Here is a 267452-nt window from a genome sequence, read left to right on the forward strand (position 1 = left end):
TTGAGCAAAAAGAACGCCCAATGATGGAATATGTTACTGTTCACTTTTGGCATTCGTATTATTCCATATCCTTGAAATATAAGAAATGAAATAAAATATTGTAATTATTTTTCTACTTTTCAGAATCCTTGTCACAAGCATATTTGTATTGATGAAGTTATATTTCTAACAAATAAATACATAACTAAAAATCATTATTACATAAATTAAAACTTTAATGTATTTTATAACATTATATCAGTAGGTATATGAATATTATCATTTCAACTTGAATTAAAATTAATCATAATTGCATAATACTCAATCTGATTAAGAACTGACTAATTATTATGTTTTTAATAATGCACCAAATATAATAGGATCGCAGGTACCTTACTGTAGTATAGTGTCTATTCTATTATTCAAATAGTTAGCACAATATTATACTTTCTTGTAAGATTGTTGATATCACTTCGTATTTTCACACCGAGATATTCATCACTATTTTATGTACCTACCTATATTATTTAAATTATTATTACGGCATAATTTGCTCTGTCTTATACTAAAAAGATGAAAACGTATTATCGTATTGTTGACATAGATGACGTTTAAGTTTCACCCCCCTAACCCCTAATAAACAGTTTAAGTTTTTTTCTTTATTCGAAATAAATAAACTTTACCTTAGGGCCGCAATAGCTAGGTTTACGTGGTTATATATAGTGTAGAATATATATAAATTAATTTTATTAAACAATTCAACTTAATCTAAATATTTTGAAAATTGTACTCAGTATAGAAAATTACAGTGACCGTCTATAGCCAAAAACAATAGTGAGAAACTGGGTTTTTATAGTCTATATTATGATTAATATTTTTTGAAAAAAAAAACAACTAAATAATAAAGTTAGAGTAAAATTTGTTATTTTTGATTTAAATATCAAATTAGGACTTGAAACTGAAACATTTTACATTATTACAAAAAAAAAGTTGCAATTATTCGTATGTCAATATTCTTAAATAGTTGAACAACTTATAATAAGAACTGTGTTACTTTTATTAATATTTTATTTTATTCTTGGGAGATACATTACTCGTGTAATGGAGTAAAAAAAAAAAGTTTTTTTGCGCAGAAAAAAAAAATTTATAGATACTAAACTAAAGTAGAAAGGGTAATAGTTATTTACGGTTCTGTTATTGATCAAACTGCATGTGAACCAAATCAAATGAACGCAAACAAGCAGTCTTTTTTTTATTCAAATTAAGGATAACCACTGAGACTGAGTATAGGTTATGTTAATATGAATAAAATTTAATAAATAAATAATAATTATGCCAAGTAAACGTGAGAAATCATTGATTCCTACCGAAGAATTAACAAAAAATATAAATGAGCTTAAAAAGAAGATTCAACTTTCTGGTAAGTAAAATATATCATTCAATTAATAACAATTATTATTAATAATAATTGTTATCTAGATGCCTAACAACTTTTATATCATTATTTCTTAATGAATTTATGAATTAATGAATTATTTGTATTCTTTTGGAAACATTTGGAATAATTACAATAATTGTTATCAGCAATAAATAAATTAAATATAAAAAAAACTAACCCAATATCTAACAATATCTATAATAACATGAACAACTTACAACATATACCTAATGTATGTATAAAAATATATAAAACTGTGAAATATAAATATAAATAATTTTTAAATAAAAACCAAAACCATTACATAGAACAACAAATCCACAGTTACAGTTATCGTTATGTGTGGTTAACCACTATCTGTGCAATCTTGTTTTCAAAATATAAAATAAATTGAAAAACGCACTATATATGTTCGATATACAATTTTATCATCAAATGAACTACATAGGCAGTTAACTGCATGTTATTAACTACTGATAAACCACGAATATATCAATAAAATAAATTAACTTTCATTATGAAAAAACTAATAATAATAATGTACTATAAGGAGATGTTTTATATTAAAATTTAAAATGGCATCATTTACATTTTAGAGGGACAAAAAAAAGCGCAGTACGAAGAATGCGAGGAAGAAAAGAAAAAAAACAACGAGAAGATTCAAATATTGAAACGTGACATCAAAGAAATGTACCAAATCAAAAGACAAGAATCCACGGTAAGTATTAAACTCATCCTAATTCAAAACTGCAATGCTGTAATTCCCTGAAAAGCCTTGAAATAGGAATGCGACTTTGCATAAAATATAAATTTAAAAAATATATATTCATATATATTATAATAAGACCAGGTTTAAGTATACATATACAGAAAAAAACGGACTCTAACCTATTAGTTATTTCACAACGCACTTTTATTATTTATTGTGCGTAGTAGAACTAATGTGATAACGGTTTAAACATTTTAAGCGTTTTAATTATATATATATCAATTAAATCAATACAAACATTTTATTGTCAGATAATATTCACCGTAGTAAACCTAGGTATACCTAATCTATATTAGACTAATAATATTAGTCCTATAAAGGTCAAAGTGTGGGCATCGTAGTACAATTTAGTGACGACGCTATAATTCATCGATAATACTTTATTTGCTGATCTTCGATATCTTTATTAATTGACACTATTTAACACAAATAATGTATGAATTTCAAAACTTAACATGTAAGTTAGGTATGTAAATGTAATCATCATACAAAATGTATATATATGTAAAAATAATTTAAAAAGAGTAAGTACCTTAATACCTATATGAAAAAAAATGCAAACATACTTGTTTACCTATATTTTACCTATATAAGCGTCTAGCTATATAGCTAGACGCTAGTAGTTCCCTACTGGGAATATTTTAAAACTATTGTTAATTTAATGCCACGCATATTAAAGACATTGTTAAAAAGCAAAAAACAAAAAATTATTGAAGACGTTTTACAATCATTTTGTTACAACCAAGATGCATACGACTTTAATTTGATAATTAATATAAATTTTGTAACATCTATGCATTAACATGTATTTAAAATATATTAATAATGTATTGTAAACCTACACATATAAGGGACTTATGTGATGACATATAATGTTGATTTTTTTTTCTATTTAAGTTATGCTATTTTAGAATGAAGACACTAAAAATATATTAAAATTTAAAATAATCTTTTTGATTTGGTTTTAGAATTTTGATCTTGCCCGGGTGGGATTTTATCCTTCGGGCGTGCTTGATTATGATACACATCTACTATAGTCTATATAAGTTATAATGATCTTAGTGATATTAAAACTATATCTCTACTCATAAGTCATATCTCTTATAATTTATGATAATATATTATGTATAGTTTTGGTATAAAATAAAAAATCATGTAGGTATTCTAAAATACTAAATATAGTTTCAATATTGCTTTAAATAATTTTTATAAATAAATATATATTTACAGTGTGTAGACGCGTTACCGGATGCAAAACCACACGAAAAGATCATTGTTTTGAAGAGAAAAAAATATCACGAAGCAATAGATATTTTGGATATGAAATTGATAGACATGAAGAAAAAAACAGATCTAATTAGACATGATATCAAACAGGTAGGCAGAGCATAATAACCAGTTGTAACCCAGATCTGTTTTATGAGTTTCTTGACTGTGGTGTTATAGAAAAGGATCAAGTTGAACGACTTGTTCGGGAGATGGAGTGACGTGCGGTCAAAGGTTGTGTCTACTGTAGATCAGGATTCAAATACAACCAAGGTATTGCAAAATATTCTTAATTTTCATATCTAAATTAGTCGTGTTGAATTACTGCTTAGACGCTGTCAGCGCTTGAAAATCGATCACATCAAATCGAGATGAGCCGAATGGAAGCGTCACACGTGACACGCAAATATAGATCCATTAGAAATCGACTTTTGGAAGACTCTGTAGTATTCGATTCCACGTTGAACAAATTAGAAAAAACAATAAAGACACAACAACGCGAAATTCAGCGACTAGAAGTAATGATTATGCATTTTATTTGCAGTCAATAATATTATGTACATATTTTAAAATTTATTTTGTTAAGAAAATCTACGAAGAAGCCATTAAATCAAGGGACAAGACCAAATTAGTACTGCAGAAAAAAGAAACTAATGCAGCTAATATTGCGAAATTTCGCATGAAACAAGTTGAACAAATCAGGTGAGTTGAAAATGTTGAAATCTATAGGTAATGATTAAGCTCAACCGAGGATTATTTAATGCATACATGTCTATAATATCTATAATATAATACAGAGCTCAAGTAGAAGAACGAAAAACGGAGCTAGAAAAATTGGAACGAAAAATATTTCCACCGGGACAGAGAGCCACACACCAGGATTCAATTCCTAGTTCTTCGGAAGAACAGCGGTTGGGAGATAATGGATCATCTGATAGTCAAGAAATTACTGACATGCCATATTTCAAACTGAAACAAGTCACTGGTAATGATTGTGTGAATAAGACTGTCAGAAAAAAGTGGTATGAACAACGGAGTTGGGTGGACGACCGGGGCGTGTGTCTTTCATTTTGAAAGCAATGATAAATCGTTTCATTGAAAAATGTATTCCTAGTTGGGATTGGTAACCAAAAAAAGATGATCAAAGTATTCGTAAAATAAAAGTTTTTAATATTTACTTTTGTTTAAAAAAAATTAAGACAAACATCTTAAAGTACTAATATGTTTGTAATACTGATGAAGTACACATCAATATTAAATTTTAAATTAGAATAGTCTTTATTTTGTTCGAACTATAAAAATTATGTTCAATAATAGTTGTATAAGCTATCTATTATGTATTTTTACAAACAATTGATTTTACTTAACGCCTTATAGGCTCGATTGATAGCGAAGACGTACGTAGAAAGTTTGTATCACAAAAAGAAACTAAAGATAGATTAACTACTTTGAAAACTAACACTGAGAGTCAAAAAAAAGACCTCCAAATCAAATGCCAGCAGCTTAATGAAGAATTTGAACAATGTCGATTTTCCGATGCTCAAGACAAAGAACAGTAAAAATATCAAAAATATTGATTTTTATTTTTATTCACTTTTTAAACCATATACCTATAATTATTTAGTGTAAAATTATGACAAAATGGGCTGCGAAATTAAAATTACTTATATTTATTTTGGTTTCCAATCACACAAATACTAATTAAATATTTATTTTGAAAATGTAACTGTAGGTACTTAGAGACATTTCTATATACGATTTTTTTTTTAACTCAGTAATTAGGTCATAATTTTATTCGATTTCTATAGCGTTTAGAAATAAATTATGATATTCTAATGCATTTTTTTTAACAAGTTGACTGAATAAATGCACTACGCACAATAGTTTTTGGATACACGCAGCATTATATAGATATATAAGCGTTGTTTAGGGTCATAATAATATTATTATGAACCACCTTAGTTCAAAATATACCTTAACATAGTTGACTTAAAATTAAATTTTTCCATTGAATATGAATTATTGTTTATACAGAAATGATGAAGAAACCGAAAATCTTAAGTTTAAAATTATTGAAGAGACGGATAGACTCGAGCGTCTACAAAAAGACAGGTCCGAATTGTCAAATCAAATTGACTCGACGCTTTTTAGACTGTACGGCATGTGCTTGACATTAAAAGAAGCAGACAGCTCACCTGTGCCAGACAAATGTCCAAGTATTGATAAAGCCGACTGGTTAATATGCCTATTACAAACAAAATATGAAAATGTAATAAGAAGTTGTGTAACTACAGATAAAGACCAACGCAATGTCAACGGAGGGATTAAAAACAACGTACGTACATTTTGAATTAGAGCTATAAAAATCAAGAGTAAGGTAGGTACTGTAATAATATTAAAAAAATATTATTCTGTTTGGCATTAGGACGTAGCAGTACTGTGGTCGTTGGACGACAATGTGGTGGAATCGGCGAACAAGGAAGAAGAAGAAAAACCTGTTCCCAATAGATATCTAATCAAGAAACAAGCACAGATCATGGTTGACTCTAAGAGTAAAAAAAAGGGGGTTAAAACACCAAAAGGAGCAACACAAAAGACTTGACCAACTACCTGCTCGATTTTTGAATAGGTATATATAGAAACAATAATATATTTAACGGATTTATTGACTTTAAGCATTTACGCGTATTTACAGCTAATTACATATTATAAACTGTGTTGCAGCATTTGTTGATCACGAAAATTATCAATAAATTATTGAAATAAGTGTAATGGGTACTAATAAAGTAATAAAAGTCACTGACAGCATTTTCGTCAATATCATTCAATACAATTCATTATAAAAGTAATAATTTCATAGCAATAACTTGCAAAATAAAATTCACCTTTATATGTACGCACAGAAAGCAATATGGATATAATGATTTATTATCCGATAATTAATATAATACGTCCTTAATCATTGATTAAATTATAGCATTATTATACGATATAAGTCCATTCTTAATATACATTGTACGTCATCTATACGATTATCACCGTTGAGGAATAAGGGTTAGAAAAATTGTGTCACTATGGATTTTCTAGAATTTGACAGGGTTATGAAAAAATGTCTAGAAAAAGAAATAAAACATCATATTAAGACATATTTAATTAGATGTCAATAAAAAATTAAAAACATTCCTAAATAATGGTATTAAGTAATAATAATATGTATTTGCATTGAATATATTTAAGATAATATTAAACATTCGACATACAATGTAGCTGGCACTCGACGCCATAAGCCTAACATTTTTAATGATAATTAAATTTAAAAGACAATTAGTGTATAATATTCATGTATAGTAACTCCAAGGCGTGGATTTAAATGCGAATGTATTTTTATTTTTTAACTCTAAAAAAATGTTTTCCAAATACAAAATTCGTCACATCAATCATGATCATACAATTATCGGTCAAATATTTTTCTTAAGCATTATCAGAAGAAAACTGTTTTGCGAGTTTTCAAATTGTTCTATAATCGCGATAAAATGTTGAAATAATTAACTGGACACTTTAATCATTACATTTTAACGTTAATAATATGTGCGTGTCATCGAAGATTGTAGATAATATTTAAAGCGAATGGATAGGTATAATATGTGTCATCGAAGATTGTAGATAATATTTAAAGCGAATGGATAGGTATAATATGTATATCATAGATTACTATACGTAATATGCATGTATTTATTCTAAATAAAATTTTAAAGTCATACATTTATTTTTGAAGACTATTTTAAAGGCATTAAATCTGCGCTTTAGTATTATTAACAAGTGATGGAAGTATGTATTAAAATTTATAAAATTATAAATGTAAATTGCATTTATTGTTTTACATTATTAACATAGATAATCTTTTCATATATGATTTTTGATTATTAATAAATAATTTTCGTATACTCGGCGTACATTTTCTTCTTCTATTTTAGCATGATAATATTATGAATATTGAACACGAATTATTATCTACTAATATAATATGTTTTAAGTGAATCCACTGGGATACAAATTAAATGTCTAAATGAATACGTTAAAATGTATACAAAACAATGATTTGCTTAATGATCCGTAACTATCCGTAAAGATACTCATCAAATAAATATTAATACCGGAAATGCCACTGTTGATACTGATAGCTGTTATATCTACTACAATCAGTTGATTATTAAAATGTTTAACAGATGGATAGTTATAAGTTATGAATACCTACAACTTAAAATTATAACATCGGTAGACAATTAAATTTGAATTAATGCCTTCGTTGTATTCAGTGGAAATATTTTAATTCTAATGCAAATTCAAATAACCATATTACACATATATAATGTTATTATATAATACCTATTTAATGGAAAGTAATATACATGTAAATTGGAGGAAACTGGTGAAGATAATGTAAGCATACACTATACAGTAAAAGCTTGCCAAATATCAAATTCAGAAAAATTAAACGGCTTCAAGTGTTTTGGAAAAAAAACAGGTGTATAATTATAGGTGTCTACTGATTTATATCGCCTTAATATTTTTTTATGTTTTTTTTTTGTCTATATAATATCATAATATTTATGGTTATGAAAATTTGAATTTATTGTATGACGTGTTTAAATTTGACTTTACTCACTCGCCCTGCCACATATTTCTACGGGGACCCTTTTAGTGTACCTCAGGCTCTTTACAATACAGCTCTATTGGTTGATATGATCATAACATAGATAAAACGTCAAATTATTTCCTTTTACATTCGAAGTATGATCGAACATAATTAGGTTACAGTTATAAAATAGTAGAATTTTATCAAAAAATCTAAGTAACAGTCGAAAAAATAATAAACGATTTATGTAATCAGTATAATGCACAATGTTTAGTTTACCTATTTATTTTTTATCCGTGAGAAAAATAAACTAAAGAGTAAAGCTATAAATTTTTTTATTTATTTATTTTTTTTTTGTTTTGAGATTTGAATATTAATGATAGAACAAATATATCCTGTTTCTCTTGATACAAAACCTTGGATGTTTTTAAATGCTAATGAATAAATTATGCCTATTATACACAGCATTTCTATGGCCTAATAATATCTGGCCTAAGTCCAATCGGATGGACAAATAGCGTTTTATTGTAATAACCAATAGGTAACATTTATTTCACATTGCAGTTGAAGTTAACATCGTTTTCGATTTGGCGAAAATCGTATGATTTTGATTTTTCTCTCCGCAATATTGTGTTATGCACTTTTAAAAACGTAACAATCCATAATCTAAAAATATTTTATAGATCTTAAGCTTAACCCGATTTGACGTTAAGGCGCACATATATATATATACGTCGGAACTTATAGTATGCATGAAATATTTTGCACGCCTGTAAACGTAAAATATATTATAAGATTTTCAACTATGCGTATATCCAACGACCTGCAACGGTGCATTAAATATACGAACCTATATGGATACAAAGTCGTATAAGTATTGAATATTTGAACGTGTGAGCGATTAGGTGATTCACGGCCGTAGACATTCCAATGGCGGGGAGTTCCGACTTTCCGAAACCCCTAAATTATCTTAGTAATTATTTTTGTTCTATTGGTATGATTTTTTTCCCATTTAACATCTTTCCGACCGCTCCACACACGCTCACACCGGTAAAAATTAGGCTCCAGGACACGGCCATGAAGTAATTAGTCTTTGGGAATATCAAAAATTACCATTAACTGGCTAAAACCAGAAAATTACTTTAATTCGCATTCAACCGTGCAACACGACGTCGCGCGTATAACATATTCGATATTCATAATAAAAAAAAAGACATAATACATCGCGTGATGACTACACACAGGTAAAAATATATGTTACGTATATTATTATTATTATTACGATAAAAAATATGTGATATATAGAAAAATCGGAAATAATACAACAACTTACAAACAGTGACGTGGCGAATAGTGTTTTCTGCAGAGGCAATTTTTAGATTTTTGCAGAGGGGATTTTTAAAAATTTTTAGGAAGTGAGTAGTGAGTATTAAGAATTGTGCGTAGGTATTTACATGCGAATATACATGGGGTGGGTCCTCTACATGGGGCTTGCCTCGGGAATATTTCCTGTTCGCCTGCCACTATAGCTGTTTCCAAAGTTCCAAAACAAACTCACTATAAAAGTTACTTTCATCGATGCTGAAAACGTGAAAAAATCAGCACACTGGCCGGACTGCAGGCCATCGAAAAGCTAACGTCCACTTTCATTATTATACAATTTAATCTACACGTCGTAGGAGCATTTTTTGTTCTTTTTTCATCCGTAAAAAGTTCTTATAGAGATTTATTGTATGATATAGATAAAGTCCCTCATGTGTGATATAGTTACAAAATTACAATCGACCAAGCACTCGGGAAAGTTCTGTATGAAAATAAATTTTTGACCGAATTTGAAGAAAATTATTTGGGTCAAAACGTCCCCGAGGAGACATTTTTACAACGGTAAAAGTTTTTTACAATAAAACAATATAAGATAAAAAAAGGAGCTAAGTAGGTACCTATATTAAATAACGTGTTCTCCGTGGATCTACTTGACTCAGTGTCGGTCTGGTACTTAAAGGGCCCCGGATGCATTTCTTCAGAAGGGCTCCCAAACAAGTTATTAAATAAAAATGATAAAAAACGCTTATAAGTAGTGAAATATTATATTTTTAGTAATATCGGGGCCCCTCGACACAAATACGGCCGGGGGCCCCGAATGCGTTCGCGACCTAGCGGCCATGGCCAGGCCGACACTGACTTGACTAGTTAAAAAAAAACTTGAACACAGATTAGGTACAAGCTACCTATAACCTCACCTGTGAATAATTGAATTAAGATGAACAATGGTTATGAGTTTATGACTATACTAGTAAATGGAACAGAAAGAAAACCCGAACCGAATATACTGCAGGCAGTCCTTAAATTATTTTGCATTAGTTTAATTAAAGGAACCTATATCTAATAATTAATTATAGAATCAAATTACAAAATACAAAAAACTGATATGTACCTAATTAATAATAATATTATATTATATCGTTAAACTTAAAAATTAGATTCATCGGTGTACTAATAATTAATTTGTTGTGAGAAGAATTTTTCTCAAGACGAATATTTAGTGAGTATAGGTATTTATCTACTTACCTATAAAATAGGTCATTATTAGGAAGTTATCTATACCTTTGTTCAAATCAAATACTTACGTTTTTACCTTTTATGCTTCAATTGTAAACAATACATAGGTATAGCAATTAATTTATATATGTATTAAGATAATTTTCTTAATTCATATTTAAAATTACATTGAATAATATTAAAATAATATAAATATTATTGTATTGAAATTTACTCGGACGGCAGTCTGTTTATAGGTTAGATATAATTGACCATAACGATATTTTTTAGGAGAGTTCGAATTTAATCCAGCCCTATGTTATATTTTTATACTATATATTATACAAATATATATAAAGCTATAAATCAAGTCTTAACGCTTCGCAATCATCATAATAATGTACTCGGAAAGTATAGCAACATCTTATGTAATTACCATGCGCCCAACGTTGAAAATTTAGGATAATATATTAATATATTATAAAAATGTGCAATCGCAACTACCAACGGAATTTCAAACATTTCAATTATTATTATTATTATTATTGTTATAAACTTGATAATTATTAAAGCTTCGACAAATGATTTCAGCCTATACGTTAACTTAACAACTACAACTACAACAACAAGAAATAATTATTAATTCCGCCAAGCTATATACATTATATCCTTATTATATAAAAATATGATTACATTTATATTTGGAATGATTTACAATAATTTATTGAATGAAACAATTCAGAACAGATCGCTTCACTGATGTTCTCTTCATTGAGAGCTTGTTGTGACGTAGTAGCCAATGGCGTATAGAAAGACTCGTTAGCGCCCCTGTCAAACCTAGGAAAATGCGCCTTTTTAGTGATTAAAAAATTGACGAAAATACGGAATGATATTTTTTAACATTTATTTTTTATACATATACAGGGTGCAGCAGAAAGACCAAAAAAAAAAAAAAAATTATGCCAATTCATTGTATGACAATTTTTTTAATTATTATATGATGAATAAATAATTTGAGAAATATACTCATGTCAGAAAATTCTCAAAAATCATATTTTTTAAAAAGTTATTGCGTTCCAAATTAATTTAACCAAAAAATATTGAGTTTTAAAAAAATTCTAAAAAATCAACTACTTGATTTAGATAAATCTTTTTACCATCAAAATTGTTCTTATAATCAGATTCATAAATAGGCTATTTTGAATTAACAAACATTTTTTTTATTAAATTAATTTTTTTTATTTTCCGTACTAAAAAATAAAACATAAAAAAATGTATTATACATGTAGTTCTAGGTTCAATTAATGAACAAAAATAATAATGTGAAAAAAAGTTAGTCCAAATGTCAGTTCTATCAATTACACCTTGTATATAATTAAAGGTAATACAACATTATTTAATTATAAGTTATTATTACAATGTAAATTTCGAACTTTAAAAATGTTCTTTTCTTGCTTTAAGGCTAGAGAATTCATCGATGATCTCGTCATATGAAATTTGTCTAGCAAATTCATGTTCTATATGGATAAAATTGCCATGCTTGTTGGTCTCTCTTGTACAATAGTTTATCTTGAGTAATTTTTTATTAGTTTAAATTTACTAAAACTTCTTTCACAACTAGCAGTTGTTACTGCAGGAATACCGTGAGAAATATAATTCTTAACGCTATTTCTGTGTTAGGATAAATATCTTGTAAGTTTTGTTTATGAATAAATTTTAATAAATCAATCGGTGCAGCCATCTTGACATTGGCCATCAATGCAGAAGCCTGGTGTTTAAAACATTCAATTGCAGCGCAAAGCTCGAATCCATTGAGGTACTTGTCGTATTTGATTACTACTATATAGTCACTAGTAGCTATTATTATTGTTATGTAGGGTTGTAAAGGATTTTGCGTACTTCGGCTTATACAGAGCAGTTGATCACTAGATGAATGCTCTAATATATAGCTGTGAGAAATTCGTCGCAAATATTACATACAGGTGTCGGGTCTTAGACCGACGAGGAAGGAGGAGTGGGTTAAATGGGAGTGGCCTATTCCTGCTCGAGTGATGATTAGTTAGTTCCCTATATACTCTTTTGATGTCGAGGAGAGGGGGGTATTTCGATTGTTTTATGTTCTTTTTTAAATCTACCGAGTTTGTTTGAGTCATTCAAGTCCAACCAGCAGCTTTATTCTACCGTCATTTGTATCGGAAGTTTCAAATGAAATGGTCACTATTAATTTTTTTACAAAATCATTTTATAGCTTTAGACCAACAACAGGTGTAGTATCCTACACCGGGATCACCGAATTACGGGTACAATAAAGAGGAGCACAACATACGCAATATCTCGTATAATACACACCGTAGCACATTATTTCGAATTAATTTTTAATATACGATTTTCGATACTCATATCAAAGCTCCTCGCTCAGCACAGATGTCAACTGCGACACATTGTATAACTGTGCAGTAGAATAACTATAGACATTACGTATTAATACTTCACTGCATATATATATATATATACCTACGGCTATGGCACGCATTAAGAATAGGTACACTCGATCTGAAAACGCGTAGATAGAACATTTGCAATATTACATCTGTACGATTTTATGGTATTATATTGTATTACTTAAATGTAGTACGTACCTACAAAGGTTTACTCACACGATCAGACATAAAATTAAACTTTATTCGCAAATCACATTTCTGGACTTCTCCATCTATATATGTCTCATTTATAGGTGTATCACATTAGGCAGCTGTATCGAATGATGATGAGCTGGTGGCTATTACCACCACCGTCGCCGCCGTACTATCGGATCCACGTGAGACGAGAAGTGCATCACTGTATCTAATATTAATAGATTAACCTACCTGTAACAAAATGATGACTGGCAAACGGGTACCTATATATAGGTAGGTAGGCACCGTGTAGGAAGCACAAATGTAAGATATAAATTCGCAGAAGGTGCACACACGCTACACGCATAATAATAATAATATATTAATCGTATATTGCACTGGACAAGTCTACAAACTACATATATAGACACATATTAAAATATGTACCAGGTAGGTACCAGGTACCTAGGTATATACTAAGATAAAGAGTTCTCAATTAAATTTAAGGCACGGATTCACTTTGGTATTTATTCGAAACCGAGCCATATTCCCAGCCAAAATAATAATGTATCGATAATAATATAATTAAATGTATTATTATCGTAAGCCAAAGTGTAGGTAGGTCGTCCGTATAGGAACATTTATAATACAAATTGACATTTTCTGATTTTCATGTCAGCTATTGTAATTTATCTGAAAAAGTTTGAGGAATGAATTTGATTTTTTATCAATTTTTGGATTGAGTCAGTAAAATAGCCAAAACGATTTCTTAAACTAATATAAGAAACTCAAAAACACAGAGCTAATCATAATACTTATTCTTATTAGTATATTGTTTACAGTAATGATTATTATTGCACTATTACTACAGGGTTTTAATTTTTTTTTTTTATCCATATTTATATGACTTAGTTACTTTTTTAAATGAAATTCAGACATTTTAACATCGATCACTTGCTTGTTAAATTCTATTTTCTAAAGTATGCACTACGCAATATCCAGTAATATGCGTTTGATGATGTTAAACCAGTGGTGCAATTTACCGGAAATGTTGTGAGGGTAATTCACTGCAGAGGCCCTCGAGATATTATCATACATTATAACAGTCTGTAATATAATATACAGGTTATATATTTTTGGTTTTAACTTTCAATTCGTGTACAATATTGTTGTACATAATACGTACCTAACAATTATCTAACTGGATGAACATGATTTTCAATGAGGTTGATGGAGTTTTCTTGATGACATAGAGACGTCATCATTATTTTTTATTTTAGAAAACGATCTTAGCACTAACATATACAGTGATGTATTAAGTGCATGTCTAATTTATTGACCTTACTTCGGTAACAGTTACTTTGGCTGAGAAATCTTCTTCAAAATTAAAACTTGACCGTCAAGCTCGATTGGAAAAGTTCACGTTTCCGCCAAAATCAGTCTATAGAATATTAAAAATCAAAAGATAATTGGATATAGACAAAATTATTTACGATTATTCTACCATGAAAATGAAACAAGTTTAAAGTCTAAATTCAAGTAGATATAGAGGGTGATTTTTTTATCATGAACCACTCATTATTTCAAAAAGTATCAATGTTTTTGAAAATATTTTTTTACAAAGTTTCATGTTGTTAAAAAACAACGTTTTAATTAAAAAATTATGCTTTTTAATAATTTATATCCTTATATTTTTTTTTAAGTTTTTTACTTTTTTGAATGACAATCTAGAGTTTTAATCTCATATTCCAAAGCAGAATATTTTTCTAAGTATTTTAAAATAAAAAACGAATTTGGGGCTATATAGTAGTTTATTAGTTATAAGTATTTAAAGTTTAGATTGGCAGAGTACGGGGTTACCCCACAAAATGTTTTTTCACTACTCCACTTCTCTAAACTTTAAATACTTATAACTCATAAACTACTCGTCCAAAATTCGATTTTTACGTGTCAAAATACTTAGAAAAATATTCTGCTTTGGAATATGAAATTAAAACTCTAGGTTGTCATTCAAAAAGGTAAAAACTTAAAAAAAATAAGGATAAGAAATATTAAAAAAACATAATTTTTTAATAAAAACGTTTTTTTTTTTAACAATATGAAACTTTGTACAAAAATATTTTCAAAAACATTGATACTTTTTGAAATAATGAGTGGACGAGTGGTTCATGATAAAAAAATCCCCTGTATTGTTAAACGAAATGTGTTCGACTAACAATTTAGGATAGCTTTCAATTATTTTGCTCAGCAATCGCGACAATTCTACCGAATCCTTCTGCCGAAACCGCATAGTTTTGAATGCGTTTATCTAGTTATCGTAAGTCCGATTGGATAAACATTTTACAAGATCAGTATTTCGCTGATCCAATAGAGAGATCGCCGAAACGCGGATGTCGTCCTAACGATTTGGAGGTAATCCTTCAAATTATTATTGCCTAAAAGCCATAAAGTGTAGTCGGCCGAGAAAATAATATGTCACCATAACGCCGAAAGGTGCTGCACGATACATTTTCCAACCGATCGACTATAACGTAGTGGCGTAGGTATGCAATTATTGTATAGCTATTCTTGCAGCAAACCTATTAATCTCGTCTGCGCGTGTATAGATAATCCCGTCGTTTCCACATTTACAGCACTCAGAATATTATCGTAATTATCGTCCTTACGATTTTGCTTAGTTAAAAAAGTAGTAACGGACACATCACAGTCATCACTTTTTTTTTTTTATTACATTAAGGTACCCCTAGCTTACGCTATCTATACCTATAGAGATGTAGGAAAGGTAATACATTTTTGGCGTGTTAAGTGCGATAATTGAATTTTACAATTTTAAGTTGGGTGTTCAAAAGTTAAAGTTCTAATGCTTAAGCTTAAGTCTCTATATTAGCTTAAATACTCTAAAGCTTAAGTTATAAATTTATAATGTTTCTTGAGGAATTATAGGTCATGCAGCCGTCCACGTTTGAGGCGGTCTGATGTTGATGTGGTAGTGCATTGAACCTGTCGATTTGTGGATGGATTCGAAGAAGCTCACAGTCAAGAGTTTGATTTGTTCTTGAAGAGTTGGAATTTTGAGGTCTTTGTGTATATTTGAGTTCTTTACAAACCATGGAACGTTTGTTATCGTTCTTAAAATTTTGTAGTCATCATTATTGATAATATCGAATAAAAGTCTTTAGCCTACAAGTTTTCGGTGAAAAATTCACGTGGCTATGTATTTGGATTGTAGATAAAAGAAAAAAAATCATTTTATAATAATATCAAAAATCAGTCACAGCAGTGACCACAATATAAGCGACACAATGAAAATCACTAATCTATAGGTCGCATAAAATACCGGAAACGGCGGCCGATAAAATGTATTTTACGGAAGATTGGTATACCTACATGACCGCATATTGGAAGACATTGCCAAACAAATAAAAACTTAATATAAATTAATTAGGCGACAAAAAAATTATTGTTGACCTGATCATATGTAATAGAAATTTCCAAAGTCGTGACATTAAAATTTTAAATAATTCCAAACGACAAGATTCATCCACAAATGTTCTTTATTTATGCATAATAAATCTAAAAATAAAAAACATAAGATAATTAAAATTCAGATGTAGATCTGTAAAGCCATTTACTTAAATAATAGATTTCCATTTACAAACTTAAATTATAATAATAAAAAGGAAGGCATGTGATTGAAATATTATTCAAAGGTTTTATTCTTAAACTAATTAGTTATTGATATGTCAATGCCATCTTTAAGACTTGTTTTGTACATCACACTTATATAAATATTCAATTTCTGTCTCGATCGTATGTTAATAAAATATAATACACACACATTCATATGTAAGTACTATGGAAATATATTATAATACACATTATATTCATTAAGAAGATGTCAACGCAAGTTATGTTTCTCTCTCTGCCCCACGCGTTACATAGCAAAACGCATTTACGCAAATATTTTATTTATGTTTTTGAATAATCTTAGAGTAAAATCGCTCATCACAATATTAGGAACTAAATATTTTTTAGGGAATGACAAATCGGTTTGTCAAAATATCGTCTCAAAACAATTTAAACTTTATCTAAATTTACAAATTTTATTTCTTATTTTGAAAGTCAAATAAAACATAAAACCGCTGTCATACCTACAAAAATATTGTCCTTCATATATAATTTTTGTAATAAGTGATTTTATTCAAATTCATAAAAAACGATTTTAAGTTAAAGACGTTTTATGTATGTGACGCGTTGAATCTAAGAAAAAACAAATATTGTGCTGACATCTTCTAAAGTGTAATCACAAAATATATTATTTAACAAGTATTTGAAAGTGGTGCAATTCTCAAATTCAAAATATAAATCTCACTATTATCAATCAATGAGATACCTAAAAGTATGTACGATATCCGTTTTCCATATTTCTAGTTCTTAAAAAAAGGTCTTATTTGACAGAAATGATACTATTTTATTACTTATACAGAATAAATTGAATTAAATTACTATGAGACTAAACAAAATTGTATTTTTCATGTAGAAAATATTTTTTCACATCGCAAAATCACCTTGATTAACACATATTGCAGAAACATATATAAAAATACAAAACGTATGTATATTATTTTAGTTTGTATAATTCATTAGGTATAAATTAAAAAACTTGTATTTCTATTTCTCAAATGCCTTTCCTTAAATTCTATTAAAAATACATAGGTACAATCACATAATAATACACATATGTATGTAAATATATATACATACAATGTTCCTTTATAATTATAGGTCATAATTCCTTTGAAACAAAATTCTTAAAATATATTGACAAGAATTACTTTTATTAAAATAAATAATCATAAATCATCACACATTAAGATTTATTGGGTTCTGAAAAGGTATCTCTCATCTATAAAAAGGCAAAATTACTATGCATAACATTATAATTAATATAATATTAATATGGAGCAAAAAAAAAAATTATAATTTGTTCTAAAGTATAAAAGTGATATTGCAAACATTAAACATACACTATTATAAATAAATAATAAATGCACAATTTAAGATAATATTGAGTTTGGATTACTTCATACCACATATGATTTGGAAATATAAATCAATATATTTTTATCGAAAAATAATAATTATAGGAACATGCATCATATTTATGTCAAAGAAAATAAAAAAAAAATGTTTACAATTATAATTTCAGGTAGCCAAACCAAAACGTAAAGCCTAAATAATATAATTAACAGTCATCTTAATGGCAGTGATAATTTACATAATTAATCATTGATTATTTTACATAAGAGAACATTGATAATTTTACGTAAGTTAACATTGATTATTTGAATATATGATATTTCAAAAAGTTACTGTATTTGTACTTAAAAAACCTGTCATATAAAAAATATTTCTTCATAGAAAAAAAAAATATATATATATATTTATTATAAATACTAATAGAACGAGCTTAATAAGTATGGCAAAAATTGTACTTGAATGTAGTTATATTTTTTAAAGAAAAATATCATCACAAATTGAAATATACTTCTTAAGAATAATTATTAAAAATGGACGAGAGTATATCTTTAAGACATTTCCCAAGATGTTAAAAATATTAATGTTATGGGAAATAAAATTTAAAACAATAAAAAACGCATTAAAAAAAAATTTCGAGATCTACAACACAATTTCAAACCCATAGAATACATGAACAAAACACTAGAACATTTTATAACTACCCATAAAAAAATGTCACTTATTTAAAAGTTCTTAAATGCCATGACCTTAAAACCACTACCAGAAATAATCGTTTTCACGTTTTGGACACATGTTTCAGTCTTAACGCATACAATTCTTCACATTAATTAAAATTAAAAATGTTTTTATAGGTAAAAATTACACTAAATTTATCTACATGATACTAGATAACCCATCAGTATAGGTATAAACAATTGAATTACACCCTTAAATCATAAACATTTTTCTATATAAATTTATATTAAATAAATGTACCATTAATGAAATTATGTACTTTCATTAACCAATTGAATAATTAAATAGTAGTTATTCAATTACGTAAAATTTCAAAATAAAAATTAGAAAATTTTATAACTTTGGGATGGGTTGAGGACCAGTAAAATGTGATGTGGTAATTTCACCCAAAAATTACCATAGCTATTGCGCCAATATCACTAAACTATAAATATGAACACAATTTATGTTAAAAAATATATAATAATAAATACAACTTGTTCTTTTTTTACTTGCTTGATTTTTTTAATATTTACTTAAAACCATGTACGACTGTACACATTCACAAGCTTATGAAAGTAATTAATAAGTAGTAGGAAATTATCATAGGCATACAATTTGAGCCAAACAATTGATATAAGGTCATAAATTTTAAAAACAGTATCCAAAACACAAAATATTCAGAATAAACTAAATTGTGATTGGATAAACTATAATGGTATAAAACTGAGCCAAGTCTGATGTATTTTTATTAATACACGATAGTATATAGGAATCATTTTTGTATCAACTTATTATTGCCAACATTCCATCAAAAATATAATATTGATTATAACAATATACATTTAATAAAACTCTCATCATAATAGTTATGAATAGGAAATTAAGAATCAAATCAGGAACGTTGATAATAACAGTCAAATACCAAGTTTGGTAATAGTAACAGAATATAAATGCATAACAGCTCACACAATCATTAAAATCATGTTTTATTTTCCTTCTATGGGAATTTGAAAAGTATGTTAAGTGAATAATATTGTTATGTTTAAGATTATATAGAATAATATACTAATCCCATCTAATTAAAAATTCTTCAGACCCATCTGGGTTAGTTCTTTTGCATAGTATAGTATATTCTTCACCATTAGCAATTCTATTACTAGCACCGAAATATGAATGTACTAGAGTTTTAAGATCAGCTGTAGAGTCTACAGCATTTTCAGGTGAACAAGGTCTATTTACAGAGTGACTATGATTTGCGAAAAAATCTGAATAAGATTTATACAATGGACGACCATTACAGTTGGTCTTAGACTGGCGTTTAGTTGGACTCGAACTGCTATTCTGTAAACCATTTCGACGTAACCTCTTACGTTTAACTAAATATTGTCCATTTCGATCAACACGCAAATCTTTTTCACTTAAACGTCGTTTGGTAGTACGAACTTGTGGTTGAGTAATTACAGGTGCTAAAGAAAGAGGTAAGGTAATTGATGAAGCAGAACGAGTTTCACGGGGAAGCGATGATCTAGCCATTGGCCGTCCATTTAATAAACGGTTGACACTAACTCTAAGTCTCTGACTACGTCGACTTTGAAGGTCCGTTGTACGCAACGAATCAATATCATCTTCGTCATCAAGGTCTTCATCATCATCTGGTTCATCTTCACTAGTTAGTTCTTCTTCAGATGCCGATATATATTTTTCTGGAGTACTCTCAGTTGAACTGAGATCAAACGGTGATCGACTTTCAGGAACTTTTTCTTTTTTTATTGATTTCTAAAATGTATATAAAATAAAATCTAGCCAAACAAAAACTAAAATAAATATTACTTTAACTTTATTAGTGACCACACTCGAACTTCGAGAACTTCGTTTATTTGTTTCTATTTGTTGTTGTCTAATCCGTCTTTCAATTACAGATCTTGGAACAGGTACAATTGGACTGGCACTTTTAATACATACCTAAAACATTTAATTAATATAAGAATTTAAAAAAATCAAATCAAGCCTTTATAGTAGATATCTAAAACTATGTCTATTAACATTTAATAAAGGTATAATTATTATTATTAACAAAAAAGTGATATATTAACGTTATGTTAACCGCCACATATTATCAAAAATGAGAGAGTTATTAAATTTTGTACTGTAACATAAATAAGATAAGCATCAAAAATACATAGTCAACAATTGTGTTTATAAGTGTTTGAAAGTCAAATTTTTATGAATTTGGATATTTACAAAAATAACAATTTTAGTTATCCTTATCATGTTGCAATTTAAAAAAAAATATTAATCATAAAAACTTTTAAGTACACTATTATTTGTTATGGACAATGACATTATAAAAATGTTTTGAATAATCTTAAGCAATTTTATACTATGAACCTATTTTCATACAACATGTATTATAATATTCACTAAGAAGTTAAAAACAAATTTTTAAAAAGGTGTGTAAATAGGTATCATAATGCTATACCGTAGTTGTTGAGTAGTATACTAGTATGTCATTGTAATGGATGTGATAAATTTGAATTCAACGGTAAATCATTGTATAAAAAAATGATTATGAGCAGAGATAGTGTGTTATCCTAACATACATCTATATAGTATAAATAAACAAATTTAATCATTAAAAACTGCTGAATATCAAATTTTGTAAAAAAATTCAAAATTAAATGCTTGTAAAAATATTAATGAATCAATCCAGTGAATTTAAAAAAAAAATAAAGGTGGACAAAAGTGTAAGGGATCTTCTATTCAAATTTCTAATATTTAGTTTAAAATTAAAATCTTTTATTAGTTTCTAAATGAAAAATAATTTGAACATTTTTGGGATTTGAATGAATTTTTTCAAAAATGGAAAAAAAATAAAACCTGATAAATTAATTAATAAGTAATCAATATAAATTTAATTTATATTCATTGGGATGATAACTCAATTTTAAAGATTATATTCTTTTAATCTATAGCATACATTTTAATAGATAATGAACCGTTAGCTGAAATAAAGGCGTTGATATTGGGAACGTGAGATAGAAGACATTTCTACTTTTCCAAAATGTTTACTATCAATGATCATTACAATTTTACAGTTGTTGGTACACTAGATGATATGGAATATTCTATGTCAAATGAAAGATCAACAAAAGCAAGTTGGCTTATATCATTATTTTGCATAAAAATAAAATATTCAATACTCACATTATGTCCAATTGATGGAAGGCCTTTTGGTAACATAACAACATGTGAATCTTGATGTAAAAATTTCAATCCTTCCACTGAATACATTGACTCGGTAAGTCGTTCATTTATTACAAGATCAGTCCTAAAATAATTTAAATTAAAAATTGTATTATTTTAAGTTAAGCCAATATTTCACAACAAATTAAAACTTTTAAATTCAATTTTTCAATAGTATAGAACATTAATAAAAAAATCTATGATTTATATGTAATTAATCTATAAAACTAAATTTTTAACTAGGTAAATAAAAGACAAGCAAAAGATAAGACAACAGTATTCCTAAAATTTTAATTTAGAAAACAAAGCTATTGTATCAGGTTTTTTACCTGGATTTAAATAGAATTTGATATTAAAAAGTTTAAATATTATATCGCATATTCGTGCCCAAGGGTAGACTGTATATTTCTTGTTAAAAATAAAAAATAAAAAATAAATATTAAAAAGTTCTAGAAAATGTATTGTTTATGTAGAAATTTGGAAAAAAATTAGTTAGACTGGTTAAAAGTAATGTAGGATACAAAACTTTATCAATATAAAAATACTTACTTTTTTGGAGGTGGTAATATACTGAGGTTAAGTTTATTGCGCAATTGGTGATGCAAAAGATTCTCATTAATTGGAACTTCCGCGGGTAACGTAAAACGTGGGGGCTTAGGTGGCAACTTCAGTCGGAGTCCCCACATGTTAGTGGGTTTTTTACCCTGGAATTCAAACCTACTATAAAGTGAAAAAAATATACATAATATAATTTTAGTTTTTATTGTAATCTTTGAAAACTAAAAAATACTATGGCATAGTATGTTAATTGATAATTCAAATTATATACTAACTGATTGGTATCTTTGAGCAGGGAATTGACAACATAAACTTTCCTGTCATCAACAGGAACATTAAGAATCTGTAAACAAAATACAAAATTAGCATATTTTTCAAAAGTATTTTAACGCAACTATAAAATCACTAGCGCCAATCACGTCTATCACTATAAAATATCAGTTAGATGGGAAGGGGAGGTTATGTTGAACACATCAAATGATTAAGGATGCTTCATCCATTATAAATTATCAAAGTATTGAATAATATTATAACATATTTGAAAATAATTATCAAGAACAATTTGCATATGCAGACCCTCATATGAGTAATCTAAAGAGGGTAGTGTTCCCCCCCCCCCCATAAGTAAAAATTTAATTTATGTTTTAAGGACACATTTACTATGAAAAATAAAACATACTTTAGGAGGTAGATACATTGAAGTCCAATGATTATCTAAATATGGAAGTATATTTATATCCACATCATAATATTTTTGTGGTTTATAAGCAGTCATATTAAAAAGGGCAAGATGAACTAAATCAGACCATTCCATTTCAATACGACGTACAAATTCTGTACCTTCATTGCACACCGAACACAAAAAGACATAGAACCTGGAACAAAAATATTTAAAGTGAATTACAAACGTCAAACATATAATGAGATGGTATGAATTGTTTAGATAAAAACATGTAATTAATATAATAGTTTAAATAAACCTTAAAATGAGATAACCAACTTATACTTAGTAAATAAAAATGAAGGTAACTAAAATTTAAAATATTTAACTATTGTCTATTTATGACTATAAATAATATTTTTATTAAAAAAAAAATTAATATTAACTATCTAATGGGACTTAACACATTACTTAAAGAAAGTTTATTCAAGTATACAATTTGTATTTTATTAGCAACTAGTTAAGTAACAAAACATTAATTAAATATAAAAGTAATTATTAGTTTTTAAATTTCAAATTTTCTATAAGTATACTTAAGCGTATTTCTAAATAATAAATAATTTCATTCTAATAGATAATTTTAGCTTACCTATCGCCGAGATACAGAGGATACACCAATGAAGAGACACATTTTTCATGAAACCATTGTAAACATTTACCACATTGTAGCATATTGATGAACCAGTCACCAGGTCCTCCACAATAACAATAGGTTCCTAAATTGTTAATTCGATGATGTATATCCCATTGTAAAGCATTCAACTAAAAACAATAATTAATTTAAATAAAACATAAAATTGATTCTAAGACTTGTATGTACAGTTTTTAATACATGATACTATCTTTTTCCTGCTATAAATGTGCTTCAAGTATTTTAATATTTTCAATAGCAATTTTCATCAATGTATAGTAAATGTAGTTCAGAAAATAAGGCTTATGATTAAAACATATAATATATTATAAATATATATTCTTTTAATTTCATACTATAACAATATGTCAACATCAGGTCATCTGGTTTAAACTTAATAATAAAATAAAGCTCCAATTAATTGGCTGATCATATACACATAAATATTAAGAGGACGCTACACTTGCATGTGTTGTCTCCGTCTTACATGCGTACTACATAGCAATTTCTTGTTCGCTAGATTCAATAGTGTGCTGTTAGTTTTGATATTAGAGTGAATTGATCTATTATCAAACTTTTGGGTAGGAACATTATCTGTGTTCTCATGTTGATTTTTTACGATATTTTAATTTTTAAATGAGTTATGAGCATGCTAAGTGTGAATATTTGAAAATTCACATAACTCATTTAAAAATTAAAATATCGTAAAAAACCAACATGAGAACACAGATAATGTTCCAACCAAAAAGTTTGATAATGGGTCAATTCACTCTAATATCAAAACTAACAGCACAATATTTAATCTAGGGAAAGAAAATTTGCTATGTAGTACGCGTGTAAGACGGAGACGACATATGCGAGTGTAGCGTCCTCTTAACAAAAATATTAATGCCATATAGAATGTACTATGTTAATATAACTAGGTTGCGTTTTTAGCTTAGTATTGAGTATTTTGAGATAAATATTTCATTATTATGCAATAATTTTGTAACAGTGATACGTGCAACCAATTGTTGGATACCTTAAGTTGTTGATCATGTTGTTTCAGGAGTTTTAACATTTTGTTTTGTGTATACATAGAATAGATAGTAAATTAAATTGCCTAAAGTAAAAATCCCATGTAATGATTACGAGGAAATGTGAGGGAATATGTTAATGACATCTTTTTCACTTATTTATTTTTATACTTATAGTTTCAATAAAATTACGTGTTAAACAAAAATTTTAATATTTATTTATTTATTTATTTCATCAATAAATAATTTTTGTTATTTGAAAATGAAAAATAAAATTATAGGTTAGATATTCCAAAGTATATTTTGTTTGGGTATTTTTGGAGTTTATGTAAATGTATATTCTTTAAGGAAATTTAAATCTAAACACCACTGATTATTGATAAAAATTAAGAATCCTAATAATACATAAAACATACATCATAAGGTAGTTTAACAACTTTTGGAACAATTGAGCTTGATACAGAATTTGTAACTTGCAGTCTATTAATCTGTTGTTTTTCTTTGCATTGGAAACATATCCACACAGTAATATCTGTAATTTCAACTTCCGGCTGAAAAAAACAGAACCATTATTAATCAAACTTTAGATAGATATGAAGAAGTGTATTAATTTAATATAAATCAAAAATGGAGCAATAGCCAATTTACATTATCAATATTATTGAAAACAAGTAATAAGAATTGATGTCACTCTGACAAAGAGCAATAAATTACAATATAATATAATACATACTGTGTTATTATTTCATGTTATTAGATACATTATAGGGGATTTAATTTTTATTTAATAAAAGCATGATATAGGATTTTAGTCGTGATCATTTCCCAGAACTATCAATTGATCTAATGAAACGATAAGAATTCTAAAAATTATTTGAATTTATCCTCAAGAATACTTGAAATTTAATTTTCCCACATTTTTGAATTTTTGATTTTAACTTTTACATAAATTGAAATATGACACTATGTTGATTACTATTTTTCAATTTAACGTTTTTAGGAACTAGGGAATAATATCAAAAATGAGGTAAAGTCAATTTCAAATAAACTTGATGACAAAACCAAATGTTTTCAGGATTCTTATTATCTTACTTCATCAATCAGATAGTTTGGGTAAAAACACATCTAAAATCCTGTCGCTCTTGTGTTCATATCACCGGATGGAATCCCTTAAACTGTATAGTATTGGAGATTCAATATAGTATAATATTAGTAAAATATATGTTGATCAAAAATATTGAAGATGTAGTAAGGTTACTTCTAGACCACTGAACAAAGTCAATGGTTCAGTTTTTTTTAAGTTTATAATACAAAAATGCTTACTTTATATTTACTGTTTAAATGGTTCTAAAAAAAAATATTTATCTATTTTAATAGTAGATAATAAAAATTATATTTACCTTGTGACATTTACGATGGTATACATTAGCACATTTATCACATACACAAATATCATTTGGCATAGCCTCGATATTGCACACATTGCAAAATTGGGTAATCGTACTCGTACATGTCATCCGAGTAACATTTTTTAAGAACACCCATTTTACTGTATTATCACCAAACTTAACTAAACATTTAGATTCTTTATACCTCAACTAAAAATTTTAAAAAAAATGTTAGTTAACGACAAGTTTATACTTAGTTGAAAAATGTTTACTTTTGCTATAAATCCTAAATAAAATCGTTCATCATTAAGATGAACCAATACTTCTTCTCCACAAATATAACTCTTGTTTTCAACAGTTGTACTATCAGGAGCAGGGGCCTCAGGGCTCTCCCTTTTTATCTAAAAAATATACAATATCAGTGGTAAAACTAAAATCAATTCCACTCAACAATAAATCCTTTTATAAATAGTGAATTTAAAAAAAGATACTTATGTGCTTATATCTAAGTATGGTTCAGAGTTAAGGAACATAACTACTCAAACAAATTGTATTGAATCAATCATGTTAAAATGTATGTATATTTACTAGTTAGGTACCTATATATATATTTAAATATATTGTATCAGTATCAGTAGAAATCTGACTTCATAAATTATCTATTGAAAAATGAAAATATATTTAAGGTTTTGTTTGATTTAGATTAGTCCAATAACTACAATTCATTCAATAGGTAACTAATAATATATATAATATCAAAAATCTATTGTATATCAGCCAAGTGGCAAGTTGTATTATCAATTTAATATGAACTAAAAATTATCATAGATGTAAGAAAATGTCGTGGGTATTGAATAATACCAACATACTAAATTTACCAATAATAAGATCTTTCATAATTTAGATTCGTTTTTAGAATACATTTTAAAAATAACTTAAACATGTTAAGATAAATCAATGAAGATTTTTAATAATTTAGTATGCTCAAGAAATATACACAATAGTTCATAGTTATAATTGATTAATTGATTACATTTATATTATTCTCAAAGACAAAAGAAAAAGAATAATTCTATATTTTAATTAAATTATATAAAATTTCTCACGGATTCCTTTTTGGTCTGCAACATTTTGTCAGCTATTCATTGTAGAATAATCCTGCAAATAATAAAATATCGTTTAAACACCATCAAACTGTATTAAAATATTAATAACCTATCAATGACAAGTTCTATCTAACTAGTCGATCGAGCAGTCTATTAGCCAGCTACAATAGATGTACAGAATATTCATACAACACGTTCTGTTCTAGACAAACCAAGTGCTAACATTTCTGTAGAGACTGTCAGACTGATTACGAATAAAACGTAAAACACAAGACCAGTGATCTTAATAGACATGGTTGTTGTGACTCACGAGCATTTCAAATACGGAAACAAGTGTCTGTAAACACAGTCTCGATCTCTCCGGTCGTGGAATACCTACGACCACATTTTGGCTGATAGTCACACCATAGACATAATATGGTTCTATATAATATTTAGAAACATCTATATTACGTCTATGACTCGCACCCACTACCACATATACAAACACTATCACATACACACATGTAGCTTATACACATCCGATTGTTACACACACACGCATACACACATTTCCTGTCGCACACAAAACAGTTGACTAGCCGTCGTTCGTCACCGGGTGAACGATAGGGAAGACCCGTCACATATCTCCATCGCCAGCCTCTTCGGCGTTACCCTTGCGACCCGAAAGCACGGACACCGGACAAAGGCGTCCGGGCAGAGACACACGCTACACCTCGGACCAAGTCCAGGACGAGCCGCGGCGCCCAACTCACCATAAACGCAGAAGACGATGACGACGACGACAACGGCAGCAGCGATCCAATTTCTCGACTTCTCGTCAGTCTTTTGATTACATCTTCAATTGGACCGCGGCTGGGCTGGACGTCTGCGGTTGTGTTCATGGCCCCCGTCGGATCACTGAACTGCGGCCGCCCCGGGTGGCACCACTGCGCCGCCGCCGCCGCCGCCGCCACCGCCACCTGCCGACCAGTGTTATCAGTCAGCCTTGGTCGGGTGGGCCGCCTCTGAAATTTTTTCTCCTTCGCCGAATTCCCATCAGAGAATCAGAATATTCAGAATCCACGCGATTTACGATGTTTTTGCTTCTTTCCCGGTGTTTACGACACGCTAATTAATTATAACGTCTTCGCCTACCCAGTACCCACAGGCACCTACGTGGCTTGTGGCTACGTGTATTTCTGCGCGTTGTGTACTTTATGATTGTCACGATGTGTTTTGATGTTGACAAAGATTGCACACGACTGTAATTGTAGAACCATTAGATCCTATTTCAATAATAACAATACTCAATATAGATAAAACATGATAATATACTTAATTAAACATTGTTATCAACGTTGATTAAAACAAGTAGCGGCCAATAATCGAGAGTCGAGCGATAATAACAGGACTAATTAGATCCGAATAAATATTATAATAATTATTTTTACGTTAAAACCCTGAACACATGTGATTATTAAACTTATCTAAGCCTTGAAATAAAATTGTTGGTACCCAACAACACCTGTACCAGCGAAAAAAATAATTTTTTTTAAACTTACATTCCATACAGTATAGGAACAGCTGCGATAGGTAGATAGGTACCGAAGTAGCATGATCGGCAGCACAGTAAAAATTGTATAAAGAAGTCATTCCGATTCGTAAACCTCCGATCTTTCAGGACTAATTTTTTTATCATATTATACTTTTTGAATGAAAATAAATTATCTTTTTCTACTTAAATTATTATACACCATAGCCATTTATAGGGATTCGGATGTGTTTCATTTCCTAATTTCCAATGTAAATACCTGCCTACCAATTATAATCGAATGATATAAATTCTGAAAACAATTTGAATTTGTCGTAAACACTTAACTTTACTATTGAGATCAAACTTTTCATATTTATTTTTTATATATATATGTTACGGGCAATGTATAGAATGCCCAATGTAGACGGTCAATGTAAAAATCACCACACTTCGCCCGAGCATTCTATAACCTTAATCTAACAAGCAAACAAGCAATATGAAATATGCAATATTTTGTGTTTTATTTAAAGATAACTAAAAACTAGAAAAACAAAATCATTATATAAATAAAAAATATAATTATTGATTAAACATTTTAAAAAAAGAAAGATTTTATATTTTATCATTATTTGTGCCCCGTCGTCAACTTTAATGAAAGACTACTTTTGTACATATTGTAAATTAGTTGCAGCTATATAAATTGAGAAGGCGGCCTTCTGATGTTCCGATTTCATACATTTTATTTTTGACTATTGAAATAAATTCATAACAAATTAATTTTTAAAACAAGCATACTCAAATAATAATAGATGTAAGAAATACCTGATAATATAACGAAAATCACTACGTGCTTTATCGACATCTGGGATTTTAATTGCCACTCTCACCATGACTCTCAATCATTACCTTGACTAAAACGATTTTCCGAAGCCTGTTTCATTTTTGAAGCTTGAATTTCCAAGTTTTCAACGGATTTGTCTCTTTTGTATTTAATACTTTGTATTCTTGAAGATATGCCTAAAAAAATTCCAAAAATAAAATCTAATATTTTAAATGTTGTATAATCAAGCAATCAACTTAATTAAATAATATAAATTATTTTTTTATAATATTATTAATATAAAACAATAATTTAATAATTTTGTATTTTACCTTTTTCATTTTCTATTTCATTGTCACTGCAGTCATCTGAACTTTTCGATGAACACGAAGTGGCAATAGAATTAAGAGCTGTTTCGAAGTCTCCTTCACTTTTTAAACTGCAAATTATATTATCCGGTAAAATTGTACTTTTTAGTCCAATTTTAGCTGACATACCAAACATGGCTTCATAAGGTGAACATTTTATTCCCTGGTGTAATCCACGGTTCTTTATAAACTGTACAAACATTATTCCTTCCTTCCATTTTTTGGTACGGTTATATCCTGTACTCCTGTAGCCATTCTATATTTGTTATTTTAGTAAACACAAAATATGGCAATATTTTTTTAAGTTCATATATTATGCCCTTCATAAATTTGACATTCTGTATAATGCCCGAACAATATGGAAAATTCTTAAATAGTTTTCAAATTGTCCGAAAATGCGAGTCATTCCATACATGCAATAACCGGGAAATGTATATAATGCCCCGATCTACATTGACCGTAACATATATATTAGGTAAGCATAAGAATAATTATGATTTTAATTTTAATTTAGCAGCCCGTTATAATTGAAATTGTATATTTATACACTTATTATACGTTATAAACTTATAAGTTATTATAATTATAACTTACTGTGTTTTACAAAAACTGATGAATATACTATTGACAGTGCTACAAAATTGCATCTAAACCAGACTTGAACGAGGTTCGTATTTGATATATCATCAGCTCGACCTGCCTGACAAGAGCTCACATAGTCACATGGCTGATAGTGTATCAGTTTTCCGAGGATAACACCCATACATCATAATATACCTAGCTAGTATCATACTCAATTATAGTGTCATCAATAAAATTCACAGGTGTCAGGTTTTTTGTAGAAATAGCCACTATTGCGTTCACAGTTATTTAGAACTTATTTATTTATTATTTACAGACTATACATATGTACATTGAATGTGTTGAAAAAAATCTAAATACTTAAAAACCTTTTAAAAATGTAAAATATAGTAACGAGTGACGAGTCGTACACAGCTTATTATTTATTAATATTATTACTGCATATTCATCGCTTCGAATTACACATTTTTTAATAGGTTAGGAGAGGGGCAATCGCCTCTTCAGATATTTAAACGAGTAGGCAATATTGTATTTTTAACTTATGCATTTTAAACTGCACATTCGTAATTTTCAAATAAAATTAATTTTTATAAATTTATGGAATGATAGAGTCGAGTGCAATAGAAATTAGGAATAAATATTACTTTTTTTGAACACTATAGTGCAATTTGATCATTTTTCTACAGTTTAGGTAAGGAGTGCAGTTCGACAAACCTCTATTTTATACTATTTTCAGCCTGAAATATGACGATAATGTCAACATTGAACAGTAAACATGTTATTGAAGCATGAAATGTTGTTCTATGTCGCATCAACAACAATAAATAATAATAATCGTTATTGCCGTATCGAATACCTATTTTTATCAATGATATCATCGTAGCTGCTGTTCAAAATTAATTAATTAAACTAGAACATACGAGTATATAATGACTAAATAAGTATACACTAAGTATGTGTCTATATATATGTATTTTAATATATTATATATAAATACATAATTATTTTACAGAAATTGTATCGAAAAAAATGTACCTAATGGTTTAATTTCGATAGTTGATAATTTTTGTATCATAATTTAAAGTCAATAGGTACCTAGTAAAATCATCAAAATGTTAGGAACCAAATATTTAGGGTGGGGGTTAAGGTATAACACCAGCCCATGATAAAGGCAATATTTTCGGCAGAAATTAATTCAACCTATCAGTTTACATCAGTTTATTAACTTTTTATTTTACCAGTATAAATATAGGCGCAAATAGGGATGAGCTTAGGGGAATTAGCACCCCTCCCCGATTTTAAAATTAGCACTCTCAAATGATGTTCGTGTTTATGTATCAAAAACTTATAAAAAAAATTTAAAAAATGAGAAAATGCATATCTTAAGCACCCTAAGGTTTTTATTTATACAATTTACGCCTGAGAGAAGATATAAATAATATAATAACAGGATAATATACTTAGTATGGTACCAAATAGAGGCTAACAGACCATGTCCAGTCAGAATTGTTTTATACAACGATTTATCATTCAACTCAAATTTAATAAATCCATTGCGGCTAAAAAAAAGATGTACAATCGACACAGAACTACAACAGTTAACTACTTGCCACATTCTATTATTATTGTTGTTGTTGTTATTTTTTTTTTAATAATCATAATAATTATTATAAGACACTGGATGATTTTATTTTAAAAACATGTTTATATTATATATCATAGAAGAATTAATACTTTATTTATGTCGTGATACCAAATATTTTGCAAAACAAATGATAAAACGTAGGTAGCAACGCTACTTGATATTTTTCCTCTGTTAGGAAAATGTATAAATCATAAATATATTTTCGGAGAGAAGGAGGGTTACCATAGTAACAAATATACCAATGATTAATGTTATAAATGTTACGAAAATCGGTCAAAAAAAAAGTTGTAGCCAACCCAAAATCATATTTATATTTATATGTTACTACCTGACAACAATACTTATAATAACCCACGAGTACCTAATGAGAAAAAGTGACCCGCCAATAAGTCAATCATGTGGCACAATAATCACAATCAAACACATTTTTGAAGAATGCAGAACATCAAACAAAGAGAGGATCTCAACATAAGCCATCAAATTGGAACAAGCCTAGGCCCAAATCCTGACAATGAAACCAACACCATTGAAAATTCTTCAAAACAACCAAGTTACTCAAACTACTTTAGCCAACCTTTCAATGTATAAAATACCAAACAAATTAATTCTAACTATTTCTCTTGTATTTTTTTCATTTTTTTGTTTTTTCTCTTATTTCTTTGCTCTGTTCTTTATTATAAGTATAATTAATGTATGTTTATAGTGATTTGCTAATGACCTAGTAGTCGAAGCAGAAATTGTATAAATTTCAAGACCAATAAAAAAAAAATAAAAAAATACTTATAATAAAAGTTTTTTAAATATATTATGTAATTTTTTTGTGCTAGATACAACTTTTATTTCTGGCTGATTTTGAGTGGTCTATTTCGGGTTATAGATTTACAGTACCTAGGTTTCGTCTAGTAAATGATAATTAATATTACGTAACTATAGCAACCTTTTTGATATATTTTTAAAACGTAATTTTAAAAACGTTTATGTGATATTTTAATGTTTTTTTGTGCAGCAGTGTGTATATCATGCTACCAACTCTATTAAGTAAACACTTATAATAACTTAGTTTTTTCCAATGTACCTATACAAATTAGGTATATCTATAGTATGTATAATAAATAGTTATTATATATTTTATAGTTTCATGAAGAAATATTATGGGAATGAATATCTTCATGCATAGTTTTTCAAACCAAAACCGATAAAATCACGAATAACTCGATTTAAAAAAAAAATTTTTTTCAGTAAAGGACGTTACGTGGTTGAATGTACACGAATGGATACTGTTGCTAGAACCTATAATATATGTAAGCGATACTTCAATGTCACGTGGGACGATAAGGATTCCCCTTGAGATTGCGCTGATGATATTAAAAAATAATATAAGCTGACCCCATCGAATATCACAATATTCACAATACCTATATAAGTACCCTAGATACGTCATATTTTACAGAAAAATACTTTTTGGGTACGATCTAACAGCAAAAGCCAAAAATACATAACCATTATCAGGGTAACGTACATATAACAACTAATTATTCGCAATAAATAAAACATAATATTATAATATAATATGTTGCGATTTTTAGTATTTATACGATCCTATTGACACATTTACACATATTTTATTATAGTTTATACATTATGCTACAATTTTCTCCTGTCCTTTTTTGGAATCAACAAGTACCTAACTACATATTTATTCTATATTGTTAGGTATATCACTTGGCACTTATAAAATATATAGTTTATACACTTATATATCAAAGTACGTGACGATAGATCTTAATATTCCAAAGTATTATTCTAGGTATAACGTATCAACTCGCCGTTAAACTTAACGTGATCTGCAGTACTTCGTCGATCTATTGCCTATTAAGGATTTTTGATTGGACGACATCGATATGAATTTAGTCGACAGTAGCCCAAGGTTAAATCAATCCAGTCGCGTAGTCAAGGGGGGGGGGGGCACAGGGGCCATGTCCCCGCATGGACCGTATCATATAATTTCATATAATATATAAAAAATAATCGTAAATTTATTAATATTGGCTATGTATAGGTTGGGAGTGAAAATTAAAAAAAATTTAATGTTTATTGTTTTATCAAAACACCGTAGATCGATAAACGTGTCATTATCATCAATATTTGAAAAATTAAAAACACTTTTATTTGAATGTTATTTATTTAATTCCCCCCCCCCCTGTAGAAATCCTGGCTACGCCACTGATACGATCTGAATGTTTACCGATATACATTTTGAATGTTTTTCCCTTACAAATTAGTTTATTTTATTTTCTAAAAAAATCTGTTTTTAATAGAAACAACTATTCAGTATTTTGGCACTATATTGTGATTTAGTATGCTTAAATATTAAATAAGTAATAGATCATGCTAGGTACTTTAATCATCGTTTAATGTTGGTCAATTTAATGTAAATACTAAATTGTAAATAATCGTAGACAACGCAACGTAGATATTTATTGTATTATTTTACGACGTTAATAAATACATAAGTAGGTACGTTGCATGTGCATAAAAACTACGAATAATAGATTATTGGATGAATAATACTTTACATTTTATGTAAAATATGAAGTGAAATCCGTGCAATTAAAAATGTATTGAAATTTGCGAATTATATTTAATTTTGTTAATGTAAAAACAAAAATAAATGTATTCATAGATTATATAAATAAACACAAAATGAGTGAAGGCACTCCCTACGTGTACATTTGTTGATAAAAACCTTATTATTATTTATTATTGTCATTTCTAAAAGATTTGATTTTAATAAAAAAACAATGTGACAGGATTTTCAATCAGTTACTAACCCATTGTAAAAATAGTAAATTGGGAATAAAGATAAAATAATAAATAACAATTATAAAATAAATATATGCGATGTCTTAGAAAATGACTTAGCTAAATCAATATTTTAGAATCATTTTATCATTATTCAGGAGTGTTGCACTTTTCCAGTTGTTGACTTCTTCACCATAATATCTTCCTGAAGTAATCTTACTTACGTGTGTTTTTTTTTACTAAAACTATGTATTTTTATTCCACCGTATTGATCGTATTGGTCGATGTAGTAATGCGATAATACTTTTTATAACTGATTTGAATTCGTTATAATGTCTACTTGAGATCGGTTAGTTCACATTTTATGATTTCTGATTTATATTCCGAATAATCTACGTTTGAAAATGCCGAAATTTCAAAATATTCAAACCAAATTTTTAGTTGTGAGGGGGGTGAAATTGGGGAAAATAAACTGACCGATCTCAAATAGACATAATAACAAATTCAAATCAGTTTAAAACAGTATTATCGCATTACTACATCGATCAGTATGATGGAATAAAAATTGGATGTTTTGGCTAAAATAACTGTCCGCCACCGATCCCCTTAAGCTTATTGTACAAAATATGTAATTATTGTAATTATACAACTGGAATAAAATCTATAATACTTCCTATATTGAAACAGTGTATATTGAAAATAATACAATTATAAAAATGTATTGTAATATACACATCAATTAAACGATTGTAATGTTATAATAATTGTAAATTTTTATATTTTAAAGTTTTGATTTATTGAAAGTGTTAAATGTTTAAATTAATAGTTGAGATTTGAGGTTTTTTAAAAATTATTAATACAGTATTTATTCCACGATGTTTGTACTTTTTTTTATTAATAAACACAAGACGTCTAGAATACTTTTTACAAAGTATTAAATAATTATACCTTAAAACTAAGTTTAAAAAAAATAATAATAAAATTGCAATACACCTATCATATATATATATAGTAATCGAAAAATTAAAATTCAACGATAATCTGTATAAGTACCACTTTTATTCAATATCATGCATTTTTCATTTATTAGGTACCTAAATAACTCACAATATTATTATTTATTATATTCACTAACTCGCGCAGATGATCCAAATAATGCACCTCCTCGTATATCGAACTAAATGGCTTTAGACATTATTCAAAAATCAAAATGGATTCTAATTTTAACTAATTGTTCAGATATATTAAATTTTAAAACCTAAAAACTGGTCGAATTTATTAAAAGTGGTTATTATCTAGTTCATAAAAAGTTAGTATGCACCAAAAATGTCGAAACTACCTAGTAAGTAATACAATTAATTACATTAATAAGTGATTAGAAAGAATATAAGCATGTAACATTTTTATATCTGTCTGTAAACTTGAAGCGTAGTTTATTCGATGACCTTTAGTTAAAAGATTAGATGGTGTATCAATTCTACATACCAGCTGGCAGTTGTAATCCGAAAAATATTACAACATTCAATAATTCCCTTGATTCTCGACTCTCGTAGTCATTATAGAAACTAAAATTATCAACAATAAAATGGTTATTAAATTATATATGTAATACATATTAAAACTATAGTATAGATTCAGTAATGGGTCTAGAGATATAACCTCTGCATGTTTTATGCATAGTTCAGAGTTAGGATAAATCAAAATTTATCTAGCTCGGTACAGTAAGTTGTACTTGTACACAAAGTGTTATAACTTATAAAGATACACGTTTTGCACATAACTGTTGTTTGCGATTCGTAAAAATTGGTAAATAATGTAGAGGTGTCATTCGCTATTCACCATTCGTTATTCAAGGGCTAAAATGATTCGTGGTCTATCGCTAAGGTTAACCGTAAAATTAAAATATCAGCGGATAGTTGAATTCGTACTCATTCCTCATTCGTCAGGTTTTTGTGAAAATATTATAGTAGGTACTTAACTTATCAAGATTTTATCACATTTTTTTTACCATTCCAGTTATTTTACTACAAAATTTCACAAAATTTAAGCTGAAGTAAATTAATCATTACGATTGTAACTAAATTAATTTAATTAGGTAAATACCATCAGTGAACTATGGCAGCAGAGGAGTAGTATTATGCAAACAGATCCTCCTCTGCTGTCGGTTCTAACCAGGAAAAAAAAAGAAAAAAAGGTATATGATGACATATCACATGTTTAAGAAAAATTTTTTGCACTTATTCTTAATGTTTGTGTAAAAAAATACTTATAGAAATTCATTAACCGTTGAAGACTCAATAAATAATTATTAATTAATGCATATTATGTTAATATACGAAGTATACAGTTGAGTAGGTATAATAAATCGTTTGAGATATAAATTTAGGTTACACACTAATTAAAACTGATTTACATTTTATGGTTTAGTCTTAACAATTGAATAATTACAATTTATACATGCCTTAAGAGATAAGTAAAAAATATGTATTGTACGTAGATACTTTATATACGTAAATAGAAAATGATAAACATTTCTCTATTTACTTATAACTGTACCAACGTCTGGTTTACATCAATAGTAGTTTTTAACAGATTCCAAATAAGGAACTATTTTTGTACGGCCTTTAAATCTATCAATAATATGAGCTAGAGCAATAAAAGCGGCATCAACATTAACATTCAGATAAGCAGATGTTTCAACAATTGGTATAGCTTTCTTAAATTCGTTACGAGATACAAGTTTTTGAACTTCTTGAACATATGCTTCATTTAATTTATCATTTTTTGTAGTTACTAATACCACAGGTTTTGTAGTACTCTTTACATTTTTTAATATATTAGTAACAGTTTCTAATTGTTTTTCTATACTCCGACCGGGTACTACACTGACATCAAACACGCATAAAAAACCGTCAACATTGAATTTACCGGCAGGTAACACTTTTTGTTCAAATTTTTCTTCAACACCTGCAATTAATGGAATAATATGATGTTAATGTAACATTGTAAAAATACCTTTTTAAAGAAATTCGAGGATTCATAAATAAATATTATAAATATATATTATTTTGGTACCTAAAAAATAAAGTAAGATATAATAATTTAACTGTTTAAATAATATTTGTATTCAGTTCTTAAGAGTTTTGAACGTACCTAGTTGGCTTCTACTAATATACATTAATTTTTCAGCTGATTCAATTTTAGTGGCCACGCAGCGTTTGACGTATGGATCCATTTTAACTCCTTAAACAATTAGGTATATATATATAAATAAAATAATTTAAAAATACACAACTTCAAAATTTTTCTCTTCACTAAAATGTATGATGATATCAAATAAATTTAATGATAGTAATTCTGACACCTAATAATAATATTGATAGTATAACATAAAAAAATATGGCCTACAATTCTAATTAATAACAGATCAATTCAATATTTTAAAAATCTTTGAGTTATTAAAAAAGAAAAATCAAAACCCGTCGTGAAAAACCTTTTAATTATATAACATACAAAAGAGCATGAAGTGCTAACCCTATACTCTCTATTCGAATCTACTTATATACGTAAATATACACAATAGTCAATATGTGTACTACGTATATAAATATCACATATAGTACAACATATTAGTATCTATAATAGGTATAATCTATATTAGCTTACCTCATGATCAGACTTCTTGAACAATGATTTTAAACAAACTTTGAACCCCAAAGAGACATACATGTATTTAGTTTAGACTTGACATTATTATATTAATAAAAAAATGCTTCAGACTCACAGGTAGCAGGGTGGAGCGGACCACCACTGTTTATACATACAAAATATTGTATATAAATATTTAAACAAAATGGATTATTTACCATTAAATGGTTGAAATGTTGAATCATCTATAAATTCAGTTTGTTCAATTACACGAAATATGTATTCAGTACCTTCTTCAGATGTTTTCATGACTTCTCCCCAGTATAAAAAATTATCATTATTAACAACTCGGCCACTAAAATCAGACTAAGTATAAAAACAGAATTATAACTATGTTTAATATTAAATTAATAAATTATTTATTTTGTAATTCATAGGACATAGATATTATATATATAAACTATTACATTGCTTATTAAAGAATTATGATCATCTTCGAAGTCATCAGATGATGATCTCATAAATCTATTACAAAGGCATGATTTACCAATTCCCACTGCTCCTTTTTCTTTCTCTGCACCAGAAAGTCCCACAACAACAACATTAATACAACGCGGTGTATCAGTTCTCTTTACATTTTGCTTTTCCAAACGACTATAATATAAACAGGAATACGACCTTTGAATAAATTAGAATATTATAGGTTCATATTTCATAATTTTAATTATTTAATTATGTATATTATTTTAAAATAGGTAGAAAACTAAATTGCCAACTACAAACATATGTATACTTAGATATACCGTATGTGATATATAAAAGATACCTAACTATACAAAAATGGATCATAGATGTAAATATTAGGTATAACTTAATATACAGCAATTTTCTTTTTATAGATTATAGATATTAAAGTAGAAAGTAAAAAAAAATATTTTAAATGTGTTTATACTTTTAATATATTATAGGCACCATTATTGGTACCAAGTACATATATTTTGAGATACTTAAATATTATTATATTTTATAATTAAGCTATTACTTTAATAAATAAATTTATGGAATGACCCAACATATCTCGAACATTTTTTAAAGTTATATGCTAGATAAAAAGACTTTATGTCCGCATTAAGTTGCAAAGATAGTAAAATGTACAAAACAAATTTGCATTCAGAAGAAACCATTTAGTGTTGCTGGTTTGGGTTTTACAGTAAATTAACTTAGTAAAAACTGTTAAGGTAAGAATATCTAATATCTATGTTCTCCTATCAGATTTTTTAATCATTTAATTTTAAAGCAAGTTAAAAACCTGATTCACAGCCATGCATACGGTATACAAGGCTGTAAACTTGACCTTAAAAGTTTGTAAAATATTAAAATCATAAAACGTTCATAACTCTGTTTAAAATTAAAATAAATAATGAAAAATAAAACGCGATTATAGAACATAGATAATATTCTTACCTTTAAATTTGATAACAGATCAGTTTACTATGATTTTAGTATCAACTAAAAGTAACAATACAAATGGATTCTGCTAAATGTAAATTTGCTATTTTGTATGTTTGCAAGACAAGCACAATGCACAACACATGCGGACATCACGCCCTCTTGGTGTAAGACTTGATGTAATACTGCAGATGTATCATTGTAGCATACCAAAATGTGTTGTCCTTAAAACGTTGATAACTCATAACAATTTTGTTCTATACAATCAATTCGTGAAATTTAACCAAACTATATTATAATATACTATATATTTAAAAAACCAATTATATTTTATATTTTTATGTTACATCTAGTTAAATATATGCACTTTAACGTTTTAATAATTAAATTACAAAAATTATAAACAATAATTATAATTATAAACGATAGTCAAATAAATCTAAGAAAAGTTAACAAAAATGTATTGCAACTATTACACATAATATGTTTATAATGTTAAAAATTGTGTAGTACGCATAGAACTTGGTGATAAAATGAATGATAATCGAATAAGTATAAATGTGTATTCACAATATTTATCGATTACACTGTGTACCTACCACAGATTATGAATCATAATTCATAAGTCATAGCTCATCATGACGCATCATTTTAAACATTATCATACAGTTTAAATTAGTTTTAACTTTGCATATAGGTAAATATATAAAGTTAAATATTATTATTTTTTTTTTTTTCAAGGTTTTTTGACCATCATTTGACATAATGATGCCATGCACGCAAAAATGATAAAAAAAAATAATATTTATGTATATACCTATATAATAATGCAACTCTATATTTTTATACTTAGAAATTAGTGGCTTATTTTTATATTTTACCATAGAAACATGGATCCATCAATTTAATTCATATTTAATTATAATTTAAAAATATTATAATTATAATTATTTCATTTTTGTTTCTTATTTCGAGATCTAAACGTCATAAACCGATGGGTGACACAAAAGTAGTCAAATTATTTTGTCATGGGGGGGAGGCTGATTTTTTTTTTAGCATGAACTTTGATCATTTAAAACATCTTTTATAAGAGTACGTAACAGTGGTATTTGTTGTCTCCGTCTTACCAGTGCGTAATATAGCAAATTTACGCTCAGCAGAACACTTGATGGTAAGAACATTATCTGTGTTTATACGTTGGTTTTTTACGATAATTCAATTTTTAAGTGAGTTATGAACATTTTTAATGTACTGTATATTATATGCTCATAACTCACTTAAAAATTGAATTATCGTAAAAAAACCAACGTATAAATACAGATAATGTTCTTACCATCAAGTTTCATAATAGGTCGGTCGATTCACTGTAATTTTTAAGCTAAAGGAGCTACAAGTGTTCTTCTGAGCGTAAATTTGGTATATTACGCACTGGTAAGACGGATGAGACAACAAATACCACTGTTACGTACTCTTAAGATCTTAGTCTTTTAATATTTAAAAATGTGAAAATCAGATTTATGATTATAAAAAAGAATCATTATAAATATTGAAAAAATCTACCATTAAATAGTTGATATCGAAATTGATAGACGATATAGTTAATGATTATTTGTATCATTGTAAACAAATATGGAATAATAAATATTATAATTATAAACTATTATATTTTAATGTTCAAACTTCAAACAAATATTATATTGTAATAATAAGTTGAATATCTGCATGTGATTTATTATACTTCACACTAAGACACACAATATCATAATCAGCTTTTCCACTCAAACGCTTATATGTTTTAACTTTAATTTTATAAGTAATCTAAAAACTTAAGTAATATGTAGGAAATCGTAAAAAATTCAAAATATAAATCATTCATGATATTAATTTTAAATTTTAAATTTATCTTTTATTTAAGAACTATCATATTAAACAATAAAATTATGCTTGTCTAAGTTATTGCAGATTTATCTTGACACATATCTAATGAGTATTTGGTATTTAAAAATATACAACATGTCCTGAATAAAATGTTTGTGTTTAATTTTTCTATAATAAGTCATTTAAAATTAACCACACATATACGTTAAATTAAAATAATATTATTGTACTATGAAATGTTAATTTTAGTATCAGATCCTTGCTTTATTATTTTTTTGAAAGCTAAACATATACGATATCCGTGTAATATATAATTTTGATCATCGCTACCTAACTACTTTGTAAAAAAATGTGTAGGCCCTAGGCACTTCAATGCCTATTCAGAGTAGTAGAGTGTACGACATTATACGTATAATATAATACTATATCTAATATTATAGAGTATAATATCTCGGTCCAAGAAGAGGTCACGTTCTACTTTTGTACAATTAAAATAAATCCAATTTTTATTCTTTTGTACTAAAATATTATACCTGGTATAAAACTATAAAATAATTTTATTTTTCAGTATATTATATATACCTATACACTATACACGTTGTATTTTGAATAGGTAACCAATCCGTAGTACCTATATACCTATTGTTTTTAATATATTTTACTTTTGATCAATAAATAGTTAATTGATATTATTAATGACAATAATATACGTATAGATTATTAATGAATAATTAATCGTAAAACGTCAACACGATTCTACCACTATATTTAAAGGAATTTTATGGACGTCGTTGTGAGCCAAACCGAGACAAAATTATGATTACCGAAGTCGTTTGCGGCCGGTTCCTATACTCATGCAGAGACGATAAAATTGTGAGAAAAAAAGAAAATAAGTGCAGGGTGAAACTCTGCTGTACAGTATGTTACAAGTGGGTCACTGTAATGGATGATGTTAAATTTGAATTCAATGATCGATATCGATATTATTGAATATGAAAAACGATTCTGAGCGAAGACGGTTTGTTGGGCTAGGATATTTTATATTATATTTATACAGTTATTATTACTAATGTGGCCAGTAGATCAAACAATATTATATAATAAATAATAATTCATATTTGTATACAATAATATACATTTAAAAGATTCAATTACTAACGAATAATATTTTTAAATTACAAAAATATAGTTAAAATCATTATTCTTGGTTATTTAATATGTAATTTTGTACATATTTGAACTTAAAATACCTATACTAAAATCTGTGTTTATATAAATTTTAAAACTTTTGGTTGCAAAATAAACTATTCACGTGGAACCCCGTTTTAGATTTTCAACCCTTAGCTATAAAATTTTTATATTTTATACATTTTTAACTACTAAATAGTTTGTATATTTTCTGAAAATTTTAAAATATAAATTATAAAAAAATAATCATGTCTATGTATATTTAATATTTTTCAACTGTTTTCGTAACAATATACCAGGAACCTTGATTATCAGGTAACCTTTCAAGCTTTTTAAAACAATGAAACAATTGTATTGACATTTACAAAAAATAAAAAATTATAAAATTTAAAACTGAAAATGTCACTAAACAGCTCAATACAAGGGTCAAAATATTTTGAAATTTTATTCAAGTATAGTAAACGATAAAGTAAACATTGATTGTGGATTTCAAAAATTTACAATTAATCGCTTTTGAATTACAACATAATAAAAAAATCATCCATGACAAATCGAGTCCACTGTCTTAAAAATTTGAATTTCAAATGCTCATAAAAATTTAAATTGACATTTCGGTACATATTTTATTAATAAAATTTAAAAATAGACAAAATTATTAGTGATCGGTTGTTAAATTTCAAATCTTAGATTATAAAAAAAAAAAAAAACATTTTTATGAATTTCTAACTTAAAATAATTTGCAAGTTTTAGTGATTCTTACGTAAATCATCAAAATTCAAATTTTATCAAACGCTCATAAAAAGTTATTGTAGATTTACGCTCAACTATTTTTTTTAACTTCTACTAACAATAACTTACGAGGAATCTTGGATTATATTTTCAAGTTTTTATCAGAGCAAAAATATTTTTTATTGATATTAATTTTAAAAAAAAACTTATACTAATTGAAAATTTCATAGCTCTACATGAGTCATGTTATGTTGACAATTTTCTAGGTTATAGAAAACTATAATATAAATATTCAGTGAAAACTTCACGCATTCTCGGTCATTAATTGTTTAAGACTTTTAGAATTACATCATAAACGGCATAAACTAAAATCGATTTTGTTAAAATCTGCGTAAGAATTCCCATTTTTCCTTAATTTTTTTTGTTTTTCCCGGCGCTTTTGAAAAGCACTAGAAATTTTAAAATTTGACTTAGATTCATTTTACCACTGGAAACATACTGAAATTGAAAATCGAAGTATTATTTCGACTACCTATATCGTGTACGCTGTAGACGCAATTCTTTAATTTTTTTTTGTTTTTGCCAGCGCTTTTGAAAGCTACTGGGAATTTTAAAATTTGACTTCTCGAACAAAACAATTAGATTTACTTTACCACCGGAAAGATACTGAAATAGAAAATCGAAGCATTGTTTTTGACTACCTATCGTGTACGACGCATTCAGACGCAATATCGATACAATGTATTACATATACTTAAATTTTAATAATATAGTATTGCGACAACGAATAAATAAAATTATCCGTTACCACCGCTGATAGTTGATAAAACAATATGGTAGTCACTTAGGATTGAAGTATTGGAATTTTTTCATACACTTAATATTACAGTCTACAACGTTTCAAAAGACTATTTATCTATTATATTTTTGACACATCTCAACAAGTGGATGTGTCCGTGGGAACTCTAGATAAAAATATATCTCTAATTTAAATTAAAAACAGTTTTAATTTTTTATCTTTTATTTACGCCAATAATAGTACTTATTTCTGAGCGTTTCGTTTTTTATTCGGTCGCAGTCGACGAATTCATAAACAAAATCTTTTGTCCCAGTTGCCATGGTCAGCCAGTCAATTGATATTTGTATTAAAGACCATCAAATTAATTTCTGGTGACATCCGCGTGTATACATATATATATACCGACAATTATTCTTTGATGTCGCATTTTTAAGAAAATTGTTTACTTTTTGTCTTTTCCATTTGTGTTTGATGAATTACGGGGTTTGATACATAAATTAAGTGAATTTTACATTTCTTGAATAGAAATCAGTGGTGTGATATGATAAAAAAGTGATAAGTCAGCAACAACATGTTCTAGTTATACATTCCCGGAAAACTATTCGTAACACAAAAGACAGTAGACAGAGACACAAAGTAAATCCGAAGAAACTCGGAGAAGTCGGAGATATACAAAGTATAGCAAAATTACCTAACAAATTAAATTACTTTTGTTCTAATAACATTTTTTTTTAAATAGTTGAACACACCGATTGTAGATATCATATTGAATATAAGATATTCATCATTCAAAAAAATATTAATGTTTAAGAAAAAAAAATGTTTTACATGATTTCAAGTTACGAATATGTTTTACCCGTATAATTTTTTTAATAATAAGTTTGATGATCAGAATATATTTTATTAAAAAACATTTATAATTTTTGAAATAATAAATGTTTAATAATAAAATAATATCATCCGATATAATCATTTATTGTGCTACTTGTACAATATACAATTTTTAATTTAAATTTTTTAATACTGAAAATACAATTTTTTTTAATTTTTATTATAACAACAATAATATATAAAGCAAAATTGATAAAACGAACAACATATTAATATATTTTGGTGGAAATATTATTGTTCAAACGTCAAATTTTCATTTTATGTTTCTAAGTGTGGATCTACCAACTACCAACTTAAAAATACTGAACTGCAGCTGCTTTTATATATTGTACATCAGCTGTTATTTGTTATCATCGTTTTTCAATTGTGTAGGTAATAATAACTACAAGTCTACAACTGTTGTAGATATTTCATCTTTTAGAATAATTAGTTCGTTAATTAATATTTTATCCGTTTGACATATCAATAGATACAACATTTTTAATATTACAGAAAAAAAAACTAATAATAAAGCCGTCGAGTACGGAGTAGGGAATCGCTCTGCTGCATGATGTAGTGGGACGTGTCAAGCGTGTACGTCGTTATTGAGTAGGCACTGTAATAGATGTGTTCAATTTCCATTCAATGATAAATAATATTGTAATAATAATACGATACTACCATAAAAACTGGTAGCGAAAACAGTCTAACTTTTTGATAATAAAGGTTACCAAACAATTATTGATATTATTACAGTTTAACAAATACACGTACTTTAATTTTTCTTGCAATTATTTTTAAATTACCGAGAATCATCAATTTTTATCTCCCAAAAGTTCCAACTACAGTTGTTATTGTTGTGTGTTACTGTAGTTGTTATTATTTAGGGAGACAGGTACAGCTAATTAAAGGTCCTGTAAGATAATTTGAAAAATATTATCTGATGTCGTACAGTATAATATAAAAATGTAGGTAGGTAGGTAATGCTTATTTTTGTTCAAACATTTTTTTATATAAGTTTTATTACAATTTAAAACGAATAATTAATTGTATGATATCAATTACGATGAAATATATTTTAATATAAGCAACCTATGTCATATATATCTGTGATTCATAATTATTATTTTTGGGTTGTTTAACATAGTAAATTCACATAGATACAAGATTAAATATTGTTTTCAATTTCATAAGAATATTATAATATCATCGATTACGGTGATTGGTAGGTATAGGTACTAGGTACAGAGTACATGGCGATATTGCATCAGAATAATATATATTAAAATGTATATATTTTTTTTAATCCCATAACATAGTAATAATAATTCAGTACCAGATTGCCTAATAATTTATACTATTTAAAGTTACATAATATTAATAGTTTAACTTGTTATAAATTTAATATAGTCAGATTTAAAACGTACGTAGATATAAGTCTGTCCGTCTGGGTGATAATTTTTAAATAATTTTATCCGCTGGACTATAGCAACAATACCTATCATTTATAGTACAACTTGTCAAGCTCAATAAAGATAACCAGTCAAAAAAGACTATTTAGTCGAGCGTAGACTAAACGTAGTACGTAGTGTATAATATTTAATAGGATATACAATTATAAACACATAAATATCTGTAATTATGTCATAAAAAATTGTGATTACTTGTAAATAATTAACATAAATTTAATTATTAATTTTAATCTTATTTCGTATATGATATACTGTCCGTCAATTCGTAAATAGTTATGACACATTGACATGTAGGTATATAATATATTACAAACTAAAATCTATAATATTATACGTATTTATGAAAAATATTAAGTCTTATGATATCTTGTAAAAAAAAGGTATTCGACAAAATATTGGTAGGGGGCCTACGATTTTTAAAAATCTTAACTCCGCTGGTTTACATTATGAGATAGAATTATTATCATATTAGAACGTAGTATTATTAAGTAAAATATTCAATCATTCAAATATTTTAGCTTAGGTAAAGCAATAATTCAGCTATTAGGAACTAACATGTGTTATCAGAACTATTTTGTGCATAACTATATAGCTAAAAAGACACGTTCGTGTGTACAAATTAGACAGAATATGATTAAAAAAACTATAAAGACATAAAACATAAAAAATAGTCAGTGATCGAAAGTAGCGTGCTAATTGTAGCATACAATGCACACAAATACACAAAAAAAAACATAGCACGCTATTCGATATTTTTACTCTACAAGGAAAATCTATGAAGTACAAAATATGTTTTTGTTAATAAGTAGATAACCACGACAACGAACATCTTACGATAAATCGGTCAGAAACAAAATAAGTGTATCCGGTCCAAAAACATAATATATAGTATATACCCATATTAATATTGTTATGATAATACTGTAATGAGCTAGACATTTAAGGATAGCGTAGAGAAATATATTCATTTGTCGTTACCTACCTATTTGATTGCAATATTATAATATTTAAAATAATTATGTTACTTAAACGCCCATTGCTTGGTCAATGCAAAATAATACAACGCATAATAACTGATATATGTATAACGATAATGCACTATTGATATTATGGGGAGTATAGTTAATGGTTACTGATTGGTGTAATCAATGGTTATCGACTATACGAGAAAAATTAAAAAATACACTCATCATAAGCACAGTTTATAAATAAGAGAATATGACAATTTAATATTTTATTAACTCTATTTTTGTTTAAAAAAAGGCGTATCTTTTAGGTTTTTCGAATTTTTATTTTTTAATGTACTTATAAGTATGTTCTCCTTTAAATAAAAGAACAGAAGCGTCAAAAACAAAATAAAAATAAAAAATGTAGCAAAATAGTTATACGAGCTACATTTAAAACAATAGTTTTAGCGATACTACAAAAAAACAATTGCGTCCTGAGCTTCATATAAGCAACCATTTTAATAATAGGTATATACTATATACGTATAATTAAATGTTAATACCACATTACCATATAGCCTAGTAATATGTGATTTACTTCAAGTACCTACCTAATGGCTAATACTATCAAATTATATATAGCTTGTATTACGGTAAGCTATAACTTCTTTATATTTGATTTTAATATTTAAAATATTTTAATTTTTAACTCTAAAAACACTTAGAACTATTAATGATAGATTTATTATACATATTATACGTAAATTGTACATAAATGTATTCCACATGATTTTCAACAATATTTTCTAGTTTTATAGATTATACTTTATATAGGTACCTATACCTTATCTGTTTATTTTCCTGGTATTTATTTCCTAGCTGTTTAGCATTAAAGACTCGTGCAGTATAGTAAAAAATAATTGATAACAAATAGGCAGTTCATAAAGACAAATAAAGAAAGAATAATATGTATAATTATAATATGTACGTCATTTGTATTTTTTTTCAGTGTTTAAACTATACTATCTCTTTTCTATTTTTCTAATTCGTAAAGATATACAATTATTTTAAAACGAAAATAAAAACTTTAGTTTGTCAACTACGTACGAGTATAAACTTAATTTACAAAATTTAGTTTCCCAGAATGATATAGTGGACAATTAATTGTAAGTTAAGACAATCAACAACAATGACTGACACCATATGAACAGATTTCATATCTACATATATTATGTGCTGCGATATTAATAACGCAGCAATTAGTCACATTCGATCATTTTAAATTGATTCCATTCTAAAAATCATATATTAATGCGTTGTAAAAAAATTATGTATGTTTGTCCTATGAAAAAACATAATGTATATCATGAAACATATTTGCAAGAATAATTATTGTTTTTAAATATAACTTATAAATACTTCATACACTTTATATTGTAATTAATTTTTAACAATATGTATCAGGACATCAGGTACTTGGTACCTACATATTAATTATGGTCACCAACTAATATTTTTGAAGGGCCACTTTAGGAATCTTGAAATTATACTATTACATCACACCATTACATATTATATGATATACAAACATTTTTCACAACAATACCGATCTGGTTCAACATAAGCTGTAAAATTCTACAAACTTGTTGTGTGCCTTGTAAGATATATTCTATTTAGATTCGAAACATTTATTGATCGTAAAATAAAAATATCTTATGAGTATAAGGGGGGAATATTAGGAAAATATTTCCCTAATATAAAGTAAATATATTGACTGCGTAACTGCATTTATTCGATATTTCATAAAATAATATAAATCTGTTATGATAGTGATTCAATTACGTGATTCCAATTATACAGTAAGGATATTTAGTATTTTACCTGTTTATTAAAATTATTTGCAGACCAGAATTCACGTAAATTGTAATACTATTAACTATTTATATTTTTGTTGTTGGTAATATACTATATATTATAATCTACGTAAAAATCATTGAATAAGTCACATATGTTTTTGAAAATAATTTGGCAGTGTTACAGATATTTTATAATCTGTTGCTTCACATTTGATGTATTATGGATATAACATAGATATATTTTGATCATAAATTAATTTTTCTTAAGTACAAAAATACTTACAGGCTTCAGCACAAATTAAATGTCTAGCATTGAGTGTGGCAGTAATTTTTGCGTGATAGTGTACAGGCAATTAGCATGTTATTATGTTATTATATTATTAGAATATTTAATATTGCAAGTACGCTGTACGTATGTATATATATTAAAATATTAAACCTAGATAGTACCACATCACTACATCAGACAACTAGTATAGTAGTTTAGATACATATAGATATTAAATCACTATATTATTAGAGTAAACATTCTACTTACAAACTACTTATAATCATTTTTGTTACATTGCGTTAATAACTCAATAATATATTAAATAATATTAATTTTATTATTTGTTATGTGTTAATAAGTGGTAAGTATAAGAGTGTATAATAATTGTATATATTTTATCAAGAAACAATTTTATAGCTATACTTGTATAGTAAACCTGCCCGTCTAGATACTTCCACTAGGTAGCAGGTGTTTCATATTTATGTTTAAAGGTATACTGTGCTATTGTATACACTACACAGGATATTATTTTTCTTTCTCTAGTATATACATACAGGTATATAATATGTTCGCACACCCCTACTGCCAACAAATATGTGTACCAAAACGTCCGTAAATAAAAATTGGGGACAAACAAGATGATAAATATGAGATTTCAAAGGTTGTTATTGTATATGATCAAGTAACAGCTGTAGACCTGTAGTATTTCAAACTGGCTACCAATAGTATGAAGTTTGCTGTGCGTGTTTTATTATCGTTCCATTTATAAAAACGTTTATCACTACAAATATTTTTAAAATAATGAAACAATTTAGGTATGTTTTAACTATATTAAGACACTTAAAAGTATTAAGAATTTTAATGAGACTAATATGTTACATTGTATTGCGTGGTTTGTCTCATTTCCAAGTATTTTTTTGTCTTTTGATAATCTCATGAGGTATTAATAAACACTAATAAGACTTAGTAGTTAGTAATAACTAATAAATAATATGACTATTCAAATCACTTCCACGAGAAAATTAAACGTAAGTTCCTTCGGTTTCTGGTTTTCTATTTGCAAAGTCGTTTCTAGATCATCACTATTCAAACGTTTCTTACTAGTAGCTAGAAGCAGCCACTTAAGATTAACATCTTCGACCAATAATACAATATCCTATAAAATATATAATAAATGGATTACTGACCACTGACCAGTACCTAATGCTAGAGGTGAGAATTCCATAGATAATGATAATATGGTTAGATACAAATTTTAACTATAATATAATTAGATAATAATAACAGATCAAATTAATTGATTAAATTAAAAAACAAAATTACTAAAATAAAGTGTTTATAAAGTTTTTATAAGTTTTTAAAATTACTTTTATTTAAATCACGATTAAAACAAAATTCTATAAATTAGTATTTAGGACATTACCGTCCAAAAACTGTTCTCATTTTAGGAACAATGATATTAACCTTAGATTTAAGTCGAATAGAATAATTATGATTCGGAACAATAAGCAATGTCAACTCTAATATTGTTCATTAATTAACAAATATTTTTAAGCTACAAATATTTTAGATTTAATATATATTTAATTTTCTATATAATTTATAAGTTTGATATATGTGAGGCATATCAAAAATAAATTTGAGTAGTGAACTCAGTGTTACTTTAAGGTTGTATAGTAAACAATAACATAAAACAAAAATTAAATTATTTATAGTCACATATTAGTTGTATCTATTATTATTTTATATTATGGTGATTAAAAGTGGGTATAGGTACTGAAATATAATATGTTGTGCATCAGGCCATCAGGGTTTATAAATGTTCACCACGCCACTGCAGCAGTAAGCTGTACCTCAGTGTCTGTACTAGTTTTTATTTCATTAGTAAATGTGCCCAACGTTATTATTATAGGTACCTACCTAATAATAATAATAATAATAATAATAATAATAATAAATACCTACCGTAGTAGTATCATACGGATAACCTACATTTTTTACTCGTATTTTATTGGCCTTGCCACATTATCCACATGGAACACCATGCACGTCAATATTTAGTACATTGTATATTTTTACAATTCATTTTCAGGATTCAGAAATAAATAATATTACATATACGTATATATAATATACTTATATACCTTAACTTCTGATTAACAGATCGTATGTAATTTCTGATCGAGATGTTAAGTCGTATATGTGTTGGTATAAATAAACGCATGGTGGTAAAAAAAATAAAGCTTAATCTAACATATATCTAGCATCTAACTCTTATATACACACAGAGACCATTTTCTATAATATAAAAATTTATAATCAATGATGATATTATTATATACTATAGTTGTACATATATTATAATCTAAGATGCGCTACGATACATAGTGCACCACAAACTGAGACGTTCAGTGATAAAATACAACATCATCGATTGGCTTTTGTTTTTAACACCTTTTAAAAACGACCGTTAAAATTTTTAGAAAACGTGGCCAACGGCGAAAAAAAACTTCACCGCGCCAAGCAATAACTTGTAGCATCGATGTATATGTATATATAGTGTATAGTGTATACATGTAATAAAATAACTGCTACGATTACGAATGTATGACGATGAATATATTTAGACCAATCTGACCGAACAGTGTAAGGGGGAGGGGGGGGGGGGGGTACAACCCTATCGCCTCGTCGGCAATCGATGACAATTGGACCGGATCCAACTGTGGCGTTGGCGGAACAATAATCGCGCCGAGCCTATACGTCGTCAGCAACAACTGTTTTTGGTTTCCAGAACGTCGTGTCATCATGTCACAGTGACTTGGCGCGAAACTCGGGGCCGTGGCATGACGTACGCGATAAATGAGAGGTCCCTCTTACAAAGAATAAATAATTATGATTAAAACTAATTCATTTATTTTATTTTTTATTAATGGTGCGGTTTTCGTTTCACTATTCTACCGTTTTTTGATTTTTGTTACCTACCTTTATATTGTGTTATATTATCAATATTGGTATACCATATCTGTCGTATACCAGTGATGATATCTACCCTAAAATGTATGTAGTACAATAAGACCAGTATAGCATACCTACTATACATTTTACGACGCTCTGTGAACAGTGTAAACATTATTTTATATATTTAGGCATTAGCCAACGATTTTCGATTAGTATTGACTTACTGTTCCACATGAAATCGTGTACACTGCGTCACTGCGCATGCAACATGTAAGTTCTCCGAATTTTATTAGCTTATCCTGTAAACCTAAGTACAATATAATGTTTTAGAACGCATCTCTTGGTAGATAAATTAATAACATAAATGCATACTACATAATATCCTCAATTAGTTGTATTTTAAATTGTAATCATCCAAAACAAAGTAAAGTCAGAATATGCATACAGTGACTAACAGAGCATAGTTTGAGACCCTTAAGTGCCTAATCACGTTTACGTAGATATATTCATATTTAATATTATTTAATGCATTCGCTGTTAAGTAAAATATGATGGTGTTCGGAAAATGTAATTAACATTTGTATATTTGACAATAATTTTCATAGAAATATAATGATTGAGACAAATGTATTATAAGCCATACAAATATTATGTAATATTAAATAAGAAACTTATACATAAATTAAAATAGCAAACATATTTACCTATAAGTAAACCGTAATTGATTTAGCTTTCAAGGTTTCCCAGCTTGAGGTAATTTGATTTTTACTAGGTAGGTATAGGTATGACAAAAAAAAAAACTAATATAATATATTACATATTAAACCGGTACCTACTCATTTCAGATTTTTTAGTTGTACAATGATGCACATCATTCGTCCTGATACAGATATATTTTACGCAGTCACCAAATAAATTGTTTGATTCACTTTAAACAGTTTTCAATCTTGGAGGGAGGGAACCCCGACTAACCTCACAACTCGCATATACGCACGTACAACTATACGAACAGCGACGAGACATTTCGTTCGAGAACGAAATCATATTGAAAATAGAAGTATAGTTATGAGACGAAATAAATATTATCAATTGTTGGTTTCCGGTTAAAAACAAAATTCGCAGCCTTCACTACCGGTCGAGTTAACCACGAGACAAACGCGCACTCCTCCATCTCGCCAACGCCCGTCTAACCAAAAACCGTACTCATCCAACACCTGCGACGACGGCGGCACACAAGTGCAATAATTAATGCACAGCAATAAATACCATTAATATCTCAATACACATAATAATAAATGATAAGACTACCGCCAGGTGCCAGTGCCCAAATAGAAGATCGTGTAAGCACGTCGCACGAGTCGGTGTACGGTAGGGGCAGGGGCGGACGGACGTACGCGATAGCAATATTTGAAGAAAACCCGTGGCCGTCGCTTCTTTTCGCTTTTAACGGACGACGCGACAGGCGTGTGCGGCGGGCGGGAGCGGGTGCGGCGCGCATAATATAACAATAATAAAAAAATAAATAAATAAACGGACGGCGTGACGACAAAGCGTGTGTGTGTGCACAAGGTGCGCCTCCCACCCCCCTCCGACGGTAATCGTCCACCGCGGCGGACGCGCGCGCCCGGTGGCCTTCCGTTTTTCAGCGTCTCCAGCGTCGTTGTCGTCGTCATCGCCGCCGGCTTGGCACGCCAACGGCGGCCACCGAGGCACGGACGGACCGCGGACGGCAGTGCAGTCAGTTCACGCGTTGCCGGCGCACCAGTAGAGTCACGCGTTGCCATAGTTCAGTACGTCCGTGCCGTTCGCCCGACGACGATAGTTCCGAACGTGCGCACGAAATCGACATCCGTTTTCGAACGTTCCGTTTTGTTTCGAGTGTCTCTGTGTGTTGCCAATGCCGGTTCGGTGCTAAATCGCGCGCGAAAAATGAACAATAGTGCGACCGCTTCCGCGGGCCCCGTCAAGCCCTTCGCGAGCCGGAGGACTCGCTGCACCAACAAGCTCGTGTACCCATGCCGGGTCGAAGGATGGTTAAATGTTTGCGGTGAGATATCATTTTTTTGATAAGAGCCATATCACTAACGTCGCTATAATCATAAATCGTTGCACGACAAGATTACACTATCTAATATTATTGCTGCTAATTGCTAAATATATATAATAATTTAATAATATATAATGTAACAACGGTAACTGACAGATAATAATAATATGTGTGAAGTCATTACATAGCTGCGAATTCTACTTATTAATACACTATTGGGGCAATAACAAATTATTGTTAAGAGGACGCTACACTCGCGTCTTCATCTTATATAAGTGCATAATATGGCAAATTTTACGCTCAGCAGATCACGTTTAGCTCCGTTGGTTTAAAATTTTGAGTGAATTGACCTGCTATAAAAATTAAAGGTAAAATTTATTATCGAGGGCTTCTTGTAGGTTTTTTTATTAAATTTTAATTTTAAAGCGAGTTATAAGCATTTTAAGATATACAAACAATTTACAATTTTAAAATACTCGTAACTCGCTTAAAAATAAAAATAAAATAAAAAGCCTATAAGAAGCCCTCGACAATAATGTTACCTTTAATTTTTATAAGAGGTCAATTCACTCTAAATTTTAAACTAACAGAGTTAAACGTGATCTGCTGAGCGTAAAATTTGCCATGTTACGCTCTTGTACAAGACGGAGACAACATTGCGGGTATAGCGTCCTCTTAACGTTATTGTTATTAGGAAATATTAATTATCAGACCTAAAATTATTGAATAGCTATAATATTAACTGCAAAGTCGACGAAAAACACTTCTACTCTAACTTAGGTACGTTTTTTCTCGTCGTCGCAATAACGCTGTGAAATCAAACAACGCACATATACTGTATATACCTACCTAACTATAATAAACCATACCTACGTATTATTTGTACACAGTGCGATGTTTTTCATGCGCGTCTCCACCTCACCGCATGAGATTTGATTCTCCTGGAGACGTGCTCCGAGTCGGATTTTCGGGTTACCGTAAACCATATTTTACTGTGCACTCGCTGCAGGTAAACCGACTCCGTATATTGTTGGTAGGGTATACGAACGTGTTAACGTCGGTACGATACGACTTATTGTGTGTTATCTGTTTTATTACGGTCCGATGTTCCCAAAGCCCCGAGGGAGTACCGAATTCGGCAAGACGATGACCCGCAGCGGTCGCTTTTGCCACGCTGACCCAATGACCGCGCGCGGTAGGTGTAGCTAATATAAATATGTATAGTCGGGCACATACGCGTATGGTATGCGTTAAAAGAGTCCGAAAATAATAATTTAATATATTATTACCTGTGAACATACCTCTACTACAGTTATGCGTTTCGTACCGGGCGCACGATGTGTATATTATATGCGAGCAGTTTGTATACGTGCTCCGTCTTCCCCCCCCCTCCGCCGCCGCATTATACCCGGTCCCCTCCGACCATCACCGGACCGAAACCGAACGGTACATATTATACCGGACATAATATAGTATAGTATTATTATTAGTAGGTATAAAATAATATGTTGGCATATTATATACTATAGGTATAGTCGTCATATCGTAGGCATATGTATAGGTATATATATATATATATATGAACACACACATGTCCGGTGTCCGGTGTACATATGTTTGTGTATAAGTGCGGTCTATTGCAAACTGAATCGTTATATTATAATTTGTATATATTTTATCGTCGTCGCGTGTAATTATTATTAATTTATTACATTATTATTATTATTGTTATCAGCGTTGTGTTTACGATATACTCTCGATAATATTATACGAGTTACGTCAAATCTCGAAGCAAAAATGATTACAGCATACGTATTGGATAGGATTTGGTCTGTAACCTTTCGAGTAGGTACCTAAGTCGCAAAATATTTCGACTCGACAAATATTCAACATTTTGATTTGGTCAGTACTTTTTAGGAGGTATCAAACCTCGAACGTTCGACGAGCGATGTCATTTCTACGAACGGTTTTTTTCTATAAAATTTCGATTCCATTTCCGTCATGAGTAATCGCGGTATAGCACCCAAACAATCTTTGTTTGTAAAGGTTAATATTTTATATCCGTATTGACTTCGTCTCAGGATTATTAATCGCGGAAATAAATTAAATAATTATGAAAAATGAGTTAAGTGCTGACGTTTAATGGTTTGGCGCCAAGCGCTTGTATAGAGTTCAATTCGATCCGTAAATTATATACATAAGTACCTAAACTATCTAAATATCTAATATATAATAGTACAATGTATCTGATAATATAATTATACCTATATTATGTTATTATTTAAATAAATTGATAGGCGGGTTTACAAATCTCATTATATACCTACTTGTAGTAGTTAGTACATGTGGAAGCGGAATATACTGCTTATAATAACCATTTGTTTTGATGATAATTATATTATGCTGATTAGTAATTTTATAAGCATATAAGTGTTAGGTCAGAAATTAACTTTAATTAATGCGTTCTTATGCAAAAATATACGTATAAACATGATGTACTTATTTAATTTGATTTATTTAGGTATTTAGATCATAGATACTTATTGATATTTCGTTGGTATAAATGAATTTATAAATATTCAATACGTTTTTTATAGTTTCATCCTAACAGTGTGTTCGAACAATACGCTGATTACTACAGACACTTAAATTTAAATTTATATAATATATACATGCAGTTTTCCTTTTTGTAAATATTTATGCATTTTACCAATTCCCAAAATAGGAAAGAAATGTTTACTTTAGTTTACAATACTAAAAGATAACAGAAACATCTCTGATTTAAGATATTTCTATTATTTCTGGTTCGTTCGATACTACTAATATATTACATTATAATATTACTAAATTTTATCGATGAATCGGCGGATGGGTAGTAATATTTCGTATTGTAAAATATTGCAACGATCAACAGATGTTTAAAAAAAAGAAATGTTAGTATTTAGTAGTAACTAGTAATTTAATGATGATTCTATTAACTAATTTTTATTCCACTATCTAAATATACTTAATTTATTTAAATAATCTTATATGATTTTAGATTTAATGTGATCGAATTCCAATAGAAAATATTATTATTTATTTTTATTGTATAGGCATCACAATATTATATATGACACATTTTAACACGAATAATTGACTAAATATTATTTATAAAAATCAATAAATTTCAATTGATATTTGTTATAACAACATTATCGACGAATTACTGATTACCTAACTCATTATTTATTTATTTATTACATAAGATTAAAGTTTTTTGTTTAAAAGATTTTTCTCAGCATATTTTCTTGTGATATGGTTTTTAAATACTTATTGATACAGTATTATTAATTAACTCATTCAAATAAAAATGCTTGAATATATATTAGTATTAATATATTATGGTACTAATACATTTTAGTAACGAAAGTTATTACAAATTTTAAATTAAATATATATTTAAATAGTTATGATATTTTTAATCTGTACTACATACATTATCAAGTAGAAACAATAAATATATTGATACTGTTAACAAACACAATGCAATTTTACGATTAGTATTATAACAAAATAAGAGTTTTATTATAACTTTGCTCATAACTTTAAAAAAATATATTTATAATAATAGGTTTACTTATTTAAAATAGATGATACTTACCAATAAGTGCCTTCATCTCTTCAAAAGATTTATTTCTCTATTTTACATATATCTTATAGAGAAAAAAATGCATACAATATAATATATAAGTTACGATTGTTATAAATTATTTTTTAGTCAATTTGACATAAGTTTTTTATGAAAATTTGAGTTGTATAACCAAAAGGCATGTATTCTATAAGTAGAAAATAGAGAATTCACTGAAATTAATAATTGTAATGCTATTTCTAATTTTATTTAAGACTATCGTAGTATTGTTCATGAATATCATTTTCAATAAAATATAAGAATTAATTACCATTTCAAAAATGCACAGCAGTTAGTACCTATATTTACACAAGTTCGTTTTATAAATAATTAACGTATATATACCTACGTCATACACATGCCTATATTGAGTAAACTAGCGCATATGTTATAAGATTAAATTTTATTTTAAAATTTGGTAAATCAATTGAAGACACAATTACATTATGATCATGAATACAGTTTTTAAATAATATTTTAAAATCTTAAAGATTTTTGAAGTTTGAATAGTTAATTATGAATTTTAAATGGTAAAATTAAGTGACCATAAGACGATTTGCAGAATTTAATAAAAACTATTACATTAATAATTGCCAATAAGTAAATAATAAAATTTAATATGACGAATGTGTGGATACATCCATTTGTTTTGTTTGACAAACATACAATTATTTCATTCTTTAGTTAATTGAATATTCACTAATTTTTGAGTTGAATGTGTAGTGATCTGTTGTTGACGTAGAAACCCACTTAACTTACCTACATAAATTAAACATAATAGTATACCTAATGGTGTAAGTGACTATACTGACTAACGTACAACATAATATGTGATTTCTTTTACTTTCAATAGTTTGTATAGACAAGTAATTGGTATAAGATAGTTTTGATAAAGCTTTCTCTCTGATTTCTATACATTTAATGAACACGAAAGTGTATCATAAAATATTTGTATACTAAATAATGAATTGGCAATGTTTTTTTTTTTTGTGTGTTTTTCTTGATTAAAATTAATTACTTTTATATGTACCTATTATGTGATTTTTTTCATAAAGTTTGATACTTAAAAACTTATATTTTTATTTAAATAACGTATTTTTGTATTTATGTATTATTAATCTGTACTAGTAAGCACAATAAGAATATATAAGTGATGCTATCAATATAAAACTAAAATAAATCTTGAACAAATTGATGGAAGAAACCATTAATGACGCTTCAATTTACGTATTTTAAAACTTATATTTATATAAATATAATCTTCTATAAAGTTATAGAACAAAATATTTATTTATTTATACATTAACAATATATTTTTAATTTAATACATAATGTTATTATCATCATGACATCATGTAGGTATATTATAATCAAGTCGTATGTTCATTTTAATTTGAAATTATTTTTAAAGTTTGTTATGTCATCCTTAATGGTTTATTGAAAATTATGAAATACATTTCGATTTTACCTTGGTATTGTTTCCATACAATATACAAGGACAAACATTACTTTATCGAAAAAGGGGACTCCCTTTTATACTAATATAATTCTTATATAATATTAATATTTTAATTAGGTTTGGAGTATAATATAAAATGTAAATAATGTTGCTGTTGAACAAATAATTATAACATGTGAATTAGAAAAATAATAAGTTAATAAACTACAGATTTTAAAATTACTTAATTATTGCAATTACTAAAATTGTATGCCAGATTAACATATGTATAATACCTATTAAAATATTATTCTCTATACATATTAAAAATCAATTGGTTATTCAATAACAACTGGAATGCTCCTCATAGTTTTTGTTTTTTGAGTATTTTTATTTTAAGCTTAAATATTAAATCTTAAATTTTAAATTTAAATATACTGGCGTAAGTATACTATTGTCACTATAATGAAGACATTTTTTGATTGTTAAAAATAATGATAATATTATTATTAATTTATAGTTATGTATAATTTGTAAATTGTTGAAAAAAATATGGATAAATTTTAATTTTATAAATGAACAAAATAGTTTTGGCAATCATGTCTGGCATATACTTATAACTCATTTGACCTATTTGGACCCTCAACAGCCTTTGCGCATGATAAATATAAATATAAAATGTCATTGGTTATTCGGAGATTACAAAGGAACATTAGTTTTAATAGTTAATCGTTAATAATACTATACTAACATATTTTAAGATTAATATCCAATTAAAAATTTAATTTTCTAAGAGTATGAAATAGCTGCAATTATCGAAAATAATTGTTACTTGTAACTTGTAACTTGTTAGTACCTTCATATTGTTTAGTAAATAATTAATTTTTTGCCGTGTATTCTAGAAATTTTTACAATGGTTTGTTGAAAAGTATTATTGGCCCTATTTACATTTTTAAATTTAAATATTGGTTGGTTACATATTCCTTTAAATTTTATAAACGCGTGGATGGATCCTATACTTAGTTATTAAGTTTATAAAAAAGATACTATCATAACCCATATCGTAACTCACGGCGAAGTGCCGTTACTCACTAGCTGGTTCTTCCCCCTTGATAATAATGCTCTGTTATGATAAATGTCACCAATGACTCAAAGCCCTCAGTTGTTTTTTTTATCCATCCATTGTTGTACCTAAGATTTTGGATTTGTAGTGGACTGAGTACCTAATGATTCAATAGTAATGGATGATAGTTTATGAACAGTAACTAGTAATTACACCATTATATAGGATTAGAAAAATTCCTCATATTTTTAACGGTTTATTTATTTGTTGTTGTTATATATTTATATTTATTTTCATGTGATATTATTTATTATTGATCCATCAACCTATCACTAATACCTGTTGAAACGTAATTTCATATTTTACTGCTTAAAATTAAAATGTTGATATTTTTTAAATAATATGTATGTTTATACTTATCCAGGTATACAATTATTTCTTTATTTTAATATACTCAGGAGGAATTGAGAGAATTATTTTCCTTCGGTCTCTTATATTATTTATTCTGCTGATCCAAGATAAAAAAAACAACCTATTTCTAGTGAAAATAAATTATTATATTTGCGTGATACAAAGGTTAATAACACGAAAAAAAAATTGAGCCCTCTGAAGGAACAATGTGGCATAGACTTTATGTTTGCCTAGCTGACATTGAATATCCCCTTATATAATTGTATATTAACTGTGTATCCCTACAATGAACTACACGTGTAAGTATTGAAAATGGGTAGATATACTATATTGCATAAATTTTTAGGTAAATAAAAAGCAAAAACTAATGACAAATTACTAGGCAAAGCTGATAACAAATATCCATAATTGTTTCTAAAAACTGTCACCTATAATTTGTAATTATAATGTTTGAAATTAAAAATTGTTGTATCAGCAATTGTTTGTGTTCGTCATATTTTGTTTATGGAACCGTAAATATGAGTGTTATCGGGCCATTGTGCAATGAGCTGATATTGTTTGCCATTTAAACGCTATGTATAGAAAATAAAAGTTTATTAAAGGTCATACTACTCATAATGTCAGACAATTTTGTACAAAAGGTCAAGTAATTTGATTAGGTACCATACTATTTTCATTAATTTTTTTGTATAGGGTAGTTTTTCAACCATGTAGTCATAAAACTGTCTTTATGTAATGTTGTAGTTTGAAAAATATGTGAATATTTGACATTAACAGACTATAATAATATATTTATATATATATATATATATATATATATATATATATATACAATTTTAGGTTAATCACGTTTATAATAAGTAGGTAAATATAATTGTTTACAATAAATAAAATATAAAGTATTCAAATCTATAATTAAATGAAAGAAATGTTATGTTGTAATATCGTCAAATTTAAAATAAATACCTATAGAGATAAACGAAACATTTTTGAAGAATATTTGGTGTTGGTTGACAACCAATTATTAATTAATTATCTGTGTGCTTAATTTTTAAATCCAAGCACAAAGTTAATTTTACAGATCAAGGAATTTGAAAATATAACTTTTAGTTTTACAAAAGAATGGACACAATTTGTTACAAATTTAGTTACAGTTCATTCTAAAAGAATAAAATAAAATATTATTTATTTTGCCTCGTCGTACTTCTATTTTTCTTTGTTATTAAGCTTTTACCGATACAATTTTGTATTTTTTTGTAAAACAGTTACTTAAAAATTGTTATCAAGCAACAATTTGTATTTTTAAATAAGTGTCTACATATGAAATTAATAAGTAAATATGTCTTAAACATACAGACATACAGTCTTTTTTAATAAATTAAAATAAAATATGTTGTGTTTAGAAACTACAGTAATTGATTAATTAATAACTTAAATATTTTATTAAATAATAATTTTGGAACTAATGCAGCAATTGGAGTACCTACATTATTTATTTAAAATTAAATAATTATGTAAATATTCTTATGATTTATAATATTTTTGACTTAACAACTTAATTCATAATACTTATTCATAACAAACACAATATATGATATATTTAACAAGCATTAAAATATTTGTATAATTTAGCAAATGTATTCCTCAAACCGACGAAAATACATTTTTGGAAAAGAACTATGCTTCTTGTGTAGGTTATTAAAGTATATATTTGTTAGTATAAAACCCCAGGACTAAACAAAGCTAAACACATTTTCAATAAGATTTTTGGGCTTAGCAGTCTGTAATCTTTGTTTAAGGGAGAAATATATGCGGTACAAAAACTATACAATTTTATATGATACATACATAGATATAAATTCAAAAGGATTATAAAAACATCCTTACTTATAAAACTGAAGGGTAAAATGTTAGAAGGAAAAACGGGTTTAGTCTAGTTAGATTACGTTAATTTTGATTTATTAAGACAAGTAATCAAGATGTTTTTATGTAAATTTTAAATACTAAATAAGTATCTACAGTAAGTACACACATATTTATATTATTCCGAGATATATTATTTACGAATTTCGTGGAATATTTCTACTAAAAACTTAAAGACTGCAGTATTATTAGAATTTAAACTAATACCTATTCATGAAATTATATGCGTCGGATATTTGTCAACTTTTATAGGTTAAACGATAATAATTCTCAATGCCCAAAATAATAAATAATATTGCGTACTATTTTTGTTTATTTTTGCTAATATAAATATTATAACTTTTAATAATTAATTGATTTTCAGAATATTTCCTTAGACATTGTTTTAAGTCGTATATAAAATAAGTTAGGTTTTTTTAAGTTATAGAACATGCCATAAAAAAAAATTATCTATCAATTAAGTTATTAAAGTAATACCCATAAAAATATTTTTATAGATGTAGATTCGAGTGATACGACTATATATTAAAGAACATTGTAGAAAATGCTACATATATACAACTATCCAGAAATATGCAATTAATATGCATTTTCAGTCAAGTATGCAAATATATGCAAAAAAATAACCATTGACTCAACATATTACGAAACGACAATATTTTTAATCAAAAATATTCTGAATCAATTGTAGAATATTATGCATTTTCGCATATTAATTCAAACCTTACTTATTATAGTTATGGCTGTTTTGGTGTTGTCAGTAGTGTAGAATTATAGAAGTATATACATTGGACTTACATAATAAATAATTTAATTTTATGCATAAAATCTCTAAAAATTTAAGTTTATATAAATAATAATTTAATAAATAAATAAATCAAAACACGAATTGAAATTGTCAATAAATAGACGGATAGTAAATATCAACGAAATTGCATTTACAATTAAATATTGTTGTTCATCATTAATTTTTTGATAATTCAAGATATAAATGTTATTTTATATTCTCTAGCAAGCAGTAAGTAGACTTTCTGCAGCACTTAGATAATTCATTTTAAGTCCACATATCTTTACATTTAACTTGTATTATTTATTTTTTGAACATATTTCCCTACAACGCTCATATCAAGTATATATTTTCAATATTATTAAACATAAAAAATGTTAGTAATCAGTATTAGTTTTATTTTCCATTGTCTAGACATCACAATTAAGACTGTGATATTTGGTTGAAATATATATCACTTCAGCAACGGTTAGGCTAGGTTAGTATTAAACTAATACTCGTATACCCTATAAATAAATTTTACAGTGACTTACAATTATTCAGAATCGTAGAATATGTACATATAACGCAACAAATAACAATGATTTTTTTTTTCGTAAAAAAATATTTATCCATTTGTATAGAAATATAATTTAATATGTTCAGTGTGTAGGTACCTACATAGTTTAATGGTTAACAGATTTTAGAACCTTCCATGAAGTTAGTAGGTAATGTATTTTAATATTGATTGTTAATATGTTTAAAAAAAAACACATTTTTTATAAGTTGTTACATTTTTTCACGAACGCAAGTGAAAAATCTTAAAGGATAATGCACGGACTTTTCTATATTTTGATGGTTCGCTATTCACAGCATTTGGGGTCCACAGATGTTTCCATGGCAACTGACAAGTGCAACATACACTCTCACCCTAGCATCCCTCAGACGCAAATCGATATCAATCTCTATATATACCGTGTAAACTTCACTAGTAATAATATTTTTAATAGTTGCCAGTTGCCACATAAACTAAGCTATGCTATAAATCTTAAATAATGTTGTTTTTAATGTTTATACAAGCATAATTTATTAACACCGTTAGTAATATTAATTTAAAGTGAAATTTGATATTTTTTATTCTATCAAAGTTATAATGTATATAATGTTCGTAAGTCTTAATGGTGTAAAGTCAAGTTATAAAATACTAATCACAATTCTGAATTTCTCATTAGTTTTTTGTAATAAAAGAAATATAAATGCAAATAATTATAAACAAACTTTAGTTTAAAAAAAAACCCACGTATTTATATTTTTTAGCAACATTTCGGTAGCGATTTTGCTGGATAAATTATAACACAGTAAATTCTGCACCAATGAATTTTTGGTTTATGTTATTTGATTAAATAAACGTTTTATTAATGTTATATTTTATGAAGTCAGCGAAATATCAAAAAGGAATTCAAATTTATATGTAAATAGCTTTAAATTTAACTATTATAGTGTAATTTTATTATTTATCATACATAATCAAAATTAAATAATATATAATTTTTTTTATATTATATTATATGAATTTTATATTTTATTGACTCGAGTCATTGATTATTCTCTCTTAGTTAATTGTGAATTGTAAATAAATTTAAATAATTTTTAATAGTTGTAAACATTTTATCTTTAAATAAACAATAATTTATATTTATTAATATTTCTTCAATTATAACTGTATTGTATAGGTTGGGTTAGCGGTTATTAGGTAACTTATAAGTCCACCCGAAGCATTGCTTAACGGCGTTTCCAGGTGGTGAGGGTATTTCCGGTAAAAGTGAAAAAAAAAAAAAAAGAAAAAAAGGGTAATTTATAATTATTATAAGTAGTTATAACTAAAACAATATAATTTCCGTGCTATGCCGTCTTATACAATTGATTTTTAAGTATCACAGATAAATGTGTCATCTGTTAATTATCTAAATTTGGAGTTTAGTTTTGTATTATAAAAATGGAACAATTCGTGTTATTTTTCACGCGTTTGGTTTTTTGTATTTAATTGACGTGCATACCTACTTATGATATCATCTTACAATTTTTATCAATTCTAGTTGTATATTTTATTCTATCATTAAAAGTGTGTAATAAAATAAAATAAATTGATGTATCGCTAATTGGCCCGTAAAATTTAGTCAGTTTTACCAAATTAATCGAAGTTAAAAACTTTCCCATCATCCTTGTCTGGCACTTTAGGTAGGTACACGAGTTTATTATTGCAGCAAAACAAATAGGTGTGGACGTAGATTCAGTGACTCACTCATGTAAAACGTGATCATTCAAATAATATAATATGAACGGTTTACATCCAATGCCCTCCACTCAATGATCTCATCTTCAATTTCCTATTATTATTTGTTATTTATTAGAGGACCTTCAACCCAATTTAGTCAAATATATATATTTCGTTTTTAACTTTTATAATATATAATATATATATTTTTTTAATAGACACATTCTGTCTTAATAATTAAAATAAGTGTTATATTCATAAAATTATATAGCATAAAACCATTGTATTTAATTAATGTAGGCGTTTATTTGCGTCAGCTTTATAAAGTGTTGTCAATAACTTTCAATCTTCGTAATAATGACTTTACACTTACCTATTATTTATACCTACACACTACAATTTCCGCGGCTGTCTATTACAAACATTCTATTTTAATAAAACAATTTTGATTTGATCTTTTTTTCAAGAGACGTTTAAATCAATATTATTCTCAAAACTCATCATACATTTTAAAGTTTATACTTTATTCTAAAAATACTCGAGTAATTTATGTAGTCTGTCAATCTATTAATTTTCCATAATATAAAATATAGGTCTGTAATTTAAAAAAATGTGTTTAATTATATCTATTTTGATTTATATAGAACACTTAAGCGCGATATCTTAACATTTACAATCTTGGGATCAACGATAAACGACGATTGCTTTCAAAAAATAATTCCATATAATGAATTTCGGCCATGCAAAGACCAAAAATGATAAAGACAGGTATAGAAAAAACCCTACACTTACAGACTTTTTTTATTATTACTTAAGTATAACCTAACTTTGTTTAATTACCAAATATTATAGCTACCTATCTTTTTACAACGTTATAAAGTGAAAAGTATTGAATAAACTTATGCCATTTTATATCGATTCTCAACAAAACTATTTTTAATCTAACCATTGCGAAATACGAAGTAGTTACAGTTTTCGTTATAAATTACTAATGCGATAATTTTTTAATTTTCGTATTTTTGTACTGGTTTTTAAGTATTATTAACAATACATAAATAATATTATTGTTGTGAATTATATAATTTTGGCCTTCGAGATTTTGCTTTATGATCTCAAATCTGACCTTATTAAAATATTATCTGTTTGCACTGTATCATGTGTGAACAACTATTGATGGAACAAAAAAAATTATATTTTTAGTCTTTTGGACTACTTATTATATTAAGTTTATTAGTTATGTTCATATTTTAAGTATTATAATAAAGAATTAAAATAATAAAAACTAGATGTTGAAATGATTATTAGTACGCTACCTTGTGGTTCAACTACCTATTTTGCTTAGTACTTTCACCGACAGTTAGATGGCGCAGTATAATAAAAAGGTAATATTACATGATATCATAATACAATTTTTTTTTAATCCAGAATATTATTATTAGTATATATTATTATTATCTTTTTATAAAACAAAATTCTCTATTTCTGTATGAATACCTTACAGGGAATCTTGGTTTAAATAAGATGCCTTAGTTGAAAATATAAAATATTTAACTAAAATAGTATATAATATATATTTGTGATTTGGATCACATTAAAAAATTGAACTTTAAACGCCCCTAAAGAATTGTTAATATTTATTTTTAATAATCTTTAATTTGGGTAGGTAATGAAAAACTAATGAGTAACATATATTTTGTTTTATATATTATTTACTAAAAACCAAAAATTTAATCACGCATAAATCGAAAAAAAAATTAAAGATTTAAATGTAAATAAAAAAGCACACAATGCGTCAATATGAGTTTATTATTTTGAAAATTACATCGAATCTAGAAAATGCTAATTTAATTATTGATAAATAATTCTTATACCAAATATATCCAATTTGGTACCAGAAACCTCCCACAAAATTCAAAATTTAAGCATTTTTTTGGTAAAAAAACTAATGGCAGAAACAAAAATAAACACACAATCTTGTAAAATCCATTGCTCCTTGATATTGATTTAAGTGAATACAATTTTTTATCGGTTAATATTAATCATTAAACATATTAGATATACCTAGTACCTACCAATTTATAATTTATTGATGGATGGACAAAAATATTAGGTAGATATTCAGTGAATACACATGTTAGGTACCTGTTCAATAATATCGAATATGAAAGCATACATTTTTTTTGTTCTCAAATCTGTTAGGTACCGTAAATAAATAAATAATTACAACCATTCTCTTAAATTCCATTCAAAGTAATACCGTTTTGTTACGACCAATTAATTAATAATATACAATAGACAACTAAATTATACTACTACGTTATATTATTTTTGACCCAAAAATAAATCGCATTCGATATTTTTGAATAATGCAATCAATATTCTTAATTTGTTAATAAACGTGGATTCCGTATCATTACCTATGGTTTGCTAATCAAAAATCACGTAAACATAGATAATAGATCATCTCTAGACACTCTAGACATAATACACATTAATAGTTAATAGGTACATCATCATATTATCAAACAAAGAAATTCGGTTACAGTACTTATAATGACTTTAATTTAACGATACATTCTTGCACTCTGTAATATCAATATGTGGTCGATACTAATGTGTAAGAAATTGAGATTGGTTAATTAATGTACCGTTCTTATGATTGCAAAATTATCAATAATAAATGAATGTTAGTTGATATTGATGGTTCGTGCAATTTTGGCATGTTTAGTCGTCAAGACATAAGCAATTGAAAAAAATAATTACAAATGCAATTAGTGGATATACCGTGTGCGCTATACGATCCATCGTACAGTTTTTCTACAGCGTCCAGACGTAACTATAAACTTACTAGTATAAGATACAATCGGTGTGTAAATGCTGCAGAAAACCTGTCCTTCAAATTTATCACAAGATATTAGACTGATTTTTATAGTTCTTAGTTGAATCTTCTAAGAATATTGATTAAAATAAAATACTGGTACAGTTTTCTAAAATATATATATAGGACCATAGGTATGTATACAACTAATGATAGACAGTCGCGCGTGATTTTAACTTATTTTGGTAAAAAATTGAATTCTAAGGAAATATCCGAATACCTCCTAGTTGGCTTACCGACTTTCAACTTTTAACACATTTATTAATACTTACTATATCATTTTTTATAAATTTTAGTATTTATAATCAACGATATTTAGTAAATAATACATAATCGACATTTTTATACAAAACATTTACAAGTGTTATAAATAATTTGATAAATAATAATTACTAGAATAAATGCAATAATAATATTACAAATATAGTAGTAATATGCTTACAATTTTTACTATTGCATAAATATTATAATATTTAATTTTTTTTTCACATATGTTTAATGTTCACTATTGATACATATGTATAATATGTAATAAATATTGAAGTAACTATAACACTATACGTACTATTTGTTATGTACTTCAACACTGTTTTTTATTTTTGATATTTTTTTCAGTTCATATATTCTCTTACATTGCTTAATTGTTTAATTACTAATACATATATATCATCTTAATACATACACTTGTTTCTTAGTTATAGTTACATTTCTATTATTATTTAAGCCTTGATTCATCCAAGTACAAGTCCAAAACGTTTAAAGTTATGAAATGTAGTGTATTTTTTTTAGTAAGTAATTATTATCGATAAAAATATAATTGTAAAATAAATACTAAACATTTTTTTATCAATTATGACTTAATAATTATTAATTAAATAGGAAAGTATTTGCAATAAAAAGGTGTAAGTTGTCGTTACGTGATACTGTTAGAACAAACATACATTATAAATAATAATTTATATATATATTCTTATAGTATTATAGTATTATAAAACGAAGGTATATAATATAAGTTATAACATATGTTTGTATTGGAATTTATAACAAATTGAGTCGACAAAAAAACTAATTATATACCTGCTTGAATATAGTGATACCTATATAATATCAGACGGTTTTGAAAGAAGAAACCAGACAATTAGGTATTCATTAAAATATCATTCTTAGGTGTTTCAGTTCTTGTCTACGGGCGCAGGTCGTAAATCAGACTCCTCTGACAGCCTGACACCACCATCGCCCATCGATCAACACATGTTGGGCAATGAGCTTATATATATATATAATTATGTATATGAAAAAATGTATAAAATGTGATCCATTCAAATCATGATCGGCCACAATCTCGTGCACGCTGTTACCTATAACTATAACATCTATAACAATATTATCATATAGAATCTATTCTATAGATACAACTCCCAGTATTTTGGATTCGGACAATGCGATGTGACATTTAAATCGAATAAAACATAATTACGTCAGAAATATAATAATTTAATATGTTCACATTTCACTCATTACTATTTACTACTATGTAAACGCACCTTTATATTGCATTGTATTATATTGTGTTATACTATTATACACTACAAAAACGACTTTTATAAAGGATCTGGAGCCTGATTACCTGATTTTTTTCTTTTTACATTTGTAGTAAATATTATAAATTTATAACTCAGGTCTTAAAGGATAACAATTTGGTTTACCGATTATTAGTATTTACTATTTATTACTTAATATTTTTAGACAGAATCTAAAAAAAAAAAAAATAATACAATTTAATTAAATAAATAAAAAGTACTAAACTATGTCACTAATTTAACTAATTATTAGTAATTAGATAGTATCTAATAGTTTGTTCAAATTAAAAGTCAAAAGGACAATCATATAAATTCAATACCAGCTAAAAGAAATAAAATATAAAATTGTTTGATTATGCTTGTAATATGAATTGGCTTCAATAAGAGGCTAATAACGTTTTAAAAAATATGATTTTTATTAATTTTGTTAATTTTATTACTTTTCGATTTTTCATTTTTTTTTTTTTTTTTTTTCATTTTTTAACCTTTTTAAATTTTTACATAAAAGCATTTCATTTTAATTACTTCAATAATCATATAATAAAAACTCTATAAACACGTTTGCTTATAATATATATAATCTAATGTATATAATGAGATTTGCACTTTGGCGATTAGAAGAAGGGATGGTATAATATTATAAAATATCTGCGTCACATCCCGATTGTCAAAGTTATGAACGCCTTTTTGATTGCGGTTACTCCATTGTTTCTCGTGCGCCTACGATTTTTGGTTTATCCGCACGATGATCTATTGTTTCCTTCCTTCGGAAATTGTTTTGCACTTGACAACAGCTTGTTGTATGGCTACGCGTTAGTGGCTGACTAGCCTATGTATACAATTCATAAACATTGAACACAAAACAGGTGTAAAATAAGTTCGGTCGGAACAACAAACATAAACTCTACGGCTATACCTACCGGCGCAGTTAAGCGCCTAAACTTTTCTCGAAATTTACTATCTCGCTGAATGCACGGTAAAAAATAAAAAATCGTTCAGTCTATTCAACCGGCGTCGACTTTACGGCGACCGTAGTACGACAATAATCTACCGACAATTATTAGGCATATAATATAGGTATAGGTATAAATTTATTACGTTATTATTATTTTTTGAACGCGCAGCAGTTGCAGTTATTCAAGGGATCAAGAGATCCGGCGGAAATCAAATAAATGGACACAGTAGTATGTATTGATAAGGACGTGAATTAAGCTATTTCAGAAGCGCAGTGGCACCGAAGTCCAACATTTTACCTATGAGACGACATTAGACACCTCCACATAAATATTTGACACCCACTTATTTCTCATAATTACCTTACCAAACACTAAGTAGGTATATAGTTTTAATGTAATATTATCGACTTCTAGTTCATAATTAATTGTATTGTATATAATACAATTATCATGAAATATTTAGAACGACAAAGATGATCCCCCTGCCTACCAAAATCGACTATGACGATTTTCATAGTATATATTTCGACGCCACTGGTTGCGGATGAAGGATGCAATTCGTTGAAGACTGAAATCGAGTTATCCCGCACCAGCCACACGTACTGTTTTTTTGCCATGCTTCTGCCACTTACAAAAACGATTCTATTGACGTTACACAGGAGAAATTCGCATTGCTGTCGAGTTAACGTCATTCTCGGACTATATCGGTACCTATATATTACATCATATTTAGATTCACCTCGTAGAACAGCACACGAGTAACCCGGTGTTAAAGTAATCCTATATATTATATAAACCTAATACTAAACCGCATCGATACGCGTTCTCGTGCATTGATCTGATTAGGACGCGCTGCAGTGCCGGCGGATTTCCAGTTTTCCACCCGCGGTCGGTCGGGAAAAAAAATTATCAATTACAGTTCCCGCTTCGAATCGGAAATCAAACTCTCGGGGGAGGAATAGAAAAAAATTGTATAAGCCGCAGTACGTTTTGTATACGAAACAATAGATCGTTGCAGATCCAGTGCACCATCGTGCGGCCATGCACCGCGAGTGCATTACAAGCAACGGGGTCACCCCCGCGGTGCAGCAGATGACCACGACGGCGTATGCATAATGCGTCTTACTTACACGCACACACAATGCAATATTATTGACAAACGCGAATTGATCGAGTCGTACGCATTAATATTAATTAATAACAATCGTCGAACGCCCTACATATTATCATGTGCGGAGTGGCCGCGGCGGCGGTGGTGGACGTTCGCGTCGAACCGGTTTTTCACCGTGACCTTATAATAAACGACGCGCGCGCGGGTAGAGGCCGCCGCCGAAGATATCAGGTGCCGCCGTCGCTCGATGATAATGCTCGCTGGCGTGACGACGGTCCAGTCGTATCGCAGATTCCGTTACGGCGCCGACCACGTCGTGTTGTTCGTATTGTAGCGTGCGTGTGCCCGTGTGTTCGTCGTGCGTGTTCTCGCGTATAGTCCGCGCGCGTTCCAAGTAAAAAAACGCATCCCCCGTCGTCATGATCGCGACGGCGGCGGCGGCTGCGCACTGTTGCGACGGCGAAGAACTGCGCGTTCCCGGATCGCCGCAACCGTACGCGCGTCGAGTTCGCGGATCTTGGCGCGATTATTTGGAACCGCCGGACGACGGTGTCGTTATCGTCCGGGATCCGTGCGTTTACGACCACTCGTACGACGACGACGACGACGAATTGGACGAAGAGGAAGAAGACTCTTACGACGATTCGTACTACGACGACGAGGACGGTGGAGACGAAGACTGTTCTTGCTGTTCGCTGTGTTCCTCTGGCGCCGGTGGCCGCGGCGGACGGGACACGCCGCCTACGTCGTGCCGATCCTTCTCCTCGTCGTCGTCGTCGTCGTCGTCTAACGGCGGATCGTCGGCGGCCGCTAAAGCTGCAGCCAATGTTTCTTCATCTGCGCAGTCGCAGACGCCGACGACGCTTGGACACCAGCTGTCGCCAGTTTTCGAACCGTCCATGCGCGGTTCTTGCCGGTGTATAAGGTGCCAAAAACGACGTTACTCGTTGGACTTTTTCAAAAGCTCCGACTTCAGGCGAGGCATACCTTCTCCCAATGTGTACATGATCGACGAACGGTCGTGCAAAATCGTCGACGATTACATTCACGGTAATAACCAAACCGTTATGATATTGTATTAGGTATTATTATTAGGCGATTATGATCGAAACTATTTTTGCTCGATTAATGCGTATACAACAGCTATGCTTTGTAAAAACATAATAATCAAATATGAATTCATAAAATATTTATCAATCCGCCGACAAACCGGATTCTTTTGAATCAAATCAATTTTACTCGAATCGATATTACGTCAAGTGATGTATTGTTAATTTAATTCATATATCGCTGCACTGCTGAAAGTATAGTGACACAACTCAAAATTGTTGTTTTCCGGGTCTCTGCTCTTTAATTCAGTTTATTTGATTAAAATATTATTATTAAAATTTAAACAAAGACTACACATTTGTCGATTTTGTACTGTTATGATTTCTTTCTGTGAATATATACAACGGTGTGAAACCTCTCCAAAAACGGAATCACACGAGACGCACAGCATTTTTATAAAGAGGTAAAAATTCATGTATTGTTTGCACTGGGACTATTGATATTTTCCGTTGGAAGCAAAGGATTCCGTTTAATAGAGGGTCCGTTATACAGAGGTTTTACTGTAGTAACGTCCGCACATTTTCTTGATTTTTTCCCCATTTTTTTGCCGGACTCGTAAAGTTTATCATACGAATCCATTTCACGAGTTCAGGATATCCAAAATTGATTAATCGTAATAATTTTCAAATTCGATTGTGATCCACGAGATCGAACAACAGAAAATCATGTCGTCACCAATTGAGTACTGCGCGAAAACCTTGGTAAACACATTTGTCGAATTTTATAAAGTTGTATATTGGGTCATTTGTAACGATTACCGTCCGAACCAGTACCTCAAATCTGAAATACTTAATAAAATATAATTTTAACTTATAAAAACCACATAAAAATTTATGCAGACGTATAGTTAATCCATATGGCATAATATAATTTCTATTCAAATGTGTCAACTGCTGCAGTATTTAATTTTAGATTTTTTAACGTTGAATAATATTATCGCGCTGCATAACGGCAAGCAAGCGCAACTCTTTAGGAACTCGCGAGAGAAGACGCAAAAAAAAAAAAACATTTTTATCGAAAATAATGATTTTTATGATCCGACGGCATCGGCATGAGATGGGCTCGGAGAAGACCGGTCAGCGGCCGACACCGCTCTTCTTTTTTGAGAATCTCTAACGGGAGACCACTCGTGAGTGACGTAAACCATGCGTACTCTGTAGTGGTGGTCACCTTGACCGTGGTATAAGTTCGGTGATCGTGGTGTTTTCCGTCGCCGCGGTCAATGTTTAGGAAAACGTGGTTTTCGTCGGAAAATGGCTGTACCCACCGAGCCGATGAAATCATTTTCCAGTGTACGATTTTATAATAATATTATGAAGTTGCGATGAAATTCCTGCGAGACGATTCTTGATCTTGAAATATAATATAATATATTTGCGAACCGCATAGTCACTGTGAAACGCATCGCTAATTCCCCTAGAATTACGAGACGAAGTTAAAAGACGGACTTACGCCACTTACATCATGTCGACTATATAATATCATTCAATGTTAATTTTTTTTTTTTTTTATAGGATTTACTAAAGTTTTTAATACGCTTCAACGGGCGTTATATAGGTGTAAAACTGTAAAATGTTCATTAAAATGTATTAAATCGACTTAGGCGTAGTTTTATATGTGTATAATTATTACGTATTATGTACCTATAGATTAATTTGAAAAGTCGAATTTTAATTCAGTTAAAATAATCTTGTTTTTATTAAAAACTTTATGTTCAGATCATCGATTTAAAAAGATAAGTTTGTATTATTTCGAATAAACAGAATTTAATAAATATACTAATTAAACATTAAAAAAAAAAAAACTGAAAGCTCTTAGAAATATCATTCTTTTAGTACATAACAAATTCAGACACGGAGTAGCATCGATCGTTACAGTAAAAATCACAAAAATTACTAATGTCAATGACTAATGACCAATATACTATAATAATAAAATTATACTCGTAAGTAATAAGTGTGTATTTCTGCACTTTAGTGATCTTGCACGATATGACAATTTAATGTATTTTAATCAGTACTTTATTACTTTATTAATAACTATTGTGCACACTATAGTAACTGCGATATTAATATAGTTATATTATATTAAAAAATAAATAAATAAACAAACGCTCCAAAACACGCAAATATTGGTTAACCTGGATAAAGTTCTTGGTAATTTTGTCTGGGTCTCTTCATATTTTTTAAATCATCTTTAAAAAACTCGATATTGATATTACAATGTATAGGTTGGTAGGTATTGTATACTATTAACTATTATTATTTATTATTAGTAAATAGGTTGCGTTTGAATAACGTGAATAGTTTTTATAATTATTTTCATTTCAGTTTGTATTCTATGTATTATTATGTATTAGGTTTAAACATTGGTACCTATCCACTAATCAGTAATCATGCGTGTACCACATACCCACCATTATATGTTTTGAGTTTTCACTAAGTATATTAACGTCATTTGCTCTTATTATTTTTAATAAACCCAACGGTATACGCATAGTGCATACAGAATACTATTTTTTTTTTTTTCTATATATATATATATATAGACACTATAGTTCGTCTTAAATTACTTCGAGTCTGTGTTTGGTGGACATTGTGAAGTGGTTTTCTTACGCTTTAATTTCCAAAGTTTTCGTTTAGGTACCATAATTTCATCGTAAATACTTACGTTCTTTATAACGGTCCGTTTTTAACGAGTTTCATTATAATTATTTTTATAGTTCGTTTTACATGGTATTTTACGTATTACGTTGTTTACTTTTCAAGCGATAGAACTCTAAGCGTAAAACATAAAAACAATAAAATATTACTTAAAAAAAAAAAAAAATTATTAATTTGTTTCTACTTTATTGAACAGGAGCGTTATTTGTATTAAATTAATATAATATATGCTCCAAAAACGTAGAAATACATAAGATAATTTCGTATTTGTTTACATTTTTACAGATGGTTTTATCACTAGTGAAATTAAATTCTATCGGTATCTACGTTAGGAATGTACTCATGCCGAACTTTTGTTGTATAAATCGAATTTAAACAAAGTTTACCTTTGAATTATTTATTATCTAATGGTTTTTTTTAGCCAAACTGCTTTGAAGGTGTGTTGTATTTAATAAAGTGTATTCCATACATAAACATATTCGTCTCAAGGGTTTCAGTGAGTGTTTTAAATCCTGTAATGTTTTATTATGCTAATAAGTTTAATTTTAAACTAGTTTTAACTTGTAGTAATACATGCCGTGACCGTAGTTATTAAGAGAAAAAACGGAAAGCAATTAGGACCCCGAGGGTAATTGAGGGTTAATTTAACTCGGTTTCCTTGCTTCTATTTTTAACCTGAAATATGAATTCTTTGTCCACAAGTTAAAAATAAAAATTTCAAGCAAATTAATGTGTGTGTATTTTGAGAAAAACATAAATTTTCGCTAATACGTACAAGTTGATAAAAATAATAATAATAAAAACCACACATTTTTTGTACAATTTTACAACAAATTGTAAGAGTATACCAGCAAATATTTAGAATTTTAGGTCGCAGAATTTAAATTTTGAAATGTGTTCTATATAAATTTCTAAATATGTTTTTAATAATATTATGTTTCAAAACTACTGGTCTCGTGTTACGTATATCGCATTGGCACGTCGCCTCCTCCACGTGACCAATAGACTAAAATGTATACACACTGCAGCATACCTATATTGTATACTATTTTTTGATCTGTGAGCAAACGATTTTCAAAGAGCTTTCCGTTTAAAACGGTCGTTCGCATATCATTACAATGACGACAATCGGCTAATGTCGTATTTAAGTACCTTCACAACGGGTCGGGTCGAGGGACCAGAAGACCAGCTAATATAATGTATATATACATTTAAATACCTACATACATGATATAATAATATGTGTACTGCCGCCGTAATTATAAATAGAGATTTAACCCGAGTCGTGAATCGGTTATTAACATAATAATAACAATAAATAATTCGAAGGAGGAAAAAAATATGTATTAGCGGGTACGGAGACGGAGCTCGGATGGCTTATAATAATAATAATAATGAGACGAGACGAGAGAAAGAGAAACGACGACGACGAGTGCAGTAGCAATCGTGAACACGCACAATAGATGTGTGTGTGTGTGTGTGTGTGTGTGTGTGTGTGTGTGTGTGTGTGTGTGTGTGTGTGTGTGTGTGTGTGTGTGTGTGTGTGTGTGTGTGTGTGTGTGTGTGTGTGTGTGTGTGTGTGTGTGTGTGTGTGTGTGTGTGTGTGTGTGTGTGTGTGTGTGTGTGTGTGTGTGTGTGTGTGTGTGTGTGTGTGTGTGTGTGTGTGTGTGTGTGTGTAAATTATGCAAGAAACCCCATCAGGGAGAACATGGGAATTTATTACTATAACGTCCGTCAACCGGTTCTGCGAAGGGCCGGGCCGGATGATCTGATTTAAACAGCGTATGTTCGCTTGCACTGCTTGCAGCGCAAATTCGTAACCTGCGTGTCTAGGGCGTGATAATAACATTTTTTTTTATTATTATCGGCGTCGTCGCTGTTACTGCATGAAATGGAACCTTTTCGGCTTTTTCTACAACTACACTCGAAACGACCTACTCCGGTGCGGTAAACTAGGGAAAAAAATGTTCACCCATATTATAATATACAACTGCGACAACCACGCGCGTTTGCTATAATATAGGCTGTTGGATATCATACAGGTACCGTCGGCATTCAATAATAATTGCTGTCGGTAGTATTATTCAACCATTACTGTTGTTGTTATTATTATTTTCAGGCGTGTATAGTAACCGTAAATATTGCGACGCAAACGTCGAAAACTCGAACCCGGCGTGTCTCAATGGTTCTATTGTTTCCTGCAATTTTTTTCCAATCCTTTCATTGTTGACTTTTTGCATACCAGGAATGATGATGAATTTCCTAAGAAGTATATACTATCAATAATTGCATACAAATTATTTCTCAGTATTCGCTTTCAAACAAAACGACTTTTGTTTCCCATATAAATGTAATATTGTAATATTATTGTATGCATAAAACATTTTATTTTTGAACTATGCCTGTGCAATTGCCTGAGCAATGCGATTATAAGTACGTTTCTCGAAATATCTACCTAAATACGTTAAACTGTACAGAGTGATTCACCAATCACCAAGCATGACCAACCCTTATTTTTTTTATTTTTTTTTTGATAATGAATATTTTCAAATGCTGACTTTTTGGAAAATTTTAAGCAAGTATATTTACATTTTAGAATTCCTTAGATTTTTATCTATAGATATTTTTAATTATTATTAATAGTGTCCAGAGGTAATACAAACTTTCATTTTCAAATGTGAGTTACAAATCTTTAAAAAAAAAATGTTGAATTATAATAAGTAGGTATAATATGTATAAATTGAAATTCAAACGAGTCGTTTCCGAGTTTTTAAGCTTAATATACTATAAGGATAATGTAGTCTATGACCAGGCGCTGGCATCATTAAAGAAATTAATGAGACAAAATTAAATAAATATCGGTAAAAAAAAATCGGCATTAAGATTTTCGCTTTAGGGCAGAAAATATTCAAAGACGTGTCTGTCTAGAGATATGGCCATAATGAATTTAAAATTATAGTAATTAAAAGTAATGTATTAAAATTTTATAATTTGCAAAAATTATCCGACTATCTGAGTATTATAAAATATAGACTAAATACTACACTTACATCTATTTTTACTTTGTATAGAACTATTATAAAATAACTATACACTATCTGTTTATTCTTAGTATATTAAGTTTAATAATGCACGAGACAAAATTTTCAAAAAATCACCTGTTTCCGATAAAAAAGAATGGCCATCATTTAAAAATAATAAATATGTACCTCCACAGGATATAATTAAAATATATTCAAGCTCATAAAAATATATATAATTTAAAATTTGAATAAATACAAGGTTTTAAGAGATGAAAGTGGGACGGCATGCTTGTTGAATGTAAAAATTCTGCTGTGATTATGTTTTTACTATTACCACCAGTCTTCTGTTAGTACCTATATTGTTAATTGTTTATATTACGCGTCACGATAAACATAGAAAAAATTAAATATTTACAAATATTTAGTCATTTCGTGCGCAACGTTTGTCTGATTTTAATTGTAGGCATTGTATTTTATCATGGTCCTCACGTCCTAAATAGGATGGATAGCATAGAATATGCAGCGTAAAAATTCGTGTAAAATGTTGGTGGATCTGTCGATATGAGTGTTTGATTTTGTTTTCAGAGAATGGCGAGAATGCAACATTATACGTTAAACTGTACGCACGATTACACATTTTAATGGCAAAAATATAAAAGTATACTATTTATGTTGTTGTAACAATATAATACGTTGTTATCCGATCTGACGTTATAAGTGACGTTCTGTTATAAGCTTATAACGATTTCCGTTATTTTCGTGACGTGCAAGTTGCATTTAAGTCGTCGCGTCGTTGAAATTCCTCAGATTTGAGTGAATATGAAATGTTGTTATAATTTTTTTCCACAAACTTTTAAATTGTATTATATTTTGTACGAAATATATCTTTTATGCTTGTGTATTTATGTAGAAGAATATTATATTTGTCGTAATATCATGATCATGTTAGTCGTTAGTACTTAGTACTTCCATAGGTACGTGACATTCATCAACATTGTTCACGCAGTTCATCTGTAGATTTGATTTACATTTTTATCATCTGGTAATATGCATTTTAAAATGAAAGTATTATTTATTCTTGTAGTGTTGCAGGTTCATTTGTTTTCCGGCTGTTATTATTATTATTGTTTATAGTTTTTGTACTTACGCGATCTTTCCTGGTATAGTGCTGATGACAATGATATGATAATAATATTCTACTTGTACATGTATTAACAAAATTTAAATTCGGAGTGCTTATTTTATTATTTTATTATTGTGCCCCATAAAATACCCGTGCGCATATTTAATGATGTGAGTGCGAAACGTATATAATACGGAAAGAAAGAGATCGCGAGGGTATAAATACGTGGAGTGAGAAAATAAAACATTTTTTTACAAAAGTTGCCGTTGGTTAGTTTTTTTTAAAACCATAAATTATTGCTCTTTCAAATTTTAATCATTTATCTATATAAATTGTATATCACAATATATTGTTGCATATATTATTATAATTTCATATTTTGTCCGTATATACGTTTTGAAGTGTAGTTTAAGGATGTAGCTTCCGAAATACGTTCACGCGATTTAAATTGCCTTCCTCCTACGTAGGCAATCATAGCATGTATACATCAGTCTCCGTGGAAAAAAAACAAACATTGTCTGTGCAGCTATGCTACGGAGGAAGAGAGAAAGGTCAATTGGCTATAGTAATAGTATATAGTGATCTGCACTGATTCAGTAAGCGCGGGGAGAGAGACCTTGATTTCCTCAGATTCTCGATCGTTTGTTCGTGGGTCTAAACAATTTTTTTTCGATTGCTCCTTCCTTCCGCCGCGACCTCCATACAACAATATGTAATATGTAATGATACGTCTGTCTGCTGCTTTGACCCAGTATTCGGCACAGCTCCACTTTGCGTGGGGTGCGGTCTGCTGCACGTGCACATCGCGTATATATATATATTTATAGTGTTCTCGAAAATGTGCATATTATGTACTTGTAAATTATACTAGCATTGTATATATGAATACGGCATATACCCACACGCGCGCGTTTTTTAATCTATATGACACACTGTTATTGCCATAATATAATAAATTATACGAGTCGATATAGACGCGTTCAATTGTCGCGCCTTACATTGGCGTCGTTAGTAGGACGCGAAGACCATGTTAATTTGTATGACAGAGATTTTTTTTTTTAATGCTTTTACCAAGACATCTCGTCGATGTCCTATGATCATCATTTTTCAATCATAAGATTTAGAAAACTCAAATTATCTTTAAAAAAAATAGGTATAGGTATACCTAAATTCAGCAATAATTATATAATTCGGTACAATACAAGTATTATTAAAATCTATATAGATAAATAAAAAACTCCTCGATAGTTAAAATAAATCTATCTACACCAGTCTATTATTGTTTATCTTTTAACTTCAGCTGAAGTGCATAATATAATCCCTCATAGACATCACAGCCATAATAAATGATTACTTTTATAGTTTGCCAATTATTATTATTAATGCTGGTTATGGTTCTTTATTGTGTGGAAGAACAGAAGGTGTGGCAAGTAGGAAATTAACGATCTCCATAAACTGATTTTATTTTAAATATTATTCGATTTATAATAATAACGCATAGAAATATAAAACATCTGCTGATATCTCTCCGCAGAAACATCAACATCAACAAAATAATTATAATGCCAAAAAAAGCCACTCAGATTATCACTATACTGTTCTGAGCTATCTACATGCATATTATTGTGTTGTATTAGTTACCAGAAATATCAAAAATCTGTTCGTCGTGGATTTTTGCGCACGATTCGTAATACCAGCGATGAGCAGTGTCCGCCACGGCGACCCAATCGTCGTTTATGAATGACATCTGAAGCTCGCCATCATGCGTTCCTTCTGTGGGGTCGGTGGCGACGAATCGGCTGACGTTGGGATACTGGTGATGACGAGTGCCGACTTCGATTCGATGACGGCCCAACGGTCGGCAAGTGTTGATCGGCTTGCAGCGTGCCGCTAATGTCGTGGTAATAGTGGTTACGAAGCCCGACATTTCGCGGTCGTCAAGTTTGCCGGTTTGTCGAACGGGTCGTCGGTGTGCGATGAGATTGGCAGACGGTCAGCTGGTCGTAGCTAGACCGCGGACATCCGACCAATCGAATCCGTATCGTAACCACCGATTCAGCCACGACCTATCCTTTTCGAGTACCCGTTCGACGTGTTCGGCGGCGGCGCGTCGTCCCCTAAACTCATCGAACCATTTTCACGACCAGAAACTGTGGAACATCACACTTCACGGTTAGTCACCACTGCAGGACAACCGATTCGGCATGTGATGGCCCGAAGTATAAACCAGGCTATGATGCATATCCGAAGCGACGTTGGACGCATCTATACTCGGGGAAGATCCTGATGATTCGTTCATTCGTTATTTTTCCGATTTATATAAATGAGGAAAATATTCATATGGAACCGACTTTTCATGAAAATAATTATTCGGGCCAGATTAGGCTCTGAAAATGTAATTTCTTTATTATACCATTCTTTTGAAATATATTTCCCTACAAAAAATCTAGCCCGAATAATTATTTCCCAGAAAAATTCTGTTCCATATAAATATTTCCCTCGCGTGCTTCCATTCGTTTACAATAAAATTATGTCATTCATTTGTTTATTTAATATTGCTAATAATTATCAACACGTTTCAATAAAGCATAATATTACGATTTAGTCAAATATTCTATTTTTTTATTCATCATATTTTAAAGTTACTCTGTACAACTGCGATGACTGATAATATTATTATGCACGAATTACCGTGATCAAGTGCGGATGGCTACGAAAATTTCTCATTTTAAATTAATTTAATGGCGATTTGATATAATATATGCTAATCGCCTTTCGCCTATAATGATTGACGTCCGTTGCCGTACCTACCTATCTATAGCAGGTGTGGCCAACATGAATACTTCCACAAGCCACCACATGAAAAAATACAATGATATCAAGAACCAACATTTCTATAAATACATTTCATAATTTTTTAAATTTTATCGTTTAAAATGAGTTAATATTGATTTTATTTTAATAAGAAGCGAGCCTCAATTTGACCACCCCTGCTCTATGCCTTACACATCATTAAGTTTTCGTTTTAAAAAATCCGTTACGCGTGCAAATCGGTCGATAATTATTAATGAGATATATATTATACAGACCTACCATTATATAATATCATGTATAAATGTTAGGAATAAGTAATAACTGATAATTATCGTCATTAATTTTTATTTGTCAGGAGAGAATTTATAAACCTAGCTAAGTTATAAATTTAAAATACAAATATGACGTGTTAGGTATACGTTCATCAGGTTATATTTTTTACCCGTTGAAAAACCTACGCGGACCAGGTGGACCTGATGTACACATCTCAACTATACACGCAGTAATTTTTTACAATAATTAACAGAATATTATTGACGTTTCGTTTTTTATGCAGTAATAAAAGTCATTTTTATTTTTATAACATTATTGCCATCACACACTATATATATATATATATATATATATATATATATACGAGAACACGTTTGAAACAGTTAAAATAAAGATATTAATGTTCCGTTAAAGTTAAATGTTACTTTGTGTGCACAAACGACTTTGGAAGATTTCCTTCAAAGTTGTTGTCGTCCCGAACGCTTATGAGTGCATATACATATCATGACGCATACAGAGGCCAACAAACTCTTAAACTAGATTGCGCAAGGTTATATAGCGTTGTTTCCATAATACGAATCGCGAGTATATTTGTGTGCAAGTGTGTATAATTTGATAATAATCAACGGCACGACTTTTTTTTTATAAATACATCTAATTCGCAGTTTGGCCGAGATCGTTACGTGTTGCTATGTGGAAACAATCGACGTCCATTCGTCTTAAATAACAAAAATACATTCGGATTTGGCCCAAAACATTCGATTTATTCTTCAGCGGATCTGTGCACTCTGCCGCTGCAGCAGTGTGTCATTCGGTCAATTGATTTGTGTGTTTTCCATTGAACGTCGGCGGCAATCCGTCTGCGTCGTCGATCATCAATTATGACGGACGAACAATATCCTTTCAAAATAAGTTCGTCTTACGGACTATGCCACTGCGGTCACGATCTATTATAATTATCAGGAGACGTATATGAAGTGAAAGGCCCTCTGTACTATTTTGGGTATAGTATATTATATCCATCATCATATTATACGTACAGGTCTCATCGTGACTTGGACGACGCTAATATTCATCAGACGATCACGCATTGCGTATAAACAATACTCAAATTACGTACACTACGTCCCATTTAATATATAATATAATTATACATCAACATATTTTGTAATATGAATTACATAGATAGTCATCCAAATTGTTCCGAACGTTGGAATGAAAAAAAATATAATTACAACACGTTATCAGTAATGAATTATACGCGTTGTTTTGTTTTGTTTTTTTTTTAATGCGTGCACTTAGATACCTACAGCTATTGTAGAATTGCGTGTTGCAGGTTGGTTTGGTTCAGTATGGCATCCACGATTGTGTATTTTAAGAAATATTGGTTCCACTAGCTGTTTGCCAATAAATATTATTTAAAAAAAAAACCATTTGCATCACACAGTACATATAATTTTGAATTTTTCGTTGAAAATGTTTTATAGTAATTTGTTGGATAAATAAAAAATTTTATGTTCCTATTCATCACTTGCATACGAAATGTAAGGACATAATTGCCATCAGAAAAATGGCGTCCAAAAAATAATACCTAATTGAGTCCAGAATAGATTTAAAAAAAAAACAGATTTCCTCCTTCCAATTTTACCTACTACGAATACTACTTAGACTGCCGGTACAAAATATCACGGTTATTGGAGGTCTCAAATACTAAAAATTTAGATACACTTCATTCTTATTTTATTCATTATTATTATGTTCGTCAAATTAATCAAATAATATCACAGATTTATATTTGTATTAAAACAATCATCTCTTATCCTACGACCTACGTTGTACTTTTTTCATAATACCGATGTAGATAAGATAACTACCTAGCTGTTTCATCGGATTCATATAGGCGTATAATCGGGCAAAATTCAGCCATAAATGTAATTCCAAATCTGGTACTGAACTGTATAATTCCCAAACGTACGTACATATATTCAACATATTTTGCATCATATTGATTTACATCGTCGTAATAATGCTCACATTTGTACGTAATTTTTTTTTTCGAGTAAAACCACCACTACATCTGGCGAGCGTGTGTATCGCGTAAAATGTATATATAAAAAAAAAATTATAATAACATATTTACACAACTACACAGTCATAATAATTATTAGCAGACGTGCAGACATGCAGTGTACGCATTATATTATAAGCCGTCCAGAATACTTCCTTGACCTGTTTATTATTTACTGCACGATTGATTAATAGTCAGCGACTTACCCTGTAGCGAACTATTATGATATCATGCCGTTGCAGTTTTGCCACATTTTACATGTTTAATATACGCTGTACGTATACAAGGCGATTCATCCAGCATTTTGTTGCATCCCCCTTTATTTTTTACTTATAACTGTTTCAATACGGCCAGATCTCATGCTTAGAGCTTTGCATACTATTTAAGGAACACATGGGACAATACAAACTTTATTTTTTTCAAATAAGAACTGTTCTTTTTTGCACTGTAAATTATTGTCAAGGACGTGGCATTTTCTTCATAATTTCTGTGCATTTAAATTTAGTCCAAACGAATAATGTTTGAGTTATTTACAACTGAAATAAAATAATACGAATGACGGTAATGAGTTAAAAATGCAGCTTGGTGAAGTTGGTGAGCAAATCGATCAGGGATGAACGCTTTAGTAACTATTTTATTTTATTTTAATCCTACATGGCTAGTACCTATAATAGTGGCATCAATCATTAAATAATTTTGTAAACGATTTTGGTTATATCATGGTGACGTGGCCACTATAAAATGCTGAAATAACTAATTTAGACTGCAATTATAATAATAAAACCAAATAAGAGAAAATACGCGGTCAATTTGAAATTATTTATGATATTATTTCAAATTATCCATTCCTAATGACTGCAGGCCTTTATCAGAGATAAACGATGTGGTTTAATGTTTTGCGTAATTTAATTGTACCTAGTTACATACTCTTCCTAATTATGGCTGTAAATGTATTCAAACCTGTTGACCACTGTCAATTTTATCCATTATAGCCTATATAGGTACCTCTGACCTGTGTATAGGCTTAATTCAAATACGATCATATACGTTCTTTATGACTTCAATGTGTCAGTTATTATTTATTAGTTTATAGTACAAACCGATTTTGCCTGCAATATTATATTCAGCTATAATTTTTTTTATATATTATTAATCTACAGGTAAACATATTGTAGATACTTTTTTCTAAGACATGTACATCTGACGTCATATTAATCAATATTTATCATCTATAATATAGATATTGGTACTATTGGTACGTATTGCAGGTAGGTACTGAGATACCTATAAGAATATAATTTAAAAAAGGAGTTGCATTTGAAAGTTTTTAAAACGGATCCGAATTGTTAGATATATCATACACGCGGCATGTTATATGTATAATAATAATTATATATATATATATTTTTTTTTTAATGTCAAAGATATGCCCAGTAAAATTCGTTTCGTGAATCTATTCATCTCAAATTCTCAGATTGTATGATAGAAAAACATAGATACGTATATCTCACTAATGAGAAGTTGATGAGGAAGCAACATAATTTAAACGAGTAATATTTCGTTATTATTATTTAGAGTAGAAAATACCAGTCGAATATATCGTGTTTTTTCGACGATGTGATTCTTGTGCTTCTCGACACAACCGTATATCGTTTACTACGCACCATTAGAATGGTTTTTTTTTTTTACATTTTTGTACCTACTCCGCACCTTAGTGAACAGTGTTATGATTTTTGTACACACGTGTCGGTACATATTACACGAATCTCATAAACACAATGGTATCACGTTTTCGATTAAATATGGAATATTTCTACAGCGTCCTAGCTGTTTTCTGGGATCAGTTGAAATAATTCAAGTAAAATTAATAGTTTTATTTACCGTGCCACCATTACTAGTTTACTTAGATGTTGGTATAATGGTATATATGGTATTTTATAGCCATATATTATTAGGTGACTACCGACCTTATGTGTGACTGAGACATAAATCGCTATCGTACACGCTTGTATTACTATTACGAGTACACCATCTATATTTTAATTTATTCAAACTTTTAATTAATTTTAGATTATAATATTTACATTCTATTACAACATCAAAGTTCAAAATTATTTAAGTCTTACTAAAATTTAAAGCAACAAATATATTGTTATTATAATATTATTTAATTTAATGTTTTTAGTTTAAATAAAATACTTATAACTTTATCCAAAAGTGTTCGAATTGTGTTCTTAAAAATTACATCTCGTATTTATTATAAGTATATTGGATGTGCCAAAAGCAATAAATATAAAATTATACGGTAGCGTTAATTATATTAATATATAACATATATTTCTTCCAGTATGAATTAGTGATGACTGAATAATATTTTTATGAATACCTATACAACGAATTGGTCAAATTACATTTTTATTTATAGTAAAAAAAATGAGAAATGCATAGGTACCTAGGTTATGTACATTGTAAATACATTAAAAACCTTTTTGGCAGTTTTTTATAATTTTATAATAACCTTTGAAAATACTTTAGAAAATGCAGTCTATATACGCTCTAAAGACTCAGTAAAGAGTATTCAACATTTTCAAATCACTAACTATAAAGTTATACAAATTTTAGTGCATTTCTTTTCCAGCATATAATATTTTTGCTGTCGCCTGGCAGTTGACCGTATATCAAAAATATATTTTTTAAATAGTAAATATTTAAATTTTTTTAATCCTTGCTCTGGTAATTTACGAAATCTATCCCATAACTTGCGTGTTTCTGGACATATTCAGAAGGACGAGACGGAAAACAACCAAGCCCATTCTTAGTTTTTTTCAGCATACCTACATATCCAGCATCCAAAAAGTAAGAACATAATTTTTTTCTGTCATAAAACATGTCACCGTAATCTTCACCCCTTCCAATTAGGTGCCTATAAAAAATAATTCTTGATACGTGGCTTGCGTATACAATTCGTTTGTGTACTCAATACATTAAACACATTTTACGTATGTATATTATATAGTATGCCTACTCCCATATATATGTATATGTGCTCGTACAGAGTGATTCTCTAAACATTAAAACTCAATACCATGGTCAATTTTCATACTCTAAAAACTTTTATACTTATACATTTTTGATTAGTCACGGTTGTGATTTTGTCGGCGTTTTTTCTACTAAAAAACCAATATTTTTAATGAAAATATCAACGCGAAGAAAAATATTGAACTTACAGTTTTTATTTATAAGAATACATTCTCAATTTCTCATTGTTTATAATTATAAGATATGTGAAATAAGATACACTCTAAACTTAAAAAAAAAAGTAGGTATAGATACTGACTCGTAAGTTGTAAATAAAAAAGCTTTATGTACAATTTAAATTAAATAGTTATATGTTTTTATGTATACAAGCATTTTCATAAAAATCGTCTGCTTGTGATTGTGAAACAAAAGTTTCGTTTATTGCCAGGTGTTATCATAAAACAATATTAAATTATAACCCTAAAAAGTCACGTTTTACGAAAAATAAATTACAAAATAATAATTTCACGATTGAACATGCAGACGGTGTAATTAAAATGATGGGTAGTTCTTATTTTCAAACTCTTTTTTTTTTTTTTTAACCGATCGAGTTATCGGCGTTAATTTACCGTCAAAAGAATCACTCTGTATATGTATATGCGCCCGTGTATCACACGAATTCTGAGCGAGCAAACGTATTGTGTTACGCGCCCGGCCGAATGACGCGACACATTCCGCCGCCGTTTTCTCGATGCAGCGGTCGCGGTTACGACCATAATAACTAGTGGACGATAACCACTGATGGCGTACCCAACAACAACAGTTCGTACTTAGCCAGTAGTTGGGCACGTATAGTTGCAGAATATGATATTCTGTATATGTATAGATAGACGGGTACCTGCGTTATAGAAATCGTCCAGAGTCGACGCACCACTTTAGCCGATCGTTCGGCTATTATTTTGTTGTTATTCAACGCGTCTTGTGCGTACAATTCCGGTCGTTCGGAGACAAATAGGTAGGTTATAAGTGGGTACTGTTTTATTGTGTAAGAAACCAATAAGTCAATAATATATAATCACGGGCGCAACTACTATACTTGATCCACTTGATATTATTATACATACAATTATATACGTTTATTTATTATAAATAAATTTTTTATAAACATTTTAATAAAGAATTATTTTTTGATTCTACATTAATATTATTCTTATTTTTTATTTTATTTAATTCAAACGAAATGTTTGTGTATTGCGGTTAAATACAACAATTGTTACAGTCTATTATTATTTTAACTTAAAATTTAAAAACATTTTAAATACCAATAACCAAGTATTTTTAATTGTAAATACATTGAAATGACGTGGAAAAAAAATCCAAGAAAAGCACTAGAACTATTGCATTCCTATTATCATTACCATATCCTCGCCTAGGACCTTGCCACATTTAACTCATTTAAATGGGCGATAAAATAAATCAACGGAAATTTCTAGTTCCGCCTATAAATATCTAGGCACCTATAATATTGCATTAAACTTATATTAATATGAGTAAATAATTTTGACGAATAAGCGTCGGTAACCTTTACAAAAATTATGTATGCGTGAATATGTCTATTGATTTATTATTAATCAATAATATTTATACTGTCAATATAATATATTATTATATAATAATACGGTTTTTGTGAGGTGCAACTGTACAATACAATAACACATTTATACGGTACCCATTATACGCAAGCATGTGCGACGCATCGGGCATCGGCAGTTTACGTAGCGTAAAAAGAGGAATAAGAAAAAATAACGCTATCGTTCCGACGAGTTCGTTGATCTGCCGGTGAGCAAGAAGAAGAAGAAGAAGTTGGAAAAAAGTCGTCACCGTTATTATTATTGTCAATATAGAATATATACTGTTCACAAGCGACTATTGTCGTCGTTTACTCGCGCTCAAAGTACACCTCTAATGTATATATACATATCATGAATGTAAGTACTTCGTGTCGACAAGTGGCAACGGGAGGTTATATACAATTACGATCACCGTCTCGATCATCCGCCGCCCGTACGTTCGTTTGTATCGCAAATATATATATATATATATTATAAATAATATAAATAGCGAATGTGTGTTAGTACGTTCTGGGCCAGCGGAACTGCAACAGTATCAAGATGAAGCCGATGCACCAAGAAAACACCTTTGAAACGACATAAAATACTATACTGTAATAATAATTATTATTGTTATTATGTGTTATGTTTTATATAATATATAGGTCTTTATATACATATACATCATATATATACACTCTCATACATATATATATAGTTCGACAGTTTGATCACGTTACGATAATATAATGTGTGAAACGACTACGTGGATGGTTTATGTATAGGTTTATACCTGGTAATTGTGTATGAGGGTCGCCCAAAAAAAATAATGTTCCGACATTTAAAGTGCTCATATTATTCTCAACTTCTCAAGTGCATAATATCTTCTTGAAATTTCCAGAGATTATAGTGCAAGCAAATAGTCAATTCGTATATTACAACCACTTAAGCCTATGCATTTTTGCGAGTATGGTGCCAGCTTTTGTTACCATGCCAAAAGAACTGCTTATGTTATTAATCAATAGCCTCTTTTACCATTGTCAGAAAAATGTATAAGACACATGCTGAGTAAAAAAGTGATAATCACTAGGTAGAAAATCCAAGCTGGACGGTATCCCATCAGAAGGTGATGAAGTTCTCGGAAATACACATGGTATATGAGGCTAACATCACAAAATCGTAATTTTTTATAAGCACTCTGTTGTTGGGTGTCACAGTATTCCGCTGAATTTATACTCTTATGAATCGGTGGAAAAAGATTAAAAAGCATAATAAAGGAGAAATTCTGACCCGGTGAAAGAGACAGTTGAAAAGTGGCTAAAAATTATAGAATGTGAGTTATTCGACATTAGCGTACATTAATAACAAAAGCTGGTGCCAATCCTACAAAAATGCATCAATGTATATGAAAAATAATTATAACTACCTATAATGTTTGTTAAAAAGTACCAGAATTTCATTTTTAATAAATATTTAAATTATGTTACACATTATTGAAGATATCTCTTTCAAAAACTGAACTCCCGTTCACCAACGATTAGTATCGATGGATAATTTGGAACTTATTCACAAATTTTCACCACATCATCATTTCTGGATTCGAAATAGTCTTCCAGAACGTAGATCATCTTCAATCGACTTCCGTTCATCTTTGAAAAATAAAACCAGTCGAAAGTCTTTGAACGACCCAATAAGCATTATTCCCAAAAGTAATTTGATCATTTCGTACGTTTCCGTTATATTTTTTATCCAATTTCAAATCTAACTTGATACTGGTCGTTAATTTCAGACACACCGAAATCACCAAACGAAACAAACAGACTAAATTTATCAATATACAATATTAAACTGAAATAGATTACTGATATATTAAGTCTAGATTATAGGTGTAATAAAAATTGTGCTGGTACTTTTTAAAGAGACCTCGTGTGCATCAAAAAATACAGAAATAGTTGTTGGCGTTGCTGTAACTTTAATATCTATAACCTGAAATAATGAATATTATGGTACAAACGATGTTTGATCACTTAGTTTTATGTATTCTATCTTGAAAATCAAGTTTAGCGGCTAAATAATAACAATTTTCCCACTATAATTTCTGCTTTGAATGCATTAAAAATGCATTTTAGATCGATTATAACAAAATAATCTATTGGAAATTTTATTACAAAAAGCTTACTTCTATCTCCCTTTTATTTATTCATCAAGATATTTATAGGTGTCAAGTTTTCTGAGATCATCATAATTTTGATACCATAGAGATATACACTACGGTGATAAAACTGAATCCGTACGACCTTGGACCTATCGTGTATCTTTTATCTGTGATATAATAATATACTTACGGACACGAACAGCCTCGGGCCCAGCACCAATGTACCATACGCTAAGCGCATTTCCGCCGGAGGATTGTCAATTTCCCATAGGAAGAATGATATCTGACAAAATACATCATTCATATATTGCATTATTTCATATAAACATATAAACTATAGTCTATAAAATATGAATACACCTATTACTTATATCTATCGATGTCCGGGGAAAATGTTATTGATTAGCAATTTTGTTAATATTTTAGATTTTTAATACAGCTCGATTATACCATTTAATTAAAATGACTTCTAAGTATCAAACTATACCCTTTACAATCTGATTTAATTCACGCTTTCGTTGTACTTAAATAGGTAATTAGTTTAAATATTGAATTTTATAAGTATCAAAATATCTATTATATAAATCTAATTACAATACTTCCACTAATTGAGTGTTACAGATTATATTATGTAATTGGCATAATCATAGGCATAATGGATACATTTGACACGATGAACAGAACTCTGATGATTAAATGCTATACATTTTTTCTCAGGGTCTTATACAATACGCGAGTAATTGTAACATATATTTTATTTCGTTTTGGTCTCTGTCCATATGAATGTGTTATGAACGAAATAATCACTTTACGTCTCTCGTTATGATATTTGTACAATTATTGTACACCGTTTTTTGATATTTCAATTAGGTCGTTAAACCACTTTGCAATGCATAAAAGGTTGCTTCAGATTTACGCATACTAGTTTTCGTTTTTCTGTTATAGTTCCATTTTTGTTATTTGTTTGAAGACCAGCGATTATCAACTTGGTGGCCCCCAACACATGATATGGCGCGTTATAATGTATCACTAGACAATAGACATGTACCTATAACCTACGTAAATATAAAATAATTTTTAGATTTCATGTAAAATCAAATTTTAAATTTAGTGTTCATGGCTTAATAAATGTCGAGAACCAATGTGATAAACCTGCACAGTACACAAATGCATATTTGTCTATTATGTGGTTGTCGTTAAATTAATAAATTATACATCGAAATAACAGTAAACTGCAAATATATCTTCCGTTAGATATCTGAATATTATGGTTAAAAAAAATCGAATTTTTGGTACATTTTAATTTTTAAGCATTGTTTAAATTTTTTTCGATTCTTTTTCTCAATCGTTAAGATCGGTGTCCATGAATGAAAACAATTTACATAAAAAAATTACATTATAAGTTAGGTACACAAATTGTTTCTTTAATGATTCAATTATTTAGGTTTCTATGAGGAATATTGTCGCACCAAGTACGTTACCAGTTATTATTTGAAGCGTATTAATTTCACTTATCTATAATAAATTACTATTACTTCAATACAATTGTTTTAAAAAAGAAAACAATAATTTTTTTTATTTTGTTTTTTACAAAATTTTTAAGTAAATAATATTATAATAAATACGATTAAAATCATCGATGCTATAAGAAGTAATAGCTATAATGATATAATTGAATAATAGTATAACAGAAAAAAAAAATAAATATAGTTTATATAGTTTAATGACAATTTGAGACGTGAACAGAATATCAGATTTCCTTTTTTTTTTACCAAAGTCGTTTGTGACTTCTCTGACTAAATTAAAAAGGTTGACAACATTTACGACTACGATAATTCATATAATTTAATAAACGGCCAATTTATGGTAATATATAGGTTATTATATGCTATAGGTTGTTAGATGACAATTTCCAAAATTACTATCAATTCCATAAAACATCATTCTATATTAAACATCTGCAAAATATTTGATTTTAAGAGTACGATAATAATATTTCAACGGTTTTTCAAAATAAAGTTGTTCAACGGTGTCAAACACAACTCAGCAGTTCACATTGCCCACCTATATTTTCACAGTTATAACACCCATATTATATAGGTATCTAGTACATTAAAGTACATAACTCGAGACTCGAGGTTTTTGCATGACGTGCTGAATTATTTGAGATTTCAGTTCTGAGAATGTAGCGTAGGTATAACCTACAATACGATAATAATGAATAATGAATATTGATGAAAGTGGCGAGTAATAATTGTTATTTTGCATGCCTCTCTTGTTGCTGTCAGGTCAAAATATTTAGTCTACTGATATACTTACCAGTAGGTACCATTGAAATGGGTGCTTAGATTTGTTTTGTGTTTAATATTATAACTTATAATAAAACATTACTATAAAACATTTTATGATCGAGGTTTAGTTTCCGAAAACGGAACTTATAAATTTTTAAACATAGTACGATATACTTAACAATAGGTACACAATTCTGTTGTTATATAGTACAAAACTATAATACATAAAATATATATTATTTGTATAACTACATATTATTATTATTATGGTGAAAACATCCAGTTATAGTTTTTGATTTTTGGTGATATTTTGAAATGATAGTTAATTGTATTTTTTTTTAAGGAGAACAAAAAGTTTCGTTTTTAATAAATCCCATGACATTGTGGCTTAATATAATATATAGCCATGCAGTACCTACAAAAATGGCAGTTAAAGGTTATCGCAAAACCGCAACACATGTCACTCGTATTCGGTCACGACATATTGGTAACTTACTTACTATATCGATCATAATAATATTCAAGGATTAGTCCACTCGATAACTATCCCGATTGCCTTACTTATTACTATTACACGCGTTATGACACGAACGAGCTAGCAAAGCAGACCTGATGAGACGTGACAAAAATTCATAATTACTTCATCCTCTAGATGCTTTTCCGCGCTCGGATTTATGTCCAGTAAGATGGCCACGAGTTTGCTTGCCTGTATAAAATTTCAAAATAAAAACAAATTTATATCCAATAACGATATCCTATAATTTATTAATAGTATTATTTCAATAAAACAAAATTAATATTTCTACACCGCGGTAATAGATATAGGTAAGCTTGATGTATAAGTGAACAGAATATAGTTTGTGGAAATTAGAACAATTTTCACGCATCATTGGTAAAATATATGTTGTTCTATACGCCCGTTTCATGTTATGCGTGGACTATAATATTTTTACGAAATATTTCCACAATATTAATATAATGACGCGGTTGCGTCGGAAGTTTAATTAAAAATATATTATTATGTAATATTACAATATTGTGTTCTCGTCAAAACGGTACAATTTCTGTAGTATAAAATTGATTGAATTAGAATAATATTATTTACTAGGTACTCAAAGTGCAAGTACCTCGCAGAATTCTATGTTAGCCGCAATATCTACGTTCACTGCAGGAAAACGCGTAAAATTAAATTTTGCTTTCGCCGTCCCGTGAAATCTAAAATAGTATGTACGATATCGGTGACTTTTGGAATGAAAACGCCCACGATATACATTTATAGGAAACGGTTTGAACGCGATTACGAGTGGCTGTAATATATTATTGTGTTTCCCACAGACTATGCCACGGTTAAACCTCTTTATATTATATTATATATATATATATGTACGTGCACGCACGGCGACAACGGTACACTGCGAATGAGAGGCGAAACCGCTTTTGCGATCGTGCGCGATATGCGATAATTACCGATTAAAAAAAGAGAGTGTAGTAATGATAATTTACGCGCATTGTGAAAAATAACCATAATAATAATAACGATTTTCATTTAACTCGCTTACAACAATATTCACGTGCGTAGCCCATCTATATATAGGAATAAGGTGCTATTTTATACGTATTACCATGCTGCACACGCGCGGTTTGCATTGGAGGAGAAAAACGCAACCGTCTCAGTTCACGCTGTATATACAATAGGTATAATAATAATAGTAATAATAATAATATATTTTACACCCACGTGAATAAAGCGCACGCCAAGTGGCCAAGTGGTTTAAGTCGTACCTATATGTAATGTATACGACCTGGTGTACCTATATATATATGTATATATCTACTAAGCCGTCTAAGCCCTGCAATGCGTTCGCTTCTGAAGTTTAAAAGTAGTTTTATTCTAAAAAATAAACTACTTGACTTAGATAAATCTTTTAACCATCAAAATTGGTCTTATAATCTGCAGATTCACAAATATTAGGTTATTTTTAATTTATCCAAAACAATTTTTATTAAATTAAATTAAATTTTTATTTTCAGTAATATATAAAAAAAAAAATTAAGTTTATTATACATGTAGCGTAGATATTAATGGCGCTAGAGTCGCTTAATGAACAAAAAAAAAGTAAATAAATAAAAAATATAAATTTTAATTTTAAACATTAATTATTCCAAAAATCAGTTCTATCCATCAGTACCTATATAACCATGAGGAAATATTAATTCGGGATTTCGTAATTTGAAAATCTATTGTAAACAACCAAATCGTCGTCAGCTGCTTTACTTTATACTCAACGATACTTTACGCCATCATCATAATACCTACTTTTATTATTATCATCGTCGGTTCCGGTTTTACTCACCTCCTTTGCAACGTCGCCGGAAACCTTGCACAGCGCGAACAACCTCAAAAAACGTTGCGTCACGTCCAACATGTCCGCCACCTGACCGGAACTTTCTGCCGACATGAGCACTCGGTGAACTTCAAACACCGTTGTCGCGACCGTCGTCCCGATTTCCAATAGGATTTGCGCGCCAAACGCTCCACCACCGGTCGTCTTTCCCGCCCGGTCGATCAACTTTTTTCTCTGCTCTCTGATCGCCGATAGTTCTACGTGATGACAATAAATGGTACAAAATATCGGTAACAATGACGTGGCAAGAAATGCTAATTAGGTATGTAAGTGTACGAAATAATAATGCTAATATATACTTCACCATGCAGTCACCTTGTGGGCGTTAAATAATAACCTTTCTCAATTTCCACTTATGCCGATGAGGGTTATTTTAAATAAATAAAACAAATTTAATATTCAATGAAATGTATTATGTTCGTTGAGTAATACGATATGACTTCGTTACATAAACTATACAGTAAAAATTAATATCGACAATCGTAGTGTCATGTTACTTACAAGCTTATGATTTATAATAATAGAATAATATAACTGCAAATAACAATATAATATACTATAAACTAGTTATGTAGTTTAACTGAGCTAATGTGACAAAGTAAGCTCCAAATACGATATGATCCATTTTATTAAACACTTCAATTAATATAGCAACCTAGCATGTCCTAGATATATAATTACATATTTTTAAATATTATGTATCATATTTTTTCATATTATTATTAGTATTATTTGGGTGTGGACAGTTTAAATTAATTGTTTAAATTCTATTCATAAAAAAAAAAATTGAAAATTAAGAAGCTACGGCATTGCGAGATATCAAGTATTGAAGTATATAAGATATAAGGTTATCTTCTGTGTATGAAATAATTTTTAAAATTTATATGAATTTTATTTATTACATTTTAGAAAAATCTCTTGTGTATATAATATACATATTGTGTCGATGTATATGTATAGCCGCCACGCTCGTCATATCCATATATTTTGGTACTCGCCATTTGCATATAAAAACAAACGTTGAGTACACACGATGGGTATTCAGAATCACCTGCATGCACATTGAAGATCATATCTGTATTCTATACTAATGCGATATATAAAGAAGGAAAATTGTCCATTAGTTCGGTTTAATCTCTGGAACTATTTAACCGATCAAAATTTTTTTTTTACCATCAAAAAGCTATATAATGCCCCACGGATCTATCATCTATACTACTATATATAGGCTATATTTTATCTTAATAAGTGGCCCTTAATTTTTTTTTATTGCAAATTTGAGATTTTTTATAGAAATATAAGATATAATAATAAATGTATTTTTGCTTATTACAGGGCGGTTGCTATTGGTTATACAATTTAGTATGGATGAATAAGAAATAGCAATTTGTTATTATATAGGTACCAATTTTAAAAATAATTATGATTCACCTTTACAAAGTTAAAAATGTGAGAAAATAATATGATTGAATGTACAGTGAAACCTCCTTTAACGTACTCCTCTCAATAGTGGACACCTCCAATCAATAACGGGTGGAATTTTGAGAACGGCGAAATGTGTACTCACTGTATTTCCTTTCTTAATAGCGGACACCTCCTAAAAGCGGACGACATTTAAGCGACCGAGAGTGTCCGGTATTTAAAGGTTTCACTGTAATTTTATATAGTCCTGTATTTTATATGACTGTGTAAAAAATCTTTAATGAAGATAATAGGGTAATTCCACGGGAAGTTTTTAACATCACTATAGCTACGCCGGGTATTAAACGACGAATGAAACACAAATTTTGAATCATATAGAGTTGGTATTTTTAACGGGCAACGAAGTTCACGGGGATCAGCTAGTGTAATTATATAGAAGATTCGCGCGTAGTATATCATAATAATGTAATACGCTCGTACAGGTATTTAGGTATACGCGACGGATAAATAATTACGCATTAATATTCCGTGGGTATATGTTATAGGTACATAAAACTTAATGTATATACCTACTGTGTATTATATTATTACTATTTTTATTATATTTATTTTGAATATTAATCGATCATGTCGATGTGTGCAGCGCCGAAGTCTCCTCCACGCTCCGGGGCGTTTGTAAAATATTACTTAAGTATACCTACCGCGACCGATTAAAAAAATTTCCCATAAGAATACGCGATCCAGTGTATGTATAATATTATATATGTACATATATGTTTACCTATGTATATATTATATGCACGTATGAAGGCTCGTAACTAATGGCGTCGCCGTTTTAATATAATAATATTATAGTTTTCGTCATCGTACTATATAATATTATAAATACTTTTTTTTTTTAAACATATTTATTATTATTTAGTTTATTACTGTTTCTGATGCTGCATCAGTATGTCCTAATTTTTCAAACGAGTAAGCACGCGCGTAGGTAGCTTTGGATTAATCACGATCTTATACAAATCTGCAGTATAAGTACGGTGCACAATATAGAGGTATATAGGTATGTATGTCGTACAGGCGTAATGCATATTATTCTGCATATATATTTAATAATGTATAACACAGCTATGTATCATGAGGAGTATAAACACTCGACGTGTCCAACTCTCCACCACGCGCTAATTAATTCCCTAACGTAGACGAGTCACGCGTCGTACAAGTGTCAACAACTATGTCCAAGTACAACAATACACGAGTAACATTATTATTATGGTGTGAACATATCATTATTGCGACGTATGGATAGGTTCTATGTACGGGACGACTAACGGTAAAAGATTCCGGTTTCGAAAAAGAAGGGTCGTAATACTATATAATATGATATCATTCAAAAATCGCGTTCAGAACAAAATATGTGCTATTTACATTTTGTCTTTTTGTTGTTCGTATATAGGTTTACCTATAGATATATTTGATTTCATCGTCAGCTTGTCGAGCGCGTATGTAATGTGACCATAACGTATACAAAATAATAAGTTTGAATTAAAACTACCTAACTATATGTATGTATACCCTATTATTTATAAAACAAATGTTTAGTTCACCTTGACTATAAGTATACTTCCTTGGTCCATTTCAAGTTCTTATTGTATTCGATGAATTTTATGAAATTAAATATCGCATTCAGACTTTTCCCGAGGATACACTCTGACCATTGTAAAGAAAAGTCCTTCGATTCAAATATATTGGTCGGTGCCCAATGACCGATAAAAGAATATTAATTATACAATAACTACCGATGACAATATCATATTATATTATTATTATAATCACGTCGTTTTGCATAAGTCAATTTTATCCGAGTATAATATACCACGCATAATGATACTGATAAAACCGTTTCGGATTTGGAAATGTGTGGTTAACGCGATACGACAACTAATCACACCCAAGCCCTACTGCAGCATTATTTAGTATTGGATATCCATTGTTTATTTAATATAAATACATAATACATACTCGCCATGGTGATACATCCATCCGCCACCAGTTTGTTAAGGTCTTGATGGCATTTTATAAATTCGGTACACTTCCGGCAAAAATTAATTTCCGAAAGTATTGGAATGAAACACAAACAAATCTGTTCAAACACACGTATATATTATATAGCATATTTTACCGCTTATATATTATATAATTTACAGAAAGTATATCCAATGGTGGCTGACATAAGTATATAGATACAATTTACAAAGTTATTCATCAAGCATATGCTAACCACCCGGTATTTTCCCTTCAATTATAAACTTATTTAAATTCTGATTTTTGAAATATGCTTAAGGACCAAATTTTCAAATTAATGAAATTTTTGTACTACAAAAGAAGACGTTTACTGTGGTATAGTACAAAAACTTCTGTTTTTCAAATGACAACCCTCCATCTCTCACTCATTTCTAGTTTAATATAAATTATTTAGCGGATAATTTTTCTGAACACTTTGTCGTATCAAAATCGAAATTCAAACGAATAGTTTTTATAGTTACTTGACTTCGTGGAATGAGGATAAGGATAAAAGGTCCACGATAATGAATTTGAAAGATATGGCGGCAGTGGTAATTAAAATTGTTCAGTAATTTATATTATTCTATCAATATTAATTATTTATAAAAATGGTCCAAATAAAATTCAGACTTGTCTTGATCCGATATAATTTATACTTTTTTTAATATTGTATAAATTCAAGGAATATTATCCTAAATACAAACACTTTAATAACTGAAAAACTACGCGTTCGAATTTAATTTTTGATACGTCAACACTTTCAGAAAAATTATCCACCAAATAATGTATATAGTAAAAAAAGGTCTCTCATTTGAACAACAGACATTTGTATTACTGCAGGACACTCAGTAAGTAACACAAAACTTTGAAAGTATTATCTTTAAGTAAACTATAAAATTCCAAAAATTAGAATTTGAATAAATCTATTATTAAATAAAAAAAAAAAACGAGGGCGAGCATGCTAAGCGAATTACTCTGTATAATACATAGCAGTTTAGGTATTAAGTAGTAAGTTCTAAGTACTTGACGGTATTTCGTGCATGAAGTGCTTAACACGTATTTCTATTATATATATAATACATAAATCGATCTGGAATGTGCAAATGGTACAAAACATATTTTAAATATATAATATACTTCAAAATCTAAAAGCTGTTCTCGACTTAATGTTTTTAAATAGATTCAAATATTATAAACGAAAGCCGAGGGTGTTTTCAATGCGTCGATAAAATCAAACGAACATGTACCTACACACATTCGAAGAAATTTTATTACCTAAATATAACACTATACATACCTACATTTTCTAGACAAAAATTATTAATATGAGCACTAAAACCTCCGCAAATCGGATTTTCTACGATTCTCAGGAAATGTTGGGTGTATTTTTTTTTATTGCTTATTGCAGTAAGTGATATTAAAATTTAATTTGAATAACTTTGCATCGAAGTGCCCGCGCTAGATTATAGTTCTACAATTTATTCACTGATTCGTTTTAATAAAATTATATTTGTTGGACGATACTACAGTGGTGTAATAGCAAGAATGATAAAAAACGCTCCTCCCACCCACCCCCAGCCACAAACAGTAATATTATTTTTTATGATCCTACCTGAAGTATTTTTTCCGGGTTTACTACACTGTCATTGCGATGCAACAGACGTAACCAGTTGCTGCTAAACAGACATATAGACGTCACCGCCCAGTAAGACCAACCGGATAACGTTCGGCCTACAACGTAATTTAAAGTTTAGATTGTTTGTGATGATGACCGAAAGAGGTGATTGGATTATGACTCCTTACGGTCACCGGAAGTGTGACAATGAATTACAATTTGTCGTGTGGTACACTCTAATAACGTTATCAGTATCTGCACGTAATGCGGTACAATTCGGAACGTGATTTCCGGAGTCGACAATTCGGAAGTGGCCCAATCTCTGTACATCAACACGCACGCCACCAATGCAAATGACCCGTTCAACGTAAAAAGCTTCAACTAAAAACAGAAACGTATTAATATAAGGGATTAGGTTTCCGAATTTCCCCCCCCCCCCCCCCCATTGTGATATAGGAATGAAATGCACTGGGTTAAATATCACCGCAAAAATAGCTGCAGAGATATTTTGGGCACCAAAATATTTAAAATATTTCCGCTCGATTACGAATGTCTTGTTAAATTGTTTTTTTGCGTAAGACTTCATAAATATTGCCTATAGCTAACCCCTTAAAAAATCAGTCTCTCTCAAAAAAGTTACTGTCAAAGTGTAGTTGGTATCGTTCGACAAGGAGAAATCGTCACAACATCGTAATCGTCAAATGTCACCTACCTTGGCTTGTATTGAGTTTCGACGATCCACTGGAATTAAAATACCACTTGTACGCAACGACTGCATCACAGCAAGCCTGCCGTCTATGCAACTTTGTGTATATTTGTGTATGTTGAATTGTGTGCGCGTGAGTCGTAAGGCGCACACCAACGATCAGTATTATCGTATTATTTGTACTTGTTTTTATTATTTGATACAATATGGCTCTTTTGTGTTACACAATTTATTTAATATTCATGGTATGCATGTCGATACGAAAACTTATTGTTATTGATTAAAACCAACCCCATTTCTGCGTATGCATTACTAAATCTAAAAAATAATAGTTTCAAAAATCGATATTTTCAATCAAATTAACGTCGGTTTTAAAATTCTGATTTTATTTTTTCACACAAATCACTAATTAGAATAAGTAACAATATCGAATAATATACTAATAAACTATCGTTGTGGAATATTTGTTATGGACTATGAACATGGTAATTGGTAACGCATAAATAATTCATAAGCTGTAAAATAAATGAAAAATATGAAACGACGCTCGTTGGTTCATTCGTCAAATTTGTCCGCAGTCGGACGATCATAAATTGGATATTGTTCTTCGATAACTGTCATGTACGACTGAATGATGATCACTAGGTAACCTCCCACTGCCATGACACTCTGATAAAATATGAAAATGTATTTCAAAAATGCGACTTTTCACTGATATAATTTATTTTAATCAACACAGTGATATTATATTATCACAACATTGGGAGGTTTGATGTACTTAGCTTTGTATTTTCATTAAATTAATTATTTTATTAACTTTCTTATGCAGTACAAACTGACCTTCATGTTTTTTTTTATTTTTCAAATTTAGAATCAAAACAGAACACATTTGACGTTCAATCTTGTAGTAATTTATTCGTTGAAATATTAAGTTTGAAATAGGATATGTAATTAAATTAAGTTTTTACTATTTTATGATCATTGTAGCCATTGTAGGTACAGAGAACAGACTATCCTAGTTTATATGAACCTTCTAAAACTGTGTTTGAATATTATTCGTATTCAAGTAATAAAGATTATTTAATGACAAGTTTTCCACTTTTTTGAAATTGAACTTCTAAGATTAATATTTAGGTAAAGCTTTTCGAGTAAATTTTATTGCGAATTAAAATATTTTATCGGGTAACTATAAATGCATAATTAATATATTTGGTAAAAAAATGTATTTTTAGAAAAACATAATAGTCTACTATTCCATACATTTGTGTGGTGTGTTGTTGATATCTTTGATCCTCTAATTCTTTTACACTACAGTCACACACCCTAATGATCACTACTTACGAATCGGTACAAAGGAAATTTCAAATATTCAATACAAAAAAAAAAAAACGATTGATATCGAAATGAATAATAGAACCTTTTTCTATTCTTGTTTGAAAATACGACGCCGAGATAACTAGTTCCTATTGCTTCTAAGGAACAATAAAATCTTTACTCATCCGAGTATTAATAATCATTGATATTATGATGTTGTGTTATGTTTGTGGATAAAAGTTAAACTTATTTTTTCCTAGAATGTAAAAAAAACTCACTGATAAGAAATATTCGTCGTCCAAATAACTCAAGCCATATAAAGAAAATCTTATTTTCTTGTTATCAATCCTTTCCAAGAAACTTTTTATCTGAAATAAAAAACACGAAATTGCCAATAATAATATTAATTATAATATGGTTGAAATAATAATGGCTTCGTTGCTTCGATATCATAATTAAAATTGGCTTTTTGTGCGCGTTAGATTTTCATTACCATCAATAAAATTATAAAAACAATAAATTAAGATAAATAGTATTTTACTTGTGTCATCATTGTATAACTAACAGTGTATTCATTGTTCGATAAATCAATCACCTTAGTTCAATAAACATAAGATTGGGAATTACACACTACTAGGAGAAAAATAAACCACGTTTCAGCGTACTGACTTGAGTTTTACTCCAATAATAATTTTGAAAACAGATTTTATTTTACTGTTAAGTAAACTTTGGATTCTGTGACTCACAATTTTAACTTATTATTCTTAAAAAGAAAATTTTCAACTGAAATTAAGCGAAAAAATGCTCATATTTTTAGAAATTTATATTGGAAATAATAGTTTTAATTTTTTTTTTTTTAAATTCAAACTCAACGGACTAAAAATAGAATAAGATAATAATTTCAAACATAATTAGACGCCACACACACATTTGTTGTCCCTGTCTTACAAGTGCGTTACATAACAATTTTATGCTCAGCAGTTTAGGTTTAGCTACGTTAGTTTAAGAATTTGAGAGATCGACCTATTATGAAACTTAATGGTAACACCTTAATCTGTGTTTATATGTTAAATCATCAATTTTTAGCAAGTTTTTCGTAAATAATACAGCGCAATTTAAAAATAATCGTAAAGTCAAACCTCACTTAAAAAACTGAATAATTGAAACCATCTGCATAAAAACCAAACACAGATAATTTTCTTATAATTTAGTTTTATAATAAGTGACCCGCTCTAATTTGTATGTATACAAACGAAGCTAAACGTGGTGAAATTTAAATACAAAGAATCAATTATGTAAGACGCGCGGAGACAGCAAATTCATGTTTAATGGTCCTCTAAGAACACGATGCTTATTAACTATACATATTAAGTCAAACAGTTTGTTTGCTTGGTTGCTCTGAAAGTACGTAGTACGCGTACAAAGTATAAACGCAAAATCACGCGTAAGATTGCTTTTAAGTTTTAAGGGCAGTAGTCCGCCAAATAAATCAAGTTCATTTTCAGTTAATAGTATTATTACTAAAGACTGGAATTATATTCTCTTAAAACGCCTAAAATATTACGCTAATATTCTTTTAAAAAAATCTTCAAACATTCTCATTGTGTTCTCATAAAAATTTGAATAAAATATAATCAATAATCATCAATATATACCTCTGTTTTAGTATGCAATTTTTTTTTACAACATTCCTTCATGATTATACGTTTATCTTTTTTTAGTATGAAACTACTGCCAGCATTGCACGTTAGCGATTATGTTTAGTGAACGGCACTGCAACTTATGATAGGTGGCATTACACTATACGCGTAACTACATAAACGGTACGATTAAGTACCAACTTAAAGATTATCTATAATGTTATTATTATTTCACGGGTCCTGTCTATTCAGTACCTAAACTGAAGGCCTACAAGGACTTTTGAATACTAACGGCCTAGGGGTATGACAACATTTTCCAAAATCACATTTAAATAAACGATAAATACTAATAAGAAAACAGTTTTCAACGTGTCGATCTTGCATATTATAATAATTGCATTGATTAGAAAAACGAGTTAAGTAGATCTTAGCATAGTGATGCAGCGTACTGCACTATAATAACATTACGTAGGTGATAATAAAGTGGTGTACATCATTGTTTATCCCTCGCAGCCACGCCCCACTTTATCTATCTAAATGTTTAATGTTATCAAACGAGGTTTATGTATAATTGACTATTGATTCGATCGATGTTCGATATCCGCATATATACGTTGAAATATGTACATAATGTATCTAATAGGTTGTCATTTGATACGTACAAAAAGAAACCGATATCAAATTATAAAGAAAAGTTTGAATGATTTCATGAGGTTTAATGACTGAAAAAAAAACTGAAATTAAATTTACGTTAAAAAATTGCTACAGATAGAACAGCAGGTTAAACATTAAATTCAAGATAAAATAACCATTATATATTCCTGCATATTATTATGTAAAAGTAAAAATTAATGAACAACAAGAAAAAATAATTCAGAAAATTGCAGCCTCAATAGTCAATATTATAACTTACTATGATAATATATTAAAGTAGGTATAACATATTATTGGTATTATGCACGTAATACGTACTGGCACAGTAGCAAACATGTTATTTGTTATGAATTACTCATTTATTTTTTGTTTTGAATTCACAATAATTTTTAGGTTTTTATTATTACTTGTTATATTGTGTAGTAAGTATATAGGTAGTAATAATATAACAATAAAAAGAACTCAGAAGCTGTAACAGTAGCTAAAACAAGCTATCAATATATGTTTCCGTATATGACCTGTATGACTGCGTTGTAAATGTGCAACAATATTAAACAATGTCCTATAGAGTATAGACTAGTCATAAAATCACTTTGTTCTTAGTATTATAACAAATATAACATGATAATATTATGTTTAGCCAACTGTGTTTTCTCCTTTTTATGTTTATTGTATATTCCATTTTGACATTTGTAGTAAAATAATTCATGTTTACACCTATAATTAGGCACACTAGTATAATAATAATAATAATAATTATCATCATGACGAGTATGCATGCTCAATAGTCAATAAGGTATAATATTTATGGCACATTTTAACGTAGGATGAACCTGTTTTCTTTTATATTTCTTATCCATTTCGCATAATTACCATTCAAAAAGAAATTTTATGTAAAATATATTGTTCTTATTAAATGTTTACTTAAACGGCTAAGTAACACGATATTTAAATATTTATTTTAGGTTAATCTTGTTGTAGGTATTAAAATTAAATTATGAAGGATACTTTAAAAACGCGTAAATACATTCTTATTTCTTACATAGACGAATAACAGTTTATTTCAATTATACTACAACTAATAATAATAATACTCAACTCCATTTTTTTCGTCTTCTGTCAAACGTTTGTGAAATGCAGCATTTAGAATAGTTTTCGTCCGTCTGGCCTAATGTATACGCAACAGTAAATATATGAAACAAAATTCACATCGCGTATGTATTTCACATAAAAATATGAAATAGGTATATTTTTTAATATAGATGCCTAGATGTGGATAAATATTATTATACTATAAAATTGTAAGGTGTACTTACTTCGTTGGACGCAAATGAAGCGGCTTTGCATACGATATATACCCTTATCATATAGTGCAGCGGCCATATGACCATAGATAATTGTGGTGTGATTTTAAAATTTGAATATGCCATGATGATGCCCAAAACGAATAAATGGGGCAGCATGCTCAGTACGCAAGTGATGATGCTCAAAAGTATCAGCACCTTTTTCAGATAAATACGCGTGTATAAAACAATCGATAAGAATGAGATATTATAATACATAATTAGAGCACGGATTTTAATGCACTAAAAAGCCATATAATATGCAGTAAAAACCACAAAAATATACAGGAAAGTTTTTTTTTTTTTTAATTTACAAATTCAACAATTTATAATAATTAATTATTGAAATACTTAATGAAAAAAACAATTTTAGGGAATCAATGCCAACAAAATTACTTTTAATATTTATACTGGGCAAAATATTGTTTTATACATTTTTTTAAATGTTTGGATTAATATGCTATACGTTTCGAATTTTGTAAAAATTTGCAAAAGTATACTGCAAAACTAAATTTCCCCATTAGATTCAAATTATTATGATCCATGAAGAAACTGACAAAAATCCAAAAAATTGAAAAATAAAAAAGAATGTGATTGCATATAAATTAGAAATCCGTGCTCTATATACAATACACAAGTAATCGTAAATTTAAAATTTCAATAAACACCTGTTGAAAATAACATGTAACATAAATCATTTATTATTATTAGTGCATCATCGGTTATTCAGTTTTTATGTAGCGATACCACCAATACCTGATAAACGCCATTTATGCCATCGAGGATGAAACAGAGGTCAGTGTGTGCTCGGTTTAACTTCCGGATGTGCGTTACCATATTGGTTGGCAGCGTCAACTGGTCTGATATTGTGAATAAGCCTGGTGGACGTATCGTTACTGAAATCATCTCCAAAATAATTAAAATTTATAAAATATTTTTCCACACATTCTACTTGATTAATTTTATACTCACCCAGATTTTTACGGACTCGAAGTCTGTCCAGAGATGCGTTGAGACACTTAAAGCATTTTGCTAACATTGAACAAATACACCAGAATTGGACACACAGCGAAATCGCCGCCAGTTTATGAATAACATTGTCCTACATAAAAACATCAAAAATCAACAACCATCATAAGCGTAGAAAATTAAATTTGAAAACTTCTGTGTGTATATAATAATTTTAAGAAATGGTTATAACTGTCAATGAGTATTTTTAGACAAGATTGATAAATAATATTATGTGTATAAAAAGCAAGTATGAATAGACATAGAAAAAATTTATATAAAATGTTGGTAAAAAAAATTATAGTTTTAACATTAGTGTGATTCTAGCTATAGAATATAATGATATAACCTAAACCAGTGTCTCGCAACCTTTTTTATAATAATATGGTGACCTATTATTATTCTGCCAGGCGACCAATCATAAAAAAAAGTCTAATTTTATTCAAAATGATACAATTGATTGTATAATAGGTCTTAGTTCTAATTATATAATATTATAATATGTTCGCTGTGAACAATCAATAAAAAAATGATCAACCCAAAATTGAGTACCGATGTAAATTTGGTTTGGAAATACTATAGTCAGTACCTTAAGGTACCTACAATTAAAATGAAGAGCTTCCAAGCAAACGTCAGTCTTATCCTTTTGAAACTCGACGTAACCGATACGATTGACAAGATTATGTTCATTATGATCATCATGATGGATTCAATGCTAGTGTTGTGTGCAATCGTGTCAATCTTGTTCTTGTCTCCTAAAAATCAGTCATATACCATCATTGTTTGAATCGACTATGCATTACATATGTAAACATTACGAATACACTGCAGTAGGTTACGTTAGGTTTTTAAACTTAATCTACGTAATTGTTTTGACATTTAAACAAACCAATAATTGAGCCATGGCACTTGAAAAATACACCGAAGAGCTCAAAAACTTTTCTTAGTCCTTTTAAGTGAAACGGCATCAATATGTGTATGATGATCATAATCGTTTGATTTAACCACAGAGATATTATGAACATTGGTCCCACTACAATCTGTATGCGATCGTGAATCGTTAGCTTAAATTAAAAATGTATTTAATAATTAATTATTATAAGTATTATATAAAAACTTGAGTTTTCAGAGAAATAGGCGTAAAGTTCTTTAAGTTAAAAATTTAATTTTTTATATAAGATATCACTACCAATGAGGAAAACTGGGCCAGTTATGGGCCCAGATGTGGGCCCTCTGAAGTCAATAATAAATAATGCTGTTAATGTCTGATTCATAAGATTATTATAACATAAATTATTAAAATTTAAAATATTTGATGTATTTACATTGCTTAAAGTTCTATTTCCTTGGTATTTGATTGCATTCCTTAATTCCCGTGTAGAGCTTCCGGAAACTATAAGTAGTATGATATAACTCAACGAAAAAACTAATCCTGGTTTACACCACAAGCTCTTGTTTTTCTAAACGAAATTACACAGTTACGCAATAAATCTTGTTGTTTTTGTAGTATATAAATAATAATTAAAGCAATGACCAACTTTGATCTAAAATACTATTTCTGTATATTTTAATAATTATTAAAAATTATATACAATAGATATAAATATTAAATACCATTTCTCTGTTATTCCTTGGTATACGGATGGGCATCCATCCAAACAACATTGAATAGTAATAGGGAACAGAAAAACTCTTGAACACAACGTATGAATCGACTTTCATGTTTGCCGTTCAAAACTGAAATGAATTAGTTTCACTATTTTTATTTATTTTGGACGTGGATAATATTATTATTTGGTATAGGTACGTACCTACCTACTTACAGCAACTACGATTGGGAATTAGGTTTATGACGTATATATTATATAATATTGGTTTTCAGACACTATCCATAATATTATTATAATTGTTTGATATTGTTTTCGCTAATATTAGGCTTTAAAGACCTAAGAATAGTTATTATTTATTAATACGAAAAATTAATCTTGTTGGGTCAATAAACTTTCGACTTGTTTCAATGTTTGTGTATACAACTGATTACTATACAGTAGTATTATTAGTAAAAACATATTTTTGACATTGGTAAAGTAGTATACCTATATTATTATAACTGCGTGTACAGCTTTCTGATGATCATAATTCATAACTTACTAGTTATCAAATATGACGTGTTAACCGTATTATAATTTATTATTGTGTACCAAATATTGTTACCTAATCTTTGGACTTTAATAGGTCATAAGGAAACTTGATTTAAACATTTTCAGGTTTTCTTATGAGTAATAAAATACCTCTAGTGTGTATACATGAAATTAAAATTATAGTAAGCTAGACTAATTTGACTTATATATTATCAATGATATAATCTTGATATTCGAATAGATCGTACCTAATATAATAATATATCATAATAAAATTATATACAGTACTTATGATTATTATAGTTATTATTTATTCTTCTTCTATTAGGTACTGCACTATTGCGGTTATTACTTATTAATTATTATAGATGAACGATGATTAAATGTAACAAATTAACAATATGTGTGTACCCATACAATGAATCATATAAACAACAATACATTTTTAATTCAAATAGCATTTAATAAGTATATTTTCTTGGAATACCACTCCGTGTTAAACACGTATAAAACTCCACGCTTAAACAGTTAAAAATCTTAAACTCACAGAGGTGAAATAACTAATTTTGTTTTTTTTTTAATTTTAAATCAACTGATCGTATTATTTGTTGTTCATACTGTTTATTTGATTCGGGTGTAAAACAGTTCCCTTCCGGATAACTAATGTATGAAGAAAAAAATGCACATAGCCCGCATTATATATATATATAGAGGTATTATTTATAAATAATAAATTTATGTTATACCTATTGTTATGTGAATACAAAATTAATTTGTCAATATGTTACCAATGTTAAGAACACATTTTAAACATACAATTTCTCCCAGTATGGCGGAATACAGCCAATACAGGATCGTCATTCGTTTGGAATTTTTACAAAATTGGAAACATATCACACCAATAATAGCTTTTAATTTTTAAAACAATATTGTATTTGTAATCGAAAAGTTTTTTAGTACTTCATAGCATGAAAACAGGAAATTTTTTGTGTCGATGCCCATGATCATTATGGATAATTAAAATTTGGAGCGTAGATTTTATCAAATACACCTGGATTTTTGTTTATCCAGACGGATAATTACGGATTCCCGAAAAAGTAATCTGCTGGGTCACCTCTCCGCCACCGGATTTACGAAATGCTGAAACTAGGAACACAATATGATTCTATTCCGACTGAACAATCAGCTGAGTTTCAGAATGCACGAATTGTGTAGGTCACGGTTAGGAGGAGTTGAATTAAGCGTATATACGGCATACCTATATACATACGCTAGCGATTACGCAGAAGAATAATTAAATAGATATCAATATGTCTGTATTTACAGTGCTTTGTTATGTTGAATATTTGAAAACCACACGATCAATAGTTGAACACATTTGATATTTTTATGAAATTAATCGCGTAAAAATACATTTCGTTCGATTTATTTGTTATGAATTATGATAATATAATGGATATGTGCAGTGTGTGTGCGACCTGGGGATAAACTCATTTTAATTGCTGACTATAGTTTATACACATTATTTTAAAGCACAGTTCACACATGCCTAGTTTATAACATATATTATTTTTCATTACAATCATTAGTCATATTCTGGATTCGTCTCGAAGATCAAAATAACTCAATCCAAATAGGCAAAATGTAGATGCGGTCGTGCAATATTGATAATTTACTAATTTAACGTAGGTCGTAGGTCATTAAAACAAACATTTAATATTATTTATTTTTTCATTTGCTTCGGTATGGTGTTAACCAGTATTTTGTGATTTATATATCTTACCTTTCAACCATCTTACCTTCGCGTGAGCCACGTTCGTCACGGTCGTATTCGTTATCTGTTTATTCATTGTACGATTGTATAATATATTATGTGACATGTGCCAATGTGTGTTGTGCGCATTGTCAAAAAGTAAGTATCAAAACACGTTCGATGTACCACGCACTAATAAGATAATAATATGAAGGACTAGTACATATATTTGTATTGAATCTTTATACCACATTACCATAATACCATGCGGTGGAAAAAACAAGTGGTAGGGACTTAGGGACTACTTGATGTGAACAAGTAAATGCTAAAATACCTACTCGTATATGATTACCTACTAGAAGACATTTAGGTAATTTAATTTTTTTTCACTGTGCTAAAATAAACCATAGCACGCAACTTGACATTTTTCCTCTATACAAGGAAAATCTATGAATCATAAATAATTTTTTGTCATTAACTAGTTAGTAACCATGACGAAGAAAACCTTTCGATAATCGGTCAGAAACATTTTATCGTGTATCCAAGCCCAAAAACATGTAATATTTATGTTTAAAAAAAGTTTATATTTAATAATTTATATTTGTGCAGTGTTAGGATAAGAATGTACCAAAACATGAAATCAACAATTTTTCAACTTAATATTCTAAGAGAATTATATATTTTTCATTTATGAAAAATTAAACAACAGTCACCAGACGTGTTTATAATTCCATGTTTCCAATTACCTACTCAAGAAACACTAGAACATATATAATTGAAGAAAAGAGATATTTATAAGTTATAACATTCTCTACCCCGTCTGCACAATATCTAATAAATAAAACTTATTTTTACACTACGGCCATAGCAAATTGTTAAAAAGCAAATTTTGTGCTTTTGTCACTTTTTTTCTAAAATTTTACTTAATAATTAAACATACGAAACTTGCCAAAGTTGCAACAACTGCAAGTCTATATTGTCTATTTATATGTAAATAATAATAATCACAAAACCATCGTGTCTAAATTGTGTTACTGACGTTACTGTTACCTATTACTTAGTATTATTAATATTTGTTGTGTCCACTGTCCAAATGTAATGCTCTGCGGCAAATGTAAAATCATGTATTAAAAAAAATTTCATATTTTATGAGAACATTTTTTTATCCTAAGAATTTCTCATTTTCAAACAAAAATATTATTATATACACATGTAATGTAAATACAAAAACTTCTATACTTTCGGAATAATTGTTTTATTAATTGAATTATTTATAATTGTATTGTAAATACTTAATATTTAACGAAATTACAATCTATTTTAATGAAGGAAATGTTTGTATGAGTATAATAAAATCCATTAAGGATAGTCTATCGTACTCAAAATTCTTAAATTTAGGTACAAAAGACGTAATCCTCGACCTGAAGATGTACGTATGTCTGGATGGCGACGCCAATTTTGAAAGAGAATCCCACACAGGCAGTGGCGTATTGATGGAGAGCACAAAGGGCCTACGCCTCCCACCTCCAATGACCGTACTTGTGTATTTATTTTATAACTACGTTAGTAACTGTTTTTTTTTATAGTAACTACAGATGAGTACCTTTATTGTACCTATTGTTAAAGAAAGTGTATATTTTTAAACTGTGGTTATTTATTTGTTTTTAAGTGTAGCTATTTGTACGTCTACATATCTGGTGTATTTTTGTCCCTCTACCCCATTATTTATTTTTAAATATACCCCTGCTCTGCACATGTATTATTGGCTAACGAAAAACAAATACTTTTTTGACTGCATAAATAGTTGCCATTGGTTACAAAAAATAAAATAGTTATTAATTATTATCATTCTATATCATTTTAGACCTGTATTTTATGACTCTTAAAAATATGTGTATAGCTTACATTTAACAGAGTAACGGCGTGCATCCACTGGCATTATTTGATTTGTCATGGACATTGCCTTGCGAGATCAGCTAGTAGAATAGAATATAATAATATATATTATTATACAGCAATTGTATATTTATATTAAGTAAACGTATACCAGTTTTATTCACACCTGGTGGTGGACATTGTGCCATGGTGAAAATTAAGGTTCTATTCATACACTATTACATAATAATATATGCTGTATACCTAAGTGGTATAATGACGGTCTGTAAAGCTTATCCTCAAATATTTTTTTTAGTTGACAATCGCAACAAAAAAAAAAAAAAACTTGAAAGAAATCTTTTATTTCTGTTGTTGTATATAGTTTTGAATATTTCAAAAACTATATTATAGTATACTGTTGAATTGAATGGCTTTACGGGTAGTGGGTACCTATAGTATATGAAATTATGAACGAAAAGTTAATAAAATGACAATATTATTGTTGTACACGTGCACACGGCAATATATTAGAATATAATGTAATATATATATATATATATTATTAGTATCTAACCGTCGTTTATATCCATCCCGTCTATTAGGGTCTGTTTGTGGTTCAGCGCGCACCTGTGAAAGTCATGAAATGGAAGGGTTGTCAAGTATATTATGTTTAAACAATATTAGGATAATGATGAACTTGACTTGTATAATAGCAACATGATTATACGAGACCTAATATTGTTTATTGAATGTATTACATTATAATATAAGTGTTGTGATGGTCACGCTATTATTTAAATTTAAACCGATTTTCTGAGATTTCGTTTAACTATAGTTGTACTGCAACACGATCACCAAATACGAAATTACACTGATCACTGCCTGAAAACAGACCACATTTTGAAAACAAACGAATTTTAAAATGGCCTTTTATTGTATTTAGCCAACCGTAGAATTATTATTATTTTTTTTTTTTATCTATGCATCGTTTTGTCCATAATTATTTGCCTTACCGACGATAAAAGCGTCTTGTCTACCGTCACCATACCACAGACGTCGAATTTCACTTTGCTATGCCTCAGACGCCGGGACAATCGTTTCATCTGAAAAGATTGGCACGCCTATTTTAGTTGATAATAATATATTATTATTATTGTACACTGCCCTATAGCTCAGCAAAAGGGCCGATAAAATGTACAGGCGTGTTGTACTTTGTACGGTTTTCGGAGGATAAAACAATAACACTACTATATACGATAACAAAATACGTAATAAATAATTTGGTCGAAGAAAGTTTGTATTGCGAGCATCTACAGAGATTGGTACGCATGCGATAAATTTGAAACACGTTTTATTTATATAATAAATTTTGTAATCGTATTCGTATTAGGTACGTACCTCCCAACAGTCGCTGTTCGCGCCCAACGTTCCTCTCGCGATCTGAACCAAATCGTGTAGACGGTCATCCTGCAGTTATATAGGTACAAATTAATATAAAATCTCTTTACAGGGGTTATTTTATAATTAGATATTGGTTCACGCTGCGTAGGCTAAAAATGCACACAAATTAAACGATATCACGTGACACGCATGATGCACTAAACCCCAAATGACCAAATTATAAATGGCACATAAGGGCCAAAGGTAAAAAAATGACATGTATAATTCGCGCCAAAATTAATATTTTATCTAAGTAGTTATTTAAAAATTTCTATAACTTATAAACAATTATATTGTATTTGAAAAATGTTCAATAATAAATTGTTAAAATATAATATACATGCAAATATAAATGTAAATGTATTAAAAGGGTTGCGATTTTACAAAAAAAAATGTCAATAGTAAATCACGATAGACATATAGAAATCAATACAAATTTAATAAATCGGTTAGTTCTAATGTTCTAAATCAAATGTCTGTTATTCAATTTGATCTATTCACCGTGGCACACCTAATAGGACTAACCATACGATATGTGTTTGGCGCTTTTGTACGATACGACATTTTTTTTCTCATCTCATTTTGGCGCCGAAATAAATACACGTGTGTATTTAGGGCCAGACACCTATCATCGACCTATATCTATATATAGGCAGGTTACACGAACAGACGACAAAATCGGTATATGTAGGTACCTGGTCGACGACCGACGAAGCTGCGAAACACATCAGGGCTATTCTACCGGCGCAGTTCAGCACCCACGACAGGTGCACGATGGCCAAGAGAAGCGGTGCCCCTCGAATCCTGTACGACGAAATCGTGTCGAACAGACCGCATACCGTGTTGAACATGTAACACAACGCGTTTATCAGGACGCGTTCCTCGCACACGTCGCAAACCAGTATCACGCCGTCCATCAGTTTCCCGTACGCCACTTCCGCCTTGTACACGTCGTCTGCAAAATGCGACAGTGTTGTATCATATCAAAGCGTTGGGAATCGTTTTTTTTTTTTTATTAATACGAGCCTGCAGCATACGTTTTTTATTTTTCACACCCCCAAGGGGAATATTTTTTGAAAAAAATCTCGATGTATAAAACCTACCGTCATCCATCGAGTATTGAACGCGCGAACGGTTAGTTTTTTACTAAAAATCATTTGAAGATAACGCGCTGAGGCTGTATCACTGACTTTGGAAAAAAATACATATTATTTATTAGTAACGACGGATAAAATACGGGTCCCGTGATTAATGACTTTTAGTGCCTCAATTGCAAAATTTCAAGAGCTGCCAAAAACTTACATGCACTCCCCTCCCCCCCCTTCCCCCCTCCCCGCACTCGCAGCCGTGACTATGTGATGTGGTGTTGTTCTAATACTTTATAAAAATATAATATGTATATATCCTCCCGTATATACTTACACCTGTGATAATAATTATTTCTCGTCGCGTTCGTTGTCCTGCCGTGACCTTTTGCCACCGTCGCGGTCGGCTTCTGCGACGAAACCGTCATCTTCTGTAAGACGTTGTTCAGCCTTAAAAATCCGTCTTCGAGACTCCAACAAAACCACGCGAACTGAAGGTCTACTGTCAGTATTCCCAATTTGCAAAAATCCTAAATCGCCGAGCATAAAACGATTGTTACAGTGTCATTAAACAAATTCATTTTTCCGGTCTGATTTCCAACCGACCTGAAAGAGCAAGTTGTACGCGGAACCGGCTTTCTTTTGGATACCCGGAAAGTTGTACGAAAAACATGCCGGCAATATGTTTCCAACGACTAATACAATTACGATTACGACTCTCCACGTGTCTGCAAACATATTTCAGGCAAAAATAATATAATACGATCCATTAATTTTCCAGCTCCTCGTGGATTTAACATCCGTTTATACTCATTGACGTTTCCGGTGGTGGCAGCGTCGTGGTCACTTCTATTTTTCTACCAATCAGCGAAAACACGCAACTTAGTAAGCATACGGCGTTGTATGTCCAAAAATCAAAATGTATTATTTTTTCGAAAGCCACGTCTTGTTTGGTTTTCTGAAATCATTATTTAACCCTCCCTAAATGAAGCGTGAGTAGGATACGGATAATGTACAGCTGCAGTTTATATGGAATATATTGTGATCAATTTTTTCATTCCAACGGCCCAAGCTTGTATAGCATTATTATTATACGTCTACAATATTATTAGGTACTCGTACCGGGGCGTTCGAAAAATTATTCTGCGAGTGGAACTTTTAAACGTGTTTTTTAAATCTTTTAACTTATTGAACACATACAAACATAAAATGATGGGTTGCGATGGGGTTGCCTACCACCCCTTTATAAACATAACATTTGCATAGTTATTTACGAAATTTTACATTAGATTTAAGGCCGTCTTAAGGACATAAACAAGCTCAATACTACCAAACAACAATAGGCGAATAGGTCACTATATAATCACTATATTATAGAGGTACTTTATATGGTTGTATATATATAATTATTAACGACGACATTATTTAATTATTACAGTTAATATTTAATAGGCATATTATATTTTACTTTTGTAACTAATTACCGATAGTCAATTAAACAATCGAAAATTTGCTAAACGTACTTACTATAGTCAATTCATTTTGGAAGGGGTATATCCACTTGAACAAACCTACATTTGCTATATCATCAATATTTTAAATGTTGTACAGGTATTAAAGTATGACTTATTATTATAGTACAACAACCAAAAACAAAAAAATGTCTTTAAATACTACATATATAATATAAAACTAAAAATAAGAAAAAAAACACATCACCCTAAATCCGATACAGACTATAGGGACAATATAGATTTAATTATCTCTTCAGCCATATAATCTAAAACTAATTACGTGTTTACGTGATATTTTTGTTTTCACCTCAGTATCTTCCATCATCCAAGGTTTCATTACGTAATCTATTTGGTTGCCAACGATGATTAAACACCATAACAATGAAATTGTACACGCTATGACCTGTGCACAAAACAAATAATTATTTATATTAATATTATATTTGCATATTATAAAAATTAATTAATTATTATACTATGATTTGTCGACACATGCGATGAGTTATGTATCATATCCCAATTACTTATAGATTATAGAAAAACAATAAATTGTATGTTTTTTATAACATTTCAAATTGAAGTTGGGTTGTGTTTACCTTATGTGTTTTCGGAATGATTGTCATCCAAGTACCGAAAAACAACGATATGTAATAAATAAATTTATAAACATGGTTTTCGATGAACACTACGTCATTCATTTTAAACTCAATTCTATTAAATGCTAGTTTTTTTTATATAAATTGATTTTAAAAATAAATATTGACATGAAAAAAAGTTTGCTACAATGTACTTATCTATTGTTTGCGCATAACATAAAATAATAAGAAAAAATAATATTTGTTTTGGAATTCACAAGAAACGTTTATTGTATCGTAACTGACTTAAGAATAGAATTATATTTATGACAAAGTTTTAATGAAATGCTTATAAATTGAACTTTAAACCTCAAAACTTTAAAACATATGCTTATGATTCAATATTTCTATCTTCTATCTATGTTTTGTATAATATATTATATGTTTTAAATTTGTAATAAAATTATATTAATAATTTGATTGCAGATCGAGATCTACAGATTGGTCATCGGCCGGCTAATGTTGTGAAAGACAAAAAATTGAACTTTGTCACTTGGGAACCATACTTTTGTGTTCTACTGCAAGACGAACAGACATTAACTGCATATAGAAGCGAAGAATTATCCGTAAATACTTTTTTGTTTTTTCTTTATTATAACAATTAAAAAATTACATTCAATCTCTTACTACCCAACAATTTAAATTAAAATATGTATATATTAAATATAATATTTTATCCAATATACATTTTTAATAAATTTCCTATTTTATTTCTTAGATATTCCCTGGGACTGCGCTAAGGACAATAACGCACGCTTTTAAGGTTGGTGCTTATGGAAATAATAGAATGTATCTATAGTTTTTTTTTTTTTTTTTTAAGGTATCTAGTCCGAGATAATTAAATAATAATGTTTACAAAATATACTGATAAATCAATATTTAATATCTAGGAATAAGATTTGTATGCATTAGTAATTAGTATGATTTTTTGCTATTCGTGCTTTTAAATATTTGGATGGTACCTAATATTGTTTAATCTAATCTAGTATTGATACAGATTAGTGATTACCTATTTTTTGGTTTGCATATTTTACATTTTTTAATATCATAGAGTTTATTTTTAAGGGGGATTGTAGTGAATTTTATCCAACACATTCGAGTACAAAATCTGATCACTATTCACTATATCAATAATTATAATATTTTGTTTGAGATTTTTATGTTTCTGTAACCTAACATGTTACGAAAACATTAAGTTCTTTAATTGGTTAAGTCTTAAGTCTAACTCATATCATTGCATATTTTTCCTGCGAACAAAAATAAGTAAAATATTAGTTTACTAACTCCAGAAAATGTTTACCCACACATATAGTGTTATTTTATTCAATTTATTTTAAAATTATAAGATGTAAAAGTATTGCTTTCCTCTCGCTTGATGATAGTTTGGAAATTATTGATACATTAACTGTATATTTAATTGCAATTATTTGTAGCATATTCAAAAAAAAAAAAATTTAAAAAAATAATGCATATTTTACATTTTTTAATTACCCTATTTGGCTATTTAAAACTTAATAAATATTATTTTACTTGGTATGAACTATGAATTATAGTATAAAATAAATAAATTGTATCATCGAAGTTTTTAGTAAACACGAAATCTCTTACTACCTACCTATTTACATGATATATGTTTGTCTGTGTGAATGTTTTTGCTTTTATTGTGGCTATTTATAATGCTTGTGCTTTTATTAATCAAATAATTTTTTTAGATTAAGTTACGCTTTTATAATAACGATTTTACTAAATTTAGTAAATTATATATTTTAGCATATTGGAGACGTTACCTATATTTGTATATTTATTATTTAATATATAATATCATGGATTTATGAATATTATGATTTTTTATAGATCCAACATATTATTAGTAAATTGCATAATATATAGTATATTGTATATATATATATTATAAACGATTTTATGAATTATATGACATTTACTTATGGTCTAACAATAGAAATATTTATTTTATCTTCATTCTAGTTACATAATGTAGCAATATTTCAAAATGAATTGTACTGCAGTGTACATAATATTATAATATACTGTAGCCTGTAGGTCGTCTATACCAAATAGTGAAAAAGTTGTGATAGCTTGAATATTACACAAACTGGCCATTACAAAAATTTAAGTTTGAAATATTGATTTATATTATTCTACAAACATTAAAAATAATTAGACATCAACAAAGTATGCTAATCTAATTACATATTGCGTCATGAAATGGCCGAAATCTTTTGATTAGGTTCCTGGTTGTATAGTGGTTTGTAATCAAACTACCATCAGTCATCATCGCCTTGATTCTATATTTTCTCTACAACCACCAGTCAGTGATAGCCTATACATAGGTAGTGTTTGAAAATTTCATGAAATTTAAAATTATGAAATATTTAATATAATAATTTATTTTTAAATAAGTTTTGTTTTTACGTATAACTATTATAACTTACCTTCATAATTTTATAATATTAAAGAAAACAATCACTATCATTAGTGATGGTTTTCTCTGGTTAGGTTCTTGATAAATAATCATTATTAATATTTGTATTAAAAAAAAATGTCAATGTTTCACGTTTTTGTGAAATATTTCATCACATACTGAAATGTTTCAAATGAAATATTTTATATTTAAAACACTATATTATATAGGTTATAGGTACTTAGAACGACAGTTCGCGCGAGATGTCGCGGTTTTGATAAGCCAGCCGTAGTCAGGATTTGCTGGACCACACCTGACGAGTCGTGTGTTAGTTGTTTTAATTTTCGTTTCATTCAAAATAATAAGTTGTATATGATTCATTATTTTTAATCCGACACACGCCTGTTGATATGTGTATAATTGATTTTAATATTTCATGTTTAGTAATTTTATATGCCTATGTTTGTCTAGTATTAAAATATATTATGCTTAACCATTAAATAGATAGTCTTAATATTTAATTTGTTTAATCATCAATGTTGGTGTTACCTCCGTCCATCCACTACCGAGACACTACCGCTGAAGATGGGCTGCATCAATTTATTGTGGTTTACTGGTATGACTGATATCCAAATATGCATTGATTACTTTCGAAACAAATCGTAATATTTTTTAGTTCCAACTTGAAAAAGCTTAAATTCAACATCACTATATTTTAGCACTATACACTATTGTATTATTTTGTATAGTAGGTATAGAGAAAAATTCCAAATGTATGTATATTGATATTGTCATATTATACTATGAAACAGGACCAAGAGCGCATATTTTTCAGATTAATTTACAAGTGAGTGATAATATAAAACAGCGACAGCGTTACTCCCCTTCAAGTAGTAATATACCTCCATCAGATTTTTTTTACACAGTTTAAAATTATTTATCTTAATTACACAATCGATATATAATTAAGTCCATTTAATAATTAATTATTCAGAAACCTAGTTTTAATCGTAGGTATCTAGATGGATATTCTATTGAGTGGCATTGACTATGACTGAGAAATCTTAATCGTAACCTTCCGGTTCTTGGTAATGATTTACTTCCGGACTATAGAGCAATATTTGTTCATCTACTTAATAACGATTACTGACAAACATATTGTTTTTTGTTTTCATTAATTATAGTAGGTAGTTTTTCGAATAATTATTATTTATTATTTATTTATCTGTTTTTAATTTCGTTGTCTCTACGACAATCAGTTTGTTAAGTAACAAATAAAATATTTTAATTTTTCAATATTGAATATGTACTATTATAGATAATAGTTTATTGTTTCTAAATCATGTTTTCGTTAAAATAATTAACATCGATGAAAACAATTATTGTAAATATTGGTTTATTATTCTTGGATCATAAAAGATAAAATAATCGTTAATTCGTGAAACTGTAGTTCTAAAAAAATATCAAAGAAATTGTAATAAGTATTATAAATAATAATAATTAGTGAGACTATTAATATTATCACGAGTTCGCAATTAATAATATATTTTATAGATAATTTATTTCGTAGTAACATACCATTGATTTTCCCTTCTTAAACGCAAATTATATGATCGAGCAATGAGTATTTTGAAAAAGTCGCAAAAACAATACAATGTAATCGGATAGGTACCTACTATAACTAAATGATGTTTAACATTAAAAGACCAACGAATGTCGGCATATGATACTACCATCTAAGTTATTCAAAATGACGATAAATAGTTATCATTTGAACGTTTGAACGGTCATATTATAATACAATATAAATAAATAGTGTACAAACATCCGAGATTGTAATTTTACGAATTCATCAATCACCCGATCAAGGGTCATCGAGATTAATATATAGTTCAATTTTATCACACAAATAATAATTTTCAGTACTATTTAACTGTATAAGCTTCTGCGGCTATTGATCAGTTGATATAAAACTACCGTCCTGTTGTGAACCATTGGATAAAACTAACAAAACAACTTTATAATATTATTGTCTTGAACTATTTGTTCTCAGGTAAGTCGGATTCTTATTTATTTTATTAGTCTAATATTATTTTTCACGAAATCAATCTAACAATTTTCCTTTACATCACTGTTGTTCGCAAGCTAAGTACAAGTATTAAAACAATTGTATGCAAATAAATTAATATTAATGTTATTGATTTAAAAATTTTCTCATTAAATTATTTCTGCAATAACTTCATATCACATAATTTTATAAAGTTAATAGTACTAAGTAGAATTATACTGCTGCAAAACTTATCCATGATGTAATCTATTTAAACCAATAATAAAATAATTAAAAAAAACATATTGTTGAATTTCAAACAATTTCTATTTTATTTTCGTTGCAATCAGACTTAGGCATAAAACATAGAGAGATAGATAATGCATATATATTTCGTAACTTTTATGTATAAATATAAAATAAATTTGATAATAATATATTAAATAGAATAAATAATAATAAAATACCTGGTTGGTGAATAGCTTTTGGATAATTAAAGGTGGGGTGTTCATTGTCAAGACGCATAAGACAAAAAAGCCTGAAGAATGTAATAGGTAGTTTCTAAAAAGTATTTAAGTTTTTAATAAAGTATCTAAAGTTTCATTACATACTGTGCATAGTAAATTATTAATTGTTATATACAAGAATATGAATATTTATTTGTAAAAAAAAAGTTTTATGCCTGCGTAATTATGTGCAGTGTAAATTATGTTAATACTTTTATTTAACTGGATATTATTTATTTTTAAATGTAATTACCACTTGAAGTACTTAGGACATAAATTTAATGATTTTGTATTATTGAATCGCATCTTAAATTCAAGTGAGGGAGATGATTTTTTTTTTTTAAAGACCTTAATTTTAGAGTTAAGAGAATTAAATAATTAAATTGAAATACATTAAATATTTTTTTATAATTGCACTTTTAGGGAAGTATGGGGCATATAATAATACATTGGATTTTTCAAAATTTGAGACCTGCATAAAAATGTTATTTTAATATTAAATTTAATGAAAAAACCAACATTTACTTTGCATATACATACATAGATAAGGATATCTTTTTTCTTCTCATATTATTAATACATTTGTCTATTAATTAATTTATTATTATTTAAATTTGCACACTTTTAATATTTTACGCACATTATTTATACATCCAACATTCATTTGATACTATAGCTATGATGCTATAGCTTATATTATATAAATAATATTCATAATTTAAAAAAGTTTTTATAATAAGTTAATTTTTTTTAATTTACAAGTAGATATATTATTTTGTATTTCAGTATCTACAATCTACATCCTATACTCGTATAAATAAATGCATAATTCATTGATGCTTTACGCCTTAAATTTATTTCTGTTTATGAATTGTTTAGTGAACACATATGTATCATTTAATATTATATAACTTAAGAAAATAACATAACTTGTAAAACAGTTGATGAATTTAATTGTTAGTTTTTACTAGTGAAGCATATGAATATTTGGTTAAAATTTAATTTTCCGATATTATATAATAATTTTTCTAAATCAGAATTTCCTTATAGCCTAATAAACTATCCGGTTTTCAAATAGAAAAAAAATTGAATTATCTGATATATCTAAAACTTTGTTATTTACAACTCTACTATTAAAATACATTAACTAATGAAAATTCTAATGAAATTATCCAAATAATTAGCATATTATATAGTTCATAAAAAAATAAAAAAATGAAAACAATACCAATATACGTAATACGTACTTACTTGTGTAAAATGATACATTATGAAGGGAAAAAATAGATAATAATTTGTTGGTAACATAATTTTTTTAATTTTGATTATTACCATCATATATTATATTTTACTTGGCTAAGAAATGGATATTGCGAGAAAGGATAATTGAGATTTCATTTTGTTCCTTTCAATATATTATCTATTTGATATTTCTTAATATAAGTACAAGCTTATATACAGTTACAGGTCAATTTATTATTAAACAATTAAATTGATTTCTTAAAATATTATATGTAAATAAAAATGTGTACCATTTCCTGTTATTGTATGACTATCATTGGTATTTAATAAAAATAAAAATATATATTAACCTTTAATGTATTAAACGACTAGACATTCATTAGGTTTACCTATGTATTATCTCTAGTGAATTTAATAATAATTAATATTTTTTTCCACAGTAACATTAGTTTGTGATAATGCATCTTTTTATTGCTTCGGGTCTGTTAATTGTTTGCGGAATTGTTGACGCAACTATTTATAACCCAAGAACACAGACATTTAATCAGGTAATTGTATTTGAACAAAATTAAATAGTCATAGCCTCATAGGCAATAAATATATTCGTTTATTATAATTTTGTATCTGTTTTTTATCTATTTTTAGTTGATGGAAAGGCGGCAAAGATCTATAGGACTTCAATATCCTCAAGGATATCATTACGTAAGTTTTTTTTTTTTACTTCAATTCTTCTTTAGTTAAACTTTAAAGTTCGTTGTGCAAAAATTCTAATTTCGCCAATTTCAAGGTGCGACAAGATGTACTCGTATTTTAATCTTTATGAGTTTTATACTTGTCACTTGTGGGTTTATTGCTATAATATATGTATTCATTAGTCACGGTGAAAATAATATTCGTGTTTGTTTTATTACAGAATCCAATAGAGCCATCAATCAACGACTTATATAGTTTAAACGAGGCACTGGATTCCAGAATCAACACATACAATCCAATATATCAACATGTCGAAATGTCTAATCACGAAGTGAATTCGGTTCCAAGAACTCATTCATATCAGTCGAAGAATCCTCTCTACGATTCGGAATATGTTACAGTACAGGACATTCCTAGTTTATTTCCGGAAGATAGCTACGACTACAAATACTTAGGTTTGCCGTTGAACAAATATCTAACACAACCATCAACAACAGAAAGTGGCATTCCCATAAACCTAGTAGCTATCAGAAAGACATCTGTCTTCGGCTACCGATTCCCATCTTACAAATCTCCGTACTCGTCGGATTCTGATTGGAACCTTGGTTCAAATATTCCAAATACCATCTACGGAGATGCTCAATCAGTAGAAACAGATCCAGATACTTTAAAAGTATCATCTCCCACTGTAAGGATTGTACAACTATTGCCTGAAACAATACAACAAGATCCAATCCCCATGTCAACAGATTATTCTTTACTTTTAAAACTATTGAGTGGAAACCTAAATGAGGCGAAAGATTCGGCCAAAAATGAATCAATTTATGAAATTACACAAGAAACCCCGACTGAAGATGAATCGGATTCCTTAACTACAGAAGAGACCCAGACTGAGAACCAATCGAACATACTAGTTATCGAAGAAAACCTGACTGAAGACCAATCAAATTCTATAACTACAGAAGAAACTCAGACTGGAGAAGAATCAAATTCTATAACTACAGAAGAAACTCAGACTGAAGACAATTCGAACATTCTGATGTATGAAGAAAACCCGATTAAAAACATATTTAATTTTATAACAATAGAAGAAAATCTAACTGAAGATGAATCTAATTCCTTAACTACAGAAGAAACCCTGACTGAAAATGAATTGAACTCTCAAGTGTTTGATTCTATTACAACAGAGGCCGAATCCAATTCTATTGCAACAGAAGACGAATCGAATACAACAGAAGAAACCCAGGATAAGGACGACGAATCAAAGTCTACGACTTCTCAGGAAACGACAACAGCTTTTAAACTAAATGACGAGCTTGGTAAAAATTGGTACTTAAATTCTGATGAAAATATCAAAACCAAAGAACTATTCAAGGAATACGAGAAATTCATTACACCTCAGTTGTTTACGTCCGTAGAAAATTTCCCAGCAAAATATCAATCTAATTTATTAAGTGACGAAGATACGAACCAAAAATTCCAGCCACAGTTAGTCAATGGAATTGATACGTTCGAAGAATACGATAAATAATCTCCAAAATTAAAAAGAATATTTGATTTCACTAAATAATATATTGTTAACATATTCTTGTGTATCTACATTTGTTTAAGATAAAACACTATTATATTTTATTATTTACACTATTATTGTATTTTTTATACAACAAAAAAAAACTGTATAAATATTTTATTTAGGTTTATAGCAACTAGCGACCCAGCAACTTTTCAATTAGTATATATATATATATATATATATATTGAATATATTTTCATTATTTACCTTATTGGGCTAAAAAAACAACTCATACATGCATACTTAAATATTTTAAAAGAATAAATGTATTAACTACTGAGAATAGTGTAATTTAAAACGATTATTAACAAAACTAATGTTAACGTTATTACTTATTATTATAATTATTGTATTTTTCTATTTACTACTACTTAAGATTCGATATAGCATATAGGTACTTTCTAAAATGCACAATCTATGCAAATCTACAAATTTTCATATTGTTATTTAAAATATCAAAAATAGTTATCATAGCATGATAAGATAAAATAATATGATATTTTGAATAATTAGTTATACATTTGATAAAATTATCTATATTTATGTAATAAATCAAGAAAAAGTGACCCAAGTGGGCCAAGTGGAAACCACTCCGATGTACATTAAATGTTATGTATATATGTACAATAGTATGCAGTGTAATGAAAGTATTCAATTTGAAATTAACTATTTTAAATTAATAACGATTCTTAAAGAAATCGGTCTCTCATCTTATGTTACTTAATTTATTTTAAGATATTATTGTTATTAGAGTAATTAGTTTTAATATTTGTAGTATAGTAAATTGAATAGCTTTCAAATATCATTATGTATAATGAAAATACTGCATTATACATGATATAGGTAAATTAAATGTTTCATGTACCAAAGAATAATATTACATATCCAAATTACTAACATCGTTATTCTTCGTTATATTTTTTAGATTTTTTGGTTACTGAATGAACTACTTAGGATTACTTAGAATTGAAAATTAAAAACAAGGTTTCAATACTTACTTATAAAAATTTGAGTTTTTAATTTTTAACTGTAGAATAATATTCAAATTTTCGAAAATTTGATGAATTTTGTCAAAAATGTTGTTATTACAACAAATTATGACATTCTTTCGCTAAATTTGTTTTTGACAAAATTGATTTGGGTTTTTGGTGCAATTCAAAAACAAATAATTGTAGATATACTTGAAATTTTCACCGAATGTTTATAATATATTTTCTATATGCCATAACATTTTTATTTTCACTCTTGTGGAGTTATTTTTTGGAATAAGAAAACTTCGATATTTAAAAAATTTATAAAAATGAATTTAAGGTTCCTAATAAGTATTTATACTAGCGTTACCTATTACTAAAAAAATGTATAACAATTATTTATGAATATCTAAAAGTAGAATATATAAAATCTGAAAAATTAATACAAGATTTCTCTACATTTCCCTAACTTCATTATTTATTTATTATATTTAAAAAAAAGTTTTTCGGAAATTTACATTTCAAATATATTTTATTCTAATTTAGTATTAGACTTAATTGGATATTATTTTTTTTTTGTGATTTTAAAATAGTAATAATGTATAGTTTATACACACAATGACAATTTAAATTCCAATACTTTTGGCATTAATTAATTAAACTTGCTAATCTACTGTATTATTGATATAGTAAAATAAATAATTTTAATAGCAATAATATCATAAAATATAGTTAGCAATTTAGATGTCTGACGATCTTACGATCTTCGATCAGAGTCGATAGGTTAGGTTATCCATTACATGTGACGAATACGGTACCTCGTGTACAACAAAGCAGTTCCAATTTGCAGATATTTCTTGATTTCTATAATACAAAACTGCATTATTTTTTAATTTAAAATGACATTTGAAGTTAATTGTTACCACGTGTGAAGGAATAATTATTGTCAACAATCAGAAAATATAAGTAAACCACACCACAGATGAATATATTATGATAATACTGAGTAGGTACTTTAACAATCTACAGACTACAGTGTTGTGATGACTGTTAGCTCATGAGTCATAAGGATTGTACTTGCTATTTGTATGATTATGACAATAATATATAATATATATATATACTCGTTTTTTTAGAATTTAAAACATAAAAAGTATATATAGTTGCTAATAGATAACCGCTGTGCTGTATGCAGTAAGTTTCGAGTATATCTAATTATTCGATAACTGTAATGGATGTGTTGAATTTGAATAAAACGACAAATCATTAGATACAAATAACGATTCTGACTGGTCAGCCTATATTACTATAAGTATATTTCATTGATATTTAAGTATTTAATTTTTATTATGATTAGGTTCTTTGGATTTATAAACTAGCATCTAAATATTTTGAAATATTCTGTTGAGTATAATATATTTATATACGTACCTACATACCTAAAAATTATAGTCTCCATGAACACTTGTCTTGTCTTTTAAATTACGACAAAAATAACTAAAACCGTATTTTTAGTTTAAATGTGTATAGGTAATTCCTTCAAAATTTGTTTTCATATGAAAAAAATTGTGCATTTCTATTTCTTAATTCTTTTGGTTTCTGTAAGAACTACTAATAATATATAAGCTGTAACAATAAAAATTAAATTAATTCATATGAATTTTGAATGTTTTCAAATTGAAAAAAAAACATGCTGATACGTGTGTGTTATAATATTTTCAAACTTTTCAACATGACCTAAATTTTTTATCTACATTTATAGAAAGCAAATAGCTTATTATAAGTCGACAATTGACCACGACGCATAAAAATGCCTTTATAAACATTTAGTTAAAATGTAAAGTATCTATATGGTTATTATTACTTACTAATAATATGTGCAGAATATTATTTTCCCGCAAGAGTGATTTTTATTAATCTATTATAGGTACTATATACTATAAAATATAAATGTATTGGAAAATTGAAAACTACACGACAACTCACATACCGGAACAATTTTATTTGTATATAATATATGTATTAATATCAAATGTACGTTACTAGTTATTTATAGGTATACATCAATATATTATAGTGGTTTCATCATGACGACGTTTATTCACTGCAATGTAAATATGTAGTAATGGTAGATTGTACATTTTGCAGTGCAACAGCTCATTCAAAAGCTTTTGTTTGGTATTCGTATGAATATAATATGTATGGCATCGCTATTTCAAAAGCAAAGAGATTGAGGAATGAGGTTCCATGAATACATGAATCATGATTGCAAACGGAAAATTTCATTACCAAATATACGTTAATGAATCATGATGTCTTCATTTTTCATGAATGTTATGTTTTGTGGTGTTGAATATATAACAGTAAGTTGGAGTCTAACGGTGAAAAACAAGAAATAACTGTGGCGATAAGCGAAAAGTGTTCTTTTTAAACCAGGTTTTTTCTGATTACACTGTGCCATGATGTCATGTTCCGTATATTTAATATAGGCTAAAGATAAAAGCATTTTGGTAAATCGTTACAGTAACAAGCTGAATGTATTCAATTTATACCCGAGTATACGACACGATACAGGGAAACCTCAAATTTTAATCTACTGAATATTGTCAGAGCTTGGTTTTGCTTGGTTTTAGTACGTGTGATATCTTCTGACGGAGCATGTCGTGTCGCAGATGTATACATATATTTGAAAAATAAGAATTTATGACATTTAAATATTTATATTATAACAGAAATATTGGGAGGATTTTAAAATAAAAACCACGAGAAAAACTAATAGCCAATAGAAAGGACGAGGTGGTCTAAGCGGCCAGCACCCTCAGCTTTTTCACTATAATGATACCTAAGCTATGCCTTGCTATTACTATCATATAAAATATGAAATAATGATATGAAATGTATAATACAATATAATATTATAATTACATTTTAATACGAATATATAAATAAATAAATACTAAAATATATAAAATGATAAAACTTTTTTTTTGTCTATACAGATTGGCGATTCTCTGTTCGTGGACCTTCCTCGGGTCCGGCTGGATGGTGGGTCGAAAAAGTTTCGTCAACGATGGGGTTACGAATTGATCAATCAGCCACCCGTCCTGTTAGAAGAGGACGAAGACCAAGACGATGAGGACACGCCAGACAGCGCGTCGTTGCGCGAGACGACCGAGAGACCCGCCGCGCCCGTTAGCATTCCATCTGCCATGGGTAAGTCATTTAAAGCGTACATAAGTAGTATATATTATTAAGTTAATCAAGAACTCACTAGACGAATAACAAAAAAATTGTTTTGAAAAAAGAGACGACAATTTGCTATAAGAATCGGTGAGGTATAAACTTAAACGTTGATGGTGATTTCTGATGAGATTCAATCATTTAATATGTGTCTAATTTTTATACATCGACATTTCTAGAAAAATATTCTACATAAGAATAATAAATTGTTTAGATAAGTTATATACTGTTATCCAAAAAGTAAAAACTTTAAAATATTAACGATGAATAATAGAACAAAATATAATAATCTCTCTCTTTTTAAATTGTTTTGAAATAACTTTAAATTATGTAAAAAATGAACTTTTGAGAAATGTTTTAACTTTTAAAGATAATGAACGTTTATTGTTAAAAGAATCCCTCAGTATTATTATAACATAATAGTATATGTTCAACGTGTGCTGAACCTTTCGTTAAGAATGCCTCTCATAATGATAATATATACATACTTACAAAAAACCAAACACTCAAAAACCTAACTGTATATTATGTGACCAATGAAGCTATTTTTTTAACTTCTCGGTAAAAATAGATTATATCCACCACTTTTCATCGATGTTAATTGAGATAATTAGTGTTTATACAACAGACTCATCCTATATGTCATCACCGTGCCCTACGTTTTAAATATTTTAATGTTAGTCAAAGTTCTTTAGTTCTTGTTAATATGTCACTAACGCATTCAATTTGTTTATATAAATGTATTAAATTAATCGTTTTAATTACGATTGTTAACATTTGTTAAGATAATGAAGTTCAAACGTTGTAAATTACTCATCTACGCATAGTTTTATTTTGGTCTCTATAGCCACGTACAAATAAAATCAAGTGTTTTCAAATGTAAATTTAGAATAAAAAACTTTCGAATTATTAACATTGTGTTGCTATTCATTTATATGATTAAAATTAATGTTTAACTTATTGTTTTGTTCGTACTCCACAATACCATTGAATATTAATTATAGTATTTTACATTTTGTATATATTATATTAATTAATAGATTGAGTAATAATATAGAATCATTATAGCCTTATCTACTAGAATAATTCAGATATAACTGATTTTAATAAAATAATATTTATATGGGTACCATATAATTTATTATAAACAAAATATATACACTATTTGATGAATTGATAACAAGTCATTTAATCATTTTAATAAGGAGACCAAAAATGTATTAGGTATTACCTAAAAGGTTACTTAAAATAAAAACAACTATACATTTTAACTGGGTACCTTCTCATAATAAATTCATTAACGTTTTATCGATTGAATCAACTTTTTAATATGTAAAAAATTTAGTACAATGATATTGAGATATTTTAAGTATTATTAGTTACACGTAAAATTGTTAATATTTAAAAATATTAAATTTATCACATACTAAGTGTTAATGAATATAATATATTTGAAAAAAAATTAACTTTAAACGCTTATAAAACAAAATTGAGTGTATGCTCTCATACAAAATAGTTTCTAAAAAATAACTTTAAACACAACCTATACATTTTCTAAGAGAGCGATAACTTCAATGGGTGTTTTGAATTTTTATAAAATTGTTGTAAAATTAGAGGAAATATATCAAATTAGTACTTACTAATTAGTGATGCCATTTACTATTTAGTACTATATAATAATGCTTTTCATACTATAATCCATACTATTTTATCATAACTTTAAGTGCACTGCAGTGCACCGATACAATATATTAAATATTTTAACTAATTTATACTATTATTACACATAATTATATAAATAATATTAAAGTATAATAATCTAAAAAAAATTGCAATCGCTCTATATATGTCTCCACCCGTCTCTGATTACGGCAATGGATTCGTATTCTACATTTTAACTATTTTTTTTTATGTGTACCTATAGCATTTTTGCATTAGGTACACAAATTACAGTTATTACATGGTCTAAAACTGTAAAATAATATCATTAAGTATTTAGGTACATCATACACATTTTACAAATATGAATAAAAGGGAATATTGAGGAATAGTATGTTTTATAAAGACGTTGCTGTTACATATATTGATAAATAAATTAACAAATTACAGTCGAATAGTACCGTTAAAAAAAGGTTAGTCATGTGTTTATACAAAATATACAATAGTTTTGAATTTTTAAAGACCTACAGTTTTAGATTTGTACGTCATAGACTATTCAGAACTCATAACCCTAACCCACGTGATATTGTTACTATTGTCAACGAAACGAAACCACTAAACAGTTTTAGATGGATGTTTTTTTCTAAATTCCATATATCCATTTACACTATATAAACGTATAGCCGTATATAGGTAATAAACATTTTGAAATCATTCAACTAAACAAAATATGATATTTAATACAGATAAGATTCGTTACTCGATCACAAACACTCACAAATCAAATAGTTGAATATTAATTAAATTGAAAATAAATACACTATGTATACCTATACACATGAAAAGCAATGAAGGTTATAGTTTTAGTATTATTGTGCATATTTTGTCCTACTGTAAATGGTTAAAATTTAGCGTAGGCGTTATATAAAATATATACGTAATATTATAAAAATAACGTATGTACAACTCCATATGAATAACTTATAACAATATAAAATATATAATGTATAAATTGGAGTGGAGGCGTGCGTTGACAAATGTTGTAACTTATAACAATATATTATTATAATAATATGTTCGTCGATGTCAGTGACTTAAGCAGCTGGATGCACTACGGCGTTACTGAATAATTAGACACAATAATGTAGTCGTTGTTTTACGAATTTCACATTTAACACAACAGCATCAAACGTACATATTTTGTTCTGTAGTTTTTTACGTCATTTGTCGTACAGATTTATTTTTCCGAAAGCGTGAGAATATTAAGCATAATTCAATTTTTTAATTATATCAGTGTGTTATTTATAAATTGGACTAAAGTATATAAATTAATATAGCCTTATAGGTATAATATACAAATACCTCAGTACCTGTAGGGCTGTAGTACTCGAAGAGCCCGTACATATGAGTCGTTACGTAATATATTTTTTTAATTCTCATAATATAGTTATTTTAATATTATATATTATTATGAAACATATTTCGATTGTTGTTCATTCGGTGTAACGCCGTATATAAATATCTAGGTTTTATTATTATTATATTTATATTTTCATCATTATATTATGATTATTATGTATTATAATAATTAATAATGTACGATTACACATTTATAAAGTATTATAATATTATATACACAGATCTGAGTTATTGATGAATAATGGTTTTTTCTATTTTCAAACTGTTTCAATACATTTTTTTTTCATATAGCAATAAGAAATAATAACAAAACACACGACTTGCCTTATAAAGTCGCGCACGTAATAGTTATAATATGTCTTATCGTTACACGTTGTATATAAAATGTATACATTTTATCAACGGATTTATTTTGTTTCAATTTCAGTAAAAATTACTTGTAAGTATTTACTATTATGTCAACCTCACGGCATGCGTTGCGATCATATCCCAAGAGCACGAACCGGTGCATATAACATCGGACTGGCAGACAGTATGTTCTCCTACGTTTCCGTGACATTACACCCACGCCGTATATTATCTCGTTAGTCGTATTTCCGTAATAATATTATTGTCGTTATATTAGTTTTATGAGCATAAATGCCTTAAATGATAAGTTGGTACCATTTTTTTTTTTTTTTTTGGTTCTGCTTCAAAGAACTCGGTATTTTATGGTATGCACATATTGTATACCTACATGTTGCGTATGTTTTAAATGGAGAAAAATGATTTTAATCAAGTGAAAGTTCATTAATTGAACATTGGTTAATAACATGTAGGTTTAGTGTATCATTTAAACGATGTTGCAGGTAAATAACTAATAGAACAAATAACAATTATTTGATTTCTCACTTAAAATCATCGTTTGAACCACCTTTCACAATTTGACGCGAATGCGATCTCATTGCGATTCCACTATTTCCATTAGAAATTAGAAATTCGTTAAAAATCGTAATTTAACAAGAAGTATAATTTTATTTTTAATTGCAAATCCAATAATTCCATCAGACATGTTATATATTTTGACAGTTATTAACGGCAAATATAAAATATTACACACTATAACGTTATCACTGTATCAGATACAAACTAGTGAAATGGAAAACAAAAATCTTGGTATTAATATCTTGTCATAAAATGTCACTTATACCACGATCCACGGTGTTTAAAATTTTAAACACACTCGTGCGAAACGTTAAAAAAAAGAATAAAATTAAAACTATACTTTTCATGGCAAAAAAATTGATTATACTGTATAATTTAATGATGTAGGTTTGCGCAAGAGATATTGTTATAAGCTCAAGGGATTAAAAGAATTTTTATTTATTTTAAATAATCTGTATAGCATTCGCGTCGATCGGCAGGAGTATGACGAGATGGGGCGAAATGTAGTGGTTAAACATAAACGTATGAGCAATTATTTTGATATAATAATAATAATATTACTACCTAAGCATACACTGTAGGCGATATTGTTTCGTTTTTATTTTCGTCGTCTCATCAATAAAAGCTCTCAAGTACGGAAATCCGCGGGAGACCTATATTTTAAACCATGCATATATTATAATACGATTCGCTTGGTTGACTATTAATTAATAATTATCATCACAATTATAATACAATATTATTATTACGAAAACGATTACCACCAGCGACACCCATCGTGCGCCCGTACCTATACCTAGTAAATATTATAGCTATGATAATAATAATATAACACTATCCGTCTCGTATCGTCGGCGGCGGCGCGCGACGTTGTGTAGTTGTCTCGCCCGACGGAGAGCCTACGCGTCCGCGCGCCTCGGCCAGCAGTGTTCGTTCGGCAGTCGAACCGTTCGAGTGTTAGCGCGGTGTTAAGTTTCGGTCGCGCTCTCATTTCGTTCGCCGCAATTATTATTATTTTTTCGCGTAATATTTCACCGGAATGATGTCCGAATTATTGAATTGACGTGCGCGCTTACGTTTTATTTTTTTTTATTTTTCTTTCTCTCAACCCGTTCGCGGACATAGAAAAACCATGCTGTCCGTCATGAACGATCTACCGGATGTGCAGCATCAACCGCCCGTAAGTCCTGCGCACAGCACCGGAACGATTACCCGGAGGTTCAGCAAGGGATTTCAATCGTGTCTGAAGGGAGCCCGTGACGATTTCGACGATTTCGATGTCGATCAAGGTAAGAAAAGCTGGATGCCCGTGGTTCATCTAACCTCACATTTTATGTTTGAGCATTACCGATATCCCTTGGTCCTACTTAGATGTGTTTCGATTGGATTATTGTTGTCTTAACTATCGGCCAAACCTTTTTTTGCCGTCGGTTACGCCGATAAAAATACGACCGACGCTCATCAGACGATAATTGTTCATCTTCGACACTAAAATTTATGCGTTCGCGATTAATTAAATCTTTCACGGTCCCGAGTGAAAGTTTTCTACAGTTCCCTTATTTTTGGTAAAACAATTACCTGTAACTAAATCAGTAATCACCTGCGGTAGCGTTATGCGAGCGTTGTGTTATTCCCAAGTTTTTCAATTAGCTGCTGTTTCTAGTGCTGCCGTAGGAATCTTAAGGTTACTGGGTTTTATATGGCTGGATGATTAATGATTATATTATGGCTTTCGACGGCGATTTAGACAGATTTTTGAGGTTACTCGGCTCAATCAGAGCGCGTACGTAAGCCGACGAAACAAACAACCGAGAAAAGATATGGTCGACAGAGAAAGAATAAGAATAGTATTAACTATAAGGAGTAATATCTAGTATTATCACTCATAAGTTATAATACAATATTTTTATGTATGTATATTGAATTATTACGTATTTGAATGTGTTATAGACTGAAATAATGTAGTTATATTATTATTATTGTGCTGGATAAAAGGGTTTTTGGACCGGATAACCGGAAGTTTTAATACGATAATCTGACGACGGTGGCAAACCGGAAACGACTGGGCTTGAGCTCGTAGTCAAACTAGTCGATAGTACAGTTGATTTTTATATATTTTCTTCATTTGCTCAAGCGATTCTTCCATGTGGCTAAACGCCGTTTTGTTTAATATAAATCCAAGTAAGAGTTCGTCTACCACATGTCCACACGTTTCTGTATTTGAGTTATAACTCGTACCGTTTTTTTTTTACCCGCAAGTCGCCAACGTGATTCACGACATGTGGTCGTCAAGGGATTCAAATTCGACAATGAATTTAACCAATAACCGAATTTTCATAAACTTCATCTTGCTCGCAAACATGCAGAATGATTTCATTGGGATTTTCTTTTACAGTAACTTTTTAATGTTATCTTAAGTTAATAAATTACATAAAAATCAACACGTGTAAGTAATGGAAAATAAAAATAATAAACCATCTGTTATAACATAAATTCGTCGGTTATACATTTTTATAATTATTGAATGACTGCCAATTATTATTCAGCCGTTACCCGTTCATATTGATATTAGTTGATTATTATTTATTACCTTAGTGAAATTGATTACTAGTTAGATTTTTTTTCATTGATTGTTGTTCAGAAGTATAAAATGCATATATCAGTTTTATGCTGCATAGTATTTAGGTGTATTAAATATTTAGATGTACTTAGAAATATCACGGATTCTATGTTATATAACTTAAAATAATATGTAAAATGTAAATATCAACATAACATTATATAGGTAATGTTACTAATTAGAAAATTCCTTAACTTTTCCAACAAGGTTAAATAACCGCTAATTGATAACTATTATTGACTGTAATATATTATGATACAAAATGCGTACAGTTGGTAATTTTAAAATATAGGTGTAGCACATTATTGTTATATCATAAACAAACTTTGTAATAGGTATTAAAATGTATAGACGTGTTGAGCATTATGTATTTATGTGTAACCCTCTTAAGAAAAAAAATTATTTTCTCGTGAATGTAATCAGAACTTTTTCAAAAAGTTACAGCGCCCTTACTTTTTAAATTAAATTGTTATCATCACGTCTCTTTCGTAATATATAAATAAATGATAAATCCAAATCCGTAAACTTAAAATGTAGAGACTAAATAATTACATATTTTTACAAAATATATTCACGAGTTTTCGTATTTTCGTCTGTTTGTAATTGTACGAGTACAAACACGAGCAATAAATATCAACTGATATCCGAATAAAATAAAAATGAATGCCCGTGAATTAATGTAAATTTAACTGCGCTCTTGTTATTTTCTTTTTCTTTATCGCCATGTGGGTCAAACACATTTCGGCACCCATTTCCGTTTACCCGTTTACCTGCTATGTAAATCCACTAAAAACCGTATGGTAATAAAATAATTGGCGCGTTCCACAATTGGTGCAAAAAATTTTTGATCAAAGCTACAAGGCAGGCGACAAGAAATATTCGATTTTCAAAATTACCGCGCGAACCGGTCCATTGTTGTGGATGGATCGCCAAATACGCGGACTTTCCATGTGACTTTCTCCCATTCAACCAGTTCGTATGCAGTTTTTTTTATATGTATATATTGCATGTATTACAATATTATAATATATAATACGTATACTCGTACGTATTCAATGGATTTTTAATGCGACCGTATACCAGTCTAAAAGTCAATAATATTTTGCATATAGATAATTAAAAGTGACGGTTTCTCATTTACACAGATCCATCGATAGTTTTAATGATTTCTTTTTTTACTACTGTATATTAATGCTTGGTGTATTCTATGCAATTTTTAACACGTTGGATATATTATAAGGTTCATATTCATCGTAATTTTAATATTTCAACACTAAATTGATACAACATTATTATACCTAACTTATAATATTACAATTATTATTTACCAGCATAGATATTAATCGATATTAATCATGGTTCGTGACACTTATGGATGACAGACGTACGACATATCGTAAGCATATGTGATAGGTATTAGTTTATAATTATTGAAATACAGACGATATATTTATTTTATCTATATTATTCATTCAACTATAGTTTTAAAGATTTTACATACGACTATTGTCATTTATCACTCAATATTCGAATATATCTAAAGATATAAAAAGTAACTTGGTTAAACATTTACGGTGAATGGAGTAATCAACTAGGCATTGTCTTTATTCCCGCAGTGTATAAGAGTAATCATAATAATTAGTATTACCTATATCGGTATATAAAAGGCTACTTTAATCGATCTTCTACCCAACAATTGAAAATAATGGAAAATTGCTGGAAATTAAATATTTTAAACAAAAATTGTTAACCTGACTTTGAAATGAGAGGCGATTGAGACGTTGTGTATACGGTCATCCCTTTTCTAAATAACCTTTCCGATCTTTGTGGGCATTTTTTTTTATTTTATTATTAGGCATTTGAGCAGATATCCAGGCCATTGCCTTTTTAGCCTTTGTGTGAAATTTAAAAAAAAAAATATTTTTGAAGTTGTGAAGTTTATCCTGAATGAATTTCAAAAGATTTCAAATAATAAAAATTCTATTTATTTTATTTTTTTCTAATTATCACAGTTGTATGTGTTCTCTACAAGGACAATTTTTGTTTTGTTTTTCTTTATGATAGCGCCCGTTCGTTTTGCGATACGTATATACCTATTGTTTGTTTTTCGAACCAACCGACGGCAATTAACAGGCGACTCTATAAAAATATACATTATAATTACATTATTATATAATATAGGTTATCCATATAGCAGACAATTCGGCCGGTTTAGGATGTTAACTGTTAAGCCAATGCTACTTACCACGATGACGTGGACCAATTAGATATCTTATACATTTTTTTAATAAATAATAATATAATATACTATATAGTATTATTTATATAATAGACATATCACATGTTATTTACATTTATATTCTGATATTGATAAATGTTCTCTGTCGTTTGTACAGATGTTGCTCTCGTATGATGTATTATACAGTAGGTATGTTATTTATGGGAAAGTAACCTTAGTGCTTGCACTACAAATAGCAATTATGTAAAGTAGTTTGTGTACGACATTTAGGTATATTTAATTTAGTTTTTTGCACTAAAAAAATTATTTCTGAACTTCAATGGGAATTTATAAAAAAATGTGTTTTACCAATATTGACAGAATTTTAGACTATATTACATAATGTATTCGATATCACGCTACGGACAGGTCTGTGACCTTAAAATAACCCCTGCGAGCAAGATGCTCATAATATAATAATAATAATGGTACCTATAACAATAACAAAAAATAACAACACTCAACACACGTCAACAATATAATAACTATGCCTCTAGGAATAGTTGATGATTCTGAGTGATATAAGATGACAAGTATAGACGTTAGTTACCATCAGCTAGTCTTTGAGTATTGCCAAATAAGTTTGAATTTAAAATTTTTTGAATTGGATTTACCATCCTAATGGTTTTACAATGGATGCGTTTTTCGAAAAACCCCTCTTTTTCTGGGACAGTTATAGTAACTATAATAATCTATGCTATGAGCTTTTTCATAGTTTCGAATAGTTTTGTCTTTTTGAGATAGTTTTCACTTCTCAAGTACTATATACCGTATATGGAAACGTAATGAAGCTCTAACAGAAACTCGTGATCAATTTTTTTCGAATGATTCAGCACATCTATCTTTTTCAAAGTGTACCTATATAGTGTATTATATGGTTCGATTTAAAATCTGAAAATCTAATAAGGGAGACGAAGAAAAGGAAAACTCGATTATATGCATAATTGCTATGCTTTTACTATTGTCCTTCTCTATACAACAATTGTATTTTGTATAATTGCTAAAAAATCTCAAGGTTTCGGTTCATTAGCCGTCGTTGGGGGAGTAGGATCGACGCTAGCGGATGGACGGACAACAGACGCATACAATGTTAATTAGTTGAGCGAGGACGGCCGAGTACGTGACAGACGCCGATTGCGCGCGAGGGGCACTTTTTTAGGAGAATATATATGTATATACATATCGTGTGCACGTATTTAATTACTATTGTCAGTTGTTTAGTATGTTACCGTGGCTATAATAATGGTGATAGTCTTAATATGAGATAACAAAAGTCCTCGTAAGTTTAGAAATTTTCAACGCGTTTAACCAAATATCCAAATATATATATATATAAATGTTATATAATTAATTTTTTTAATATTATTTGATATTCATATAATTGTGTTTTCTTTCTTAAAGTATGTTAAATCGCGCTTATAAGTACCTTAGTTAACGACGAGCCTGTCGAAAGCTTCGCATCACTATATTACCTAACCTATAGAACAATTGTAGGTATATAAACAGAGTTTCCGTAAGCGGTTGATGGATTATATAAAGAATACCGTCGAGCATCGGTATAGCTCAAACGTCAATGAGAATATTAAAAATTCAAAATGTTTTTAGTTATGCAATGCCTTAAATACAATTTATAAATACTTCAAGGGCCAAGAAATAAAATCAAGTTATGACGGTTTTAGAGTTATTGGGGTTTGGGTTATCGTAACTACTGAATATAGTCATACTATGAGAATTATTTATTTATATGTCATATATAATGTGCACGTGCCCTGAAAACAGGTGTGAAGTGCGAACTCGACAATACCTCGCCAAATACATTATTCCCGGTCCAGCGCCTTATTTGGAGAAACCAAATCGATACGATGACAAATCGCATTCTCAAATTTTAATACCATAAGTACTCTACTATACTACTATAGGTACTAACGATATAGTGTTATTGCAAATTTTGATTATAACTTATAAATAAACTGTGTTAGCAAACCTAATAATTATACCTAATATGTCGTTCTGCAGCAGTTTTATTAGTAAATTATATTACTTTAAAACAAATACCAACATCTGTACTATTTTTATTCATATATAGATTCTATTCGTGGTAATGTAGTACCTTTGAAATTACCTATTAAAATTAAAACTTAGTGTGGTGTCAGAGGACACGGTGGTTATAGTGGTGAGTTATGGTAATGCGTGTGCACGCCTGACGCCTCCCTAGTCGCTATAATTGCTCACCGCAGTTTTAGTGTAATCATAATATTATACTTTAGCAAGTATTACATCCACTGTACTTTTCGATTTATTCGAGCGTGCATCAGTTATAAGCTTATAAAGTTACATCTTTTAAGTCGTTTTCGTGCTGCGCCATAAGTGTTTTTTCCGACTGAATAATGTCTCGAGTGAACAACGGTAATTACGACGACAACGATTATCTTAAAACAACGTTCTTGCACATAATATTTTATCAAACCGCAGTTCATTATATCGTTAAATAATAATAACGATTATCGCGAGACGTGAGTAGTAAATAATAATAAATATTAATTTATAATTTATACATTATTCCTATTAGTTTGATTGTCATAAAGTAATAATGGTAGAATTTATTATCCTATACTGTTTATTATGATTTTTACATAATATTTTAATTGTATAGGTAGGTATAGTATAATATATATTATGGGCTATAGTACTTATAAATTATAACTGCAATATTGATTACCTAGGTATGTTTTATCGTAATAAATGGCACATGATACTGCCATTGTAGATTCTATCCGCACTACATTTTACCGTAATAATATTAATATTATTGTAGTTTTATTTATTTGTGTTATTTACTCTGTTCAAATATACATAGATATAGTACCCGACCGAAATACAAATATTAATCGGTGTACTGTTGAGTAGGCAGACGGACATGTCCTATATTCGTGGTCGATCCCGGACTTTTACCATCGCGCGAATCGTAACGCATCACTTGTACAGATCCGTCAAACAAGAATACGACGCGATCAAACGCGAACGGTTTGGCTAGGTGATTATGCGGTCATAATAATGTAAATAATGGTGAACGGTTAGGAGTGGTTAGGACCCGAGTATGATGTTTGAGGAACATTAGCAACTTGTTCGCGTGTCATTGTACTCTCTGCGTACGGGTGCACGACTAGCAAGAGCACGGCGGTGGAGTATGCCGATGACTTTTTTACACGTAAATAAAATTTAAAAAAAAAGTACAGTTATAAAAAACACGTGCTGGTTGGAGACAAAAAGCCGTTGCGGGTGGCGCAGTGCGAATTCTAAACTTAGAAACGGCAAGCGCATACACTATATATATGTTACGGTAAAAGATGAATATTGGTGAATGTCGTCATTCTCCGGTGAATGACGTCTTTTACCAAATTGATTCGATTATGTAGGTAAATGATGTAAAAAACCAAATTTTAAATTCAAATGTACATCTTTCACCGGTCATTGATGTAATTTACCAAAACTAGTGGTAAATGATGATAAATCTCAAATAATACACTGATTTTTTTACTATAGGTAGGTACTATTTATAATAATGATTTATTATTAATACAATTTTTATTTGTACAATTTTGGTTAACATGACATTTTGAATTGCACAACATTTCTGCTGCACTGCAATCAATTTTTTTAGTACCACAACCAGTTTTGCAGTTGCATCGATTAAATCCTTGATGACCAGCATTCCATGTCCTGCTGCAGCTTCTCTTAATGTTATTTCCCTGTCTTTAATTTTTTTCATGGCTTCATCTAGCTCTAGAAATTTTTCTTTACACGGAGAAATTTGTGCTCGTGTATATTTGTGTTTCAACACCACATATTCTGTACCTGGTTCAAACATTCGGGTATTTATTTAATTTAAATTAAATAAACATTATCAAATTAAAATTACCTTACATAATTTATACATGTCATCTTCACATGAAATAATAACAGCAAGTAAATTACGCGGAGAACCACGTGCTCTATCAACATCTAATATTGGGACACGAACAGTTGTACCGACATCAAGCTTTGAAATTTTTTTTAAACATCATTCTCCAATTAAACTGGTGATTGACGATAATAACCGGAGAATGTCTGCATTTACAACGTTTACCAATTTTTAGGTAAATGATGTCATTTACCGGGGAATGACGTCTTTTACCACGTTTACATCATTCACCGTAACATATATATTATACGAGCCACCGTTCGCTGCATGTATGATGATTACGATGGTTACACCCTAGTCATGAACATTTTACAGGCGTAATGCGTAAACGTGAACACGTTGTTAAAATATACCGCGGTATAATGATGTGTGCGTTTAAAAGTTAGTGTGTAGTGTGTTGTACAGCGTATTATAATAATATACATTATCGATTTCTGCGCGTGTCTGCTACCGTGTACCCTGTATTCGATGTAATGTAGTGCTGCCTGGATACGCGACGACGGCGCCGGTGAGTCACCTGGTCTATGAATAATGCGTTTATAGACGCTTTGAATTCGAATTTACACTGTATATGCGATCGTCGACTGCACTCGCCAGCAGCAGCAGCACACCGCTTTTACTGACCGTCGACCGACTAGGTTAACTGCTATGATATTATAACGACGTGTGTTTGTGATGACTGATGAGTATATATGATTAACGCATTTACGTATACGCTCAATATTTTATAATAATGCATTTTATTATATTGATACTTGTTACCTGCAGTGAATCTTCGGCTGGATAAACATCTATTTTGTGTTTGCGTGTACCTATCGCGCACGTATTGATATATAGGTAATAATGTTATTATCGTATATTAATGCGTCCATAACTAAGTTCTACAAACTCGATATACGGCGCTAACCCCAGACCTCATAAAATTAAATTGGTAGTGAACTGATGGTATACGTTTCTCTATTCGAGTGCAAGACCTATTGAAATCGACATTGCTTGGGTGTGCTCAAACGACAAATTTTATCGATTATTTTTGTACAATAAACGTGCTGCTACGACTTCTATACGTCATTTATAATCATCACTTCTTAATTACCTATATAATATATGTATATATATTAATCGTGTTCATTAATTTTTTTGAAACTAGGCGCGGTGATCTCTATATAGTGGCAACTCGTGTTAATTGCTAATGAACGTTATACACACATAAGTTAGAGAAATGTTTCTATTACGAGTAACGTATAGGAAATAATAATAACGAACCTATTATGTTATGCTATCGAAGTATCGAGTACCTATATTACACGCCTTGGATTTTTTTAATCTAAATTACCCGATAATACTTTTACAGTCACAGTGTAGGTATATATGATGATAATAATAACAATAATAATAGTATAATATTATGTAAACGAAGCTACGTGGTTCAAGTGTATAACCAACTGCTGCATTATTCTTTAAATTATTTTATAAGCACTATAATGTCGTTGACATCATATTACCAATTAGATATTGAAAAATATAGCATTTTTAGGACGCTTTAACTATGTCGATTACTTGAACGTATACTGGGAAGGGCTGTAAACATCATCAGTGAAAAGTGCTTGGTAGACCACCGGCTAGACCTTTATTTAATTTGGCTGACTTCTAGTTTGAAAAACATATTATTATGCGAATAAATATGTTTTCAAAAATCAAAACCCAAAATGTATTAAACGATAGATTTCGTAAACGTAATGTGACAGTTCAATCGTTTACATACGTGTGCAGATATAATACAATAATATTGTGTATGAAAACAGGCAGTGGCACGTCATTATGTATTGAAGTTTATTACGATTAACTATGAAAAATTAAAAAGGAATGTACAGTTTGATTTTATCCCGTTAACAACATGACAAAAACCGCACAGTTGTGGTAAATAACAACTATGTTGATGCCGGAAATGTCCACTAGCCAAGTCATACTGGGGTACCTATTCACGTAGTATTCGTCCTGGAATTATAATTATTTTTATTAGAACTAATAGATAAAACTATAAATATTCAAATATATGTGTATAAACAATCCACCTCACGTTATCCGGAGGGGAAGCCACCGTTTACAGTAACCACCTGATCCAATTAGATAATATTATTCGATCATACACTTCATATATTTTATAGTCTATAAATTGTTACGCGCATTATCAATACATCTCAATAATATGTTAATATCATTCATATACGACGTAATTGTCGTTTTAGCATATAACTCGTAGATGACAGATCATATTATAATAACACCATCATTATTATTTATTTTATTGCGTGTATTCTATTCCAATTCTTAAATTATAATAATCATGTCTAAGTCGACGTTTTGCTCTTTTCTATCTTTTTTTTTTTTAACCATGATTCGATAGGCCGAAGAGAACGACGGTCTTGTTATTCTCCTCCGAATCTACAAAAGTACGTTACTTTTTAAAGTTTTGATTGGTCAGAAAAAATCGAAGATTGTCGTCGTTATGTATTCTTCCCGTAACTAACCAGTAAAATCGTGACTGGTTTTAAAAACGAGAAAATTGCAAAATAAAAAAAATAAACTATGTAGGTATATGAAGTACACATTCGACATCGAATTTCCCGATTCATTCTTTTTGTTACCTAGAAATACTCCCAATCGATCAACACTAATTATAGTTGCTTGTGTTAAAAATTATTTTGATTGAACTAACGAATGGTAACGCTAACCAACGTAAATACTAATAAGACATTTTAATTATAATGTGTACCTACAAATATTGCGTTTGGAATTATTTCAAAAATTAAAATAATATATATAATGAATATATTTTTGCTTAAAATATACTTTGATTATTGTTGTATGTAATACAATTCTTTAATTATGTTTGTAGGTTTATATTTAATAATATTGAAAACAATTACAATAACAATAACCATAATTAAAAAAATAATAATTTCTCAGAATATGGATTTCGAATCTGGTTGATTTTAAGTTTAGAATGTATGTTTATGTATGTAGCTTATAGTACTGTAAAGTAGCAAAAATCGTTATATATGCACGTGCACTTTTAAAAATTAAAACATGTTTCAATTATTTTTATTTATTTTTAATCAAAGACATAATTACTTTTTATTTTCGTTTTTCTTGGCGACTGACTTTTTTTAAATTTTATAATAAATGCAAATATTATAATGTTTTCAGAATTTTACTAACTTCATTATTTAAATTTAAAAAAAACTATAAAAAGAACGAATCAACTCTATTATTGAATATTAATTTTGTTTTATAACCTAAAATAAACCCGAGGGAAATTACATACCCATTTAAATTTTAATTTTAATAATATCAGCCTGCAATCATTGCCTGGACGGCTGACCATATAAAATAGTATATTATGACGAATAAGGTGACGACTGTAAGCGATCATTTACGTCCATCAAAACCGTATCTGTGTATTAATTATTAGTAGGTACTCAAACATTTTAACGGTACATTTTGTTGCCCATTTTTCGTCAAGGAATCGTAAAACATCCATAAAATATTTATTATTATTAAAGCGCTGCAGAAATAAGATGCTATAGGTAGATGGTTGATTCAAATAAAATAATATTAAGTCCTCACACTATTCGCTTGCCTCGAATTGGCGTTACAGTCGCTGAGACTGCCTGCGATAAAAAATTAAGGCTGGCGTTCCAAATCGTATTATAGATACGGTCCAGATACTACTCAAAAGCTCGAGTTTTGCTTTGCTAAAAATAGGTCAAAGTTGTATAATATTAGCCGCGGACGATTTATTTTTGGAACAAATATTATCCACCCGGATTACCAAACTAGATTAGACGGATTAGGCGAAATGTACGACGAAAAAATATATTAATAACGCAGTCAGATAGTAGGTAAAAAGGTATACCTATACAGAGTGGTAAACAGTACACAGTCGAGACCAGTAGGCAGTGTGGCAGTATAGCATGTGTGCCGTGTCAAATGTACCCGTGCACATTATAATATATTTTATATTATTCATGATTTTATTTTATAGTAACATTATATGGTAATAGAACTTAAAACCTATTTCTTCCAACGACGGTTGCACCGAAAATCGATTGAATGCCTTAAATTTCTCAGTTTTGGAATCTGTCATATTAGGTATAATATTATATAATATTGTGTATATTTTACATAACCCATATCAAACATTAACATGAGTGTAATAATTGCGCATGCATATTACTATGTGCTGTGTACACGTATATTTTCTCTTGTCTCACGATGCATTATATCACGAAAATATTCTACTCAATGTCTCATAATATGAACGTTTATTATATTATATTTCTTACTATGAAATTTTACGTCGTCGTTGTTCAACTTTACCATAAGTGTTTGAAACACTATTCTTATGAATCCAATTAAAATAATAGTAATGAACTAGAACTAAAAAAAAAAAATCTTAACATTTATATTATACTCGTGTGTATTTCTTGTATGTGTTATTAATAATACATGACATTACAACCTTCCTAATATCATTACATCATTATTATTATTATTATTCAAATATTCTGGTATCTAACAATTATTACCCATGTGCTCAATAACAACTGCAGAATAAAATTGTATCGAATAACATATAATTAGTTTAGAGGTATTTGATATTATTGGTTGTAGGCTTGCATAATGTAGAAACAGTGACAAAACGCATGCATTTTAAATGCACAATTTCCAGTCGGTTGCCACTGCATGGTTGTCGAAAACAAACGCTTTTCAATTAAAAATTTTATTTCAAATCGACAACGAATCACTTGTCACAGTTATACGCCCAAAAATGGTCAAACACGCTCGTCGATGACGGTGTGGGCTTCTCTGGGTTTCTGTTACTCCTCCGCGCCAATCCCATACGCAACGAAAAATATAAAAAATAAGTCTATAAAAGCGTTCCACGCGGTATAATAATGGTGACGAGTTTTGAAAACAGTACGAACACAAAGTAATATACACACGGTCGCTTCCTTGCCACTTGTATTATTATTATTATTATTGTCTAAACAAAAATGCTTTTAAGCGCGGCAATTACATGCAGAGAACGAACAGCCATCTGAAATACAGTTTTTACTACTGTTGTTGGACTTTGGCCAACCCCTCTTCATAGCATCATGTTGAGGGAGAGGGGGGGAGACTTCTATAATTATATGTACAATGAAAATAATAAAATCCGTTTCCGAGATTGATGATATAGCGTGTGCGTATAACGTAGTGAGTTATAGTGCGCATTGTGCTCGCATGTGGAGGAACACAGTGGAACGACAGTGTTCCGAAACCGGAAGAACAATGGGCAGACACACAGTGCTCAATCTGTACTCGTTATCGTCGCTGTATCGCCCGTCAACAGGTCGAGGAGACCGGGTTGTCATTTTTTTCTTCTTATTATTATTATTATCATCATCATGATCATCATCGTCATCATTATTGGTACGCGTCTTAACGGTAAATGGCCGTGTGCGGGGATAAAATTAAATTTAGAAACCGAAAACAGATGTGTGATTTTAACAGTGAGGAGGAGAATATTACTACGAGGCGGAATGGGTCCGAATGGGTGGCCCGGTGTGTATATTATTTTTATTATAATAAAGGATCGTATATGAGCCGCCGCCGACTACTGCATCATATGCGGGCTAAAACCGTATGGGACACAAAAGGATGGACGAACGGAACCAGCGTGCGAGGGTGGTGGAGGAGGAGGGTTTCGGTCTAGTTTCGTCGTCGAGGACCGTCGTCGGATACGGGTAAAATAATATTATACAGCCGCGAACAACATGTTATGTATTTTATACATAATATTATATAGGTCTAATACTTACGTCGCCGCCGCCGTTGTGTTTACCGTGTTCACTTGGTGTTTGTGCAACACGTCATGTTTGTTATATATAGTTGTAGTCGTTTGTTGGATCTAGAACGATTTTGGTCTGGATATTTCTGGGAAAATCTTTTTTTCATATGCCTCCTCTACAGCTAGTAAGTTTATAGCACACTTAAAACAATATTTATATTCCAATAAAAACGAGTCCGTCAGGAGCGGTAGCAGCTGTATACTCGGTAACAAAATAAATTAATGATCAATTTTAAACCAACCAACCGAAAGAAATAATAAAAAAAGAAAAAAAGAACTATTTTGTTGTCAAATTGTATTGATGTACAATACTGTAATGGTGATAAAACTGAGTAATTTGATGCAATATTGATTCGATGTTATCGCACGATCATTCAATTATCATGATAAATATTATTATACCATATATAGTAAGAACAATAGTGCCGTTGTGTTTTTAGTCTCACATCCACCTACCACTGTTTTAGCAGGTAAAATATTGTCGTCATTATTTTCAATCGACATTATCTAGAGCTGATGATAAATCTGTTGTCCGTGTGTTTGGCACCAGTTAGCTGCAATTAATGATCATTCACCAGCATTTTACGATTGCGGATGCTGAGCTAATTTTAAACAATATCGATTAAGAATCGCAGTTACTTTTGAACATGGATTATATATAAATGTCGGAAAATAATAATGGACTGCAGTATGCCGTAAACACGAGAAATATAATATTATAAGAACGTTATGCTTGGAAGCGTTTCAAAATTAAAATAAAACGATTCTGATGCCGTTTGAATAATGGCCGTAATCTTTTATTAAATTCTGAAAATTTAAATTTTAACCCGTTCATAAACTTCGCGCGTACCCTCGCCACTATCTCCTACCGGTTGCCGTGCAGGTTATAATCATAATAATATTATAATAAGCGACCTTACGAGTTATGTTAAAGAAAATGTGCGGATGTGATGAAGTTTTCAACCGCAATCTCATAAGTGTGTGACTTATATCCCGAGCAGCAAACGTTATCGACGTGTGTTGTGCGGTGACCGTGTACGTTTAACCTATTTTTTTTTTTAAAGCCATAATTTCTGGTTTTAGTATAAAATCTGTCGGGACGCGAAGTGCAGTGATGATACGGTCGCATGTCGTTAAGATGCAAATCATAATAATATTTATAAAAAAAACGCAAACAAATATCACCTGCTTAACAGCGTGTGTTTATTATAAAGAAATTTTCGTATGGTTATATATTGTGAGTATGAAGCAAGACTTTGTGCGAATGTTTTACAGTCTTTCTAACCTACAGATGAACACACACACTGTTCTATAAACCACACACTCTCATAATCTACTGTATTATTGTCCATTGAAACGCGTGTCGTATCGTATATATATCGGCATATTGTTGTGTACATACTTATTAGATTTAAGGCGAAATGCTGCGGGGCTAGCTCGTGCAAATTTTCGCGAGTTTTTTTTTTGTTATTATACAATAGATTTATTCGCTCTTTCGACGATTTATATATACACACGGCCGTGTATCGGATAAGGATAACAATAATTAAATAATAAAAAAAAACCCCTTAAGCTGCCATGGTAATAATTCTGACCAGCACGCGGGAAATAACCGTACAAGTGCGAGAGACCGCCGCGGCTTGATGTATCGTTACATAATGTGGTATATAAGCCGATGTTGGATTCCTGCGTGTATATAACATAACCATTGTACGGATGAGAAATCACGTGTATATATAACATATATAAATAATAATAGTAATAATCATAAAGATGGAAAAATAAAATGCCCACCTCGGAACTAAAAACGCATTGTGGCGTGTATAATATGATAAAAATATGAAACTATACGTTGTCTAAACGCTTCCGCCATATATTACCGTGGCGACATACATTCTCGCCAGCGACCCAGAGCGTGTGTGGTTTAGTGGTTATTCGTTTATTTTCTTCCATTAATCATCAAATCGACCTTGGCTGTATATAGTACAATACCACGGTTCGTTTTATTCGAGCAGTGAAAAAAATTAAAACTTTACATCTCTCCGACCTCCGACTTAACGACGCGTCGTAAACGGCTGCCTTTATATGTTATGCACGCTTGCAGCAACGAATATTCAATAGCATATAAGTGCAAAATATGTTTTTACTATTATGAGTATTATGTACAACAATACATCGAGGAAGGTCCTCAAACAACGATATTAGGTACTGACGTACTGTGATAATAAGTGCCACGATTTAAAATTAAAATCAAAACAATTTGTTTGCCACTGTTCAAGCCATCATGTGCGTGTTGTTGCATCTCATCTCACGTCACAATCATAGTGAGTAGTGACAATTGCAGATAGAAGACGACAAGAATTTTACGTGTAGTGTGTATCGTGCATACCTGCAAACTGACGATCCACCAACCGAACTGTTCGCGAAGTTTGGTTACCTATTATAGAATTTGTAATCGTGGTTTCTGCACAAGCAAACGTGTAACTAAAAAATAATAAATGTCAAAAATATGGTATAAACATGCGATTCCGCCTGCAAACACAATAACACATAAAATTTGTGATAAAAATAAAAAACTTGAAACAATTGTATTCGGCTGCGGTGGTTTAGTCTGTGAGAGGTCGTTTGCCTCGGTCCAATTGTCTTAAACCGCGGTTGCAGGGCTTTCGGTTTTCACATTAAGTACTCTGCAATCGAACCACCCCCGTCGCGCCCCACGATCAGCGAAAAAATTGATTTACGTTTATTTTACACATAATTTATTGTGGCCATACATTTACGACGCGTTCAGCCAGGATGACCGACACTCGACTGCATGCAGGGTCAAGAAACCTCATTGTTCTATTAGTCATGGTCAGAGTTGTATGTGTCTTTTATCACGATTCTCTCTTCCTCCGCCGGGGATAAAAATTCGTCTTAATCACAACGAGCCCGACTGTATTCCTGAATTATATACACTCGTGTGTACTGCAGTGTATATATTCGGCGCCATTCTATACATAGAACTCGTCATGTAATATGTTAAATAAAATTATTATATACATGTGTGTATGTATATTTATAATATATATAGTCTGTCTCCGCGTCGTCAGGCCTTATAATCTCCTACGTACATATATATAATATACTATGATGTATTGTGAATAAGTATCAAAACAATGTCTCATTATGAGACGCACATTAAAATTAAAGCATTATCGCATTATACGCGCCAGCGATGTATAATCATCGCACGAACAAAAACGATAACAATCGAGAAAAAAACCGTCGTCGGTCCCACCCTGCCGCCGTTATGCGATTCCGCTGTGGTTACGGATGCTGTGTGCACCAGCAGTGTTGTTGTGCTTAACTGAGTCGGTCTATATAATATTATGGAGATGAGTTCTTTGCCGACATTGCGTATTTTTTCAAATTATACGCAATAAGTATTATTATTATTATTACAACATCATGTGTACCTATGTATAATATGTATCTATATACATACACGAACGACGTTTGCAAAATAATCGTCCGACCGATTCGTCGAACGTTTTTCAGGTGCAGCGGGAAGAGCTAATTCGATTCGTCACGCCCGCCGGAAAGGTTTGAAAAGTTTTCAACGATTCGCACTGTTGGCTTGCCCGATAATATATTTATTTCATTTATGTGTATATATATATATATTTTTTTTTTCTAATCGTAAAACGAACTCCTCGACGCACCGTGTAATGTTTTAAACAATAATATACACGCGTATGTATTTTATGTTATATAATAATATGTTGGTACCAATACATGCATGCGTGGTGTAAAAACAATTAATCGAACATCACGATCATAGTGTATAGTCGTTGAACAGTCGTTAATTTTTCACACGTTCCACTGTAAAACATTGGTCGCTTACATAATATTATGCGGTACAGAATACATGCATAATATGTTTTAAACGTATTTGCTTTTCGCGACTCCCTTCCTCCGACCCTACTTTTACTTAACGGTCGCAGGGAGGTGCCTGCAGAGCTATTGGATATTTTACTTTTTATTTTTTTTGGAAACCTGAAAGAGCGCACTGAAAGTTGCACGATCGACGTAGACAACACGTCTATATTATATTTATTCGCATGAAATGCGAACCGTCTTGTTTCGTGCATGGTATGGAAATTATGTCTTCTCGAAAAGTTCGTTTTTACCAGCGGCAGCAGAACAATTCAAAACTCGCGTTGGTCGGCCACTCCCAAATCTTGAAAAACACATCACATACCTATACCTAACCTATACCTATACAACGTTTCGGGACGATACATTTTTTTCCCTATACGTTAGTGCGCAATCGTCTGCTGTGTATAACATACACGTGAAAATACATGTGAAAAATGTATAAAACGAGACGTTGGTGATTGCAAACATTTCGCACGACTTGTGTTTTCCATCAAATATTACCGTGCGCTTTCGCCGATTCACACGTCGGGTCGGTGTGTTACGCTTTCGATTGTGAATTTATGCCGTGTGAATATATTTTGAATTACGTAGATAGTTGGCCAAATAAAAAACACGAAACCATAATATTATTATATAGTTTACGTAAACCCTAATGGCTTTATTAATGACTTTTGGTCTGACATTTATGTTGAATTTAAGGGTATTACATTTCAACGTTTGTAAGTAGTTCACTGTGAGTTTATAGGTATTATTAGGATTTAGGGAGGCGCATAATACAAGGCGATCGGTTTTCCACGTGGTTGGTGTTAGAGAAGTGCAATAATTGTAAAACAAATAAACGTCTAACGATGCATCTTGTACATTTCTATGATTCTATTTCTGTGACTTCATATTATATACGTACGAAACAAATGCAAGGATGATGTAAAGTAACGGTTAAGTTTATTGAATTCTAATTACTTTTTATTTTTTTTATTATTTAAAGTTTTCCTGGTGATAATCATGATTATAACTATTAGGTACTATTTATATAAAGGTTTAGCACGTGCCACAGGTATCGTATATGTTATTATACCTATACTATTATTTGAAATATACGTTTAGATTTTATCAGAATAGTATTGTGAATTTATGTTTGATATTTATATACCTGTATTAATGATTGGTTTAATTATCTAAGCGACCTGTTTTTTTGATTATATAATCAAATAAAAGTAAATATTAACTATACATCTCACCCCTGAAACAATTTTTAAAATTTAAAGAGAAACGTATAAAAAAAATGTTAGATATACTTGAGGATGAAATATTCTGGCGATGAATTGTACTTGCATAATTTTGAGCCAGAAACAACAGCGAAGGTTACCGGCATAATGACTTCAATTTTTCACACGAGACAGACGACATCTGAATCTGTGTAATAACAGTTTTGTATAAATCCTTGATATTATTGTTAGGTAAATATTATTATATTTTTTTTAATTGGAATTGGCTTAGGTATATTTAAAAGATTATGTAATACTGTTGCAAATATATTATTGTGATGGATGATGGAAACGACCCTATCATTGCATTATTATGTATCTCGTGTGAAAATGTGTTGTCTTCACTAGTTTATTTGTTTGCCTTTCTTTGAGATCCTTTCCCGCGTCCATCAATTTTCCTATGCATTTTTTACGAAATATCCAACAATGGTACTGTCACTTTAATAAGAAATCAAATATATTTTAATAGTTAAATTTAAATCGTTCTCAATATTTCATTGAAATGGTCTACAAACACAAGCCCTTTGAATCGTTGTATAGCCGTGGCAATGGCATTTCTTTTGATACCTATTATACTTTTGATTTATTTGGCATTTGCACATAAAAAACGAACCACATACTGCGATATTGCATTATTGTATATTTGTATATGCTACATTATGTATTTTTTCATTACGAATCTTAAGTATGATTTATTTATAAATAGAGATCGACATTTTCCTCGGTGTACGAAAATAATCACAGTAATTCGGATTTTCAACTATTTTTAAATTAACGTTCTACCATAGTTTTGTCCAGTCTGTGTTTTTTTCTTGGAACAGTTTTGTGTGAAACATCCAACGATAATCCATCCACTTAATAGTCTCAGAACTTTAGGCCCGCGACGTTTTTTAAAATTTTATTTCGCTTGGCCAATTATTCAAGAGCGGATTGGTTTAATAAAGTTTTTGTTTTTGCGTGTATCAGTCGAGGGAATTTTATCGTAGATGTTTTGCTGATTTTTGACTTTTTATGTTTGGATCAACTGATATTTGCCCCCTTAAACCCAATCAACAAGAAATCGAATATATATTGCATACATTCTAAAATTTCCACAAATTTATCAAAGTGCCAACAACCAAGTACGATTGCAGCGATCTCTGGCCCACTCACTTACGTGTGGTGACAGTCGTGTCCTATGAATCCGATAGATGGCGCGTACAGTTTGTCGAATCTCGATCTAAACACGCCATAATATTATATTTATTTTTATTTCAGCTATGGTAGTTATATTTCTCGGTCGATTCGATTCAAATATTCGAATCATGCGTATAATATTATTAAACAACAATATTATAGACGTCGTCGATCGGAATAAATCGCACTCACGATTACACGAGATCTGGTTCGTAGAAAAAAATAAAATAAAAAACATTAACCTACAATTTGTTTTTATGTTTATTTAGGCTAATTGAAACGATATTACTAGAATTTAAAGTAGAATCGTGCGTGTACGTACATGACTTTCTCGCAAAATATTATGTGCGAACACAATATAATATCAGACATTATTATTATCTTATCCACTACTTCCTCTTCGTCTACAGCAACCCACCGCCCCCGCCTCAACCTACCAAACCCACACACTCGCTTCCGATAAAAAATAATTTAGACATAAAAAACGCACAGACAATAAAGAATGGATAGGCCTGTCTAAATAGAGATATGTCCTCTCGAACGGCTGTTTTTAATTTTTATCAATGATTCTCATTCCGGCAGAGGGTCTTATCATAAATTATATTTTGTGATTGTCATCCTGTCTATAGTCTATAAGACTATAAATTCAAAATATTATGTTTGTTTCCGTAATATCAAAAGCTTAAATGGATTAGCTATATTATTTAATATGTATGCAAAAAAATCGAATACGTCGCCTGGTAAAATAAAAAATGTCCGTGATGTTCGTTTCTATTTTGGCCCGTTCGCAGGATTGAATAATAGGAGGGTGTTTTGAAAAAAATTGTATAAAATAGACACGTCATTAATTAGCAAATAGTATAACATATTTATACTTATTATCATATGCTTTATTACAAATAACATTATAAAATATTACATGGGTATGGCCCGGTATGAGTAATAGATCAAAAATGAATTACACGATATTTTTGGTCATGTTGTAGGGGGTAAGGGTTTTAACCCCCAAATTCTCCCCCTTGCGCACGGGCCTTTTCCTATTTATTATTAGCGAATAAAATTTAAAATAAATAAAGCCCAACCCTCTCGCTGTCGTTTCTCGGCTTCTCGCACGTGCAATTTAAGCACGCTGTGCGTGTGTGCTTACACGGTAGTCGAGTGTACTTATATACAGTCATCATACCAAAACCATAACCATATAATAATAATATTCTACACAAGTGTACACGAGACACGACTTGTGACGACTTTGTTCAAGACAGTTGAAGTGGGCTAGTCGCGCACGAACGTCGTTCCTACTCGTACGCCTTTCTTCTGTTTCTTATAGCTATCTGCAGCGCTTATTACGATTATATTCATATCATAATAACATATTAATCAATTCTATTTATCAATAGAATGCTAAGTTCTGGTAACTCAATAAATGATTTCGATTTTTTTCATGATAATTTAACCAGGTTAAAATCAATTTTATTTAAATGTTAAAAGTATTATTAAGAACCTAATTTTATATATTCATTTTAAATACTATATTATATTGTAAACCTAAATAGATTAATATAAAGTTATATTGCTATTGTATTATGTTTTATGTGTTATTTTTGTTATATATATATGTATATAGCAGAAAAAAACTGTTCTGAGCCCAGCAGTTGTGGGCGTATACAATTATATAAATAAATATTATATACTATGCAGCACACTCCGTCGTATCATGTACTGTGAAACCTCTCTATAACGGAATCGCATGGGACCAAACATTTTTGCGTTATGAATTTTCTGTTATAGAGAGCCAGAGAGGTAGAAATCGCATATATTATTTGCACTGAGATTATTGACATTTTCCGTTCTAAGGAGGATTTTGTTTAATAGAGGATTCGTTATAGAGAGGTTTTACTGTATTATGTTATGATTGTTATGTATTATCATATAATCAGCATTGTAGTTATGACGTTATGGTTTTGTCTGTTATATGCCCATGGATCTATAAACTAATTGGTTTGGGCTTTATAGATCTGTTAACGGGCTATGCCGCGTTTTGTCAACCATCCCATAGTGAACACGATGTTATAATATTAAGACACATAATATTATATCGACGTCATATAATCGTGTTTTTTTTATTAAACTAATTGTTTTTTCCCGCGAACACATCGCTGTAGTGCTAGGAAAGTATCAGGCGGCACCTTTTTTTATAAATCTAAAATCTCGTCCAAACCAGTCCAATAGTCTGCGAAAGAGCAGTTTTACAATCATCTCGTAAAAGTAAAAATATTATTATTATTATTATTATTATTATTATTATTATTATTATTATTATCACTAAATAGCAATGTATTAAATTAAACTTCAACAAATCGTATGATCCAGTTACAATACATTTAATACCTAGTACAAATGATAATAAAACACAGAAATGTCCATTCACATAATTATTGGTAGATTCTATGAAATTAAATTTAAATAATTACATTTTTGGCTGATTAGTTTATGAGCGTAATGCCATCATTGTATTGATATGAGAAACTAGTGTATAATTCGTTTTTCATTAAAATGCATTAAAGTAGTAGTTGACCTAGCTATACATTGAAGACTGATGGAGACATTAAAATGAAGGAAACTTAATAGTTCAAGTCAATCTATATGTAACCATTATCAAGTTCAATTACAAATTTGACGTAATTTATTTTCCTTCTTTCTGATGAACCTGCAATTGACAATTTTGTATTGTAAACATTAATGTTTCTATAATATTGTCGGCGGCAACCGTCGGAACTCTTTGTAAAATCGTTGACTTCACTCGATCGCGTCCATTGGCCAATGCTGCTCTCAAAAGTTGCATCAATATCACGGCATATAAAAAGCCACTGTCCTGCTAGCTACAGTGCCCCCCCCCCCGAGTTCCTGACTTGGGCGAGCGAAGCGAAACGTGTGGCCAACGCAGTATCCTGTCCGGCTTTTTGTTTCTTAACTCGGGTCGGCAGTTGAAAACGACCGCCACACGACGGGATAGAACGCCGTGTGAAGTTATATACGGTCTGATGAGTAAGTTTTATCGTGCACTTGGCGGATGACAAGGGAACCGCAAATCGAATATATTGTTTTGAACCGGAACCGTTGATCCGTGTTGTGTGTTATGTATATTATATATGCATATCAGTCAAACCACAATAACGACGCACACACACACACACGTGGCCATATACAGACGTTACTACGTTAGTATTTGTGTAATTCACTGAAAGGAACGGACGAAAATAATAATATGTCGTTCGCAGGCGTGACTTCTCCCGGTCAGCTTGTTTCCAAAACCTTTAACCTTATACAACTACACAGTATAATGTAAAAAAAAGTGAACGCATTTTTAGTTTGTGGTAACACGTCATATAATATTTATTATTCATACATATATATGTATAATATACGGATCGACTGAAATATATGATATTATTATTCTCAATTTGTAATCGAAATTATCTCATTGTGTGAATATTTATTTATGTATATATAAGTAATAATAATAATAATAATGATAATGATATTGCTCCACATTTATGCACGACGGCCGCGTGCTTACCCTTGAACAACAAGTCTTGCTCGGCAATAATGTTTTTGTGCTCCGACGACGACTAATATAGTAATATATTGTATATAACAGGTATATACATATTGTGTGATTTTATATTATGTTTCGACCGCGTGACTTAGTTCGCCCGAAATCGATTATATCCATTATATTATATCCATCTAATTTCATATGCGCATTTACCTATTTTTGCTGGTGCAGTAGCGGACACGATGTTATTATTGCGTAAATGCGCACCGTTATTATGATATTACGTACACATCGTCAAGTCTTATATTGTCGAGTGTGGCGGCAGAGACATTTGGAATTAAATAAATACATATTATATTCACGGATTTCGAACCGTCCGCGAGGGGCGGTGAACAAAGTTTTATTATATTTTTGGCAATTCCGCTGCGGATTTAATATTAACCTAGTCACGTATATATTATATATATATTTTACGATATTATCGTCGCCGTGCTGCATGTATGGGCGTAACCGAATTGGACATTTTTTCGATTTGCCAGACCACCGTGCACAGAAAAGTTTTGAAACTTGAACAGAAATTTATGTGTACCAAACTCGTTATACAAAATAAAACATGTACAAACTTTGTTTGGAGTATACTCCGCCGTGGTTGTATTTAAGAGGAGAGGTCAGTTGGGTTACGCGGAGAGCAAAGCGGTATAGCCAAATAATCTCATTTTTAGACATGGCAGTCTTTGACACCACCAATGTCGTGGTGTTTTGTAACATTTATTTTATATTTTGAAATTATTTGATTGTGAATTCGTTTTACTAAAAATGATCCAAGAAAATGAGCAGATATTGCAATTATAGAAAAATGAAAAAAAATTACAACTGTCCAGTCTGACATAATATCATGGCGGAGACAGCTTTTTCGCCACCTTACCACCACTCATATTTTGAATTTATTGTTGTCATAGAAATATGACTATTAGGTATTTTATTGACAACAGAACATTATAATATCATTGAAACTTAAATTGCTATAATGTTTTATTGTTATCATACTTTTGTATTGTATAGGCTATAAATTGTGATATTTTGTTAATTCGCACATTAGGTTTTTTGAAACAAGATATTTATGATTAATAATTTATCGTCTTAAAAACCATTGATGAAATTATAAGTCGATAACACTAGTCTAGTTTATGTATTTTAAAATTACTAAAAACTGTAAATTATTTTCATAATACATTGCTTATTATACGAAAATATCGACTTTATTAGCATATACCAATGAATGTAATACTGATAACTGTGATTACTTTTCATTGAGTCGAAGTGCATTGTAAATGAACTATATAAATTACTATAGTAAGGAGTGTCTATGGTGTTCGGGGGAGGGCAGTGTTATGATTTTAAAATCATTAAATATATATATAGGTTAAATATGCTAAAAAACATCTATCTGCCTTCTTATACTGCGCAGAATTTGGCGGTCACGGAACAGTATTGGTAATTTATTTTGTTTTCGCCGCATGTTAGGAACAGCCACGATATAATAATATTATTTTTGTCGGAGCGGGGATCCCCCCCCCCCCCCGGACGAACAAATTAAAAAAAACTTCGGTGCAATGACATCGTCGCCAGTTGCCACTCGGCAGTTCGTCACCATCCGCAGCAGTTTGTCTTGTTGCCATATATATGATAATATTTTAATTGTATTAATATGTTATACATTTAAATATGTTCTTCAGGCCGTTTTGTTTTTGACAAGAATCGGAATTTTATTCTTGTCCATAGAAGAATTAATTTTTTTAATTATTTTCATGTATCCCTTGAAATCAACTATCTCCTTAAAATATTTATCTATAATCTATATGTATATTTATAAATATTTTATAAGTACTTAATTTTGTTTTCTCCATTAAAAAATAAGTTTAAATTTTAAAAATACGATGAAATTCATATTCATAAAACAATAAATTAGGGACTAATAATTATGATTTTCGAACTATTATTTTTAGAGTCGTTCTTGATGGTATACAAGGCATTTAGTATGTAATAATTTTTTAGATTTAGTATAAATTATAATTATATTATATTATTATTGTAGTGAGTGAAAAATCTAATAATTAAACTATAAAATTATAATGCATTAAATGATTTATTTTCTATTACACCATTATTTATAAATAAGTTAGCAAACCCAATTTACTAATCTTCACACTTCACAGGTTAATGGTTACAGAATATTTGAAGTTGTACTCGATTTACAGTGTGGAATATACTCGCTAGTAAAGTTTAAACTACTTATAAGCTATAGTAGGTACTTAAAGTGGTTATCAAAATGTATGAAACAATTTAATAAATAAAATCCTTATTTGGTGGCGAAATCCAAATACAACTTTATCTCGGGCGGACGAAAACAGATGTGTCTGTTTCTAATGCTCGTCTTGTTAAATATTTTATATTTTATTTTGCGGCCGTTGACTTTTCGTACACCGGATCGTAGTTTGTACTCTGTATCATACACCATTATGTGGTATCGTATAAAATATCATAATATTGTAGGACAAAACGAGCGCATTTCCGGTCGTGTGTCCCGTATATAATATGTATTATAATTTATAATATAATATTATACACTCGACACAATCGTACGACGTACACCGGATCCCTCCTCTTCATCCGGCCAAAAAAGGATCTCGCACCGGAATAATATTTATATCCGTATAATGATTATTATTGAACAAAATCACGATATACCATATACGTACGACGATGCGAGTGATGCAACGCCTTTTGTTTTTTCATTCTTTTTTTACGCCTGTTTCAACTTTCGAGCATAATGCCGATAGATGATAATCATACAACGTAACCTCGCAGTGTCAATCGAATTTTTATGGTAATACAATGTTGATGTCAGTACGTACAATTCCAATAATTTTACATTTTTAATGCATTCTCTTCATCGTTTAATATCAACATCTATGCTCTTTGATGCTAAAACTATAATGGCAGATAAATAAGAAAAAAACGCTTTTAGTTGATCATGATTATATACCATATAAAATAATATATTATCGTCATTATTGTTATACCGTTCATAAATATATAATAACGTGCAATTCGTGTGATTCGACGTTATTTCATGCGCTCTGCATAATAATAGTATTGGTGCGTTGATGGTTTACTTTTTGTAGGGTTCGCACGATCGTTTTGTTTTCATCGTCCGCAGAGGTGATGGTGGCGGCGGATATTTAAAAAATACATTTTTTTTGGCCAGTAAAGAAAACGAACCCTTCAAAATTAACGTCTTCGGCGTGTGCCGCCACCCAATGTCGGATGTGGAGGCGGAAACCATAATTATTGTATTATACGGTGTGCACGCGAGCCCAAAATATACATATATATATATATAGATACGTTTAAATGTAATAATAATGTATGACGTTATGAATGTTATGATTTTGAAGACCGTTTATTCAAATCTTTTCTAGCGATCATTTGTCGGCTGCAGACAATTAGCGCTTACAGCCCATTATTTTTATCCGCATAAGTGTACTACCCATTTTCCAGTCGGCAAGGGGACTACTGATTTGGAAATTTGATACGCACACGAGCCTTCCAGTTGCATCCCACAGCCGTATACGTAAAAGTCGGTCCAAATCCAATACGACAATCCTCCGAGACTTCTTCCGGGTCGACAAAACAAGAAGGAAGTGTTGCCGTGATACCACCGTGTACCGCAATATAATGAATCGCGGAATCAGTTCGATTATTTATTCACACCTGTCGGCGGGTGTGTACTGTACTACTGTGTAGAGATGATCGTCGATATGATACGCCGATATACGACGAGCTCTATATATCACATCAGCACGTGGTAGTCCTTATCCGTGCACAGTTTATTTTATAGTTTTTGTACGTCTGTTGAATGCCTACAAATGACAGAATGACTTGGATTTTTAGGTATCATAATATTTCCCGGCATGGCGGTATCGTTCTTTTCGTCAGTCCTCATTGTTGCCTGCTATTTGGATTTTAATAAAATGTATGAAAATTCATTGTGAAACACAATGGACTGTTGTTAAAAATAGGCGCCAAGTTAAAAAACAAAATAATATTATAAAACAACATAATGTCATAAACTCATAATAATATGTAGACGCGTAAAATCACGACACTGCAATATCGTATCGAAATGTTAATAGTTGACCAAGGACGAACCATTATTATATAATATTATTATATTTTCCATGTTACGTTTATCATCTCTCAATATATAATACCGTTTATAATCGTTCAGTGTTGTTATTGTGATGTTTAATCATTAAATATTTAATTATTTAATTATTTGATATTTATTTATAATATTCCACTTAATATTCTGATATTTGTTAATATCATATTCACGTGAATTTTATTTTTGCACTCGTGTAGTCGTGTATTGTCTCAGTGCGATTATTTTATACTTTGTTTCTCGTACCAATACGTTTGTTTGTTAATTAGTGCGAGTTTTAAATTTATTTTTAACATTGGCAGTATACGGCACAGTAAACGTGTCAACGACGTTAATTAAATAAAGTCGTTTAAATAGCTAAAAATGTAAACGCGATATTTAAGTATTTAATGTTGTAACTGTATGTTAATAACCTTTTGTCTGTTAGTTAGTTTTGGTGGATCAGCTGTCTAAAATGTATTTTTTTAGCGGCGAATTGAAGTTGAAAATGCAAAAAAAAATATGGCATGGATTGTGGAACACAGTCGATTATAATATGAACTTTATATTATTCGCTTGTCTTTACAATCTAAGGTTAACACGCTATAGCTAAAAGCCATTAAAAAAAATGTTTAAAAAATGTAGATCACTAGACCAAGATCTTGTGATAATAGAGATTTAATATTTTTCTCTTTAATGATCAGTAGAGTTTTTAATAATTTTAATCGACTACTTATATACTGTCCGCTTCTCCGTCATTACTATGAGTGATTTACTCGTTTGAATTCTACACCCGACGATTCGCAAATGGCAGTATTTTTTGGCTTAATTTATGTGAAACCTAACACTCCAGCGATCTCCATTATGGCAATCACAGTATTTTTATTGTAATACCTACCTAGTCCACCAACCTATTCGTATGTTATTATTTTCAAAATATATTATTATTTCAATCTACTCCTATAGTTGTATACATTATATTTAAGTTTTAAATATTTTTATGAACCAGTTCTTTTATTTGCTGCTTATATTATACTATATCCAATTTTAATCGATTGTTAATTTACTACGTGATGCATTCTCGTATAATATGACACATACCTATAACATATTGATTACATTTTAGCGTTGATTTTTAATGTAAATTATTATAGTGTTTATTTTATTTGCATATTAAGAGTATCACTTTTTATTTTTTAACGACCCATTTGGTATTAAAATTTTTTTTCTCCTTTTTCAAACCTCCGATTTCAACAATTCCCAATAATAGCGACTACACGACTACACTATACAGCCTTTCAACTATATTCCAATCAGCACACGCACACTCGTCACTCGTACGATATATATTTATGGACTAGACTGTTTTTTTTTATATATAAACTAGAGCTATAAATCAAATTCGGTTCTGTAGTAAACGACATTACTCAGAAAATAAGATCCATTAGCGTCCTATAAAAATCGTTGTCTCGTATACTCTTGTATACTGTATTGTGTTTAATGTGCAATGCAATGTTTATAAAATAATGTATTAATCCGAAGAATGAGCAATTTCTTCTGTTTCTATATTATATAAATTATTATCGTATTATATTATAGTATTATAGTATTATACTTTTGTCGTTTATACGAGACAGTAACACAGTAAAGACTATAGTCAATATATAGGTAGACTATTACATTTTATTGTATGTCAGTGGACAGTGATAATAATATGGTACAGGCGGTACAGCGATAAATTATTTATCATAATTTTATATGATCGTGTTGGACTGCAGTGTCGTCACTTCTATATTTTGCTTCCAGTGAAAATTCCTAAAATTCCATCAAATAAAATTAATGGTTGTTTCCGTCGAAAATGTACAGGTCGTCATCAGATCTATTCGGTTGAAATTATATGAAATGACGAATGTAAGAACTACAAAGGGCGTGTCTATATGCTGTTGTCCAACGATTAAGGTATAACTGTATTAGAAGGACAGAGTGTTTGTCATGCTGTGCTAAAGCAAAGGGTTTTTTATTTAATTTAAAAATGAGTATTTATAATATAAGTTATAAAATAATTTCAAATGTTAAATTGAAAAAACTGCTTCGTTCGAGCATAGATCATTCTCGACAAAAGTATAATAGTATAATATTGTAAATAAATACATTACATAGAAAGAACTCGATACTAGGTCATTTTTCACGTAACATCTATAGAGCGTACAATTTTTAATTTTTTTTGCGGATCCCGGGACAAGTGCCACGTAAACTGTTCGTCAAATCCACTGGTGCAGCCTCGGCGCGTGGCAATATTTATGACGACTGCGCATATTGTATGGATCAAAAAGCAACATTTTTCACTTGTCACCGTTTCGCGGGTGTGCGGCCGTATACAGTGTGTGCGGCGGCGGCGGCGATTATGTTTTTTTTTTCCAATCGTATCGTCGCAACCGACGCCACACGGAGAAACAGCTCCATCACTGCCCACTCTGTACACGTACACTGGGCATGATAGGTCGAAGGGGATCGATTTATATATATACATAGGTATGTATGTATATAGGTGTACCTAATAATCGTCGTTTCGGCGAAAACTAATAATTTCACTTCGATTCCGTGATGAGTTTTTCCCGATATATGAAAATATCTCGGAGGGGTCTTCCGTGTGTCTCTGCCCAACCAACCCGGGCTACCAGACTCTACCTCGAGACGACAGGGGTCGAACCCTCGCCGAGACGAAAACTCGCGTAAACATATATATATGTATATGAAAATGGCTACCCCATTTCGCGTTATACGATGTTATTTTGTGGGCCGCGTACGGTTCCTTGAGACGTATATATATATATATATATAATGAATGAAATGATATAAAACACATAGTGTTTGCGCAGCGGTGTGACGGCACACCCTTAGGATCGTCGGCTCGTGGCGGCAGTGTTTCGAGCTGTGAAATTGTCCGTAGGTAGTAGGCGTAAAAAGCTCGAGACGCCACGTCATTCCCATCATATCCGACCGGTATCCGGAGAAACGGTCCGTTTCGATTATTGTTATAACGGAACATCAGTAGGTCTACTTCGCAGCTGTATTATCAGTTGCACCCACTGCAGTTGAAATATGATTCTACCGATTTCCGTTCTCTGCATAATTTCTTTTCGCGCCGCTCGCGGAATTCGCTGCTCGTCGACCGCGAAATGTCTCCGTGCTCCGTCGAATGTCAATAATTATTGCTATTTCATTAAATAGATAGTAAACACTAAAATAATTAATATCCAACGGTGCTATGATGTTAGTTGTAGTATACGGATGGGGTGCCTTGCTCCCAAGTCTATAGTTACGGTTTATAACCGACAATCCGGTTTGATTAGTATATTATGTTTGACGGAGCGGCTAGGTCGAGGCGTCGATCCAGTTAAAATCAAATGGCACATTTTGACAACCGCACAATACATTTATTTTATGTACATTAAATTATTATTGTTACTTTGTAAACAGTATAATATGTGTTTGCATGCATCGCCTTCTCGTCATAAGTCTCTCACTTGTATGACGATGTGTATTATTAATTCGTGAAAAAAAAAGTTATATTTCGTAGAAAAACGAATCCGGTAGATTTACTGGACTTAATAAAATGTAATAACGTGTATTGTAGGTTCAAGGTTGAGTATTAATAATTATTACGATATCGTTAATTCGACGTAATATAAACTATTAACTAATTAGGGGTTAAGTGTTTTTAATTGTATTACATATTACTTACAGGTAAGTCATTATATTTTATTCGACACTTTATCTAAACATAATATAACTAATAATTATAGACTGTTAATAATGCAGTCGTTATATCCTTATAGTTTTTTTTTTAATGTTTGACTAGCGGTAATAAAAATTAATAATAGAAAATATTATCGATAATAGGTTTCAATTAATTCTAGATTTAGAGTAGTTACGTCAGTTACGACGTTATAATATGAGAAATCTGTCAGATGCCTATTGGAAACTTTAAAGCGGTAAGCGATCAAAAAATGCAAATGCTTTGAATCCTAATCCTATTGATGCCACTCGACTGATGGTCCTTTGACATGTACGATACCGTTTTAATCGATATAATAAATAATATATATTTTACTAGTTTTCTAACCTAACGCTATTGTAGATTAATGTTGCTGTTTGAACTATTGACTTACATAATATACATTATCGTGTTGCCAGATTGTGTAAAAAAAACTCACTTAACCCGGGATTTAGATGTTAACACGGTTGTATATTTCGTCACACTTGAGATTTTATTTTTGAAAACGCAATACAAGTGAACCGCTGTCCATTTCTGACGTGCACCGCGTGATCCAAGATTTTTCAATACTGCGTGATTGACCGCAAAATGTATTTTACACCGAAATAATATAAAATATAAAATTATTTACCATACAATTCGCGTATTTATTCCGAAGAATCGGATACACAATAATAATATTATAGTAAATTATACACACAACACGCGCTGTAATCGTTTTTTCCGTTTTTTGGTTATATATTATGTTATAAGTTTATATTGTGTATCGTCGTATATCATCATCGTGCGAAGTCGTAAACAAACGGTTTATAACAATATTTTTCTCAACCGGTATCAATATAATTATAATAATACATACATTATAGTACCTATTTTAAATTTTAATGAGACGCTCGTATAAATGTTAATGTACAAATTCGTTACATTATCACGAGCGTACCTAACACACGATGTACATTCTTTTTTTTTTTACCAACCGCGTAATTGCGATAGAACGATTTTCGTCGAAGTTGTATTCGAACAAATTGGTCTATATATTATTCAATTTCGAGATGAGAACATAGTCTCAGATACCGTATATTCATACGGTCACACATACATGATACATCAAATCACTGAATTGGTGATACCTATTTAGCGTACATGTTTTAGGTGTATAAGTGCATTATTACGTAATATTATAACATTTGAATTACGCCCAAATCATCTGAGCATAATTTAAAATCATATTTCAATTACATGAATGATGTTTTATAGATTTTTCATACGAACAAAATGCGCACGCCAAATAAACAATTGTGTACATTGTGTATGTAACTGTATAAGACGTGTGTGATATTTACTATTCGACTTACATAACTTATAACTTAATAACTAATAAGTATTTTATACATTTCATCAGCGATTATTTGACATTATTGTTTAGGTTAAAAATTAAAATGGACTTGTACAAATCATTCGACTATCATTTTATGGCCATTTGCTCAAGACCTCTGTACAGACTGTACAGAATAGACTTTTCACAATAAAAGCTGAATCCAGTTTTGACCGCAAAACCGGTTTACCACACCAAAGTATCTGTAAGGGAAAATATAAAACCGTGTTTAAGCTCGAGTAGTAATTTAATCGCAAATATAGATCGTGATTATTTCCAATTGGAATATCTCTGACAATCTCCTAAATTATTTCACGTGGTTTTTGAATACTTTCCAAAAATAATCATTTAAACGTTGTTTTCTCTGCTATAATTAAATAGAACCTATAGAATATTTATAAACAATAATACCTAATTTTCAACAATAAATAATATTCTAAATACATTTTTTCCTAGACCGCATATTATACAATAATATTATTTTGCTTATTTAAAACGAGTTTATGTTGGGCATGGTAAACAATACGATTAAGGCTTTAGGGGCTTTACCTACTGACTATTTTCATAATTAATATTAGCTATACATTACTAGAGGCCATGAAATATTATGTCAACGGTCAAAACAGAAAACAGTCCTGCGTGGAAGAGAAAATGCATTTACGGGCAATTTTCTGTGTTTATGAAGCACTGGCATTTTCCATCTTTCTAGGTCGTCCCTATAGGAGCTATAGCGGACACGAATTCGCGTACGAAAATTTACAAAATCCTCAAAATGCGAAGTAGTTTTTTTTTAGCACGGTACCTCGTGTACTCTCAAGTCACAACTCACAAGCACTGAAGTACCTACTGCAGATGATCGTCATACTTCAGTGTGTCTTTTTAATCGTTCTTATCCATCGACGATTGACGTATTTGATTTAAATTTGTTTCGTCTACCGAGCACTGTCGGAGGAACCAAGTATCATCATTCATCACACAACGCCTTTCGCTTCCACTGCAGTGTAAGCATCTTATTTACGATTATAATTTTGTTGACAATAATAATATACAAGTGATTTGTCCGATAAAAGTGATCAATTACTAATTATAGAAATATAATATACACAAAAAGAACAGATACACTCATAGGCGAAATTAGAAAATTGTATTAGGATAGACAGAGGCGTATTTAGGCACAGGCCCTATAGGCCCGGGCCTAGAGCGGCCAACATTGGAGGGCGGCAAATTTCAACAATTTTTTTTTTACAAAATTAGAAAAATTATTTTTCATTTGACGAAATCAAACTCAACTAATTTTTGTTCGCTCAAAATTAATCATATATCTACATATATCTTAATGTATCTTTTTAATATAATATTATAATATAATAAATTGTATATTTAAATACGTTTTAGAAATAATTGTAGGAAGAATGAAGGGGGAGGAAGGCGGCGAATTGGAAAGTGCCTAGAGGCGGAAAACCCTTAAATACGCCACTGAGGACAGACCAAATGAAAAATATGAAAAAAAATTCTAATTATGAAATAAGTTTTTTTATTTAAATTTTAAATTTTATTATGTCAGTATATTATCCAATTAGTATTAGGTCAGGCCATGGCCTTAGTGTCCTGACCCGTAGTTACTAGTTTCGCCTATGGATACACCGCAGTGCACGGCTGGTGCTTATGGTTTGTGTTATCGCGGATAAAAATAAAAATGCTTAACTCCATTCACCGGTTTTTTGTTCGACTATGATATTATTACGACAACCAGACCAGAACGGTTGTGTTTGATTAATCGGTTTGAACTATTTCTCTTTATTTTCAGGAAAAATACTCGTAGACCAATAGGCAATAATGAAGCCACCGACGGCGGCGTAAATCATGAATCGGACAGCACCGGTAATGGTGCTAAAAAAGTATTTTCTCATATTATTCTGTGACAGATACCTTAATTATTGCGCTATTAAATAAAACTCTGAAAATAGTTTAGTTTGAAATATCAAATAAAACGATAGACAATTGGGACAAATTAGTGTGAAAAGATAAATATATATACATAATACATATGCATTAAACGCGTCAATAATATGTATGTATTTATTTAGAACCATTTTGTAGTTTCTCTTTGTAGTTTATTTATTATGCGACGATGTTATTCAACGTTGATGAGTCGGTTCCGAATTATTAAAAAAAAAAATGTATTATTTCACTTGATTATATATATTTGTATACAACATTTTCGTTTTATATATATAATTATATTCAGTTAAATTAAACTACCAAAATTTTACTTTTCTACATTCAAAAATATAAAATATTTTATTATTCAGTTTTATTAATGGGCATTATACAATAGGAATGTTTATATGATTATTTAAAATTAAATTATTATTGAATATACACTGGCAGTAATATTCTTTCGTAGCTATTTATATTTATTATTTCCTGTTAACGACTTACGGAAATACGGGGTTCTTATAAATACCAATAACGTCTTCCTTCCTGCACACTCAATAATTATTTATTTTATTTATATATATTTGGGTTTATATTTAAAAATACAATTCTAAAAATTGTTGGTTTTTAATTTGCTGGGTTGCGGGAATCACATGAAGTCGATTAACGGGCATGGTATCTACCGGCTACCGCAGCGTAATTATAAAAATATTAAGCGTGCTAAGTGTTGGCACTTATCTTGTAATCACTGTCCACTTGAGTATCTGACTGGTAGCAACTATCGTTACTAGTTAGTTGCAACAATTCTAGTGTATTCGGCACTTTTTTAAACGAGTACATGGTGTATTTTAAGAACTTTATATCAAGCAATATTCAGAAATAAAAGTAAACGGGTGTCGGTACAGACATGTGAATTGGGCTTACACAAAACCATGAACTATGAACTCATTCGACAGTCGACGCTCTCAAATTCGTTTTTGCGTAGCTCTTTGTCTCGAACACTAATAATATCAAGGTATCGTAATTAGAGCAGTTTTTTTAATTTTTCAATGAAGTCATTCATTTTGTTTATTCCTCGTCAAATTGTTCCGAATATTCCCTGAATCATCGCCAATTTCATCCAAGGGGAGGTTCATATTTTAATTCAATTTTGAGCATAATCGATTATTGAAAACCCCACTCCGTTTATTGCCCTCAAGCAATCGCCGGATTTAGATTTAGATATATCTCTGTACAGTGGTCGCTTGACGAGTGAGAATGTGGAATAATCGGTAGTCGATAGAAACCATACATGACATCATTGACTATTGAAATACATAGGGACTAGGGTGTGTTGTAGAGTACACATAACAAAACATAAATAACAATATTATGTCCGGTGTCTGTAATGTTGTGGTGTAAACCGTATACAGACTGTAAATCAACCGATAAACTAGGTATATTGTAATAATGTTACACTGTGAAAACTCTTTATAACGAAAAACTCTATATATTACGTAAATAACATTAAGTTAACTTATAATGGTTGGTTTGATTTAAAATCTATTAATTTATTACTCTCTATTACGAAAACTCTCAATAACGAAAGAAATCACATGGTCCCTTCGGATTCGTTATAGAGAGTTTTCACTGTAAAACAATCACTAAAATGACTACCGTTCGTGTATTTATGTTTATCATAAAATGCTAAAAAAAGTAAACGTTCTTTTTTTTAGATTTATAATTTTATAAACAGTATGAATCGATCAAACTCTCGTACGAACCAAGGTTATCACTTATCAGTTTATAGGCATGGTACAATATTTTACTAAAAAATAATTATAACGTTTATTATGCAACTAAACGGTAAAAATTCGAAATGATAACCGTTACAAATCTGGATTTCCGGGACGGTTTGCAATAATAATTCAAGACAGTAGATTGGTTTGTAGTAGACAACTCTGGGCTACATCACAGGGGCGCCTCCCTACGAGAAACAAAATATCCAACGAAAATGGGAAGTAAAAATCGGAACACCAGAACTCGGGAGTAAGCTTGGTTCTTGTTGTTTACACCGGCCGATCGGCGGTCGGTCGTCCGACGGGAATGCGACCTGCCGTCTTGGTGGGGAGAAATATCTCGCTCGCTCAGCCACCGCCGCCGCCGCCGTCATCGACACCGCCACTACCCCCTCGGCCCACGCACCGCAGTGGTTACCGTCGGGCGCGCGCGCGCACTCGCGATAACTGCGAACGTGAACCTGAAACGAACACCACCGAGTGGCGAGTACCGACTCCGCGCTTAGTCAGTGTAGTAATGTCATTCGGGCGGCGCGTGTTTTGTGCGTAGTGGTCGTCGTGTGGTGTGTGTGCGTGTGTGTGTTAAGTGTTAACTGTTTTTTACTCGTTATAGTTTGATTTTTTTTCTCCGAGAAGCGTTCTCGTTGGCGTTTAGAATCATGATTCGATCGTGTGCGGTTCAACGGCAATATTAATTGACAAAGTACATTTTCGGAGCAATAATTCTCGCAACAAGTGTACACGACCGATGACGACAACCGGGCAGCAGCAGACCGCTACCACGGTAACGGCAATGACGGGTAGCCCACGGCGACGTCGGTCGACGTTCTATATCCCGCTGCAGGCCACGGCCCGGCCTGTGTTGGCCGTGGCCCGGCTGGCGGACTCGATGCCTCAGTCGGCCGCCCAGCAACAACCGCAGCACAAATCGGCCAGCGGACGGGCTCTGTCTGCGTCCGCTCTGGCCCTGCTGCAAGCCGACCACCCTCCGTCCCACCGTCCACCTTCGTCGCCGTCGTCCAGCCGGCGGAGTTCGCCGCTGGCATTTATACGACGTCCGTCGTCCCGAAAATTGGCCCGCAGCTCGTCCACCATAATTACCACGGGCGGCCGGTGGCTGTCGTCCAAGGCGTCCGTTGGCCCCCTGCGTGTTAACTGCGGTGACAGTTCGTCGTCCCTCGGCGACACGAGCGCCGTAGTCCAGCAGGCCAACAGGTCGCCGCCGATCATAGTCATCGAAGGGTCGCCGGACGAGTATTACCGCAGACGGCGTCGTCGGCGACGACACGGGCTGGGGAAGCCACCCAACTCGACCGGTGAAGACGAGAATAGAAGCGAAAGCGACGACGACAACCAACTCTATGACGACGACGACGGAGACGACAACCGATCAGGTTAGTTGTCTCTGCGACACCCTTGGCCGGCGCGGATATATGATTTTTAACACTATCGCTGTAGCGTGTCCCAATGAGAATTTGTGTTCGTGGAGGGGGAAGTAAAAAATTACAATTTTTTTTGCCATCTTACCTATTACAAAAACACTCGGAAAAATATAATGTTGATATGAGTTGAAAATCTGATTACCTAACGTTCTTGCTGACCAACACTTATCATCTGATAATACAAACATTATCACTCTAAGTTTTCAATAATCTATACAACAACAAGAAATATCGATTTTGATTTATAAAACGTTTTTACACGCTTATAAAGGGAAGGATCTCTCCGCAAACTGCGAGTAACGAGTCGGTTAAACTATATTTAAGCAACGTTGTGGTGAACATCATGTGGTTTTACATTATCGTTAATATCTCTCCATCGCTATGCTCTCTCTCTCTCTCTCTCTTTCTGATTTTTATAAAACCTCTTCGGTTGAATGAGCGTGGGGGCGGTTCCGAGCGAGCCTATTGTTTTTATCTAACGTCGACCGGACACACGGGACAGTCACCGCCGCCCGTTTTGAATGCAAATGAAGTCGTCGTCTAGACGACGGCGGGCGGCCATCCGGATGACGATTTCCTCACATTAACACATCCCGAAACGCGATCAGAAAGACTTGTGATTCCGTAGGTACTCTGCGAGCACCGCCGTTTCGTATAAAACACTCATGACGTGTTACAGTGTAGTATTTCATGACCATGACGAGAATTTTTATAGTTTCAGGGGATAGAGTCCTATGAAACCAAATTTCAAAATCATAACCTGTAGGGTACAAAGCCTAGCCTCTTCACACACCCATCACGAGCGTCGTCGCTAGTTTAGGTTAGGTAACATAGGGACTAGGGAAATAGAGAATGCGGTAAAATACAAGTTTGAAACGAACCATACCCTAATTGATTCAAAATAATACAATTATAAATAATTAATTTGTTGTATATTATACGTATACGTTCTCCTCATGCCTACATAAACTCGTACTGGGTAGGTTAATTCTCGATATTAATATATTGTATAGATACGTTACAGTTAAACCCATGTCAGTTTTTCTAGGCAATGATTTTGATTTTTACCCGAATGTGTTTAAAAGTAAAAAAAAAAAGGTGTAGAGGAGGCGGCTAAGCTCTCCCAAGCAACATGCCCTAAGTACGTTGATGTGTAGTACACGTGTAAAACGATGGAAGTTTGTCAATATAATATTACTATTGTTGTCGTATGGAGATGGAAAACCGTCGTCCAAAGTGGCCGTCACAACTCGCATTACTAATAAGTGTGTGCAGCGCACGTGTACGCTCCGCCGATAGATAATTCATAATATTGCGCGCGCGCTTCTTCGTGAGTTGGTACACATACCTACACAGCTACTGATTACTGATACGATTACTTATCACTAATTATTATTATTATTATCGTTGTGCCGCCACTAACGGCGCACTTTAAATTACTTTAACGATCGTGCGACCAACTATGTTAATCGTGCGCACTAGTGAATAGAACAGTAATACGACGTGCCAAAAAAACAAACAATTCGCGACGAAAAACCCGTCACGTGTATTATAGTTTTCCCGTTTTCTACGGTCCGCGCGCTATTATTTTGATCCGATTTTTTTCTTCCGTTTCATCTGCCATGTAGGATATATTTTAACATTATAATATACTGAGGAATTTCCGTTATTGGGTTTCGCGCACGGTGAAAGTCGTCGGCCGTCGCGCACTGTCGTCGACAAAACAACGATAAATCGGTACATATTATTATTATAATGTTCTATGATATTTTAGTCTCACGGATTCTGTGACCGATTGGTTTTCACTTCCAAAAATTGCATTATTCCACGATGACGCGCGTTGTCGTGTTTAATGGTTATTTTTTTTGTTTATTTTGTTATTATTTCGGCGAGCAACGTGGTGGGTTGCTGACCGTCTGCGTTCGTACAAGTCTCCCGCGTTCCTCGACTTTGTTTTATAATGTCGCATGTTGCGTGTTTAGGATTTCAAAAAAAAAAAAAATAGGCATTCTCAACTTAATGTGAAACAATGTTATAATTATTATTATTTATCAATACCATAACCTATTGTAGTGTTGTAGTGCAGTAAGTCTTAAGTTAAAATAGGCGCTATCAAATTTCCCCTCACCATTAACTGATTGTAAATTTTACGTGGTAATAGATTTTTTGATTTGACTGTGCGTTTGAGTGTTTTTAATATAATGTGAACATAATAATAATTTTCTATTTTTTTCGTCATCTATGACGAATTCGATAAAAACTGTCGCAGTTTAATTTGCGTACCAATTACCTATAGTCCACGTGAAGTAAACCGTGTTCACGTTTATCTTATATCGAAAGTCTGTTGCCAAGTTTACGAGATTAATATACCCCATGCGTCGCAGCGCGTGTGTGGGTGTGTGTAAATGTATTTTGTTAACGCCAAAAAATCCATTAGTTTAGTTTTTGACGAAACCACATTTTATTATTATTAGAGTTTCGTGTCGAATACGTGTGACGTGCAGCGAAATAAGGAATCAACTGTTTTTAGAGATCATTTTCTTTTTATTAAAATGAGTCATGAATAATATCTTGTCATCGAAATAATATTACTGGTACGGTTTCTATATTATGCATTTATGCGTGATTTGTAATTTAAATTTAATATAAAAATACGTTTTGATCTTATACATTAAATTTGCTCGTTGTTCGGTCTCCTATAAAATAAATACGACATACGACACGGTGCGTTGTTGAGCAATACATAACATTGTTGATATCGTGTCAAGGACAGATTTTTACACTCTTGACATCGCTGGTTTTATGAACACAATATTATTGTTAATATCATAACTTATAACCGTCTGTAGTCGTTATCATCCAGTTATTATTTTTGTGAGTGCTATATATGTTTTTCACGACAACTGCCGGAGGAGACTATATTAATAGATTTATAAGTGTATAACTTTCGAACGTGACCATTTCCTTTCCACCAGTCGTACATACTTATTATACTAATATGATAATTTGTATTATGTTATATATTTGTATTGAAGAACCGCGAGGAATACACGAACGAAAACCGAACGTTTATAATAATTATTATATTATTGCGTCTATAGCACGCGATCAATGCCCCGGAACCAGAAAAAACCGCAAAATAAAACTGCCGCATCAGCAGTGCCGCCATTTCCGCTTAGTGAAACCGGGACCAAATCGATCTATATGCGTATATAATTAACTACTGTGGGTATATTGTCAAATCGTTTCTATGGATCGGCCTCGTACCGTTATAATGGCATAATATGTTCAAATTTGTCGCTGGACCGGATGCGATCGTCTATAGTCCATCGGTCTTATGCATAATGGCATTATAACGAAGAGGTGAGTTGGCTGTCTCACTGTTATCGAACCCCAACCTTTTAGACCTTGGCCAAGTCCGAACGTGAACTCAAAAAAATATAACCTCGAACGGTCAGAGTTCCCCCCCCTCCGGATCGTTTGGCATAATACCTATATATTATAATACTGTATATTATACTACTGAAGTTTACATCTGGCCTGGATCTCTTCTCTCACCCCTAAGGAAAAAGGGTGTTTCGCGTGTGGGGCGTGTTCGTCTTTTGCAGACGTCTGACGGAAACCGTACGCGCGCCACTGTTGTGAACATAATAATAATAATAATAATAATATAAAATATGAAATGTTGTCGCGTGAGTCGTCCTTAGAAAAAAAAAAAAACTATACCGCGAACTCTGATGGTTTTAACAATATCATGTTATACCTTACTCCCCGGAAACAAAACAAAAGACTCCTTTCGCGAATAAAGGATATATATTTAATAATGAAACTAATTGTTATACCTACGTCCGATTCCTTAACGTCGTTATAATTACTATTAAATACGCGCGTGTGGCGTTTGTCGTAGGTATAATGTTATAATGTTGTATTGCAATACTTTAGTAGTAAAACAGGCGAACGTGCAAAATATGTGAACGCCACACACACGACACGATAATAATAATAATAGCCGTCGGTCGTATCTTATTATATTTTTTTTTCGTCTTCCTTTACGCTGTGGCGTGGTGTATCCTTGAAATCCAAGTCGAAATGTGATTTTTTTTCTTCCCCTTCGGTCTCTCTCCCCTCGAACGTTACTCACTCACAACAAAGAAACACTCTTCGCGTGCTCGTGCTGGGCCAGTGCTGCAGCTGCGCGTCGTCTTAAACCGTCGGCAAAGACCACGCCCACTATTTACGAGTGTGTGTGTGTGTGTGTGTGTACGTGTACGTCGTATATACGGCCTATCCGACTTCTTCGTCGGCACACACGTACGCGACAAAATATGTTACACAGGTAACGACCACCTGGACTCGCACTAGAGTGCAGTGGCGAGGTAGGTACCGATGAGTGATATAATATACGTTTGAATGAGATTTCACGATTGTCGATTGCCGGCCATATTGTTCCCGGACTAGCTTTCAACTACGTTTAATAATATCTTGTCGCACCGTGTGTCCATCCACTTTCCCTGTTAGGTGTCGGGAACAGCTCAAACCATTTCCGACGCCGTACACAGTCCACGTGGCTTTTAATTTTTATTTTCAACGAGTTGACAGTTGTGAACTTACGTCATGATAATATTGATATGAGTTGGCGCGAACATTTTGAAAGTATACGAAGTGAATTGTGTATGATATTCTAATGTCTAAATATATTTGCATATCCACACGGTTCCTGCCGGTTTTTATTTATAATTAAAACAAATATTAAATATTTTTGTTGATAATCTTAATGATATACAAAAAAAGGGGGGTCAGCACCCAACCATATTGGTCACGAAAGTAAAAAATAATAATTTTTGGCTTTAAATCCTGCTACCACTGATTTAACTGCAGTAGAAGTATACCTCAATGCATTTAGGTTTCCCCCTACTTGTGTCATTGCATATAAAGGTCGACTGCATAATATTATTGTTCCATATGTTGTTACAATAGTATATTGTCGTCGTGGGTCCAAATCGTGTTTTGCACATCTCATGCACCTGTTCGCGCGAGACTATTAGACTAAAGAAGTGGGAGATTTCACGTTTGTTATTAAATAAAATACGCGTCTGCAGCTGCTGCCGATTAGGCTTCTACTAACTCATAATGAAATATTATAATTTATATTTTTAATATTATACGTCATCAATATAATTTGGAATTCTTACGTAACAACGTGCGTATTTTTCTCGCTTGTATTTTACAATTTTACTTTCTGACCGCCGCTCTAGCTTTAGGTATCTGTGGTTTTGTCTATCAGACGCCAATGCCCAACGTGTACGTAATAAACTCCTCCTATAATATTATGCTCTATTTATGCTATAATAATAGTATACATTTTATTATGTCTCGAATATTATCATGAGCTCGCGCCGCGACCCTTCGGCGTCGGTTTCTCTCTGTCTCCACGTCGTGCAACTGGATGCGATGTTGCGACAACAGTATCATGTACAATATTATTATATCTGTTGCGTTAGAAAAAAATTAAATGAAAATCGCGTTACAGATTGTGCGCAATATTACAATTCTGACATCGTGACTACCTATAATAGGTGTGTTTATTACCAGCGGCGGCAGTGTTGGAAGGAGAGGTGTGTGAAATTCGAGGGTGACGAGGTCAGTAGTGTATAATAATAATAATCCATATTATTATTTTTATACAATCAGTTGTGTGTACAATACTAAAAATTAAACAAATATATTTATATAATATAATGCCGGCCCCAAGGTATTGTATTATATCGTATTGTAGTGTCGTATATTGTGTATTCTCCGGTGTATTCCATTTTAAATAAATGTGTATGACGTGTCTAAACTTTTTTTTAAGCTTTCAGTATTTTCTTAAAAGACGTAAATGTAAATTAGATGGAAATGTATGTGTGCGCGTTGCAAGTAGCAGGGGCTGATGCATTTGCATAAAATTAGTTAAGCTACTGCTGGTTGGTTTTATTTTCTTAGGAGGGAGATCTCAGAGGATAATTATTTGTCGAATTTGTATGGACGGTCGAACATTATATATTATTATACATCTTCTCTCCTTTTTTTTTTTAATATCTTATCATTTTTACGACGTAATTATACTTTGTTTTTTCTTTATAATTTTTAACCGTACTTCATATTTTATAACTGTGTCTGTTTTGCATGGCGAATTGTGATGGTATTCAACAATATTAGTTAGTATAACAAATTATTGCACATTCTTCGATGATGTCAAACATTTTTCATATAGTATTGTTTTAGCACTTCATTTAAACAACGGCCTGTCTAACTGATAGCAATAACGATATTTTCAATAGGCATAATATGTAATTTAGCGACGCTTTTTGTTGAATAGAATATTTTGATGTCGATCGAAATCGGTTCGGGTGGGCTTAAAACTCACTTGGTACACACATGCATACAACAATGATATGTATACACATATACTTCATATACATCTACGTAAAATGTATGCCTAGGAACGCTATTTACGTAAGGACAGACCTGCCGAATGATGACAAATCGGCGAGAGAGGGGAGAGCGAGTTATTTTTTCGACGCTTGCAGTACAGTCGGATGTACGGGCGACTGCTTTTGCGGTGGGACCACCCCGTGTATTGTTTATAATTTGTTCGTAATGCTGAACGATATATAAAGGGTAAACATAACAATATCTAAGAAAATGTGCGTTTGTGTATGTGAATTCGAATTCAACGCCCACGTATGTATCATGTGTGTTCGGAAAAAAAATCTCTAAAATTATAATAACAATAATAAAATGGTGTTATGTTGTACGTATACAAAATTTCGTGCCGTGACTTCCATGAATATTATGTCAATTTTAGAATTAGTGTTGTATGAACATAATATTATCACGATCTGAGTAAACTTATTACGCATCGGAAACGTGAGGTCTCGCTGTATAGAACGATCGTCAGATTTGCGCACACTACAGATAATTTTGTTTCTGAGAATTCGTAATGATTAACCATCAACACAAACCAATCCTCTCCCGGGTGTATTGGAGGCTTGTAATTTTTCGCTGAGTTCGCGTATAAAAAAATCTGATGTCCTTGCGTTTAGTTAATATTTTTTTTTATTTCCTACCATCGCGCGTACTGCAACAACGTCGTCGTAGCAATTATTTTTCTATACCTTGATATCACAGAGACAACATTGTCAATAATAGGAAAATAACAGTTTATACCAAATAGACATAAAACAGACATATTGTACAATATACCTATTTTATTGCTGTCGTCGCGTTCAATATCAATCGTAGTATTGACGGTTCTATAACCGTAATCGGTCCTGCCGTTTAAATGCAGTACAGAGTTGTACAGGTCCTAACAGGTTTCTACTCGAACGTTTTTTTGATAGTAATTTGAAAACTTTTGGTTTCGATTTCCCTCGATTGCACTGAAATTACCAGTAAGTGATCACTAGACACTAACTCGTTTCCAAAACACGTCGTCTCTCGTTTGGCACTTTCTCCCCACCACCTACAGCGATCGATGATTTTCATTCTCCCGTTGAGTTCTCGCCCCCCCCCCCCCCCCCCGCACGACAAATATCCTCAGTAGCTTTCTGTAGGCTCTAACACTTAGGAGTGCAAATGCAAGCCATGTTCGTCGTATCGATTGGCCATTGCGACACTGCATCTTGCATGACGGCAGAGCAAGCTATAGTAGCAACCACACATACATGTCCGGTAACCGGTCGTGGAGGTATAATAATATCTCCATTTTCCTTTCTTTCTTCTTATGATATTTTTGTCCACCCGGTCTGTGTGAAACGGCCGACAACCGTGTGTATGTGTGTGTGTGTAGGCATACCTATACTGGTTTTCGTATCTTACGGAATCATGTTATTATGGTTCAGAACCGGTTATACAGCGGGTCGTTTTTATGTGTGTACTGTGTTTATGATTATTATATTATTATTATGTGTACCTACGTCGTACGCCGACGTGCCTCTTTCCCCTGCAGCGACCCTTTCTGTACGACTCATTATATGATAATGCACATACTACCAAACCGAACGCATTAGGTTTTTATAATTTCAACCAAAACGTTTCAAGCCGTTTATTCCGACCGACTGCAGCTACTTTTTGCACTCTTTTGACATGACGTATCCCGTGAACACGCAACCAGCATACAATTGGGGAACGTTGGCTGTTGCGTAAAGCGTAACGCGATGTAGAGGATCTCCGGTCACTTCTCTTTCTCTCTTCCACCACTCGCCGTTCCATCCGGTAGAAATCCAGGAAACTCTTGTTTCCTGTTCCAACATCAGAATGGGATTTTCGACTTGTCCTCGGATATATTAATAATATAATTATACCGATATTTTATATTATTATTGTTGTATGCGTCATGAACCATGATAATATTATCGTATGTACCCCGTAATTCGGTCTCGACGCGTCTGATTACTCTGATTTTTGTTCTGGTGGAGAGGACGAAATATTAAAATGAATAATCATAATTAATAAAAACGATAATAATTGAGGAGATAAATAAAATTATTTTAAAAAACATGTCGGTTGATAAAAATAAGGTTACAAATACGAAACTTGATAAAGTTGCAGCGTGGAACGATTTAGAATGGTCTGCCAAAATAATAACAAAAACATTATTATTTTTCGTATTCATCCGAATGGTTTACACTCCACTCCCCCTCCACCCATTAAACCGTGCGTCTCGCAGGGTCTGCACTTTGAAAAAACATTGTTTATTCCATAGCCAATAGTATTAATCGATAATCCAGTTGATAAATTTAATATTATTATTATTTAAAAATTTTTCTATAAGCTCTAAACGGGTTCAAATAAAACGTTTTTATCTCACAAACCTGTTTTGTTCGAGTGTATTTTTGTCTATTCTAAATACGTTAACAATGCGTGAAACGCGAATGGTTGTATTTTCAGTGATGCTCGTGTTAAATGTGCGTAATGGACATTTTAAGGTTCAATTAAACGTCTATAGTACATTGTGCAATAAACAACACATACTAGAAAAAAAAAACGGAAATAACGAAAAAAATATCGTTTATATTATAATAGTAGTGGAGTGGATTAGGCGATTAGCCGCGGAGAAAAATTATGAGCAATTACACTAACAAAGCGACGTATAGTGTAGACTCGATGTACTGTAAATAGTACCCATTTAACCGTATACATATTTATTGTATTTTAATTTTTAGTATACCAAAAACAGTATTATAAAATATTACATTGAAACATGATAATAATTATTATTATTACTCGTTCTCTGAAATCTCATAAAATTAAAATTAACGGGTGGTGTCGAAAACGAAATATCGCGGTCACATAATTTATTTATTTTTATTTTTCGTTACATCGACGCTCAAATAAACATCCGACGAACTTCAACGTGCTCGTTTAGTCTCAGTCGAGTCCAAAACAATTGGAGGCCGAGTGTTCGGTATAATAATAATTAAGAACGATCAATTTCGTTTGAATTCTCTGATAGATTGTATGTGTACTTAAACAATATTAATTACATAATGTAGACCGTTTGTACTGATGACTATTTAGTATTTAAACATTTTAAACATAACAATCTATATTATTTTAAATACACCATTACACCGGCTTTGTTTACTGCTCGTCTGCTCGCCATGGAACGTGGTGCTTTTTAACATCGAGAAAATATAAATATGAAACAAATCATAAATAGGTACGTGGACACGACGACGCCCAACGAATCCCGCGCGTATTAATACCGGACGTAACATTACTTTTTTTCATCTTAGCACTCTTCAACTTGCCATTAAATTACATTTCGTCAATATTAAGTCACATAACATCAAAAACTTTGTACTCGCTAGTGTTCACGATTGTGAGCGTTGATCGTTTAAAACAAATCTAATCGAAGCGGCATTTCAGACGTTGAAAGGTTAGTCGGTTTTTTAATTGTTAATAAACTATAGAGTCAAGGTCTATTTCCTGCCCCCCACTCCTATCAGCTGTTACGTCTGTTGTCACCAATCTTTACCGCGCGATATGGTTCCGCCCCTCGATGTTGTTTTCGACTCGCGTTCACAACATGATACATATTTTGTATAAAACGGTTTTTTAAAAGCATATTTTGATCGTTGAAGATAAATATAACGTGATGAGTCGCGAAACATAATTTCCACATCATAAGTACATTAAATTGTATAATATATTACATTGTGTGTGATTTTAATAAGATTTCATGCTGTACTGTCTTAAAAAATGATTTAATTATGATTCATAACTCATGTTAATAAATGTCAAAAAAATACATTTTATAGATGTGTACAAAATGTTCAATTGGTATGATGGCTGAATGCATAATATTATTTGTATGTAATATATAACATCATCATATCATTGTGTGTCAAGTGTTCGAACTAATTTACCGTGTATACATAATAATATATCCATGTTAATTATATAATAGGTATAAGCATATTTATATAATAACAATAACTCATAAAAAAAAAAAAAAAAAACGTTTTCCGTTCCGAATTTTTGTTGGCCATAATATATATAATATACCTATGTATATATTTGGTTACTTCGGAAAAAAGGTGACAAAATAAATCCATGTTAATAAAGTTAAATATTTAACCATTCAGGTATGTATACTAATTGGATGTCTAAATATTAACACACGCTAAAAAAATACTATATTAGTTAAATATATATTACTATGAGCTTGTATTTATATGGTTTCTTTTTAGGAATAATATGTACGTCGTTGTGTTTTTCATTACAACTGGCAATAATATAATACACTTACGGGACACTAATGTACGCACATGTTTATTAATACCATTATAAAAATTGTATATAATATATATATATGTATATATGTATATATCGTCAAACACAGATAGCCGAGGGTCGCCAGCTGCCAGCATGTACATGCCGACGACCGTTTTCCAAAACGATACGCGTCGCGGAATAAAGTCGATTGTTTTATATCGGCGTCGGAATTACGTGCTCGCGAGTGTGATTAATATTATTATTAATATATATTGCTCAACCGAGAATACAATATAAAAACATATATATGTTTAGTAAAGAGAGTCGACATTTCTCACTTACAAACTATCTGTCAGGGGAGTAGTTGTGGGAAGGGCACACTAACACGTTATGTGAAACTTATATTGTACAATTTAATAACCAATCGATGGTGGATCATTCGGCATTGTCGATAATGATACAAAGTTATGTTTTTCAAACGTGAGAATGTATAAAAATTGCTTAGTATCTTATTACTATCATTATTATTGTCTCTCCCCTCTCTGCCTCTCTCTGCCCGTCACTGGATAACGCAACACAAAAACGTTGTCGTCCTGCGTATTATCACTATACAATGTGATACACAATATATACACAGTGCCGTGTAGGAAAAAATAAAAGAACCGCAAGAGTTCGTTGACGCTTTTGTATTTTGTTATAATAATAATATATTATCATCAAAATTCATCGTATATCATTCCTAACCCACACCCCTCCCCCGCAACACTGAAAAAAAAATGAAATACGGACGAATTACCCGTTGCGCGCTGCCGGCTCGTACGTGACAACTGAAGTCTGAAACGACAACGGACGCAATCTGTCCATTCTGTCCCTCCATAGGTTACAGTCGTGCCCTAAAAGAGGAATATTGTGCGCACACAAATAGAGTACGCAATCGTTGCGCTTACGAAACATGAAAAATGTGTGTGGACCATCGCCACCATTAGGTATATTATTATGTAATATTTTACAATGTGAAGACTAAAACCTTTGATAGAAAAACTATGATTAGAGTACTTTTTCATCACAATATAGGGTTTTTCATTCTTGGAATCGGCTACATGGATTTAAAAAAATAAAATGTTAAATTGTAGTGATCGAAAAAATTCAAATGTCCCGTTAGTTATAAAGTATACGTAATCATATCATTACAATTTTTTGATCGCCGAGGACGGTATTGGTTCGCGCTAAATAATTATTATATCATCGTTTTTAATGATAACGGAAAATTGTTCGTTGGTATTAAAAATTCGCCGGCTTAAAACCCCTCGAAACAAACCCGTAAATGGATCTCCACCTGAGCGCTTTAGCTCATACCCATAATAATAACACCGTTTATATTATTACCTCTTTGAAATATGAATATTTATATAAGTGGTCGCGCGTGAGAGTGTGTATACCTTATAGGATATTATTTGTTGACCGTATAGAGGAGAAATTATTACCTACGACGACGACAACGTTCTGCATGATCAATCTGTCGTGGAGAGTTTTTTTTCATTTCAGCACGCATCTATCCGCGCTTTCTATACATCATTTGGCTTTCGCTCGTCCGCCAGTTGTGTCGTGTCGTCGTGTGTCGCTCGGTCAAAAACGTCTCGTTGCAGTTATACTTACCGTCCACGTAATAAACTAATGCTAGGTACCTAAAATACCGAAAACTCGTACAGAGTATCAGAGTAACCAAAATTAATATAGTAAATAAAAACGAATATCGCCGTATAGTCTAGTATAATACAGTCACACGCCGTCCGACATACTCGTTCGTTTGATTATTATTGTTATGTGTATTTTTTGTTTAAAACGTAAAAGTATAAAAATAGAAAAATAATCATATTGACCGTTGTTTTTATCGTTTTTGCAGACACGTCGTACGAAAAAGCCTGCCGCCGAGGAAGCGCTCCCACGACTCCAGTGCTCGGCAACACCAGGTCGCTGGAACTCACGCCCTCAAGAATTGTAGTGAGTTATTGTTAAATAATTTTGGTAAAAAACGTAATAATAATTACCATGTACTAGTAAATATAATTGTTCTGTACCATAATATTATATGTGTTTCATTTAATATATTCCATGCGAAACGTACACTTTTCGGGGTACCTATTTATCTATAATATGTACATCATCGTGTATAAATCGTAATAGTCGTAATACTCATACCCATAATATTGATCATCCGTCCTAGATCGTTTGTCGGACGTGTTGGTTTTTCGTAATGAAATTGGAACGACCGACAATTAATGTGTTTCGTCGGGTACCGTGTTACTGCTCGAATAACGGCTCGTGCGGACATAATATTCTGTGTAAGGTATGTCCAACGTAGACGTTTTGATCTCAAAAAGAGTGAAGAAATTCTTCAAAGAGATTGTCTCTCTTGTATGAAAATTATTGGACTTCGATGACGCGGTAGACACGGGCAATTAATGTCAACACGATGACTTTGGGTTTCAGCTCGTAAAACTAAATTGACTCATCTAACAAACTAGCGTAAGATGTACGCGCATCCGCTATAACATACGTGTAGGCACTATAAAAGATCGGTGTGCTTGTACTCGTACACATTAATACGTATTTTATGGTAGTTGCGGGCCAGGTAATAATTATTTTTATGGGAAAATTAGAAAGATCCACTTGGTCGGATACGCACATCGTCGTTCAAAAATTAAATAAAGAAAGAAAGGTGTGCTTTACGATGCCGAACAGGAATAGATGAATATTGTTTGTCGATTATTCCAAAACAAATAAAAGTAACCAGTGTGCGTTTTTTAAAATTTCATGTGATTATGAATAAATTAAATATAATACATATTTATGTAAATCATAATAATATGTGACTACAATAAAATTTTAATTTCGTATTTTCGTGAAGGCATGAATTTTAAACTATCCATACAATTTTATTCTATCTATTTTTTTTTCCTTTCACGAAGTCCATAATTATCTAGTAATATCATTCTAGCTCATGAAATGAAATGTAATGCTTAACAGTGATTTTAGATTTGTTAGAAATGATAAGGAAATTACAGAAATGCAGATGTATCTATCTATTTAATAAGTGGTCGGTATAGGCCTTAGGTACACGTGTATTCATGTTACATGGATCTTAATATAATTGGGTTTCATAATATATATTTAATATTTACTACACGCAGTAGGTACTATATAGGTACGTACCAATTTGGTACATAATACAATTGTGTTCAAACGACGCCTTCAGCAATTTTGTAAATTCATTGTGATTCAACGTGTTGTTAAAATATTAGCACCTCTTAGGCAATTATCTCTCTATTTCTCTCCCTTCCTCTCTCTCTCTCTCTCTATATATATATATATATAGATCACTGACCGGAAAATTCGGGAAAAAATGTTAGTCTTATAATGAATGATAAAAACTTAATATCTTGACTAAGCTAGGTTGTTCAACAATCTAAAATTAAATTTGATTTTAAGGATATCAAAAATAATCATTTTATTTTCATAGTCATTTCGAATGGGAAACAGATACAATTTAAAAAATTGTAAATGTAAGCTTGGAAATATGTTGATGTTGATAATTTTTTTTTGTGTTTATAAAAGAATGTGAAAAGTATCGTATATTGTTGCTTATGATGAAAAACATTTCAACCCGTTTCCCTATAGAATAATAGATTTTAATAATAATAATTATAAATTTAAACCATGTGTATCATGGACTTCTAGTAATTTAGGATTGGCATACAAATATATTTTAACACTGCCATAGTGCCATCAACTCAGGTACATATATATTTTACAAAATTATTTAAATACACTATAAATATTGATTCATACCATTTGCGTTTTGCGTAGGTAGCATGTGAGTGAACATTTTCGACATTAAAATTTATTAAAAACACATTAAAGAGCAAACTATCGGAATCCAAACTAGAGGCGTTTATGCTAATTTCCGTCGAAAAATAAGTACTTTATAATATAGACACAGATGACATAATCAATGAAGTAACTAGTACCTCTAAAGGATTAACTAAAGGATTAATGTATTAATTGGTTATGTAATTTGAGTATATTTTTATTCATAAGTGCCGGCTTAGGTACAGGTTTTCCAGGCCGAATTTTTATCCTAGTCCTTTCTTGGATGTTTCACATCTGCTGGATATCCCACGACAACTCATTTTTTTACATGTTTATAGTAACTATTTAATAATTACTAGTAGGTGTTTAATTTATGTAAAGTTTTCAAAAATATGACTGTTAAAGTTGGGTTTTTCGTGTCGAGTTGACTTTAGTTTCTGTTTTACATTCCTAGTTCTGCCTCTGCATCTGTGTAGGTGCTTCTTTTATATAAGGTGTGCGATGTGTGTATTTAATTAGTATTAACATTGTAAGATAGTTAATAGGCAAACTATAGGTGTAATAAATAACGTATTGAATATACGTTACGTACGTACTGGGCGTATCATATTCGTAATGAGAAAAAATAGCTCAGATTTTTATAAAATGTTTATTTTATACCGATTTGTTCATGTGCAATGTGCTATATATAATATAATGAATTGACTTCCCGGGAAACGAGCGCTTTCATATATACTCGACGAAATATCATAATGTTGCATTGTTTTTTTATCACTAAACTACTCTGTATTGTCCGTCAGCCATGTGATGGGTTGGTCGTGGATGAAAAGCGTTTTCAAACTAGCATACTACGCCCACTGATTGCTGTTATTTTGGGTATTATATGCTTGTAGGATATGGTGGCTCGATTTATTGTATTTCGTGCGCGTAATACAATATTATATTGTATTATGTATTTATGTAAGGTGTATACATACAATTATAAAAAAAAAACAGTTTCACGTTTGGGAAAAAATACCTTATTTAAAACTTTCACTCCAAACTACACAAATAACTGTTATCATTCGAGCATGGGTAGGAACGATGTCGTAAACCAAAAACGCGGTTGTACAATGTCGTGTGACATAATATTATTTTTTGTTTGCAATTTTTGTATAAGTGAGCGTGTTAGGTTAATAATACCTACCTACTTGTATCGATCGAGATGATTTTGTTTTCTATGACATGCATTTAAAATGGTATAGTGGTGGGGTGCTAACATTTCCTTTGACGTTTTTTTTTCTTCAATAAAACGTGAATGTATTTATTTAAAAACAAATATAATATTATAAATTAATGTTTTTCAATATCTCCCCCCTTGTACATTGCTGTATACGAGACATATTTGTGATTTACATCGATAATAGTAAATCGAAATTTACTTGACATACTCTAACAATTTAGTTTTTTATCAACAGAATTTCTTTTCAAAACGGTCGTTCAGGTCAAATCCGCTAAAACGGACCAAGAGTGTCACGAAGTTGGAGCGAAAGAAAGCGCTGGAATCTGATGGGTAAGAAAAATGAATAATATAATTATAAATTATAATACCTATGTATTTTATTGTACATTGAAAATACCACTTTCCAGTGGCACCAAACCCCACTAACAGGTGTTAAGACAATATTACCTGTAGGTTGTAATAGGGTGGGTGGCAGTGGCGGTCCTATTGAACGTGCGATGGGTGGAACGCCCCCCCCCCCTGGTTAAATTTAAAATATAAAATTATTACATGAAATAAATTTTTTTATGACTTCTATTTTTGAGTACTTATTGTATTTAATGTGAAAAATATTTCCTCCCCTGGAATTGATCAAGGACCGCCACTGGTGGGTGATAGTCCTACTGTTCTAACCAAAGGCTAAAGACACCATTCTGTGTGACTGCTTGATATCTGTTTGACGCAATGATGTGCAATGCCTCACGTTATAAATGGGTGATGCATCTATTTGATAATAGAATTTTTTTAGAATTCTACACCTTTCCCCTTTCAGTGTTTAATATTATGAATTATATTATTCCTTACCTGACTAACGTCCTAACTTTTAAATTAGTCTTCTTGAATAATATATTTCGGTTAAACTTTAAAATTATTTTAAAATGAATCGGTTGTATCAATCTTTGTATTACGAGTTTAAAAATAAATAAACATATTTACATGTAAATTGTAGCTACGAGTCACTAGTATTCGTTTTGAAAAATATCAATTAAATAAACATAAGTTTTTATAGAGATGGTGGGAGAGGGAATGAGGGAGCACGTTCGCAGTAAGATAGGTACCATAGTCTTATGTTTGTAATAATATTTTGAAGAGATGGCTAGTACATCACCAGATTTCGGGACTAAAAAATAATAACGAAAAATTACAATTTTATGATTTTTTTTTTTTCAACACAGAAACGTTAGCCCGAGCAGTGGTCCTAGGCTGAGGACGTCCCGTTCTCACGAATCGCTTCTGTCTGGCCAGTCACAGAGCATCATGCAATCGTTGGACCTGAGCAGCGGCGGTGTAGAAATCAAACCACTACATCCGTCCGTGCTGGGCCGGGAAAACTGTTTCCAGGTGACATTGCCTGCGGGTAACACAAGGTACTTTTCGTGCCGCACAGCTGAAGAACGCGACAAATGGGTGTACAGGTATGTTTTATTGAACATTTTCAAATACTCGTTTGATTGTCATTGCAATAACATATTCACATCGGTTTTCTGCACAGTTTGAGGAAATCCGTACAACCCGACCAGGAGCACATACGCCGCACAGAAAATGCGTTGAAAATATGGATTCTAGAAGCCAAAGGGTTGGCTAACAAAAAAAGGTAAGAGATCGTATATTTAACCTACAAATTACTGCACACTGTGATTATGTCTGTTTTAATTTTATTGATTTTGATTAAAAAAAAAGTTACAGTTCTACAAAACTAAATGATTTTTAATATACATATGTCGAAATTATTTCTGAGGTATACTTATTAAAGTATTTTTGTTTAACCAGTATAATAGGTTTTCACATCCCATAATATTTTAACTTTGCTCTCATATTTTTCTAAACATTTCAAATTTCAATGGACTCGTATGCATATAATTAATATCGAATATTGATCATCCGTTTATTATTTACAATAATACTCCTTTTACATAGATTTAAAATATTTTTAAATAAATAAAACAAATTGTTCAATATTTCATATTATCGATATTATTTTAAACATTATTTATAATGATTATATTATTATTATTAATATTGATGGCCCTCACAGGTATTTTTGTGAACTATGTCTGGATAAAACACTGTTTGCACGAACATCATCAAAACAGAAATCCGAGCTCTGTTTTTGGGGAGAACATTTCGATTTCACTAGTCTACCACAAGTTAATGTCATAAATGTGCATTTGTATCGAGAAGGCGAGCGAAAGAAGAAAAAGGATAAGAGCTTCTTAGTCGGTATGGGCGTAATATATTAGTTTATTTGTTTAACATTTTTTAGAAATATCCTAGTTGAGAGTTTTTTTTACTGTACTCTTAGGCACTGTAAGCATTCCGGTACAAGATGTCACATCCAGATTCCTTACCGAGAAGTGGTACCCGGTGACCACAGAGAAAACCCTCAAAGACCCTCCGTCCTTAAGAGTGAAATGCCGTTTTCAGAGTGTAGACATACTTCCCGTACAAATCTATCAAGAATTCTTACAGGTGATTTTTATTAATTTTTATTATTAAATCACCTTGCCCTGAGTGTCCAATCAAACTTTAATCACAAAATCTTATTGTTATAGTATTTGAGAACGGACTACAAAACTATTTGTGAAATCTTGGAACCTGTTGTTGGCGTCAAGGCCAAAGAAGATATCGCCACGGCTCTGGTGCACGTCATGCAAAAGGAGAACCTAGCTAAGGAGTTCCTGTCTGACATTGTAATGATGGATATTGAAAAGGTTGAAGATGATCGTCTGACATTTAGGGGGAATTCGTTAGCCACTAAGGCAATGGAAGCATACTTGAAGTTAACTGGAGAAAAATATTTACATGAGACTCTGAGTGAACTTGTATCAAATGTCATGCAAACTGGTTTCGATTGCGAAGTGGATCCTTTAAAAGCGGGTAGTGCGTCAAATTTGGCCAAACAGCAAGCCAATTTAAGGAATGCCGTTGAAACCACATGGAATCGTATACTCTCTTCCCATACGTCATTTCCATTGTATGAGATTATTTATATTTTTATAACCACATGTATTGTTTCATTTTAAGTTTTGATTTTGTTTTAGTGAACTTCGGGAGTGTTTCACAAGGTTTCGTGAACGTATGAATGGCTCTGGTCGTCACGATATTAGTGACAATTTAATTTCAGCGTGTATTTTTTTGAGATTTTTGTGCCCAGCCATTTTGTCTCCTAGCCTGTTCAACATTACGCATGGTGAGTTATTTATATTCATATATTTAGATAACATTTATTTAAATGAATTTTTGTATCATTCATAGAATATCCTAATGAAAAAGCAGCAAGAAATTTGACATTGGTAGCAAAAACACTGCAAACCTTGGCTAATTTCACACGATTTCAAGGAAAAGAAAATTTTATGGAGTTTATGAACGATTTTCTGGAACGTGAAGCAGCTTCAATGAAATCTTTCTTGAAAATTATATCTGTTAGTCTCAATTTAAATCTCAATCATATAAGCTCATTATTGATAATTTTATTATTTAAAAGAAATATGTTTACATATTTTTATATTGTATCAATTATTTATAAACTTTCTCATCACATTTGCAGACCCCTGTTCCAAATGGTTTTTCAACTCCACAAGACCACTCAACTGAGTTTGATGGACATATCGACCTTGCAAAACAATTGAGCATACTTCATACATTGTTGATGGAATGTGTGGAAAAAATATCCCCTGTACGTCTTCAGGAAGTAGAAAAGTTGCACATGATACTAGAAAGAATACAATTAGCACTTGCTCAGCCCGCTGGAGTTCGAACACCATTAAAAAGTTTTATTGAAAATCAACCATCTAATGAACAGAATAATGTTTACCAGCCTGTACAACATCAAAACATTTTTAGGTGTGTAGGATGTGGAGCAAATTGATTAATATAATTTGAATTTAACAATAATAATATTTGATTTGTATTTGATTTTAGATATAATGATCCAACTTTGAAAGATGGTGCTCAACGTTTGTATGGGTCAACTCAAGGGTCATCTTTAAACAGCACAAATAATTTGGTTGGAAGTTCTACATTGTTGTGTGAAAAACGTCCTATGACCAATACGACTCGTGCGTCAACTCTACCCCGCAATGCATTTTTCTCGTCTAACCCAGGTTCTCCTAATTTACAACTTTGTCCCAAGCTAAAATTTGATGAACCAGTTACCACGTACAATGGATTCACTCCTCATCATCATATCAATCATAATAATGGTCACAGTTCTGATGTTGAAATCGACCCACAGCAAAAGGGAAGCCAAATGTCCATATCCACATTATCAAATGTAGCATCTTCTGGTTATCAGAGTTTTGCAGCATATAGTCAGAGCTCAAGTCCTGTCGATTTGACCAATAACAATAGCAAACCGCCAATGGCTAATGGCAATGCTGCTTTGCCTCCTCTGGCATTTGTCAATCCTGTATATCAACATCATCACCATCACCATCACCATCATCATCACCAAAGAAAACAGCGACCACGGTCATGTAGCTCTTCTGAAGATGAGAATACTCCGGTTAATGATAAAGTAGCTCAAGTGGCGCCAAGATTCCTACCTCCCCATCGAGCTCCAAGAACTAATCCACAGTGTAATGGAGGTGGTATGGCCAGATCATTAGCTTGGAAATGGTCTCCAAGCAAAGTCAACGGAGTCAGCCCTAATCCTAAATGTTTACCTAGTGGTATGTCATGCTCATTTATATTAATGGTGATTTTATTGATTGTTAATTTTTTAAATGTTCTATACAGATGTTAAAAAAGTGTGTCCTGCTGAAATGCCTTTAAGAAGGCGTGTGTCCATTGATTCTAGTCGTGGAATGTCTGAAGACTCTTCTGAGGACGAAGACACAAGAAATCAAAATATTGCCAACAAATTGAAAACTAATCGCTCCATCGATCAGATAAGCGTAAATAAATTAGTGTTATAATTAAATATATTTTACTCATATAAACGATTTAAATTTAGTACCAGAAAGAGATTGAACGTCTTCAAACCAATGTGCAAATACTTAAATTAAAATTAGAACAGGCCGAACAGCAATTGGAATCAGAACCAGATTCACCAGAAATTATAGACAATGAACCAGATAATATGAAAAACATAATAGCTAGGTTAGTATCATTGTGTATTTGTGTCTAATGGATTAAACAACAAATTAAAATGTTATTTTTTAGATTGATGTCTGTGGAAGATGAACTGAGACGTGAGCAGCGTAAAATGTCTGACACACTAACTCACAAGCAGCGTGTGATTGAGGCCCAAGAACACCAGATTGCTGCATTAGACGCAGCTAACAACCGATTGTTGAATGCTTTAAGCCAGCTAAAAGAACGGTACCAAATCACCAATGGAAAAACTAATAGTCCAAGTCCCAATATCAACCATAGACTGCTTGCCGAACTTGGTGAACTCAAGAGCTCATCTTGCTAAAAACTGTCCTTTTGTCATATTCTGTATTTAAAGATAGACAGATAGTATTTTATCTAAAAAAAAGAATATTTAAATATTTTCTCTGAAATAGGTTCAAAGTTTCAAACACAATTTTTTTCGAACTAAGTTTACCACATTGGATAGGTCGCTGCATTATTAAATACATGCGTTTGATGCAAAATAAACTTAATTAAATTACTAATTTCAAATCATTATCAAGTATTATTAATTTTAATGTGTTCTTACATAGTTATACATTCATATATTTTTTTTAATGTAAAATAATAATTAACAAATTTAATATTATTTTAAACTTGGTGGTTTATGCGAATTTATCAAAACTTAATTTTAAGTTTTTAACACAGATGTATTTTTCCTCTTTCATGAATCTTTGTTTTCTTTTTATTATTATTATTTTCTTTAACGATGATAAGTTTTTAGATTTTAAGCGCATTATGATCATTAAGTTAGCTGCTAAATGTTCCTTATAAAGTTTTCAGTTTATATTACTTAAGGAGTATGTTTAATTTAACAAACTGGTAGTGTTTAATATTATTATTTTAGTGTGTTAATCTATGATTATTATTATTTATTAATTATTATTTTTTTTTTTTTACATTCTGTTAGAGTTATGTTGTTGAATTTTTTATTTTTATTTATTTTTCAATATTGATTTGGGTGTATCAAACTTAAAACAAAATATGTCATGATTTTGGTTTTATTTTTTTCGTGTTTTCTTGAGAATAAGTTTTGTACCAAAGATTATTACTGACAAATCATTGTATTAATTCTTAAAGGACTGATGAATTATACATTTTGGTGACCTTTAAAATTTGAGTTTTCTCATTTATTTTCCTATATGTTCTAAGCATTTCAGATAGTTATTCCGATTTCTTTATGAACATGATTTGGAACTGATTGCATTTGTATATTCATTTATTATGGCTAGGTATAGAATATTCAAATAAATTAGGATATAAATTTGTTTCTAAACAACAAACTTTAATACAAAAATGAATTTGCTATTTTTTTATACAAATTGTGGTCCGTGGAAATTTAATTGGTATTTTTAGCATGTTTATGCATTTTAATTTTAATATCTTATTTTAAGTAGAAGTTAGACATGAATAAATTACCTAAACACGCATTATTTTTTGAATTAATACTTATGTTATAATAAGCTGCACGATATTACAATTAGAACCTTGTAAATTGTTTCAGTAAAATTAAATTATCACATACCTAAGAGATTAAGTAAGAATAGATAACCGACAACCGAAAAGTAACTACAGACGTTTTTGATTGTCAAATGAGTAGAGTTATTATTTTGTACCAATAGTATTAAACTAATAACTATAGGGCTCGGAAATTGATGATGACCTAAAAAAGTATGAATAAATGATCTAAATATAACGGAAAATGCCTTTAAAAAAATTACTATTGGCAATTATTATTTATTATTTTGTATTTTTAAACAACTAGTTAAACATTTTGATGTATATATTATATTATATTTACAAACAATGTAAATACCTATCGTCAAAATACATTCAAGACAAATAAAATTGATATCTAATTAAATTTAGATTACATTCAACAATAATCTAAAAAGCAGTGCATGCTTAATACTTTCCAAATTAAACGAGCGGCGGTTTACAGTATGCAAATGTTTATAGGTACTTGGCTAGTGCACACGCGACAAGCAACTACAATATTTGAACATGAAATGACATGTCGTTTTGGCGGTCGTCTTAAAGTGATTTTCAGTTATAATAATTGTAAATTGTATAACTAAATTACTCGAATGACAATGTTCTGGTCACCCTTCGAGTTCTTTGGGTGAGCGCTACGCTCAATCGTGACGAGTATTGAGTACATCGGAAGCCGGAACAAGTAATATTTCAGTAGGTGATTAATAATTATTTTCCATTTGTTCACATATCCAATGTTTAAAAGCAAAAATTACGTAAAATAATTGAAAACACAATATTACAATGATAACACTGAAAATAAAGAGCCAAAAAATGCAAATCAAAAGTTAGATGACGTTGAAATATATTTTTTCAACTGACCTCCGTCAAACTAAGACCATGATATAATTATATCATGACTATATAAGACTATCCGAATGGTTATTGCCTATTGGATTATTCTAGATTTCTAGCCCCCTGGAAATTCATCAAGTGTCCGCGTATGGTTTAAGGTTCTATCATATTTTATTATTCTTCATGCTCTAACTGCTCTGATGGTTCTGCTCCAATATTAATTGAAGCTAGTCCAGTGAGTCGTTTTTGAGACATGATTTTGCGGTACTCGACTTCATAGAAGGCTTATAAATATTTGTTTTATGGAAATCGAAATATCTACGACCTAACAAATCGGAGTGCCCCTCTCGGTCTCGCCCGAGTCAGACACTGAGTAGTATTATGTAACTATGAAATTATGCCTTACTATTATTCATTGTTATTACCTATGTAAACATCATATTGGCAGTGGCGTACAAATGGGCGAGATTTTCGGGATAAATCCCCCTCCAAAGACGAGAAAATCAATTTTTGAAAAATATACACTGAAAATGTCGCCATGAGTGTTAAATTAGGTATTTGTCAATTATGATGGGATTGCAATATTTTTTGTAGATTTTAAAGATTGTTTATAATTAATAGTAAATACTAAATTATCTCTGTAGTCCGTGACCAGTTGCCCGTGTGTGTGTCTATTTTTGTAATGGCATACCCGCATCATCGAAATCATAGCCCTATAATTAACTTAGGTCTATGATCGAAATATTATTTTAATTTATAAAATCATAACCTTATCCCTTGTTTATTAAATTATTTATAATAATAATATACTCGATAGCCCAATATGTCCGACGACTGGCGTTCAGTGTCGTAGGTAATCTAATCGTTCAGTGTTCAATTAGTGCAGCGGTTCCCCAACCTGGTAGTAATAAATTATCCCCTAAGGGATAAAAACTCGATTTTTTTTTTGGGGGGGGGGAGGGGGTAAAAGTTTAACTATTTATTTGTATTCCAAGTACTTGATATCCATTTAGTCATGTGTATTATGACTGTAAATGAAATTGTAATAATATATATTTTGTTTTGTTTTTTATCGGGTCGGGGGGCATATAATCTCTAACCTGACTTATGACAATTGAATGTACGCCACTGCATGTTGGTATTATTATTGTTGTAATGACCACTGACCAGTGGCGTACGGAGGATTTTTCAATGGCGGGGTAGAGAGTAGGGCTTGAAAATAAAAAAAAAACACTCAGTTGTCTCAAGATAAAAGAAGATAATGTAAATACTTTCTTATTCATATGAAATGTACGAAAAAAAAAACATAAAAATAATGGGAAATAATATTTATTTATTTATTTTGTCCAGTATTATGATATTGTTGTCACTTAGCTGAGGTTTTTGCGAATTCTTGTAGAATTTCAAACTCGGTCGGTTCTTTGTTTTGATATCTACTAAACCTAATCTGTTAAGACGTTCTTCTGTCATGGACTCGTGAGTCGTGGTTGATCTTAAGTACGATTTTACGACGATAAAGACCATGCCTTTTAATTCATAATATTGTCTACTAGAGAATCGTGAGATGATCATAATAATATAATGAATAATGACATTACAAAATTACATAACGAAAAATATTTGTAAAAGGCTATATTTAGGTTTAGGACTACCGTAATGTTGGCTAACCTGACGATACTCAGCTTGTTGATAATATCGGTTCAACAGTAGCTAACATTTATATATTTATAGATTGTGGTTGGAAATGTTGGAATAATTAAAATATGGCTTAACACACGATTGAAGTTACTATTTTAAATCACGGGTAAATGCTACACGAGCAATAAAAAATTAAATAAATATAAAAACAAATAGGTAATAATAAATAATATGGTTGAAGGGGGGGGGGGGAGTAAATGGTCGAGAGGGCTTCAGTCAGTTAGCCTCCTCCCCTCGTGTACGCCGTAGTAACTACTAAAAATAAAATTTATATTTCGAAACCGGTCATTGGTGTGCGGACTTGATCGTCAGTTGGACGTGAACGCGAGTGCGTCCCATCCGATGACGTGATCGATAATAATATTAGTGGGTTATAGCCGTTAAGGTGCCTTAGTCGTGCTTGAGTTAGTTTGGAATGGGTAGGCCAAGAAAGGATAATTTATTGGAGTCCGACGTCGCTGAAGCCGTCATTCGTGATGCGCTAAAAGTGTTTGTTCTCTCGTCGCTCGTCCGATGGACCGTATTCTTATTTTGCTGTATCTATGTAGACATTTAGTGTACGCAAGATGCAACTGTTTATTTTCATTCATAATATACGAGTATTTATATATATATCTATTGGAAATCAATCCATTTTTTAATTAGGAAGTGACATTTGATAAGGAAAGATTTAAGAGTGTGTTTGAAGCATCGATGGTTCTAAATAGACCGCTATAAGTCGTAGAAAAAGAAGAATAAACACCTATTATAATGAAAATATCGAATAATGCTTGGTACAGTGCCACAGTAGTACTAATTCTGTATCAAGAGATAATAATCAAGACTGACGTTGAACGACATTTTTATCTTTTCATTGTGCACTAATTGCTTGACTAATTGGTTCTGTGGAGTGTCTTTATCATATACTAACATCTTATAGTCGTTCTGTCAAATTAAAACTGAAGAAAGAGGAAGAAACGAATAATGAAAAGGATCTTTAAATACCTAAGTTTAGTTTCAAAAACATTTTACAGTAGAAAATAATGGTAAGTAATTTTGATTTTTAATTATACATGAAATATATTAATTATTAAGCTAATAAAAGTAATCATTTTTTATCATAATGTCATTTTAAGTGGCTCAAATAATAATAATTAATAAATACCTGAGTAAATACCTAATAATTTTTTGCACCTGGCCCCATCAAACATACCTAGTTTGACTTTAGAGCATTTGTTTATATTCCTACAAGTTAGTTTAAAGTTATAAACTATTGCGCTTCCACTTTATTGCTGAACTATTTTATTTAAAAAATTTGTATTGTATTCTATATACCTACGACTATACCTACTAGTATAATGGTTGTATTTGTATTTGTCAAACCATATTTCACGGATTATCTGGATTATTCAACTCGATTTTGCTGTTAAATGACTCATTTTCATAATTGATAACATTTCATAATTGATTATCCCTTTTAAACAATGTTGGCACATGGTAACATAAATTATGATAGGATATATGGGGGAAGCACATTTCTTATATTAATAAGTCTATATGGCCTACATTGAACTATTAAAATCTTTTAGAAGTGTACCCTGAGTAATGTCTGACTAACATTGGATACCTGAAAAATAATTTTTGAAACATGTCACATAAAATCTGAAGCTGTTCTTATTTACCTTTAAATATTTTACAAAATTCAATCATTTTGATTACAGGTTATTATCACCAAATAAATATATACACATAATAAATATTAAAGAAATTATTTGTACGACAAAATGTATTTATTCAAAAATAAAAGTACAAATAATGAACCCTTTTGTTAAAAAAACCTACATATTAGGTGTATATAAAAAAAAAATGATTTTAAGTATTTAATAATAACCTTGATAGTAACTATTAAGTTATATACTATTACAATTTTATTTTTATTTTACCATCTAGATAATATTTTAAGTCCATTTATTAATTTATTATATGGCACTCGAAAAGAGTCTAAAGAAAAATGAAAAAAAAAACCACTGTGTATTAAAATCTAAATATACCTATATGGTTTAAGTGATCAGTGAAAAATCTTATAAAAAGTAGAGTAAATCTTCTAAACTAGAATTTGCAGGGTTTTTAAGTGATTGTCCAGTCAAAAATGCTAATTTGTGTGCCAGTTGACATGGAGCAGGAACTCTTACGGTACCCTATACAAAAATGTGCATTAAAATTATAAAAATACATATTTATTTTTATGCTTATCTCTTAAACAATTAATACTTACCGACCAATTGTAATACATATGAGTCAACTTATAGGTAAGTTTTTGCAAAATTGCGGGTGTTATAGTAGCAACAGTAGTTTCACTGAGAGTATCAATAATAACATTGTAGTGAGTCGGTGTAACTGTACCCTTTGTTACATGTTGAGAAACCAAGTAGAAATCATACCTGTAATACATTAAATTGTTATTCCATTTTTAAATTAAAAAAAGTGTTGATAGGAACATAATTACATTTGATGTACATGGTTGGTGTTTAGTGGTGGGAGGGGGGGATTGAAATTAGGGCATTTTTCATGGGCTTAGCGTTTAAAATTTACCTTGAAATCTTTTTAATCTTATAGGCTATAGCCTATAGGTGACTATGATTATTGTTTGAATAAATTTTGCCCAAGGCCTCGCATAAAGTAGCGCCGACCTTGTTGCTGTTATGACGTAGTCATAATCTAAGTTTTTTTTTTATTATGATTTTGTGCAAATTGAACTTAGAACTTTTAAATTTGTTAGTAATAATACCAGTAAAATACTTAATTGTACATAATGACAGTAGTATCAGTCAGGGATGAATTGGGTCACCAAAAAATCCGTCTATTAACTAGTTAATGGAGTTGCGGATTGCTCTACCTAACTCCATAGTTGTAACCTGTTACAAATCAACAACAATACACAAACATCAAACAGCCAGTTTTGGGTAAATTACTTTTAAAAAGTAATAAGTCACCTACTTTACTCGTTACTTGGAGAGAAATGTAATAAAGTTACTTTATTCGTTACACTAATAAAATTGTAATGAAATTACTTTACTTTTTAAATTGAAAAGTAACTCATTACTTTCTCGTAACAAAAAAAAAATTAATATTTTTTTTAATATTTCTTAATAATATCATTGTGCCTGGCAATAATGTTACTAGAAATAAATTACCTATGGTATGTAAATAGATATAATTTGAAAAAGAAATCAATATAATATAATTTTATTATTTTATATTAATTTATGTTTATTATCAACTTTAGACTATAATGTATCATCAAAGTTTTTGTCACTCATACGCGGCCTTTGTTTAGAACAAATGTCCCCTGAAACACTAAATAATTGCTCTACAAAGCACTGGATGGTAAAGCTGTGTTGTATTTAATAAAAATATTCTTTACTAATGTAATTGAATTCAAGATTGTGAGATCAGCTGTATAAAGAGCTATAAGAAATATATTATATTGTATATTACTATACTAGATTGGTAAACATAATAATACCAGCATTATAAACATATTTTTTTTTTCAATTCGCAAAAGGCAGGTACTTAATAATTCAAAACTAAGGCGTTATTCAATAGAAATTACTTATCAAAAGTAATTTCCATTACATTTTTGATACTTGGAAATAATTCTAATGAAATTACGTAATGCGTTACTTTCGTTACGTGACTACCCAACACTGCAAACAACACAACTAAACGATTTTTTTCTAGTAAGTATCTATTAATTTCTTCCCCGATTTCTTTTCATAGCAAGAATCGTAATTTGCAGAACAATAAACTAGATATATTTTAGAAACTGAATGATAAGTAATATCAATAACAATCAAATAATTAACCTTGTGGACAGTAAAATCTATATTATGGATTATTATTAAGAGTACATTACACTTGCATATTTTGTTGTCTCCATATTACAAGTGCGTAACATAGCAAATTGATGCTCAGCAGATGTAGTGTAGCTATGTTAGCTTAAAAATTAGAGTGTATCTTAGGAACTTTATGGTAACCAAATTATATGTGTTAATTTTCTACGATAATTCAATTTTTAAGTGAGTTATTAGTATTTTTAATTTATTCAATATTACAGTGATACATATATTTGGCGAGATTTTCTGTTTGTTAATTATTTTTAAGAACCATAACCATTTACCTTCATTGTGAATATACGAAAATCCTATTTAACAAATTTCCCTATAATATTACAAATTGTTTATGTTCCCTATGAGTAATCAAACATTAGGATGTGTATAGGATACTGAGTAATTTTTCAGGTTATTAACCCATGTGCTTTTCCTCAGGCTTCTCCTTTATGTTTAATATTTTTTTTAATTGCAACAAAATACAAATTCCTAGAAGAACAAAGCTCATTTTTTATTTAAACTATCCGATTTTCAGAATAATATAGAACAACTTATGAAGAACTTATAATATATTTGAAACCTTCAGCTAATTTTATGAATTTAACTAAAAATTAATTTGAAATACTTGTTAAATTTAAAATTAAATATTGTTATGAATTACTGTTAAATATGATTATATACTTACATAGTTGGATCAGTGACAGTATTATCAATCACTGTCCCAGGTGGTGGATTTTGATAATTTCCTGGTATGTTACAAAAAAATCTTGAATTGATTCGTTTTTTAACGATAATAAATGCCATGCCAACTTTTTTCTCTCCATAGAAATCTTTACAACTTTGCTGTAAATAAAATTATTTATATTAAATTTAATCACAAACATTATTATATGTAGGTATATATTTATTTAAAAATGACATAATGTAGATACAAACCTTTATCATTTCAACTTCAGTTCGATGGATATATGATAATTGTCCATCGCCCACACCATCTCTGTATATAATGATGCTATTAGGGAGTTTGTTATTTTTGTGTTTATATTTGCTTAGAGCCTCTAAAAAAACATATATATATTCAAATAATAAGCACCTATACATTTAAGAATCAATTAGTCATGTAAATGAAGTTATTCTACATAGGTCAAACAATTATAAAAAGTAAAAAATATTCTACTGATGCGTATATTAAATTTTAAAAGGGGTATAGTTTACGTTAAAATTCAAGAGATTGTTGTTACATTATCAATAGTGCAATATATTTCTAAATTAATTAGTGTTTTTATTTAATGAACTAAATGCTATACACTATTGTTTACATATGGCACCACAGAGAATATGGGTGAACCAGAGCTTGAGCATTCATTGAATTAATTTTTAGATTCTGAGCAGAGCGAGAAATGTATAGATTTTACCATGTGTGTTTTTTATTTATAATTGATTCAATTTTTTTTTTGTGTTAGTCATCACGTTTTGGGGCAGTAAAAGTGCTTAAATTTTCGACTTCAGTACCTCGTTCTAACAGAATGTGAATCTAGTTGGTACTTTGGGGGGGGGGGGGGAAGTAAAATATGTTCTATTATGATATATTATTTTTTTAAATAATCGGGATACACAAACTAAAAATTAAGGGAAAAACAGGAAATTTTATGCACTATCACTCTTCGACAAAATCGATTTTGGTTTTTTATGTAACTTTAAACCAATTGACCATAGATATATGAAATTTTCACCAAATGTTTATATAAGTATACTCTATCCAACATGCAATTTTCAAAAAATGTTGACCTAAGTTCAACTATTTATAAGCATATGCAATTTCAATCATTATTAGTTTTTTTTAAATTAATATCGATAAAAATTTATTTGGTGGTAGAAAAGCTTGAAAATTTAATATAAGTTTCCTGACATATTGTTACAATAGTGGTTGAAAAATAAAATAAATTCATAGTCACAAATTTTTTTATAAACATTCAATGTTTGAATTTTGACAACACACGTTAAAATCACAAAAGTATACATATAATATTTATTTTTTCCATTATCGCTGATAATTTCAGGACATCATGCAAATAATATTAATTTAACTTACAAACTACCATATTTATAATAAGTAATAATAATCAGAATCGTTTTTCCTAAACAATGATTTAATATCATTGGATTCAAATTTAATTCCATGATCCCATCCATTACAGTAACCCACTTGTAACATTCTGTACACCCGAGCAACATCCACGACTTACCTGCTTTTTTCACATTTTAGAGCATTAAAATAACAAAAAACAATAAAAATAAATTAAATTTGACATGTTTCTTGGTATCAAAATTCTAAAAAATTTCAATTAACATTAACAGTAGGTATACAAGATTGAATAAATTTCTAGAAATTTTATTTATTTATTGGTCAATTTAAAAGGGCTGAATGAACTAATTAAACTTATTAGAGTTAATCTTCACAACAAAATTCATGTTACACTATGTACAACCTAATATTCCTGGGAATAAGATAATATTAAGATACATTATCAGCCAAAATAGGTTAGGTTAGATTATACACATTGTCTAATTTAAATATTTAATATTTTCAATGTACCTATACAGAAATAAATTTTGATATTCTATGTAGTTCGATAGGTTCCTTTTTTTGGTATCAGTTTCAAGAAAAAACTGATAACCGCCAATATCTGGTATCGGTTCTAGTATCGATCCACCCCTAATTATTATCTATTTTTTTTTAAATTTTTAAACTGATATTTTGAGTGCACTATTTAGAATTTTTAGGACAAAAAAGCTTTTTTTGAGGTTTAAGACATACAAATTCCAGACTCTGGATCAGACCTTATTATTATGCAATTTATAAAAATAATAATTATTAACAATTTAAATTCATTCTGTGTTTATATTAAGTAGGTATAAGTTTTAGATGGTTAATATTTACATCAGAAGTCGCAATTTTTAATTTTTCAATTGTGATAATAGCTGACTGTTATCCATTTAAAATTTTAAAGCCAAGTGTTGGCAAGAATGTATGTATAGTTTTTACTTTTTTTCTAATTCCTCTGTGAATTATATATCCTCTCATACCTCTCCCATAAATATGCCACTAGGTGGTTCAATAGACTTGGACCATAAATACTTTTAATTGCATAATCTCTTCTATTAATTTCAAAATAAATAATAAAATTATATACTTACTAGCAATACTTAGTGCAAAGTAGCTTGAAATTTCCTGTCCCCTCTCATGTGGTTGAACACAACTGAAGTAAGAAGTGTGGCTGTCATTCATTGTGGCTATTAATGCACCATAAGATTTATTTTTATTTTGACTGTCATGGCAGACGTCAAATCCAACTATCATCATATTCTGATAAAAGACATGATAAAATGATTTCTCTTAATATATTAAATTTACAATATATAAAATATATAGAGTTTACAATAAGTCATACCTTTTCAGGGATAATAACACGCCATGGTGCTCCACCTAGCTTGCAATTAATTTGTATGGCAATTTTAGTACACACCGACATATTGTTATTATTCATTTGTCTTAACAACACTATTTGAGATGGAACTATAAAAAAAAAAAATCGAGGTATTTGAATTGAGTTTAATACAATTTAATCATATTTATGTATTTTATAACTAGAGCTCTGAATTACCCAAAATGGTGACAGAACTCTATACTCAAAATATAATTATCATTGATTACCTTTATTCAACACTTTAATGCTAAGATTAAAATGTCCTATAATATCGGGTACAAAAAATCAATTTTGGTAGAGTATAATATTTTTTTAATCTGAGAATTTAATTAATGTTGTGTATATAAAGAAAACATTTTGTTTATTAGTGAAAATATTTTAAACTTTACATTTTATATAAAATCAAGACCTAAGTTTAAGTTACAGATATGAGGGGAATACGCTGAGATTAAAGATTAAGTTGAAAGATTTAATCAATTTACTACTAATAATTACATTTATTTTTATTAATTTTAGAAATATTTTGATAGAATTTGGATCATGTGTTTTTTTTGTGGATTGGCTGCATATTCTGTCCAACCATATCATGATCAGCCAGATCCACCAAAGTGCGTTTTATGCCAGACATCTTATAGTCTTAGATTAAACACAAAAGATACAAGCCAATGAATATGGTTAAATGTGAGAACTCACATTGTACCTAATCATCTCTGATATCAGACAGGGTAGGACCTAAAGCTGACTTCATCTAACCTAACTCAAAATTACTCAAGTGTCAGAGCCTGACACCAAACTCGTATTAGATTAAAATTAATCTCAAAACCTTAGTTTCAATCTCAGAACTTGGTTACCTGGTCTATCAATACATAAATGTTTCTTAATGGCACTGTAGTTATCTGCACGATTTGTTGTCATTACGCATAAAATAAATGATGGATTCATTTGATTCATTAATTTATCTATTGTAGTTAGATATGTTCTTATATTTGTATTTGGTAGTTCAACTCTAAAAATAAATATATATATAGAATATATTTTGTAATTCATTCAAGTTATAAAATGTATTAAATAATAAATAACCAATACTAACATTTCTGGTGGCGGTAAATTAAATGACATGTTTCTTGAAACTTTTAGTAAAGTCTGGATAAATTGTCTAAGTTGATTACTATTTCCTCCTGGACATAGTACTGCCCAACGCTTTATTTCAGCACAAGTAAACATGGAAGATGAACGTAGTTGTGTTGTCCAATTAGCATCAATACCAGTTGCAAATTTTCGCTCATTTACTTGAAGTACTTCTTGTGGCAATACACGGCCAGGTATTGTAACGAGTTTATTACTTAATGTTAAATTCCATTGTGTTAGTGATTCTGCAGACTTGAATATACAGAAAAAATTAAAGTAAATATTTGATTGCTCATCAATATTTCAATAAAATATTTACCTTGGGTGTAGTAAGAATCCGATCCATAAATTTATTATATCTGCCAATTCTTTCGGTGGGACCAAATCTTGTATAAATTGCTAAATCAGTCATGAGATAACGATTATCTCTGTAATTGAAAGACGGCTTATATTAGACGAAAGTAAAAATAAATCATTATGCTATAAGTAATATTATATTTTTATGCTTTTTGATGGAGCATTAACATGTTTATCAACATTTATAGAAAATATACTTATAATTAGCTTAATATTTGTCTAAATATTTTAAAAATCTCATTGTGTGTAAGAAATCAGAATGTTTTAAGTTTCTATAGTTAAAACTGAAGAATAAAAATAAAATTATTAAAATTATTCGAAGATAAATTGTATAATGACCGTGAATATATCGTCAAAATTTGAACTTCAATAAGAACCTTATGACACAATTGGAAGATAGCGCGAGAAATTGGTGATCGCATAAAATCACACATTTTTTTTTTGCACTTTGCTATTTGACTTCCAATCACTTGCGTGACCACTGCGCTACTCTGGCCCCAGAGATCACCAAGTTAAAAATTAATTATTTTTCTACCATAAAAGAGTACAGATGCTAAAAATTGTTATTGAAGCCATAGTTAATACATAACTAAACTGAGATGAGTACTTCTGTTATATACTATATTTATTTTTTGAGAGCAATCATCTTATTGTTCAGAGCTTCTGAGCCTAGGTTTGCTGTGAATATATGTCTAAGTAATTTAAAATGGAGTTGGTCGTTGCTGGGATTTATGAAGTTAAATGAACCCCGGTAGTTGGGTTAGGTGGTATGTATACTACTATACAAAAAATTTTCATAAGTGTTTCAGATGGCATCAGCGCCACTAATTTTGTTTATTGAATACCTACACAATTTAATATTGTTTTGTGTAAATTGTTTGTAGGTACTTTATCTTATAAATCTGATTACCTCATCTTAGTAGTCAATCCAGTCATAGTACATAATTCAGGAACTAAGTACACCCACTCGGATTCATCAGCTTGAATTTTAAAAGATTTTTTTTTCTTTGAAACTAACATTGGTTGAAGAATACCACTAAGGTTTATTCCATGTTTCTAAAAAAAAAAATACTTAAAGTCTTAGTTTAATGCTTAAATATAGAAAACTAAAGTTAGGTGAAATTAAAATCAGTTAAAAATAACTATGCAAATTCATAAATAACATACTTTTCTATAATAGTCTACATATGATATGCTTGATCCATCATTCAAGAGAAATGTTGATTGGGTATCACAATTCTCATCAACATCATCAATTCTATAGGTCTGATTATTATATTTGGTTAGAACTATACTTCCTATTACACCAATTTTAAATTTATCCTGAAAAAGAATATTATATTACAGTCCCCTCCGATCGTAAAATGATACTTATGATTATTGTTAATATAAACAGTATACGTGTAACATAATAAAATATAAATGCTGAGTATGCCACATAAAATAAATAATTAATCATGTCAATTAAGTATTTTTTATTTTATAATTACCAAATAGCAATTACACAAAAACATAGTACAAATTATTAGGTATCAACACAAATTGTATCATACCGAAAATTGTTGTAATTTTATTATTGTTGTTGTTGTTGATTAAATAAATAAATAAATAAATAAATAATCGTTTTAATAATTAATTGTAAAATATATATCCATAACTATGGTACCTATACCTAAAAATATTTTTCATCCTTGAATAAATAGATTTATCAAGTTTAAATTTAAATGTTCTGAGTAAGAATTAAACATAATAGATTTTGCTTAAGTAACACATTGATGTTCAAAGGTATTCACTATTCCCACATTTAACACTTCTTAAATTTTAATCGATCATAAATCAAAATGATTAATAACTATAAAATTTACTAATAATAATTATAAAAACTATTAAAAATACTAATTTTAGCATTGCAATAAGATCTACGTCATGATCAATTTTTAGATATAGGTATTTTAATGATTTGTATTATTATAATGTAAACTGTAAACAGTAATGTTTATTATAGGATCTATGCTTATTAATTAGGTTTACATGGAATTTATTTTGGTATACTAATCAAAAGTTCAGTATTTTAATGAACAATCAGATTTTAAAATTATAGTGAATTAAAGTATAATAATATAATATATTGTATAAAAATAGTTTTAGCTCTAAATAATTAATTTTTTTTTTTTTTTTTGACACCATTATATTGTGTTGAAAAAACTGCCCTTTGCTTACTTTTTTAAACTTGAGTTAAAAAATATATAAAATTATTTTAGAAATGACATTTTTTGACTATTGAAGTACATAAATCATACAGATGTATTACATGACTGGTACAGCTTTATCATTTAGTTTTGTGATAGATCCCAATAAAAAAATGTATTAAATTTGTCATAATAATAATTGGTGGAGCTACTTTGTTAATTTACTATAGCTAACATAACCCCTCACTTATTAGTTATTTTGTATAGTGATTATTGACGCGACACATGCAAAGTTATGACGTATTGTTTTCTGAAATTTAATGGTTGGTGGGAGACTATGTTGAATACAGTTTGGCATACGAGCAATACACACTTCACTCCATCCATTGTTTATGATTTAAGATGAATTGAGACAAGAGATTAGTATAGTAATAAATATAAACTAATATATAATATAATAAACTATATTTTTAAGAATCAAACTATCAAACATTGATTACCTAATACCTACTTTATTTTAGATAACATAATAATTAAAAGTAATGATTAATTTTTATATTTTTTTAATTTTTAAAATTAAGATCACGAGTAGGAGAGATAAATAATATAAATAAATACTATAAATATTAAATAGTATTCTTTGCATCTTCTCCTATGACCTTGAATATTAACGGAAGATAATAAGGAAGTTTTTGATAACAATTATAAATATTTTATCATAACAATTACTGACCATCCAATTAGGGTTTGTCTGTCTTTCACTTGCACATTCTGTTAAAAAATCTAACACAGTATCTTCCCTCATGATTTTGGTTGAAATTTCAGCCCGCAATAATAGTCCACTATCATACATTCCAATTGTAGTTTCATATCCAGGCCAAAGTTGAAGATTATATTTTGGAATATCGATCTATAATAAACACAAAAAAATCAAAATCAAAATACAATGTAAATTTAAAGAATGGAAAAAATAAAACAAGTATTTAGTATTTAGTTAGTATCCATCAATGGATAACCTCATTGTAATCATCAGGGCTCAAATTTTATAGCACTAAAACTAAATGAAATTCTAAAAACACGAAAAATAGCAAAAACTAGATTTATGAAAATACATAATAAAACGTTATATTATGTAAATTAGCAAAAAATAACACCAAAACTTGAAAAAATAGCACTAAAAACCTAAAATACTTCAAATATCCAAAATAGCTTTATAAAATTTCATATTTGGAGTCCTTGGTGCATAAAACAAATTTATAGCCCACTCTGCTATTTTTATCTCTATCCTATAATAATTAGCAAATGCTATAAAATCTGAGCCCTGGTAATCATTGTCAATACTCCATAATTATACAGTAAACCGAGTTACTCATTGTTTAACCAACAATTATTTTAACACATTTATGAAAGACAGACATTTAATTTAATTTTTAAATTATGTTCCATTTTCTATCTCTCAGTACAATTTTTGATGGTTTATTATTAAATTAAAATTTGACATTTATTACAATTATAGTGACTACTCTACAATTTGAAATATGTACACTTCAAACCTTCTAAACAACAAAGTTAATTTTTCCGTTTTTTTTTATAAATTAAGCAAATTAAAATAGCATGTAATGGACATCAGAGTATTTCCCCATTTTCCCCACTTCACTCAGTTCATTTAATTTTTAAAGTCCATCAATAAAAACAATTTTACAGCATTAAATATTTGCATATCAATATTTTTAGAATTTTTTTTTGTTTTGATTTCAGTGAGAAAATTAAAAATTTTAAATTGTAAAGTAGCATAATTATTTCAGTTTAAGTTTCTTTTTTTAATCACATTTATTTAATAATCATAAATTTATTTTATTTGATTTGTAAGTATTTTATATGAGCTAAAAATAGTTGATTCAAATGGTAGCGATTCCAATAAAGATATTAGAATCATTCTTTATTATATAATATATTCATATAAGTATTTACTGCAGCTTTTGCATCGTAGAAATTTCTTCCAACCAGTGATAGTTCTAAGTGTGCAAGGCATTTACGCAACAATAAATTAAACACTTGGACAGAAGTGTGATCGCCCTTTTCAATGACTGAAGTAAATTTTATAGTAATTATTACCATTTCATCATTAGCATGTTTTTTTGATGTCAGCTCAATAGGCTAAAGTAAAAATGTAATTGTTATTATTTTTAAAATATAAATTAACTAAAAAATTAAAAGAAGTTACGTCTTGTTGATATTTTTTGCTACTAAACAACATTGATCCATCAAAAATGTATGCTCCTAAAACATCTTTGTGCACGCTCAATAGCCCTCTTTGGATGTTTATCCTGTCCTGTATTGGGTTAAAGTCAACTCGATACTGGTATAAACTCCAATCAGTATAAGTTTTTATTGGAAAATAATTTGATATCAATTCAATAGGTTGTCCTCCTGCCCCTATAGAAAAATATAACAAAAAACAAAACTTATTAGATTTAAAAAAAGGTCTTAAGTGTTATAAAATTTCTCTTTTAAGCTTAAGTTTACTATTCTTAATACCAAAATGAATATAGTTTCATACAGCACTAGATGTATGTTTTTTTTTATAAATTACTAATAGTAGGGGCCATTCCGTGATGGTACTGATCAGCTGATAGTCTAAATGTAAAGAACTTAACTAGCTATCAAAAACCAATAATGAATGCCATTTAAAAGAAAGTTTGTTGTCTAATTTCTGTAAAGTCCAATAAAAGGTTAAAAAAATGTGATGTTATAATTCATAAATTATCCAAAAGTAAAAAAATATAATCATCCAACAATTTTTTTTATCTAAAATCGACTATATTATATACTATAGTGTAATACTATATTAGAGTTCCAATTACATTTTTTACATGGTCAGATAATAAATATTAATACTTAAAACTCTTTAAAATAAAGTTCTTTAATATTTTACTGTTTAACATTCACTATACCTTGTTTTCCAGTACTGGATGTTGATGATGCTGGTCTCTCTATCCTATAATATGTACTTTCTAAAGTTTGACGACCACGAATTGCTCCTCTTCCAATTGGAATTAGTGCATCTTCTAAAATGAAAGACAATAATATATTAATTCATGAATAAATAATTTACATTTAAAATTAAGGAACATATTATATTTTGATCAATAAAACAAATACATTTTTTCGCCCCCTATCATGCATGGAGACAATGCATTTGACAAAAAATTAGACACTACACTACTACAGAGATTTCTTCTGATATTGGACAGAGTAAATTTTTGCTTATAAGAATAGATGATGTTTGGGTCAGGTATAAATTATTCATTAAAATTAGGTTATTATTTAAATATTAGTATAATGCATTAGATTATTATTATTATTTTTTTTATTGAGAATAAGATGGCAACAGCTAGGTAATTAGGTTACCGTTGTAGATACAATATTATTAATGGATACTTTTGTTATGATTGTATGTTACATGATTACAGATAATGTGATACAATATTATATATATATATATATATATATATACATTATTTTTGGTAAGCGTATGTGCAGCTTAATATTTATATTTGTGTGTCGATGCCAATGGATTTGAAGAAGCTATGGATCAGGTGGGTGTTATGTTCTCCAAGTGCTTCCTCCATTGAAGAAGTTTGGTTAAGGATGTTTCTTGCGTTGACATAAAGCGGGCAATCTAGGACTATGTGTTTGATTGAGAGCAGTTCATTGCATTGATTACAGAAAGGATGTTCTTCATGTTTTATGAAATGTACGTGGGTGAGGTTGGTATGATCGATTCTTGTTCTTGTGTTTGATGGTTTCGAAACGTCTAGAGATATTAGGCTGAGAATTCCATTTGGTAACATTCTTTTTAATTGATTTTAAATTGTTTTGGTGTTAGGTGCTTCCTTGGCTAGAAGGGCGCTTAGGGAGTCGCTGGTTATTAGACTGTTATTGCGGACGTTGACTTTGTAAATAATAATGATTCTTTGATGGTTTGAATTTCTGCTGTGAAGATGAGCAGGGAGTAGTTTGAATCATTTTGAAGTACGGCTTGAGCAGTAAGCAAATCTTACTCTAACACTGATTTTGGAAGCATCAGTATAAATTTGTTTGAAATTTTTGGATTTGGTGTGTAAAATTTCATTGAGGATTGCTGTGATTGTTGCATGTGGAGTGCTATTTTTTTTTGGAACAAAGAAGCAACGTGTCAATTTTAGGGGACCATTTCCAGAAGGGGGTTGCTATAAACGAAGAAATGGTGTCTGTGTTTATGAGGCAGTTTGAAATATGTATCTATGATTTTTTCACGGTTCAATGATGTTCTGTTGCTATGTGAAGAGGTGAATAGGTGAATATTGGCGATGCTATGTGCTGTTCAAGGTTTTTTTTCTTAAGATTTTTTTATTTCTTCAAAACTGTTGAGGAGGCTCGCCTGCGATATAAATAATACTGGGAACTGGACTGGTACGGAAATCTCCTATGGAAAGTCTGATTCCTTCATTATGAATAGGCTCAATAGTGCACAAGATGTTAGAGTTGGCTGAGTAGTAGATTAATGAACTATAGTCGATTTTGGGTAAGATGAGCGATTTGTGTATGGTGAGAAGGCTGTTCTTTTCTGAGCCCCATGTATTGTGAGACAACGTTTTGGCATTAGATTATTGTGGCATAAGAAATTAAATATCCTATCTATTTTTGGTTGGTATAGTAGTATCACCACTACTTTAAAGTTTGTTTATGACTGTGTGGCAACATGAATAGATATTTTACATTGTACAATATATTTTGAACAGTTGTTTTGAAACATTTAAAATTATTTAATAAATACAATATACTCTAGAAGTCTGTTAGAGTAACATAATCAGTAACCATTAATCATTAACTTGAAAATAAATTGAGTACATATAATATGATATTTCAAACCTTCAAAAGGAGTGCTGTAGTGGACATAAAAGTTTGGCATGAATTTTACTTAAACTCATCAGAAATTATTCACCAGATGATAAGTTTAATGTGGAAGAATAGGCTTAATTTTCAAATAGTCGCCTTAAAAAGAATTTATTTTTAACTATTAATTAGGCAAAAAACAAAGTTATTCATTAGTTATGAGCAAATATGGCTGGTACAAAAAATTATTATGGCTATTTTTGATTGATAGATAGAAAAAAATACAAAGTAAAACCATTAGCATAATATAATGAAAATAAAAACCTTAGATAAAAACTGAACATTTTAAATTGTGGTTGATAAAAATATATAAAAAAAATGGTTTGAGACAACTTACTTTTTGGAAACAATAATTAAGCACTTCAAATTACAATATTATGATGATATTAATATGCTATTAACTAACTAACTTAAAGCATTAGTCAAATAATGTGTATTTAACAATTTTAATATTTGTAAATTATTCACAAGTTTTTTTGGTATGGAACTTCAAGTTAACCAAAATTAATTAATGTTAACTTAATTAAATGTCATTTTTTTGTGATTATATAAGGTGATTCTTTTATCAAACAACACTCATTATTTAAAAAAGTATTGACTTTTTTCAAAATATATTTTTACATAGTTTCAAGTTGTTAAAATCCAACGGTTTTATTAAAAAATTATATTTTTTATCCTCCTATTTTTTATCATTTTATCATTTTTTACTTTTTTGAATGGCAACATAGTTTTTTAATTTCATATTTTAAAGCAGAATATTTTTCTAAATATTTTGATACATAAAAATTGAATTTAGGATGATTAGTTTATGAGTTATAAGTATTTTAAGTTTAGACAAGCGGAGTAGTGGACAAACATTTTGTGGGGTCACCCCGTACCACTCCACTCTGCCAATCTAAACTTTAAATACCTACAACTCATAAAATACTAGCGCTAAATTCGAAATTTTAACGTAATAATTAATAAAAAAATAGCTTTATTAATTTATGAAATTTTAAGTATAGGTTACCATTTGAAAATCAAAAGTTGATAGTGGTTTATCTAATAAATATAAGGGTGAAAAATATAAAAAAAATAAACATTTCAAGAAGAGTGTAAATCTACAATTTTTAAATAATGAGTTTTATTTGATAAAATAATCACCCTGTATAGCTAAAACATTTAAGATTTTAAATTTTTAAATATAATAAATATTATTTAAGTAAGCTGTACCTGTTTTCAATTTTTCTATTCCACTCGTAACTTGTTCAACCTTGATTAAAGAAAATAAATAAATATTTTAAAATTATATTAAATTCAGAAATATATTTCTTACATTTTGTGATCTAAATTGTTGTCGTGGATTGAATTGGTTTGGTATATTTGGCCGTGGCGTTGATGGCGGTGCCTGCGTTGTTTGAAATTGTTGTGGCTGTCCTTGATTAAAGGGAGCTACTCGTGGTTGTCCTTGATAAGAGGGAGTTCTTTGTGGTTGTCCTCGATTACGAGGAGCTCCTTGAGATAGTCCTTGATGAGGGGGAGGTGCTTGTGGTTGTCCTCGATTAAGACGAGGTCCTCGAGATTGTCCTTGATTAGGGGGTGGTACTTGTGATTGCCCACGAGCCCGGCCTCTAGGATGCCTTGGTGGATTAGGATCCATAGATAATCTTTTAAACTATTTATAAACATAACATTTTCATAACATAAAAATGTAATACAATTCTGAAGATAATTAAAGATTCTTTTCTTAACATTTAATAATTCATTTAGGTAAATTAGAATTATATTATTCAAAATATTCAAATATTTTATTCTAATTAACATGATAAACATTTATTCAAAACAAACGTTCATAGAGATGAATTTATTATTGAATTGAATTCAACATTATGTTCATTTAATTTAAATAATATGTGTTTTTACAAATATTATATTTAATACATATATACTACACAGTACACACATATTATATAAAATATAACAACAATATAAAATTGTTGTTGTCTTCTAATACAAGATTTGCTATGGAGACAATAGTTATAAATGTTATTGAATTTTTTATAGTATTAATCACGGACTAAGCTTAACAGGATTGGAAATAAACAATAGTGCACGGTATAATGAAAAAATTCACATCTGTTATAGAAAGTCAACGAACAATTGTAGCACCATCTCCTAGTCAATTTGTGTATAAACCAATAAACCTTACATATTGTTAAATCAAAATCAAAACTAGGAATACAAATAATTAGTAGTTTTTCACATCGAAACAGACTCCCCAGCTATCTGATTATATAGCTCTAAAATATACAGACCTAAAAGTCTGGGATAAAAATAAACAAAAAATTGCTAATAGCTATTTTATTTTATGTATACAATTACCACATGTCCGTATGCATTAGAAAATATTAACTACTATCGCGGTGATCGTAATACATTAATAAAAAACTGTAATGAGGTATATATGATATATCTTTATATATTTTAAAATGGTTAGTAAGTACTCAGTATTAAATTGTAAGAGTCATGACAAAACATTTAGAAAATGAACTCTATTTTAAATTTTTTGTACCTTATGATCCCATATTAAATAAATTATGGAATACTGTAGTTTCCCAATATAATAATAAAGTTACTGTTGTGAAAAAAATATAAAAAATAATGATATTGAAAATTATAATAAGATACTTAATAGTTTTAATAAATTATTTTATTTATTTAATAGTACAAAATACATGTTTTGTATGTCTTTTTTCATCAGCTTCATGAACCTTATTCAGTGATTACATATATTACATAATATACAGCCCTTTGTGGTAATGAAGAAAAATCAACTTCTACAAACGAAAATTTATCCAATCAATACAACTCATGGCTGAATTTGATCCAATATTACATAACTTTCTTTACACTGAATAAACACGAATTAAATATCTAAGTTGGAAAATTCAAAATGAACTAATTGAGTTACTATCAATAAACTTGATAATTACTTTAATTTGTGAAGAAATCAGATCTGCTCCATGTTTCTCCATAATAGTTGATTCAACACAAGACACCACAAAGATTGATCAAGTTAGCATTATTATTCGATATGTAGTAGTTGATTATAGAGAACATAAGTTATGTTGTAAAGAGTCTTTTATTGGATTTTACCCCCTACGTAAGCATGGTACTGAAGATCATGTCAATTTAATAATATGTATTTTAAAGAATTATAATTTAAATATAAACAAATTTAGGGATCAAGGATATGATGGCGCTTCAGTAATGAGTGGTAGCTTCACTGGGGTTCAAAAAAGAATTTCTGATATAATTCCAAATGCATCATATGTGCATTGTGCTGCACATAATTTTAATCTCGTTTTGTCCGATGTTGCCAAAAGTTCATCAAAAACGTTATTATTTTTTTTTTATATTCTTCAAGACAAGATATATTTTTATTCTTTAGTAAACGTGCTCCTAGATGGGCTTCTTTGGCGCTAGGTCATAGGCGTGTCCACGGGTCATGCACATTGTTTTTCATCATGTGTATAATTCAAGGTCATATCCCCAAACAGAAATTTTTATTTTTTTTTGAGGGGGGAGGATTGGCAGTTTCCCCAACCCCTAGATATGCCACTGTTGTGCAGTGCATCACCTGTGAATGAGGTCTGGACACGCTTATGCGCTAGGTGATGATCGAGGTGATGATGTAGCAAAAATAGTCTTAAAAAAATGTATGTATAACTAGGTGGGAATCTTGACATAACACAGTTTTTGCTTTAAAGTATCATTACAAAAATGTTTGAAAATCCTAAATTAACCTAATCTAAATATAATGTTAACAAGTGAAAAGAAAGAAGAAATTAATAGAGCTAAAGGTTTAAAATAGAAGTTAGGATCTTTTGAGTTTGTGCTAATACTTACTATATGGGAACAAATTTTAAGACAATTTTATGTGGTATCTAAAAAATTACAATCAGTTGATTCTAACCTTCATAATGCTTGTGAATGTTAACTATTAGCTATTACGATAATTTAAAATTTGATGGAGAATTATGAAAAACTGGTTACTTTAACAACACATTTGTGTAATAGTTGGGGAATATCTATGAACAATGATCAACGGGCGTCAAGTATATTCAAAACATTTTTTGGTGATTTAGATGGAGACTGAAGAAAACCTCTGAGTAAAAGAATATTTGCCGTTGATTGATACAGCTTTAGTATAGCTAAATAATCGCTGTATAGGTTAGGTTTACAGAAAGTAGTTGATAAATTCAACTTTTTACAACCACAAGTAATTCTACAGTCTAGTGAAGATGACCTTCTCAAGGCTACTTTTAACTTTATTATGTACTATGAGAAAGATATAAGTTCAGATTTTTCAAGACAGATGTTATCTTTAAAGGAAGTTATGATTGATTCACTGTCAACTATGAAAACTATAAAAGATTTAGCCAATTATATTTTAGAAAATGATATGGCTTTTCTTTTTAAAGATAATGTATTAACTGCTTGTATTATTTTTATATCATTACCGGTCACTGTTGCGTCAGCTGAACGTTCATTTTCCAAGTTAAAAATAATAAAAAAACTACCTAAAAAATTCAATGGGACAAGAAAGAATATCAAATATTAGAATATTAAATATAGAACGCTCGAGAACTCATGAATGAATGTAAATTATTGATGATTTTGCAATGAAAAAAGCAAGTAAAAACAATTTTTGTAAGTTATTTTGTCTACGAATTTCCAGTATATCATTGATATTTAAGATAATATAAGAAAAAGTTATTTTGTAGAACATATTTTAAATTTTATCTACATAAGTATTTAGATACCTATGTATATTGGCTTTACGATACTTTGTATATAATAACTTCATTTACTCATATTCATATTCATAATTTTAGGTATTATTATTATTATATTATTATGTTTGTATTTAATTTTTAAATTACTTGACTTGATGTTAAGTGTACATAATAAATGAGGACTATTTGAATAATGTAAATAAACTAATCTGAAATATATATATAGTATTCAAATCGCAAAGTTACAAAAAGCATTTAAAATTTAAATTTTGACAAAATATGTAAAAAAAAAAATACGAAAATGTGCAAATTATTTTGAGTTAGAAATTCATAGAATTGTATCTATTTAAATCCCAGATTTGAAAATTCAATGCAAGATTCTTCATATACTTTTATTGAATAAAAAGTGTCTACTGAAAAATCAAATCAAATTTTTATGAGCATTTGAATTTCAAATTTCATTAACATTGAGAATGTTCACTCAAATCCTCTTGTACTAATATTCTTATTTTTTTTTATTTAAAAACGGATAACTGTAGAAACTTGAAATTTACACCATATGTTTATTTATCATTTCCTACGCTTGATAAAATTTTCAAAACATTTCAACTCTTTTTGAGTTATTTGTAGACATTTGAAGTATTCATATTTTTTAGTTTTTTATTCTATAAATGTCAATAAAATTGTATTCGTTGGGTGGTTGGGTCAATTAATTTTAAAAATGTAATACCATTTATTACGATAAACCACCTGTAACGTATATGCTGTACAAGCACAGCAACATTCACATGTCTACTTTTTTTTATTTAAAACGTTTTTGGTGTTTTTTTTAAAACAACAACTTTTTTACATAAAAGATCTATTCCTGTCCACGACGATACCTGTATATAGATTATTATTTTAATTTATTCATGTTCGTCGAGTACTCGATTTCTTGTCTTATTTGCGATTGAAAACATAGAATGTAGATATATTAATACGAATATGTGAAAACAAATCAAGCGCTCCATGTTATCCTTATACGACTTAATAAATTGACAATGTATGACGGCATACTCACAGATAATATATGGAGTATATTATAGCCAGATATCCAACGCCGACTTTGTAACTTGTAATGGAAGACAAAAGTTATGTCGACGGCAGCCAGAAATTAATATGATAACAATTCTAACAGATTTTTTAATCTTAACAACTTTACGAGAAAATATATTGTTAAAACACTGATAACCAATTATCGCTATACTCTGTAATATACACTGGGTCGTGCTTGTGACGTGGTCTGAATGGGGAAGAGAGAAGATGGTAAAAAAGTGGTATTTTGAGGTTATGTTCAAATTTCAATAATGTCCTGAAGGAGTGAAGTTCTGCTTACAAATAGCGTTTTCACTCCGGCATAGGTTTCGTATTTATTTCTGATGAATCATCAGTGATGATATTTGTGGTCTAATAAAAAAAAATATTGCATTGATACTTTTATCTATACATTTTTGTTATTTAAATCAAATTAAATAAAACCATTTTTTTTTCCTATGAATAAGTAGGTCAACTGATTACTTGTTGTCTCCGATGACATTTATAATCATTACATTATATCATAATATTTATTCATAATATAATACTACTAGGTATTAAGTAGGTACATTATATTATGGTATATAATCCATAATCTGTTCGATTTTTTAAATCCATCAATTATTGTGAGTAATAATTAACTAAAATCGAACCGATGAAATAGATTCTATAGAATTCGAAATCGCGATAAATAAAACAAACAACTAATCAATTAAACTTCGATTACTTACTAAATGGATGTAAATTGTTAAATAAATAATAAGTAATTACCTATTAATTCAACACAACGTGTATTGAATTTGAATACAATCTGAAGTCTGAACCAATAAAATGAATTTTAAATACCTATAATTATTTTGGAATCGATATACCAATTTTGTGAAGGTAATCAATTCATCAATATCTATTTTATAATCAGGAAGAATCGTCAATAAATACTAATATTTCAATTATAATAAACAAAATTAATTATAAAAGATCGATTTCAAATATATAAATACCAATTCCGATCTTAAATCGAAATAGGGAACAATATTGTAACTGACCATTCCCTAGTTATGTATTTAAAAAAAATAATTTATTAGTTTAACACGATCAAAATATACACGTTTAATACAAATTTGTATTATTTCAGTATACAGTCAAAATTCAAAACACATAGGTATTAGTGTCAAATGATAAAAGAAATACAGAATAACAAATAAATATCTATAGTTAATGTAATATACCATAACATTTAGCATTTTAAGACTTAATAAATAGTTACCACCTTAAATATAAAAATTAAAAATATTTGCTGATATATTTCTAATAACACATTAATATAGGTTTAAACTAAATAATATAGTAAAAAAAATCTCTGATCGAATTTCAGCGGGATGGTATAGATATATAGTGATATAATTAGTAGGTACCATTACTATCTAACAATACTACAACCGCGGATTTCACTAAATATTCTAAATTATCACTAAATTTACATATTAGAGTACCTGAGTACTATATACTTAATATTAATTTGATATGAAGGTATTGAATTTTATTCTATATAAAAATGTATACAAGTACAAATGTTTCGTAAAATTCGTGTCATTTAAGCCTAACGCTAAAACTATATTAACGTGTTTATAACGCACAGTAATAATTATATATATATATTTATTAATTATACTTTTTTTCCCCTTTTTAAATGCACACGTTTCCTTTTTACCTTATTACCCTATGCGGATCGATGGCGGACAATTATTTTAGTCAAAACATACCAATCTCTTGTCATTCATACTGATCGATCTAGCGTAGTGTAAATACAACCTGGGCGGAACACCATTACTAAGGGGACGGTTAATTGAATAAAATAACAATAGTAGATTATGGGATGCATAGGAAGATGGGGCAATACTTATTAGTAGTAAAATTAAGGGATTCGTGGAAATATATACAACATTATAAAAAGCTATAATAAGCGTGTAAGCCAACGGATTTAAAGGGTATTAATATAGATGTGTATACACACTCTTAATGGACAAGAGTTTTGGAAAACGATGGTCAGAACATGATTATTTTGATATAATAATTCAAAAGTAGTTAATATGTAACTATTGGAAATGCAGCTACACGGGATGTGCACTTGTCTCGAGCGTGGTAGTCGACAATTCCGTCGGTAGTTGGTGGTTACCAGCATCCGTATAGGAACAGAAATGACATGGGCTATGAGGAGTATGGGGTAGCGCTATACCTTAAGCCTTAAGAGACCCCCGAAACGACCTATATTCAGACGTGATATGCCCTTCGTGCTGGTTTGTTTTCTGATTAATTAATTTGGACTCGGAATAATTCGTGCAGCATAATATTTGGAATTGGAAAATAAACGAGTCAAATCGAATATTTTCTAGACACATAGAATATTTTCACTGATCGAGTTATTTAAGTTTCCTGTTTTGAATATAACACTTTACTTTGCAATTATTGTGTTAATGAATAAAAGTACATCTATTATAACCTAAAGAAATGTCCGAGTCGTTACAAGAGTCCTCACAAAACCGACTTGTACATGCGAGTGCGTAAGCCTGCGATTTCTTTTACAATTTTACACACGTCCACACTCACACACCCTAACGACCCTTACTCACACGTCTACAAACTATGCGTGTAAATTGCCTCATTCAAACTCCTTAAAAACTGTCCGTCACTGCCGTCCCTTACGCATATTTTCTGCGATTAAGTTCAGATGAGAATCTAAACGAAAAACATGAGGTGGTCTAAAATTTGAAATTTTCTTTACTTATTATAAAGTATTATTGATAGAATAAATGTAAAGCGTAATTTAGTGAATTGAATATTGTTGATTACGCCCGTTCATATTTTTTACTTTATATAGAATAAAATGCACACAATTTTATTTAATAATTATGTTATAATAATGGTTATATGGTAGGCAATCAACTCATCATTATAACTCGGCCATACACTTGATTTGAAAAATACGACGCGTTTATTATATCGACCATCATGACGAATAAATATTTTACTCGCGTTTGTTTATAAGATAAGGAATGAAATTCATATATATGTATAGATAATAGAAATAATACCGGTAATAATAATAATAATTGTAATGACAGATAATATATAATTAAAAATCAAATTTCACTTTTTATCCAATGTGTCATATAGTGTAAAAATTAATTCATAGCAAAAACCACTAATGACCATGGTCCATAAATAATAATTGTTCATTTAATATTGTGACGTGGTAAAAAACTTAAGCATGTTTACACGATTAATTCATAATAATAATAATAATAATAATAATAATACGCGTCTAAAATATTCAACAATCAAACATGCATACAATTTTACATAATGTTTTATGTTTTAAGGCTTGAGGAGCGTCTTCGCCGACATTTATTCCATACAGGAATTTAGGCGCCATTATAATAACACACATGACGTGTTTGATTACGTACAGACATTATTATTATTATTACTATTTTAAAGTATTATCTATATCAATATAATATTAAATTCTCTTACCTTATTTGTTTGATGTTGATATAAAAACAATGATTAGTTTTTACTTGTCAATTAATGATATATATACTTAGTAATTATTAATTAAGCGAGGGCGAATTTATTGTGTAATAAACGCGATTATCACACACGATTGACCTTTTATATTATACTAACGTTATTATTTATAAAAATATAATACTGTTAAAATAATTCTACGACGGACCTTGTGTACTGTTTCAAGGCTACGCGTAAAATAAAATGGACCGAGCGCCTCAGTCTGAGCCCTGCAACGGATGGAAAATAAAACACAAAATACTTTTCGATAACTGCACTAGAGTAGGGAGTAGGTTACATTTCTGACAGTGCAGAAGAAATTAAGTGGGGTGGGGGGTCATCAGTTAGACACGACGTATAGTGTATAATTTGTGTTGAATACAATATATTATATAAAAAGGTCAAACGTATATCGACGAGGGTGGTAGTGCTTATATATTGTGTTCGCAAACACATACCGATTCCACGAACTATGGCCTGGACGATAACCCACCTAGAGAGAGATGATTGTTCAGCCTATTGGAGATAAAATTTTCTCTCTCTAGATATTAAGCTATAATATAATTTACTGTGATCGGGACCTTCGACCACTCGTTGTGTGATCGCACAAAACGTCGTAAAATTATTACCAATGGCTTAGTATTTCCTGCTTTCCTTAACACGCCCTAAATATTATATTCAGGTTTTTTTCGTGCCTAGTAGAATGTGTTTCTCAACCACCCGACGGTACCGGTACGTGACCGAATTTTATGATCGTCATAACACTATTCAAAATCCGCTATAATAATATACAATTTTGACCCGAAGATCGGTACGAAGGTCGCCCAAATATCCATTTCTTAGTAGATAGTTGATTCGTTTTCTATCGTTTTTAATTAATGTTTTGTACATTTTGGATTTCTTTACGATATGTGTTATCGTTCCATAATAATATCTAAACGTGTTGATAACTTACTACTAATGAATTACTTTTAATATATATATTTTAATTTTTATCAGTCAATTTTTTTTTATTATTTTAATTCAATAACTGCATTGCGGTTTTTCGATTACAGTTTTACACGAAGTGATTATAATTATTAATTAATTAACAACTGTAATAGTACGATTTGCCTGTATAATAGTAGAATGTATCCATCAATAAATAATCATAATCTAATTAAATTTTATTTTCTGAAAATCGTTGAGCATATAATACAATATATACTTAAGGCCACCTAATTACATATACTTAAATATAACACGTATTAAATGTTTAAATGATAAAAATATTTGTTATGTTTAAAATGTGTTGGTAGGCCTTAAAAACAGACAAAGTGGGTCGTGAATTGAAAACCTCTACGTTATGCGAAAGCAGTGGTTCTTAACTACCTAGTATCTAGTGCTCAGTGAACTTGGTATAATTGCTCCGCCAAAATTTGAAAATCAGTAGAAAAATATCCATAAAATATGTTTCGTTGTTTTAACATGTTGATGTTCATGAACTTCTAAAACATAAAAGTTTAAGACGTGTATAATTTTATAAAATGTAACTAGGTATACTATGAAACGACTATTTTAATAAAAAATACGGACAAAATTTAAAACGAAAACATAATTTAAAGCTGACATACAAGCACAGTTAGAAATATCTTTGATGATACTCTGGACAATGAGAACAATATAAAAAAACGATTTAAGTAGCGTATGTACTATTTGTACAGTATAGGTTACAAGTGAGTTACTGGCTTACTACTGTAATGAATGGTATTACATTTGAATTCAATAATACAATATCATTGTACACGAAAAACGAATCTAGGACAAAATATCCAAACCAAAATATCCAAATTTATCCGTTTTTACGTAAATTAATAGATTACACATTACTTTCTGATAAAATTAACTCAAATATCAAATTATATAATTATAAAAATATACCTAATACCTATATAATAATTATATAAATATAATTAATATATTATATAATTAAATATATATATAATTTTTAATTTTTTAGAAAATAGTGTAAGTAGTCATTTTTTTAGCAAATTATTTCTGTATTCATAAAAACAAATTATTTTACACTTTATTTTATATTATTTGACTATTTGACTTATGTTTGTGCAGTATATTTTGTGATATTATTATACTACTAACGTAATTTATATATTTAGAAGTTAATTTTATTAGAAAGTAAAGTGTAATATTTACGTAGTAAATACTTACGTAATTTACGTAAAATTTGGATATTTTGTCCTTGGATTTGACCGATTACCACGAAAGATGATTCTTAACGAAGACTGTTTGTCAGTGTAGGATATTTTATATTATATTGAATAATGGATTTTGGCCTCCCAACTCCCCAGCGCACCAACTGGATTCGTTTTCCCACTGGAAAAACTATTGAAGTTAAAAATCGAAGCACAATTTTGAAAACTTATTGTGTACACAGGCATAAAAAAATAATAAATAAATAAATAACCACACATCCACTGTACAATCAAATATCAATACATATATCGCTCCGCTCATAATGTAAAAGGTTATAGTAAACAATATTTCAATGATTATTTAAATTTTGAGTTCACTTATGTTGACGAAAATCGCTGTCAAATTCCCCTTTGCGTTGTTAATGGGGAAAAGTTTTCTAATAGCACAATGCCATCAGTGAAATTAAAACGGGATTTTTTCGTCTAAATTCTCTAATTTTTTTAAAACTTTCTTTCTTTTATTTTATATTATAAAATTAAAAAATTAATATAAATACTGTTATATTTTACGACTATGTTCCTCGAAAATCTTATAAAACATAAAGTGTTTTGTCATTCGAAATAGTTAGAACCTCTGTACTAAGGGATGGCATTTATTGTGTATCACAATATGTTATAATTATAATTATTATTTAATTGTACATTTAAACAAAGAAAAGTAATACGTTTAAACATCAATCCATCAATCTATCGATTTCCTATCTACACCACTTCACTAACTATGTCAATTACTCTCACAATACTGTTAGATAACTTAGAAAATATATTATACGATTAATAATAATCTCGTGCTATTATCAGAGGTGGACTGGCCAGGTGCTCAGGTGAGATAGTAAGAATAGTCCTACACTGGGCCATTGGCTTTCTAAGGCCGTTCGAACTGAACTATGTAAATTTTAAACTTTAAAATAAAATCATATTGATTTTCAAAATAAATCTATGTACCTATATTATAATTTATAATTTTTTGGATTTTAGATAATATAAAATGGTCATAAATGAAAGTTGTCAACAACTAAGAAAATAAAAATTTAATTCAGCCTAGTTAGGTGGTACTTCTATTTAAAACTTTTGATAAACCAGGTAATAAGGATAATAATTTAATTTCAACTCGGGTCATGAGCCGAGTGGTGGGCTCAGTATGTTTATTATTGTATAATTTTGTTGCCGTGTAATTCACATAGTGTGGGTGAGCTATATCGTCCAAAAATAACTATTAATAGTTTAGTGCGTACATTGTACAGAATTGCTGTCTTGCTGACTGAAGACCACCGTGACAAAGTACCTATACTTTCTACTAACTGCACTAGGTTAACACATCGACAAACTTATCCGTTTTTAGACAAATGTTAATAGCGCGCCATTCCTTGTATTTACGTTTATTGTTTTTATTACTGCCTGCAAATTAACATTTTTATGTAATATAAGAGTTCTAAAAAATTAAATGGTGGAGCTGCTAGAGAAATAAGTAATTGTAATAAGTAAATAGTAATTATACAGTAATTACAAGAAATAAATTAAATTACAAATTGCAGCTCAATCGTGTCGAAACATATTAAAAACATCAAAGAAAACAAATCCTAGTGGCGATATACAGAATTATGTTCTTCATATGAATTTTTCATACTTTGTCAGTCACTGAAGTGAATTGTGAGAGAACTTTTAGCAAACTAAAGTTTATTAAAACGAGACTTAAGCGTGTGGACTAAAGAGCGACGATTTTTGAAAGGGCAACGGCCGCTTACGCGTATCGCTGCCATTACAAATATTTCCAATGTTGTATAATATAAAGTATATAACTTTACCCGAAACCGCTTTTGTATCTCATTAGATATTACATTATGACGTATTGACGGGATATGCCTGTATTAATATTTTAATATTTGACGATAAACAACAATTTATTATAATTTCATTTTAAAATTATTTAATCTTAATTTTTTGATCAACATTAATCATCATCGTTTATTTCATCATAGGTGTTTGTTTATCTAACCACTTTACCACTTGTCTCATAAAGCACAAGGATTACTGTTCACTAGTTGTTTCCCATCGGGTCTCGGTGAAAGCTACACGAGCCAAAGAAATTAAAAATAATCGTTTTCAAATATCGACAAGATGTACGTATAATATAACCGTCAAGTAAAAATACTCATCGGCGAGCACCCGCGATTACAACGCACTCCAATTATAGTTAATAGCACATACGTTGTGCAGGACCGTTAATAAGATTATAGATATACCCGTAGACTATCATTAGAAAAATAGGAGTATCACAGATATATAAAATATATATAAAGTTTTTAGAGTATAGATTTAATAATATCAAAAAATACAATGAGTGTTTTTATTATCGACATTTATATCTCGATTCTTGATATCAAAGTTAAAAGTCTTTGCTCCCAGACATTTACGAGGGTCACAAGAGGTTATCATATACAAGAACACTATTTTAGAACACTATTCGTAACAGCATTGAGACACTGTGCCGGTCTTATCTAATATAATATCCCACGTCCTATTTGTTGCGCTGTAAAAATAAAATTAAGTACGCCCGTGTAACTTGCTGCGTGTGAATACCGATATTGGAGGTCTATCAAAAAAGCATATTATTATTATTTTTTTTTTTTATTAAACGACATATACCCTCGATGACATAGGCCATTGGGTTACAGAATTAAAGCATATTATTTATTGTCGGACAAAAGTCAGAAAATACAAAATATCTTATTAAATTTCCATTTATAATTATATACATTATTAAACATGTAGGATGCACATAACATAACATTATATCCATTTAAGTATTTCTCAACTTAACCCTAGCTAACGGATAAGTTGCGAATATCGGAGTATTTTCATCCATTTTAGATTCTAAACGGAGTGATGAATATATGGATTTTACAATGTATCGTGTGTTTTTTTATTTTTATTTTTTGTGTTTGTGTACAGCATAACTAGTCGAAATAATGCTTCAATTTCAAACTTTGGGGGTGGTTTCCGATGTAAAAGTGAATATCCTTGGTGCATTATAGAGGTCAAAAGTAAACATTTTCCAACAGTTTTCAAAAAATCGAGAAAAATAAAAAAAAAGTGATAGAAAATCGGGAATTTTTACGCAAAACCAGTTTTCGACCATATCGATTTTTTTATATGGTTGTAATTCAAAAACGAATCACTGTAAATACTTGAAATTTTCACCAAATGTTTATATTAGTGGTATATATATATACAGTTTAATTTTGACTTTTTTTGAGTTATTTATAGGCCACTGAAATTTTCAATTTTTTTGATAATTTTTTTTGAAGTGCCGGTAAAAAAATGTTGGACGACCAAAAAAACTCGAAAGTTTAATACAAGGTTCCTTATGAGTTGTTCTTATTGAAGATAAAAAAAATAAAAAATCGTTAGTCACAATTTTTTTTTATAAGCGTTTATAGTTCAGAATTTGAACTTCAAATTTTTACGAAATCTGTCGAAAACGCGGAAATTTGCAAGTAATTTTGAAGTTGAAAAATCATAAAAAATGTTGTGTTTATAACTAAGGATTAAAAATACAACACTAAGTTTTCCTTTAAGTAGCAATAGAGAAAACTTGATGCATCATTATAGGAAAAAGTTTAAGTGCGTTTGAATTTTAAATCTTTACGAAATAACGTAACGATAACGATTTAAAATATTTGTTATTATTCAAAAAGTATAAGTCGTAGATATTTGAAAATTTTACCAGTTATTTAGATTGGCATTTAATTTTCAAAATATTTTGACTTTTTTTGAAATATTAATAGACAACTAAAATTTTCAATTTTTCTGAAAATTGTTTTTTGAAGTGTCGATAAAATTTTTTTGGCCCAATCAAAATACTTGAAAATTTAATACAAAGTTCCTCATAAATTATTCTTATCGTGATTAAAAAATTATAAGAATACATATGCATAATTGTATAGGCGTTCATAATTCAAATTTTTACGAAATCTGTAAAAAACGCGAAAATTTTCTAATTATTTTGTTGTTCAAAATTCATAAAATTGTTTGTTTTTGTATCTAAGGTTATAAAATTCAACACTAAGTTTTCCATACATGACGTTTACGACATACGTGACGTTTGCGTATCGTTCACTAACTATGAACGTGAACGTGTGAACTTGCGTTCATGAACGACATTCTTTCCAAACACTGAAAAATATTGAGTACATTATCAGATTCTATTGCATGTGATAAGTCTCTTTCGATGTATTGACAAGTTTGTAAACCTATAATTTTTCATGGTATTTCTAGTCCAATTCTTTATTCGCCTCATAACAAAAAATAAACTTTCACATGAGGCAGATGATATTGGTATTGTAAGTGCGGTTTGCAAAAGTTTATAAGAATTTGGAAAAATATTGCTGTCTACAACAGGTATGATGTCATCTATTTCATAATTTTCTTTATTGATCATATTTTTATGACTATGATTTCAGCCTTCAATCTTTCTGGACTTCTGTTTAATATTTTCTAGAAAATAAATTAAATAAATCTTAAATCTTAATATATAGTTTTAAACTTCATAGGTAAGTAAATAACCTATACTTATATATTTATAACCTCATACTTTCTTCATATTTCAATTGTATAAAATCGTCCACTCCTACGCCGAGTTTTAGACTTTCTAATGAAACCTTATTTTTCGTGTCATTTATTACACAGTCCATTATTTTAAATTAAGTATTGATTTTCCAGTATTTAAAATTTGTTACATTTAAAACTATAATTTTGAATAAAATGTAAAAAATGAAAGTAAACACCATGAGGATTGAGGGGGCCACATAAATGTCTGTGGGGGCTTTAGCCCACATAGCCGCCATGCATGCTACGTCCATAAGCCTAATGCTAAGTATGCTATTGTTACATGCAATAAATTTGAATGAATAAATTTATGGTTTTGATTCTGTTCCCTCAATAACTCGTCATTTACGTCATTAATCATTTGGGTAAGCGGAAAAAAATCCCCAAAGTTTACTTTGTCGAGTTTGCCAAGCTTACTTATATATAAATATTAAATATATATCTAAAACGGAGACTATAAAATATGTCAGTATAGCGTCCTCTCAATAAACGCGATTACGATGTGACCAATTAGTTAGGACGCATATTAGCCGTTAATTTCATTATCGACAGATAAAGACGTTATCCACATATCGAAATCATTAATAGTACGATTTACGAATAATAAAATGATAAATGATTGGAACAAAATTATTACCTCTCCACGGGCCACCTATATTGCCAACGATAAGTTATTACCTTAGACGGTTAGAGGAGGCTACCTGACGGTTAGTAGTTTACTTCTCTAGATTTTGTATATTATACTGTAACATATTAAAATATATATTTATTTATTTATTATATGCATTTACACGTCCCTATTTTTTTGTTTATTTTTTTATATTTGAAATGACTTAAATGTTTATACACTTTTTCTCGTCTAGGTAATATTATTATCAGAGCATAATTCTAGTTTAGCTCCCAAGCAGTTTTTAATTTATTTATTCCTATTAAGTTTTTGATGACAAAAATTAATATGCCATCAGAATTTGTCGGTCGGACTAAGTTTCGAAGTTACAGTTAATTTAATTAGGTTGATTTGGTGAAATTGAAGTTTACATGACAATAGTCGAGGGATATTTTCGATTTGCTGAGCGGTAGCGACGAGTACAGATTCACTTCCATTGTTCCATTATTAGTTATTACTTATCAATTATCATTAATTAATTAAAAATATTATGTTATTTAATTACCGTACTATTTTTACTAAAGAGCACTTACCCGTTTATAAATAAATATTTATATAGCAATATCATACATTGATTATTGATATAATAATTATACATAATGTATTCGATATATATTATCAGAATGTATACCATATACCTAACCTATTCATCACTAATTATTATTTTTAGCTGCCATAAAAATTCAACCGAAAATCAAAAATATAAAGCTTTAGCGTCAAATGACTCATCACCCAGCCAAACATTTTCCGATGCAATTGAAAACGCGGCAGTTGATATAGTACCAATTTAGTAAATTACCCAAGCGATTTTATATTTATTTTTTAATATTTTTTATTATTATTATGATTATTTTTATTTTATGCAGAACTAAGGTCTAACCTAATATTATAATATTATCAATATTATCATACAAATTTTATATTTTTTATATTTTAGCAATCCTTAAGATTTGGGGATTTTTTATCCGGGTTTTTTCTCCCTAGATTTGTTATACTTCGTAGTTCGTCCTGAGATTTGAATACACCGTATAGATCTGTTATTTAACTAATATAAAACAACTTATCGAAATGTACCAAGATGATCTGGATTGCGGAAAATTAGTTGCAATCGGAGAAATAAAAACATGGCAACAAAAATTTGTACAGTCACAAGTTTTTCCAAAAAATGCCCTTGACGCTCTTAAAAAATGTAATGAAATGATTTTCCCATCAACTTTTAAATTGCTTCAAATCTTAGCAACCCTTCCAGTTACTACATGCCAATAGTGAAAGGTCTTTTTCTACGTTGAAACGATTGAAGACTTATTTGCGGAATACGACTTGCGAAAATAGATTAAATGGTTTGGCACTTTTGAATATTTATAGAGAAATAATATTAAAGCCGGAAGACGTTTTGAATAAATTAGCTATAAAAACAAGAAGAATACGTTTGATGTAGATAAAAATAGTAAATATTATAGTTATGTTCATAATATTATTAGGCTTTGATTTGCTATGTATAATTTTATAATCGATTGTATTAGATTATTAATTTTCATATTGAGGTGTTTATAATATATAATTATATAATATTGTACATTCAAAAAATCACAACTGAACTCTGTTTTTGAATAGTTCAATTGGGTAACAAATATAACAAAAACTGTAAAAAACTAAGTTTAATTTATACTTAACCCCCCCCCCCCCTTGAAAAATCCTGGCTACGCCACTGGTCTTTATCATATACTAACATCTTATAGCCGTTCTGTCAAATTAAAACTGAAGAAAGAGGAAGAAACGAATAATGTAAGGGATCTTTAAATACCTAAGTTTAGTTTCAAGAACATTCTACAGTAGAAAATAATGGTATATAAGTATTTTTGATTTTTAATTATACATGAAATATATTAATTATTAATAAGCTAATAAAAATAAATCATTTGTTATCCTAATGTCATTTTACGTGGCTCACATAATAATAATTAATAAATAATAATTTTTTGCACCTGGCCCCACCAAACATACCTAGTTTGACTTTAGAGCATTTGTTTATATACCTATAACTCAGTTTAAAGTTATAGACTATTGCCCTTCCACTTAATTGTTGAACTATTTTATTTAAAAAATTTTTATTGTGTTCTATATACCATACCTACTAGTAATGGTTGTATTTGTATTTGTCATACCATATTTCACGGATTATCTGGATTATTCAACTAGATTTTGCTGTTAAATGACTCATTTTCATAATCTAAAAATAACATTTTAATTCTATAACATAACTTTTGGACGTGGGTTGTCAATTTTACCACAGTAAAAATAATTATAAGTCTAAACTCTCATAAAAAGCAAATCCGGATAATTCGGGAAATACATATAAAAATTTGATTCAAATCCTGATTTGGATATCCATATTTTCGGATAATTCAGATATTATGATTTCATACCCATGACCCATCCCTAATACTTACCTATCTTTATTCTTTGTCAAAAAATGTAATAGATAAATCTAAAATAATCAAGAGTATGCTTAGATAATAATTCATAGATCTATAAAAAAAATAGATTGAAAACAGAGAGAGAGAGAGGGAAAGATCTAGAGGCAAACATTTTTAGTAATAGATGACATAAACCTCAGGATCCATTATTTTACACAGGTATTAATTGATTATCCCTTTTAAACAATGTTGGCTCATGGTAACATAAATTATGGTAGGATATATGGGGGAAGCACAGTTCATATATTAATAAGTCTATGGCCTACATTGAACTATTAAAAATCTTTTAGAAGTGTACCCCGAGTATTGACTGACTAACATTGGATACCTGAAAAATAATTTTTGAAACATGTCATATAAAATCTGCATGCTGTTCTTACTTACCTTTAAATATTTACACAATTCAATCATTTTGATTACAATTTACAGGTTATTATCACAAAATAAATATATACACACCATAAATATTAAAGAAATCATTTGTACGACAAAATGTATTTATTCAAAAAAAATACAAATAATGAACTCTTTGTTAAAAAAACCTACATATTAGGTGTAGGTATATATAATAAAAAAAAAAATGATTTTAAGTATTTAATAATAACTAATAAGTTATATTCTATTACAATTTTATTTTTATTTTACCATCTAGATAATATTTTAAGTCCATTTATTAATTTATTATATGGCACTCGAAAAGAGTCTAAAGAAAAATGAAAAAAAAAACCACTGTGTATTAAAATCTAAAATTTGGACAAATCTTATAAAAAGTAGAGTAAATCTTCTAAATCAGAATTTGCAGGATTTTTGAGTGATTGTGCTGTAAAAGATGCTAATTTGTGTGCCAGTTGACACGGAGCAGGAACTCTTACGGTACCCTATACAAAAATGTGCATTAAAATTATAAAAATACATATTTATTTTTATGCTTATCTCTTAAACAATTAATACTTACCGACCAATTGTAATACATATGAGTCAACTTATAGGTAAGTTTTTGCAAAATTGCGGGTGTTATAGTAGCATCAGTAGTTTCACTGAGAGTATCAATAATAACATTGTAGTGAGTCGGTGTAACTGTACCCTTTGTTACATGTTGAGAAACCAAGTAGAAATCATACCTGTAATACATTAAATTGTTATTCCATTTTTAAATTAAAAAAAGTGTTGATAGGAACATAATTATATTTGATGTACATGGTTGGTGTTTAGTGGTGGGAGGGGGGTTTGAAATTAGGGCATTTGTCATGGGCTTCGCGTTTAAAATTTACCTTGAAATTTACATTGAAAAATATTTTATAAGGAAATCTTTTTAATCTTAAAGGCTATATCCTATAGGTGACTATGATTATTGTTGGAATAAGTTTTGCCCAAAGCCTCGCATAAAGTAGCGCCGACCTTGTTGCTGTTATGATATAGTCATAATCTAAGTTTTTTTTTATTATTATTTTGTGCAAATTGAACTTAGAACTTTTAAATTTGTTAGTAATAATACCGGTAAAATACTTAATTGTACATAATGACAGTAGTATCAGTCAGGGATGGATTGGGTCACCAAAAAATCCGTCTATTAACTAGTTAATGGAGTTGCGGATTGCTCTACCTAACTCCATAGTTGTAACCTGTTACAAATCAACAACAATACACAAACATCAAACAGCCAGTTTTGGGTAAATTACTTTTAAAAAGTAATAAGTCACCTACTTTACTCGTTACTTGGAGAGAGAAATGTAATAAAGTTACTTTATTATTTTACTTTTTAAATTGAAAAGTAACTCATTACTTTCTCGTAACAAAAAAAAAAAAATATTTTTTTTAATATTTCTTAATAATATCATTGTGCCTGGCAATAATGTTACTAGAAATACATTACCTATGGCATGTAAATAGATATAATTTGAAAAAGAAATCATTTTAATATAATATTATTATTTTATATTTATTTATGTTTTAAATCAACTTTATACAATAATGTATCATCAAAGTTTTTATCACTCATACGCGGCCTTTGTTTAGAACAAATGTCCCCTGAAACTCTAAATAATCGCTCTACAGAAGCACTGGATGTTAATGCTGTGTTGTATTTAATAAAAATATTCTTTACTAATGTAATTGAATATTTGAATTCAAGATTGTGAGATCAGCTGTATAAAGAGCTATAAGAAATATATTATATTGTATATTACTATACTAGATTGGTAAACATAATAATACCAGCATTATTATAGACATATTTTTTTTTCAATTCGCAAAAGGCAGGTACTTATTAATTCAAAACTAAGGCGTTATTCAATAGAAATTACTTATCAAAAGTAATTTCCATTACATTTTTGATACTTGGAAATAATTTTAATGAAATTACGTAATGCGTTACTTTCGTTACGTTACTACCCAACACTGCAAACAACACAACTAAACGATTTTTTTCTAATAAGTACCTATTAATTTCTTCCCCGATTTCTTCTCATAGCAAGAATCGTAATTTGCAGAACAATAAACTAGATATATTTTAGAAACTGAATGATAAGTAATATCAATAACAATCAAATAATTAACCTTGTGGACAGTAAAATCTATATTGTGCATTACAGTGCCGCGTTAAGCTATGTTGCCGGCGCCGCCCCGGGGCAAATCAAAATATGCTACCCTTAATTTTTTATTTTATGATGATCCTTAAAAATTTTCCGCCCTATCAAACACCATAAAATTTGCCGCCCCTGGGCAGTTGCCCCTCCTTGCCCCCCGTTAAATGCGGCTCTGATAGATTATTATTAAGAGTACATTACACTTGCATATTTTGTTGTCTCCATATTACAAGTGCGTAACATTGTAAATTGATGCTCAGCAGATCTAGTGTAGCTTTGTTAGTTTAAAAATTAGAGTGTATCTTAGGAACTTGATGGTAATCAAATTATATGTGATAATTTTCTACGATAATTCAATTTTTAAGTGAGTTATTAGTATTTTTAATTTATTCAATATTACAGTGATACTTATATTTGGCAAGATTTTCTGTTTGTTAATTATTTTTGAGAACCATAACCATTAGCCTTCATTGTGAATATACGAAAATCCTATTTAACAAATTTCCCTATAATATTACAAATTGTTTATGTTCCCTATGAGTAATCAAACATTATGATAAGGATTTAGGATACTGAGTAATTTTTCAGGTTATTAACCCATGTGCTTTTCCCGAGGCTTTTCCTTTATGTTTAATATTTTTTTTAATTGCAACAAAATACAAATTCCTAGAAGAACAAAACTAATTTTTTATTTAAACTATCCAATTTTCAGAATGCTGTAGAGCAACTTATGAAGAGCTTGTAATATATTTTAAACCTTTAGCTAATTTTATGATTTTAACTAAAAATTAATCTGAAATACTTGATAAATTTAAAATTAAATATTGTTATGACAATTTATGTACATAAGCTTCAATAATGTTTTTTTAAGTTAATGTTATAGTATTTAGACAATTTGTACTAAATTTAAAATAAGTATACTTAAGTACTAATCTATTTTATTAGTACTTAAGTTGAGGACACTGAAGCAGGTGATCTTAGTGTTGAAATCATCCTACCTGTTTCCACATCCCAAATTTTAAAAACCATTGGTGTGGATTTAAAAAATATATTTTTATATTTTGTTGTAAAAAAAAATAAAAAATTAGATTGCATTTCAACACTAGCTCAATTTAAAGAATTAGTATAACTATTAACTATGGTAAATTTTTATAATAATATGTGCAATATAAAATGCTACATATTGTGTGAAAGATGTTGCAGGTTGAAAGCCCTGTTTCAGGTTACAAACGGGTGAAGTACACAAAAGGGAACATTAGTTTTTATGTCCCCGATTTTAATTTTCAAATCATTACGGTCTCAAAACGTTTTATGCTTACTATGCACTTTCTTTACAATGTATTCTATTATTTAGATTTCAAATGTTTAAAAAAATCATCTGTATATTTATATTAAGTCAGGCGCGGGTTATATCACTCTCCATGGGGGGGGGGGGGGGGCTAATAGAGGTTCAAGAATTTAGTTAGTTGTTTTTTAAATCTATATAAAATTTAAAATTACAAATTATATTTTGGAGTCACTCATAAGTAAGTCATTTTTTTTTCACAATAGTGACAAATTTTATATAATATATATTCTATATATTTTCATAATAATATTACACGTCATGTCAGACGTCAGTCGTCGAACGAAAAACAATTATTAATATATCAATATATTATCATAATACACAGCTTTCTCATGAGACACGACGATCCTGCCCAATGTACAACCTGCGGAGAAGCTCTAACTATCAAACACGTCCTTCTACACTGCCGAAATTTTACAGATACCAGAACCTCCTTAAACATTCCAGAACACCTCTACGAAGCACTCGGACCGGACTATGAAAATTCTATTAATATTCTAACTTTCCAAAAATAACCAAACTTTATAACCTCATATAATTTCATATGTTTTCCTAGATATTCCCCTACTTTAATTACACATACCTACCAAGAATAATTTTATTGTAATATTGTAAAATGTATTGTAAATTGTACCTGTATATATAAGTAATATTTTAAAATATGTAAGCTAATAACCTTAGTTGTTGAGGCTTTAAAGTAATAAAAAAAAAAAAAAATTATCATAATACTTGGCTTTGTAAAATAGCTTAGTCCCATGCGGGGGGAGGGCTACTGCTCCCTTAACAACCCTCTTAAACTCTCCCCTGTATTAAGTAAAAATGGCGATTTTAGTAAAGAATAAAAAGTGAGAAATATGATCTTTAAACTTATACCAGCACTTCCATGTGTTGTCTCAGTCTTAAAAATATTCAACATTGTACATTTGTGTTTAGCTATTCTAAATTGGTGTATTTACCTTTAATGATAAAGTGATTTTACCCACTATCAAACTTTTAGAAACTATCTACGTATACTATTTTTTCTTGTATTTTTCCCAATATTTTAATTTTCAAGCTACTTATGAGTATACAAAATATTGTGTTTCGTAAATTCATTAAAATGTTATACAGGGTGATTCTTTTAATTTGGTACACTAATTATCTCGAAAAGTATTTACTTTTTTCAAAATATTTTTTTATATGGTTTCAAGTTGTTAAAAAACCAACGTTTTTATTAAAAAATTATATTTTTTACATTTTTTTAACCCTATAATTTTTTTAAGTATTTTACTTTTTTGAATGACAACATGTAGTTTTAATTTGATATTCCAAAACAGAATATTTTTCTAAGTAATTTGTTATATAAAAATTGAATTTAGGGCAAGTAGTTTACGAGATATAGGTATTTAAAGTTTAGATGAGCGGAGTGGAGTGGTACGGGGTTACCCCGCAAAATGTTTGTCCACTACTCCGCTTGTCTAAACTTTAAATACATATAACTCATAAACTACTCGTCCTAAATTCGATTTTTACGTATCAAAATACTTAGAAAAATATTCTGCTTTGGAATATGAAATTAAAACTCTATGTTCTCATTCAAAAAAGTAAAAAACTTAAATGATAAGGATAAAAAATATTTAAAAACATAATTTTTTAATAAAAGCGTTGGTTTTTAACAACTTGAAACCATGTAAAAATATATTTTGAAAAAAGTAAATACTTTTCGAGATAATTAGTGTACCCACTTAAAAGAATCACTCTGTATATTGTAGAAACAGAAGATGTCCTTACATTTTGTTTGATAATAAGGAAATTCACTCTAATATATAATTTTACACCAGCACCTGTGGGTAAGATATCCTTTTCAGTCTTACGAGTAGATAAATTAACTTGAAAATTTAAAAATCAGCTATTTGTGTACATTTTTTAAATTTAATTTTAATCACTTAATATATAACCATTATAAGTATGAAAAATAAAGTTTCAAACAACATTGTGAACATAAGATGTCCAATTCGTAAATCAGTAATTACAGTTAAATAATTATAAATATGATTATATACTTACATAGTTGGATCAGTGACAGTATTATCAACCACTGTTCCAGGTGGTGGATTTCGATAATTTCCTGGAATGTTACAAAAAAATCTTGAATTATTTTGTTTTTTAACGATAATAAATGCCATGCCAACTTTTTGCTCTCCATAGAAATCCTTACAAGTTTTCTATAAATAAAATTATTTATATTAAATTTAATCACAAACATTATAAAATTGTAGGTATATATTTATTTAAAAATGACATAATGTAGATACAAACCTTTATCATTTCAACTTCAGTTCGATGGACATATGATAATTGAGATGGTGTATCTCTGTATATAACGATGCTATTAGGGAGTTTGTTATTTTTGTGTTTATATTTGCTTAGAGCCTCTAAAAAAACATATATATATTCAAATAATAAGCACCTATACATTTAAGAATCAATTAGTCATGTAAATGAAGTTATTCTACATAGGTCAAACAATTATAAAAAGTAAAAAATATTCTACTGATGAGTATATTAAATTTTAAAAGGGGTATAGTTTACGTTAAAATTCAAGAGATTGTTGTTACATCATCAATAGTGCAATATATTTCTAAATTAATTAGTGTTTTTATTTAATGAATTAAATGCTATACACTATTGTTTACATATGGCACCACAGAGAATATGGGTGAACCAGAGCTTGAGCATTCATTGAATTTATTTTTAGATTCTGAGCGGAGCGAGAAATGTATAGATTTTACCATGTTTTTATTTATAAGTGGTTCAATTTTTTTTTTTGTGTTAGTCATCACGTTTTGGGTCAGTAAAAGTGCTTAAATTTTCGACTTCAGTACCTCGTTCCAACAGAAAGTGAATCTAGTTGGTACTTTGGGGGGGGGGGGGGGGTCAAAAGTAAAATATGCTCTATTATGATATATTATTTTTCTAAATAATCGGGATACACAAACTAAAAATTAAAGGAAAAACAGGAAATTTTATGCACTATCACTTTTCGACAAAATCGATTTTTTATATTCGTTTTTTATGTAACATTAAACCAATTGACCATAGATATATGAAATTTTCACCAAATGTTTGTATAAGTATATTCTATCCACCATGCAATTTTCATAAAAAATTCGACTATATTATAGGCATATGCAATTTTCAATCATTATTTCAGTTTTAGATTCTGAACGAAATGATGAATGTATTGATTTTACAACGATGTGTGTTTTTTTTTTTTTGTGTGTCTGTGTACAGCATAACTAGTCGATATAAGGCTTCAATTTCAAACTTTGGGGGTGGTTTCCGATGTAAAAGTGAATATTCTTGGTACATTTAGAGGTAAAAAGTTAACATATTCAAAACAATCGAGAAAAACAAAAAAAAATGACAGAAAAACGGGATTTTTTACGCAAAACCAGTTTTCGAACCAATTTTTTATATGGTTGTAATTCAAAAAATAATCACTGTAAATATTTGAAATTTTCACCAAATGTTTATGTTAGTGTTATTTATATCCAGTTTAATTTTCAAAATTTTTTGAGTTATTTATAAACAACTGAAATTTTCAATTTTTGTGAAAACTGTTTTTTGAAGTGTCGATAAAATTTTTTTGGCCCTATCAAAATACTTGAAAATTTAATACAAAGTTTCTCATAAGTTATTCTTATAGTGATTAAAAAATTAAAAGAATACATATGCACAATTTTTTTTATTAGCATTTGAAGTTCAAATATTGACAAAAATTCGTCAAAACCATGAATATTTGCAAATTATTTTGTAGTTCAAATTTCATAATATTGTTTGTATTTATATCTAAGGTTATACAATTCAACACTAAGTTTTCATAAGTGTTGCTTTAAATAGCTATAGAGAAAATTTGAAGCGTCATTATAGGAAAAATGTTTTGAGCTTTTGAGTTTTAAATTTTTATGAAATCGCGTAATGATAACAATTTATCCTCACACCAGGTATATGTATATCTATGATAATATAAGGTATTGTGAATTATGATAACTACATGCAAAGTTTTTGGAATAGTTGATTAACCATGCCTTATTCAAAATGCGTCTTAATTAAAAAATAAAATATTTGTTTCAAAATAGAATATATGACAATATTTAAATATAATATATCCTAGACTGACAAATCATCTCCGTTCAGAATCGTTTTTCGTATACAATGATACCTATCATTGCATTCAAATCTAACCTACCCTAGTCAGAGGTCTACCCCACCACCTAATGTACAGCAAAGCGACATCCACTTACCCGCTTATTTTCATTATCGCTGACAATTTCAGGATAACATGCAACTAATATTAATTCAACTTACCACCTACTATATTAATAATAATTTATATTCTATAATATATTCAATAGTCGGGTGAATGAAAAGTGGCCGCTGGAAATATGATGGGAACCTTTTTTTTTTTCAATAAGCCATGGGTTCTCAAAGTGAATCACGTAAAATGCGATTAATAATGATTAATAATTCAAAATGCGCGCGCTTTTTTCCATAATTTTGCGGTACAAAGATGAAAATTCACCGCTAGGTGCGTGGGCATCAGCGGCTGAGCGGCCCCTTTTCATTCACCCGACTATAGACAGATAAACCGTCTCTGCTCAGAATCGTTTTTCTTATACAATGATATAATATCATTGGATTCAAATTTAATTCCATGTTCCCATCCATAACAGTAACCCACTTGGCCACTTGTAAAATTTCAATTAACATTAACAGTAGGTATACAAGTTTGAATACATTTCTAGAAATTGAATAGGTCGATTTTAAAAGGTCTGAATGAACTAAATAAAACTTATTAGAGTTAATCTTCACAACAAAATTCATGTTTCACTATGCACAATATTCCTGGTAATAAGATAATTTGAAGATGCATTATCAGCCAAAATAGGTTTAATAACATGGCCATACTTCATGAATTCTTAATGATAATTATGTTAAAACGCATTAATCTCTGCTGTAGGTATATTGTTATTTTTTCTAAATACGTTCAGCGTACTGATTAATAAACATAAAAGTAGCTCATTAAAAACAAAAATGCATAAACTTACTGTATTTATCATTATTATTAATCAATTAAATTACAATGTATAGAAAACAAGATGGTTTTGCTATTTTAATAATTTTATGTGAATATCATTTTTATCATTTGTCTGGCCAAAAAAGAAAGATTTTCCACATTGTATAATTTAAAATATTTGATATTTTCAATGTATACAGGAATACATTTTGATATTCTATGATGTAGTTCGTTAGGTTTTTTTTTTGGTATCAGTTTTTTCTTGAAACTGATACAACTGATAGCCGCCAATATCTGGTATTGGTCTTTCCCTAACTTTAATTTTTTTTTTTTTAAATTTTTAAACTAATACTTTGAGTGCATTATTTAGAATTTTTAGCACAAAAAAGCTTTTTTGGGGTTTTTATAAGACATTGTATCTCTCCCATAAATATGCCACCAGGTGGTTCAATAGACTTGGACCATAAATACTTTTAATTGCATAACCTCTTCTATTAATTTCAAAATATATAATAAAATTATATACTTACTAGCAATACTTAGTGCAAAGTAGCTTGAAATTTCCTGTCCCCTCTCATGTGGTTGAACACAACTGAAGTAAGATGTGTGGCTGTCATTCATTGTGGCTATTAATGCACCATAAGATTTATTTTTATTTTGACTGTCATGGCAGACGTCAAATCCAACTATCATCATATTCTGATAAAAGACATGTTAAAATGATTTCTCTAAATATATTAAATTTACAATATATAAAATATATAGAGTTTAAAATAAGTCATACCTTTTCAGGGATAACAACACGCCATGGTGCTCCACCTAGCTTGCAATTAATTTGTATGGCAATTTTAGTACATACAGACATATTGTTATCATTAATTTGTCTTAACAACACTATTTGGGATGGAACTATAAAAAAAAAAATCGAGGTATTTGAATTGAGTTTAATACAATTTAATCATATTTATGTATTTTATAACTAGAGCTCTGAATTACTCAAAATATAATTATCATTGATTACCTTTATTCAACACTTTAATGCTAAGATTAAAATGTCCTATAATATCGGGTACAAAAAATCAATTTTGGTAGAGTATAATATTTTTTTAATCTGAGAATTTAATTAATATTGTGTATATAAAGAAAACATTTTGTTTATTAGTGAAAATATTTTAAACTTTACATTTTATATAAAATCAAGACCTAAGTTTAAGTTACAGATATGAGGGGAATACGCTGAGATTAAAGATTAAGTTGAAAGATTTAATCAATTTACTACTAATAATTACATTTATTTTTATTAATTTTAGAAATATTTTGATAGAATTTGGATCATGTGTTTTTTTTGTGGATTGGCTGCATATTCTGTCCAACCATATCATGATCAGCCAGATCCACCAAAGTGCGTTTTATGCCAGACATCTTATAGTCTTAGATTAAACACAAAAGATACAAGCCAATGAATATGGTTAAATGTGAGAACTCACATTGTACCTAATCATCTCTGATATCAGACAGGGTAGGACCTAAAGCTGACTTCATCTAACCTAACTCAAAATTACTCAAGTGTCAGAGCCTGACATCAAACTCGTATTAGATTAAAATTAATCCCAAAACCTTAGTTTCAATCTCAGAACTTGGTTACCTGGTCTATCAATACATAAATGTTTCTTAATGGCACTGTAGTTATCTTCACGATTTGTTGTCATGACGCATAAAATAAATGATGGATTCATTTGATTCATTAATTTATCTATTGTAGTTAAATATGTGCTTATATTTGTATTTGGTAGTTCAACTCTAAAAATAAATTAACACATTATAATATATTTTGTAATTTGTTCAAGTTATAAAATGTATTAAATAATAAATAACCAATACTAACATTTCTGGTAGCGGTAAATTAAATGACATGTTTTTTGCAACTTTTAGTAAAGTCTGGATAAATTGTCTAAGTTGATTACTATTTCCTTCTGGACATAGAACTGCCCAACGCTTTATTTCAGCACAAGTAAACATGGAAGATGAACATAGTTGTGCTGTCCAATTAGCATCATTACCAGTTGAAAATTTTTGCTCATTTACTTGAAGCATTTCTTGTGGCAATACACGACCAGGTATTGTAACGAGTTTATTACTTAATGTTAAATTCCATTGTGTTAGTAGATCTGCAGACTTTAATATACAGAAAAAATTAAAGGAAATATTTAACTGCTCATCAATATTTCAATAAAATATTTACCTCAGGTGTAGTAAGAATTTGATCCATAAAATTATTATACCTGCCAATTCTTTCGGTGGGACCAATTCTTGTATACATTGCTAAATCAGCCATGAGATAATGATTATCTCTGTAATTGAAAAACGGCTTATATTAGACGAAAGTATAAATAAATCATTATGCTATAAGTAATATTACATTTTTATGCTTTTCGATGGAGCATTAACAGTTTTTCAACATTTATAGAAAATATACTTATAATTAGCTTAATATTTGTCTAAATATTTTAAAAATCTCATTGTGTATAGGAAATTAGAATGTTTTAAGTTTCTACAGTTAAAACTGAAGAATAAAAATAAAATTATTAAAATTATTTGAGGATAAATTGACTGTGAATATATCGTCAAAATTTGAACTTCAATAGGAACCTTATGACGCAATCGGATGATAGCGCAAGAAATTGGTGATCGCATAAAATCACACAATTTTTTTTTGCACTTTGCTATGAATCGATGACTGTGTGACCACTGCGCTACTCTGGCCCCAGAGATCACCAAGTTAAAAATTAATTATTTTTCTACCATAAAAGAGTATATACTATATTTATTTTTTGAGAGTAAGCATTTTATTATCAGAGCTTTTCTGATCCTAGGTTTGCTGTGAATATATGTCTAAGTAATTTAAAATGGAGTTGGTTGTGGTTGGGATTTATGAAGTTAAATGAACCCCGGTAGTTGGGTTAGGTGGTATGTATACTACTATACAGAAATTTTTCATAAGTGTTTCAGATGGCATCAGCGCCACTAATTTTGTTTATTGAATACCTACACAATTTAATATTGTTTTGTGTAAATTGTTTATAGGTACTTTATCTTATAAATCTGATTACCTCATCTTAGTAGTCAATCCAGTCATAGTACATAATTCAGGAATTAAGTACACCCACTTGGATTCATCACCTGGAATTTTAAAAGATTTTTTTTTCTTTGAAACTAACATTGGTTGAAGAATACCACTAAGGTTTAATTCATGTTTCTAAAAAAAAAAAATACTTAGTCTTAGTTTAATGCTTAAATATAGAAAACTAAAGTTAGGTGAAATTAAAATCAGTTAAAAATAACTATGCAAATTCATAAATAACATACTTTTCTATAATAGTCTACATATGATATGCTTGATCCATCATTCAAGAGAAATGTTGATTGGGTATCACAATTCTCATCAACATCATCAATTCTATAGGTCTGATTATTATATTTGGTTAGAACTATACTTCCTATTACACCAATTTTAAATTTATCCTGAAAAAGAATATTATATTACAGTCCCCTCCGATCGTAAAATGATACTTATGATTATTGTTAATATAAACAGTATACGTGTAACATAATAAAATATAAATGCTGAGTATGCCACATAAAATAAATAATTAATCATGTCAATTAAGTATTTTTTATTTTATAATTACCAAATAGCAATTACACAAAAACATAGTACAAATTATTAGGTATCAACACAAATTGTATCATACCGAAAATTGTTGTAATTTTATTGTTGTTGTTGTTGATTAAATAAATAAATAAATAATCGTTTTAATAATTAATTGTAAAATATATATCCATAACTATGGTACCTATACCTAAAAATATTTTTCATCCTTGAATAAATAGATTTATCAAGTTTATATTTAAATGTTCTGAGTAAGAATTAAACATAATAGATTTTGCTTAAGTAACACATTGATGTTCAATGGTATTCACTATTCCCACATTTAACACTTCTTAAATTTTAATCGATCATAAATCAAAATGATTAATAACTATAAAATTTACTAATAATAATTATAAAAACTATTAAAAATACTAATTTTAGCATTGCAATAAGATTTACGTCATGATAAATTTTTAGGTATAGGTATTTTTATAATTTGTATAATTATAATGTAAACTGACAAACTGTAAACATTTAAGTTTATTACAGGATCTATGCTTATTGTTATTAATTATGTTTGGAATTTATTTTGGTATACTAATCAAAAGTTCAGTATTTTAATGAACAATCAGATTTTAAAATTATAGTGAATTATAGAATAATAATATTATATATTTTATAAGACTAATTTTAACTCTAAATAATTAATTTTGGTTTTTTACATAAAATTATTTTAGAAATTACATTTTTTGACTATTGAAGTACATAAATCATACAGATGTATTTAAATTTAGATGTGTAACATAACTGGTACAGCTTTATCATTTTGTTTTGTAATAGATTCCTATAAAACATTTTATTAAATTTGTCATAATAATAATGGGTGGAGCTAACCTAACCTAATGATAATTTACTATAGCTAACATAACCCCTCACTTATTAGTTATTTTGTATAGTGATTATTGACGCGACACATGCAAAGTTATGACGTATTGATTTCTGAAATTTAATGGTTGGTGGGAGACTATGTTGAATACAGTTTGGCATACGAGCAATACACACTTCACTCCATCCATTGTTTATGATTTAAGATGAATTGAGACAAGAGATTAGTATAGTAATAAATATAAACTAATATATAATATAATAAACTATATTTTTAAGAATCAAACTATCAAACATTGATTACCTAATACCTACTTTATTTTAGATAACATAATAATTAAAAGTAATGATTAATTTTTATATTTTTTTAATTTTTAAAATTAAGATAATGTTATGTTTTGGTGTATGGAATATAAATCACGAGTAGGAGAGATAAATGATATAAATAAATACTATAAATAGTATTCTTTGCATCTACTTCTATGACCTTGAAAAAACTAAAATTAAATATTTGTCAAATACTTTAATTAACAGAAGATAATAAGGAAGTTTTTGATAACAATTATAAATATTTTATCATAACAATTACTGACCATCCAATTAGGGTTTGTCTGTCTTTCACTTGCACATTCTGTTAAAAAATCTAACACAGTATCTTCCCTCATGATTTTGGTTGAAATTTCAGCCCGCAATAATAGTCCACTATCATACATTCCAATTGTAGTTTCATATCCAGGCCAAAGTTGAAGATTATATTTTGGAATATCGATCTATAATAAACACAAAAAAATCAAAATCAAAATACAATGTAAATTTAAAGAATGGAAAAATAAAACAAATATTTAGTATTTAGTATAAGATTCCATCAATGGATAACCTCATTGTAATCATCAGGGCTCGAATTTTATAGCACTAAAACTAAATGAAATTCTAAAAACACGAAAAATATCAAAAACTAGATTTATGAAAATACAAAATAAAACGTTATATTATGTAAATTAGCAAAAAATAACACCAAAACTTGAAAAATAGCACTAAAAACCTAAAATACTTCTAATATGCAAAAATAGCTTTATAAAATTTCATATTTGGAGTCCTTGATGCATAAAACAAATTTATAGCTCACTCTGCTATTTTTATCTCTATCCTATAATAATTAGCAAATGCTATAAAATCTGAGCCCTGGTAATCATTGTCAATACTCCATAATTATACAGTAAACCGAGTTACTCATTGTTTAACCAACAATTATTTTAACACATTTATGAAAGACAGACATTTAATTTAATTTTTAAATTGTGTTCCATTTTCTATCTCTCAGTACAATTTTTGATGGTTTATTATTAAATTAAAATTTGACATTTATTACAATTATACTGACTACTCTACAATTTGAAATATGTACACTTCAAACCTTCTAAACAACAAAGTTAATTTTTCAGTTTTTTTTTTATAAATTAAGCAAATTCAAATAGCATGTAATGGACAACAGAGTATTTCCCCATTTTCCCCACTTCACTCAGTTCATTTAATTTTTAAAGTCCATCAATAAAAACAATTTTACAGCATTAAATATTTGCATATCAATGTTTTTAGAATTTTTTTTTGTTTTGATTTCAGTGAGAAAATTAAAAATTTTAAATTGTAAAGTAGCATAATTATTACAGTTTAAGTTTCTTTTTTTATTAACATTTATTTAATAATCATAAATTTATTTTATTTGATTTGTAAGTATTTTATATGAGCTAAAAATAGTTGATTCAAATGGTAGCGATTCCAATAAAGATATTAGAATCATTCTTTATTATATAATATATTTATATAAGTATTTACTGGAGCTTTTGCATTGTAGTAATTTCTTCCAACTAGTGATAGTTCTAAGTGTGCAAGGCATTTACGCAACAATAAATTAAACACTTGGACAGAAGTGTGATCGCCCTTTTCAATGACTGAAGTAAATTTTATAGTAATTATTACCATTTCATCATTAGCATGTTTTTTTGATGTCAGCTCAATAGTCTAAAGTAAAAATGTAATTGTTATTATTTTTAAAATATAAATAAACTAAAAAATTAAAAGAAGTTACGTCTTGTTGATATTTTTTGCTACTAAACAACATAAATCCATCAAAAATGTATTCTCCTAAAACATCTTTGTGCACGCTCAATAGCCCTCTTTCGATGTTTATCCTGTCCTGTATTGGGTTAAAGTCAACTCGATACTGGTATAAACTCCAATCAGTATAAGTTTTTATTGGAAAATAATTTGATATCAATTCAATTTGTTGTCCTCCTGCCCCTATAGAAAAATATAACAAAAAACAAAACTTATTAGATTTAAAAAAAGGTCTTAAGTGTTATAAAATTTCTCTTTTAAGCTTAAGTTTACTATTCTTAATACCAAAATGAATATAGTTTCATACAGCACTAGATGTATGTTTTTTTTTATAAATTACTAATAGTAGGGGCCATTCCGTGATGGTACTGATCAGCTGATAGTCTTAATGTAAAGAACTTAACTAGCTATCAAAAACCAATAATGAATGCCATTTAAAAGAAAGTTTGTTGTCTAATTTCTGTAAAGTCCAATAAAAGGTTAAAAAAATGTGATGTTATAATTTATAAATTATCCAAAAGTAAAAAAATATAATCATCCAACAATTTTTTTTATCTAAAATCGACTATATTATAGACTATAGTGGAATACTATATTAGAGTTCCAATTACATTTTTTACATGGTCAGATAATAAATATTAATACTTAAAACTCTTTAAAATAAAGTTCTTTAATATTTTACTGTTTAACATTCACTATACCTTGTTTTCCAGTACTGGATGTTGATGATGCTGGTCTCTCTATCCTATAATATGTACTTTCTAAAGGTTGACGACCACGAATTGCTCCTCTTCCAATTGGAATTAGTGCATCTTCTAAAATGAAAGACAATAATATATTAATTCATGAATAAATAATTTACATTTAAAATTAAGGAACATATTATATATTTGATCAATAAAACAAATACATGTTTTCGCCCCCTATCATGCATGGAGACAATGCATTTGACAAAAAATTAGACACTACACTACTACAGAGATTTCTTCTGATATTGGACAGAGTAAATTTTTGCTTATAAGAATAGATGATGTTTGGGTCAGGTATAAATTATTCATTAAAATTAGGTTATTATTTAAATATTAGTATAATGCATTAGATTATTATTATTATTTTTTTTATTGAGAATAAGATGGCAACAGCTAGGTTATTAGGTTACGGTTGTAGATACAATATTATTAATGGATACTTTTGTTATGATTGTATGTTACATGATTACAGATAATGTGATACAATATTATATATATATATATATATATATATACATTATATTTGGTAAGCGTATGTGCGGCTTAATATTTATATTTGTGTGTCGATGCCAATGGATTTGAAGAAGCTATGGATCAGGTGGGTGTTATGTTCTCCAAGTGCTTCCTCCATTGAAGAAGGTTGGTTAAGGATGTTTCTTGCGTTGACATAAAGCGGGCAATCTAGGACTATGTGTTTGATTGAGAGCAGTTCATTGCATTGATTACAGAAAGGATGTTCTTCATGTTTTATGAAATGTACGTGTGTGAGGTTGGTATGACCGACTCTTGTTCTTGTGTTTGATGGTTTCGAAACGTCTAGAGATATTAGGCTGAGAATTCCATTTGGTAACATTCTTTTTAATTGATCTTAAATTGTTTGACATTGATATTTCATCCAGGATGTTTGCCACATATTGGTAGTGTGTGTGATTATGATTTTTTTTACATCTAGGTATGGAAGAGTAGTAATGGACGAGGAAGAGGTCGAGGTGATTGCCTCATTTGCTAGTGTATCCGCTTTTTCGTTTCTTGGGATGCCTGTGTGAGAGAGAACTCATTTGAATTCAATCACTTTTTAGTTAGAGGAGATTATGTTATGAATTTTGCAAATTATCACATTGGAGAAGTTAGGTGCTTCCTTGGCTAGAAGGGCGCTTAGGGAGTCGCTGGTTATTAGACTGTTATTGCGGATGTTGACTTTGTAAATAATAATGCTTCTTTGATGGTTATAATTTCTGCTGTGAAGATGAGCAGGGAGTAGTTTGAATCATTTTGAAGTACGGCTTGAGCAGTAAGCAAATCTTACTCTAACACTGATTTTGGAAGCATCAGTGTAAATTTGTTTGAAATTTTTGGATTTGGTGTGTAAAATTTCATTGAGGATTGCTGTGATTGTTGCATGTGGAGTGCTGTTTTTTTTTGGAACAAAGAAGCTTCGTGTCAATTTTAGGGGACCATTTCCAGAAGGGGGTTGCTATAAACGAAGAAATGGTGTCTGTGTTTATGAGACAGTTTGAAATATGTATCTATGATTTTTTCACGGTTCAATGATGTTCTGTTGCTATGTGAAGAGGTGAATATTGGCGATGCTATGTGCTGTTCAAGGTTTTTTTTCTTAAGATTTCTTTATTTCTTCAAAACTGTTGAGGAGGCTCGCCTGCGATATAAATAATACTGGGAACTGGACTGGTACGGAAATCTCCTATGGAAAGTCTGATTCCTTCATTATGAATAGGCTCAATAGTGCACAAGATATTAGAGTTGGCTGAGTAGTAAATTAATGAACCATAGTCGATTTTGGATAAGATGAGCGATTTGTGTATGGTGAGAAGGCTGTTCTTTTCTGAGCCCCATGTATTGTGAGACAACGTTTTGGCATTAGATTATTGTGGCATAAGAAATTAAATATCCTATCTATTTTTGGTTGGTATAGTAGTATCACCACTACTTTAAGGTTTGTTTATGACTGTGTGGCAACATGAATAGATATTTACATTGTACAATATATTTTGAACAGTTGTTTTGAAACATTTAAAATTATTTAATAAATACAATATACTCTAGAAGTCTGTTAGAGTAACATAATCAGTAACCATTAATCATTAACTTGAAAATAAATTGAGTACATATAATATGATATTTCAAACCTTCAAAAGGAGTGCTGTAGTGGACATAAAAGTTTGGCATGAATTTTACTTAAACTCATCAGAAATTATTCACCAGATGATAAGTTTAATGTGGAAGAATAGGCTTAATTTTCAAATAGTCGCCTTAAAAAGAATTTATTTTTAACTATTAATTAGGCAAAAAACAAAGTTATTCATTAGTTATGAGCATAGGTGTGCGCAGAGTTTCAAGTCGGGGGCAGCGAATATTTTTACTATCCCATACATGGGTATTAAGTTAACATTTTAAAGCTCAAAAATCAAAATTTAACCTTTGACATTTAAATAAAACTATTTTAAACGTTAATCATAGATTGTTTTTGCTCAATACCGGTATACCATATCAAAATTAGAAATACATCAAATATCAATAACACATTATTCTTTATTATTACAATACAAGCCAATGTTTAATTGGGAATGAGTCTTTAAATTCATCAATCACACTATTTACATCAACACAATTAGTTAGTTCTTGTTCAACAAATCAAAAAAGTAAAGCATTCAGTATTTCTTGGCCAATGGTGTTCCTTAACTTGTTCTTGACAATAGTTAATTTAGAAAACGTACACTCACAAGTACAGCTCGTAACAGGAATGATTGTACATTTTAAGACAACAACAAAATGGCTTGAAAATGGAAGATCTATCATACTGACTTAACCAATCAAGCCAATTAAACACTGAAACAGAATTTGTTCCCTTTGGTGCATTAGTTTTAATAGCACATAAAATTTTAACTTCAGCGCGCAATTCTTCAGTTAGAATACCAAAATATTTAGACAATAAATCATAACTTGTAGTTTCTATTTCAGTGCTTAAATTTGTCAACATTCCAATAGCATGTATTAAGTTTATTGTATCTTGTTTAAATCTAATGTCTAATCCTTGACATAGTGGGTCCAAAGTATAATTAAATACGAGCACTTTGAGTTCATCATATTTGGTTTCAAATAAATGTCGAGTTTTATTATCATCTAATTTTGTTGGTATAGTTTTTTTTTTCACTGTTGGAATTTCTATATTTATTTATTTGCACATTTTTTCTGTATTTTCAAAAGAAAGTTGATAATCAATAGGAGAGTTTCTTAATGAATTTAAAGACACGTTTAAAGATTTTATAGATTTAATTGTAGTTAATAATTCCAAGTTTGGCGTTTGTAAAAAAGAGCTTACTTTTAATAAAATTCTCAAAATGGGGTGCATCATATTTAAGCAAAATATAAAGTTAAAACTTTTTAGTTGATATAAGAAGCCTTGACCTTTGGTTCTCATTTCAGGTACTGAACAATTATAAATTATTTCTTTTAAAGCTCTAAGTAATACCAAATAACTATTTTTAATAGCACTTACGGCTTCTGCTCGACATGCCCATCAAGTCGTTGAACATGATTTTAACGTTTGTACAGATCCACCATTTTCTTTTGATATTTTTTTAATCATAGCATGTCACATTGGACTACTTTCAATGCATGAGTAAAAAAAGTTAAATACAGCTCTATCTTTCATAACTTCTCCTTTTAGAACTAGCGCATAACAATGCACATATAAAATATTACTATTCTTTTCTTTGCATTTTGCTTGAACTCCTCCAATATTTTTACCATTGTTGATGCACCATCAAAACATACTGAAAGTACTGAAGTCCATTGCAACCCTAATTCAATAGTTAGAATGTCATCTATAGTTTGAAAAATTGAATTAGCAGTAACATAAATCATCCTTTTTAATGTTATAAAACTTTCAACTCGCCAATTAGTCGCAGAATCAAAATAACAAACAACTATTGACAATTGTTCTTCATGTCCAATGTCACTTGTTTTGTCAGCAATAATTGAAACATAAGAATTTTGTAAATTACTCTGAATTTTTTTCAATAAAACTTTATGAATTGAAAATATTATGTAATTTTGAATTCTGTTGCTAATATATTGAGCATTTTTAGGTTCAAAATTTACATAGTTTTTCAAAACATCATCATATTTAACTAATAAGTTGACTAATTCTCTGAAGAGCCTTGCTGGTGACTATCATTTTTTTCGTTATGGTCACAAAATGGTCGTCCTCCTTTAGTAAGACATATTGTAATATTTATTAATCGTTCCATAATTTAACGATTATTAGACTGCTCAATCTCACGTTTTTGCACAACTAATTTCATGTTAGAATCTATTATTTCATCAATAGATTTAGAATTTGAAAATTCAGATAATGATTTAGCGCTGTTAATATGAGCTTTTGATTGTTGATGTTTTTTGAACCTATCTATAGCTCTATACCAATTTTTAAAACCAATTTTAGAAAAAACATATTCTAATTAGTTGAGTTTCCATCATTACCAGAAAAACAGCGACAAGGAAAACAAAATACTGTGTAAGCTACAATACTATATTCAAGCCATTTGAATTATTTCATCATCAAATATTAGGTATAAATTATTAAGTACCTACCTATTATTATTACTATTTTATTATTTTTATTTAATTTTATAAATTATATTAATTATTACCAGTAGATTCTGTAAGCTTCTTATTTGATGAGTTGTGTGTATCATTTTTTAATTTGAAAAAATTATACATTTTGGTACATTTTTCTCCTAATGATTCCAACAGTTTCATTTTTTGCCCTTGGATCTTTTCTGCGCCACCTTTATGTTAATCAAATTTATGATTAAATAGATTAGAAAGATAGATAGAAAAAAATACAAAGTAAAACCATTAGCATAATATAATGAAAATAAAAACCTTAGATAAAAACTGAACATTTTAAATTTTGGTTGATGAAAATATAATATGAAAAAATGGTTTGAGACAACTTACTTTTCGTAAACAATAATTAAGCACTTCAAATTACAGTATTATGATGTTATTATGCTATTAACTTACTAACTTCAAACATTAGTCAAGTAATGTGTATTTAACAATTTTAGTATTTGTAAATTATTCACAAGGTTTTTTGACATGGAACTTCAAGTTATCAAAAATTGATTAATGTTAACTTAATTAAATGTCATTTTTTAGTGATTATATAGCTAAAACATTTATGATTTTAAATATAATAAATATAATTTAAATAAGCTGTACCTGTTTTCAAGTTTTCTAATCCACTCGTAACTTGTTCAACCTTAATAAAATAAAATAAATAAATATTTTTAAATTATATTGAATTCAGAAATATATTTCTTACATTTTGTGGTCTAAATTGTTGTTGTGGATTTAATTGATCTGGTATATTTGGCTGTGGCCTTGATGGCGGTGCCTGTGTTGTATGAAATGTTAGTGCTTGTTCTCGATAAGAGGAAGGTATTTGTGGTAGTCCTTGATTAAGAGGAGGTCCTCGAGGTCGAGATTGTCCTTGATTGGGGGGAGGTGCTTGTAGTTGTGCTTGATGACGAAGAGGTCCTCGAGATTGTCCTTGATTAGGGGGTGGTACTTGTGATTGCCCACGAGCCCGGCCTCGAGGATGCCTTGGTGGATTAGGATCCATAGATAATCTTTTAAACTATTTATAAACATAACATTTTCATAACATAAAAATGTAATACAATTCTGAAGATAATTAAAGATTCTTTTCTTAACATTTAATAATTCATTTAGGTAAATTAGAATTATATTATTCAAAATATTCAAATATTTTATTCTAATTAACATGATAAACATTTATTCAAAACAAACGTTCATAGAGATGAATTTATTATTGAATTGAATTCAACATTATGTTCATTTAATTTAAATAATATGTGTTTTTACAAATATTATATTTAATACATATATACTACACAGTACACACATATTATATAAAATATAACAACAATATAAAATTGTTGTTGTCTTCTAATACAAGATTTGCTATGGAGACAATAGTTATAAATGTTATTGAATTTTTTATAGTATTAATCACGGACTAAGCTTAACAGGATTGGAAATAAACAATAGTGCACGGTATAATGAAAAAATTCACATCTGTTATAGAAAGTCAACGAACAATTGTAGCACCATCTCCTAGTCAATTTGTGTATAAACCAATAAACCTTACATATTGTTAAATCAAAATCAAAACTAGGAATACAAATAATTAGTAGTTTTTCACATCGAAACAGACTCCCCAGCTATCTGATTATATAGCTCTAAAAATTACAGACCTAAAAGTCTGGGATAAAAATAAACAAAAAATTGCTAATAGCTATTTTATTTTATGTATACAATTACCACATGTCCGTATGCATTAGAAAATATTAACTACTATCGCGGTGATCGTAATACATTAATAAAAAACTGTAATGAGGTATATATGATATATCTTTATATATTTTAAAATGGTTAGTAAGTACTCAGTATTAAATTGTAAGAGTCATGACAAAACATTTAGAAAATGAACTCTATTTTAAATTTTTTGTACCTTATGATCCCATATTAAATAAATTATGGAATACTGTAGTTTCCCAATATAATAATAAAGTTACTGTTGTGAAAAAAATATAAAAAATAATGATATTGAAAATTATAATAAGATACTTAATAGTTTTAATAAATTATTTTATTTTTTTAATAGTACAAAATACATGTTTTGTATGTCTTTTTTCATCAGCTTCATGAACCTTATTCAGTGACTTATTCAATTTTATGTTATTAAAACTAATAAATAACGCAACAATCACTCATTAACTTTTCATAACAGATCTTGTTCAGATGATAAAGGTTTGTTTCCAGTCTTGTTAATCTAAGTCAATGTATAAATCAATTTGACATGGCGAGTTTTTATCATTACAAAGTATTAGTTTTATATAAATTTATTGAATTTGAATGGCATATAATCAAGAACAAACAAATTATAATTGTTTGAACTAACTTTTTCATTTTTTTATAAAATATAATGTTTTTAGTAAATAAACAAATATCAATATTCAATTATATTGCCAAATTAATATCAATCATGGACATAGTTTTGTCTTGTGTATTCAAACTAAATATATTATATTTGGCTCTAGCACAAAGATAATGTTGATATTGGAATTTTTGTATTTAAAAAAAACATATTAGATAGATTTGATTTAGATAGATTCCAGACCCCTCTTAAATAACAATTAATTTTGAAACATTTTTTCAATATAGAAGTAATTTACGTGAACGATGGGTTCGTGAATTCAATGAAAAATTCTTTATCGTCTTCTTTTATTGATAAAAAGTGTCTACTGAAAAGTCAAATTAAATTTTTATGAGCATTTGAATTTCAAATTTCTTTAACATTGAGAATGTTCACTCAAATCCTCTTGTACCAATATTCTTATTTTTTTTTTTTATTTAAAAACGGATAACTGTAGAAACTTGAAATTTACACCATATAATTTCCTCTACTTGATAAAATTTTCAAAACATTTCAACTCTTTTTGAGTTATTTGTAGACATTTGAAGTATTCATATTTTTTAGTTTTTCATTCTATAAATGTCAATAAAATTGTATTCGTTGGGTGGTTGGGTCAATTAATTTTTAAAATGTAATACCATTTATTACGATAAACAACCTGTAACCTATATGCTTATCAACATTCACATATCTATTTTTAGATTCTGAACGGAGTGATGAATGTATTGATTTTACAATGATGTGTGTGTTGTTTTTTTTTTATTGTCCATGTACAGCATAATTAGTCGAAATAATGCAATAATTCCAAACTTTTGGGGTGGTTTCCGATGTAAAAGTTAATATCCTTGGTGCATTATAGAGATCAAAAGTTAACATTTTCCAACAGTTTTCAAAAAAAATGGAGAAAAACAAAAAAAAAATTGGAATTTTTACGCAAAACCAGTTTTCGACCAAATCGATTTTTTTATATGGTTGTAATTCAAAAACTAATCTCTGTAAATACTTGAAATTTTCATTAAATGTTTATGTTAGTGTTATCTATATACACTGTATATTATACAGTTTAATTTTTTGACTTTATTGAGTTTTTTTATAGACAACTGAAATTTTCGATTTTTATGAGCATTTTTTTTTTAAAGTGTCGATAAAAAAATTTTGGATGCCCAAAAAAACTTGAAAACTTAATACATGGTTCCTTATAAGTTGTTCTTATTGTAGTTGAAAAAAAAATATCACAATTATTTTTTGTAAGCGTTTATAGTTCAAATTTTTACGAAATCTGTCGAAAACGTGAAAATTTGCAAGTAATTTTGAAGTTGAAAAATCATAAAATTGTTTGTGTTTATAACTAAAGATTAAAAATACAACACTAAGTTTTCCTTCAAGTAGCTATAATGAAAACTCGAAGCATCATTATAGGCAGGGTTGGGCAGTATCAAAGATACGTATCAATGATACAATTGTATCTATTGTATCTTGAATCATGATACATAATTTTAAAGTATCAAGTATTATGTAACATGATACATTTTAATACCAGTATCTTGTATCTTTTTTGCCAAAAGATACAAGATACTTTTGTTGTAAAAATGTGTACTGAATAGTGCCAAGACATTTCAATTTTCGCTATTAGATAAATTCGTCATAGATTGTATTTTTATGAAAAATTGTACAGATGCAATCGAGTTGAAATTAACGATAACGAAAAAATTTACCACACAATTTTATAACTTGTAAAGCTGTGAGATATTTAAAGACAATTGAAATTTTCAATTTTTCTGAAAAATTTTGTTTGAAGTGTCGATAACATTTTTTTGGCCCTATCAAAATGAAAATTTAATACAAAGTTTCTCATAAGTTATTCTTATATATAAGATTACTTTAGTGATCAAAAAATTATAAGAATACATATGCACATGATACCTATCATTGCATTCAAATCTTCCCTACCCTAGTTAGAGGTCCACCCCACCACCTATAATATACAGCAGAGCGACATCCACTTACCCGCTTTTTTATTTATTTAAAAATGTTTTTTGTGTTTTTTTTTGAAATGTGGAAAATAAACACCAGCACTAGGAAAAAAAATCCCCAGTAGCATTATACCGGTATTAACACCCTTAATAAAATAATAACGTATTTATTTATCTACGACGATTATAGGATGCGTGATACCTATCTACTATCTACTATTATATCATCTTATACCGGAACGTCCGGAACTGAAACAAATTAAAAAACTAATTGGTCAGTTGGAATTACATCTTGATCGCGTTTATTTTGAGCATAGGCGCATCTAGAGGCCTAACACTGGGGTTGCTAAAATTATGTAGATGAAACAGGTCCGTGGGGACTACGCTTCTATGGTATACCCCTAAGTACCATTCTTCAATTTTATAATTACTATAACCAATCTTAAATGCACTGTAAAAACATAAGCACACTAATATTTAAGTATCTAAACAGTAGTATACCTCATAAATACATTAGGAATATTACCTATATATTATTCATATCAGTGGCGCCGAAGTCCTAAAAATCTAGTAGGGCGAAAATATTTCAAGAGGCCCAACATCTTTATATCGGAAAAAATGGCATACCGTGGAGAGGAAAATTGTCAATATGTAGTGGCCCTATCTTAAATTTTCAAAATATGTCGGGCCATGGCCCGACTTTAATATAGGGTTCGGCGCCACTGATTCATATAATAACCCAGTACCTACCTATAAACAGATAAAAAAATGTCCATGTTACATAACTAATACTTGATACAACCATATTATATAACTATAATCATCATAAATATAGACACATAGAATATTTTCACTGATCGAGTTATTTAAGTTTCCTGTTTTGAATATAACACTTTACTTTGCAATTATTGTGTTAATGAATAAAAGTACATCTATTATAACCTAAAGAAATGTCCGAGTCGTTACAAGAGTCCTCACAAAACCGACTTGTACATGCGAGTGCGTAAGCCTGCGATTTCTTTTACAATTTTACACACGTCCACACTCACACACCCTAACGACCCTTACTCACACGTCTACAAACTATGCGTGTAAATTGCCTCATTCAAACTCCTTAAAAACTGTCCGTCACTGCCGTCCCTTACGCATATTTTCTGCGATTAAGTTCAGATGAGAATCTAAATGAAAAACATGAGGTGGTCTAAAATTTGAAATTTTCTTTACTTATTATAAAGTATTATTGATAGAATAATTGTAAAATGTAATTTAGTGAATTGAATATTGTTGATTACGCCTGTACATATTTTTTACTTTATATAGAATAAAATGCACACAATTTTATTTAATAAATATGTTATAATAATGGTTATAATATGGTAGGCAATCAACTCATCATTATTACTCGGCCATACACTTGATTTGAAAAATACGACGCGTTTATTATATCGACCATCATGACGAATAAATATTTAATATTTTACTCGCGTTTGTTTATAAGATAAGGAATGAAATTCATATATATGTATAGATAATAGAAATAATACCGGTAATAATAATAATAATTGTAATGACCACTATAGACAGATAGTATATAATTAAAAATCAAATTTCACTTTTTATCCAATGTGTCATATAGTGTAAAAATTAATTCTATTATTTCTATTATTACTATTTTAAAGTATTATCTATATCAATATAATATTAAATTCTCTTACCTTATTTGTTTGATGTTGATATAAAAACAATGATTAGTTTTTACTTGTCAATTAATTATATATATATTTAGTAATTATTAATTAAGTGAGGGCGAATTTATCTTGTAATAAACGCGATTATCACACACGATTGACTTTTTAAGTTATACTAACGTTATTATTTATAAAAATATAATACTGTTAAAATAATTCTGCGACGGACCTTGTGTACTGTTTCAAGGCTACGCGTAAAATAAAATGGACCGAGTGCCTCAGTCTGAGCCCTGCAACGGATGGAAAATAAAACACAAAATACTTTTCGATAACTGCACTAAAGTAGGGAGTAGGTTACATTTCTGACAGTGCAGAAGAAATTAAGTGGGGTGGGGGTTGTAGTTGTTTTATATGACTATGGCTAAAATATAATGTACTATGACCGGGACCTTCGACCATAGATAATGTATACAATATGGATAGGACATTAGGTGGTTTGGTATGTGCTCAAAGTGAATATCCAGCGCGACGATAGTGGCGCGAAGCTAAGTAAAAAAAAAGCGAAGCGGTCACTACCGTAGTATATTACACGAGCCAGAGTTTGCCCGTTGAATGTGTGTAAATTTGCCCGTTTTCTTTAGCCAGGGCTACAGACCTAATGAATGAACGGATTGGTCTGTTTGTGGTATCAATAGATCGGGCATGATTTGTAGATTATACCTTTGTCATTTTCGAAAAAATTGGTTGAATAATAACGAATATATTAGCAAAAAAATCAAGTATTTTTGAAGCAAAAAGATATTGTGCTTGACCGTTTTTAGTTATTACGTTTCACGCAGCAGCGCACGAGACCGTATTACCCCTTCTATTCCATATACATTTTCATCGCTGTCGTACACTGGGCAGCGGTTGCGACTTGCGGACTTGCGGTTCCCGCCGTTGCCCGCGTCTTTGCTTATCGTATTCGTAATTTCTGTTATCGACATTCATCATGAAAAAATTAAAAATTTTTAATTAAATTTATTTTGTCATGACATTCATATTTTTGGCGACGTTCGATGTAGATGCGTATAGCCGCCGCCGCGCCGGTAGAAAAACTACGTTTTATTTGTTATCTCATTTTATTTGTTGTAGTTGTAGTAGGCCATACTACCAGCTATACTACTATATTATTTATTTATATTATAATTTGTCTCCAACTACTCTCTGCACACAGATCTAAACATAAAAACTGTTCATGCTGAAGCCATAACATATTACAAAAGATTTCACAACAGACTTCCATTTCATCCTAATCCCCTTATATCCAATATAGCTTCTCGCACAATTCCAGGCAACCCAACACGTCGACTAAAAAGAAATTGGTGTCGTGATTTACTAAATGAATAATCCAAAAATTAAAAAAAAAAAATATATATATATAAATACAATTCGGTAGTGCCTTCACTGGTTGGCTTCTTCCCTCACGATTTCATGTAAAAAATATTATATCACATATTCTTATTGTGCCTAATGGGTACAGATTGTATATATCTTATTAAAATTAAAAAAAAAAAAAAATTATTAGTTTATATTTTTTTCATTTGCTTTTTTTTCTTTGTGCTTTTATTTCATTTGCTTTTTTTCCTTTTGCTTTTTTTTCTTTTGCTTTTTTTTAATTGCTTTTTGCCGTTGCTTTTTTTCCCTAGATATAGTATTAACTCTCATTACAGTCACAAAACTACTAGACGTATATACTATATAATAAAGTATATCGAATAATTGATAACCGATTTCGCTGTAGGATTCGGGAAAGGCACGAGCGTCAAAAAAAAAAAAACCTAACCTTTTTGGATGCGCAGGAACTAGATTTATCTTCGCCGACAAAGATCCTTTTTGACCATTTGAAGTATCCTTTTCTCTGGCGGCAGACAAAAAGCCATACAGTTTATGTTTACCGTTACAAATACGTACCGATTTCTTAGTTCATGATTTTATAATACAAATGTAGGTAGATCGTCCCTTTTTGTCGGTGACAATGGTTTTACAAAAGATTTACGATTTTAACGCGCAACCATATTATTCTTTATACTGCAGTTGTGTGACAGTCTGGCCGTTATTTATTAGACATTACGAGGCTACGGAGAATAATAGGCTGTGACCTCGGTCACTGAAAGACATTCGCCACGTACCTTATGGCATATTATTACCAGGAACGAGCTATAGGACCTCTAGCACACATAAACTCCACAACTCCACAAGGCAACAATATATAGATTATATACAGTGTATCCGCGGAACAGGGTACACTTTACCACTCATTACCCTGTACATATTTTTCAATTCTGTTTCCGGGACATTAAATTAGACTATTGGATCTTTAATTTCGATGACTTTCAATTTTTTTTACTCACGTATTTTATGCATGCGCAACACAACTTTACTTTTATTAAATGGCAACCCCTATTTTGAATATCATTTTCGGATTAATGGATTTCTTTTAAGTAATTTTGATCTAACAACTACTACTCTCAATCCAATATTGACCGAATGAGAGCGATTTAAAATTAAAAAAAAAAAAAACATTTAAAAAAATGATTTTGTTAACATTTATTTTTAATTTTAATTTCATTATTTTAAACTCTACTACACATTTTTTATTTACAATTCAATTTATAAAAATCACTAACATAAGTTACTCGATAAATTGTTCGAAAGTCTCTCCATTATTTAAAACGCTCATTCGGTCAATATTGGATTGAGAGTAGTATAGTTGTTAGCAGTGCCGGATTTACTATTAGGCTAACTAGGCTATAGCCTAGGGCGGCAAAATTTAGGGGCGGCAAATTTTTTCTTTTTTTTCATCTCTATAAACAGACAAAAAATTATTTTACTCTTTTATTAGCGCTTTCCTGGCCACGTCGACTGTTGGGACATATAGATCCGACGTCTCTTATCAAACGTACTATTTTTAGTATTTTATTGGAATTGAACGTTATTATTATTCTGGGAATTATTTTGTTTTTCAATTTTTGTTTGTCGTCGACCGTCGTCGTCAACTTACGATAACGATTATTGCATGTATACATTGTATACGGACGCGGCACGATACTTGATGCTCAAACTATTTATGTCATTTTGTTTTTACACGAACACCTGCAATGAGCTAACGATTATTGCGTAAGTACTAATTTTAATTATTAGACTATTTATGTAATAATTTATGTATACATTTTTAATTATTATTATAAATATATTATATTAGACAATTTAACACATAGATTAGTATGTATTATTATTCTGAATTAGTATTCACTATTCATAATATAACATATTTCATACTTATTATTGATATCACAAAATTAGCTAAAAATATTCGTAATAATTTTGATCATTACGAGGAAAAAGCCCTAAAAATGTCGATAAATAAGGTATATAAAAATGAGACGAAAAGGAAAAAATATCGACATCTCCATGCAGACGAAACTAATGAGGGGCAAGTTGAATTTAACGGAAGATCCGATTTTAAGATAAATACATTTATTCCCATCATGGATAAAATAAGAAATCAGCTCGAAAATAAATATGAGCTTTACCGAGATATTTTTCAGAAATTTACAGCGCTTCTAAGATTTGGCGAATTAGATGAAACTGATCTCAGAGAAGAAGCTAAAGTTTTACAAAATTATTTTCCAGATGATTTAGAGTCGTCATTTGCAAATGAATTGA

At 29.7% G+C, this 267452-nt stretch overlaps 10 protein-coding genes, 2 long non-coding RNA genes and 1 pseudogene across 28 annotated transcripts; 3 read left to right on the forward strand and 10 right to left on the reverse strand.

Annotated features, from left to right (window-relative positions):
* Positions 1-1068: 1068 nt before the first annotated feature.
* Positions 1069-7275, forward strand: LOC107169900 (Coiled-coil domain containing protein 151). Its single transcript, XM_015519850.2, has 11 exons — positions 1069-1399; positions 2014-2135; positions 3417-3563; positions 3633-3725; positions 3785-3970; positions 4039-4154; positions 4250-4437; positions 4830-5007; positions 5487-5787; positions 5878-6081; positions 6177-7275. The coding sequence occupies exons 1-10, from the start codon at positions 1312-1314 to the stop codon at positions 6052-6054; spliced, it is 1596 nt and encodes a 531-aa protein (XP_015375336.2). The 5' UTR covers positions 1069-1311; the 3' UTR covers positions 6055-6081; positions 6177-7275.
* Positions 7276-14192: 6917 nt separating this feature from the next.
* Positions 14193-16776, reverse strand: LOC149057862 (uncharacterized). The gene is made up of 3 exons (XR_016190866.1): positions 16710-16776; positions 14428-14682; positions 14193-14348 (listed from the first exon to the last, which is right to left on the reverse strand). It is a non-coding gene; the product is annotated as an uncharacterized LOC149057862 (long non-coding RNA).
* A 1-nt stretch (position 16777) lies between these two features.
* On the reverse strand, positions 16778-28576 carry Pcl (polycomb protein Pcl). Of its 2 annotated transcripts, none has more exons than XM_015520221.2 (12): positions 28417-28576; positions 27662-27713; positions 26828-26956; positions 26568-26765; positions 25584-25718; positions 24110-24282; positions 23479-23674; positions 23075-23142; positions 22791-22958; positions 22203-22326; positions 20829-20960; positions 16778-20774 (listed from the first exon to the last, which is right to left on the reverse strand). In XM_015520221.2, exons 2-12 carry the CDS (start codon positions 27683-27685, stop codon positions 20064-20066), a joined length of 2058 nt encoding a protein of 685 aa, XP_015375707.2. In that variant the 5' UTR covers positions 27686-27713; positions 28417-28576; the 3' UTR covers positions 16778-20063. The 2 variants fall into 2 exon arrangements, with proteins under 2 accessions (XP_015375707.2, XP_015375701.2); XM_015520215.2 differs by having other exon boundaries at positions 22791-22961; positions 28417-28575.
* A 1218-nt stretch (positions 28577-29794) lies between these two features.
* LOC149057863 (uncharacterized) lies at positions 29795-31362 on the reverse strand. The gene is made up of 5 exons (XR_016191020.1): positions 30960-31362; positions 30495-30621; positions 30330-30436; positions 30000-30194; positions 29795-29926 (listed from the first exon to the last, which is right to left on the reverse strand). It is a non-coding gene; the product is annotated as an uncharacterized LOC149057863 (long non-coding RNA).
* A 6307-nt stretch (positions 31363-37669) lies between these two features.
* LOC107170012 (rho GTPase-activating protein 190-like) lies at positions 37670-40954 on the reverse strand. 8 transcript variants are annotated; one of them, XM_015520009.2, is made up of 5 exons: positions 40702-40954; positions 39510-39720; positions 39261-39408; positions 38548-38637; positions 37670-38361 (listed from the first exon to the last, which is right to left on the reverse strand). In XM_015520009.2, exons 1-5 carry the CDS (start codon positions 40734-40736, stop codon positions 37967-37969), a joined length of 879 nt encoding a protein of 292 aa, XP_015375495.1. In that variant the 5' UTR covers positions 40737-40954; the 3' UTR covers positions 37670-37966. The 8 variants fall into 8 exon arrangements, with proteins under 8 accessions (XP_015375495.1, XP_015375503.1, XP_089080448.1 ...); XM_015520017.2 differs by having other exon boundaries at positions 39510-39696; positions 40702-40947; XM_089224322.1 differs by having other exon boundaries at positions 39590-39720; positions 40702-40947.
* A 14249-nt stretch (positions 40955-55203) lies between these two features.
* On the forward strand, positions 55204-198360 carry raskol (Ras GTPase-activating protein raskol). 4 transcript variants are annotated; one of them, XM_089224904.1, is made up of 18 exons: positions 55204-55506; positions 120763-120902; positions 121055-121099; positions 132790-133003; positions 188882-188979; positions 192306-192400; positions 193285-193524; positions 193602-193703; positions 194145-194329; positions 194412-194578; positions 194662-195083; positions 195151-195299; positions 195365-195531; positions 195657-195952; positions 196031-196779; positions 196847-197004; positions 197064-197209; positions 197273-198360. In XM_089224904.1, exons 1-18 carry the CDS (start codon positions 55389-55391, stop codon positions 197526-197528), a joined length of 3747 nt encoding a protein of 1248 aa, XP_089081030.1. In that variant the 5' UTR covers positions 55204-55388; the 3' UTR covers positions 197529-198360. The 4 variants fall into 4 exon arrangements, with proteins under 4 accessions (XP_089081030.1, XP_089081028.1, XP_089081031.1 ...); XM_089224905.1 differs by lacking the exon at positions 55204-55506 and adding an exon at positions 73985-74627; XM_089224902.1 differs by lacking the exons at positions 55204-55506; positions 121055-121099 and adding an exon at positions 73982-74627.
* On the reverse strand, positions 93598-104006 carry LOC149057864 (uncharacterized). Its single transcript, XM_089222082.1, has 7 exons — positions 103941-104006; positions 103417-103609; positions 103226-103344; positions 101572-101692; positions 98080-98327; positions 96366-96431; positions 93598-93717 (listed from the first exon to the last, which is right to left on the reverse strand). Exons 1-7 carry the CDS (start codon positions 104004-104006, stop codon positions 93598-93600), a joined length of 933 nt encoding a protein of 310 aa, XP_089078208.1.
* LOC149057865 (uncharacterized) lies at positions 104349-111617 on the reverse strand. Its single transcript, XM_089223790.1, has 10 exons — positions 111508-111617; positions 111219-111353; positions 110783-110957; positions 110497-110648; positions 109858-109987; positions 109642-109781; positions 108859-109044; positions 108642-108710; positions 105527-105616; positions 104349-104603 (listed from the first exon to the last, which is right to left on the reverse strand). The coding sequence occupies exons 1-10, from the start codon at positions 111613-111615 to the stop codon at positions 104490-104492; spliced, it is 1299 nt and encodes a 432-aa protein (XP_089079916.1). The 5' UTR covers positions 111616-111617; the 3' UTR covers positions 104349-104489.
* On the reverse strand, positions 116399-130817 carry LOC149057866 (uncharacterized). 5 transcript variants are annotated; one of them, XM_089224911.1, is made up of 10 exons: positions 130714-130817; positions 130609-130654; positions 120009-120104; positions 118998-119145; positions 118794-118915; positions 118525-118717; positions 117798-118057; positions 117061-117129; positions 116676-116765; positions 116399-116544 (listed from the first exon to the last, which is right to left on the reverse strand). In XM_089224911.1, the coding sequence occupies exons 3-10, from the start codon at positions 120036-120038 to the stop codon at positions 116488-116490; spliced, it is 969 nt and encodes a 322-aa protein (XP_089081037.1). In that variant the 5' UTR covers positions 120039-120104; positions 130609-130654; positions 130714-130817; the 3' UTR covers positions 116399-116487. The 5 variants fall into 5 exon arrangements, with proteins under 5 accessions (XP_089081037.1, XP_089081036.1, XP_089081035.1 ...); XM_089224910.1 differs by having other exon boundaries at positions 130609-130756; XM_089224909.1 differs by lacking the exons at positions 130609-130654; positions 130714-130817 and adding an exon at positions 124337-124424.
* Positions 124651-128890, forward strand: LOC107168207 (uncharacterized). The gene is made up of 4 exons (XM_089224906.1): positions 124651-124811; positions 126994-127101; positions 127199-127255; positions 127467-128890. Exons 2-4 carry the CDS (start codon positions 127012-127014, stop codon positions 128775-128777), a joined length of 1458 nt encoding a protein of 485 aa, XP_089081032.1. The 5' UTR covers positions 124651-124811; positions 126994-127011; the 3' UTR covers positions 128778-128890.
* On the reverse strand, positions 145479-145978 carry LOC149057867 (uncharacterized; annotated as a pseudogene).
* Positions 198361-203018: 4658 nt separating the features above from the next.
* Positions 203019-226893, reverse strand: LOC107168208 (piwi-like protein Siwi). 2 transcript variants are annotated; one of them, XM_089222083.1, is made up of 18 exons: positions 226627-226893; positions 218556-218894; positions 218453-218492; positions 215257-215370; positions 214527-214738; positions 214274-214459; positions 213036-213212; positions 211281-211436; positions 211024-211169; positions 210076-210184; positions 209719-210008; positions 209480-209634; positions 208593-208717; positions 208339-208507; positions 206077-206198; positions 205826-205983; positions 203526-203691; positions 203019-203448 (listed from the first exon to the last, which is right to left on the reverse strand). In XM_089222083.1, the coding sequence occupies exons 2-18, from the start codon at positions 218877-218879 to the stop codon at positions 203332-203334; spliced, it is 2766 nt and encodes a 921-aa protein (XP_089078209.1). In that variant the 5' UTR covers positions 218880-218894; positions 226627-226893; the 3' UTR covers positions 203019-203331. The 2 variants fall into 2 exon arrangements, with proteins under 2 accessions (XP_089078209.1, XP_089078210.1); XM_089222084.1 differs by lacking the exon at positions 226627-226893 and adding an exon at positions 223079-223256.
* Positions 226894-237128: 10235 nt separating this feature from the next.
* Positions 237129-264032, reverse strand: LOC107168203 (piwi-like protein Siwi). Its single transcript, XM_089222085.1, has 19 exons — positions 263772-264032; positions 258407-258721; positions 258304-258343; positions 257730-257867; positions 253009-253122; positions 252279-252490; positions 252026-252211; positions 250786-250962; positions 249022-249177; positions 248766-248911; positions 247898-248006; positions 247541-247830; positions 247301-247455; positions 246440-246564; positions 246186-246354; positions 242895-243010; positions 242643-242800; positions 237619-237784; positions 237129-237541 (listed from the first exon to the last, which is right to left on the reverse strand). The coding sequence occupies exons 2-19, from the start codon at positions 258704-258706 to the stop codon at positions 237425-237427; spliced, it is 2874 nt and encodes a 957-aa protein (XP_089078211.1). The 5' UTR covers positions 258707-258721; positions 263772-264032; the 3' UTR covers positions 237129-237424.
* Between the last annotated feature and the right edge of the window lie 3420 nt (positions 264033-267452).

Source organism: Diuraphis noxia, unplaced genomic scaffold, assembly GCF_037042655.1.
Source record: "Diuraphis noxia isolate RWA-SAM2 unplaced genomic scaffold, SU_Dnox_SAM2 contig0003, whole genome shotgun sequence".
NCBI lineage: Eukaryota > Metazoa > Arthropoda > Insecta > Hemiptera > Aphididae > Diuraphis > Diuraphis noxia.

Coding starts and splice junctions, on each gene's coding strand:
- LOC149057864 (XM_089222082.1), bottom strand. CDS start 104,006: ATGCAGTCGTTGCGTACAAGTGGTATTTTAATTCCAGTGGATCGTCGA. Junction 103,345..103,416: donor TTGTCACACTTCCGGTGACC/GTAAGGAGTCAT, acceptor ATTACGTTGTAG/GCCGAACGTTATCCGGTTGG. Junction 101,693..103,225: donor ACCCGGAAAAAATACTTCAG/GTAGGATCATAA, acceptor GTGTTTGAACAG/ATTTGTTTGTGTTTCATTCC.
- LOC107169900 (XM_015519850.2), top strand. CDS start 1,312: ATGCCAAGTAAACGTGAGAAATCATTGATTCCTACCGAAGAATTAACA. Junction 1,400..2,013: donor AAAGAAGATTCAACTTTCTG/GTAAGTAAAATA, acceptor TTTACATTTTAG/AGGGACAAAAAAAAGCGCAG. Junction 5,008..5,486: donor GATGCTCAAGACAAAGAACA/GTAAAAATATCA, acceptor TTGTTTATACAG/AAATGATGAAGAAACCGAAA.
- LOC107170012 (XM_015520009.2), bottom strand. CDS start 40,736: ATGAGTTATCAACGTTTTAAGGACAACACATTTTG. Junction 39,409..39,509: donor ATAATTCTTTAATAAGCAAT/GTAATAGTTTAT, acceptor TTTTATACTTAG/TCTGATTTTAGTGGCCGAGT. Junction 38,362..38,547: donor TATTAGTAGAAGCCAACTAG/GTACGTTCAAAA, acceptor CATTAATTGCAG/GTGTTGAAGAAAAATTTGAA.
- LOC149057865 (XM_089223790.1), bottom strand. CDS start 111,615: ATGAAAGTCGATTCATACGTTGTGTTCAAGAGTTTTTCTGTTCCCTAT. Junction 109,782..109,857: donor TCGAGTCCGTAAAAATCTGG/GTGAGTATAAAA, acceptor AGATGATTTCAG/TAACGATACGTCCACCAGGC. Junction 104,604..105,526: donor ACGACGAATATTTCTTATCA/GTGAGTTTTTTT, acceptor ATATTTTATCAG/AGTGTCATGGCAGTGGGAGG.
- LOC107168203 (XM_089222085.1), bottom strand. CDS start 258,706: ATGGATCCTAATCCACCAAGGCATCCTCGAGGCCGGGCTCGTGGGCAA. Junction 246,565..247,300: donor TTTATGTATTGATAGACCAG/GTAACCAAGTTC, acceptor TTTTTTTTATAG/TTCCATCCCAAATAGTGTTG. Junction 246,355..246,439: donor GTGTTGTTATCCCTGAAAAG/GTATGACTTATT, acceptor GTCTTTTATCAG/AATATGATGATAGTTGGATT.
- Pcl (XM_015520215.2), bottom strand. CDS start 27,685: ATGTTGCAGACCAAAAAGGAATCC. Junction 26,766..26,827: donor ATTTAGGATTTATAGCAAAA/GTAAACATTTTT, acceptor TAAAATTTTTAG/TTGAGGTATAAAGAATCTAA. Junction 24,283..25,583: donor TTGTTAAACTACCTTATGAT/GTATGTTTTATG, acceptor TATTGTTTTTAG/TTGAATGCTTTACAATGGGA.
- raskol (XM_089224905.1), top strand. CDS start 73,997: ATGATCGCGACGGCGGCGGCGGCTGCGCACTGTTGCGACGGCGAAGAA. Junction 121,100..132,789: donor CAATAACGCACGCTTTTAAG/GTTGGTGCTTAT, acceptor TTGTCTATACAG/ATTGGCGATTCTCTGTTCGT. Junction 133,004..188,881: donor TAGCATTCCATCTGCCATGG/GTAAGTCATTTA, acceptor TCGTTTTTGCAG/ACACGTCGTACGAAAAAGCC.
- LOC149057866 (XM_089224908.1), bottom strand. CDS start 120,399: ATGAATGACGTAGTGTTCATCGAAAACCATGTTTATAAATTTATTTAT. Junction 118,916..118,997: donor ACCACCGGAAACGTCAATGA/GTATAAACGGAT, acceptor ATATGTTTGCAG/ACACGTGGAGAGTCGTAATC. Junction 116,766..117,060: donor CGAACAGCGACTGTTGGGAG/GTACGTACCTAA, acceptor CAATCTTTTCAG/ATGAAACGATTGTCCCGGCG.
- LOC107168207 (XM_089224906.1), top strand. CDS start 127,012: ATGCATCTTTTTATTGCTTCGGGTCTGTTAATTGTTTGCGGAATTGTT. Junction 127,102..127,198: donor GAACACAGACATTTAATCAG/GTAATTGTATTT, acceptor ATCTATTTTTAG/TTGATGGAAAGGCGGCAAAG. Junction 127,256..127,466: donor ATCCTCAAGGATATCATTAC/GTAAGTTTTTTT, acceptor GTTTTATTACAG/AATCCAATAGAGCCATCAAT.
- LOC107168208 (XM_089222083.1), bottom strand. CDS start 218,879: ATGGATCCTAATCCACCAAGGCATCCTAGAGGCCGGGCTCGTGGGCAA. Junction 218,493..218,555: donor AACAATTTAGATCACAAAAT/GTAAGAAATATA, acceptor TCTTTAATCAAG/GTTGAACAAGTTACGAGTGG. Junction 209,635..209,718: donor AATTTACCGCCACCAGAAAT/GTTAGTATTGGT, acceptor ATTTATTTTTAG/AGTTGAACTACCAAATACAA.